Source organism: Falco biarmicus, chromosome 11 (assembly GCF_023638135.1).
Source record: "Falco biarmicus isolate bFalBia1 chromosome 11, bFalBia1.pri, whole genome shotgun sequence".
Classification (NCBI taxonomy): Eukaryota; Metazoa; Chordata; class Aves; order Falconiformes; family Falconidae; genus Falco; species Falco biarmicus.
Window position 1 is genome coordinate 3,819,671 of NC_079298.1, and position 288,358 is coordinate 4,108,028.

General features: G+C 42.4%; 1 protein-coding gene across 7 annotated transcripts; it reads right to left on the reverse strand.

Moving 5' to 3' along the window:
* Nucleotides 1–749: 749 nt before the first annotated feature.
* Nucleotides 750–178,295, reverse strand: LRRC7 (leucine rich repeat containing 7). 7 transcript variants are annotated; one of them, XM_056355877.1, is made up of 26 exons: nt 178,131–178,295; nt 104,867–105,069; nt 98,942–99,059; nt 97,952–98,030; nt 97,124–97,213; nt 94,077–94,133; nt 67,768–67,831; nt 63,595–63,669; nt 60,678–60,822; nt 58,632–58,704; nt 53,042–53,171; nt 52,536–52,651; nt 43,139–43,208; nt 40,614–40,713; nt 39,772–39,896; nt 34,235–34,435; nt 27,947–28,069; nt 25,914–26,025; nt 25,521–25,701; nt 22,897–24,574; nt 20,953–21,102; nt 16,235–16,354; nt 11,126–11,344; nt 9,748–9,840; nt 7,119–7,193; nt 750–2,803 (listed from the first exon to the last, which is right to left on the reverse strand). In XM_056355877.1, the coding sequence occupies exons 1-26, from the start codon at nt 178,153–178,155 to the stop codon at nt 2,696–2,698; spliced, it is 4,530 nt and encodes a 1,509-aa protein (XP_056211852.1). In that variant the 5' UTR covers nt 178,156–178,295; the 3' UTR covers nt 750–2,695. The 7 variants fall into 7 exon arrangements, with proteins under 7 accessions (XP_056211852.1, XP_056211845.1, XP_056211846.1 ...); XM_056355870.1 differs by lacking the exon at nt 27,947–28,069; XM_056355872.1 differs by lacking the exon at nt 27,947–28,069 and having other exon boundaries at nt 2,739–2,803; nt 7,119–7,176.
* Between the last annotated feature and the right edge of the window lie 110,063 nt (nt 178,296–288,358).

The window sequence follows — 288,358 nt, forward strand, 5'->3', positions numbered from 1 at the left end:
ATTTCCTGAACTTGATATTGAAGAAATCCTTATTTCTGCGTTCAAAGGGCAGAGATGACTTCAGAATGGAAGGTTTGGCCTCTGAAAAGCCATGAATGTTAGAAAAGGGTGAGGAGGGCTCTGCGGTTTGACAGCACATGATGAAACTACATCCATGTGCTAGAAAACTGAAAGCAGAAAAGACTAGGCAAACAACGAAACCAAATCTCGTGAATTCAGCAAGTTTTTTTAGCTTGTGGTATCAGGAAGATTTAAAAATTTGTTGAAAAGTATTAATTGTCTATTAAATCTATGTTCTGAATATCATAAAACCATTTACTCAAACTGTAAATTTTTGGATCAGCTGTGGCTCACTGTGGCATCTGGTGGTGTGTTGCCTCTCTGGTGGTACAGAAGCTCTTCCAGCCGGAACACTCGCTTGGATAAGGTGAAGTTCATGGGATGTGGGAACCTGCTCAGTCAGCTTGGAATTTATGTTTTGTTAAAGTTTATACTAATACACTTAATTGTTCCTTTTGACTGAGGAGAAAAAGGGAGATGCAGCCAGCCGCAGCACAGGGAGCTTATGCGCCAGTGTGGAAGTGTCACTTTCCAAGTGACCATGAAAGAAATCCCCGAGCGGAGCAGAGAGCGGGGCTGCAGCTCTGCAGTGACGCAGCCCGCCGGTTCAGTGCCACGGCCTGGCCGGGCTCTGCTTCTCACCACTGGCCACAGAGTCCAGAAAGAAAGAAAGGAAAAAACCCCACAAACCAACCAGAGAAGTTATAAAGTTGGGGCTTCATAATAATATTAGGGGGTGGTTCCTACTCTACCTATTTGACTAATTTGTAATTTAATTGTTAGGTATGGGTTCTTTTCTCTCTCCTGTGTGCACAGGTGCTCTTCAGCCACCCGAACCCAGAGCGAGTGCTGGGCAGCTGGTACCCTCAGCAGGTTTCTCTTCCCTGACTTTGTTTTGCTGCAGCCCGGCGAAGGCCCTCGCACCCCAAGCTGCCTGTGTGGGAACGGGCAGTGCCAGTGCCTTTCGGTGGTGCCAGGGATGCTGGCAGCGCCTTCCACAGCTCAGTCCTCCCGCTTGCTGTGCACAGGCCGGCAGCAAACCCCCACAGAACGTGCCTGCACCTCTGGGAGCAGCACTAGGCCCACAGAGCAGAGCAGACGTGGGACAGAGTGGCTGTATTGGCTTCTGAAATCGAGTTGAATTTGAAATATAATTACCTCAGTCAGTGTGCACTTGCTGGGAAAAGGAGGAAGGTCTAGGAATTTCTACAGGCTCTTACACGCAGAAAAGGAAAATGTTTGTGGCTGTGCCCTCGTGCTACAGCTACACTCCTCTGACCTGGGTTTTTCGGGGTGTTTCTAATCCAGCTGGAAAAGGTGCAGGCGAGCCTGTCCCTCCTGGAGCAGGTGCTGGCTCTCCCTGCTGTCCCTTGCCATCAGTGGCAGCAGGTCAATGGAAACTGGGTCCCCTGGAAAAAATCTGGTGGGAAGTTTTCTTACATTTTTCCCTCCTGCTGTCAGTTACGGACACCTGGTCTGCAGAGCTGAACCCGGCAGCTTTGCAGTCCTGTGCTGTCAGCGCTCCCCGTGGGGACAGCGCCCGGGCTCCCACCTGAAGGGGCTCCAAGCCGCACACTTCCGCAGGGTGGCTCGGTGCCACTCCTGCTCCCCTGCAGCGTGGCACAGCCGGGCTGGATCTGCTCCCATTAACGAGACCGTGACTGAAGGAAAGGATCACATGGAGGTTAAAGCCTCGCTGATGGTGGGTGCAGCGAGCAGGGGCCAGCGAGGCTGGGCAGCAGTGAAAATACAGACCAATGTAAGACTGGGGCAATGGGCGAGGCAAGGAAAGGGCCTGCAATTTTAAATTAAAAAGTTAGGTAATAAGATTAGCAGCAACAAAAGGGGTTCTACTGCCACCCGTCACAACCTTCTTCCGTTTGTGAAGCATACCTGTCTGAACTCCCTGCGCGTCGTTTAGTGTGTTCACACGGAACCAACTACAAGTGTCAAACGAAAGGAAGTTAACCAATTTCCGTGTAGGTTATTCATATCTAGGTCCCAGAGTTGACAGTATAATTTATTAAGTATCTCACCCTGTATAGTGACATTTTTTTACTAATTAATATGGAGCCAGCTATACACACTGCATATGTACAGGTATTTTCATAAGGCATATAATATCTTTGCATTGAAAATAAATGAACACTATTAAATTTAATTTAATATATACTTTCTTTGAGGTGTTTATGAAAATATTTTTTCTCTATATTTTTGTATGTGACATGATAGAAATATTTCATGGGAAGTACAGGTTAATATATTTTATCTTTATAAAGGCATATACAACTTTGAGGCAGTGTTTCTGATGGACAGTAGAATTCCTAAAGAATTTGTATGTGCTTCTGTGTTTTGAAATCATATGAAATTGACTTTTAAGAAGTAACTTGGTTAAAAAAACGCACCAATGCACAGCCAGAGGCTGACAATTAAAACTAATACATAGCCACATGAACAATATTTTATATAGTTAATATATTTTTTCCAAGATGATTGGTACTAACATAGAGTATTATACATTTGGCACTACTGTTTGCCATTGGTCCAGCAATTGGCAAAAAAATTTGTTTCCTATGTATAAATCTGTTTGAACATTAGATCTGGCTAGACATATTTACTATTTATAAAAAAATATTTAGACAGTAAGCTCACGTTGAATAACTAGGTCTACTGTATTCTGGAAACTCTTCAGTAGTAGCACAGCTTTCTCGTGTTCCATATGTACAAAACTGTGTCCGTTCGCCTGTAACACAAAGACAAGAAAAGAGAAATCAAATGAGGTATCAATTAGTGTCTTCATTTTGGGGCAGCAAAGGGGCATGTGAAAACTAAAGCCAAGCCTAAAATAAACGGTCACTGCGTTAACGACCTCCTGCAGGCAGGGGTTTGTGCCACTGAGAGAGCACGTTTCTGTTGGGCAGATGCTGCACCCCGTGGCCTCGGGCAGGGGCTGAGCTAGCTGAAGCCGGGGCTCCTTTCCAGCTCACATTCTTCCCTGACTCTGGGACATCCCGCGTATTTGCTGAAGCAGCAGGAACGCTGGGGCGTAAGGTTCTCAAGCACTGTGAAAAGCTCAAAGTTCATGCTGCCAGGACGCATCGCCGACAGCAAAGGTGGGCTGCGGCTCAGAGCAGGCGCAGACGTTCTGCATGTGCAACGAGGCAATAATTTACTGGATACACTGTCCTGCTTTCAGGCTAACCAAGTCCTTCCATAACTTGGCAGTTAGCATGCTAGTTAAAAGAGTCAAATTTTAAACATAATTGCCAATGGTTGAGTGTGATCCATGAGCCAAAGCAGAAGATACAAAGCGAAAGACTCAAGCGAGCCTGCGAGGCCATCGGACCTGGACGGGGTGCCGCTCTCTGCAGACACCTGCCACCCCGCTGGCCGTGGGAGCCTCCAGACGCCCCCCGGGTGCCCTGCCACAGGGGGGGCCCGCAGCGGGCAAACGCTGCCCCTGCCCCCGCCATGCCCCAGCCGGCCTGGCCCCGGGGCCCATCGCTGCAGGCCGGCACGGCATGGCACAGCGCTCGCTCCGGCAGGCGGCCAGGCTGTCCGGGGTGGAGTGGGGCTCCAGCTCCCAGCCGTTCTGCAAATGTGCTGCACTCCCGCAGCACACGTGCATAGCTGCCTTAACTAGCGTGTACACCAGGTTAGTGATGCCTTTGTGCTTTGGTTAATAAACTACCCCTGGCTGTATTAAAGGCTGCCGGGCCCGGAACGATGGTTACAGAAGGGCAGCACACACGTGGCTGCAGCGTCACCTGGGCAGGAAGCCCCTGAGCGTGGTGGCGCTTCCTCGGCATGTGAAGGTTCCTGCGCAACGGTGTGGGTTGCTGCGAGCTCTGGCGCCAAGCGCTGCACAGGTACGGCAGCGGGCAGGCAGAGAAAAAGCAGCAGCCACGCAACAGTGACAAATAGCTCACACAATTAACTACAGCACACAATTAACTACATTTGCCCTGAGAAACAGGAATACAGATTTTGGGCAGGAAGTTTCAAAGACATTGATTTATGAGCCACAGTTGGGCACCCTTCTGGCACTCAGTTTGAGGCCAGCTTGGACTCTCACGTAATTCAGAGGGAAACTGAAAAGGTTTCAGTTTATTGGCCACACAGCACTGGGATCTGTACTGCTCATTCGGAGAGGAAAAACAGTAACCACCTGCAAAGAAAGCTGAGAGCAGGCCAGCTCTGCCTGCCCCCTTCTCGGCCCCAGCCGCGGTGAGGGGCGCGGGAGAACACGGGAGAACACGACACGTTCAGCTCTTGCTAGTGGAGAAACTTCTCTACAGGGAAGGTTTCTCGGTGGAAGAGGGCTGCAAGGGATACACATCCAAACATTCCTAAGCAGGTCACACCCAGAGGGATTTGCTACTTAACATATAAATTAATGATAATCAAAATCTACTCCTTTCATTCCTGCTGTGGTCTCACACCCCTCACAAAATATGCTATGAAATCTGCACTTATATTTACACATTGAGTTACTATTTGGTTCTAATTATTAGAATGGTTTTTAGCTGAATCATGGAGCCACCAAAACACGATTTCATAGAACTGAAGGGCAGCCTTTAACATACGGTGGAAAAATTGTGTGACATGGCTGACAGAGCTGCTCTCTCCTTGCTGACAGCCGTAGCAGCCATGCGACTGTCCCTCCTTAAAAGTCACCTAGTAAACTGCTGCTATTTTTGTAACAGAAAAATAATTCCTACTTATCAAATAATTCAAGGGCAGAGGACTAAGACTGAGAAAACACAGGAAGGTGGTTCCTCCCTCGGAGTCCCAGCAGAAACTGGTGTCACCACCAGTGGAAGACAAGCGGCAGAGATAGCACCAGAGCCAAAGAGCAGAGATAATGGGTGAAGAGGAACTTCCTCTGATGCGGTAACTGGTGTGACAGAGCCCTGGTCTCTGGCAGGGGGTTGTCCCATGAGATAAATGCAAACAGAGGTGATGGTAACAGTGGAAAATGGGGGCGGAGGTGAAGTGATGCTGGTGACTATCAGCAGTTTCAAGTTCTGTTGCCTAGGGGACTGGATACTTTCAGCTGAAGGCGTTGCTTATATCTGAGACGTAAAACATCCTTCATCACAGTTAGGTGTTTTCCTCTGTTAATTCCTTCATGAGATTAATGACCGCCCTTTTACTTGCCACAATACAAACGAACACCTGGTGCTAGCTACTAAGCATGGGCAGAAGTAATTGCAAATGAAAGCAAAGTGTTCTTGCCAGAGAACTGGACATGATGTGCGGACGGTGACAAACGAGAAACCCTGCTGAGTCTAATCCATGATCCTACAAGAATGCCAATGTGCAACGTCAAACAAACTTCATCAACCTGATTAATATATAAGGAGAGTAAAAACTGCTGTCCCCCCAGAAATGCAGCAGTACCTTAAATGTGACTCTGTAAATATACGTAAGTGCTCTTAGTTCAGGAACACATGCTGAAACACGAGAAATCCCAGCTCCTGAGGGCCTGCTGCCCATCAGAGGAAATCACCTGGCATAACTATAGCTAGAAAATAAAGGCAGGTCAAAAGCGTACGGCTTTGACAGAGACACGCGAGGGGCACACACGCAAGGGGCCTGACCCTGTGCAGAACACCACGGCCCCCGCACCACTCCGTCAGGACCACTCGCTGCCGTATGCCCACTGCGTCCCCATGCAGGCAGCCCCCTCACCTTATTTTGCTGTTACTTTTTAACATATTTTACTCATTTTTGTTTCTCAGATCAGCTTTCAATATAGCACCTTGAGTATTCTAACTACCTCTCTATTCTGCATTTCACTGGTATTGGAACACAGTAGCCATTAAACACGCGTTGCCTGCTGTAGGCTTGAGCTGGTAAAGTGCAGTGCCTGGTAGGAGGGGCAGGGGGAGCGAAGGACAGAGGGAGGCAGGAGGGGACAGGCTACCGAAGACACTCGAAACACCTTTGGTTTGCTGACTTCCTTCACACAAATGATTGAAACACAGTTAACTTCTTACAGCCATTCCCACGGGTAGGGTAAGGACTGTTACAAGCCTTTCCGACAACTACAGTGTGACTCTCTTCCTTTTGTCAGAAGCAGCTGCCAACAGCAACACATTTTCCAGGCTTAACAAAATAAAAATCCAAAATCAACCTCGCAGGACATGGTAGAAAACACTTTTCTACATGGATGCTGTTATTTTCTGTGAATGAGGAATTTGTGAAAGGTATGTTCAGCAATAGCCCGCCTTTCTATTTAAAAGTTCACTGGAATGCAGAAAATACTTGTTACAGAAACAAAAAAGAAAACAGAAAGCTGAGATTTCTCTGTAAATTAGGCAGATGCTTCCATGATCCAGCATGGATTCAATAGTGGCTGTTTTTCATGAGAGTGCATTCAAAAATGCTGAGGCAGTGAAAGAGAGGCAAAAATACTGCAATTCTGTCAAAAAATGTGACTACATAGCTCCTTACCCCAGGGCCAATCAGCTGCAAAGGTAAAAACTAAACACGCCTTGCTTTGTCATATACTACACTTGTGAAACTGCTTGTAAAGCTCCTTCCTCCCTGCACCACTGGTGTGGGGAAGCCGGATATGATGTAAGGATTATTTTGATTTTAGAGTTTAAACATGTCACCTGAGTCCTTTCTGTGACAGTTTATAAGCATTAACCCTTTCCTGCAGTGCCGCCCCCGGCCCCAGAAGGCTGGTGCTGGCAGCCACAAACCTTACTCAGCACCCCTGGGGAGGGAGCAGGCAAAATGCAGGATGGCCTGGCTCCTGGCTGTGCTGCGGCCCCTCTGCTCTCAGGGTGCTCCCCGGGTGTATTTCAGCTCCCCGCCAGTCAGGCAGCACGCCCCAGTGCCTCTTTTTCACATCCTCAGTTTGCTTTCAAACAGCTTTATTCCTCCCAAGACCAGCTTTCAAAAGTACTGCGGTAACACTGGCATAACTCAATACTGAACTCCTGTAACACCACCATGAGCAGTTAACTTGTACTGAAAACAGCGTCACTGTACTTCTAAGACGCAAAGACTGAGCTGAGTTACAAAGCAGTTAAATCCATCCGTACCTGGAGGATCTTATCGCCAGGCTGGAGCAGGCTGGATGCTGGTCCGTCAGGCTGAACCCTAGTAACAAAGATACCCTATAAGTCAGAAGTAACAGAGGTTAGGATGCTATCACCAAGAACTAGTTCCCAAAATACAGGTGTCTCCCTAACTGGTGTCTGGGGGCTTTATATACTCTGGCAATGGTCTAAACACTAAACTCGTTTTTTGATCTGATTGCAGTCAAACACTAGTATGGGTTTGTAGCGGCTCTCCATGACCTTCAGCTGCTCACCACCCGACAGACACATAATTGTGGGCCATTTGAAACTAAGATTCCATGTCACAAAATAATGTCCAATATGAACATGGCAGGAGTAACAGGGTTATCAGGAGGATAATTAAAATGGAGCAAGCATTGATTTATTGGAATAACGCATACCATAATCTATCAGTGACCTTTGTTTACTTCCTCTAAGAAAAAAAAAAAAAAAAGTTTAAAAATAATTTCTAAAAAGTGGTCTCGCTATTCAGCCCTTGAGATATTCAGAACAATGGTCTGTAGGACTGGCACTTAAACCAGTGTCTGATGAGTGAATGACTGTGAAAAGGGAAAAGTTGTTAAGTAATATTTTTAGATTTTTTTTCAGAATTTCAGTAAAATATGTTAATAAGCCCCCAAATCAAAGATGGAGTTCCTAGGTGATGAGCACATTTGAAATATTTCCCATACAGCTCATGCTGCCCTTACTTCTGTCCCCTCAGTCCCTCCCCCTGCTGTGCCTGCCCCGTGCCGGGGTGAGCACTACGCAGGCTAGAGCCGAGCTCAGGCTGACCCTTAGCCACTTACACTGCTCTCACAGGCACCAGAGAAATTCCCTGCTTGGTATCACCACGCAAATCATGTAGGTCCTTGAGGGATCTGATAGCCTTCTGCAGCAAGGTACTGTCCAGGATTTCTATTAACCTTATAAAAACCTGAGCTCCTCGGGAGCAGAGCGATGGGCTGCTTAAATTTCATCCACGTGCCATTAACTTGACCCAAGTCTGCCGTTCGGAACGACTGATCGCTTCTGTGCGTTTTATGCTTTTCCTGTCCTTTCCTTGCCAAACCAGCAGCGTGCCACGGCAGAGGGGTATCGTCAGGCACCAGTGCTCACTGCCATCCCCGCTGACCCCACCTCACAGACAGAACAGTACCCTACGTGCGACTTAAACCCATCGCAAACGACTGGCGTGTCTGACGAGAGAGCACCTCCCTCTTAGCGCCTCTGTGATATTTAAAACATGATAAATCTGACTGAACGGTGCAGGCAGCCACATTTCAGAGTAACAACACAGAAACATACAGCTGTAAATAGTGGTCTGCACATTACTGGTGCAGACACATTCACAGTGGGATACAGACTCTTCTTTAGTAATTTCAAGCGAGGGATAGATGGCATAATGCAGCTTAATTCTAGCATCACACACTGAACTGTGGAATAAACCCATAATGTTATGAAGTGTAATTCTAGTGTGCAGTCTCACAGAAGGACATCGAAGTATGTATGTTTTAAGGGAGAGTCATTAAAAAGCCTAATGGTTATGTCATTAAATGGAACTACTCTTGATGTCCAAAACAGGGATGGTCAATGAGAAAACTGAAAGGAATTAAGACTGTGTTAGATTTCTATTTCCAAGGGTATTTTACATTTCCAGTTAGCTTTCTGTTGTAATTCCGAGTCATGGGGAAATGATTTTATTTAATTTGCCTGCAGATCTCAAATTTTTGAGAAGAGATGAAAAGACAGTTTTAATTTCATCATTTGCCAAACATAGTATTTATGGAAGTTATGACTGTCTCTTACTGAACCCAGTACTATCAAAGAATATAAACTACAAGAATATGTTCTACAAAGAGATACCCATAGTACTTGTTTTTCAACAAACTCCAGTCAGTTTTACTGCACGGAACAGGTAAATTCACAGGTCTAAGAGCCCACTTCCTAATCCCAAAGCCCCGTGTAGCTGATAGTCACCAGGTGTTGTGTTTTTACTAGGCTTCCTTTTACTGTACAGAGATTTATCAGCCTCTGAAACATGCAATTCCCAGAACGACTACTGAGTCTCCCTGGCCCTCATGTACCATAACGGTGACATGTTTAATTCCCAGTACAGAGCACAAGGCTGCTTCCACGGTGTGTGTGAGGCACCAATGATCTCCAGGCCAGGGTCCAGCCAGGCCGGTTTTATTCGGCATTTCAGCTACCTAGCGATGCTATTACTGGTTTAGTATCCCCTCTAATGACTTTACTCAAAGTCAAATCAGGGGCTATATTGACTCCTAAAAGAAAGAAGTGAGAGACACTATTCGCCAGAAAACAATCTGAAAAACTATCTTACACATGGAATACAAGGCAGACACCTATGTGCTTTCTGCTTTGATTCTCTAATCTTCATTAACCAGGGGAAAAAAACAAACAAACCCAAAAATTAAAAGGCAGCGAACAGCACTCCCTTAACAAAACCCCCCCCAACTAGTGAGGCACAGGAAAAAACTTCTTTCAATTATCACAAAAGAAGTGCATAAAAATTTTACTCATGTTCTCTATGTCTCCACTACATAGCACTCTAAAATAAGGACTAATTAGAGAAAAACTTGTAACTTACCTTATCAGAAGGTTTGAATGGATTTCCTTGTCCACTTATTCCACCACTGATACTAAAACCAAGGCCAGGATTCTTCTCTATCCTCACACAAAACTAGGTTAAAAAGATACAGCAAGGTAAGTCAATGCCAGCACTGAAGCTTGTCTAAACAATGGCATCTTCTTTGCACAGATCCCGTCTCACCATTAACAAGACGAGCTGACTCTCTCAGAAGCTGCATTACACAACACCAAGTCAGCCGAATATCGTTATAAACTGAAAGTATTGCCACGATTTTAGCCTGCTGCAACGATGCCGTAATATTCACAGTGCTACATGGATTTTTGCATATATTTTAAGATTTTATTTTCAAGCAGAAAAAAACAACCCTTTAGACTTCAGCAGTTCATACCAGCCAAACATTCCAATTAAACACTGGGATAAATCAGTCTGTGAGGCTTCACCATGTGCACTTTTATTTTTCTAGGTGTCACACATGCAGCATCCCTGGGTGCTATGCCTGGGACAAACCCAAGGAGTAAGTACTGTGAAGCTCTGAGACCTTCAGACCATTTTCAGGACCAGAGCCACAGCCCTGGTAGCCTGCACTGAACACCAACCACTTTTACAAGTGCCATACTCCGGGAAATAGTGCTGAATCTTATCTTTTAGTCAGGATGACTCTAAATGACATTGGGTAATTGGATTTAAAATAAAAATTGCTTCAGTGTAGCTAAATGACTACTCATTGAGCCAGCCTGAGCATGTACTCGAGCCACACAAGCAATTGCTTCTGAAGTTCAGTGCAATACTCTGGGAGTTAATATAGGCAGCTACTCGTGTGAATTATCAACACTTGACACAAGAGAAAGGTTTACTAATGATTCTGAACATTATTCTACAAGTCAGGTGTCTCAGTTGCCATCATTAAGGGACAGGACCACTTAATGAAGAAACTCCTTGGCACCCACTTGGCTAGACGGGGGTACTGGAGCCACAGCTGGCCTTCCGCAGGGCTGAACCGGAGCAGCCGATACGAAGCGGAGAAGACCTGCGCCGTGCCAGACACGCTGCACGCTGAGCACTCAGCTAGGTTCCTGGGAACTGGCAAAGCCAGCCAAGTCATTTGGTATGACCCAGTGACATTAGGTCTGTTTGGGAGCTTCAGTGCCAGATTGTGTCGCTTGGTCCATCCAAGAACAAAAAGGCTGTTGGTGCTGGTGCTGGTGCTGGGGAAGAGGCCGGAGCTGCCCACCCACCCCCAGCTCGGCCGTACCTGCTGATGCTGCCCGGCCCTGCTGCACTGTCACTGCCCCAGCTCCCTCCTCCTGCTGTACACAGGGCAGAAAAAAACAGGGAGTTTTTGTCCAAGTGTTATTTTATAGACACACTTTCTCACCTGCTCCTGATATGCATCCGTACTTCTCTGACCCTTGGTTTGGATTAAACATCGCCCCGTCTGAGGTGCTCGAGAGCTCTGCGAAGAGGGAATCTGAATAGGCAGCGGCGGCTGGAACTGCTGGATGGTGACTTTGTTCATGTTTCCTTCATACTGCTGCTCACGGCTCCGATGCTGTAGGCTTTGCGATCCCATTAAAGTCTGGATATGGCTACCTGCCTGTGGGTAACGTAACCCGTTAGGCCAGAAATTCAGGAAGCTGAAAAGAAGCAATTATTACAACTTACAGAGTCAAGTAAAAGCAAACCTCTTAAATCATATCAGAGGTTTGCCTTTTGACCACAGTTGGAAGAAACTGTGATTAAAAGCAGCAAGGATAAGGCCATTGCGTTCAGTGACCCTAGGCGGTTGAAGGGAAGTTAGCTGTATACAGTATGTTTTATAAACAGAAAATATTTCTTTCCTTCACGTCATGATGTATGCTCCTGCTCAGAATGTTTTGTGAACTGAAAACGTTTAATAAATTGAAGCAGGGTGGATTATTCATCATAGCACACTCTGAAGATAATGGAATGGGTGTGGGTTTTTTCTGAGGGTAGTTTGGAACAAGATTTATAACCCAAATACAGGTATTGGCCAGTATTGTGCACTATGTACGGAAAGCACAATCAGTTGAATCCTGTGCCTTGTCCTCAGAACAAATGTGGCTCTTGCAAAATGTAACTAATCAAAGTATCAAATTTCTATGGTAACATCTGCTGATTTGAAGCTCTAATATTTTGTAAATGTAAGTGAAATACTGCATGTACATTGACATGGCCTTTTGATATTTTCAGAAAAAAATGGATGACTGCTATCACTCTTCGTTGCCTCTGTCCCCACCACCTTTCACGCTTGCAGCTGTGACCTAACAGGTGAGGTCTGCTTTCTGTATTCTGTTCTTGACATGGTGAAGTTACATACTTGCTTACTCTTTGATACACAGTCTCTATTTAGGTACACAGATTACATAAATATTTGAGGCAAATCTTTGCAAAAGATTGCAAAATGTTGTTTCTTATAAATACTCACATGCAACTTAGCTGTAAGGGAACAAGCAAAACCCATGCTCTGTTGTATGATCAAACATTATTACCTCCATGAAATACCACACCGTTGCTACTGAGAGTTTTCAGATTATATGCACCCACCAACCAGCGCTATTATTTGAACAGCTTGAATGTGACAGAGCATTCTGATTGCATGTCCCAGTACCTGTGAGCCTCTATGCACAAAACAGACCTGCTTAAACAACGTTTCACATTGTGTTGTTGGCTGGTGTAACCTCAATCACATCACCTCGTGAAGGTCTAATCCTCAGCGCAACTGAACCTTTATGATCCTGGGTGGAAGAGTCACCAATTGTGAGTCTGTATTTTAGACAAAACTAAATTTAATACAGCAAAAGATCAAAACATTCCTTACCCATTGGCCAATCATCTGGCCTTGGAAGTTATAGCAGCCAGGGCACTGGAAGTAATTGCTTGTTGTCATAGCAAAAATACATATTAACAGATTTGCATCATCTGCAGAACGCATCGTTAATACAGATGCAGCTGGAGCTGCTCGTGTCACTGAACACAAAATCCCAGCGAGACGTGCAGTGATTACAAGCAAAACTGATCTGCTCTGTCTTATTTTTTTGCTGACAACATTTAAAGAAAGGGACTAGGCAGAATTATACGTCTGATGGTTCTTCGTTTTAGTACAAGAGAGATAGTCTCAAGTGCGTAATGACAGAGACATCTCTTACTCCCTGTGCTGAAATCTTCAGTCCCCAAACTCTCCTTGACATGGAATTGCTCAAGAGACGATGACAAACTTACTCCAAGAACAGCCTGGTGAAGTCAGTCTGTACTGTGAACTTCCCTCTCTTACAGGTCAGAGACCTTCAATCAACCAAGATCGGAAGGGAAAGAAAATGCTCAAGACAAACTTTGCAGCTATTCGTTAACTGCCCAGCAGCAACAAGCCGTAGCCACAGCGGGCGGCTGAACCCACGTCACCCCCTGCACTGCGGAGATGCCAGGTGAGCAGGTGACCACGTGCAGCATGGTTCTGCACTTCACATTGTGTCACACTTGTCACAAGATGATCCCAAAAAAGCAGAAACTCATAAATTCTGCTGTTTGCCCAACAGTCTACAGCAGGTGTCCCGTCTGCCTCAGAGGAAGATGTCTATTTCAAATACAAACATTTCTTCACTGAAAAACCTCAAATCTTTTTATCAGGCAAAAAGGCCTCTGTATTGAGCCTCCCATCAGTGGCTAACAGAAACACTCCCAAGTCAGAAAGGGAGAGAAATGGTGACTCAGACACTTTTGTACATGGTAGTTTTGAGGCAGCTGCCTTGCTCCAGTTCCACGGTATAGGCGCCTTCCACATCCACCGAGACCACTACAGCCCACGCAGGCATCTCCACGAGTCTGCATGGTGTCAGGTGCCACGTGGGCTGCTGCAGTCCCGCAGCCGGCAGCCAACAGAGACCGGCACCCCCCAAACCTGCATGGCTCGCCCTCAGTGTCACCACCCTGTAGCCACGGTGGCCAGCCTGAAGCCTGTTCATTTTCCATCTTCACTCTCACTCTTCAACCTCCCTCTTTCACAAGCAGCAATTTCCAGGTTCCCTTCTGGTGACCCCAGCCACACTTCCACCCTTTCCCTTTGTATGCAGAGGCAGCTAATGCAGAATACAATTGATTTAATCAAGAATGTAGCTGACTTCCGTCTTGTTGACATGACAGAAAAAGTCATCTTCCAAGAAGCATAAATACTGTGGTCTTTTAATAAATCAGTGGCTTATTCAATTTGAAGATTAAAATATCCAGCTTTCCACAGGAGAAATAGCCCATGAATTATGGGATGATCACATAAATGATCATACTTAAAATAAAACTGGCATTTAATCTGTATTCTGAACAGCAAAAAGGACAGAACCAAGAATTTACACCCCACATAATCATGTGGAGATTACTATGTAGTATTCCCACCCTACCTACCATACATAAATAGCCATCACTATACGTACAGCAGCCCCCTGTGTGTGGATAATTTAGGAACATGTATTACTGCGTCTGTATACATAGTACATCAGCCTGAGTACACACTCCATCCATCTGTAGCGCAAGCTCTTCCCCTTGGAAGAACAAGTCCCAGCTCTTCCTCCAGGGATTTCCCAAGTGCAGCACTACCACGTAGTGACTCTGCTCTGCAGGAGCCCATTCACACTAGTGCTGTTAGGTTAGTAGAAAAACAAAACATATACTACAATTTATATTTACATCACTCAATTGTCTGTTATGTTGAACTTCAATTCTATAGATTTTCTGAGTCTTGACTTCAAATAATTGCTATATTTTAATCCCCAGATGCTGGGAAACCAAGACACTCGAGGTCACTTTCAATGGAGAAGAGATTAGCGTTGTCGCAACTGCACATTGCAGACTACCTCCTGAGAATGGTGGGTAAACATTTTTCAGAATTCATTTTCTCACTCCTACTAATAAACTTTGAAGAGATCATATCACTACTTCTTGTGTATGCACAACGTGGCTCTTGCTGGAGATGGATAAGCTGCCTTTCCTGGAAATGGGAATTATTTATTCTGCAGAAAAAATCTCTATTGTGCAGACTGCTTCCCCTATTTCATTTGTATTCTTCATTTAACATCCACCACAAAAGTTAATTATTTTCAGCTCAGTGTCCAATATTTACAGTATAATTAAAGTAGCTGACAACGGATGTAACAATGGATTGCTCCACTGAGTTAAGCAGATTTCAGTATGGTTACGCAATGTTTGTACTTACCACATCTGAGCAGCCAGATACTGAAATATTCAGAACAAAACAGAATCTGTGGTTTCTTATTATAGTAACACTGATGATGCACAAATGCAAGACATAGACCGTGTTAGATTGTGCGAATGGATAAACACAGGTTTTATACCAATATGCCAACAAAGATAAGCAATGACTCCTTTTAAATTTCTTACCCTAGTTTCTTGCATACTAGAGGATAAAGAAACCCTTCGAGTTACTTGGCCGTCAGAGCCAACTCCATGAACCACGCCAGGGCACCTCCTCCTCACCCTCCTGTGCCTGGGAAGGAGCCTCTGGGCTGCTCTAGGTGCAATGGCTTTCGTCCCCCATCTCCAAGCAATTGTCTTGTACATATCTCTCATCACTACTTCTGTATGAGTGCTACTGCTTCTGAAACTGTCCCTGGATAAAAAGGTGTGAAGCCAGTAGGGACATACTTGCCCCATCAGTGCTGTTGGTTAATCATGCTACAGAAGTCATTAGTGTGCACATTATGACTTTCACACCGGTCTTCACTCACAAGGCTTTACTTCAGGAAGGAGCAGGACTGATCTCCGTATGGGTAACAATCAATGTAATCATCACTGCTTACATGTGCTGCTCCACCTTCTAAAGTTGACTGCAAACAGTTTAGTTTGTCAAGATCCCCCATTCTCCAGCTTTATGATCAGAGCTTCTAAAAATGAGTTTCTCAGTCGGTGAGCAGAGCCAAGTTGGGGCTGGGAGAGAGCAGCCAGTGTTTTCACAGAACCAGGCCAGATTCAAGCACTGTAATTTAGTATCTACCACCACAAGGTACTTGAAATTAGATCCCTTTCTAATGAGTTTATCAGCAAATGATGTGTGCTTAGCATGTCTGTGACTGACCAGACACCGGGCTGGCCTCCATCTCAACACATTTATTTTTTGTCACGATCTGAAAAATGTAATTGAAACATTTGAATCAAGGCTTTTCAGGACAAGAGGGAACTGATGGCTCTGTGATACATCCAGGAATAAACCTGCCAAGCCCACTGTGCTCATCTCACACACTATAGACGTAACTACTGGCATCTGCATAAATAAATACAAAAATGGGTAGCAGGCATGAAAACACCATCCTTAATATATAATTATTATTGCTTTAAACTCTGAAACAAAAGCAGGTGTTTCCCAAACCTGTCCTCATTAACCTCTTCTCCTCCTTCCAGTGATTTGCTGGGGAGAGACAACAACCATGGCTATGTCAGCAGCTTTGCTCTTGCTGCTTACCTTCTTTGTGACGGTGTCCGGGGGCACGTCCCGCCGCCCCAGCGGGTAGGGGTTCCACTGGCTGCTCACAGACACCTCCTCCTGCCCGTTGTCCAGGATGCTGCTCTGCTGCGATGGGGTCTGTTGCAGAAACGGTAGGGCAGCCTTTAGTCACTGGACACACCACGACAGAAAATTCTCTCTTCATATTTACTCCAGTAAATCAAACCAGTTAAACTGCAACACACTATTGCTAAAATGGTAATCCTCTTGCATTTTTACATTATGTTGTTAACGTGCAATCATATTGTTGTGGGAGTCTCTGCAAGCAGGACATCTTGAAAGATATATAAAAGAAATATTGAGAATAATGAATGATGGCAGAAAAGAAAATTAATTTAACGTAACTCATTATTTTCAGAGGAACAAATTTTGGCAAAGTTCCATGCTTAAACGTGCAGTCTGCTGTTATTCAGGTTTAGAACTTTCTTACTGGTCATTCAAGCATCGACAACTTCTTTATTTAGTGTTTGCCACCAAGATAAATTATATCCTTGTATCTTCTTCAGCAAATATTCCTTAATGGCAATATTGAATTTGTGACTACTCTTACCTCGCACTACGGTCTGTGCATCGCTGTGCGCGGTGTGCTTCTCACAGAGCTCTCTAGGCTATGGCTGGTTTTGCCCAAGTTAAGTGTATCATATGTACAATATTAATCAGTAATTAAATGCTTTCCTGAATATGAATGGACATAATACACATTTAAAGTTTCATAAATGAGCTTGATACTTCTGTTATTATTTTCCACTTTTCTCTCCTGTTATACATGTTTCTTCACTTTTCCCCCTGGTTACTTTACTCCTGTTTTCAGTACTTTAGAGGACATGTACCCTTTTCTGTCCCATCCTGATTTTCTGTTACCTGTCTCTGTATTTCTTTACCATAACTGGAAATTTTGGTAACAAGGGCATGCCTTGTGTCAGACTTTCCAAAATGCCAACATCGCGGGACCACTGACAGCACTCAGCATTATGCAGTGCTTAGTCAGTTAATGCTTATTCAGTTCTGCCTAATGGCAATCTGCAAAGAAAAAACCCAAGTCTATTCTTCCCCTCTGCCATTCAAGTAATTTCTTCTTCATTTTAGATTAAAAAAAATAATCATGAAACACTTCTTTAGATGACTGAAGAACAAATGAAATCACTGAAATATTAAAGCTGGTAACTGGTCAATTACGAACAATTTTTTTTTTTTTATGCAAGCTTAAAAAGCCTTTAAAAGTAAACAGAAATAAATTGTGATTTAAATCATACTGCTCAGAGGTTAAGTGAAAAAATTCAACAACTGTAACTATTTAAAAATCAAAGAAAACTTGCATTATAATTCCCTCACCATTCAAGAAGTCTTCTGGAAAAATGAGGAAAGATGTGATTTTCCTTATATTAAAAACCACTAGAAAAACATTCCCCTGCTGAAACCACAAGACCTCCCTTGTGGAGCTTTCTTTAGACACATTAAAAATGGGAAAATGGGAACGAAGCTCAGCACTTTTTCCATAGGTTATCCCTCACAACTCAACAGACACTGGTCCCAGAGCCTGATGCAGCAGTGCTGCTGCTCTCAGCTGGCACAGCGCTCTGTTAATGCCGGCAGGTTTGAGCCCAGAGCTGCACGCTGCCATGCAGGCATGCATGCAACCTGACTGTATGGCTTTTAAGTCCCTCACAATGCAGCTAAACCTTTTTATGTGGACAGGCAACCAGGACTGTGAGCAGCCTGCCTGAACACGCTGCCCGGGGTTAGCCCCGGCCCGAGGCTTCCCAGCCCAGGGTGCGCTGAGCCCTCTTCACCCAGAGATCAGTCTGGGTCCTGGTTTGGGCCTTGGTAGGGCTCTTTGTGCCCTCACAAACTCATGAATCAGCCGTTCTGCCCAGTTTGCTGCACGTCCCCACGTAACCTTCACCCAAACGGGAGGACATCATCAGACCAGGGCAGTAAACAGCTTCTCAAATGAAAAAGTACAACTGCAAAAATTTCTGCTCTCAGTAGTAGTAAAAAACAAATCGTCTCTGTGATGTGAGTCACCGCTTCCAGAGTCACCTGCGCACTGAGGTGCCCAAGGCTGTGCTGGAAATCTGCTCACCTCCCTGGGAGGTGAATGTCTAAACCATGCTAGGTGCCCTCCCCACGCAAGGACAGAGGCAGCTTCCTAAAGGAACTTCTGGTTTTCCTCCTAAGTGATCCGTGTGAATACGCTGATTATTCCTACAGGGAGGCAGTACTGTACACTTCTGAGAATGAAGCACACCAAAAAAGAACTGTGAGATGGATGCCAAAACCTGAAAGCATTCTTCTGAAATGTGTTTCTTTTGTTACTGCAGACAATGCTGCGCTGTTTTTATCAGCCACTGACTAATCTGCAGAGGTGAGTTTATACTCAAAATGGAAAAAGAGAAAACACAGAGGGTGCTTTCAGTTTTCTCAATAAATAGGAAAATTCTGTGATAACAGGTTTTTCTTTTCATTTTCTGCAGCAAAATGAATTTGCTTGCAACATTATTCATTTACAGAGCTTTGACAGACTGCAGACAAACTATCTATCTATTAAGTCTGGGTAAAAAATGAAAAGCAGCAGTTCAAACATTGTATACATGGTGTAGAATCGATATAATAAACTTTCCCATAATAAGTAATTTGCTATACTTGATTTCCTGATCTTCCACTGGACAATTAGACCTCACTCATTACTCTCTTGAATCCAGGCCAAAAGAATGAAGAAGAAGAGGTGAGTATTAAACTGCCGTGGCCTGGATTCTTTAAGAAATGCAAATTCTTTAGAACATATGAAGGGATAAAACTAAACAATACTCAACATTCATATTACTTGTCCAACAGTAATTTTTCTCTACTTTCCAAATAGACAGTAAGAGAATAACCCCCCCCTCATGCAGTTCAGCATCACATTTTATATGGGTATGTAGCAATGAAATGCTGGTGAGATATAAAGCAGAACAATTCACGTAAGACCATACCCCAAAACATGTCACTCTCAACAATTTCATTAATTTCCTCAGACACATCCATCTATCAGTACCCACATTCATCTACAGCCTAAAATTCTTAAAGTTTTATATATATATATATATATATATATATATATATATATATAATGCCATATTCCTAAATGTGTGCGGATAAATAGTACCATTGTTTGGAGTTGATGTCAAATGGACTTTTTTCAAGGACTTGTGACATGAATTAGTATATACCCAAGTAGACAAACAAATTCTTTGAAAGAAAAAAACAGTACGACCAACACCAGCAGGCTGCCTGTGCCCAAACACACACACACCTACAGTGAAGATTTGGCCTAGATGTCATCAACTCAACAACAGAGAAGCACACGCTAACATCAGGACTTGTTTAAATCCAGGGACAGCTGAATGGGAAGTATAAATGAAGTTAACAGTGTACAGAAAGTCAGTTACAGCAGGAGAAATCTGACAATGACGTACGTGTGTGTGTGCGCCTGTGCACATGCTGCTAACCTATCACAGCTTTGCTGGGAAATCCACTGTACCACACATATGCCTGTATTGGTAAGCTAAGCAGCGCTAAGGTCTGTCCTTTGGCCAGCCAGCACAATCTGGTCATGTTGCTGCCATTAAATTATCTTTTTCTTCTAAACAGGCTTGGATCTAAACTCTGAAGTTGGGCATTGGAACCCTCCTTTGGGAATTTCTGGCCAGTGCTGACTCTGGAGCCCCGGCGAGGGATTGCCTGGGAGGGTGCCAGCTGGCCTGGGCCAAACCACACCTGAGGCCAGCCCAGCAATTAACAGCACAGACGATCTCATTTCAGTGCCTGGATCTGTGCTCTGTTACCCTTTAATTACTCACAGACAGAGATGCTGCTAATTCATACCACAGCTACTACTGCTAATGCAGTAAGACACTTAACGATGCTCGTCACTCCCAGCACTGCAGCAGCCCCCTGCCATTACAGACAATCCCAACAGGGCGGCTGCTTGCAAGCGTTGGGCAACTGGCTGCTGCTGTGACTCCGGTGCGGCCATACGTGACGCAGAGCAAGGTCTCAGCATCTCCTCTCTGATACTCTGAAAACACTTCAGCAATGTCCCTCTCTGGCTTGTCATGTGCTTTTCCCATCAAGCATTTGGTTGTATAGAGTTTTGTATGCATGTACTTATCAACAACATATCGTTAATAGCTGAAAAATAAACAGTTAAAAAATGAGAAAATTATTTTCTTTCTATAGGCATTACTCAAGAGAAGCTTAAGATTACTTTAGGTGTGGTAGGCATGTACTCAAAACTCATCAACTATTACAGCATACCAAATTAATGTTCAAATATTAAAATCTCTGTCTCTCCAAGCCTATTTAAATGCATATTAAACATTTCTACATTAATTTTTCTAAGATCAAACAGTCACAAAACAAAACATGTTCTCCATTTCTGTGCAAAGATTAAGTCATTGAGAAAATGATCGCATCAGTCTTAACACGAGAGCAGAAAGCAGTAATGACAGCCATGTGAGCTACTTAATCCAAAAAGCAAGATTATTGAGTAGGAAAACTGTATTATCATCATCTTTGCTTTTTGGATTTTGTATAGTATAAGCATGAATAATAGGCAAAAGCTAAACCAGGAAAAAGCAAGGAGTATTATTAATTTATTTTGTAATGCTGGTATATGCTGGCTATCCCATACTTACTTTCGGTAGAGGTAGCTCTTGAAGCATTTGGTTTTCAAATTTAGATTTAGTCTGCAAGTTTAAAGTCATGCTTCTGCCGGCATGCATTGCTGAAAAACCTCCAGAGTGCAGCATGCCAAGGCTAACTGTGTTGTGTTTGTAAGCAGCGGTCTGAGTAGAGGAAACAACCACGTGACAGGATATGAACACACATGCTCATTGAATTAAGTATCACACATATATGGTTAATTTCACAAAGTTTTAGTTTAAGCAAACAAACAGTACCAAGAAATAAATAGCTTCTTGATGCATGCACTGGGTCACATGGAAGCAAATACATTGCTAGTTATACATAAAATGGATACCATAAAAGACTTCAACGCTGACAGCAGATGAGATATGTCATTATCTGTTGTTTGAAAATTGCAGTATATAACATGGTACAAGTCTTTATTTTGCAAATACGGCCAAATTTTGGTACGTCTGCACAACCATGGATGGGCCAGAAAATATGTATCTAGTGTAAAAGAGCATCAGAGGCAGAGGAAAAAACCCTGTACAAGAAGGCTCTGCGCCATCTTACGAGCTCTGCGACTGCTCCCCAGCTGCAGCTGCGCGCAAGGGACGAGCGTTGCCTGGGCCCTGCGCAGCAGGTACATCGGTCCTGCACGGACCAGCATCGCGCCAGCCCCGGGCAGAGGGGCAGCGGCTTCTCCTGCAGCAGCTGCTGCATCGCAGTGCCCAGGTGCTCTCACCAGCAAAATCTCCACAAGACAGCCCAGCTTCTTAGAGCTTTGCTTATGGTATGTTGCAAACAACTAGAAACTAGCTCACTGGCACCTGCAGGGATCACTATCAGCTCCGTGTCACTAGAGAAATAACCAGTGTCAGCTTTCCACGAGTTAAAGTATTTCTTAAGCAAATACACATTGTAAACTAAGTGTAAAGGTATTTCTTAAACAAACAATATCTGGGAAGTGTTTATTTCCACCAGAAATGTCTCTACTTGGGGTGCACTATTTTGCCTAGGTATCAGGTATTTTCCAATCAGTTTTACACAACACAAGGAAAATAGCTGAAGTAAGGAAAAAGCTTCAGCCTTCAAGCCAGTTTTTAAAATTTACCCATTTGATCCTTAATGATATTTAAATATGCATCGCATCCAAGCAACTGGAAGGTAATGAATATATTAACACCAAACTCATGAAACACCTAGCATAGAATAGGTATATGGACACATTTTGAAACTAACTTATGCATTTCATCAGCAGTAATTTTTCACAACCACTTCAGCTTATGAAGTATATCAGATTCATGAAGTAGGTCATTAAATAGTCAAGATAGTGATTGAAATCATGCACTATAGTACCTGTACTGATTTGTATAGAAGGCAAATAAACGTAACTTCCTACAGCTAAGAGGATTAATAACCATATTCCTCATTAAAAACAGTGGCAGAGTATATCCCGTGATACTTTTCAGAGTTAAGAGATACCTTTAAATCCCCTCCACTAACAGTGGCATGAAAACTAAAATACAGTATTTTACTCTTTATCTCTGATGTTTTTCTTTGTTTCCTTTTACTGCAAAGATGTACCCAGCATGTTTTAACGCTCTCCAATCACTACTGAAGTGGTGGACTTCAGCAGCACGTTCACATCTGTTGATGAGGAGAGATTATCACGGTTTTTATTACTTCAGACAGTGCTGCAGCAGTTACCACGTTAGTAATGTGCACCGAGGTGCGTTACTTGTGCAGAGACTCTTTATCACTCATTTCCCCGGGAACCCCTCACTCCAGCTGCTTTTGAGCACCCCCAGACCCCTTTGCGGGCCGGTTCCTCTGACACCAAGGCAGGGATTTCTTTACTGGGAATTCTGGTGGTTACCACTGTACGTGCAAATAGTTTGACATACCAAAACACACAACTAAAGGCATTAATTGCAGAGAAATGCCAAACATACCCTGTCTAACCTTCTAGCTTCTATATGTCTAAGTAGCTGTTGTCTCCAGTCAGCGGGCATTTTAGCACAGCTCTCATTTCCCTTCACAGGGGTGGGCCTTGTCTTTATATCACTGTTATCGGAAGGCTTGTCGCCATAGTTACCCAAGTTATAGTCTGACGGTATCTTTTCCAGCAGAGCTGCCATTGTTGGCCTCGCTGAAACCGGCCTGGTTTGGGATGTGCCGTAACTCTCTGTACTGTAGCTTCTTGCAGACAATGGCCGCCTTTGTGTAAGGTTTTTAACTGGAAAGCTTCCAGTCTGGGCTTTCACTTCTTGGTAGGAAGGATGCTCGTCTTCGTACCTGCCGTTCCTCTTGAGGAACTGAGACTCAGAGACCGAGATGCTGCTTTGGCGCTCCACAGCTCCTCGGTAGGGAGGCCTGCCATACCTGTCGCTCGGGGGCAGCTCGTGGGGCTCACTGACTCTCCTGAACATGGACATCTCGGTGGAGCTGGCCAACGAATCTGCTCTCCTCAAGAACCCCGGCCGAGACCCCTGGCTTGCGAAGGGGGCACTGACTGCCTCGTCGTTCACTGAAGGCTGGGAGAAGGAGAACATGTGCTCCACAGGCGGGTAGCCGCGGTAGGCCCTCGGGCTGACCAGATCCTGGGGCAGGTTTTTACTCTGCTGGGGGATGTACTCGGGGTTGAGCTGGAAAGGCGGCAGTAGCCTCTTCTCGGCTGTGACCTCCACTGCTCCCTGCGGGTTGAAGCTTTGGTCAAACTGGTAGACCTTCTTTGTGACGGACGACTTCTGCTGCGGCTGCACCTTGACGCTGCCGTAGGTCAGCAGCTCATCATCCAGCATGGGGACCGACTGGCTGCGGGACATGCTCAGCATGCCGTGCTCCGGGCCCAGGAGCTTGTCCACCCTCTCGTGGGTGCCTACAGTATCATTACCAGATGCATAGTTTTCTAAGGGTATATTATACACTTTGTATGTACCAATGTCTATCTCATCGATACTTTGCGACTTCTTAAATTTGTTAGTTTTTAAATCCCGCATCATTGGAGAAAGCCGTTCTGTACTCTTGCTGATTGAAATAATGTTTTTGGAAGGATCTGGGCGACAGTGGATATGGGAAAAGACATTTGTGAGACTTCTGTTAGCATTTGAATCGTGGTATTCCCATGCTATTCCCGGAGTGAAAGTGCTAGTCATTTCAGGAGACTCTTTGACATGGTCTTTCCGCTCAGGCAAAGGGCTGGTGGTGGGAGTGCTTTCCAGTTTGGAAGGAAAAGCTGTCCTGTCTTCAAAAGGACTGGGGGTTCTGGTCCAATTTTGCCAAGGATTGGGAGGAGGCACTTCAGATTCGTGTGTGTTTCTGAGCGTTGGCTGCTCCAGCTCCAGGGGAATGCCAACTATCCTGTCTTGTCTAATCAACGGCCTGCGTCCGTGTGCAGATGTGCTTCTAGATTTCGTGCTCAGGAGGGGGTTAGCACTAGGATTCTCCACCGTGCTCTCCTCCGCCACAAACCCTGTGTTATCGTAGTGTGAGCTGTCATTCCAGCTGTCGGCGAAGGTTTCGCTCAGCGGGCGCCTGTCGGTGCGCTGCGGCAGGCTCCCCGCTGGAGCAGATTCCCGCTGGCTCAGCAATGGCTTTGTTTCAAGGGGCTGTGGAAATGACTGTGCCAGCCTGCAAAACCGAAACAAAGCGAAACAAGATAAAATGCCCGCTATTAGAGCACATAAGCAGTCATCAGAGAGATGCAATTATACAGCGCTTTAATACTCTCCCATCTATGCTCTGGCTTTGGGATCGTATGAGATGTGCATCTTGTGCCACTGGTTTGGCAAGAACAGCTGCAGCAGTTTTTTGCACTGAAGGGCAGATTCCATAAGTATGTACACAGAGAAACTACGTCATCAGTCAAAAGTCCTGGATGGCAAATGCCATGTTCATATAAATCCCGCTGAACAAATTTTCCTGCTTTAAAAATAATTTTCTGTGAGTGCAGTGGAAGATTTTCTTACTTATACTAGATTCAGTTTGTGTATGTTCTCACCACCAAAATTTTACGCACCTCCAGTGAGCAGGCTCTAGCCTCTCTTTAATGGGGCAGAGCCTGTGGATGGAACTGTTAGGTGATTTATAGCAGGAACAGACAGGGCAGGGTGTTCTCCGTATGGCACGAGAATGGTTTCAGGTTGCTGATAGCCAGTGCAAATTACAACTTTCAGAGAACTGTTGTTCTTGGAGGTCCAGGGCAGAGTGAGGCTCAGGACAGCAGTAACAGGAGAGACATACACTGCTGTCTATGCTAAACTACAGCCAGCTGCAGCTCAGGACCACACAGAGCAGAGTAACTGTAGCTCAATGTCTAGGCACTTTTAATGCATGGTTATAGCACATAGTCGAAAAAACAGCTGTAGACTTACTGTCATTTATAGAGTATGAACGGGTGGCCAACTCTGCACAGCCTGGGCTCTGAATAGCTATGTACACCTCTGCAAAACTGTGGTAAAAACATTGTAGTCTTTTAATTGAGTGCCTCAACAGATAGCAAATGATCACTTTGAATGCATATGACAACATAAGATGAAAGGCAACCAGAAGCTGTGTTAAAGAAAGATGATCACACCTGTTCCCCCACAAAGAGTTATTCACTGCTTCTTTAGCCGTTGTCTGCAAGGACCCCATTTTAACATGCGCGTTGGAGGACCCTGAGGAAGCCTGGGAAGGGGAATAGTCTGAGTAAGTGCCTGAGGAAACGCTGTTATTCAGACAATGGATCTTATCTGCTTCAGACTCATCTGTCGATTCTGCAACAAAACACAGCAAATGTTTTCAGGAGGTGATATTTGAAAACTTAACTCCAGAAAAAATTGATACTATGGAGAAATACATATTCGTGTGCACAAATATGCATGTAATGTTTTAAAATCAGAGTGAAGTGCAGAACATCTTAAGTAATGCGTCTCTTTGCGTACATTACGTATGCTTTCATCTAAAAGGTTGTAAGTCAGGTTAGTACCTTTCTTCTCTTTACCCAGAAGAACAAGTTTGGGTGGGTACAACGGAGTCTCTGGCATGGAAGGACGAAGTTCCCCTATCCTCATCTCACTGGCAGGATGTCCAAAGGCATCCTGAGGAATATAATAACGTAGCGTAAACATGGGAAACAGAATCCACTTCAAACTGCAACGAACAAACATTTCACAGCCTCCTTTTCATGAATGTGACAACACACCAAAAGCCCACCAAACGGGTAGTGTCTAATCACGCTGGTTTGTCAGCTGAAGATTCTAATTAGTCCTACATAAATACTTGTAAAAATTATGGTGATGTGTTCATTCTGAAAATGTGGACAAAACAGATGGAACTTGCGACATACATTAAGGCCACATAAACATTTTTGATGAAGTAAAGGTCACAAAAATGCAAGCTACCAGCAGAAATAAATAAAAATTTAGAATAAATAATTACTTCTTATTTCAGGAGTAAGTACTCCTCATCCATTTATTTGTGGCACAAGTCCTTCCACAGATTCAACTGTCCCTATAGCTATATTTAGTTAAAATGACTTTGAAGAGTTTTTTGCTAAATTAAAATGATTTGGATTTCATAAACTTCTCATTGAGAGTTCAGCAAATCTTGACTCTCAAAGACTGCCCTGCACAGCTGTTTCTCTCTTCTAGCCAGCCACAGGATACATACTGAATATAACATGAGTTAAAAAGTGGAAAGAAAGGAAGATATGGTCTTAGGAAGGGATATTTTAAAATAGGACATTTACATTAGGCTCATAGGATGCTAGCAGGGAAGGAAGACACAAACAGGGAACCCGCAGCATTTCTTATCCCTGGAAGGCAGTTCAGAATGAGAAAGACGCTGACCTGAAGACAGGTGCCTTGGGGAGACAGGGTAGGAGATGAGACCCTTACTGGAGGAACGACGCTGGTAACCCTGCCCTCAGCAGGGGACTTAAGGACCTTGAGGGAGCCCAAGGAATGAGTGATATGGGAGACCCACTTTGTGGGTGTTGGTGCATGGGCTCAGGGGAATGTCATGGAAAGGGAGCTGGCGGAGACGGGCACAGCAACACTGGGAAGTTGTGCCAATGCCGATCAAGATCCTTGTGGGGAGGCATATGAGAAACATGCATCATCTCGGAAGCGAGAGGATGAGCTGTGAACTCATAAAAAGGACGTAAGTTGGAGAAGGAGAGTATCTAGTAAAAAAGAGGAAGTTTTGAGAGATATTAGGAGAAAAATCAATAATCAGTAGTATAAATGAGGAAGGAAATAGTTAGGAGAAATTTAGGAGGGAGACACAATGGAGACACTATGAGGATCTCTGTACCCTGACATTTTGCTGTTAAAGGTACTCCAGCGATTTTGTAGAATGAAGTCAATAAAGAGATGTAATATTTAGAGAAACAATTTAAAATTAAGTACCAAACTGAAAACCACATTATTAAAATATAAAATGCTACAATATTTTAAAAATATACTTGCTTTTACTCGTAAGGAGAAAACTTTCAGAGGTTTACTCTCCAATAACTACTTTTCGTAGTAACAGTTCAAACAGAGATTTGTAGAAGCATTTGCCACGCAATTTATCCTTGAAGAATATAATTATATTTGCACAATAGGTATTTTAATCCTTTTGCATTTGGTGTTTCCTGGAGGTAGTACCATACCAAAACAGCAAAGAACAGGTACCTTCACAGCCCATTTAATTAACCCCCTCAGTGCTAACATTTAAACAAATACAGCTACATAGTGATTCTTATATGGTGTAACGTATTCAGACTTTGAAATACTTTCACATGCAGAGATCCCTTGTTGCGTATGGTATTTCTTACGTAACAGTAACAGATGTACACACAACTTAAAGCTAACAATAGTGCAACAGTATTTTTCCAGTGCAAAACAATAATTTTCTAGTGTGATGTAAAAACTTATGCAAAACCATTTTTTTGAGAAATAAAAAAGTGCATAGCATTCGCAGAGTGTGAAATTCTCCACCTTTGAAGCATGGTGCACATTAAGTTTCTTGTTGTACCTCTGAGCTTTTTGTATGCTTTTCTTCCTCCTTCCTATCTGAGATTTCCAGAGTCAATTTATGAGTGTTGTCTGTATCAAACAGGTGGCTCTTTTGGAATTCTTTATTTTCTCTATCTTGAACCTAGAATCCCAATATTGTGCCATGAAACTTCCAGAAGTTATAAGCTTAAATTAAAACTACTTGCTGTAAGATAGGAAGAATGAGCAGTCCCATTTTTGACATAATGATGAACACAGGTTTTTATTTCAGGTACATGATTTTTTATGAAGTTTTCTATGTTATTTTCTTTTTAGCCCCTAGTCCAGCTATTCGAACAAAAATCAATACACTTTTGAAAGAACTAGTTTGGCATTTGTGAATATGCCACGAAAGTGAAATGCATTGTAAAAACCCAAAATAATATTTCATTTAATTCTACTTTGTTTAAGAGGACATTTCTTCTTACAAGTCCAAGAACAAAAAGGTCACTAATGGAAAAAAAAAAAGAAAAAAGAAAAAAATATTATTAATAGGACCGATTGCAAGAACAAAGGGAAGAGATAAATGCAATTGTGTTGTGTCAGAACCTACTCCTCAGGGCTAACCAGCGAAAGATACAGGTATAAGACAGAAAAATATGGTGAGCCGTTTCCCACGAGAAAATACATGGTAAAACCCATTAAAATACCTGGGAAAGAGAAATATCACCAATTATTCATGCTGACAACACAAGAACATTAAATTACAATCTGGAGAGATGGAATTTTCAAAATAATCTATCTCTTAGGCTCTGCTTGCAAAGAACGTAAGACCTCCCAACAGAGCAGACCAGGGTTCTGGGCAGACACAGCATGTGCAAGGCTGAGGAACGCAGGACCATTGATGGTGGATCTATTCCAGAGGAACAATTAAATATACGTAGAGGGTTGGAAGCACTTCTAAACTGGAAAAGGCCAGGTCAATCTGAACAATGACAAGCTAGCTATAAATAAATGGAGAAGCAAAGAAATAAACTGATTAAGGCAAATGTTACTCAGTCCAGATTTTACTAAAACTTTAAAGAAAAAATAAAGGAGATCACAGAAAGTGCAGAGCAAATGCAACCAGACAGCTATCAGAACACCCCCAGACACAAGCAAGACTAACTGAGGCACAGGCTTCTTCCTTGAGAATCAGTTAGTGGTGAGGTTTTGTAAGAAAGCCTTGCTGAGCCCCTTACCCGCGTTGCAGTCTCTGCACAGAAAATGGCAGTACTTCCATCTCTCAGCCCTGTGTGTCAATACTTTCAAAATCCCACTAAATAGTCTGATGTAAACAAAATTCAGTCACCAATACAGGAATGCACTGAGAGTCACCCCAAAACAAGGGATTACCCAGAAGAAAGCAGTGGAGGATCTTCCACCTACTCCTAAATCTTTCCCGCTTTCCTGGCTGCAGTGGCAGCTTCCAGAAAGGCCAGTTTCAGTAGCCACTAGATCTGAAGATTGTGCCCAATAGGACGTTAACAGAAGATACAGCTGAGGCAACGGAAGGAAAACTTATGAACGTTGATATGGAATCTGAAAGTGGGATAATGAAGGAACCCCAACACACTTTCTACCTACAGACGTGATACAGCAGCCAGCACAACATTACGGCACTGATGCAATGAGCTCTCACCTTTCCAGCTCCAGCAGGCAGTCTCAGGCATAAGACAGAGCTTTAAAAGGACACGTACATGAGGAACGGTCTGGGGCAGAGGTAGTTTTTGGGACTCCACATGGAAAGACATAACAGATCCTGGAAATCATCTGCAGGTAGGGCATGATTGGTTCTGCTAGGCGTCTCTTTGCCTTGCAGTCCGGTGGACCGGCAAGCAGATGGAGGAATGCACATGTTAACCTTGCTTATTCAGGTGATCAAAAATACAGCCAAGGGGATGCTGTATTTCTGACTGGAACTACCTATCACCACAGAAGTCAGAGATGCCCCATCTACAGAGTTTTCAGCATGAAAACTTCCAGTTCCAGTAGTGTAACCTCATTTGGCTAAGCCTGTTAGCTGACAAGCTCAGGATTCCACAAAGATAAACCGCAGATGCTTATCTGACCAGTCTTCAGAGAATGGAGACCTAACATCATCCCCAATTACAAACCATGGAGAGGCTCTGTACACGGCCTTCAGCATGAGGACAGAAGTCTCAGTACTGCCCTGAGTTACAGCACCCTGATATGTGAACTGCTCTCTCTGTGCTCTCCCATATCTGGAGGAAACAAGCTTCTGTTGCTCTCTATCTAGATGGAAATGCACCCAAATTGCAGGCATCTCACCGAGGTTGCTGCCAACAGAGAGAGACTGAGGCCTTTTGCAAAAAAGCCCCTTCATGGTCCATCAAACATAAACCGAGTCTACATGTCCTGTGTATACAAGCTTGTACCGTGCCATGTCCAGACATGTAATGCTGCACCTCCTGAGTCCTCATGCAGGCGGGGACAGACAGAACAGGAGCCTCAGGGGGTCAAGTGATGCCTCAAACTGGTTTCATGTAAGGTAGGCTTTATCTTGGAGACAGCCCTAAATAACATCCCTCCAATCCAGACACCTAGATAAGAGCCAGGCAGAAGTCCAAGTAACTCGAAATGAACATTTAGATATTTTGATATCCTATCTGAGGAAAGGTCTCTTGTGGAGTCAGACCTCCAGATGAGTAAATCACTACCTCCTTTCTGCTTTGACAAGAAGGCACCAAGGTCATAACCTCAGTATTGTGCCATGAAGAAACCAAAAAACTCTATAATGAAGGTAATTCTCACTCCTGGTAAAATATAGGTAATCCTGTTGCAAAGAGCTCATCAAGGCATAAGCTTAAAGCAGATACAAAACAAAACTCATTAGCATGTATTCTTCTCCCAATCAAGAGAGACTGTCACTGTGTATCTCACTAGTGGAAAACAGCTCCCACAATAGACACATCAGCTCAGTCAACTGAAGCCAGGCGTCTTAGGGGAAATAAATGTGTGTACGTCTTCCTGGAAAGGCAAGATGACCATCTAAAGACAGCTTCAAACTTTCACCAAAAACAAAACAAAAAGAACATTCTCCTCTACCCCCACCCACCCAAAAAAAGCCACAACCCATACCCACAAAGTAACCAAGTCAGAAGTTAAAAGGCTGAAGTCTTATTTTGACTGAGACAAGATGAAGCGCTCAGAAGATCCAGTACAGCTGAGGCAGTATTTTTCTAGCTGTTAGCACTGGTGTCTGCATCAGATCACTTAAGAATGACAATCTCTCCTGTTCAACAGTATCAATAAAACTTCTAGGAATTAACACAAAAGGATGGAATGCTGAAGGCTGGACTAGAAAAGACTTAAGACTTTTCTTTTTTAATCTAAATCTGAGGGTTATATAAAAGTATTTCTGGTTTATTTCTCAACCTATACGTATCAAGAATATAAACTATAAGGATCTTAATTGCTGATTAGTGGCATTTCTCATTGTTTCTCATGGAAAGGTTACACAACACACTAAGCTATCTCAGACTTCTTTTTGTCCAAAATGCACATCTTTCAGAACGACTCAGGGCAATGAAGAGGTTTATTTTAATTGATGATTAATTAAGAAATTGTTTGCTTGTTATAAATGAAGGTGGAGAATGATACAGGGGATTTGAAATGTAGCTTGTTACTCATTTCCAATGCTCCATTTAATTATTTTAAATAGAAACAGTTTTGTGAAGAGACATGTGTAAACTAATTGCAAGAAAACCTAAAAGAGATCAGAAAAGAAACCAGCTTATCTGTCCTCTAAGGATGAAAAAGTGAGCATTGCACCTGAAATTAAATTACCTTGTTATTAGAAACTGCCTTCAGTCTAAATCTATATCAGAACACATCTGCAATTTCAAACTGTATTTTAACTTGAGGCTTGAGATCATGTCTCCTAATTATCTGAAAAGCAAATGAGGCTTAATTATGTTCTATTTAATATGTTACAACTGAAATCATGTTAATATTATTCACAAAATCATTCACATTTTTTCTACAGTTTCCCATACCTTATCTTCATGCAGAAAGCCAGAGAGAGGAAAATGTATACATCATCCTGCTTTGCAGCCATAAAATCTTCCCAGTGTCATTGTTTGTATGAACAACAAGAACACTTTTTCCTTTTCTTTAGTTGATGAGATAGTTGTGTTACTAGTCTTGACTAAGTAGTAGGAAAATTAAAATCTGAAAAAGTTCCACCATCTTCACTATTACGTAATAGAAGATGAAAACCATCCTCACTGATAAGATGTAAATTCATGGACTCACATTGGTTCCTTGTGGTACAAAATCAACGAGGAAATTTTAATCACATTATTTAATTGCACTTCAGAACTACTGCAGTGTCTTCAGCAATTCAACTATTTTTGTAGAATGCTTTTAATGTTAATTACTCATGCAATTAACAGTTCAGGTACATTCATGGAAAAACTGGGTATGATTATTTTTCTGTTGCAAAAGTAAATGCATTTTTATCAAAGAATGAAACGTAAGAATGAGATCTGTCTTCACCTCTTTCTATATTAGAACACAGTATGTGGTCACACAAGCATTTCAGAGCAACTATAGTATTTTACGGTGTTGCTGCCATTTAGCCTTTCCTTGCACCTCTGTAACAGAGGCTTCACTGGGCTCTGCATACTCACATGACTCTGCTGTGGCTCAGTTAACTGGGATGTCAACATTTTGGTTTAACAACTTAACATTTAGTTTAACAGCAACTAAACCAGTACAGCCACCAATTTCTGAAGTCTGCATCACCAAGTGCAGCCACAAAGATGACCAAACATCTGATGTCTTTGTCAGACAACACTGATTCAAATTCCAGATAGATAACATGCGTGTTTGCAGCAGGCACAGAAACCCACAGAAACCACAGAAAGCTATTAAGAGTATTCAAGGTCAAAAGCTAGATGATACAGAATAAATTATATGTATTCAGCAACAACAGCAGAACATGTCAATACTCATGCCACAAGACGTAAGTTGGTTCAAAGGCCAGACTTACACAGCAAGAAAGAATTTAATGAGTAAAAAGGAATAATGGCGGAATTTAAGAGTTCAAATTTAGATAAAAGCATCAATGATTCAACGTAAGTATTTTAGTTCAAAGTACTAATGAAAACTGTGCCTAGATTTGAAGAAAGTCTTCTGAAGCCATCTTAAAAAGAAATACGTTGGCAGTTTTTTTTTTAAGACATGAAAATGCTTAACTGTAAATAAAACACACAATACTGACAGAGCAGCTACAGTAACTGCTGAATATTTAAGAACAGCCAATTTGTGTTAAGGATATGGAAAATTGAGGAAGAAAAATTCATGCACACACAACTAGCCAGAGACTGGGATATTCCAAGGACAATGAATTCATCATAACGTTTGAATAACAAAGGAGTGAAAAGATAATATAGCAATTTTTTCCCTCATTTATTTCTTTCCAACATTAAGACTTCATAAACATTTTCAAGAATGCTGATATTCTTGTAGAGCTGTCCAAGCTTATAAACTCTTAGTACAGACTGCCAGGCTAAGAGATTTCCTTTATTTAAAAATTGTGCCTGCACAAAGTAAGTAGTTAGTGTGAATGTTAATGGGTAGCTGCCCTCTGAGATCAAGCTTCAGCAACGTGTAACAGCTTTGCACAAGACTGCACTATTTAGGAATTCACCTTTCAGTGACTGTATTCACGTTAGGATACAAGACTGTTACTATGCATACTGATCCATTTCTGGCAAACATATTAAGGGCTAGATTCTGCAACTCACTGTAAGTTGCTGTTCAGTACCTGATCTGAAGTTCCCTTCAGCTGGAGAAGCACTCCTGCTAACTTCATTAAGTTTTGACAAGGCTATCTACTACACGTAATGTGACTAGAAGAAGCAGAACCTAATGGCATAGTAGGGTCAGACAGAACAAACTGATTTGTCTTTAACAAATTTGATGCAGAAATACATTTACTTAAGTCTGAGATGTAAATCCTGATCAGGTCCATTCTCCTGCTAATATGCAAGTCTCTCCTATCATTAAAATTTAGAAGAGTGCTTGTACATACCAATACCAAAATTCAGATCTAGGTAGATTTAGAACCAAAACTTAAGTCTGACAAACTCAGTAATATTGGGAAAAACAGCAACTCAATATAAAACTAAATTAGCTTTATGGAATGGAACTAAAAACTATTAGGTATGAAGTTCACAGCAGATGCAGAATATCATTTGATGGAGTTATGTTAAAACCCCATCCTGAACTCTTGAGAGGAACAACGATCCTTTTACATTACCTCCACTGAAATCTCCTTTGGTGCCATGGGCCACTTGTGCTCATACTTTTCTTTCACAGTTTGTTCACTGTTCGCAGTTGGTGTTGCGTTCTCAGGCCGTACTCCATGGCTTGTTTTGCCCACCAGATTTTGAACTGATTTTACCATATTCTTTAAATCCTCCGGGTATGGAGTGGGATAACGTTTTAGATTTATTTCAACCTGAACATTCATAAAAAGAATTAAAGCACAAATACAAAATGAAAACAGCATGCAAACTAAAACCATGGCTACAGTACTATGGCTAAGTGCAAATTCCTTGAATTTTTAATTAATCTATTTGAGGTAATGTGTTACATATAGCTACCTTGAATTTTTGGACTGAAATTTGCTCTCAATTACCCTGTGTCAATCTATAATGGAATTTCAGTGACGTAAATAGTGGATGGGAATGGTTCCCTATAAGCCTATCTTTTACCCTGTGAGAGTATTTTATTTTAATTCTACACTTTGTTTGAGAGTACTGGCATATGAAAGCACACTTTTTCAAAACAATACTGGTGTAAATGCAGAATTAATTTAGCTATGTTCAGTGTACTGAATTAATCTGAATTATCTATGGCAGCTGAGGGCAGAATCTGATCCACTGGGAGCTATTTGCTCTTTAAGATGTATAACATACATACATGCACTCAAGTGTATCTTATTCTTTTCTTATAAAAAAAACCCACAAAAGCAGACTGAAATCACTACAGAAAAGTCACCCTAAGTCACATCGAACAGTACTTTCACTGATGGACAGACCTACAGATTTTCTAGAAATATTTTAAATTTATAAATTTTATCACTCAGAAGTAGAGAAACGTGGTATTTCCCACATCCAAAGCAATCCTAATTCGAAGGCAATTTTACAAAATCTCAGGGTTGAATGAAAAGGGAAGAGTGGCTGAGAGGGCTCATGGATGACATCACCCCCTATCATCTGGCAAGACATTATGCTATCAGCAAATTGCTCTGAGGAGGTGGTGCAGCAAATGACCCGTCAGGAATGACGCAAGCAGGAAAGACAACATACATGGTGCTGAGCTCTCCTTATACCTCCCGCACTGTGTTACGGACATACTTTGTCTGCTGAACGTCACACCACATTATGAGAAGACATAGGAAACTGAAGTGTGCATCCAAAACAAGCAGCACCTCAGCCAGGCTGCTTGGGCTGTGCAGAGGGTGGGCAGCTTCTCGGTTGCCCCTCGAGCCTAGCCTGCACCAGGCACTGCCCTCCCAGCACAGGGTCCTCTCCTCCACCTCCTTGCTCCATCCCTGCCGCCCTCCCTGCTCCATCCTTCCTGGTGCGAACCTGCCCTGCCTCCACCGCCTTTGTCTTGCTGCTGCCCAAGCACCAAACCTGGGATCCCCAAGGTGAAGCAGACCGTGGGCCCCAGGGAGTGGCCAGCCCGCTGCTGAGCGCACGAACAGCCACCAAGTGCAGCCACCTGAAGTGCAGAAGGTGCTGGCTGAGCCCACCTCTCCCTTTGGGCCTGAGTTTGAAGGATTTTACTGCGTTTTCACCTCAAAGGAGTAAAGTTACAGCTCCCAGTGCAAGCTGTGTGGGTCAGGGTAACTGTCCCCAACTATAAGGCTGTAAAATTTGAAATTACTGCACATCTGCCATGTGGTAAGTATTTGGAAGCATTTGCCACAAAGAAGTTTTTATCTCATTGTGTACATGAGGTAAGCAAAGGGAGCTTATTTTTAATAGCTCACTACCATAGCTGTTGGACTATAAATTCCTAACAAGTAGGAAAAATGAATTTTGGATTCAAATGAATATGGTCTGTTGATAGGAATATTTTAGAAGTAAAAGCATGATCGGTTTGGAAAATAAAACTACATGAAATACTACCATACAATTCTGAACCACAATAGAATAAACATTACGGATAATAGATTCTGACATGACTTTAACATAAAAACGTTAAAATGTATGACTGATGTCATATGTTAATAAAAAATTTCAACAGAAAAAATAAATTAAGAGTCTGTAAAGCATTACTGAAGCTCTGGTTGATTTACGGTTGAAAGAAATCATATTTAGATGTGGCCTAATTAGGCAGTTGCTTTTTTCACAATGTTCAGACCATTATTTAAATGTAAGGTCTACAGACAAACACAGCTAAAAGCCAAGTCATAGAGCAAATCCTCAATAAGTACTAGTCAAGGAAAAATTAACTGAAAGATTTTCATGAGATAGACAAATCACAGACAGGGATTTCAGCAAGAGTTTCATATCACCGTGAGTATTAATATTAAACAGTAAAAATACTGGCAGCTGTGGTAGGTGACATCCACGGGAATGCAGGTATTTCCATCACTGATTTAGACTTATTACAGAGGAAATCTGTACTCCCTGTCAATACAGTTCTTGTAAGTTTAACACTACATCAAAAGTAGCATGACCCTGAAAAGAGAATTTTCCAAGTTCAAAATTCTCGATGGAAGAAGTTATCAAACCATTTCAATTACCAAATCTATTTTAACATAGAGTTGGCTGAGACTTCAGTTTTAACTATAATATAGAAAGTGAAAATTATGTATGTTTTTATAGAACGTTACCAATGTCTGTGGCTACTGCCTATTGATAATTTAAGTTAACCTCCAAATTCATCCCATAAAGGTCTGGTGAAACTGCTGAAACTGCTAAAACTGTTACAACCTCCCTATTGTAACACATGGATGGAGTGACACGTAATTCCATAGTTTTCTAAAGGTTCCAGCAATTAGCTTCTAGTTCATGCACATGCATCTAAACACAGGCTGGTGAACAGTTCAGTCAAGTAATTCTTGACAACACTTCCACTGTCATTCATGTACATATAGATATATTGGCATTACTGGGAAAGAGCACGGACATTCCAGAAGGATGTAAATAGGCATTTCTATCTTACTAACAGGAATTGAATGTGAGTTCATTTTTTCATGATTTGGGCAGAAAGGCTTTTTTCCATGATAGGGAACACCTCCCCCCCCCCCCCCACCCCCCCCCCCCCCACCCCCCGTAGGAAATCTTTTGCTTTCACAACCTGGCAAGATTTCCTTGGTTTGAACAGTATTCTTCTACTTTCAGTTTTTACAAACTTCAAGTATTTATGGGTATCTGGTGTATAAACAGCGAGATATGAGAGAGGAGAGATGCTCTCTTCAAGGTACACAGATGAGATGAAATATCTGATCAGCTACCAGCTCCCTGCTTAGCTTTTCATTTAATAATTCTTCTCTATATAAGCAACAGCTATAGCGTCAGTTGCAAGATTCAGTGTTTTGGTCTGATGTGAAGATGTTAGGATCATTATTAAGCTAGAAGAAGGTAGATTTAGATTAGATATTATGAAGAAACCCTTCCCTGTGAGGGTGGTGAGGCGCTGGCCCAGGCTGCCCGCAGCAGCTGTGGGTGCCCCATCCCTGGCAGGGCTCAAGGCCAGGCTGGACGGGGCTGGGAGCAGCCTGGGCTGGGGGGAGGGGTCCCTGCCCGTGGTGGGGGGTGGGACTGGGTGGTCTCTAAGGTCCTTTCCAACACAAACCATTCCATGATTCTGTGATTATGGAGGAAAGGAACATTAAATTGTATATGGGAATAAAGGAATCTCATGCAGAAACAGACTCATACACTATAACATTATCTTCTACCCACTCTCTATGGATGGGAGGGAGAACAGGTAAGTAGGAACTCCAGGAAACATATTTTAGTGTTGGACAACTAAGGAGCAGTGCTACAGAGGATAAAGACTGTCTTGACCTTCAGATGACCAAGCCAAAACATTACAGAGGTGCAGCCCTGTGGGACAAGGATCACCCACGTGTGACAACCCACTCCCTCCGCTGGCGGAGTGACGGGCTGCAGGCTGCCCTGCTCACCGGCCGCTGCAACTGGGCTGAGACTGCAGCTGACCAGTGCACGCCGCTGGGAACGCAAACCCTGCTCCACAGGCCCCGGCTTTGGCACAGCTGCCAGGGATGAGCAAACAGCCCGGGTAAGAAGCACTGCAACCACAGCATCCACTGCACCCGGAGCAGCGCTAGTACGGAGCGCCAGGGCCTGGGATCACACCACGCAGAGACACTTGCGCGCAGCATGGGCACAAGCCAGCTATTTTTGTTAAGTGCTATTTCTAGGAAACCTGAAAATGTGGTAGTGTGTCTGGCTGTGTTTGCCTCGCCGCTTCCCATACAGCAGGTGGCAGCATCTGAACTGAAGTACAGCAAGAGCATTCGGTGCATGAAGGATTTTTTTCTACAATAGTTTACTCAAACGAAACATTTGTTTCAGTCATTCACTGTGTTCTGAAACATATTAAAACCAAAATGGCTAAGTGGTAAAATTAATATATTATATTTCAATATTTAAAATAATGATTGCACATAACAAAATACAATTAAATTCTTCTATGATCTTAGAAATTGGTATCTATTTCTCTGTTAATATTTCAATTGTTTTGTATATTCGGACAGCCATAGTACCCACAGTTAATATTCTGATAAGAACTGGTGGAACAATTTAAAACTCTCCCAGATGCTCTGTTTTCCATATAGGACCCATAAACCATCAATTCACCTGGAGTAAAATTTCAGTTTAATCTATTCATTGTGAGGCAAAGGCTGCTTTCTGACTTCATTTTCTGTTTTACTAAAGCAGCAGAGTCCATCAATTCTGGTTACAAGAGTTGGGAAAAATATTAAAAAGAAAAATAAAAAATTTCCAAGAAGATCTAAATGGAATGCTAAATACCTATTAATAATAGTACTGCTAATTCAAAAAGTAAAATATGATTTAAAACCCTTCATATGATTTTTCTCTCTGGCAATACATTTTAGGTGAGGTATCCTACCAGTTAAAAATTTGCAGTGTTTAATTGTTTGATCTGGCATAATGAATTTATATTATTCAAGAAATTTTTGTGCCATGTAAACACAGATAGTCCTGACAATATCCTTCTAACAATGTAACTGATCAAGGGCTCAACTGAAAACTCTGGAATTGTATTAATTTTGGATAACTGGTGGAAGATATTCACGTTTTGATATTAATTTTTGGTAGGTTGCAAAACTGTCGAGAAACACCCTCTCCAATGCACATTCCTGCATAACTCCATGAGGCTGCAAAGCTCTCCTTGACATCTGCTTTCAGAGGAATATGGAATCCCCTACGTGATCTAAATATTTCTAAAGAACTAGGTGGTTGGACATTAATTCTAAGTCTCCCAATATTTTGTGTTAGTTTTGTCCTTGTGACAAAACACTGTCACAGTAGGAACTCGACATTAGGGTTATGGGCCTGAACTGACTTACAAAATCAGTTTTGCTGTCTAGACAACAGTAACAAAAGCGGAAGTCGGTAAGGTGTACTTCAGAGAGAACAGGTATGCTCTTCTTCCTCAACTGCTGTACTTGAAACATGGTGACGAGTACTTACTGGGTATTTAGAACACAGAAATAGTTCCAAGATCTGTAAACTGACCCCGGCCATAATATGTGAATACCAGAATAAATCAAATAGAACTTACCTTAACTTTCCCTGCATTTTCCTCCTCTTCCTTTTTTTCTTCAAATTCAAAGGCAACAGTCATACGTTGCTGTCTCTGCTCCTCCCATAAAGTAGGGTTAAAACTATCACTGTCTGACTGGAAGTCTACAGTTAAATTGCAAACAGCAATGCACAAGAACAAGTAATTAGTGCACTCAGCAAAAGACTGGAAATTATCAAAAAAGACATGTTCTAGTTAATCCTGTAATTTTGGGTTATTGTTTTAAAACTGCTGAGGGGGCCAACGAAAGCAGGAACCGATAAACAATTACGAACAGAGTTTAATATTAAAACTGAAACGAGTGTGATGGGAAGCAACAGGGTTTTGCGGCAGACGTGGAGCAGAGGGGCAGTACACAAGCTAACTTAACACAGTGACATGAGAAGCCAAACCCTCAATTCTGCGAGGCTCAGAGCTCTGACCCTCACATATCTAGGAGGTGGCTCACCCCCCAGCTCTCTCAGGCAGGTCCCAAGTCTCTGCAGGTTGAGCTGGCTCAGGCCAACAGCCTGTCTGCACAGCAGCAAGGCATACTCTAGAATTTCTGTCCCATGAACACTCAATTCCCCGATTCAAATTGTTTATACAAAGCCATTCTTCTGAAAATATAAGTGTTCAAGAAAATGTAAATCTGATGGCCTGAGAATAATGGATTTGTAAACAAGATTCCTTTGGGTATGACAAAATACGCACGGTTATGTGTGCACCACTGGCTTTACATGTCAGAAGAGCCACTCGCACACAGGACCACATCTGAAACCCCTTCCTCTCCCTCCCTCTGTTTTTTCCTGCCTTTGTAGGAACTGCTGATGCCATTTTACCTTCATCACTGCGGGGTTGCTGGGGAAACATGTAGTTAGTCAGTACTCTCTGCTTTGTTTCTGGGTGAGCCTCAGTTTGCAGTGGAATGAGAGCCTTGGACTGCACAGGAAAGGCAAAACAAAGAACTGTTAATTCACAGCACGTGTGTTGTGACTGAGATGGGATTTTAGCATTTGATAAACAGAAAATACAAGATTAATTAAAATTCCGTATGAAAATAGACTTCTCTATGCACTAAAATAAGTATTATCTAGTGGAAATGCCTCCTCTCCCATTCCTCATTTCTGTAATTCCTACCAGGATCAACAGAATAGCACTAAATGTCAGAAATACTGACTGCATGTTCAGAGTCATACCGGTGAGGAAGCTAAAGGATCAGCAGAACAGAGCTGCAACTACACAGCTAAAACACCCACATTATGGCTGTGATCTATTTTAAGCTACGGCTAATGAGGAGTAAATTCATGATAGTTATTAGTTCATCTGAGGGTAAATCTGGTGCTCAGATGTTATTGTTGCGTTTTACTTCAATTGTTTATTTTTCATTATTGATTTGCTCCAACATAGTATCTAGGAGTGACTATCTTAGTTCATTGAATAGAAACTAATCCATGCTATACTGCAGAAAAGTCAAAATGCTGAAAAAAACCTGTGTATTGAAAAGGAAGTGCATGTCGTGTGGCCGGGCTGAGGAGTCATGCAATGTTATTTTTTTAAGGGCAATCAGAGTGAAAAAAATGAAAATCCTATTGGACCACATTAAAACTTACTCATCATTTTCTATTATCCATCTCACTCAGTCTCCCCTCCCTTTAGCGTTAAAATTTTTTGCTTGGCTATAAAAGTAAAAATTACATTTAAAAAGCAGTGCAGTAAGTATGTACCGATGTAAATCTATCGACTGCATTGCACTTGGCTTTGCCGTGATTTGAGGGCACGGCTGAATGGTACGCTGCGGCCAGGAGCCAGCAGGAATTTGATCTGACATCTTGACAAAGAAACGGCCCCATCTGCTGGGCTGTGCCCCGCGGACAGGCACGGGCCCTGCTCTGCGGTTCCGCAGCCGGCGGTCTCAGCGCAGACATGCACACACCGCGTCAGCACACAGGCAGCTTGCAGGACCCGAGCCCTGTGCCTTTGTCATATGGATAAAAGGGTGGACATGGCCCTGCTGGAGTGAGTCCAGACAAGGCCATGAAGATGCTCACAGGACGGGAGCACCTTTGCTATGGAGGCAGGTTGAGAGCTGGGGCTGGTCAGCCTGGAGAGGAGAAGGCTCCGGGAGACCTTCCAGTGCTTAATGGGTGCTTATAAGAAAGATGGGGACAGACCTTTTAGTAGGGCCTGTAGTGACAAGACAAGGGGGAATGGTTTTAGACGGAAAGAGGGGAGATTTAAATGAGATATCAGGAAGAAATTATTCCCTACGAGAGTGGTGGCGAGGCGCTGGCCCAGGCTGCCCGGAGCAGCTGTGGGTGCCCCATCCCTGGCAGGGCTCAAGGCCAGGCTGGACGGGGCTGGGAGCAGCCTGGGCTGGGGGGAGGGGTCCCTGCCCGTGGTGGGGGGTGGGACTGGGTGGTCTGTAAAAGGTCCCTGCCAACCCAAACCGTGCTGTGATTCTATGAGATTCTGCGATAATTTCCAGAAACATGGTAATTGGCCCCTGAAGAATTATTCTCATTAGCTTCAGTTGAAGAGGTGTAATATCTGACTATGGGCGTGACTGTGAAATGAGAAAGATGAGATTATGAGAATGTCCTGAGATTTTTAAAAACTGTTAGGTATGTCAAACTTTTTTAACACTGTACAAATTGAGTATTTCTCCATTTAAGAGTTAAATTATGAAGGTGCCCAACTATTCTATCCACCAATCCTGCAAAGGATTGAGACTTATTTTAGTGCTCAGAAAGTGTTACATTTCTCAGTGTTCATGTTACGTAATTGTTTTAAAATAGAATCCTAAAGAATATATAGTAGTGAAACCAAACCCCATGGAACAAAGAAAGGCAAACTTAAATTTAAAAGGAACTCAGGTAACAGTTTTCTCCAAACCAAGACTAAGAGTTCTTGCGCATCTTTTACCTGTTTAAACTCCCACTGACATCAATGGAGTTTAAAATATACAGGAATGGAAGCATGGACAGGAAAAGGGGAAAGGAAGATAACAAGAATGGAGGCACAGGTGGAGTAAAGGATGGGACAAACCAATAACAAAGCCTTACCTCTTGAATTTCTATTTACGAAATAGTCTCTTGATACTTTTGGTCTTTATTTACTACTTTTGTAAGGATATAGAAGCTTAGCTAGATGCAAGTAATAAAGCCTGCAAAGGTGATCCTTCCAAGTTAATAAATCACAGGCAGAAGAATCTATATCTATACCTTGATATGAAAGCATAAAGCTGGACTGGGAGCAAACACCTCTAAAATCCTACTACAATCACGTATTAAATTGTAGGTTTCATTTACGTCCCTTACTAAGATCTCTAGTTACTGAAGAACGTATGAATATTGAAAGTCATTACCTGGTTGTCAGAAAGCCACAAAGCTGCAAGTTCTTTAAGTTTAGTAAAAGTGAATGGTAAATTCTTCAGTCTGTAAATGATAATATTGAAACAACATGAATCCTTCATTTTCACAATGAAACTACTGGAAAGACTTGTGTACAGCATGTTTGTTTATCTTGATCATACTGAAATTGCTACAGTTTCATATCTTTTCTCTCACTTTTTACTACAATGTAGTATTTTATTAAGGGCATTCCACATTAAGAGTGACATTTGGAGTCTAAACCTACTGACATCACACCCTAAAGGTACTAAGGAGATACCAGTATTTTGCCTTGGCTATAATGTAATCAAAGTTACAGATTATAACACAGAAAACAGAAAAAAAATCTTGGTCCCAGGAAGATTTATATGAAAGACCTAACAGTTCTTAGTGTAGCTAACAGAAATCCTCCTATTGGACATTTAAGTTTTAGAACAGAAATACTCTAAGATTACTGAATATTTTTTTTTCAGAAGTGTTAAGAAAATGTCAAGAAAATAATATAAATATTCATAGTGAAACTAAATGATAAAATCAACTGAAAAATTAAAAATATAGCATTCTTATTATCCACATAAACACATTTCTTAGAAGTGATCTGAGTGTGGGAATGGGAAAATGATGACTAAATACTTGTGAAAACTTCATTCATGTTTTTCCCACTCACTAATCTTGAACATATTTTTAGTGTTCAGTCTGCACCAACACAAGAGAGCTGCCCTAATCACATACTGATAGTCTCCCATCTCTCCTTTACAGAAGGTTAAGGAGCTGGAGGACTGTAGGAAGAAATGGCCCAGCCAAAGGTCTGTCTCCAAAGACAAAAGCTAAATGTGATTTAACAAAAAGAAAAGAGAAAAAACCCTTTCCTGAGAGAGTCACACAATCCCATACTGTGGAAAGAAAGGTTCTTATAGATGCGGTCACTCACACCTCACACAAAGACAAGCAATCCACTGGTGGGTATTCCACCACATGCCATCAGCAGGAGAATCCTTTGCCCCTCTACCAGCAAATAACCAACAATACTCCTATAGTCTTCTTCATATTAAAATCTGTTTGTGTTTCTGGGAGAGATGACCCCACGAGCTTTTGTACCACTGCCTCTGTGCAGCACTTACAAAGTGTATCCATTATGGAATTACTTTAGATGTATTTTTGCCACAAAGTCATTACCATTAAAAATCATGTTATTTCAGATAGCAGTGTGTAGTTACTAAAAGTAACGCATTTTAAAGATTTTAATACGAATACCTTATACTAAGAATGACTTACCTAAGAAAGTGAAATAAATTGACATAAATGAATACACATACATATGATGCTATGACATCATTTCCAATTATAAAATGCCTGTATAGATCAGAGCAGCTCTACAGGTGTATGCATGTTTAAATCTAGAATTAAGGCCATAGGAAAGAAAGGAGTGCCCTAAACTACCTGAAATTTAGTTTTCATTCCTGTCTTATATAACAAATATATATATATTTTTTAACAGTGTGGAATAGTGCATTCTGTGACATTCTTTATAAATTAAGGTTACAAGTTTAAGCTTTAATAGCTAACATAAAGATTCTTAAACAGTGTTTATCCAGGTGTTTTATTCAGAGCTTTATTTCCTGCATAAAAAGAGAATAAATTATGCTTTTCAAGTGATACCTTTATTTCTTTACACTTTAGGATTCAGTACCTGTAACCTAAATTTCGAAAATATACAGAACCCTTTGTCTGAAGAGGGTTACTGGTAATGTTTCCAATGCGCTCAAGTTGAGAAGTGTGTACGAAAAGGAGAAGCAAAACTAGTAAGCATGCCTCGGAAACGATGTGTGGCAAGGGGATCTCCAAACTGGTTTTCCATTTCCATATGCAAAAAAAACACAGAACTCTTTTATTTTTAATTCTTATTTGCCAATAACCCTGGATACCTGTTTTTAAACATCTGAAAAGATCCAAAGAATGCAGGCATCCAAAATCATTGATGTTTCTTTAAAAATTTCAACCAAGATAAGCCTCAGCCTCTTCTTCTAAATGCAACTTGTTTTTGTAAGTTTAAGACTGCTTTTTAAATTGTGTACTGTAGGAACATTTCTCCTTCATCTGTCCTAACAATGCACAAGCAAACACTGATTTTCACGAACAACTGAATTACCAAGTGATTTTGCATTATACCCACTTTCAAGACAAGGCCCACGGTAACTGTCAGTTACAGCGTTTTAACCACAAAAGGTAAATACATAAATGTTTTTATAGCTTCATCAGCCAAAATAAGGGTATACTACAGCTACAAAGGGTCTCAAGTATTAATTATGCATGGATGCAGGTTGATTAGTTTCTACATACAATAGGCCAGATCCTATTTGGTACAAATCAGCATAATTCTGCTGACTTCAAAGAACTAAGTCACATCATCCTCAGTAAAGGATTTGGCTGCCTCTGAGGAAAAACCTGTTCATCAATAATTGAAAAAAGTGACGAACCTGCACTGCTTCCATTGATCGAATACATGACTGCAACCAGGTATCAGTGAGTACAAAGAAATGTAAAGTTTATGGCTGTGCTATTCAACAGAGAGCTTTTATGCTTAAATGTTGAAACTTCTCACTAGACAGTTTGGAAAATTACAACATGTAATTGTTTTTATAAATCTAAGGGAAAATAAGGGTCACAATAGTAGATGAAACTTTAATTGCTGCATAGATAGTTGATTAAGAAAATGGCCAAATTAAATTACAACACAGTTCAAAGGCAAACTATGCTGTACCAAAATGATTTATTCTTAGTACAGATGCTACTTCACTCAGCCTGAACAAATAACCTTTGCAGGAGGCTATTTCTTGACTGGAAGGTGGTGTTTGTTTCAGAGCAGCTGTAGCCCAGCAGTCAGGACTAATACAAACAGAGCCATAGACCCTGCACCCATTCCTTCAGGCATCAGCTGAACGGCATCCAGACACATGAAGTCTGTGGGAAAACAGTATCTCCGAATCTTCAGAACAATTACACTAGTTCTAACACCTGGCAGCCACCCGCTGCGCATGCTTTCCTGCGTGAGCAACAGTGTCATTCCTGCGCAATTTTTTCATCACTAATAACTTTGATTTACAAACTGATTTAAATCTTAAACTGAAATGTAAAAAGAGCTGAAAACACAATAGCCAAATTAAAGAAATATATTAGTGCTATAGAGATTATATGTATTCATATTAATTGCTTAAATTACAGGTAAAATTACATATGCCACTGGTAAATTCAAAAGTTTAAAAATTATTAATAAAAATATTTATTTTAAAGTAAACCCTGAAGCACCAACTGTTTTTTCTGGAAAACAACTATCCACAGTAATAGTTTGGAAAAACATGAAATGCATAATGTTCTTTTATAGTGTGTAATTTTCACATAGCAAATGTTTTCTTTTGAGAAAAAAGGGGAAGAAATTTCCCCTGAAGTTCCTCAGGTGAATAAAAAAACCCCTAAACCAAACCTAGCACACCTCTGAAATGACAGCCCTAAACATTAAATCCTTGTACCACATGGCTTCACAGCCTCAAAGAAGCTACATTCATTCTTGAACGAGGACTTCAGAAAAATTCCTTCCATTATTAATCCCAGATGACACATTTTGCATGATTTCTGAAGTTCTTAAGTGCTAAATACTTTAAGAGTAAGATAATGAATATTATTCATGGAACACAAAAAAAGCAAAGAAAATGTCATTGATACTGTTTAAATACAAAAACCACCAAATGTTGGTATTTGAGGGGTCTTATGGGTCAAAGGTGGTCTTTGCTTTTACTATAAGCCTCCTGAAAGACATAATTTTACCTTTTCTTTATTATTAATAATTGCTTTTCTCATGGTTTTGTAAAATAACCAACTACATATTTGTACCAGGTACTAAATTTTTTGTTACGCCTTAAGTAAGCAAGCTCAGAATATGGGAAGATTGTCCACTAAGTTCAAGTAGTGTAACGTACAAAGAGCTTACCGAATACCTAGGGGAATGCTTTCTAGATTCATCGATGCATACATATACTTTATACTTTAGTGACATTCAGAAAGAATTTTCAAATAATAATCCAAACATGAAAAATGCATGTCAAAACATGTTGAAAGTTAATTTTAACAAGCAGCATTACCAGTCAGTCAGTCCAGCCCAGAGACAATTGTTATTTGTGACAGTTCTCCAATGTAACTCTCACCAAATTGATTAATAATAGAGTTTTCAAGGTGTGAAAGTTTAAAAGAACATGATTCATATTAACCCACCAACATATTGTTCCCAAAACCATTTGTGGATATACATGGCCAGAAGTAATTACCTCTTTGGCAACGAGCAATAATGCATATTTAAATATCTAACCAGAAAAAGAAGAGATATACCACAGAACAGTCTTTTTTTGAAAGGATAGTGTCATTTTAGGACCTTTTTTCATCTAACTTCTGTGGGTGAGATTCAGAGCAGTAACTGAGTTCTGACCCCAGGACAGAAGCAGAAGCAGTGGAAATACAGAAAGGTGAAGATTCTTTCAGCTCTTCTTTAAGAACAATCTAAAACTAAAAGAAAGGTTACTTACCAGTAACCGATGCTCTTTGAGAAGTGTAGCCCAAATGTACATTCTAACAATTCTACCTCTCAATCACAGGACTCATACCTGGAAGGACTCTGAGGAGAGAGGAGAAGCAGATGGAAGACAAATGTATATGTGGACTACACATTGTGAAGAACACCGGTTACTGGTAAGACATCTTTTTTTCTTTGAATGAATCCCATGTGTTACTCTTAACAGTGACTGAATCCGAGCAGCTACCCCCAGTGACTTTATGTGTTGGAGGTCTCAATATCTTTCATGCAAGTAGTAATTGCACAACTGCTTTATCAAATGCTGCAGTGGTTCTTGAAGCACTGGAGACAGTGTTATGCCTGGCAAAGGCAAGGATGAACCTCCTGGTAGCTGCACTGCAGCTGGAGTCAAAACTTCCCTGACTGCAGTGGGTGAAGCCACCTAACCTCTGGTCAGTTGTACGCTAAGCCCTCATTAGACTCCACCTTAGCAATGTGATAGTAAGGGATTCAGCCCATCATTGCCTTTTATTGTGTGGAGACAAGAGAAAATTGCATTTCCCAGAGGTGAAGAGCCTGCAACAGGGTTGAAAAGGTTTGGACCTGTAAAGATAAAAGGAGAGAGGACTCCCAGCTTATGAAGATGAGAAGATATAGTCTTAGATACAGATATATCTTAGAGTATATGGCATGGGAAAGAAAAGCTGGAGTCTATTTTCCTGGTTAAAACGGAATTCTAACGTGAATATTTGAAGAGAGTCCTGGAACTAAACCAGCTTCATGTCAATTAAGATCAGCAGGGTCCATCTCACAGTGATGAGGGCCTTCAGAAGACATGGAACAAGACAGCATTGACTACATAATACTATGTAGTAGCTGAAACCGTAGTATTAAAAATGCACTAGAGAGGGACTCCAAACACTGACCCACCTTTGAGCAAAATGTGTCAACTCACAAAAACGTGTGATTCCCATTAGTCTGAGTGGTAAAAAGGTCTATGTCAGGTATGCCTCCTTCCTGAAAGGCATCCAATCAGGATTTTAGACCAAACCTCACAAAATATTTCTGAGTTTCATACCCAGACAAACTTCAGATAATGCGAGGGAGGGAGAGCTCCTCTTTTCCTCTTTACATACTACACCACAGCTGTCCTCCGCTCCATGTGTGCATGACCATTCAGAGAGCAAACTGCACATTTTCTGTGCACTCTGGCAAGTTCAAAGCCACCAATATCCCTGTACTCCACATGCCTTGATGAACATGTCCAGAATGAACATTTTTGGTGGCAAAAGGGCATCTTTCAATAAACACTTGAGTAGCCCACCCACCAGCAGAGAGTCAGTCACTGCGATAAAGGCTAATGGATACAAGAGTGCATCATTTACAGTCACAGTTGTAGATATTAGCGGTGAAATCTGGCACGTGACAAAGTAGAAGGAGATGACCCTGAGGTATCATTCCCTGGTATGAACCTGCAGTGGCCAGGTACCCAATGGAAGACTGTGTTCCCTTTGTAAAACCATGCACCCATGATGATCAACATGGACTAAGAGTCACGGTGACAGAGTCTGTTCCCTCTGTAAGGAAAATAATGTCCAAAGATGCATGAGCAGCTGGACACCTGTCAGAATGGACATGAAATCCTCTCTGGTAAGGAGAAAGTCATAAAGGACTGACTAGATAAATTCTGAAAGAATACACGTATGTATTTGTTATACAGTACAGGGAGTAACAGCTGCTTTTCAGAAGATTTGTGTAAAGGTTGGAGCTTTCATGCCAAAAAGGCTGCATCAGTAGTGTTTGGTGGGAAGGGGTCTGCCTTAGCAGTGGAGCCCACAGAGTCAGGGCTCAGCAGGTCTCCTAACAGGCTGAGAGGGAAAAGGCTGACACACATCCCAGGACCCAGGAGCCCATCACCAGAGGGTGAAGCACATGCACTGACCCCTTGGCTCTAGAATTGCCTTTCTGCTCTGCTTGCGTGTCTGTGTGTCGTCTTCCGACAGCTCAAAGGGATACCCAGGAAAAGAGGTGGTTTGCTCTACCTCCTCTGTCATATCCGAAGCAGGAAGAGTAGAGGGGCAAAACTGTTTTGGTAACATGGAAAGGATCCCAGCAACAAGCGGAGCCCAAGTATGCTCCTTATTAGCATGTACATGTGGACTCATTCAAAGAAAGAATGGATATTGCCTTAATGTTAATATGAATGAGAAAATGGGAAAACAGAAAAGTAAAGAAAAAAATAAATTAAGAAATCCAACATTAAGATGATACCTGAATTTTGTCCAAACTCTTTGGTGTCAAAACGTTGAAACTTTTTAGTTTCATTAAAGTGGGAAGTTTCTTAACAAAAGCATTATCACAGTGTCTCAGCAGGGCAATATTTAACCTCAGCCAGAACTGATACCAACAAAGGAGGAAAAATATACTCCCCAAACCCCTTAAGAAAAGCACAGGAGACAATTCAAACAGGTTTAAAGGTTGAAGGTCTACTGTCTGAGTCAGTGCTCTCCCACTAGTTCTACAATGCTTACAACTCGCTGTACAGTTTTTCAGGTTCACTTGAGAGAACAATTTCCCTCCCCAACAGGCAAAGTCCTGTTTCTCCTGTCCTCCTCACAGTTGCTTTGGTGCACAGCCACTGTTTACCTTTAGCTGACTTTGGTGTTTGCCAGCATCACGTCGAGCAAACGGACCATGAAGAGTGTTATAAAATGAACACAACAAGAGGAATGATAGCTTCTTCCATTTTCTGTGAGATAAATCATCTCAGTGACTCATCCAGTGAGCCCTGAGGAAGCATAAGGGCAGATGCAAGGCTACCAGCCAGCACAGAAGGGGAGTGGGAAGGACAGCAGCTGACACATTCCACCCCAAGGAACATTACATCATGGGGATGCTGGTCCCGTAATTACCGTCCTCCACAATGGAAATCCCAATCCTCCCATACAGGGACAGCTAGGGAAAAAAGAAAGGTGGGGCAGGGCTGCTGTTTCGGTGGTGTCCAGCTGTCAGGTCGCCTTGGTTGGGAAACCTTGCCTGCTCTTACTACCTTCGCTGCCTCCTCCCCACAGTGAGCCACCTCCTCTCTTGCCTCAGCAGTAGCACTCACAATCAGTAATTAGACATGAAGTCACATGCCTGAAATCAGCAACTGACCTGGCTGAAAAGTAACTTGGAATAAAAAAGGAAAAAAACCCAACCCACTCACTAGGTTTTCTGCCTCCTCAACTCAAACTCATGGCAGTTACATGCCTGAAAAGGGGGCAGAGTGATCCAGCTCAGATTTACAAGTTTGAAAAGGGGGCAGAGTGATCTGGCCCAGACTGGTTTAACATGCCAGGGAAGGCACCCTGCAGCTGCAGCTCCTTAAACTCCCAAGCAGCCCTGAACCAGCACTGTCTATTGCCTCCCCACTCCTACCCTGCTCTGTGCTTGCTCCTGCCTGCCACTCCAGCCAGCTGCACAGCAGCCACTGGAAACGTCCATCTGAAAATTCACCATATTTGTGATAGGCCACTTTCATCTATATCCCTTACGCATTCAAGATCCCCATACACCTGAAAAAAGTCCCACTAGGACAGGACAGGGTATATGGATATGGAACAGTGAAGGGAAGCCAGGCTGCCTTTGTTGGCAAGAATGCCAGCTGGAGTGATTTTAAAGTGTTGCCTGAAATACAGTTTCAGACTGCAGATGTACAGATAAAAGCACAAACGTACACTCCTGTGGAAACATACTGATGGCAGAGTACTCCCTGTCCCTGGGAAGGCACTGGAATCTGAAACCCAAAATCAAGAGACTCAAGATTTGATTCTGGAACCTAGGTAGCTTCAACACAAACTAGAGTTAAACTTTAGGTTCTGTTCCATACATAATGTATTTTATGATACACAATTGCAATGCAGAAAATCACCTAACAGAATTAAGCAAATTATTTTAAACAAATGTATTACAGGGATTTCTACATTACTTCGTTTTATATTTTATGCTCTACCTTGACAATGAAACTGCTGACAGTAAATCAGACACAGATGTGGAAAGTCCTTCCTCTAATTTTTACTGAGCATGGATGACAATTACTGGAAACAAAATGGTATTCACAACCCCTATGTTGCACTAAAGAGCAAACTTGTATTTCTGTGGTTGTTCTGGAATTTAACATATTCTTGGAACACATGCATGTATTAACCTCAAGAAAAAGTCAGTCTTTTCTGATGCTTATGGCAGCACAGGATAGGCATCAAGAAAGGCTCATTTTAAGCATTCACTTTCTCGGAGGAATAGTTATGTGCACTAAGAACAGAAGAATCTGTTCAAGTTTTTTACAAAACCTTTGCTCTTCTGAAGAAAATAGAAAATTTTCTTATGATTTCAGCGGAGGCAGGATAACATACTAGTGTGCTTGCATTTAATGATTTCCTTTATATCAGCTTATCACAATTTTTAATAATTAAATATTATAACATATACAATTTTAGAGCCAAATATCACACTTTCACATGGAAACAGCAGGAGATAAAAGAAGTAAACAGGTTTTAATCTATTAAAACACACTGAGACCCAGACCTTGGCCCCATTCAAGTTTTTCTTTGCATGTCAGTGGAACTAAGAGTTGCATGTCAGTGGAATAAAGATTTAAAAAATTAACATTTTTTCCTTCTAGTTTAAATAAAGTAACTCTAAATAAATTTTTTCTATTTTAAAATATATTTTATATAAACGTTCTTTTTACAAATACCTAAAAAGAATAGTTGAAATTTTTTTTAGAAATAAATTCTTATAATGGGTTAGAAAAATTATGTGAACAATACCTGTTATCACTCAGATTTAACACCCTCAGCTTCTGCATCTGACCAATCTCATCAGGAAGAAATTCCAGCTTGTTAGAGCGGAGAGACATCACTGTTACATTTTTACAGCTTCCAATCTACAGGAATGAAAAAACCAAAGAAGTTAGGATACCTACTTTCATTAAGTTATTATCACTAATTTTTTATGCCAGGAGGTGGCCAAATTGTGTTTTTACTGTAAGTGACATAAAGCAGAAAACGCAGAATCTAGCCAGAACATAATGCCCTCCTTTTGTCAGTAACATCAGGGAAATGCCTAGGGTTACCTGCACTACTCTTCTGAGTGACACACTCACCTTTACATGAATTTACTAAAGTACTGGTTTTACTATGTTACTGTTGAGCATGTAAGAAAGATAGTGTATAAACAATTGCTTTAACAGATATTTTGTCTAAGCAGGGAAGAAATCTCGGGCCTACCACAAAACATTTCAACTTGCAATTTAAAAACAGAATCAGCTTCTCACTTCTCTGGGCAGTTCAGGAAGGAAATTCTCATCCACAGCCAACGTCCTCAGGTTATGAAGGTAGCCAATGGTAGAAGGTAAGGCCTCCAACTCATTACAGCTGCAGTCAAATTCTTCTAATAAAGATAAACTGAAATTGTAAATACACTTGTTAGATGCTATACAGGGACTAAATAACAAAATTTAACACTCCAAAACCTTGGAAGTTTTAAAGCATCACACTACTACAGACATCATCCTCTGAAGGGGGAACCTTTATTGCAGATTTCCCTACGAGGAGTCTATAATAATATGATTTCAGGAACTATTAGGGACACCGTTAATCAATCTTATCTACTAAGGCAGTTTAAGAAAGACCACTTAGCTTCCCCACATTATCATTCTTACTTTTTGTAGTGAGGAAGTATTGCAAGCACTTCAAACAGACAGTGATCATGGCAATTCACACTAAGCTGAAGAATCAAACCAAAAAGTTTATAATCTTCACATACAAAAACACACAACAGGTAAAGAACTACTGCTTTGGGAGAGCAATGGGAAGGGAAGCAGGAATTGCCTCCAGGGTACATTCCAACTGACGCACTCGACATAATTTCTAATACAGTTCAGTAGTGAAAAAAGATGAGCTTGGATTCAAACTCAGCAAAGTAATCTCAGCTTGTTGTAGGCAGACACAGCTTTTGTAAAAGTGCTTATCTTTCACATGTTGAGAAAGCTGGCTGAAAAGGGATCTTGGAAGAGTATCTGTATGGCAAGGACCGAAACAAAGCAGACCAAAGTAAGTAATCTTCTGACACTCAAATACTCTCTTAAAAAAAATGAATTAATCTCCATTTCTGCCTTGTATCCCTTTTCCTTGATTGTTGTATTCTGTCAAATTGTGGAAAGAAAGAGACCTGACCTTTTCTTCACGTAATCATGTTTTCAGGAAAGAGGAAGAAATAGACACAGCTGACAGAAAACTCCGCTGTTGAACAGAAGCCCAGGCTGGCCACTGCCCACAGTGCTGGAGAGCAGTACGTACAGAGAAAGCACAGCTTCCTAGTCCCTTCAGTATAGCCCTGCATTTTATTATTTTATACCTAGTGCTTTCAGTATAGCCCTGCATTTTATTATCCATCAAAAGGACTGTGAAATGAGTTGGAATGCACCAAGTCCTAAATGAAAAGGGCCCACAGTGTAAAAGCCACCACCGCCTCTGACGGCAGCTGGCACCTACACAGAAAGCAAGCCAAGGAAACGCCAAGAGAGCTGACCCGATGCACAGCACTTGAACCTCCCCACCCACTGCTGCTCCAGGACGAAATGGTCATCAGAGGCATTTCTTCAGGAGCCTGTCCTTGCCAGTCACACAGCCCTCAGGACTCTTTTGAGTGTTTGCTTTTCCCTGAAGACAGCAGGTAGTATCAGGCAACACTTAAACATCAGTCCTACTTTGGTGATTAAGAATCAACAATTTGACCTTTGCTAATGCAAATAACACTTACAAACAGGAACATATATATGTAATACATTTTATATAGAGAGAGAAAGAAAAAAATATATATCTTACATATATATTATGCATATGCAAATACACACATATATAAATATTCAGGAGAAATACCTACTGAATCTCTTCAAAAATTAGGCTGGATGTAACGGTTCTCAAAATGCATGCTGTACTGCACCGCTCATTCAGCTCATGTAATACAAGTTTTGTGAGCCATCAAAAATGCCATTGTTCCCTACTTCTGCTGCCCCTTTTCTGCTCCCCACATACTACCTTTTTCTCTCAAGTGCTTTAATTAATAGTAAGATTAAATGACAAGCAATTATTTCTTCCCCAACATTTGTCATCTCCCTGTCCACTGATGAAGGGATTAGGTGCCCAGAAGACTGTGTCTGGTTTTTACCCAAATGTTTTGGTAGATCTGATAAAGTTTACCTCTGCTCCAAACCTTGCTCCTTAGTACTTATATGGCTTACAGCTGCAGGCCTGGACCTTCACTGTATTTCTAATTTACCTTTATTTCAGTTTCTTCATCAAAAAAAGGTCTTTCAGCCTTCAAATTTTATGCAACATGAAAACAGAAATAGCTATTCCTAACACTGAACTCTCAGAACTTTCCTCTAACTGCTGTACTTCAGTAGGCTGAAAAGCCAGAGTCACACAGTGATTAGTGAGAGATCCATGGAATACATACAAAAGCTCTGCCAACAAAAGTTTTGCTCATAGCTTGTCTTTAACACAAGCTTTGTAACCACCACAATTTATTTCAAGATTCTCAGTGAAGTAAAAAATCAGTCGTACCTACTTCATATGGAATGTGTGCTTGACAGAGGGAAATCCAAATGGAAACCTTGTTAAATTTCAGGATTCACACATTCTGCCTTTTACTGATGATAACACAACCAGAAAAGCTTGAAAATAGATAAGCTTAATTGAGAACTACCATGTTTCCAATGGCAATCAGAAAATCTGACACTCTGAACTGTAACTGTGGAAGTTTCCCTGACAGTGAGGAATGACTTTATCAGACAAGAAAATTTTATTTGAAAGCTATTGTCTGGCACAGACATTCTCAGCTTCTTTCCTTCCTGATGACATCAGCAGCAGACAAATGAAGACAGCCACAACAAAAACAACAAAGTCAGTGTAAAACTGTATTTCATCTGTGTAACTACCATGGTTAAAAAAATACGCACTTCAGAAAGGGATTTTTCTTTCACCATGGATTGTGCATGAAAGGAAGTTAACAATAACAGCTATAGTTCCAACTATGCCAATTTAGCTAAAATATCATTAACCTTACTGTCTTGGGCTAAATTCAGATCATTCTTGATAGGTTTAAAGACAGACAGACAAAAATCAGATATGCACCTGCTGTTCAGTTTGGCACCTACTGAAATGAGGCAGTTCACCCTACATGTCCTAAGGTAGAAGAGGAATATTTTTAGACAGATCAGTAGAGAGATTCATGGAGAATGAAGACTGCCATGAATTAGAGAGTAGTTTCAACCCTCTCAGCCCCATTTCATTCAGTCAGAGACCTTTTCTCCCAACAGCCACGGTACCCAGTGAACTGCTGCCAAAGCAACCTAAATCCTAAGAGTTAGCTACACCCACTATTTATCCAACATCGGGCAAAAGGAATTTTGCAGACCCATGAATACAAGTTAACACTTCCATCCGCAGCATCTGGTACTGTCAGATATGGTACAGCCTAGACACATACACAAAACACTCATCTGACGTAACACACTGGCTCTTGACCTACCACATCATTACCTATGTATGGGTCATCACTTCCCTCGTGACACTGTCCTACTCACAAAGGGGAAGCACGGCCATTCACTCAGGCCCTACAGACCAAATCTCCAGTCTTTGGGTCTAGTTTAGTCAAGTACTTAATCAACATGAATCCACTGATTTTATGTAGAATGTTTTATTAAGCTGGGTCTACTGCATGTAGTATCTTGCAGGGTCAAACTAAATGCCACTTACAGGCTTGCCCTTTGAACAAGACTGGTGGTGGTTCACTATGAGCAGCATCAACTCAGACAGTGCTGAAGTGCTCTGTGTTTCATCATGAAATTGGTCTCTGGAGGGAAAGTTCCCTCCTCCACACTGCTAATCTTTGTGTGACAATAATATACTCTGCAGTGGGTACCACAACTATCATTTAGGAGAAAAGAGACCCAGTAGGAAACTATCCAAACGGATGAGTCAGAGAAAGGAAGTTCATTTTGATATGGGAGACACTGTCCTCGTTAAATGAGAGAAAGTACTTTATTTAAAAAGCACAACCAATCATCCAAAAATAAGGTGATAATATTAGGCGATTAGCCCACTGCTCTGCATATACACCATTCAGAGCAGCAGTATGCATCTTTAAAAATATAATTAAGGCTCCAAGACAAACAATAGTGACCAGATATCAGGCTAAAAAAAAAAAAAAAAAAAGAGGGGTTCCCCTTCAATTTGAGCAGTTCAATATGAAAATGAAATTCATTGTTAAAGATTATGTTGGACAGAATATCAAACTTTTCGCTGAGTGCCCAGTACGGCCTTGAGCTTTACGAGCTTTCACTGCCTATCAGTATTTATTGCTACACAATGATTTGTGTAGCAAAGATTTGCCTTTTTGTGATTCATATAACCAACTTCTAATATTCTCCGTGAACGTCACATAAATCTGAAGACACTGCAAGAAGTACAGCATGGTAAGCCAAACCTGAGCTTTCAGTTGCTACAGTTGTAATAGTTCACAAGTCTGCATTTATTTTCGCTTTCCTGAATGGCATACCAAGAACTAAATTATTATCAAAATTATTACTATAAAAAGGGTGCAGGAGCAGTAAAGCGCTGGCTGTGCAGCTTAAAGATTATTTCCATTCTAGAGACCTCACTGTACTGTCATATTTCTGGACAAGTCTAAATTAAGCCTTCTAGGCTTTAATTTTGGAAGCTGCAGGACAGCCCTGGCTCTACTTCTAATGAAACAGTTTGTTGAGCTACAACCTGTGGAAGAGAGAACGGGTTTTGCACTGAGGGCAATCCAAGGGCAACTCTGCTCACATATGCCCCCTGCCCAATGTTCCGTGCTGCCAGCACAGAACTGGTACAAATGGTACAGCCACCTGTTCACTCACACCAGACAGCCATCACTCAGGCTGAACTCTGTTTTTTCTGCCTGCATACTACTGCTGGCACAAGGGGGATGATGAAAACACTAGTAGTGCTATAACTGTGGAAGGCAGCCAGGGACCATGTACTCTGAAATTTTTGCCAATTATCAGTTCATATAGCATTTCATAAGTCAAATATGTAGAGGAAGAGTCTATAACAAAAATATCAATGTCTACAAAAATATCAATGTTAGAGATATGTTCTGCCAGAAAGGGATATCTGTAGTGTGAAATACTACGAAGAATCACCTATTTCAATACATGGAGCCATGCTTGCATCCACCTTGAATTTTACAACACATTGTGGATTTCATTTAGCAGTAAGTTCAAGACACACAGCAGTACAAGAGAGAATTCTGCACCAGTAATCATGTAATATCTGACACAATGATCGCTAAAGGGCATCGTCAGTGCTTTTCATAATAAGATTACTTATGCAATACTTTCACGTTTTGATGTATACACCTATGAAATCGTCATGACTTTTTCATTTATGCTACTTCAGTATTTTCAGAAATCTTCATACATACGAGATTTACAGCCATTTTCTTTTCGGCATCAAGTACTGGCTGTTGCTATGGGAACAGACAAATTCCCCCAAATACTTCTATTTCTCCTGCTTTTGCTGCTCTAATCATCTAAATTGCAAGTAATTCATACAGAAATATATCTTTGTTTTTTTTCTTGGAAAATGTGATACATTTCATCTTCTTATCACTTACGCCAGTATAAGCCCACAGAAGTTACTATGTTGCTCCAAATGTAAAATTTATAAGCTGGGTGTTAGGCACACATTTTGAAATTATTTTATAATTCAGTACATTTTTGTCTTATTTTTTTAGTTTTTAAAAAGACATTCTGCAAGCAGAAGGGAAAAAACATTTTACTTAATGTTGAAAATCAAATGAGACATACTCACTTTCCAATTGCATTTGGCAGAATTGTAAGCTGATTGTCATCTACTTTTAAAGTTGTAAGCCTTTTCAACAGTCCTACAAAACAGGTAAGGAAGAAGTAATAGAAAAATATTTCACATTAATCTTTTTTACTTTCAGTAATCTCCCACACCCTTAAACACACACTGATTTCTAACACCAAATAACTTTGATGTAGATTTTAAAAAACATCCGTATATAGGACAGTACACAGACACATTCTTATCCCATTGAAAATCTGTTTCATCAAAATGAAGCACTGATTAAATGTTAAGCTGAACTGCAAGCGAAGTATTAAGCATACACCTGGAGTCTTAAAAAAATGTAACCAAAATAATAATAGTATCCTATCTGTGTAGGAAGAGTAGTATTTCTACACATCTATTAACGTTTCAGTTGGATTCCTGTTGCTTTGAAAAAAAGGTGCTCACGTCGTAACAGGTATAGACAGAAAACTAGAATCAGACTGAAAACCAGAATCAATCCTGAATGCATTTGTATATACAGCTAATTCTTTTTAAAAGAATTATTACATCTCTAAGTGTAAGCAGATGCATTAACTGGGTAACATTTACCAAGAAGGGAATGAAACTTCTGTTTTACCAGTGCATAACAGCAGGACACAATAAAAAAGTGGAAAAATTGGAAAAATATTCTATTACAGTGCTAGAAACAGAGTCTGAAATGGATTTCCATGTTCTGGAAGTTGTTAATATTTCAAAATATGTTTTTTCCTGAAAGAATTCTGGATAACTGAAATAGCATTTTTAAATTATTATTCGTAATTAATGTTGGGATAATAAAAATTAATCACAGGAAAATGTTACTGAATGTGCCATAATATGAAAGCTGAAGCAAATGGAAAGTATAATTAAAGGGCTAATAGAAACACTACTCATTTCAATTGCAGAAGCATTTTGGTTGAAAACTTTTTTCAAAATCAACATGTTCCTAAGAAACCTCTAGGTTTCAACAAGATTTTGTTTTAAAAGGAAGAATTTAACACCAAAATGAATTTCAGCAAGCTCTCATCTTAAATTGCAGTACAAAAATGACTCTTTTTGCTTTACTTCTGTTAAATCTATTACCATTCAGCAACAGGAATTTGGAAATGAGAACTGAATATATCCAACTGCAAGAATGTATAAATCAAAATGTAGATATTTGTTCCTTTTGTATAGGAGGTAAAATGCCCTCTAAAAATCAATCTGCACATACATATCAGAAAACCACATAAAGCAAAGACTCTAGAATTTATGGTGAGATGTAGAAGACCAAAATGGAAAACAGCTGTATGAGACAACTAGTAACATTCATGTAGCACAGTATTATTAATTAGCAATACATTTCAGAACCTTGACTATGTTGATTTAAAATTTGGGAATTTAACAGTTCCATGTTCAAAGGAATGTACTTAGGAAAGTGAAAAAGACTATAATGATACAGTGGGCTCATCAGCTGGAAGCAATTTGAGACAGATCTCAAGTGTTTCCAAAGAAAACAAAAGGGAGCAAGACCAAAATGAAATATCCAGATGTACAGAGTGATATACCTGCAGCCACTTAGCTTCCAGAATTTCTATATATTCTAAATAATTCAGAAATTCAGTGCATGCAATATTGTAAAAAAAGAAAATTAATAGTTCAAACTATCTCTTTGTTTAATGCTCTCACATGGAATTGCACCACTGTGACTAAGAGTAGCAATTTCCTTCAAGAGTTTCACACTGTTAACATAATCAGCATTATACTTACAAATTTAGATCAGATCAATTATATCTTTCTTTGCTTATTTTCTTTAAAATAGCAAATCAGAATAATCAATACCTTCTAACCATGGATTTTTTTCCCAGACTTTATAAAATGGTCTTCATGGACTGTCCAGACACAGATGTTTCAAACTCCTTTGGAATTTAATGGCAGTCCTTATCCCAGTTATTATAAAGTCTCATAATTGCCAACAAAAAAAAGAAAGATATAAATGAAATTCTCAGCTGTAAAAGATTACAAGAAATCCCAAGCTTTTCTCACCTATCGAGTCTGGCAGTTGCTGCAGCATGTTTGATGACAACAGGAGATCTTCAAGTCCTTCACATCCTGATATGTCCAAATCAACAGTTTCTATCCTGTTTTTTGACACATCCAGGTACACGAGCTGTTTTAACTTCCCTATAGACTTAATAGCACGTTACAAAGTGTTACTTGAACAGGTATACACTGCAAGCCAGTTTCTAAGTTTAATTAATGACAACAGTAATACAGGCTTATATTTGGTTAACTCAGCATCCTTTTTACAAGAGCCATCTCACTGAAGCAGTACCAGTGGTGGTCTAACAGCCTTCTTGTTCAGCTAGCTGCAAAAGGAACTCCCAAACTAAATGACATGCTAAACTAATTAATGTGTTCCAGATTCATTAAATCTGCTGAAAGTTTGAGTTCTCAGTCATACAGCTGTATTGTTTCTTCATTTGGACACAGGTCCAAAGGACATTTACTCACAATTCACATCTACTTGACAGTCCTTAAGATCACTGAGGCTAGATGTGCAGGTAAAGCTTTTCTGCGTCAAACATTCTCTGAATTTTATAAAATCTAAAATTAGACTTTAGATATTCATAGTTCAATTAACCCCAACAGTATGCTTCTGTGAATACAGTTAACTGCAGCTATAACATCAATGAGCAACATGACAGGAATCCTTCCCTAATTTCTTTGAAAAATCTGTGGAGCATGTAAGAGTTTGAAGCCTGGAGAAGCAACCTGCTCCTTCATCCATTATAACAAGATGGTCACATCATTCTAGATGTGAAATTTCATCAAGAAAATAACCAAAAAGATGCTGTTATTTTTCTTACAAGTAAAGCCTACAAGTGGAACAGCAAAGAGGTGTCACTGCGGGGTCTGGCGTAACCCAAGCAGAGGCAGAGGGGTGCTGCAGGCTGGAGGGCTGCACAGGAGGAGCCAGGCGGGGCAGCGCAGTGCTGGCATTGAGCGCGACCACGCAGCTGTGCACCCACAGAAATACTTCGTGATCCAGAGGAATTACCTCATTGTTACAAAGAAGTTAAATGAGGAATATCAAACTTTGTTTCAAACCAGATGAATAAATATTAGTGGCCTATGAGGGAACTCCCTTTATGGATGTTGAGAAAGCCATGGAAATTACTTGGGAAGCGTATGGACTCTGTAAATGTCCAAGTTCTTGGGAGTGGGTTTTTTAGTTATTATATATACTTTTAGTAGTTATTTACTGTACACATGAAGAAGGAAAATAGTTACAGACAGCTTCATCTACAGGTACTTTCAAACCAATATGAATATAACTTTTCATCTCTTACCTTGCTGAGATCTGCTCTCTGCTTCTAAGGATGCAGTTTCATGCTATCTTTAATCACATCAGAGTTGTTGTATAAAGGGAAAATCTCCCTTTCACCCCAACCTTTGCCATTCTACCCATATTACAGCTGAATACAATCTTTGTTTCTAGCACAGACTACTTATTAAAAAACTGAACTATCAACATTGGAAACATGGCAAATCTCTAAATCTTAAAATTGATTACCATTTGGTATTTTCTTTCCATTTTAAAAAGTCAAATTATAAAGCTAGTATTAACAGTTTAAAACCTTCTTTTGGAGAAGGCTTTCATAAAACATCATCTAGAATCCACTAGGATCAGATTCAGGAAACATGAATTATTTACTGAAAATAATTATGCTCCTTGGGATTCAGTACCATGATCTACTGAACATCTTCAACTAAGTACCCTCCTCCAGGGTTATGAGAGCTCAGCAGGATGGTGTTTGGAACACATTTTAGCACTGGATATATCAACCAATTTCATCGTGAACAGAAAAGAAACAGAATAATGGTTAAAATGTTTTCCCACACTCTTGTGTATCTGATATTTCTTTTACTCAGTTACACTGCAGCAACAACACTGCAATATTTCTGGTTTTGATCTCCAGCTGGTTTCCGTATCAAGAAGTGGCTTCAACAACAGCTTTTCTTTTCACTAACAGAGCACTCAAAGAGTGGATATTTGGACAGCGACTGAAAATGATCATTTTGACAAAGCAGGATGCAAGAACAAAATAAAAAATGAAGGTAATCAATTTATTATGACATAAACCAGTCACTGCTCAACGCAAAAAATTGCATTTTAGTTAACAAATGTTCAAAGCTGAAAGAGGAAGTACTTTTTCTTCCAACACCTAGACATGTTTGTGCTAGATCTAGTTCTACATTTTCCCCGCAGCAATGAAGAGCATTATTATGTGAAACATAAAATGCGTTACCTGTGTGACAAAATGCTGATGACAGGGTTCCCTTTCTCCAGTCATAATCACTGTAGGTATTTTAGAGCAACAACCTCAAATAATTTATGGCAATAAAAATTGAAAACCAAAGTTCTAATTTGGGGTAGCAACAACTCAGAAGCAGCATGAATATATAACCATGACCCTAATGTTTTGATTGTAAAAGATTTTTTGTTCCATTTCTAAATGGAGCACCTTCTAGAGAAGTGTATCTTCACTGCCTCAGAATTGCTTTTAGTATAGTTCAATCTGTACATACTAGCTGTTACTTTGAAGTTTATTTAGATTACTTAATATTCCCTCTTCCTTTTTAAAACTCATGTGCATTTTTATAAAACTGCTAGTTAATGCATGGTGACTGAGAAGACAATAGGAAATTATTTCCCCTCACAATGAGAACTATGCAAGGCTTAAATAAAACAGGCACATCCCTGTTAACACACTATCATGAAATAACATTTAAAAGGTTTTCATATGAATGGCTATGCTGAGACTTCTATTTCTTGATAATAATTAAACATTACATGAACTGTACCTATTCAAGAAAACGTTCATGCATTCATTTATGGCAAGGTAAATAGTTCATCATATCACACAGTAATTTAATGACTTAAAATAAATGTTCATACCCCAGGTAGTATTTGCAAAGAATTATTGTCCATCCACAATTCCTTTAGATTCTGTATTTGTTCGAGAACCTCAGGCTGAGAAAAAGAATACAGTATTACAATGACAGTTAAGTAAATATATCTTTTTAAAATATAAAGACATATTTTCTTAAAGAAAAGATTCCCTCTTCACCTTCCTTTTTTTTTTTATAATCCCCGTCAGACTTTCAGATAGTTAATGACTTGAACAGTATGCTCATTTCATTTAATTGAGCCACTGTTGCTCTTTTTCAAAACTTGTAAAATTTAAGAACTCTTTGGAAAAGAAATGAATGCAAAGAACTTAGAAGTTCTTGTTCTAAACAGTCCATCGGCAGTATGCAATTTATGAAAAAGGCAAATAAAAAGTGAGTTGTGGAGCTTCAGAAACAATGCACTGAAAAAGACCAAATCTCATCTTGCAGCACATGTGAAACTCTGCCTTTTGCATGATTTATAGTCTTCCAATAGCTTAACAGAGTCACATTGCTGTACACTTTCCTGGATATACTGCAACTCTCATATTCAGTAGTTAAAACAGCAGTATGCAATGATAAAGCCTTAAAATTACAATATTAAACTTTAATCTAAGATGTTCTATTCTTTTCAACACTACAGGATATTAGTGAGAGAAACAGAAAAAGGCAATTCCTGAAATAATTTCTCATTCATTACAGCCGTGAAAATCAAGAATGATCAAGTCACAAATATTTCCATGTTTCAGCCTAAGCAATATTGTTCTTCTTCATGAAACACTTAATTTTCGCAGGTAAAACAAGACTTCCAATTTGCCTTAGCTCTGTAAAGTTATAGAGATTTTTTTCAAAGTCTGCCAGAACCTGATAATAAGTATTTCACTTGGTTCTGACTAAATCAGATTTTAGCATTTTAAAAGCATGTACTACTATTTCACTGGAATTATTTCAACACGGCTAGAAACAAGTGTTATCTCTCTAGCATCACAGGACTTCAAGAGAGACCTCTTATCTCCTGTGGTCTAATTTCTCCGGAATGCTGTAATTCCTGTAAGAAATATGATTTTCTGGTTGCACAGGTCACATGGCACATTATGAGGGAAGCTCTCAATGCATCATCAGATAAGAAAGAACCTGCTCATCTTGAGAGCTCAACCCCTCAGCTTTCCACATTGTCGCATAGTGTGTTTCTATTAAAAAATTAGTAGTCAGTATTTTAAAGATAATTTATTTTGCCTTGGCTAATTCTATTGAATTTTTTTTGTCCTTCAGTAGTTAAAAACACTTCTAATTCCCAGGCTAAACTGATTAATGGCCATTTTATACTATTTGTTCCTGTACTGATTAATGTTTCTTTATTCCTCCAGAGTGTTCGCTGACTACCATTACTACAGACAATCATCATTTCCCCTGTCAACTTTAATTTTCTTTTAAATTCCTCTCATTAGACAGGCACCCTTCTCAAAGGCAACAGTATACTCCTATGTTGTACATATCACAGTTTGATTTGAAATTTCTTGAGCATGGATTATGGTACACCATTATTACGGTACACCATGGATTACGCCATAGCATTACGGTATAACATAATCCAGAGAAGATCTCACTAATGTTTTGAAAAGTGGTATTAAAAACTTATTTGTCTCTGTTAGAAATGCTTCTGCTGATGCATTTTTGGGAATATTTTCACCTTCCATGTAGATTGCCACAATTAGATTAGAACAGAATAGAACAGAACAGAATATTTCAGTTGGAAGGGACCTACAGCGACCATCCAGCCCCACTGCCTGACCAGTTCAGGGCTGACCAAAACTTAAAGGATGTTATTAAGGGCACTGTCCAAATGCCTGTTAGACACTGACAGTCTTGGGGCACGGACCACCCCTTAGGAAGCCTGTTCCAGGATCTGACCACCACCTCAGTAAAGAAATCCTTCTTAGTATCAAGTCTGAATTGAAGACTGACATTAATCTTTGGTAAAAGTGTATTACATTTTACCTTCTTTCCTTCTCTCCCTACCTTTAACTATTTTCCTTCAAAATGCCTTTTGAAGCCCTCCTGCTGACGGCAGATTCCTGAAACTCTGGGAAGAACGACAACCAGCCTTACCCCATCTTGCAGGCAGAGGTACAATTGCTGTTTATCATTTGTCCAGTGCCAATTTTTGACACTGCAAAGATCAGGAGATTTCAAATCCTTGACCCACACCTTGTGATTTAATGCTCCAGTTTTCCCAGAGACCCGTGATACAAATTGTCTATTCCCTTCCTTGATTACATTAAGTCACTTGAATATGGCTGCTATTTAGGAAGCAACGATTTCTATTTCAGGAACACTTACCTATCTTGTGATTTCTGTAATCTTGTTTCCAGAAAATGAATCAACAGAATAACTTCCTTTTTGCAACTACCTTTGTTCTTAGCCCCATGCCTATTGCTCCAGTTTGTCTGTACGAAGAGCACGCAGTCTTCCGGTGCAAAGGGAGGGACTTCAATAGTCCAGGGATGGACTCTCAAAGAAATCAAGCTTTTCCACACCACCACAGTTCTAGGTAGTATTTTTCTCCAATAAGAAGAAAGTTTTTATTGAAACTCAGATCAGATTTTCAGAATCCATAGGAACAGGACCTATCAATCCTTTTTTCCAAGTGACCTTGATTTAAACCAGTACCACTATTCCTATGACGTTTCTGCAGATCCATGCTGCTCCCTAGCCTCTTGGCCCATTTTGCCTCTGGCATTTGATTCTAGAGTTCATACGTTTTTTGATCAACTTCCTGAAAAATGAGTCAGCTCAGGGAGTCTGGCCCTAATAGCAGTATGGGGCCACTGAACTCCTCATTTACCATTCTTAGGGGACAGTACGCTACAATGCAAAAACACAGAATGATGTTGCAGTCATTTATAATAAAGACTACAAAACCAACTCACCTCCAAAAAAGAAATACTGAATTCAGGAAGCATATATGTATTTCTGTAATCAAAATTCTAAATACCATTTCTGAAAATTTTTATTCTATTTAGCTGTGCAAAATATTTCTAGCTTTAATTAAAAATGAGTTAAAACCATCTATTTTTTCCTACATAGCAGTATAAATTAGTGAACGTAAACAGGTTTAAACCGTAATGGCAGAAGTTAGTGCGCTGCCTATAAGCCAGATGCAGACTCTTCACTACAGCCTTCTACTACTAGATGACATTTCAAAATTTGTTTAAAGTGAAATTAACTTGATTTTAAGTAAAGCTATAGGAAACATCACCTCATAAAATTGTAAGCCCTGATTCAGCAGCACTATTTTTACAGATTGTTCTATGACTCTAGAGGAAAGGTGGTGAAACTCACAGGGCATAACAGTCACTAGACAGGCTGTTGGTAAAGAAGGTGCACACAGACATTTATTTCACCATCAGTGCAATAGCAAGTGCTACAGTATTAATTAGTTGTCCTACAAAAGCACAGGCCCTCCCGAATGGCCCTAGCAGTGATAGGTCTCAAAAAGGATGAGGCAGCAATTTTTCTGTCTTTTGTTTCTCTTAACATACTAACAGTTCCTGCAGGATGAAGTCAGTGAGCTCTCCTTAAAAATAGGCACACCTTAAAACACTGTTTAAGCACCCTCATACGGTTTCTGAGAAGTGCCAATTCCTATAGAAGTAGTAGAACCATACCTAAAGGGAAGAGCAACTTGATTATATTCTATACTGATACTAGAAAAAAATTCCTGAAAGCTATTAAATGTCAGGAAACCTAATTCTCATCTTAGAGGTCAGTTAGGGACAAAAACCGCTTTTGGAGTCCAAAACTTACTTCTGCTAAAAGTGATTTCTAATATTTGCAAGATATAATGATAGGTATTAAGAAATGAATACATAATTGACACAAGTATTTACACTGAGATCATCAATTCATCCCAAATTGAAGTATTCCAGCAACAGCAGCCAGCTCAGAGTGACAATCATCTGCAGCCTTGATCTGAACTGCCGAAGCCTAATGCAGATGAGGTATATACTATTATCAGCATTCACCTCATGAACTATGATAGATCTTCCATTCTACATGGAAAAGTGACCACAGCATGTGGCCACAACACAATAATGCCTTTTAAGGAGAAGTTTAATGCCCCATGCACAGAGGATCCAAACCACACAGGCTTTCTATTAAAAAATGATGCATTTCTTACCAGCTCAGAGAATTCATTATTGCCCAGATCAAGTCTCTCCAGCTGAGTCAGTTTGTGCATTGACCTGTAACAGATTAGGAAATTTCTAAGATGAAATTTTTACCTGCAAAATGTCACTCAAATTTTGTTTAGATAAAGTTCCAATGATACTGTTACTGTAAAAAGAATTACATCTATTTGATGCTGATGCAAACGGGAAAAACATACTTCATCCTTCAGACATTAGCTAAAGTTCTTGAACTAAAAAACCTCGCAACAATTATTTTCATATAAAAATAAACATAACATCTTGGTACACTTTCGCATAGTTGCTCAAGGACAATGACCCATGTTATAAGCAATTGAAAGTAATATAAACTGTGGCATTTTTGATACAGATTCATACATTTGTTATCAACTTCTTTATAAACCACTAGAAAGTATTTTGGCTCTTCACAGCAAAAGTATGGCTGTTGCTTCCCCAAAACTGTACCTAACTACAGTCACGATGAAAATGCACTTTTGTGACCAGGATCAGCACGCTAAACGAGGTAAAGTTTAGATGAGGCTTGTTTTGAGTACCTGTGCTGGTTTAACAGAATGCACTGAGCTGCTGGGGCTCCCTCCTCTTTGGCTTGTAGTGTGGGTGACCTGAAACGTGCCTTCCATTTCAGGAATAAGCAAACAAGTTGTCACACTGACAAGCAGTGGTATTTTATGACACTTGCTGTCTGCCAGTAGCTTATGGTAATTCTATCATTGTAACATAAAACAGATAAACAACATAATAGAGATCTTTAACTAAATGAACAAGCTGAGATTCAAGCCTTTTATCTGCTGCAAGGCATATCTAGGCAAGTACTCCTCTCTGTGCAGTTCATGGCACAGCAGCCTGGCAGGGAGATGGTGTGATCCACGACACCGTGTGGGGATGGGAGCAACTCTGCTGGTGCCAGGAAAGCTGCTCCTTTTTGGGCAGCAGCTCCTCCAAGGGCAAGAAAGGCTTCACATAGACTCTGCTGCAAAAGCCTGTGCGCAAATGGCAGCAAAATCAACTCAAGCAGCTTATCCTTTTTCACGGCATTATAAAAGAAAGAGTCAAATAAGAACACATCATAAGAAAGTGAACCAAAAGTTAATATCAACCATGCTTTACGCAGTAAAGGGCTTTAAATGAGGAATAACCTGGATTTATGTCTGTGACTGATCACTACGTAACAGCAAAAAAGGCACTTCTACTGTTCAGGCTCAGGTGACTGAAACAGTGAAATAAGAGGAAAAGTGAGAAGTTGCTGAAACCCATGTGATTAAATTCTTCACTTACAGAAGTCAATGGGATAAATCTCACAGGTTTATCTCTGAATTTGTGCTGTGAGGAAAACTGGTTATCTTAAGTATAGTTTAAACTGGCAAAGGCACAAATCACAGTGTATGTGGACTGACTGTAAAAAGCATTTAAAATCTATCAGCTTTGAATATAGGCAAGCTTTTTAAAAATGCACAGTATTAAAAACTATACTTAGAACTTATGACAGCAGAAACACTGGCTCAAATAAGTAATCCCAAAGCAGCAAAGATCTTTTGAAAATGAGAGGAAAATTGCTGATCAGCTTGTGAACATGAGCTGAAGTGCTAAGCACACTAGCAGGATGGCAGGACTGTGATTTTCTTAACTTGAATGGATGCTCTGCAGTTGTGTAGCGGACAACTTTGCTCATACTGGAATAAAATAAGATTTTTCTAAAACTAATTTACTACATGATACATGTGTTTTACTATTCACTACTGCAGATCTTCCCAAACTGTCAGAATTTCATAATTACATGATTTCAAGATTAGGAAGTGGCATTAAAATTACTATGACATTGGAGAATAAGAAGAATTTCCTCATTCAAATATATCAATCTTGACTTTTTATAATGTTAAAATTTTAAAGTTAGCAAATGAGTTCAAATAGTGCACTCAATACCCTTATTTTATATTTTACAAGGTTATTAAATTTACACCAAATGGCTTTATAAATATCCTGTAAAGATTTCATTCATTATGAAAAAAATTGAATTATTATGACTATATTCTTCCAGTCCTTTTAATGAAAATTCTGCACTAAACAAGGTGGTTTAGATGGTAAATCTTCCAGGGACCTAAGTGCTATTGCTGTGCGAGTGGTGCCACATGGCGGGCAGTGACCTGGGCGGCTGGCCCTCCGCCATCCCATCGAACCCTGCCACGGTCCCCCCCCCCAGTTTGGCTCCTACAGCTCAGCTCCACCCCAAGCAGTTCCTGGGCACAGCCGGGAGACAGCCTGAGACAGGACCCCTTCCCAAAGGCAACATGGCCACTCTGTTCTGGATCAAGTTCAAATTTAATAAATTAGAAAGTGCCTTTATTTCCATGAATGAAATTGGAACAGGACATTACCTCTGCTGCAGAATTCCTCTTTAAGCCCTGGTAGACCTGACATGCTCTAAACACCATACTTGATTGTGGTGGTTGTAGTGAAAAAAGAGGATAAAAATAATTAAGTAACTTAGCATTAACTGCAACAGCCAGTTCAGAGGACTTCTAAGGTAATCAGAGCTGATCCTAATCAAAAAATTAGCAGAGTCTTAATTGATGTGATCTAAAATATCAGCCATTTTATCTCTGCAATTTGTATATGAAGTGAAACAGATTATCAAAGATGCTATGGCTAAAAACCATAGACCTGTTTAAACACTTAAATTATGGAAAAATGAGGTTGTGATGGGGCCAGATAGAGAACGCTGCCTCATATTTATTACAAGCAAAATTTACTTTTAGTTTTCTAAAATAGGAAAAAAAAAATCACAGAAGTACAAATGCCATACTTCAGTAGCAAAGTGAAGTATTTTTTGCTACACGTTAGTAAAATAAAAAAACCCAGATAAACAAATATTCCACTTTCAAGTTTAAGAAGTTATATACTTCATTTGATTTCTTTAATTAAACACTTTGACCTACTGTATTACTTCACTTTCAGCCTAACTTCAAGGAATGAATCTTACAGTCAGAAATTAATATCAGGCATCAGATGTGCTTCTGTACAAAAATCAAAGTTCTGTATAGGAGCTGCCTCTCACAAATAGTTCACCACTGAACCAAATGAATAATTCCTTTTGCTAGAACCTGCTGTCTTTCATATCTAGGCTGTTATCTTCCATCTAACATAAACTGCAGTATTTTCAAACAGAAAATTTACGCTAGATAATGAAATAATCACAATGCATTTACTCAACAAATTTGGGAAGTGCAATGCCAAGTCCTAAAGTCCTTTGAAACGGGTGTTACCAGTGCTGCGGAACTACCAGTAATACCACTGCAGGGCATATTCCTATACCATTGATTTCTTTTGTGCCTTCTGTGTTACCATATGGCTGTTTTAACCTTGATGGCCTTCCAAAATGTTCTTCTAAGTGTTCACCTTTCTACTTGCTCACTACTGGTCTTTTTTTGTCCAGTTTCGCACAATCTCAGTTTCCTAATGAGTCTCTGAAACCTAGCAAATATGTTATTCCTGCTGATCAGTTGGTGCTTTGGAAATAGCTAGAAACAGTTTCCTTTCAGAATCATTTCTTCTTTCTATGCTGACAGTCACCCTAGCACAGATTAATTCATGATAATTTTGCTTTTTAATGCTTTCTGATAGTTCACCTATTTCATACTCACTCAAGTCCACTGCTGTATATCGTTTATTTTTTTTTCCTGTCCCACTCTTTTCCAATATATTTTCCAAACTATTTGATCAACATTCACAAACAACTTTCAGGCAAGAAAGCAACAGACTTTTTCCTTGTTTGCTAACATCAATGGTAGCTGACCACACACCTCCAAAGGGATTAGCACCCAAATGAAAATTAAATGAAAAAGTAATGACAGATTTTTTGACTACAAGGTACAAAATCAGATGCTGTAGTTTAAGCCTAGAACATGGAGGTATGAAATCTGGCACTGTTCCAAAACAATATTTATCAATATATCTATGATCAGTACAGACTGAGCACATAGATTCTTAATCAGAAACTTCCTATATACCCTACACAGATCCCCATTTTAGTGATACAAATCTTGATTCATGCTCCCCAGCTCCCAGCCTGTTTCTTACTACATTTTTGTTCTTACAGTATTTGTTACTTTGAATTACTCTTGCTATAAAACCAGAAGGAATAATGAAAATATTTTATCATTTAATGGTAGCTCCTTAGTCTGCAAGAGTATCTGGAAGGTTGGGAGCCATTCAAGAAGCAATAAGCATTCCATCAGCACAACAGATGGGGAGGCTGAAGAAAGACAATGAAGTCACCTGGACAAGTGAATGTTTCATGCTCTCCCCAAAATGATTCCATGTTATATTATAATCTCCATTAAAAAAATAGGGGAAAATGTTTTTAACCCCTCTGGTGCTCTAACTGCACTGTACTTTGCTCTGCAATGTCTTGCAAAAGCTGACTGAACTTTTACACATCCACACAAAAGCTCAGTTTAATAAACAATGCTGCAACACACTCAAGTCAGCTCTTTTACTCTCCCTTTCTCTTTAAATAATATACACATCCCTAAAAAATGTTTATGTTTTGTCTAACTTACTCCTAAAACTTTCACCATTGTCTTAATTGATTTGTTATTAATCTACTTTAGGCTTCTGACATTTAGATACAAGTTGTAAATATCATATACACAATTTTTAATTAATTGAACTCAATGGAATAAGCAATTACATTAGTAATTGCAAACTTGATGACTATGGAGATTCTCGTTACCATACAGAATCTCATTAACTTTAGGAGAATTCTTTACACTAATGTGTGCGCTCCCTGCCAGCGTTTGCAAGACTGGACTCAAGAGTTTTCTAAAACTTATTACACTTACTTATACCCAATTTACCAGTTGCCGTTTTGGAAATCAAATTATTTTTGCTTAAAACAAATCAACAGGACACCTTTGAGGACTAGCCACCTGTTAAGCAGTCAGGTAGTGCACACACTTTCAGTCTGGAAGTCGTGAAAAGCATTTAAATATTACCAAAATTCCTTAATAAATCCTGAGGGCAGGTTTCACTCCTTAGTACCGCAAAAAGGTTTTATACTACAGGAGACACATTTCAGTATGTGAGCATTGCAAGTTTACAGTTCTTTACACCTGCAGATGTTACAAGTTTTTCAGTTATAATATTTACTCTATACACACAAGCATTACATAGTAGAATGCTCTCACAATCAAAAAAAGCAGGAAGCATGACACACATTTTTAACAGTTTCTACAGTTTTCTGTCCCAGGCAGTATTACCTGTGACTTTATCATTCTGCATCAAAGTCAGTAAAAGCTTCTACTGACTGTGATCCCTCATGCCCAATGTTAAAGTGCTCAAAAAACTCCAGCCACAAGCCTGAAAATACCCACTAACTGGAACTGAAAACTCAAGAGCAGTATTCCTTTGTTATTTACATATATAATTATTGTTTATACCTATACAGAATTAAAAATGTGAAACTCTTCAGAGATTAAATGAATGGTAATTAAGTTACAATCCATTGGTAAAAACTTGTGTATTTCATACTGTATTCAACCTTTGAACACCACACTTTAAAAGGTTTGGTTCTGGTTCTACTACTGTATATTCATTATAAAAGGCAACTTTTAAACATTACTTTCTGTAATTTCTACAGTCAGATACATAGTTTCAGAAACCGTAACATTTATATGGGGGCAGATTAATTTTAGTTAGCTGGTACTACATCAAAAGATAAAGCACACTGCCAAATGTACCCAAAGGACTATTATATGAGATTTTTCATTAGCTTGTGATATTTTTATCTCTTTCATGTAATTACTTATATTTTTCTTATGAAAAGATTCATTATATTTTTTATGCACGGTCATTTTATAAAGGTGGAACAGGAAAGGTGTGATTATGAGTAATGCTCAGTTAAATATTCATTGCTTAAATGATGTAATGTAATATAATTAATGTGCTAATAAAACTTGCAGCCAAAAATTTCACATAAATCTTTATCCATATTGGATTTGGATCTATTCTACCATTTATAAGTAACTGCAGGAGTTATATGCAGATGATCTGATTCTTGGCTATGGAAGTGGACCTCATGGTAGGTTCAGAATAAGGTCACTCTTTTTAAAAATTATTTTAAAACACAATAATGGAACATGGTTCTCAAAAAACTACAAAGGCATCAAAACCAGCATAGAGAGTAGCTTAGAGAGATTACTGAATACTTGGTGAAAAATTACCATTGCTCACAACAGTTTAAAAACATTCACACTCCATAAATTAGAACTCACGTTATGCAGTTCAGTGGTATTAATAACAATTCATGGTAATCACATATATTGCCTAATATAACTTTCTCATGTCCTTGTATGTTTCCTTTTGCTGCCTTATTTAGAAGATTAACTTATCCACACATTGCAAACACTTCAAATAACCAGGAAAAAAATGTCTTACATTTACAGTTTCTGACAAAACAAATGAGTCAACTGCCATACATTATTTTCATTAAATCATGGTATTCTCATCAAAATCCCGGTCAGCTTTTCTGACAGATAGGAGATGGTGGTTACATGAAGGCTTATCCAAACCTTCAAACACAAACTTCTAATCACACCTGAATTATTCCCACATATGAAGAACTGCATTCATAAAGAACAAAAGTATCTCTTACAGGTAAAAACTCATGAGTGAAAAGCAATTGGGTCAGAGCACAACTAGATTTACACAATGATAAATACAGTGAAAAAGGCAATACAATGTTGCTACACAATTAATCCATGCTTCTTGTATGTCATACTTTACAAAGACAGGACTGAGAAAGTTATAAAGGTTACATACTCTATTTCCTTGTGCAACAATATCTAGAATTATATTTTCATTTATGATAAATGGATACCATTATTTTCTGAAGAAATAAAAAGCAAATTAAAAAGCAAGTATGTTGCCATTACTGGATTTTCTGCTGTATTCACTTCAAATAATATTTTCTCACACTTCTGTTGTACACAGTAATCGTTATTTCAAAGTTGTTAAAATGTCACATTCAAGAGTCTCTTCCAGGTTTAGGATTTTAAACCTTGCAATGTAACTTTAAATTCATTAATGAATCAGTTTGGAAGTTACATTGTAAAATTAAGAACATTAATAGTTTACCTGTTGCAGAGTAGTTAAACCTTAACCAGGGCTGAAGAATTACATGGTACATTCACAAGCAGCTATTTACTTGTGCATCACTTAACAGACTACAAAGAAAACTCAGTTTTCAGTGAATCTCAAGATAATGTATATAAGTTCTAGAATACAAAACTTGTATGGTGTAAAGCAAAGGACCCAAAGTATAAATTAATCTATCATAAAGTACAGAATCTATATGTTATCCAGGCTTCAAAATAACAGAGAATGCTTAAAAACTGATTTTGAGGATACAAAATATTGTTATACATGGACTGAAATATGTAACAGAGAAAATATCTAAAATAACATACATAATACGTATACTAACGTCTATTTAATCTTTAATTATCAAACACAATATCCACTTCAACTTTTACTTATATTGAAGAACTTAAGGATTTTACCATCTGCAGTATCAATCCACAAATCAGAGAATATAGCAGAGACCATGGCATGATGCCTAAAGCAATTAAGTCTCTGAAGACTAAATAAGTCCAGAAGCTCTCAGTCAGTCATGGCAGTGTGCTGCTTTGTTACTTGCATACGGACATTATTAACAGAAAGAGAAGCTGGGAGCAGACAACCACAAGGCATACTGCTGCCTCAGCTGCATGGCTATCAGGAATACTGCTGGACAAAATGCCCAGCTGTACACAGTGTTACTTGGGTTAAGTGTGATGGGAAATCCATCCAACATATTCATCCGGATTAAATATTCTGGACTAAGAGGCAGCCTCCATCAGCCTTTGTATCCCAGAATTGTTTGGTTTCAGAACACAGTTTGGGAGAACTACCTCAACAAAGTCTACTCGTGCTGATGCTCCTGATGCTGCCATTTCTGGTGCCCGAAAATCTGCTGACTCCACATCCTCTGCTGTTCGAGCCACTGTACACTCTCAGGCGATGGGCAAGAGCACTCTCCATCTTCAAATGCTAAGATGAGAAAAATGAATTTCAATGCCCAAAAGATGGAACTGCTGATGCAGGCGTCTAAACACAACCAATGCATCTATGGCACTGAAGACTTGCGAGACTTTACCTAATTCTGTAGCAAGGGCCTAAAATACAAAGCACCACAAAGACAAGAGTCCCATTATACAGAAACTGGAGATCAAGCTGTTCCATGATTCAGTCATAATAGAAACACACCGACAACTGATTTCAGGAAAAAATGCGTGCAAAATGTAAGGATTTTAAAAATACACTACTGAGTTAAAATATCACCTTCCACCCGGGATCCTAAATTCCCATCAGTTTTGTTTATGGTGGAAACAGATCAGATCTCTAAAATTAATCCCATAGTTCAGGACCCAGTCATGAATCACTCTACAATTGGAAAGGTTTGCTCAACTGATTGTAGAGAAAGGTGAAATCTTCACAGTTTTGACCTTCATTCACACACAAATTTCTTTCCCAACACAGCTCTCAAATCGTTGGGGAAGGGAATTCTAAATTTCAGTTCAAATCCACTTCTGCTTAACTGATTACATAAATAAACAGAATGCAGAGAAAATCTCATTAGCTAGTGCAAAGCTCCCGGCAATATCAATATGAATAAATTTATTATCTTTTTTTAAAAAAAAAAACTCCTTTTTTTCCTCTTTCTCTTCTGCATCTGCTTTCTGCATTCCTCTACCTTCTTCCTGGTAACTGGCTCTGCATGTTAAAAACAAGGTTAATGTATATTTCCACTTTCTGGACTAAATTACATGAAAGTCTGCCTTACCTGGCAAACAAATTTGCTTACAATATGCCCCATGGCACATAATTAGTTATTCTTGGTGGATCCCCGTTTGTGGGTTCTTGATCACCACATGCTGGGATCACGCTGCTGCATTCTGGAGCAGCAGCTGCTCTGTCAGAATAGCCTGCTTGAACAGGGCTTACTTGCAGAGTAAGCAGCTACACCTACTGCTTTATAACAGCAGGAAAACAGGCTGGGGTCATGTCAGTGGTGTGACTACCACTAACGGATACATGTGGTACTTCTATACAGTATATTTTAAGACTGTATTCCTGAATGCTGGAGCTACAAAAACCCTAATGTATACATTCACAGCATGACCCTGAAAAGTCCTATTTGACTTATGAATCACTACTTGAAGGATCCTTTGATACAGAAAACTGAAAATTACCAGTAAACATTTGGTATTTTCTATTTCATGTTGTTTATCTCAGGAGCAATGCTATCTGGAAAATGCAAGAAAATATGTACCCACTTGCAGGATTAAATGGCCTCAACTAAACTGCTATCCCTTTTCCAGAAAATAACCTTGTATCCATCTCAAAATGCCAATTTCAGTGGACAACTTGAACATGAAAAATTCACGTTTGCAAAATTTCAAAGTATAGCTAGTTAAAAACATTAAAAATACAAGTAGCAGTAAACATACACCTATTCTGTCAGTGAATTTCAGAATTAATATTCCTTAGGGCAGGGGTCCTCAAACTTTTTAACCAGGGGGCCAGCACACAGATGAAGTGGCAGGAGGTCATCTGTGGCTGCTTGGTTTCCCCCCCCCCAGCCCCCGGCAGGGGTGTGTGTGTCTGTAAATACCGGGGGCCTGGGGGGGGGGGTCCCCCTGGGGGGGCCATATCCAGCCCACGGGCCGTAGTTTGAGGACCCCTGGCTTAGGGGAAGAAAGAGCTTCGGCACATTCGACTCACAGGGTGAATACACTCTAACAGTCACTAAACCTTGGAGCCAAATTCACATCTAGTAATCTGTATGTGGCTCTGATGAGATTAATGATTTTGCTATAAGATGTATGCCTTCGGACAAAGAAACACAACATATCACTAACACAGGTGACATAACGACCAATATAAATTGTTCCATATCCTGGGACAAATACACCCGGCTAACAATTCTGAACCCAGGACGCACTCTGCTTATCTAAATTCAAAACCACTAAAACTGAGAAAGATTGACTGTAGTATCATTCACTGCCACAAAGGTCACCTCGCTGTTTTTGCTTAAAAGATTATTTCCTAAATAATATATCTGACAACTTACATTTTGTTTACAGTGTAATAATAGAGGGCAAAGTACACAACTGATCTGTAAATACTGCAGTACTGATCAACTTGAACATGCTATTAAATTAATATAAAATTACTAGTACTTGGGATGTGGGTCTCCACCACCTTGAAGGCTAAGGAGAAGCAGGCTCTAAGCTTCCCACTACTGTAAGTTGACTAAAAATAACCTATGTTTCACCAGGATATACAATATATTATTCTAATATCTGAAGAGTTCAACACAGGCTTTTTACACTTATGAACTGGTTTTGCATAGAATGAATGAACATAAATTGAAGAGAGATCTGGTTTTAACCTGCAAGACTGAAAATACAGTTTTGGCCCTGTTTTCCCATGTTTTCATTGCAAGAGAGCAGGAAGATGACCTAGGTTAAGATGCTGAATAATTAACAGGGATGAACCAAGTTCAAACAGTGTTAATGAATATCTGATGACTAAAAGTTAACTGTATCAGCTAAACCCCCCCCCCCAAAAAAAGAGTAAAATAAATTTACACTTAACATAGGCTTCTTTCTTAGTAATCCTTTTGATTCCATTTCTACTAAAATATAGCCTAAAGACAGCGTGAACACCTATCAAAACCAGGATTATTTCTAAAGGGAAAGCCAGAGAAATAAAATGGGGATGGACTAGAAAAAGACAAGGATGAATTTGAGATGAAAAATATCATCACTCAATAACTCTCTACAATTATTGCGGAAGACGTGTGGAAGTAGTCACAGATGGCATGGGCACCTCAGAAAATGAAAAAGCAGAAGGACAACCCTTGTTGTCGCCACATGAAATATCTGTATATAGTTATAGTTATGCCCCCTCAGAAGTATGGTTGATTTCTTCATAGGTGATCTCCAGTAATTTTAACTGCACAAGTATAGTTTACAAGATCTGGAAGATCTCTGCTGACAGGCTCCCCAAGATAGGTGTTTTCCTAGACGATCAATAATGTGTTTGCCAGCTGGGTACAGAGCACATCAAAGCAAGTTAACCCCATGTGATGCACACTGTGCGCTGGGGAACAGCTGCTAAAGAGGAGGCCAGTGTAAGACTTCTAAGAGACACAGCTTTAAAATGAAAAAAACCAAAGCAACTGCAGGGCCATAATGTGATCTTCTTATCCAGTTATTAGAGAAGTCCTACGGTAGGCATAGAGATGATATTACGTTAGGAAGTATGGCAAAGATGGGCAAGATCTGTTTTACAATCCAACGATAGCAAGCAAGCTGGCAGCAGAGCTTGTGAGCCTTACCAGAATCAGTCCACTGAAGACACTGAACGGGGAGAAGCATAGAAAAGCCAGAAACACTAATCAGATGGCTACAAGGCATAAATACTGGATATAACTGGTGAATATATTCTACAAAATGTATTTCAATATGAAATACAAAGAGTTCATAAAAGAACTCACTGACCAGCTACAGGAGAATGTAATTGTGACAAAGAATTAATGACCATTGTCTTTTATTCAGACATATGTATTCTGCAGTTTTTCAAAAGTAATCGCCAATCACATTAAGAATATAAGCAGCTGAGTGTCATTAAGTTTTGCATGATTTTTTTTGTTTTGCTGATTACATAAATAAAATGCCTTGCAGTACAGTGAAGTTTTCAAGGCTTGAGGGAAACAGTAGCACAAGGTAACCTTTTGCCCACCACAGAGCTATCAGAGGTTAAGCACTGTTTGCTTGCTGGCCTTTAGGAACCTTTGATGCACTGCGAGAACACAGGTCACCAGATATCCCTTCCCTCTTTTGTGGAGGGACAAATGGCCACTGCTGAAGTTCACAGCCCACAGCATCTGCAGGTACATTTTCTATGCTTTGATATGGCTAAGGATGGCAAAAACTAAAAATGTCATGCTGCATGTGTTTAGCTCAGAACCATCCCTCCATAATCCAGCAACCTATTAAATGACAGAAACACACTGTTCCAGGGCATCGGGCTGTGCCATTACTCAAAGATAACACAGGAGAGTGACATACAGCAGGGTGCATACAGACCCTCAGAGGAGGTGTGTGTTACCTGCAAGTCAACACTGCATCAGTATTGCAGCTGGGAAACGTGCTTCTAGTAGTCTCCTATTCCAGCTGGGAAAAAGAAAAGGCCTCTGATCCTCATGGTGGGTAAAAAACCCATCGCGCTCTCAATGCATTCCAGCAGTCATCTTCTCTCTATTTAATCCCTCTTGCAGTTTGAATTGTATGCAGGTGGTTTTTACTCTGGAGATTTTTTTTTTAAATCAAGTAAAATTAAAAGGATACTGACTTAAGGTGTTCTGAGTACAATGAGCAATTTCCTTGCACACCATAAAACAACCATACCTGAGAAAGCAGAGCACAAAGCCTAAGCATAACCAAATTACATCTCATTAATAATAGTCAGAGTGAACTCTGTGTGTGTGTGTAGCTCCCAGTTTTTCTGGGAGGAGCTCAGGGTTCTGGTATAATTAAGAACAAAACAAGTGTTGGGTGGGCTAGGGTTATTCTCCATGGTTGTAAATACTCTCCCCTCCTACCTCTTTGTACTATGAAGTCTTTATCTGAAATTTAGCCCTACTAACCAGATATAAACTCTTTTGAAAAAAAATAATCACTTTTGCAACTGTTAAATGGAGTTTTTAAAGAAGCAAATGAGTGATAAATAATTTTTTTAAAAAAAGTGGTGTATGAAACAGGCCTACAGACAAGGCTCTAATTCGTGCTATGTCTTCCTTTTGACCATTTGACACATTAAAATTATATAGCATGAACACCACCAGCAGATAAGAACCACTAATTACAGATGAAGTAATATCAGGATTATCCTAGATGGCAAAAGCAGTACTGGTGTATGTTCCCTGCAGTACAAAGAGTTCTAGCTGTATCTTCTTCCAGAGTGTCCCTCACTGGAGATATGGCAAAAAAATGCTACTACTGCCTGTAGACAAAAATAATTAAGGAAATTTTACAAACAAGTTTGAGCCACTGTGTATGTTGGAAAAGCATTCTTACAATAAAAAAAGCATAATACATTTTCCTGCATCTTCTCTGAGCAGCAAATAAATTTAATTTAAAAAGCCTAAAGGGAAGATAATAGTAGTGGCTGCTTACTAAAATATTGGCAATATTTTAATAATGTAGTGCCAAAGTAGTAAGCCTTCTGCAATATGATTTATTAAATTCAGCCAGAGTTACTATTTGAAGGAAACAGGCCATCATGAATGATGATGTTTGTAATGTCAAAGTGTGGGAAACAGTTTACATCTTTATTATAAACTTGGAAGAAAGTGGAACAGCATTTCAAAAAATAGCAGTCTAAAACTAAGCTTTTAAACCTATATTTGGATGCCTCTGGACAGATTCTCAGCTGATATAAACTGTTCCACTGACTTTAACACAATTAAGACAACCTGCGATTTCTGCAAATCTACTTCCTAAAACCGGGTATTTTGGGAGTGGTAAGGATGTTAGGAATACAAATGTTATTGAAGTCAGTGGGACTAACGTTCTTAAGTCACAAGAATGCTTGTTACGACTCCATTGTCTGCTTAATGGAAATTATAATCACTTTTATTCAACTAATTTTACATCTGAAGAAAGTTAACTGATTATGACCTTTTCAATGTCTGAATATCTTCCTAGATCTCTATAGGCTTATTCATTTTGAGGTGAAACTAAAGAAACAAGGAAGGCTTTATCTGCAGTCTTTCAACACTGCAAAAGCTGAGAAATGTTTATACTTCTCTCAAAAAGCCAAAGCAAAGCGGTATTGAAATAGGGAACAAGGACAAAATAACTTTCCCTGACAGTGTTTCAAACAATATTCTGATACATCACCAAACGGGCTTCTAAGTGATATATGCTAGTTTTTAAACTAACATGGTTATTTAAGTGGAAGGTCAGTGTTCAACACATACGCTGTATCTATACAAGAAGTGATTAATCCGTTTTATTCTGCTTACTTTCTCAATCTAGAATAAAGCCTTAGCTACAGAAGGGCATAATGGCATAACAGTTCTAACTCTCCACATGTTTAGATACTTCCAATTTGCAAATTTAACCTCTGCAAAACTTTTACTACTATTTTATATGTATTCTGCCAAGAATCGTCTACTTCACCTTATATTGTTTTAAAAACAAATTACTCTGTGCTTTTTATACAGTTTTTATGTATATATAAATATTTTTTTTTCTGCTTAGAAACCTTGATCCTTTGAGTCTCCTTATACAGTCTCACTGATATTAATAACCAGTATAAATAAGAGTTACAAATAATTTCCAAAAAAAATGTATTTATGAACATTACAACAGGAACAGGACAACCTCCACTACTTTGACTTGTTTCTGCCCGATTTGTTTGATAGACATTTAGTTGCAGGTAACCGGCACATTAATTTGGGGCAGATCTACACGGTAGCTTAGCAGTGAAATTAATTGTTTGGCATTCCCAGTGCAGCATTTAATATTCTGGCTTATTTTTCAGATTGGAAAGAATTATAGTATTGCTAAGTGATTGGCCATAGAATAAAAGAAATAACAATCCACCGTTCAAATTTTTGATTTAACCAGTGTGTAAAATAAAATAAATAAATAAATTACCCGGGGGGGGAGGGGAAAGAACCTGTATACTCCTCACCACCACTTTATAGAGCTTCTACTTTCTACAGGTCTATCTCTAAATTTTTTTGGGAAAAAAAGAAATTAAAAGAAAGAATGTCAAAGGAAAATGTCAAAATTCCACGTTATATTTACAGAAAAAATAAAAGTACACTTGGCATTCAAAAGACAGAAAAAAATCAATTTTATGAAATTTCATAAAAGTAAATTGTTTTGGGTGAAAATGGAATTCTCTATGTGTCCCTCCCTGCCCCAAGCTTTTGTTACAATATATATTTAATTAATATTTTTGTTTGTTATCCAGAAGGAAAAACTTAATACATGGCATCCTTGTTTACATTCCTCTATGAAACATTTTTCATGGCAAATTTTAGATGAGACTGACCTTTTGTGCTTTTGAATTATTGGAAAAAAACTTATCCATTGCCGTTTATCAAGGAAGATACTCAACCATTGATACTAAATATTATATGAAACAGGAAGCTTTTGTTGCATAGAATTTTTGAGAACCACTCTTTTGTGGAACTAGAATGCACAGATGTATGGTTGTAATGTAAACAGTGGCAGTGAAAACCCAAAGACTCATTACAATTTGACACACTTGCAGCAAAATGCAAAACAGATTACCAGTTTGACATTATATTGCCCACAACAGGTAAGTCTAAACATTGATTTTTTCAAGTAGAGTCCAAATTTTGACAGCAAACATAATCAGCAGCAATTCTCAGAAATAAGACTGTATAGCTAAAACATTGCCTCTATTTTCAGTTATATTTTATTACAATCAAAGCCTAAAAATGTGAAATCAAGAATAACATTGGTATACATTTTAAGACTGGAAACATATCAATATAAACCAGCTAATTTTAACAAAAGGGAAAAAAACCCCACCCTACCCTATCATCATCATTGAATCCATAAAGTCCTTTTATTCCTAACTCAAACCAGGTGTACAATTACAGGTATGCAATACTTTGGCAATGCAGGAAGATTGCACTATAACAACTGCAAGCAGAGGAGACAGAAATAATTGGAAAATAAGTATCTATCAGAAATGTGCTGGTTTAAACCAAGAAACAATAGAACAATGCATGCAAACATCTTCAAAGAAATATCAAAGTGCTGATCAACACAAAGAATCTTACAACATAGTTATAAAATTTGTGATAAAAACTTACCATTTCTGGTTGATTTCAGCCAGTTTACCTAATAACCGCCAAAATTTGCTGCATTCAGAGAGCTCACCTGCTTTGCAACACACCAACAAATTTGAACCAACAGGACTGCGACATGTGCCATTTACGTGCCATTACATTTAAACTTTCCACAATTTTCTGGTGAAAATGGGAAGTCTGTGGCAGGAGGAGGTCAGACTGGCCAGCCAGAGCAGACCGAATGCACATCCCAGCTTGCCAAGCCATTCGCAGCCGGTTCCTCCAGCTGCTGTGGGGCAGGGAGCAGCCCAGGTGCTTCCTCCACCTCCTGCCACCACTCATCTGCACTGCGGAGACCCACCCCAAGCCAAAAGTGCTGCTTTTGCTCAGCAAAATGTGGAGTCATGGGTTTTAATCTTAAAAGTGGGAGGGAGAAGGTACTGATGACTGATACTTGGATGACTCTGAACTATGCATTCCTACCTCTCACAGCCAGCTTCTCCTTATTTGTTACTCTGCTAACCGCACTCAACTCTGTCCCTTGACCAGGCAGAAGAAGTCATTCTCTTCCAAGTTGCCTACCTCGACTGTGTGCGTAGAGACAAACACTAACATATCTCCCCATAACTTCTGTTTTCTTACATTAATTAATGCATTGTTTCTAGGGTCCATCCATACAACACACACTGTGTTCATTATTGTTCCTATCAGATTAGGACCTTCTTTAGCTCTTCCCGATGTTTGTTTAATTTGGAGCTTTTCCAGACGAAGTCTCCCTCATTTTTTTTATACAATGGCGCAAACACTTCTTTGTCTCTAGTGAAAATACTTTGACAAAGAACATTTGGCACTGTCATGGCTCTGTTAGAGCGATGACTCATAGACATTTTACATCCTACTAATACACTCCTGTCTTCTTTTTTCCCAAAATCACTTCTGATTGAAGAGCTCCTAATTTATAACATAAATTCTTATTAGTCCCTCGGTACATGACCTTGCACACTGTCCTACTAAATTTCACCCAGTTTTTAATTGTGCTCGTCTTCAGTATTATAGTTCTTCCAATTTTAGAGGTTGTTCTTGCAAACTTGATCTACAATTTTTACTGTTCACAAGGCAAGTTAATCCTGAGCAACAGCTGAACACCAAAAAACCACCCTGGTTTACCCTAACAATAGCTGCTAGGGACCCATCCCCCTTGGTAATGTCTCCATTGTACATTATTTCCTAACAGCACAGCGCTGCAGAAAAACAATAGCTGTAATACCTACTGTCAAGAAAACCAAAGAAGAGATGAGAAGCTACAGCTTCAGTTGGGAAACTGTGAGTCATTAGGAAGAGTATAACAAATACAAGTATTTTCTCATCAATTACCAGCACCTACAGTTTCTCAGACACTAGTGACTCACCATTTACAAATGCAGTTTCTACAATTTTTCAATTTTACAGATGTCTACTGAAAGAAATCCCACAAAACCCTGAAAAGGTGTATTTCTCAGCCCAAACACCTCTCAGAGCAAAGATCACACTAAACTACTTCAATATACTCAAAGATTTTTTTAAAAAAATATAAGCAGGTTGCCTGGCTGCTTGGTGCAGGCAATAGCACAGGTGTAGTTTCCAGATTCTTTCCTGAGGTATGAAGCGCTCTTGATTGCTCTCAGGAATTCAACAGGATGTGAATGTCCCAAAACATTCAGTTTAGGAGTGGCAGGTCTGCTGACATTTGTTGCTATGAAGAGCAATGAATATTTATGACAGAGCCTGATCACAGAAAACATAAAATTCAATGCAAATTAATGAGCTTCCATAGAAGCAGTAACCAGACCTGGCTTAAATGCAACTGTTAGATAAATTAAAAGCTTTTGTTGTTGCATTTGAAATGTGCTCAGAACATCCTTTTCCAGCTAAGTTGTGAATTTAGTTACCCGATTTGTTTGAAGAATTGCTGATTTACTCCGATTACCATAATAACTCTGTGCTGTCCTGACACAACCACAGGTCCTCAGCATGCAAACAAGCAAAGGAATGAACATAAGCGATGGGAACCACCTCTGAGATTTGCATATGTGCCACAGCTTCTAGAATGCTTGGCAAAAAAAATTAGGAAAGTGGGTAATTTTGATCCAGGCTTGATTTAAACTGTGCACTAGCTAGTCTAGGCCAGAGTATTTTTTAGGAGTGGAAAGTCAGAATGCACTTTTCCTAGGGCAGGCCAAGGAAGGCTCTCTCACACCAGCAGTCACATCCCTCATGGCATATAGGACCCCAGCAGCCAAAAGAAACTGAAACTTGATCCTCATGATCCTGGACTCCTGATAGGCTGCACATTCCCCATCCCCTCTTCTAGCACTGACATTCCGGCTATCCTCCTACTTACTGCTCCTTTTTTGGATTGCTTTTGCTAGGTTGGTTCCCAGTCCATGAAAAGACTGACTACAGATACATATATATAATCTCATGTATGCTTATATAACATATATAGGTGTGTGCAACATATATAGGTGTATGTACATGTAAGTGTGTGTATATATTTACACCATATACATGATATAACTATATTTGTCTACATAAACATACATGCATATAAAATGCAGTTACATACAGCCTCTACATACCTCTGCTTCCTAAACATGCTGCTGTAATTACGCTGTAAGATATTTTTTGCTTTATTGACTCTCTCTTCTCTCCTACGAGGGTTCTTTCATCAGCCTGAATACCCTGGCTCCTTTGAACACCAATGCAAGAGTATGAGTCTTTGATAGGTCTTTGTTACTAATACACAAACCAACTTATACTCAAACTCCTGGAAAATAGTCAAGATGGAAATGAAAATATAGTCTGTACTGATGTCAAGTCTGTCTAATATAACTGCCTTATCACTTAAAAGGGTAAAAAGCCCAAAACTGCGAAAACCATGCTAGGATTTAACCAGCTGCCCTTTGCTTGTAGGGCAGTAACAACGTAACCTTTTTGATATTCTGGATTTACATCCAATTTGAACACAAACACTTGGTTTTCACTTATTTGGGGAGAACATCAGACTGTATTTAGACTTACTGCCTAACAGTACATTTATTACAACTGAACATCCAGAAAAATGGTGCCAGGCCTTGAACTGCAGTCAGAACTGAAGCAATCAAACCCAAAGGCTGACTGCAGAACACAGCTGCTGCTGCTGCTGTATGATTTAAGGTTGACTCATCTTAACGTAAAAGTTGTTTTTTACAGTGTAGGCAGCACAAACATGACTTCCATATTTGTATCCACTGTGAACTTTCATTCAACTACTTTGGAATAACTTTCCAGAAACTGATGGTTGGAAAAAGTTTACTTTCTATACGACTATATGTTAACACAAGTGTTCAGTGCCTGAACTCTCACACATTCACTAAAACCCACTTACCGAACAGTGGGAAAATGTTATGGTATTTTATATAATTTACCTAACTCCTCAAAAAAAATTATTAAATACCCTGTGCAACAGAGTGGTTGGATTAATCACACAAATTAGAAAGTCACTGTCAGACCATTCTGTGGTTCTTACAGGAACATACACTATTTATAGCCATTCATAACAGGTAGCCTTATAACGAAGTATAAGCCTTGGAGTTCGCAGTTCCAGCACAAAAGGTATTGGGTAAACAGCTTTAGTAACATCAACACAGACACTACTAGGCTAATTATTTAACCACAGATAAAAAAATGCTTCACTGTGCAATCACACAGGAAAACAGCACTCCGATTTGTTTGTATCAGAGGTGAGACAAAGCCATATAAGCTGAAGCTACAATTAAGAGAGTAGAAAACAAAAAGGGTGAGAGCGGTGTGAAAGTTGTTTATCTGGAATGAAGTGGGAACACCAGAACAAGAATGTGAACACCTAATTCACCGAGCCAGGCACACACACGTGCACGTGCACACACACTCACATACCTTATAACATTTATCAGAAAACTCAGTAACTCCCGGTTCATTATCATGATTTTAAAATAGCCAAATGTATGTGGTAAGTAGTTACGCTCTCAGTAACAGCCTCCTCCCTGTTCTTAGGTTTTAGGCCTCTGACAGCTTGAGGAACAAGGACAGTGCAAGCAGAAATGCTAGTTCCTGCCAGCAGCCATATGCTAGGCAGAGGCACTTTGGGGGGTTAAGGCTGCACCCACCACAGCATCCCCATGCAGTGCCGGGGGAACAGCAGAAGCACTTCCACACAGCTACCACTGCCCCGATTGGTGTGAGTGCCTCCAGAAAAAGAGTAAGGGATCATCACCCGGGAGGTATGCGTGCTAACCCTTGTACTGTGAGCTGGTATAGGCAAAGCACCTCCAGAAACCAGGTTTATTACATCCCTTCAGTAACCATTTGTATGTATACATACATATGTAAATATGTATGTGCTCTGATACACAACTGAAATGCGCAACTAACTTCAACGTATTTTTTTTCTTATAAACTTGAGAAAAAAAACTTTCAGTGTTTTCTGTTTCACTAGACACAACAGATGAAAAGTGCAACTGTAACCCCAGGTTGCTATAGCGCTGAACCCAGAGATGCTGACACATCCACTGATGTTCACTGACAACACCCACACAGGTAATACTAAACAACGCACACGGATGATAATACTGAACAACTCTGACAAACAAGCAGGCCTTGTACCGTTGAGGAAGAGGAAGGGAAGGTGGAGGTGCTCACTGGGTATATCTACCTTCCCGATTTTATGCTCAGAACAATTTCTTTTTGGTGCAGGTTTGCCTGTGCTGTCTGTACAGGTGCACACTTAAGCGTGTCACTGGTGCTCTCACCGCGGTTTCCCTCCCGGTGCAGCCCCGGCAGGAGCTGCGCTGTGCCCCTCAGCAGTCAGCCTCCCACACGTGCTTGGCACACATCAAGGCCACTTGCCAGCATGGACTTCACTGCTGTTAAAGATGCAACCTGGATGGACAGGCCCAGCACTACAACACACTGTGGCAGCCAGTCTGCCAGCCTGTCCCTCTCCACTTCAAACAGTGAGTAATGGGCCCACACAGGGAAAAGGTTTGGACCCACACAATGAGGAGACCTTCAGGAGTAATGTCTGGCCTCTGAGTTTAGTAGCTTCAGCCTTTCTCAGGATGGCTCTGGACAGGTACAAGGAAAACAATGACAATGAGAAGTCCTCCGCATCAGCTAAGCAAGCTAAATCGCTGCTGGGAGAAGACCAAGACACTTAGAGCAATACAAAATCATCTGTCAAAAGGACCTGAGAAAATCCAAAGCCAACATGGCAAAGTAGAAAATACAGGAGACTTAGAAGATAGCCTTTAAAAAAGACAAAAACACGTCCAAATAAGGACAATAAAAAAGAATGGTTAACTGTAAAAGGCCAAAAAATATCTTCAGAAATATTTGAAAAAAAGGCATTAAAAGTAATAATAAATCTTTCTTCAGGCCCCTCAGGAGCAGGAACCCTGCCAGAATCTATGGAAAAGATAAAAAAGGAATGCTCAGAAAAAAAGGTCAGAGCAGAAAACCTAAATTAATTTGCTGCATTTGTATTCAAACTTTGGGCAGGCTCCCATGCTGCAAAGCTTACGCGCTGTTAAGAGCTCAGACAACACACATAACAGACACACAAAACCTCTTGCACAGTGCTGCAGCGCTAGATGACTGGGAAGCGTGTAACTAACATCACAGTAATTTTTAAATCATTCCAGGATAAGCCTATGAAACTGCAGACCAGTGACTTTGACAAATGTAGCAGACAAATTAACAGAAACTCTTTTAAGCAATAGAATAAGGTGATATGAAGACAAATACAACACGCTGGGGAAATTCAACACAGTTTTTGTGATTAGTAGGGATGACTCAAAATATTTTTGGAGTCTTTTGAAAGAGCCAACACTACAAAAGAGCTGGACAATAAAGTCTATCTTCATTTCCAAGAGATGTGTGCAAAGGTCCTTCACTGAAAGTTCTTAACCTAAGCAGCTATGTGATCAAAGAGGGTCTTTACATGGATAAATAAATGACCAAAGACTGGAAAAAATACCAATTTTAAATGAGTGGGTGAAGGAGGAGGAGCTGCCGATAGTCAGGCTCTGGGCTGGGGCACATGCTGGTTAGTTTGTTCATAAATGGCACAGAAAAGGATGTTAACGGAAAGTTTTCTACAGCTACCGAGTCACTCAGATGTTGCCAGTTAAGTGTTGATCACTGCCACAAAAGGGACAGAGGGCAAGACGGACCCTTGGTGGGACCTGTGGGACTTGCCAGTCTCCCAGCACAGCTCTCTAAGTGGTTCCTACCTTGGCAGACCTCCTCTTTTCCCATATCTTCGCATCCAGGTTGAACTGCAGTCTTATTCAGCACTATAGAAACTGGGAATTACATCTCTCCACTCTAAGGAAGTACTCCAACACAGAATAATGAAACACCGAAGCATAAACTTCCTCACTCAAAACCCACTGAAGCTAACAGGAATCTGTCCACTGATTTTAACTGCTTCAAGTTTGGGTGCAAAATGACTGAAAACAGCACCAGCAATTGGAACGCCCCGCCTGTGGCATCAAACAGCTGTTCAGCGGCGGAGTATTGCTGAGCAGAACGCCACAGAGCTATTGAGAGCTGTGGTCTAAAAAACACCATCCTGAGCTATTAGACAGTAATATCACATGTTGTTACAGCGAGTAAAGATGATGTACACTTTTATCCAAACAGAATAATAAAAATTATCTTAGTTGTTTTTTCAAGCCAAAAGACAACCCTGTGGATCTAGGTGGTAACATTGTTATAATGTAAGAAACTTGGCCAGAATCTCACAAATGCTCTGAAACATTTAACAGAAATTCAAGAGAAAACCCCACATTTTTCTATTTTTATTGCACACATTAAAGCTTTAATAAAATACTGGAAATTATTTGCAATACTGGCCAAGATTTCCAAATATTTCTAAATGCTCAAAAGATCCTGGAAACTAGTATCAATAATAATCTTTAATCAAACCATATACAAGAGAAAATAAATTACTAATTTTATAAAACAGTATTAAGAGAAAAATAAATTACTAATTTTATAAAACAGTATTGTGAAGATCTACAGATTAAACATACAAATATTTTCAGTATGTTTAAAATATTTGTAAGCCTAATAGTATTTTCTGAAGAGAAAGTACTGCTGACAGAAAATAGGGACATCCTGCAACATTTTCATTTCAAGATCAACGTACGTTTCCAGCCCAGTACGATACAGCAAGACAACATTGTTTAAAAGGTTTGGTATGCTTGTCAGAAAAAATCAGAATAATCTTCAAAACTATTTACGAACCATGCTTCACCAATTTTCTATCAGGAAAGTGTCTGGGAATACAGTGATATGTTTGGACATGTTCTAGATGCCTTAAAATTATGTCACAAATTCAACAAAGGGAAGCTCTCATTTTTTAATACAAGAAGTATTAAAGAGGGACACTTTGGAGATCTATGTCTTGGTTAGAGTGCTACCTTTCAGCCAGCTGTAGTTAGGATTTACTTCATCTGATATTTCTGTAAATAATGTTAAAACATTTTGTGTTCAGTTACTATGGGTACATTTTACAACATTCTTGCCTTCTGATTTAGCATGAAATACTGCAAAATTAGAGCTATGGTAAACACAAAGCACTGTTTATGCCAAAATGCCAAATGTTTTCTTTAAAAATCCTTTATACTTCTATTTTATAGCACAGAACAGATGAAAAAATATGATCTGCTTTTGGTAACTTCTTGTTCAACATCTTTTAAGTTGCACTTAACACGATAATACTACTCAGCAGAAGTTACTTAAAACAGTCTCACAGTGCATTTCACATCTATTTAACAGCCTTATTTATTTGCCTTCCTTTTCCTGTTTTTTCTTACACTAGAACTACTGGACAAACTACCAATATAATCAGGTTACCTTATTCATGACATAGCTAAAAAATGTAGGAAAAGAAAGCAAGCCTTTAAGACTGTACCTGAAAGACCTGCATCACTTTTTTGCAACTAGTTTGTAAAATACATTCTGATTTATATATATATACTGCATTTATCTTCCTAACTGCAGATGGTCCTATTGTAGACACAGTTTTCTTGTCACAATTTTCCTTCTCTTACTGGCTAAGAGAATATAAGTCTGTTATTTAACCTTCTGTTCCCTGTAAAGCCCAAGCGACAGCCAGATACTGCTTTAGCTCTGCCTGCCACATTACCATGCCTGTAGTCACCCCCAGCCTTACCACTCTCCTCCTACAACCTCCCACGCTCAGCCCCCATCTTCCTAGGCCCACTCCAGTATGCAGTCATGTTGCTTTAGACTAGTAGGTACTGTCTTTTCAGAAAAGAGGTCAAATTCACCCTAACAAGAAAGGAGGCTGTATATCCTCTAAATTAATGCTCTGTAATATGGGTTAATTTCTTTCCATCACACTGTGCACTTTTTTTTGCTTGCAGAGGACGAAGAAGCCCAGAAATGCACAGAACTCCCATTTTCATCCCAGTTGATGCAAAAATGACCTTGTCAGCTTTCTTCCTCTTACTTCATTTCATGACACAGCTGCCCCTTCAATCTCATAGTTTTAAGGATAGCATTTGCCTAAGCAAAACCTTTTATTTCCAGCTTCTCTCGGTAGTATATAGCAAAGCCTTCTGCTACAGCAAAGAGCAGAGAACAAACACGCCTACAAATAATGTTTCCCTTGGTTACAAGAACCAAAGAACCTCCTTACTGTCAGAATCATGCAGTGGGAAAAGTCACACTCAGCCACCTTAAGCTTAGTGCTACTGAAACCAGAGGCTACTACACTTAGGTATGAATCTTTGGCAATCAAACAGTCACCTGCCAAACTTGTCAAAATTTGCCTGTTAAACACCACGTATCACAGAAAAAAAATAAATAAAAAAATTATTAATAACAACAGCACACAATCCCAATCTTGCTCCCACTGAGTTCAGTAACAACTCTATTATCAACTTTAGTGGGATTAGAATTAGACTAGAAATATAGAACTACTGTCTGATCAAAATCATTCTGCTGTGGCATTCCGATCCTTCAGTCCTAGCGCGCACACGCCCCCCATTTATTCCAACAAGCATGCAAAGGCCATGCAATTCCCTTCTAAAATAGAATGATGTTTAAGAGATAGTCTGGATAACACGGATATACTACAGCAGCTATATAGCCTTTCCGATAATACATATCTCAAAGGCTGCAGATCTGCTGTCCCGAACAGGTCTAATTTTTAAATGCAGATAAACACTTTGGTAGCAGATTGACACTTTTTTACCATTATTTCTTAATATTAAATGTAACTCAGAATCCAGGAAATAGAAAGTTTATACAAAAAAGTGTTTTCAACTGATATAAAGAATATTGCCTTTAACACAAAACATAGCTTTCCTTTAAAAAAGGAGAGTGCTGTGTATGAAAGCCCACAGGAAGTAGTGAAAATGTCACCATACCCCATTATAGGCAAAATGCCTGTGTAGGAGATTTTGATAAATGCACGTTTGCTAAAAAAGGTGCCCTTTTTACATGAGCTGAATAATATGCAATTCTGTATTAGCAACATTTAATACACACAATCCATTGCCACCACTGTTAAGTCTCACTTATAATGGAGACATACAACCCTTATTTCTAACAATCCCCAAATCCATCAATATTTTTTCATTGGTTAGGATCCCTGTTGCAGAAAATATATGATGCTGATCTGAATACAAAAACATATTCTTTGCTTTACGCAGCGCAGCTTGCTATATTTACCATTGTAAGTGTATAGATTTTTTTCACTTCTTTACTGTTTCTTTTTCAAAATATCATTTAGATGCTAGTCAAATTATAGCAACTTACTTTTCTGGTAAATAGTACCAAGAAACACTACCAAAATGACATTTCTGCAATATTCTGATGATGCAGGTTTCTAAATAGTATTGTAAACCATCAAATACATTTAGCTTCTGTACAGATCATATAGGGAGATTGTTCTACTGAGGTTACACTGAGTATGTTTTCAATACATTTGATTATTCATGAGGAAAATACTGCCACATAATCACTGCGCAGGGTTATCTCGTATGTTGTCTTCCAATTTTGTTTACATGTCTTCTTTCAAAATGTCACATTACAGCTTTTGGATATTGAGTTACAGTCAACTAATATATGTCTCCATCTTCAATTATATGTTTGCATTTTGCTAAAAACCTTCAGTGAATTTTTTTTAAACCATGGAAAAAATAACTCTTAACAGAAATGACACCACTACATTACTAACTATAAACATGTTCTGCACTTTTGGAGATTTCAGGTGGAAGAGACTTAGGTAAATATTCAATCACTTACTTTGGTAGAGTTTTCAAGTGATTTTCTCTTAACTCCAAAATTCGCAATTTGACAAGTCTAGAAATATGATAGAAAATAATTAGTTAATTCAACAAATTATTTCTGGAATCTATAAGAATGATTTGAAACTACTGACTTCAACAACAGGGGGGAAAAAGTCAACTTAATGCACAATAGTAAGATGTCCACTTATTGTGGGGCTGAATACGGTACAAATGGTATTCAGAATGTAATAGCTTCATGTAAAGATAGCTTCTGAAGAACTGTGACATACAGCAGGTTTTCACAGTAATTCTAAACTATCTTTATTAATTATTAAACATGGAAAACATAGAAAAAGTTCATCTCTATCAAACATTGCCAAACCTACTGAGGGATAAAAAGCAACTGCTATTTAGTTCACAACTTTCTTTTGCATCTTTTGAGCACTGAATTCTATGACTCCAGACAGGCAGACCAATACTGCAGAACAGATCTCTGTTTAATTTACTGTATTTTAAACAGAAGTAGGACACGTTCTTAAGCGTTAGCATGAATTAGAACCTATATACAATAGTACTTCACAATTCCGCATCATTGTGTAAACTCCAACTGGCAATATTATTTAAGCCACAGCAATAAATTTCATGAATTTGAATAACAGGACAGAGGAAGGATACATCAGATAAGAAATTAAGAAACTAATGTCTTAAGAGTTCCAGAATTTGGGGCAGTATTGTCCAATTACCCATATTGCCTAGGAAGGTAATTTGATAAACATAAAAGGATTTTGATTCATGTCATCCTTTTGCTGGTCCTTTAATCTCAAAATATAATCAATGTGGGGAGGAAAAAGGGAAAGGATATAAAATCAGAAGGATGGACAAGGTCCTTTCCTCTTTATCTTAAATTGAACAACTCCACTCACAGAAAATCTGGGGTATCAAATCAACTGTTTTTTGGAGGTACAATCAATGCACGAGCTGACCGTGCCCAGGATTGTTCAAGGCTTATGTGAAACGGAGAGGTAATTTGTAATTGTATCATCTCTAAACAGAGATATCGTATTATTAAAGCTTCTAGGCTGATAACATAGTTTCTAAATGTGAAAGAACTTTATTGAGGAACTTTATGGTGAGTTTCAACAATTTCATTAATACTGCTCTTAATATTAACTCTGTCTCTACATTCCAGGTCCTTTAGTGCCACAAGTATAAGCATGTGTCTGTATCTATGAGAAAAATTTGAAAAAAATTAAATAAAGCTTTAGTTCTTGATCCAGCACACCAGTTTTCTGTTTCATGGAACCTCAAGCTTCCCAATAATATGCTCTTCTAGAAGACTATGATTTTATCTCTTTCCTACCAAATAAGGCTGAAAACATTTCAAGTCCTGCAGTTGTGCTTAACCAGGAGTAAAAAGAATGAGAAATGTGGAGAGACGTTTACATGATGCTCAGGTAGATTCTGTTCCTGACTCTATTCACATGGCTAAATGAGACTATAACAGACTAACTGAATATTAATGTACCAGAAGATAAAAAGAAAGCACTAAAACATGGAGAAGAGCAATAAGGGGTATACAGGTGAAGAGCTACGTGTGGCTAGTATTAAAAAAAACAAAACAAAACCCCCCAAAAAAACCCAGAGCAATCTCTGTATGCTAATGGGGGAAGCTTCAGAAACAAGACCAGGATTTGTAAATGCAAGATACAAAATAGATAATATATTGAAGCAAAATAATAATAAAAGAACTACTGTAATTTCATATAGATAAAATAGGCATTTGTAAAAGAAAAGTTAGTGCTTTCTGCTAAAAGATTTAGAATACTAGACATGTCCTTGAGTGACAAAGATTATTAGACAAAGTACCAGCAAGGCTTTGGAAGAGCATAATGAGTATAAACCCTGCACATCTGACAAATTGCAGGGTATTTCATACAGTTACTTTTCCTTGACATTTGAACATAACATCTGAGTCCAAACTGCAGAAGTACGCAGTCTTAGGATTTACTCTGATACTCCAAACACTCTTCAAATGCAAACAATGACAATTTTTCTTCCTCCTCCTTCAACTAGGATTTTCTAAAAAGTATTCCAGCGTAAAGCCCAGACTCAGATCTGGGTCAGTGACAGGCCCATCAACTGAGTGCTGATAAAGCAGCACTTTCTATTTCTCAGTGACTGAGCATACCAATATAATTTCCAACACAAATTATGTCACCTCAGTATTAATTTTGGAGTGCTGAGTTCATGTTCCCAGTTAAACAAAAAACACACATACGGGTAGCTGGATGGACCAGTAAAAAAGTAATACTAAGTGAATTCTGTACCACTACCGTCTATTTTCTCTATTAATCCTTTGTCTCCTGAGCTATTTGCCCACTGGGACAATCTGAGGGCAGAAAAGCTGCCCATTCCCTCACCAGTACAACAGAGGTGAAATAAACTTGACGTTTCTGCCAGACCCGTGCAGTGTTAAGGATCCATCAGCTTCTACTGCCCTCTTAAATGGCCATGGCAAATTGTGTTAACTTTGATTTCCCCTCACCTCTGCTTTGTCCATATCTAACACTTTTTGGCTCGGTTTCTACTGTACTTATTTTTACACTCATTCTACATCCTTTCTGTTCTGCCATCTTTTGAACCTTCTCTCTTGTTCAACATTTTTCCTTTGGTTACTCCACCATGCTCAGTCATTTCTTTCTTCCCTTCTGACTCACAACACTTCTTCTTTCTGTTCATTTTTCAACAACCATATTGTTATTTTCTGCCCTTGCCACAATTTAATAACACATTTGATCAAGGACCAGCCTCTTCTTCAATTTCTATTTCTTCTCACCTTTTCCCTAAACCACCAAACTGCATCACTTCATCATAAAATTCTTGCTGACATAACATTCTCTCTAACAACAATAATTCATCAAAACAGGGCTGAGCAGCCAAAATCTCTGGTTTCTTTGTTTTGCTTTATTTCATTTTTAAAAGGAATACAGCTTTAAAATGGTACCTTAAAACCTAAACTGGGTTTATATGAGACAGCAATGTGCTTTGATGACTAATTCTTACCTTCCAAAGTTAGCTGGAAGAAACTCCAAAAAGGCATCATTTAGATAGAGCTGGGTCAAATTTAGAAGTTGTGTGAAGCCATCTGGCAGCCTAAAAAAAACGGTTAAAAGCTTAATGCTCACACCAAAGTTGCTATGGAAATAATAACAATGTATATTTAGAAAGAGAAAGATCACTTTCTCTCTCACCTTCTTTTTCTACGCAAATTCTCAAGACGAACAAACTTATTAACAGACAACATTTTTGCCCATTCTCATATTTTTCATGTTGCTATAACCACGTGATATGCAAATGCCTGGCACATTCAAGTTACATCAGCCTTTTCTCCCTTCCTAGCTGAGGGTTTTAAGCCAAAGGTGGTTTTTTTCTTTCTCCCTCTTTTTTTTTTTTTAAATTAAACAGTGAAATTTCATCCTTTGATCTCCTTCAATCCTTTTTATAAATCATGGAATTACAACACAGAGGGTTTTTTTGCTACTATTATTGCAAGCTTTTTGAAGGAATAAGGATTGCCAAAGTCCCAACCAAGAGATTATGGCATGTGAGGGTGCAGCATGGCTTACTTCCCAAATACACAAAGCACCTGCCCCTGTATTTAAAAGGCTGCATCAGATTGCTTTGCCAACACTTTCTTTACTATGTGGAAAGACAGACACCACATTTGTTACACAAATCTCTTCGTAGATACATCAACCCTGGATTTAAAACAATTAAAAATAAATTTACATCAATCCTGCAAATGACTTGATACAATGCCTTTAAATTTTAGTTCACTTTGTGTAAGTTTTCTGCATTTGTGGTATGCAAACACAAGTTACTGATACTCACTTAGAGACTGGATTGACACTGGCTTCAATAATTGTTAAACACTTACAACATTTAATATTTTCTGGGAAGTCTTGAATTCCTAAAAAATATTGAAAGAAAATATTGAAATACACACATAAAAACCGAACTTGTTTTGTTCATAAATGAGTTCATTTAGCATTTTAAGATCAGATTTAAGCTATAACAGGAAGGATACATAGATTTTAGTAATACAGTCTAAAAGATGATACTTAAGCACAAAATAAAAACATCAGAACAGATAATATGCCTTGTACTAAAACTATTTTGCTAATGCTTGATTTATATAATCTTCTCGAGTTAGATAGTGATGTCATTTGCACTGATATTTGTGCCTTACATTTCTTTCTGAATTGCTTATCTTTTTCTTCTTTGTCTCCCTCTCTTCTCCGGAGAACATACATAGAATCCTGAGAGTCTCTAGGCATATACAGATCAGAAATTCTTCACATTTTTCAAGAGTGCCTAAGCCTCATTTTCCAAGCAAAAGAAACTTAAGTACAGGTACGTGAAGGATTTTAGGCACATAAATATGTAAATGCATAATTTGGAAATGCACATCAGCAAATTAGGCACTGCCTATATAAATCCTGGTGGTTATTTACCTGCAGCCTTATATGCTTAAATAAACTACACGAGAGCCCAGTAAGTCGAAAGCCACTTTGGAAAGGGGAGTGGTTCATAAGTGCACTGAAAAATGGTCTCCCACTCCTATTGCCAATGTTTATCGGTCACAAGTCATCACCACATACTATGTTAAAGCAAACTTTCCCCCGCCCCAGCCCCTGAGAAAAGTAAATGAGGTAGATAGCTACCCAGACATCTCAAAAGTGCCAGACAGGAAAATAGTACATAATCTAGAAAAAAAGCAAATTTTCTAGAACACAAGTTCATTACTCATAAATAATTAAAACTTCATTATTTTCATATTCATTACAATTCTTTAAAATATTTATACTTTTGATCTCTTACCGTTTTTACTGATATCAAGTTCTTTGAGATTAACTAAACTAGCAATAGTGGTTGGCAGACTTGAAAGGTCATTGTCTGGTATACTCAGTTTGCGTAAAGCTTGACAGTTGAACAGTTGCTGTAACATAAAAAAACACTTTACAGTGTTTCAGGAAAAAGATCAGTTTGGGATCATCATTTATATACAGAAGCAACAAATACCACAAAACTACATTTGCTACATAAGAATTCATTAATCAAAAACTATTTTGAAAAGCCATTACTTGAGAAGACATTCTTACAGGCTGCTCAGCATCACAAACACAGCTTATACACAGTTGACAAGAATAACCAAAAGAGTTGATTGGTAGCAGGAATGCTCAAAAATAGCTTTCTGTCAAAAACTGTAAACTCATTGCGATCAACAACTTGTAGGTACATGGTATTTCATATCTGTCATATCAATTGAAATTTTTTTCTGGATTTTGGTCAATTAAAATATTTGATTTTAATTTCATGATGATTTAAAAATATTTTGACTGCATGCAGAAGAAATTTGTTATTTTCAAGAAACAAAATGCTTTGACGTTATCAAAATGATATGTTCTTTAAATACCCGCCCAAATTCAGGACTCTATTCTAATTTTTAATTCAAATTCAAATTTTATAAAATGTCAGAATTTCCACTGCAAAAACAAATCCTCCTTTCAACCTGAAGTAATCAATAAATCACATTGAAAGCACCTATATAACACGGCTGCTTTCCTCAGGAAATATGACGATCTCATACACCACCTTACACACGTAGAAATTTATAAAGCAACCACACTAAGAGAAAGCAATCATGAATCACAATTTCACATTTAGGTACACTGCATAACAAGGTCAGAGGTGCCATACGTGAAGAACAAACAGGTGTATTTTTTAGATAGAGTAGCTTATAGCTTCTTCAAGTCCAGCACGAGGGAGAGGAGAATGAAATATAATTGCTTGGCTTATTTCTTGCCACACTCCATGTTCCCCAGTGACAGTGCTGTGGAAAAGTGACTGCCAAGAGTAGCAGCGAAGGGTGGCACATGGTACCCATCTCGGTGGTACCAACTCTGGGTTGTGCACACAGCGCAGCATCAGTGCAGCTGCCTCCAGCCCCCAGTACCAACCACTCCTGCACTGCCGGTCACACCACACTGCAGGTAAGACCTGCTTATCACTACTCCCTTCCTGGCTGCAGGCTTTAAAAACTTCACTCTTTTCAAGAGTTATAAATTACCAAATGCTGCAGAACTTTCTGCAAATATGAATTCACCAAACCCCAGGACAAGATTCAGCAGGTTCCAGAGAACAACCTTCTTTGCAGGCTTCTCAGAAAGGTTTTTCAAATATTAGTGCTATGTTTACACTGAATGTAGTCTGTCTTTCAGACTTCTACATCAAAATAAAATCTGTATACCCATGTACAGGCTATTTGAGAATGCATAATCGTTTGATTGCCCAGACGAAAAACTCAGCCAAGTATCTGGAGAGGAGAAAATCAACACACAAGTGGTGTACAAATGCGGACCTGGTACTTCAAGTAAATTTTAGATCATTTTGAAACCACATTTTTCTGCTGAAACCTTCTATTGTAACCCCTTAGAAAAATTCTGCTTTTTCTTCAGCATAATCTGTTTTCAGAAAATTGAGAGTGCATCACACGAATAAAAAAATGCTCAGAATGAAAGCACCACAACACAATCACTATCAACTGGCACCAAATACGAAAGGGCCTTTTTAGCGAAAGCCACTTTTCAAAATACCTTTGTATTCAGAGTTTCTTTCAGATTTCCTCTTTCATGAAACACCCTTGTTAATTCCCAGGACTGCACAGCAGCCCCCTCCCTGCCACTCACCAGCGAGGCCAGCGGCAGGCAGAGCAGCACAACGCGCTGCCACAGCCCCGGTATCAGCAACAAGCAGAACCGTTCAGGGCCTGTGCTTCCCCACCTCATTTACAGGAACAGCCAGAATAATTACTGCACACCCTGGAAGACAATTTGAAGTACACACTTCTGCTTGCAGACAATGTTAATAAAGGGAAATCTCTCTCCAGAGAATGAGGAATTCCTTTGCAATGCATCTGAGAGTGCCTGCTTTCTCTGTTTTTTAAGGAAGTGCATTATTTTGGACAAGACTGGAAAGTAATGTAATTAATAGGCTCTAGGGGTTTGCTCTTGAAATTTCTAGCCACATCACTGCCTGAGAGCAGCTGTAGAGCACAATAACATTCCACATAGGGAACCTGCAGAATTTTAGTACATATACAAACTATACTATGCTACCGTACCCGGAAAATGAAATTCCCAGTGCATGTTCCCAGCCATTCCCCTGCAGAAATATTTTAAAAGCTAAGAAAGGCTTGGAACTTAAAGTTCTGACAATATCTGAACAGCTACAAGGCTTTTGAACTGGTGAATGAAGAAGCCTAATAAAAAAAATATTCCCTCTGGAGTAATTTTACGATGTACTGTTGTATCAGAAATAATACAAGTGTATGAATAAAGGTATGTATGCCCAAAATGGCTCATTTATTTTTACCCACTGCATTTTCAAAAGGTGTCTTTCTCAGTTGCTAGTGCTTTATGGTGTTGCCATCACAGTTTTGTTGTAACCATCATACTGTACGTCCATACACTACTTTTATTCCTTTCAGACTGGAAAGCAAGTGGTGCTAATAGCTGCTGTGATCTGAGTCACCACAATGGGCTATTATTCTGCATATTTCAAGTTCTTGACTACACAGCAATAGAGGTTGTTGGCTTCCAGGGCCACTAGAGAACAACAACATGAAATTTCTGCTCTTTAATTTCCATAGGCATAACTGTGAAAGAGATTGGCTAACATATTGGGGGAATTCGATGTCAGGATTACAAAGGAATAACATTTTCCAGCTCTGCAGAAGAGAAATGTGATTTCTTATTGGCAGATTTAGTAAAAGGATTCAATGCCCTTAATGGAAACTATAACTTACATAGCAAATGCAATGCAGGAGAAAACTACAGGTAATTTATAATACCTACCCATCCATGTGAGCTATACATTAGTGATTACCTCAACACTGTTTATATATTGGTTGTATTGTTTGTTCTCAGTGAGACAATTAAGCATTAAGATGTAGCCTCTAATGGCAGTAGCATATTTAGAATTACTGGTACCTAGTTTACCAACACATGAGATGGCAAAACACAGTGGTGGCTATTTCTAGAATTTGTTGTTAGAGACAGAATTTCCTAAGGCATTATCCAGTAAACTAACTGTGTCCATTAAAAATTAGTCCAGATTTTACTTTATAAGGGAAAGCTGCTGGGAAGAATTTTCATCTCATTCATGTTTTTCTGGATACTGATTGCCAGTGACTCCACCTTCCTCAAAATCGATACTCCTATTTATTAGTCATTGATTCGTTTGACTCATACAAATAGGGACATACTTGCAGCAGCAGCAGCTCATAATAATGAAGTCAAAGGCAAATAAAAGACTTGGCTAGATTTAGGGGGAAAATAGAGACTAATAGTTATATAACAATCCTATTAATCCTTAAAAGATAACAAAAATATCAGAAATTAGGAACTAGAAAGCCATTTCTAATGAAGACAGCAGAAAAAAAAAGTAATTATGATACACCAACTGTAAGGTAAAAAATATTTAAAAACCCAGCCAGAATGAGTTTCATACATCAGTTTACTGCAAAATAATCTGCTGGTTTCCAGCGTATCATATAGCAGTGAAAGTAACTAAGGTATATACGGATTTAACACAGTTTCACCTGTGCTTTTTTTCTACTACATTTTTAAACATGATCAATTGTTATGATCCTAGAAAATTTTAAAAGACTACTGTAACTTCAGAGGCATGTAACATTTAGTAAATAACAGAAAACTGACAAAACAAATTTCCTCTGGAAGAAGTTATTTGAATTCACATTACAATTTCACTTTCGGAGGAAAGTTCTGCCTATGGTAGATCAAGTTAAAGTAATATAGTGCCATTTTAAGAAAACAATGGCATTTTCCCTTCTAGAATATTCATTCAATAGCAAAAAAAAAAGTTCAGAGATGTGCAGCCAAAAGTATTTGAGGCAGAAAATTTGATTAAGAAATTATTTGGACTCTTTAATTTATGGTAACGATAAATAAAGGCTTACGACAAAAAATTATGAATGATATAAAGAAAGCAAATTAACATTGCCATTAATCTTCTCTTATTCAAGGCCAAGACTATGTTAAACAATGCATTTACTGAAACTTAAGACCAATTAAAAGGAATTTCTTCAATACGTAATATTTGATTCAAAATATTTATAACAAAGAAAAATGAGAAAAATAGTGCCCTATACATTTAAATCTCTCAAAGGTACGTATTTATCTGCTGTTTCGTTTCACAAATAACAAATACAAAACAGATGATACTACAATACAATGCAAAGGTGTCATTAGCATGCACATTTCAGTTGTGACTGTTACTAACAACCACCACCTTCATCCCAGTTCCAGAATTTTGGACCCCTTAGCTTTGGCTTTCAGTTTTTCCATATATAATTATGGCATATTGTTCTTCTTCTGTGCCCTGAGATATTTGAGATATTCCAATATGCGCTGCAATTTAGTTTGAATACCATGGTGATGCATACTTTCAAGAGAACCAAAACAAACAGACCAAAAATCCCTAGCTAAATTAGACACTTTATATATTCTTCAGTAGCATTAAAACATACAAGGTTAACAGTATCTTATTATTAAATGAGAAACAGTCCTGAAGTTATTCATTAGCAGTAAAATGGCCTTCACCACAATCCATTTCATATTTATGGGGACAGAAAAAGTATCTGTTTCTCTGCTGTCCTTTCTAGTAGCAGGAGAGTTAAGGCAGTTTCTCCATATCGTTTTTCTGTGACACTTAAAAGATTGTAGCTATCCTGTCTTACCAACTGTAGAGAATTTCTACAGTGAGCAATCTTAAGCAATGAACCATCATATCCGAATAAAAGATCTCCATGTAATGGAAAAAGTACGTTTTTTACATTTGTAAATAGAATTTAAATAAAGTCTCTAGGCAGTGTAAGTAAGAAGTATGTTGAGAGATGATGAAGAATGGATTACAGTGGAACGATGTTTAATTACAGACTTGTAAGCACCTTTCATTATCGTTGAGAAAAATTCAATTAAGGAATGGATTACATTACTTCATGCTTCATTATGTAGCTAGCACCTACTATTAATTGGTTTTTCCACTACCTTGCCCTCTTTTGTTTCCAGAACACTTAAGTTACAGTAACTTTTAATTCCTTATAGTAAACATTAATCAGCAGAGGAACAGATTTAAAGGTGCTATAAAAGAAGTTTTACACAGGAAGGATAACTTAAGTAATCTCATTGCAGGACCTCATTTGCAGTTATAAAAATACCAGTCAGCACTGGCATTTCTCCCATAAGGATAAACGACTTATCCTGACAAAGAGCTTGCTTTTAAAAGCAGTGCTACAGAGGATCCAAATGTGACATCACCTGCTCCACAGGCTAGCGTACTCCTGGTCAAGGTATCAAATGCCACACTAATTACTTGTTGTCCAAGGAGTACTTCTTTTGAACAATTGTTAATTTCACAATTTAAAGCTTCATTGGCTGCCCCTGTTCTTGTGTAGTGAAGCAAGGAGAAGTAGGTGGTTCTACTCCTCCCCACACAGCACCATCTGCAAGAACGGTGGTTCAGCTCTTTGGGCTCTTCAGAGAGGGCAGGAAAAAAATGTTGTAAAAAAGTAATTGAATCGCTAGATTTAAAAGCCACCACTCTTTCCAGAACAAGCAGGTCTCCTGGTCAAGACCAAGCCCTATTTCAGAACTGAAGCATATGCCGAATACACATTTAAGAACACAGCTTTGACATCTGTATTACAGGCACAACACTGATTACCTTAGGTAGCTCTTCAATTTGATTGGCATCTAGGTAAAGCTCCTCTAATGTCCGTTCAAAGTTAAAAACCTCCTTTGGCACCTGCTGCAGGCCACAGTGAGAGTAATCTAACACCGAGACGATTTCTTCTTCACCACGAAAACACCGGCAGGGCACCAAGCGGCCGATAATTTTCCTTTTGGTTGTCATCTCCAAACAGCATACTGAAGGAAAAGGGGAAAAAACATTTTTCTGAAACTATCAACATTTTGGGGACTATTTTTTTACAATTATCATCAAGATTGCAGTCCATTAAATACAATTTTTTCCTGAGGGATATCTGTAGTCTCCATTCTGGATTTCTTATTCTACCTTCCTACAAAACATGGAAAAGTGAGAACTGCCAGAGTAATCACAGAAAGCAATCTAAACACATCATCTGTTCTACAGTGGGACAGAAGGAAACATGCCAAGACCATCCACAACTGCTGCATTCTTTAATGATGGAAATTAACTGTGTAAATCCTGCACGTACGAAACATGTTCACCAGACAAAGTACAAAATGACATTTGTACTCCGTGTTTTGGTCCCTTGCTCAGTTTGGGCTGTGAGTCACAGAAGTGAATCAGTCTCATTTGGTTCTGCTTCTCCCTGACAAACATGCTGTTGCATTACACCCGATTTCTCTGAAATCAAGAGTTCCTTAGCCTTCCACAGTTACTGTTGCAGTATATTCACTGTCTTTTCAACCATATGAACAATGAAAAGGGTATGTAAACTTAATTATTACAAACCTAGAACACAAGTAACCCAAACCCAGTATGTTTACCTGTTGTTCCTGCTTCTCTTGTATTACCTTAAGTCTGTTGAAAACTCAGATAATGGACTTAGCAGAAACGCCATTAATTTTACTGCAGTAAAACAAACACCTGGGAAATTCCACCACAGCCTAACTTCTTCTAATCTAGATGCCAAGCTCTGCAGATCTTCCTTGCGCATGCAATTTGCACGAGTGCCTCCAACTCACATGAGTAACAGTTTGCACAATTGTACCTTACTATTTTTCAGTGGAATAAAAATAACTTACTACTCTTGAATTCAGAGAATACCCAATAAGCAGATTTAAAACATGTCAAGCAGTCTCTACATCTGGAATAGATTTTGACATTTTTAGAAGTTATTTTAATATGATTACAGATAAATCAGTCTGTTCTGAAAAATATTACCACAAAGCCAAGAAGGGCTAAACCTTCAGCTCCCATTCTCTAAACCATTTAACAAGGTTTTGAGTTACATTTATGAAAAAAATGCACAAAATTTGTCCAAGTAAAGCCAAGTAACGTTTATCAGGATTCTTTTTCACAGGGTGCCAGTGAAAGAGCAACTATATATTAATGGAAAATATCAGTAGAGATAATTCGTATTGTATGTAAGTAAACTTAAGACAAAAAAATAATTTAATTGATCACATAATGCTCCATTCATGGATCTCTATGACTTTCCTATCATGTAATACATTGATATTTTCAAGGGTAATAAAATACTCAAATGTTTTTTTCCTTGTTTAAATTTTATTAGCACCTAATCTGCCTCTAGTAATCCCAACGAGATGAGCACACAAATACTAGCAGAAGAAACACTGTTTATTCATGTTCTCAGAAGTCTGAGATGTTGAAATGAACAACACTGAAACCAGAGTGCAGCTGGTTATTCATTTGGCAGTGCCAATGACAGGCTTTATGTGGATGATTTTGGCTCAAGGGTAAAGCTCAAAACAGAGAAAAGGGTATAGTAATTTTGTAATTCAGCTTGACTAGACGCCAAGTTTGTGGGTGTAATGTTGTATCTTTAATGACAGTCAGCTGATGCAATGAAAACATCTGCATAATAGTGTACATAAACTTCTGAAAATGTAAAAATAGAACGCTTGTAGGTATGAAAAAAGAAATAATTCATTTACAAGCTAACAAATCACAAAACTGAAAAGTTTTATTTCAGTTCAATGGTATAGTCCACTGCAGAACACAAACAGCCACACACCTAAAAAATAAAGATGCTACACTCCACTCAAATTTACTCTGTGAACTTTGATTGTAAACGTTGTACATTTAAATTCCTGACACCGGGAACACTAGATCTCCAGTCAGGTTTCATACACAACACTGTGGCTGGATCTGGATTCTTAATCGGCCCTCAAAATTTCCTGTGATAAAGAAATGTTTATTTTAAGATTGCCCCTAATTTTCCTCTGGAAATAAGGCTACTGCCTTTTCAACTTCAAATATATTGGCCAATTCCAAACTTATTTGGGAGGAAATTACTTTTATCATTTCCTCAAACTTCAAATAATTTTGTATTTGTCACTTTTTATTTTAGGCAGGAAAATTCCCAAAGCTGTGTTCCAAAGCAAGTCCAGTAGAGACTTGCCCAAGACCCACCAAACCAGAAATGCTCCCTGTTCTCTCTCAGATCAGGGTTTCCTCTGATTGCCATGTTACCTGCTCCCATCACTATAGCACACCACATGCGATCATCTTGTCTAGTCTCGGAAGGTCTGTATTTGGATGTCGGAAGTGGCTTTGGCCACAGCTACTTAAAGTTAGTCACCTTACACTGTGTTCTACCTGACTTTAGGATCATCCACAGTTGCAGTAATTGCTGACTTCCGCAAACCTTCACACATGAAAAGCAGCAAGGAAAAGAGACAGAGCAATGACAAGAGGGAAAGCTGTGAACATCAGCAGGGCTGCAGAAGGGGCCAGAGGGAAAGGATGTGAAGCACACAGTGGCAGGCAGCCTCCAGCCGTGCTTCTGCCTGGGAAGCTCTGCTAAGGCAGCGTGGCCCATCCCTTCCCTCTGAAGAAGCATCCCCTGTACACAGCAGGGTGAATCTTTAGGTCCAGGGATCTTCCCAAACGGTTCATTTGAGCGTACAACATCAAAACAGATCAAAACTTTAAAAGCATTGGTCACAGAATATGTTCTTCACAAGAAAAATGAAATTACCTGTCAAGCTGCACAGCCTCTTTGTATTCCAGCATAGGAAGCAGCATTTGCAACTGCGCATTTCAAACCTCGACACAATAAAAATAAATGCCCTTGGAATATCAAATTATTTGTAGCTTTTCAAGCCATTTGAAGATAATGAACAATTGAACAGTGACATACACTTCAAAAACTACTCAAAAAACCATTCTTCCCCCATAGGCATTAAAAAGCACTTAGCTTTGCATTATTCTCCTCTACTGTAGGCACACACATAAAACAAACCCCACGTTTCATTTTAATAGAAACCCAGAACAATAACAGTCTAATAGAAAAGCTAGAAAGTGTACAAATAGTGAAGTGCTAGAACTGTACTAAAAATAGCAATTACAACAGCAAAGACATTTTGAAAACCAGTTTTTTCTTTTGCTTATGTAAACAGAAGTATCTCCATTATTGCACTTCATAAAAATAGCTGTGATTTCTTTTTCAATAGAAAATTGTTTTAAAGATTAGAAAGAAAAAAATGCAAAGGATAAACCAAAGTGATTTAATTACTTAGCCTTCCTCAAAAGCTATGATAAGACTCAATTTTCATGATACGTGAGGTTGGCAGGATTACTTGGTTATGTATTGGAACTGTCCTCTTCAGGACAAAATCCAACCAAAACAAACCAGAATGTGATTTGGATAGACGAACAATCTGTATTTAAGAAAAGATCAATACTGGAATAAGAAAGGGACTTGACCCGGAATTATGATGCATTGCTAAGATTTTGTGAGAAAAATTAATATGAAGCAACTCTGCTGCAGAAACCGCTGCTTACAGAATATGTGCTGGAAGAACAGCCATGGGGAAGTATGAACTTAAATGTATTTTGATATTAAGTGGGTTTGCATGTGTCCATAGTCTGCTCCATTATTTACCCTTTGCAATTAAAAAGAAAACAAACAAAAATGCTGAAAAACCTGTAAAAAAATTGCCTGGGATTTACATTTTTCTTTGCAATCATTTCAGAAAGCACCAGTACGGAATTAAAGGACCTGTGGTACAACTGAAAGGAGTAAAATTTCATGCCCTGTGGACTAATGGTTTAATTACATTATTAATTTCAGTATTATTAATTCCTATCCTGGACTAACTCCAGCTTTGGTAATTACACTTTTCTTACCTACATTTTATTCCTTCATATTTTTTCATAAAGCTTTTCTTTTTTTCTGATGGTTACTTACTGTAAGAGGATTGTGAGTTGAGATCCTTGAGAATAAAACAAGTCAAATAGAGTCAGCAGAAAGCCATCCTCCCAACTTTGGGAGGCTGAGTCACCATACTCCTTGCAGCTTTACAAAATTCCTTAATCCCTGTAAGCGATACAGAAAGTCTTCCTACTTCCTCACAGAAACACCAGTGCTTAGCACTTTCCCCCATTTAAACTACTGAAAGAAATACAATACTCCACAGCTGAACATTAGAGGTTACTGCTCACCATATGTCACATGCTATACACTAAGACTATACACACTAAAAGATTTATATCACAGTGAAAATTAAAGGTATTTCAGGTTGTCTATTCAGTCTCACATGTAAGAACACTACATTTTCAGAACTCATCAGACTACACGTAGAAATGCTCACAACTTGGCAAGCTACAAAGGCTGTCCTGCAAAGGCACTGGGAACAGGTGGATTTTTGCGAAGAACTAGGACAAAATGCACATACTTTTTTTGTGTGTGATTCTGCTTTAAGGAAAGTTATTAACATCTTAGCTAATAACTCATTCTATACCACTGCATTCATAACAAACTAACATATCATTTTTCAACAATTCAAAAAAATAAAACAATCATTTTTCCCCACAAAAGCTTAAAAATGCTGTGACCTGTTTTCTGAATGCTTTTTAAAAATGCATTATTTTTTGAATGAGATTAAAGAAACTACGAAAGAAACAAATATAAACTGCTATTTATCAGCTTCATGCAAGCATCTCATTACCATTATCTGCAGTTTCTTTTCTTATAAAGAAAACCCTTAATCTAAGAAAAACAGTAGTTTTATGGAAATTAATTACAATACAATCTAATCTCTTCTCAATTAATGGATCTTTTGTGCAGTAAAACTGCTAATTCCTGTTTCTCAGTAATCACAAGAGATGTTCTCACCTATTTAAAAGATAGAGGCAGAGAATTGCTGTATGGCTCACAAAACTCTGATTTAAAGATGGAACAAAAAACTTCTAAACTTCAAGTATCTTGAAAGAATAGGAGAGGCAGCAATTTTTTTTTTAAAAGAAAATATAGAAAAACTTATTTTTTCATCTCAGAAGCTTTTTCCTCTGCAATGGGCCTGCCGATAATTAGATATAGCCATTTTCCTTTTTTCCCCTCACAAAGTAATTAAAAATTTGCTTAAAAACCCCCACAACTAAAAAATGCTATATCTGTCTGCAAATATTTTTATCTTATCAGTTTAGTTTTATGCTAAAACATGCAAAGTATTATCTTCAATGTGCTTTACTTTTCCATTAACAGTGTTAAAAAAACCAGTAAAAATAAGTAGCAAGCGGCAATTATTGAGCAAGCAATTTGAAAGAGTCATAACATAAAAACTAGTTTCAAAGTGCCTTTGGAATCCACTCAATTTATTGTCGATACTGCATTTAAAATAACAATTCCCAAATACTGTCTTTGAAAGATCTGACTGCAATTATGAAGTCAACTCTGTTGATCATCTTGGACCTGCAAAACTTCAAATGCATGTATTTATGCACATGTTAAAAACAAAACAAAACAAAACCATCAAAAAAAGAGGAGAGAAAGCACTGGTAAGACTATTAAAAATAGCTTTGTGATTCATAGAAACTTTGGTTTATATCAGGCTCTTGGGCTTGTATCAAGCATGACAAGAATCATTCTGTTTCCATAAGGAAACCAGTTCCTAAAATACTAGTGAATTCTATGTAGCTCATTCTTTAAAAGAATGTTAAATAACCCTTGATTTTAAAGAGTTTACGATAATCAAATCAAACATAATTTTTTTAAATGGTTCCCTGTAGAAGATAGCGATTTGCCCTGACAAAATGTACCGGGTGCAATTTTTCCAGCGTATTCTGCAGAAAGAACAATCTAAGTGCAAACAGGTAAGAAGTAACGGTGACACTGACATTATACATTTTTATTCCACTACGCAGCCAGGACGGATTATCTTCACGCAGCCTTAAGCCTGCTCTCCTGTTGCAAGTTCCACAGGATTGCTGTGTTAACATGCCTGGCATGACAGAGCAGCTGTCCCACATACACATGTTCTTCAAGGCTTTGAAAGTCTTCACTAAACTCAAATAAAATTAAATTTGATGTTTTTTGAAGGCAATTTTAATTCTTAGAAGCAAACAATAGTTTTCTGACATCATCTTCTGAAGTGTCGAGTAGACATATGAAGAAAAGAGGTAGTTAAAATGCCACTGTAAAAAACTTCAGTATTTGTCTCTGTATAATCAGTAGTATAAATCAGCTTTTCATTTTAGATTAATTACAGATTTAAATTTTCTACCAAACAAGTTTTCAATGTACCACTTCATTTAAGTGTACGTATCTCAGGGAGATCTTAGTTCCCCCCACGCACTGCCACAGGTGATGGCCTGAGTCAAAACTCCAATGGGAAGAAAACAGGTAGTAAATACGTAGGACCAGCCTGCGTGGTCCGACAAATTATCAAACATAAGGTTGGTCATACTATTGAAATTTCACTCAGATAAATGGCAAGAAATTGCAGAGTTTAAGTGATCTGGCAGTGCTAGAAAGTTACTGACAAAACCTGAAAATCAAGTACACAGAAGTCTGAGTGAGAGCATTACAAGGCTGAAATAAGTAATAATGGTAACATTTGCCAGAGGGTTCAGAAAATATTAATTATATTCAAAGCAGCAGACAATTCGCTTCGCCGATTTCTTTGTCATACATCACAGATAAGTGATGATTTTTCTGTTCCTTTTTTCTTTCTCTTATTATCAGCACAATCAACAACATTAATATGCTAATATGTTGGCTCTTTGCAGTGACTTATACTACCAAACTTAGAAATCACAAACATATCAATCACTAAACCAATCACAGTCTCCATCAGCCCCTCCTGGTTCTCCCAGAGGTGTTTCATCACTCCAGAAGAGATGAAAGGGAAGAGCACCTCCTTGAGCAACCCAGCCAGCCAACTCCCAGAGTCCCCGAACACCCATCCCACTTGGGGTCTCCGGAGCGGACACCCTCAAACGGCCCCCGTGACACAGCTGAGGCCACTGGCCACTGACAGCTCCCCTTGCTGCGATCTGGCTCGCTCAGGGCATGGCACCATCTACACCAACATGGCACAGGCAACTGATCACAATAGGAGGCTGGAGACCAAACCTTCAGCTACTATTTTTTTTTTCCTGATACTATACCCTTCTTTAAAACACATCTTACTGATGGTAGTGCCACTTTTTTCTTCAAATGCCAGAAAACACTTGTTCTGTGAAGCAGAAGCCTTTTCTGAAGCATTCAGCATGATTTGTGCTTCTACAGGTGCTGAAGGTACCCCCTCCCCTGACCTTAGGAAGGCACTGGGAGTTCTCCAGTTCACTCCATAGGGCAGAATTCATGTTTTATTTTCTCTGCTGGAAGAGATTTGATAATAGGGACTACACATACAAAACAGAACAAAGCTGAGCATGGGGTTGAAATTAAAAAAAAAACAAACAAACCCAACCCAACCCTCAGATTTCCTTCAGCCAAAAGCCTTTTCCTCACCGATACTCTGCTGGCACTGGCCAGACATCCACTTTTGTTTTTCTTCTTTAATTATGTGTGCTGTTCAGATGATTTACAATGTGTCCATTTTCAGTCTGGGTCACTGAAATAATTAGGGAACTTCAAAGCTCTTGGAGCCATCTTAATTTCCAGTACAACTTTTCAATTAGAAACACAGCACTATTAATAATTTAGATATTTTTTAAAAAATGTAGAAAGATGAGATCTGCATATACAAGTTGTGCCCTCTTCATCCAGCTTTTAGTTTTTAAATATGCTGCTCACCTTTCTATTATATGCATCTTTGTGGGCATCATGTTAGTGCTGTCTTGTATGAAACTTGAGGTTTTGCTCATTTATTTTTTTGCTTAGTTAGACGTATAACTTTATACCTCCATTTTGTATTTTTTATTCTAGTCAAGACTTTTTGTCTATAGCCATAATAACATACTTCTCATATGAGAATTACGGTTATGTAAGCTCTTACATCAGTAGTCATTACTGCTTTTCATATCCTCACAATTCTCCAATTCAAAAAGAAGTTCTGATTAAATGTAATCTGCTTATTCTTTGCCTGAAAACCAGCAGCCCTCTCCCTTAAAACGTCACCTATAAATTCTTTTCACCCTGAAGATATCAAAATGGGATGGTGTATTAATGCCTTTGCAACAGACACCACAATGCTTCACTGGAAACAAATATACAACTTTGCCCATGTCTAGAAGAAATTAAATTGGTAGAGATACAAGGAGGGACGAGAATGAATATTAAAGAGTGTACCACAGCAGGACACAGGCAGCCCACTCACATGCCAAGCGGGCTGCAAAGGGGCAGCGAGGGCCACTGGGACATAGCTAGCAAAAGCCACATGCCGCAGCTCAGTGTGCCTCTGCTTACTGACCCCCTTACTGGGGCTCGGCACCCCAGCACCTGTCACCCCACTGCTGAAATTCATGGTGGGGACTGCTTTAGTGACATACTGAGGACGCATCAGTCCTCTTCCGCCTTCCTTACGGAAGGGCACAGCGCTTTCCCCAGACACTGCAGCAAAGGCGAGCCAGGTACGCCTAAGGAAGGTGCTCGTACAAGAGTGAGTGCACTTGAATTGTCCTTGGAGGCTTGAGACTAGAACATTTTTGAGAATCAAAGCAAAGTGTCTTTTGCCACCTTGCTTTCATTGAGAGTACGAGGTTAAAAGCCCTGGGTACCTCTGAAACATGACCAATTAATTTCTGACTGTATCTATCCGTACGACACCTGCATGGCAGTATATGACACTGATACCCGGCAAATGGGATTTGACTTTATGGCCACGTGTTTTTACCCAGACTGACAGACAAGTGAGTGTTTGGAGCGCAGGGCAGGGAACATGTGTGAACAGGACAGTCATGTCATCCACAGCCAAGGCCTGGCTGGCCAGCCATCCTCCCCATCATGTTCAAAGACATCCACCAGTTTTGTGTGTATGTACTGTTCTGGATATAGGATGAGGCTTGAAATCCACCTTTGCTCTTAATTATTGTGAGCTGCTAAAGAGAAACCAAAGGAGAGACTCTGGGTGATTCTGTTCGTTTTCCAACATTTCTGCTAAAGTGAATACAATTGTGGCCTGAAAGTATCTAACCATGTAGGGAAAGAAAAAAAAAAAAAAAGGAAAAAGGAAAAAAGGCAATTTAGTCTATTTTAATAAACCAATGACAACAGTTCTACACAGGAAAGAAGGAAAACAGGGGCAGTACTAGAAGACATACGGGAGGAAATAGCTATGAGCAAGGCTCTGAGAGAGCATGCTATGAAATTTCAGAGAAAAGCTCCGCTCTGCAGACATTTGACTCTGATTGTGGCTGCCCAGGGAGAACAGAGTTTCAGAAAAACAATGTAGAACTTCCATGCCTTCCAATTAGGGTGAATTTTCCCATTAATATATTTTTTAAAGTGCATTGCTTGGTTTGACCAGATCTCTTTCCTTTTACCTCATTTTCTCCATTGGAAGTCACTATATATATATATATCTATAGTGATTTATTTTTTTAGTTAGTTTTACATATCCTGCTTAGAAACTGAAATTCCACATTTGAGCCAGAGGAAGGAGTCGGGCATGTTGCTTTTACATTCTAATTGGTAACTCAAATTTAGGAATTTAGATATTCAGTTTGTATAAGCCATTTGTAATAGTTTTCATTAATCTTCCTGAAAAGATTAAGAAACCATGGTTCTAAAGACACACAATAGCAGAATTATTAGAATGCTTCCAAAGGGGAATTTCTCTTATCAAAAAAAAGGGGTGTGAAATATTATCTGAATTGTTTTCTTGCACAGAAATACCATGATAACCAGCATATCTTACCCAGAAATACCCTTTAATTCATGATAATTGAATTCTCTTCATTATATTTCCACTATAAAATTCTCCATTCAAGTTCATATTTAGATTTTGCTAATCCTGAAATAAAATAACCAAGCATGAATAATCAGATTTCAACTTTACCTTTTATCTCCCAAGAATATTAATGACAGAAAGTTTCTCTAACTTTGCTACAAGATCTGGGATGTTACTTATAGCTTGGCCAGAGATTTAGGAAATTTACAGAAAAGAGTACAGTAAAATTTAAGACAAAATTATTTCCACAAAATATCAGTCAGTTTTGAATTACCAGATCTTCACCCTCTTCTGTGATACAGGACCTGATCTTTGCCATTTCTGCTAAGATATTAATTGATTTCAGTTAAAGTTTACTATTGGTCTTGCCTTGAAATTTCCTAAGCAGAATTTTCTGAGTAAATGTTTTTTTGATTATCTTAATCGTAGATGATGATGACTCCAAGAACAAAGACAGTTTAGTGACAGCAAAAAAAAAAGTTGCTGGGCCTGGTTTAAAAAAATCTGTATCCTATTATCTCTAAGACAGTCTTTGCATAACCATATGAAAAACTCCAGTTTTGTTCAGTTTTTTTAAACGCAAGAACTGTCAGAATTTCAATAATGTATTGCATATTAGTAGCGCATGCTGAGAATTAATAATTAAGCTCTTAATTGCTAGAAATTACAATCAGTTTGATGGCCCACCCTGCAGACATTTATGTAGGAGAGAATCCCAATAAAATAAGATGAGAAACAGCTGCCTTTGGAAAGTGTGCTTTCTGGAAACTGGGAAATTTACATTTCAACTTAGATCTTTGATGTGTTTCAGCTTTACTTGAAGTAATCCTCTAGTTTGAAAGATTATCTTGTATGAAATTTAGTATGAAATATGCTTTATTTCCTGCTTTATGGTGTAAAGTTGCCCATATGATGGCTAGAACTGTTACCCAAAGAACAGGATAGAAAACATTTTTTACCTGCTAAATACATCAACTAAACAGATTGATATTTAAATATGAGCTGTATAACTTTCATTATGTCTGGGTTTCTTCCTCACAGAGGAACAGGAACATACAGAATACCCAATTACTTTTCAGTGGTTTACACCACAATCCGTCTGCATTATTCCTGACATATTAATCAGCTTAGCAGGAGCTTACTACAGGAAAACTGTATGCATTTCGCTGAGTTTGCAGAATGAAAGTTCCAAAGATAATAATGCACAACTACAAACTGCAGCTAGAAAAGAACATTTTAATTAAAAGTGACAACTATGACTCACAATGAAAGCTGATCTTCTGAAAGAACCCAGGCAGAGATGTGCTGGGATAAGGCACCTTTCCTTCCTATTACTGCTACTTTACTCAGCATGTATGTGATACCATCATGCTGGACCAGATACTACTGAAGCCCAGAACAGGAGATTAAGTTCATTTTCAACATGTCATAGCACCTATCTGTTTAGACATCTTTCTTTCCAAAACATGGTTATATTTGAAATACATATAACAAACTGCTTAGAACATGAATGTTACTTGCTCACCATGGTAAACGTGCACATCCGGTCACAAAACTTTTTCAAAAACCATTTCCTTTTCAAAAAATAGAAATTTTTTAATCATTAAAAAAATAAAGTTCTGATCCCACGTGCGGTTTTTTTCCAACCTCCTCCACCACTCAAACTCTACCTTGACACAGTTTCTATCCCTTATGGTCATCACTTCTATGAGTGTTCCTACTACTCCTGGTATTTTTCATGAGGTCCAGTGTAGCCCAAAGACCACAGACTGCATCTGTGCTTCAGGATGTCTTAGTTACACGCTAGAATGAAATCTGCTTGTGCACCACTCCACTCCTCCTCATCTGCAGCTTCTTTGCGTGTACCAAAGAAAAATGGGCCTTGCAGGCCAGGCAGAAACAGGGTAATTTGGCAGTGCCACAATAATGTAGATCCCTTCACTTAAATGGTCCCTGCTGGGTGTTACAGGGACCAGTTCAGCATGTACTCCTTGTCACATACAGCACTGGCAGGCAGCTCTGGGCTTCTCCCTTCCCATTTGTGATGCTCCCAGCCACCTCCTCTTGACCTTCTACCAAACTGTTCCACTCAGAACAGCCCTGTAACAGACACTTTTTTTCCTATCACCCTCGACATTATGGCCAGGTATAGTCCATCCAAAGCCTTTTTTGATCCCCGATTGTTGTCTTCGCCACACTCTCCTTGTATAGGAGGTCTTTTGACTTTACCTTGCTATCACCTAGTTCAACCCTTCCACTTCCCAAGTAACTGAGGTGTCAGAAGTACTGCTTATTTCCTGATCTCTGTTGCTTATCTTTCCTCTCCCAGCATCTCCTGGTATCCTTGTATATTTTGCGTAACCTATTCCCCAGCAGTCATCTATCTAAAGGCTAAAGATAGCCTCTTCTGGTCTTACAATTGTCCACCAGCAATAACTTCTCATCTGCCCCATCCTCTCCTTCCTTCCTGATATTAACACAGTTCTTGATTCACTCTCCTTCATACATCCCCTTTTGCCCTTCACATCCCAACCACATGTGTCACCTCCAAACCCCTCTTCTGGCTCACATCCTCCTTCCTCCACCTCCCCAAGACCCTGCATCTGGTTTCTAAGTTACACACTACCACAACTATTTCAAATAATCAGGCTGGCTTTCTTTACTGTGTAATTATTCTCTTCTGTGAGTTCCTATATAAACATTTAAACTCTCCAACTGAATTGCACAAACACCTAACTTAGTTCTTACCATTGTTCACTTGCAACTAAAAACTTCCCCTGCCTGCTACTCTCCCCTTTCTCTATAGATCTCAATTTTTTCCAAGAAAAATATAAAACCTTTCATAGTCCATCAGTTCCTCTTTCTTCTGTTATTCCACCCTCCTTCCTGGCTACGAGTGCAACTTCTTTTCAGTGCCCCCCATTTGTTTCACTATACCCATTAATGCTATGCATCTGTACTACAATATGCCTGCATGTATAGTCATAAATTGGATTATCAAAATGAAAAACCTATGTCTGTACACCAGAATGTCAGCACAAGTGAAATCTTAAAATCATAATTTTCACAAGTATCCATGAAAATTCGTTGCTTGAATATGAGAATACAATTTTACTTCTAAATAGAATTTATCTCTATAAATATCTCACTACCCATGAATACCCGAGTACATCTCCTCTGTATTTCAATGTATATAATAGCTGCCATGTTTCTCTTCCACATACTTTTAGCCAGAATCAAGTAATAAAACTTGAATTTTGCCATATTCCCATAACCCCAACAAGCCTCATCACTAGCCTTGAGCTGTGAAGCATTAAGCACACAGACACCCTTGATTAAGACCCTCCAGAACTCAGGGAGATTGCATATTTCACCTTCAGAGTTTAAAATATACTTATACTAGAAAAAGTTAATTTCAATTCAGTAAAGACTATATTATGTAATTGCAGAACTGTGAATCTTTTATATAAATTCACAGGAAAGATCTGTACAGAGTGCTCTCTTCTCTGTCCAGCCGTACTGACTTCTCCTTAAAACCTTGCAAGGTTCAAATTCTATGGCACGGGACAATCTTGGGAACCTACTCTAAAGGCAGGCATAACAAGAAATACCGGCCGAGAAGGAAAGATGCAGACCCAATGCAAAATTTATCTATGACTCATGGAAAAAGTTTGTTATGCCATAGCAAACATGCATAGATCTTTACTGGTTTTTCACGAGTAAATATCAGTTTATGGAACACATACAAAGACTACTGAAGAAACAGAAAGGATACCACTAGTAACTGGAAGAGGGAGACTTCCAACATTACAGTTGTCTACACAGCCATCAGAGATGACAAGAATGATCTTTTTGGTAACATTACCATCATATAATGTAGTACTGGTAAATGGTTTCTTAAAATCTGATTTCACTTCCCCAAGGAAATTTGTGGGTGGCATATTCTCACTTTCTTTCAGTAGCCCATTTTTTTTACACTTAAATGCATTTTGCAGTTTTCTCTGTGGTTTAAACATGTTTTGTCAGTGGCAGTTGCGCCATGTGAGATGTGAGATGAATTCAGAACAGCCTCACTGGCTGAAATAAAGTCATCTTCTTCCTTTGTGGGAAGTGGAGGGGATCTTTCTCTGCAAATACTGCAGTTACCAAGCCCCTGCATGACCAGCACGACCAGCCGAGCCCACAGTTTTGTCCGCTTCAGCCCCTGAGGGGCTTTCCAGAGCTTTCCATTCTGGAAAGGCTGAGAGTAACTGCCACTTGTACAAGAACGTAGCAGATTGTAGGGCAACTTTAGGACAGCTCCTCTTTTCCAAGTAAATGATGTACCAGAAGGCCTTAACTCTATAAATCTGAAAGAAGCCCTGCCAGACCTCTTTTTGCTTCAAATGTTCCAAGGACCAATAAACAACACTTTTCACTGCCTGACACAAACCCAGCTCCTGGTTTTTAACAATAAATAAATAAATAAATCAAGTCAACAGTTTGTGGATGTAAATTCCATATCAAAGTCCAGGTTATCAGCTTAGATCAGTCTCTCAAAATGCTGCAGACAATGGTCAGTCTAATATTTTAGATACTGGAACACCTACTACAAAGTCAGGTTTACTATGCAGTAGGGATAATAGCAAATATGTTTAGGGGCTTCATGGAGAATAAAGATGTCTACTTGGTTTGTCCCACTCCCCTATATAGCCACTAACATCAACCCCAGCAATAAGACATGCCATGCTGTAAGGGGCTCATTTAACCAAGAGTTGAAAAACAGAAAAAAGAAAAGCAGGCTGTAAAACACTGCTTCAATATTTGTGGGAAGGTATACACTGTTAGCATATCATCTCTGCTGTTTAATTTTCTAGCTCATGTCTACTCTCTCTGCTCTTTCAATGCATAAATCAATAGTACTCAGCCATTTTCTGATCATTTTTTGCAAACACATTGCTTCTATTACTAGCACAGCCACAGCTGAATGAGAATTGACATCGCTGAAAAATTCACATGCTAATGTGGTAGAGGCACCAAGAAGCAGATCACCTCACCTCATCTTTGGCCATGTGGAAGTTCAGGGTCTGAAGCAAGCTAGCCCTTTAGGCTCCTTCTCAGTCAGCACTACAAGAAAGCCACCTTAGTGTGCAGATTTATCCCACCCCAAGTCAGGGGTCTGGAATGGATGGGATGAGTAACCCAGGCCATTCAAAAAAAGGGCATTTGAAAAGAACTGTATTTCTAAAGGTTTTCAGCAGCAGAGGGCTCTAGCACTACATTCTCTTAAGTATCCTGTTCCCTCCCATGATTAATCTGTCCCAGGTTTTTTTAGTCAATTAACATGCTGTTCTTATGGTACAAATGTTCTCTAAAAAAATTCTCACAGCTGAGCTGTCAAACACTGAAATTCAGTACATTGGAATGTCAGGTTTTTAACAAAGTCCTGGAGTTTGTAAAGTATAATGAGAACTTTAATGCCCAATTATGCAATCTTAGCAATGACATTCTGAAGAGAATTTTATCACTTTCATTGTAAACTGGGATCAACAACCAGAACTGTACCAAATTGTTCCACTCAAGAAATACAAGGGCTTGATTCTTAACGGAGGGGTTCATCAGATCATCAGAAATCACAGGTGTGGATGTAACAGTTCTGGAAGACTCAAGCATTTTAGCACATTCTTTCTATTCACCAACAATGATATTTTTTTGTTGGTTTTGGTGGGGTTTTTGTGTTAGTATTTCCCTTGCTTACACATGCTTTTTTCTAGTGGTCATAATTAAATTGCTAATTATTCACTCTTACAAAATACAAGCTCTTTTCTTGTCTCAGCTCATTTAGTTTAGCAGACATTCCTGAAGGGCTAAGATGCCTCCCCTGGGCAAGCATAATGAATGCTACTGTCCAATGTAATTTCTCACAGCCTGAAACAAGATAAAAAAATGTGGACAAAGAGCTAAGCAGTGTTTTAGTATCCACCCACCTGCTAAATTAAGTCTTAGCTGTATATAAACAGCGATAGCCTTTTTTGGCAGCAACTTATAAATAGACATACAACTTCCATTGTACAATCTGCTCTGGTGACAGAAAGTCTAAAAAGGAGTGCAAGCTTGGCCTAGAGGCATGTAGTTGTAAGCTAAAGAGAAGTGAAATACGGGATTTCCTGTCCTTGACTGAATTAGCAAAAAGATGGTATTTTAACAGGCACGCTTTCTGTACCAGATATCAAATAGTATAATTATTTGGACAGCTCCAAGCCAAAGCAAAAACAGAACTGAAGTCTGTAATATGCTAACACCAAATAAAATTGGAAAGTTACACCCAGATTGGACTGAATTACAGCTATGCCAACATATTCATACCAGTATTTGTAAAGGTGTTAAAATACACTCCTAATCCCATTTTTAAATGCTCAAGTTAATTCTTACAGGAATTGTCAATAATATAATTTCATCTGCTTCAGAACACAACACTCAAGCAGATGTGTTTTACAAAGATTTAAGTAGTTTTTCCGAACTGCATCAATCTAGTATTTGATCTTTTTCCATAATCAAACTGAATAATCCTTATTTGTCATTCTTACAGTGTAAGCAGAAGAATCAAAGATTTTCCTGAAATTTTTATAGATTTATCTAGATAGTATGATTTCAGCAGTTTATTTCAATTCAAATTATTTCAGCAACATTTCTACTAATAATTATGAAAATCATGTAGATAAATTTCTCCAAATGAGCAACACAGCAGAACATGGTCCACAGTACCTACTCAAGTATTCTTTTGCATTTGACATTTTCCTCTTGCTACTGCCTGACTCATCAGAACACTTTAACGCTAATTTATATTGAAATATTTATAACATATTTGTAATTTAACAGTTGAACGATGATTTGTCACTTTTTCATCTCTATCTATATGGATTCATTTTGTGAGACCCAGAGAAGGCAATGGAAAGGGCTGCTGCATCAATGTGGATGTCCACATTGAACACAAAACAATAAAAACAAACACTGATTAATGTACATTAAAGTCCTTACTTCTGGGCAATTAAAAAACAACACTGCACATACAGAAATCTGAAATCATGCACTTACTAATTTACTATAGGTAGTCAGCTCTTACAGCTTGGAGATGATTCTGCTAACATCTAATTATACACATTCTTTCTTTCTGAGTTCTGTAATGGCAAAATAAAAATTCAATTCCTCCATGGCCTAAAAAAGGCAAAAACATCCTATCAGGACTTAATTTAAAAGAAACAAAATTATTTTCAGAACAATCTAGTTATTAATTCCATCTATTGACTGGTAAGCAAGGATATCTCTAAACCACCACCAGAAGACAAAAGAGAATAAGACAACACCCACAGAGCTGTTACTGCTTATGGCTTGAGTGGCTACGCACATAAAGAAGAGCATTTAACTGTACTTGCTGCAAGGATTTTCACTATACAATATTTCCAACATGCAGCTATATTGGTTTTGACAGTTTTACACAGTGTTGTCATGCAGGAGAGGACCTTGCAGAAAACTCTTCTGCAGAAGACACTGCAAAGCCAGGAAAAATACTGGAAAGCACTTCCCCAGCCTTAACCTCCAGAGCCAGTTTCTCAGCCTCAGCTTCTTGGTGAGGTTCACTGATTTGAAGGCATATAACTGCAAATTGAAAAACAGAAAAAAGAAAAAAACAAAACAAAAAACCCAAAAAAGAGATCACTGTACTCAGGCTGTCAGCTGCCTGTTGAAAAAACCAAACATATTGATCTAAAAATGACAGCCAAGATGATGACTGCAAGAACAAGATCAGGACACTGTCCGTTATTTTAATGGAAGGGAAAATAAAGATAATTTGGAGTGGGACATGAAAGAATCTGGAAACGCATGAAAAATCACCAGTAGTCAAGATAATTACAGAGAAGACACATAGGAACAGATAGAGGTAGTACAGAACTGGAACAAAAGCCGAACAAAAGCTTAGGGGAAAGCATTTAGTCAATACACAAGAAAGAGTAAGTTGTAAATCCAGCAAAGGAATGCAATGACAGCTTCATTGATGAACCACTGTCCTTTGATTTTGTAGCAACTGCCCCAGACTTTTTCATCTCTATAAAGAAGTGATTACAGCTTTGTTGGGTCAAGTGACATATGGATCGGGACTGCCCAGAGTACACTACTCTTAAGTGCCACTGAACTGCATTAGAAACTGAACATGAACATCTGAATTTCAGCCTCAATGAGGAAAAAACATTTGGAACAGCTTGGAATAAATCCCATTTCTCCCTCCCACCAAGGAAAACAGATGGTATCAGAAAGATGAACAAAATCCTAACAGTCTATGCTACTGTTCTTAAAGCATAAAAACACAGAGGCAGAGAAATACAGGATGGGAAGGAACTTTTCTGGTGAATTATGACGCCCTACTACAGCTTACAACCACGTCATTTAACTGCTTACCTAAACTTTTCTAAGTCCATCTCCAGTCAAATGGTTTCTTGCTCCTGGCTAGTCCTGCTGGAATGTTCTTGTAGAACTTCACTTTTTCTGAGTTTCATACTGCTATTAATAACTGGCCCAAATTCATTCACAGGCTATTTATATATACTTACTCCTTTGCCAGCATACTCATTTATAAGTATGAACTTGGTAGAATAGACACAAGTCTAACAGAATAAGGAAATTCAGAAGAAGCAACAGAAACTGTTACAAAGTCATCAAAATCAGATTCATCCTTGCAGAATCTTTTTCGACCTTACCTGGCTATGTAACGTATAAACAAAACAAATGTTCTAAAACACTGTTATTTAAACTTTTGTACTACTACTACCTTAAAAGGGAACTACAGCAATAAGAACTGATGCATAAAACGGCTTCTCTATCAGCAAAATGTTGTCAATAAAGGCTTCTTGGGGCTCCCCCAGGCTAGAAAGACTGTGTGGTCAGGGGTCTGGAGCACGGCATAAAGGAGAAGCTGAGAGAGATGGGGTTGCTTAGCCCCAAGAAGAGATGACACAGAATGAACTGCTCTCTTCATCTACTTGCAATGAGGACAGATCTAGGCTCTTCTCAGAGGTGCACTGGAAAAGACCAAGGTAACAGGCACAAGTAACAGCACAGGAAATGCTCATTAAATAGAAGGAAAAAAAGTCTCTGCAATGAATGTGGTCCAGTTCTAGAACCATGAGGCCAGAGAGTTTGAGGCATCTTCACCACAGTGGTACTCAAGAGGATGAGCAGCCTAACCTGGCATCAAAGCTAGCCTCGTTTTGAGCAAGAGTTGGACCACAGCCTCTCCGCTTCTGAACATCAAGAACTCTAAGGTTCTATGATTTGTTTTTTTCACAGGTTTTCTTTTAGAAGTTCAGTTCATACACTGAAAATACCTAAGGCTGGAAAAAAGAATTTAGGTGAAGGTCATGTCAAGCTCTACTTTTTATCAGGTGTTGACTTTCCTTACATAATGCAGTGGCATGAGAAAAGTTTTCTTGGAGTAAAAACATATTCCACTTTTTTCAAAAGATGTCAAAAATATCTGCTCCTCAGAAATGGAACAGATAGGCATTAGCAACCATGTTTCTGGTGTCTTGTAGGATATTAAATATATATAAACAGTATTTTAACAAGCTTGTTGCCTGTTCATTGTCAGAAACCTGACAACTTCCAACTTTGGAATTTTGAATATTAGGTCGCTTTAAACTGTACTTGCAGACAGCTATTTACAACACATTATGTAGTTACTCTCTTTTCTCTCCAAATTTAAGCTTTGAAACAAACAAAGAAAAAATTTATTTAAAACCTGTATGCATATTTTGTATTTATTTCCTTCCTATTTAGGAAATGTAGTCCTATTGTTTATGAAGTTTAGTACTATTCTGTGGTTCAGATGCTCATAGGTATCATCCTGCTCATCTGCCAGTTAATTTTTTAAGACAACATTTTCAGATTCAAACTGTACGTTATTGACAGCTGCCAAAATCAGGCTGGAACTGCTTTTACTTTAGAACTTTTTAAATTTCAGAAATCTTCTGAAAACAGAAAATACGTTTGGTAACAATGCTGATATCCTACAGTTCAAAAGAATTTCAGTAAGTATTTAGTAAGGGAGTATGAATCTGAGATTTGCTCCACTTCATTTGATGACATTCACTTCACAAAATGCTTTCAGCAAATACCATTTATCCTGAATATAATAATGCCTTCAAATGTACATTCAGTGCTGTCCTCAGCAAAATCACTTCTTCATACTTCATTCATTCATTCAAGTAGAGAGATATTTTGATGAAAGCCATTAAAGAAAATTTAAAATTAGAAAGAAATTTTTAATTAAATTCTTGCCTCTTTTTGTTCAAAGTAATCTTTGACACATTCCTCCTGGTTTAATCCTGTCAAATCAGACATCAATCACATATTACTCCTGTATTCAGGCTGAAGCTATCTTCTGTGATGAAACTAGAGATCAACAACAAAATTCAGCAAGTCCTTCCCTTAACTATCTCTCTGCTATACTGACCACATCCAGGTTTACATGTTCTGTATCTCACAGGAACAATTTCAATTAAGTTCCTTACGTTACCTTAAACTGGCAGTGGTATTAAGGAAAGAACAAGTGTATGTATGTAAATTCTAATATTCTGGAATCTTTTGCCAAATTCTACAAAACAGACATTTCTAGTTATGCACCTGGCCTTACTTATTTATCAGAAAAAAATAAACGAAGAAAGTATTTTTGGCTGATTTATTTTCTGCAGATAGAACTATCTAGAAAACTAACAAAAAATCAAAGGAGAAAGTTTGCAGTTGTGCCATCAGTTTCTGATAAAATTGGAGACAGGTTATGTCGCAGCACTCTCCAAACTATCAAGCTGCAACAAGGTCTTTTACCATCTCATACCAACACACTCTTCATGCCAGTCCCTCTGCTGCCTTCTCCTTGTCTCGCCCCATCCAGGGCCCGCTCTCTCGTCTCTTGCTTCTTCCTCTCTCTGCTTCTTCCTCGGCTGCTCTCTCTTCATTGGCTCTCAACCACTCAACAAAACCAGCCACAAGGTTACTTGCTTCCTTATCCTGATGTTCAAAAATTTAGGAACAAGGCAAGTATTCTATCAAAGCTTCCATAACTTTTATGACTGTCTTGTGCTTCTGGGTAACACTCAGAGGTCTCGGTCAAACTGTGCTGTCCCATTCTAAAAATTCTGCAATCTAATTTCATAGCACAGGCAAACAAGTAGCAAAACACAAATGAAGGGGCTGATGGAAACAAGAGAGACACCAGTAATATACTGCTACATTTATTTCCATTAGCAGGAATGTACAACACATTGCATTTTTGACCACTTCCTGGCTTTAAACAAACTATTTGGAAGGTTTAAGAAGAACTTTCTTCATTATTTAAACCAGACAAGTCAAATGTAATTGGCTATTTAGTGTGAATACAATACATTGGAAGGGATCTGGGGATAAACAGCATGAAAACAGTTTCACAGTGTGCAGAAAGTATTCTGCATAAAGGGCCAGTCTGTAAGAATGGATGAAAATACCAAAGTGAAAAGTGGGGAACAGACCCTGTGAAATGAAACCTCACATGAGTTCCTTACCCACAGTTATTTTAAGCACTGATTTTGCCCATTCATTCACCAGGTTGAAGGAAACATGCTTGTGAGCCAAAGGAACCCGAGAGCACTCCACTGCTATGCCAGCATGATAGAGCTGATTGAAACCCCTATGTACAGGTGCAAGACAGCACAGTTGTGAATCAGGGCTATTAAGTTTTTATTTAGGGTTTACTAGTTCAGATTAGTTGCAAGCTGAGTTAAGAATATATACATATAAAAGTAAATTAAAAAAAAGAGATAAACTTGTTAAGTTTGAAAATTTCTAGTGAGATGAGGATGGAAGTTGCTGAACTAGTACTGTGAGATTTGTGAGCATCAATTTGCAACAGACAGAATTATAAGAAAAGGATTTCATTTTGTCATCTTCTATGACAGAAAGAAGATATTATTAAGTGACAAAGAACCTGTCTTCTGGATTTAGCAGATGATTACAATAGATGTCAGTCTGCTGAAGAAGTAAGTTCCTACTAGTTTAGAAGTTTTTTTCTTGAACTTTTCTTCAGTTACTTTTTTTCTTTCAGGGATTTTTTTCTTAGAAAGAGCCACCTATTTACAGACACACATCTGAAATTTGAAAGCTGGTTGAAAGATCTCCAGTATGGTATAACTAATGTACAATGGCTCCCTTATATTTGGTACCCTTTTCTTTAAGAAAATGTCTTTCCTGTTTTATGTACATGGGCAGCAGCCAAATTCTAACTCATAGTTTTACCATCTTTTAAGCTGTTGCACTTGTACACAAGTTGCCCTTTCAAACATGGAGTGCATGCTTTACAAGTGAAGCTGATATACCTATAAAAAAAGTCTGACCTGGCCTTTATTTCAAGAAAAAGCATGCCAGCCTGACATTATATGTTACTTCACGATACTGTGATATTAAACAGATGTTCCCTTTCCTCTCCTCCACTTCTTAAACACTCCATCAGTCAATAAAAAATTTAAATTAGCCAAATCCTTCTACCTAACTATACAGTATTTGCCCTTTCCTAATAGAAATGTCAGACACTGCTATGACTAAAGATGACTCACAACCAAAATCTTAGTTCTTAACACTCAAATGAAATCCAGGTTGCAATGCTGCATGTGAACTTTTACTTTCAAAAGTACATAAACATATATGTTTAAAAGTACATTTACATACTGTTATGTTGCCATAAATGCTAAAATGCAGGCATTCTAAATAATTCCCCTCCCTCTCATCTTTAGTCATGCTTAATTTGTTTGCTAACCTTATTTGTACAACAGGTAGTTCACAACTTTTTCATGTGCCACAGGAGGTGATTCTTCCCCTCAGCACTGGTGAGGCCACAGTTGGAGTGCTGTGCCCAGTTCCAGTACAAGGCAGACGTGGGCGTACCAGAATGAGTCCAGTGCAGGGCCAGCAAGATGATAAAGGGACAGAAGCATCTGACACATTGCACGTGAAATGCCATCTCAACGTAAGAAAATACTTTTTTAGTGTGACTGTAAGTGAATGCTGGCACAGGTTGCCCTGGGAGGTTGTGGGGTCTCCGTCTGTGGAGGTATTCAAACCTGACTGGACACAGTCCTGGGCAGCTCTCTGTAGGTGTTGGCCTAGGTGATCTAAAGAGGGCCTGCCGACCTCAACTGTTCTGTGATTCTACAAGTCTATGAACTTTTCTAGTTAAAACTTGTTATATGTGAGTTTCCAACATAAAGAGATGTAGAAGCTCTCTCATCTTTAAAGAAAGAGAAGTGAAAAGTTACACAAAACCTGTTTTTCTTTCATGAGTAAAAGAAAAGAAGAATCTGAGACAAAGCTGCCCTGTCACAGAAGGCTCCACTTCTGGTCAGAAGTTATTGATCATTTACTATTAAGGAAAAAGGGAAAGTAAAACTTTCCATAATCTAACTGAAATTAATATTCCATATTTTAAACATATTGTATTTTACAGAAAATAGTGATATGTATGTATCTATGTTCCAAAATACAGACAACTGTCATAAATTTAATACTGTGCCCCCCAAAAAATAATTCAGACTAAGCATTAATTAGTATCTCAGATCTCTTTACGTTTCAGGAAAGTCAATACACAGAATATTAGATTTATCTCCATTCAAAACCTTTTTGTTTGAATGCTTTGAAGACATTGTTTGAGGTCACTGAAACTCAGTACTTCTGTTTCAAAATAAAATTTCAAAGTTCCAAGACCAGTGTCAGAATTAAACCTTTGTTTAAAAATGCATTTAGTACATTTTGTATTATTTCATGTTGTTTCAATTATAACAGTGCACAGAATGGCGTGTCTTATCATTTCATGTAGAAAAATTAAATACTCAGTGAACTAGAGGAGCAGATGTTTTTAACACCCATGTGTTAGACTGTGATAACATTTCTAGACTACTGAAAATAGCTACTTCTCCAATTTACTCACAAGGTGTCTTAATATTTTGTGGTTTGAACTGTCAAGATGCTTCTTCATAACACAAACAGGAGAAACTCTGACAAAAAAATAAGGCAAAATGTATCAATTTGTTTAAAAACTATGTAAAACTAGTTTAAAAATAAGATAAAAAAAGATAATATTTTTACTTTCATTTCTATAACATCCATATGTCATGTCAAATAATATCACATTACATCAGATGTTATTATGAACTTTTTGTGACAAGTAATGAACTAATTGAATCAAAAATCAATATATTTCACAGGAAAAAAATTAAATTCTGACATTTTCCCAATAACTTAGGAGAATACCTTCATTTCAGAATTAGCTGTCCAACTTAAAATTTTGACATCTTCAGGATTTTCCTCAAAAGTGTGTACACAATTCTACTCTCTTTAAAACAGACTTAGAGATCCTGGTCAGGAAGGGATCCAAGTACTACTGACTGTGAGACAGTAAAAGTCGGTTTGATTAGTTCACTTTCACAGGGTGGAAATACTCTCATGAATGCTTTAGGAGATGGACTTTGTGCATGTTGATCCAAAGGCACAGAACTGAAAACACGTAACATTTTGCAGAAAGATGTATGAGCATTTTTTTAGTAGACCTGATTGACAGCTTTCATAATCTTAAATATCTACACATTGATTTGTGTGATGACAAATCTTTCTTGTCCTAGCAAGATTTTCTTGTGTCTCTACCATAGCAAGAACAAAGGAGTTTGAACCTAAATCAGCATCTACCTTACAAGGTGTTGTCATGAAATTAAGCACAACATATCAGAAGATGAGGTCTTCTGCTTTTACTGTGTTTCATCATGAGGATGAACCGGCAAATGTATGTTTTAGTATCACTGGCACATAACTGTGGACCTCCCAAGAGTGGTCACTCAGTGCTAGCAACAGTAAGACACATCACTGAAATTCAGCATGAAATGTTCTAGCTTTGGGGAACTCAAACACCAAGCTTTTAGCTTTTCAGCATTGCTCTACATCAAACATGACAGAGTTGTATGATTTTTCCTCCGCTTCTGTTGTAGGAAACACAGACAATGCTCCTTGGAGAGAAAAATGCTTTTGTAGGAAACACTTTGAAATCACTTAGCCAATTAATGCCACAATTTAAAAGGCTTTATCAGTACTACAGAGACAGATAATCCATGTGACTCTACATCAAAAATACAATTGAAATTTGTGACTAATCTCCTAACACTTTATATAGAATGACTTTTTCTTTTTTTAAGGGATGTACCTCTGGTTTTTTGTACATCTAGATCTACAAAAACTAGACAAGATGAACCAAGAGGGCTGGCTCAGAAAGGCCATGTCAATACCTTTAGACTATTTTTCAAATCAACTCACATAGAAGCCCTTAGATTTAAATTACCATTGGCAGTTCATGCCAGAATATTATCTTATTCCTCAGTGGTTTCATGCTTCCTGATTCTAAGTTTCTTCCCTATGTATTTTTAACTTAGGAAAGTAAACCTGTCATTCCTGTATTCACAGCTGAATCTAAAGGAGGAGAAAAGCCGACAGAAGTCAGAATCGCTGAATGGCTGAGGTTGGAAGGGACCGGTCAAGATGATCTGGTCCAATCCCCTGCAGAGCATCAAGCAGGGACAGCTGGAGGAGGCTGCCAAGGACCGTGCCCAGTGGGGTTTGGATAACACTTCACAACCCCTCTGGGCAACCTGTTCTAGTGTTCAGCTTCCCTCACAGTAAAAATTGTTTTCTTATGTTCAGATGGAATTTCATGTGTTGCAGTTTGTGTTCATTGCCTCTGGTCCTGTCTCTGGGCTCCACTGAGAAGAGTCTGCCTCCAACTTCTTCATTCCCTCCCGTCAGGTATTGTATAAATAAATAAGCGTGTAATTCATTTAGATCCCTTCTGAGCCTTCTCTCTTCCGGGCTGAACAGCCCCAGCTCTCTCAGCCCCTCCTCATATGAAAGATGCTCCAAGCTCTTAATCACCTTAGTGGCCTTCACCAGACTCGCTCCAGTGTGTGTCTACATTCAGTTGCTGTCTATGCAATACAAATGAGCAGGTTCTTCGCTAGTCTAAACTGGCATCACTATATTGATTTCAGTTGGAACTTAGGTCTCTTTAGAGAGGAGATGGCTCCATAATTCAACAACAGTAAAGGCAACCAGTGTGAGGGTAGGAGTAAACAGGAAAAGTTTATCCTAATCAAACAGCATTACCAATGCTGAGAAGAGATAGTTAAGAAAAAAAATATTTCATGATCTTCAGTTCGAATTCCCCATAAGTATAATAAAAGATTTTGTAGTAGAGAGAATCCCCTTCGGGGACAGATGTTCTGTAGCTGTATGGGGTCCATAATGCAATTTTTCCCCTTTTTGTTCTCCAAATTGTGAGTTAATCTCAACCCATCAAATAAAATATATTCTGTACTGTTAAAAGTAATCACAGGTATATAGTTAAGTATTGAATATGTTGTTGCAATTTGATTTTGTTTTCAATTGTGACATATACTCCAAATGAACTATATACATCAGAGAGTAAGTCCATACTGAAACTCTTACAAGCCAGATAACATGACTATATCAAACTGGTATCATGCCAGTACGAAGTACATATAGGTATAGTATTTTATCAGGCTCTGTGGTCATGAAATAGAATGGAATATTTAATTTGAACAGCTTTGAACTTCTTTGCATTAATCACTTTTTCCTTGTGAAAAACACTGCAAAGGAGGTACGAGAACTAACACAGAGGAGCAGAAGGGATTCACTTGGCCTAGCCACAAAAGACAACTCACAGCCTGATTCATCACTGCACTGCTCAAGTATTATGGTAACGGTGACCCCAAGGCGGAACGATGCATTGACCTCTCAAGCACCAGACACAGGATGACAGAAAGCACCCTGGTCATCTTGATGCCACTTTAAAAGCCCGTCCCCATCCAGAGAGCAAAAGCCTGTGTCAGTGCAAAGCACAGATCCCCTTCCCACTTCACGAGAAGCACAGCAGGAGTAAGCAGGGGACTATTCATTCACTTTTCTAAATTCACTAGAGCTGGTAGAAATAACATAACACTTCACCACATTTTAAGTGAGCTTTGTATTATGGATTAAATCCTACTTCTGGTGAATTCACCCAGAGTTTTGCCTCTGAATTCCTCCCAATATGGAAGCAGGACTCAGGGAAAACCTAATTAATACCACAGACATTCTCTCAAGGAAGGAGGTTTTTATATTGCATCTTGCTCACTGCAAAAATCTGCTTCCTCAGCATGATCTAAGAAAAAAAAAATCCAACCACGGCAGTCTAAGAACTTTTCTACTCTTAAAATATTACAGCAAATGCCTCATTCTGCGAGGATTAGACAGACTTAGTTAAATCTCTTGGTCATAACATGAGTTTCCTCTCTTCTGTAAAACCGCAAGAATTCTGTAACTGAAAGTGACATATTAGTTTCCAGCAGAGTGGATTCTCCTGTGGTGCTTAAATATATATGTTTATAAATCTATGCTAAAAAAAATAATTGTTTGAAAAACAGTATATTGTCATCAGGAAACTGTTTTTGAATCTTGACAAGAAGTTTGCAGAAAAACAATTATATATTCCCAGTGAGTAAAATGACGTTGTGAAACAGACATTCCAGACCTGCATTTTGTTATGGTATTCTCATTCATTCATTGCCCACATGCCAAAGCACAGACAAAAGTTCAGGGTGTTCCAAGTGCTACTCCCACTATACTCGCCTTGACATATTTTGACATGTTAGTGGTTCTTTTCCTTTATCAAGTTTTTACACAATTATAAGATCAAACTGGATTTTCTCAAATCACTCCCTTTACCAAGCAGTTTAGAGACTGGAACTACAGCCATTAACTAAACTCATTTGGGCTGAATTTCACAAATTGTAAAAATCGGGAAAATAGAAAATCTGATAAAACAAAGTTAAAAAAAATAATCAAAGTCTTCAGTTTCTACTGATATAACCCTACCAGTAGATAATGTTTTTGAAGAAAAAAGTTTCTTACTAGAAAGAAAAGCGCTCTTGAAAGGTTGTTCCAAAGCTACTACATGCTGACTATTTTTACCTTGTACTTTCCTAATTCACTTGCATTTGAGTACCTGCTTTGCAAATAATCTCTTCCTGCACTTCAAAATGCCATAACAATAAAAATATGGTAAACCCTTTTGACAGATTTATATTGCTGTTTGTTGTTTGCTTGCATTTTAATAAACTGAAATACAACCTTTTCAAGTAGATTTAAAGCCTGTTAAACAAGTCAGAGCCTTCCACTTCAAGATGGAAACAATTCAGTGAAAGGTAAGTTTTCATCAACATACTGAAGCTGATCCAGTACACTTATGACCTTAAAGACACTGGTATTTCTCTCTCATCAACAGAGCATGCCTTGTGACATTGGAGTGATTAGATAATAAGCAGTGGGTAGCTGGAACCTACTCTCAGCTGTACTTGTAAATCTGTAATAGTGCCATTTATTTCATCAGATTTCATCTGACGTAACTAAGAGCAACCTTTGTTTTAAAATGAATAAGGAAATCTTAGAAGTACTTGAAATCTAGTACTACTAAATGTACACTACTAAGTGCTATACTGTCAGTTAATTCATTCAAATGCTTCTTGAATGTCTTCCTCTTTTTTGTTGAGACACTGGAATGAAAATCCAGTGAGTGCTGCTGAGCACCCTTTCAGGATTACAAATGTATGCACCTGCATCAACTGAACAGCTCTGATTACAAGAATATAAATGTTTACTGAGGAAAAAATGGGAGTATCTACTTGGCAGATATTCCTGTAGCTGCAGATTTCTAGGTAGTGACCACTTTGATCTTTGATTCACAGTAGTTTTTCCTGTAGTGGGCTCCTTAAAAAAAAATAAATTAATTAACTATGAAATTAACTATGGTTAAAAAGGACCCAATTTAAAGCAAGTAGGTCAGCACCTGCTTTGAAACGACTGCTTTGAATGAAGTCATTACAGCGATGCTTGTGCTGAGAGCTGTGTACCTTTTAATTCACACTTTCTGCACTTAACATAAGCCCAACCTAAGCAGTTAACTTTAAAATGCATGAAGCAAAATGAAAATTACTTAAAAATGAAAAAAAAGAAGGGCTAAGCTGTGTCTCCAAAATGGGAGCTTTCTGCTGTCAATCAGCTAACACAACTGCACCGTTTTTATGAAAGGTTGATAATCTCAAAATGACATTTATCTTTGTAGTAGGCCAGTTCTGGTATCTCGACACTTACCATGGATCACAATGGGCAGAAGTTATTCTAACAGACATTTGAGACTGAAAGATAAATTTTCTCGATTTCCTTTTAGTGGTGCAATAGAAATATAAAAATAAAAAACCTGCCATACACAAATTCGCCAATAACACAGTTTAGGATGAAACTAAATGACTGAGCATGTGGGGAAAAGTAGTCATTCTGCATCTTAGGAAAAGTTCTCCAGTAATTAATTTGCAGAAACTCTAAATATAATCTTCATCACAATTTAATATCAGTACCAGCATGATGTCAAAGAAGTGCCAAACATCAGTCCGAAGCCCCTTCAATCAACCTTGTAAGCAGATATGAAAAAAAGCAGATCACAAAGCTCAAGGCATAAAAGAAAATCTCCTTTGCATCAGGTCCATCTTGAGCTCAACAGAGCATGACGTCTGGTATTTTGGTCCAATTACTATCAAATACACCAGTATGTAAGTACAGCAGACATAACTCCAGACCGAGAGTACCGTCCCCGTGCAGGCTTGTGACCAGCCTTTAAAGCAGGAGAGACCCACGCACCCACAGCAACCCACCTGCAGAACCATAAGATTTCCTAAGCCGATTTGGAAAGTCCATTTCATGCCACACCACGCTGCTTTGCATCACTGCAAGGGTGACAGGCTTGGGAGCCCCCTACCACAGCCTAGCACCTGCAGCCCTCACAGATACCATGGAGCATTCACAAGGAACAGAGAGGGTGGAGAGAAGCCTCCCACAGGCCGCAGCAGCAGGCTGTGCCTGATGGCATCAGGTAAAACATTTCCTCTCTTCAATACTTATCTTCTCTACATGGCAGCTGACAGGACAGACTATTTCTCAAAGTTTAGATGATAAAGAAAGATGGGACAAATATGCAATGCTCCTGAGCTAAAAATTAATGGACAAGGATTCAAAAGTCACTGGACTAGCTTAAGCATGAACAGCAAGCCTAAAGCTGGACTTAGAAAAACCAGTAGTACCTCTTAAAATTTTCGAACTAAACTTTTTTTTCCATTAAGAATAGTATTTTGCCAAAAATGAAACTTGGCATACAATTTTTTTCCTGTGAGAGCTTTGTTGTCCAAATAGGAGGTGTAAAAGCATTTTGATAAACTGAAGATGATCCATTTTAACCTTTCTAGAACAGAATACCAAAATGACTCTTCATGTAAATATTCTATATTCTCTACCAGACTAAATTAAGCATCTAGATTATAATTTTGCAATCTTTGTTCCAACAAAAAAAAAAAAAAAACAAACCCAAAATTTCCTCTGGAATTGAAATTCCAGTTTGACCAGCTGTAGTTTCCCAGTTTCCAGGCAACCAAATCTCTCCCCAAAGTAGAATGCTTAAAGTAGGCTGTGGCTTGAACGCATCTTCCCCAGAGAAATGCAGTGTACTTAGCTGTACCTGGGATGACTCTTTTGGACGAAAAAAAGAAGGTGTCTCAAGCAGCCACCAACACAGTCTGGACAACTCTGGCACTGAAAATACAGCTGGAACTGAAAGAAAAATATAGGAACCCTCCCTATTACTTACCAAGTAAGCTACTCAGTAAATACAGAGGCCTGTTCATTTATTGTCTTGCATGATTTAACCTTACCACTTGGCAGCTGCATGACAGATAGCCAGTACCAGTAACTCACATCCCCAGTTAGACATGATCCAGGACAAGAAAAATATCTCAGGGGGAGCACACATCAGAAATGTTTTTATTCAATATTTTTAGAATAAAGATGGTATGGAAAGCAACAATGTTTAAAAGCCTTGTATTAAGGCTGTCTACATTCTACTACAGAACACTGTTGCTTTGTACAGCACCTCCAGGGGAAAATCACTTTCATACAGGCTTTTAAACCACATTTATAGGTCCAGTAACAATAATATTTGAAAGCCTTTGAAAACCAGCCTTATAGCTCTTGGCTAGTCTCCTTCATTATTTTCCCATTGTGCATGGCAAAATGGAAGCATATGATTGTGCTTCTATAAGGTCCCCCTGAAAAACTATTTCAAAAGAAGCTGGAAAATCAAGCACTTCAAAGTTAAGAAATGCCCCAAATAGGCTGCCCTTACAACATTAATTTTAACCATTTTTATGACTACAATGTGATCCAGTCTTTAATTGTATTCTATTATCAGTTTGGTCTGGGCTCTCTGTGAGGTGGGAGTACTCTGAAAAGCAAGGTGAACGTGTAATGAAGTCTACCACATATACAAAAGCACTGTACATTACACAGTTATGATTTTTTTCATAAACACGGAAAAAGGAACAATTTCATTTCAAAAGTACCCACTGACACATTTCCACCTTCTGCACCAGATACCTGCAGTGCCAGAATGTTCAAAACTAATGTAACAGTGTTTAAGAACAGTAAGTAAGCAAGTTTTCATTGATCCTCAGAAGCTGCTCTGATAGCTATTAAAACTTGAAAGTTTCAAAAAAAAAAAAAAAAAAAAAAACAAGAACAAAAAAATTTTGGCCAGTTACAAGTGGGGGGGTGGGGTGGGCGTGTGGGAAATCAATCAAATGCTTCATCCAGCCAACTTACGAGCAACTAAAAATGTGTGGATATCCTGGAAATTATTCAGCCTGCTTAAACATGCATACTGATACTGCTCTGTCTAGAAACTAGAGAGGGAGGAACAGATGTAGCATTAGAAATTCAGCCTCAGACAAGTAAACACAGTTTCAATGTAACAGTAAAGTAACTCTTTTGCATTTAACTTTTCATTAAATTTTAATGAGGAAAAGGATAAAACAAGAAACAAGAAGACAGTCTAATCAATTTGTCCACTAAAGGTGGTATAGTGGAAAATGACTGAGAATCTGTTTCTGCAAGTAGCAACTATATTTAAACATAAAAGCCTGATTTCTAGATATTCTTAGCTATCAATACATCTGAACGTGGTCCAAGACATATCAATATTGTCTTCCAAATATATAGTTTTTATCCCTCTGCACCTAGCTTTTTTATCAGCCTGCACCTAGCTAACATGAGTACTTCACTGATTTTTACTTAAAAATTCTGAATAGAGCTGAGTTTATTATGGCCGTTCTTACGTAGGTAGAATCCATCCTCTGGATATATTAAATGTGTATTTGGAGAAAATAATTCCAATGTCATCATAAGCAAATCTTTTCTCTTCAGAACATATAATAACTGGAGCCATGTACAACCTGAAAACACAGTACATCACAATCAGTTTCTTACAATAAGCATGTACTTTGTTAGAAAAGCTGTTCCAAAGGGCCCAATTCTTCAGCCAGTTCAAAATATTTAAATATTTTTCCTCCAGAATGAATTGTTTTCTTTTTAATGTCTAATCTTGATTTACAGCCTTAAAAATAAGAAGAGCGCCAGACTATGAGTATGACAGCAATTACTTTCCCATGCTGCTGTGCGCTTCCCAAATGGGATTTAACAGGGGTAGCTCTGTTTGCACATTACTGGATAGAATGCAAAGACTTCCAATGCGCTTACAAAATGTTTTATACTGCAAAACCATCTCTTATGGATTAAGTGAGAAATACAGATGAGTATCACTTAAGAGCACCATAAATTGCTTCAGATTTGTAGATGTGCCATGGTCTCACTCTTTCACAATTGAGAGCTTATTACATAATTGAATTACTAATGATTGTGAAGCTTTTTTCTTCTTGTTATGTCTTACAACTTGCAAATCAACTCTCCTTCCACCCCCAAAGAGCAGTACAGTAAGAAACAAAAGGAGAGACTGTTGCACCAAGCGCTCAGTGCTGTGGATCTGACCCTCCCGGAGGCAGCCTTTCATAGCTGGATCTCACGACTTGAACAGGCTGACTAAAAAAGCTTCAGCTAAAACCGTCTTTCAGTATAAACTTTTACACAACTCACACGCAGCATAGAGGAAAAGTGTATTCCTGACTAATTTCCAGTAGCTAAGCCCTAATGAGCTACCAGGAACTCACAGGTATACAGTGAAGGGCAACTCATACAGTAGCATTATCATCTCTGATTACCAATAAAAATGACAAAACATTCCTGTAAAATATAGAGAAAAATCTGGATTTATGCCCCAGATACTGGAATTCACCAGACTCACGTTGTCTGAAATCAAGTGAGGATCTGACTTCCATTTATATAGTTTGCAATATTTCTATTCTTTCTTCTTGAATATTTCTGCTATCAGCAGCGTCCCTCTTTTTCTCCATCCTGTTTCCTGTTCTAGAAAACCAGCTTTATGCCAAGTGCTTTCTGGAACCAAGGGTTCATACTTACCAATGCACTACAACAATTAGAAGGTTGAATATGGTTTCAGAAAGTATCAAACTCATTTTTCATTATTTCACTGCTGGTTTAGTAAATAAACTTGGTATCAGAGACACTCAATCCTATTAGAGGAACAGAATGTTATTTCCTATAAGCATCAATAAGATTAATTTTCTATTTCAGGTATTGTGACTTTCCAAAAGGAGACAGAAAACTGTATCTAGTGTAACATAATGGATACAAAATCTGATACTTTGGGTTTCCTAGTAAATCAAATACAATTCTCAAAATGGATACACCACACTTCATTTCTGATACGAATATTCAAAAAACTGGGGGAAATGTGAAGAACTGTACCAAAGCATTACAAACTCAGATGACCATGGAAACAAATACAGAACGAAGCACTACTAAACACCATTCTATACACAAGAGATTACATTTGTTTAATATATCATTTAATCTCAAAGATGAAAAATGAGATGCATCTATTAAACGTACAGAAGGGAAGATTCTAGCCTGGGGAAGAGTCCTCAGCTTACCCTTGAAAATCAGAACTGCTGTCTTCCATTACCTTTTACTTGCAATTTCTACACAGTGAGTTTGGAAACTTACGATGTCACTCACACAGAACGGAATTTATCTGAAAACAATCAATACCACAGTTCAGCAGAACCAATTCCACTTTTTTCAGATGAACTGCATTCCTCCTTGTATTAAAAAGAAAGAAGTCTTAAAATGGTGATTATTATCTAAAATTTCAAATGGAAGCTTCTAATTAAAGAAAAAACAAACTTTAAAATGAGCAAATCAAAACAGGTCAATCAGTCAATGAACACATACTGTCAATGTGCATGCCCCATTCTTCACAGCATTCAGACTCAAGAAAATAAATAATTCCATGATTCTTAGTAGTAGCAAAGTCTGCTTTCCTATGGATATATGCTTCTGGTCAACTGAAGCTTTTTCAGCAGTAGGGATATTTACAAAGTCTGTTTGCTTTGGGGATCTCTCCTGTACAAGTTCATTTTACAACTTTGCGCTCATATGTGTCACACTGAAGAGGAATTCAGAAATTTTTTTTCCTTCTGTCCCCAAATGTGTAAATACTTAAGTATAGTGGAAAATACTACTCTGTCAAATTTGACGGAAATCAGCCAACATGATCAAAAGTTCACAAAGCAAGACAGCAGGAAATATATACACATACACTTGCAAAGTATGACTCAATGAATCTAAGGTCAGTTGAGTAATAAAATCTGCTAATCTGCAGCCACACCTTGCCCTGCCGTGCAGTGCCACTGAGGTAAGAGCTCTGATCTAGAGATAACTGAATCCCAGGAGGCTGCTAAACGCACCATAGAGAGCTTGGGCTCTCCAGGCTCTTTTGACCAAATACTTCAAGGTACATAGAAACCTGGAACAAAACTGGAACCCATGTGGAAACTTACACAAGAGCTAGTGCCACGTCTGGAGGTACATTTCAGAAACCTCTGGTACGTTTACCACAACCTTCAAGCCGGATGTTACTGAGATTCCCTTACTAAAACTAATTTATGGTCCTACTAGGTTTGCACTGGAAAAATCAATCGTGGGAAGTAATCTAAATATACATATTTCATATGAATCATACCAGCATGAGTTTATTTCAAGCAAATGTAAGCAAGTGCTATGCATACTTAAAAAGAGGATTGGAAGGCAGTTCTTCCAGCCAGTCTCATTTACGCTTAGTAGGAGCTTAAGTTCCACGAGAAGGAATCTGGGATGGCACCTTCTCTAGTGCTCTCTGTGTATCTCACTGAAGTAGCAATCACAGAGAAAGTACTTATTTTCCTGCTGTTACACACCTTGCCTATGCCTTGCATATGGTAGATTTTCTCATGCAATAGAAGTGTTTATAGGAAAAAAACCAACCAAACAAACAAAAAAACTAAACCAGAAATTTAGCAAGCCACAGAAATTTAACCTGTCCTTAATTAAGGCAAATGACAGACCTGGTTGTACTGACTTACATGCAACCATCAACTAAGTTAAAATGTTAAAATAACCATAAGCATTTGTAATATCAAAGCAGTCTCAAATGTCAGAGCATGTTACTAAATTAATTTTCAGTCTGGATTATATAAACACCTGGCAAAATCCATCATTTTCTTAAGTCATAGAAAGAAGTTTTGAAAAAAAAAGAATGCAACATGAATGATAGATGCATAATTCTGGGCTATATTTTCTCATCCACTACACTGTAAATCAGCTTTACAGCTAACTCAACTGACTCTTGCAGCCTTTCTTTTCAATAGGAAAAATCCTCCAGAGCACAGTTCTCCCTCAGCAGTACCTCTTCCATTTTGTTCAGTTGGCTTCCCATTATTAGCATCATGGTGACAAAAAGAGATAAAGGTTTCCTTAAGTGCAGGAGTCACTTCTTTAAGGGCAGCTAAGCATATGACCACCACTTTGGTGAATGTAGTGACACACTTAAGGACAAGGGAAACGGCCAACAACACAAAAAACCCCAGAGACTATATATCCCAAGGTTGAAATACATTTTAGATTAAAATAAAGCTTCTCTCATTGTCTTAGCTTGCCACAGAATCTCTGCAGGCAATGTGAGGGATGACCGAAATGGGAACCTGCACATTCATAGGTTAGTATGTCTGGCTTTACCCACTAGACGTATTTCTGAAATAACTAAGATGAAGTTGCTTTTATTTAGACTGATATTTTGCAAGTATCAGGTCAGTATAAGTTTTATGTATAATCCTATAAACAAAAAAATGCTGCCATTTTTTAGGCAAAGCTTTCAACATCTTTGAAAGTCCCACATGCTGTTGCCTGGAAGCAATGAATGATGTGCTAACACAAGTCATCTATATATCCAGCTGATTAATATTGCCCTGAGCAATCAAGAAACTAAGTTGCCCACAAGTCCCTGGCAAAGAGACACACCCACTGTCTTAAGCCCTGGAATCAATCCCATTCACCCCAAATCTGTGAGTGTCTTTCATTAAAAAGATCAGAAAATAGGGACTTTATATCAAGTGATATTTTCAGCAATTGAAATAATTCAATTATAAATTTGAAAGCTTAAAAACAGCATAGCATTTCCACAGAAATGGATTAGCTAGGACATGCCTATCAAATGCTAGACAGATCCGTACGCCGGTGAATAAAACAAGGTCATTGCTGCAGTTCATTGACTTGCCCTGGCTTGGCTCCTCCTCTTCCATACACCTGGTAAAACATATTTTCAAAGGACTTACCATCCAGTCATTTTAAAGGCAAACAAGTCATTTCAGACTATGTCATTCTTGCAAATAGCTCTCCAGAATGAAGCCTCTAAACTTTGCTTCATTTTCTGTGCAGAAAACATGATTTTCACTTGAGAAAGGGTGATTAAATCCTTAATTACCCAACTTGCACATAAAAATGTCTTTCAGTAGAAGTAAGCATGGGTTTTATAGATAAAGGTTAAAGCCCAGTTTGAAAATATGTCCCTTGGTGTCTATTCAGTAACTACCAAGCTGCTAAAAACTGGGAAAAGTGCACATACATACTGAAATAATGTCAGAGACTCCCTGTGGATATTCAGTGAGGTGCATCACACCTCTGTATTTGCCAGCAACATCTGTATGCCAGAACGCAGTATACCATCTGTATGGTCAGAACACAGCAGAGTAGCACACCCTGCAGCCAGGCCTCAGGCCCTGATGAAAATCAGGGGTTTCTGCTAGTGTGAGGCATATTTACGTGCACTGTATGGATAAGACTTTAAATAGCTTTAATTACACACAAGGAAACTATTTTAGTGACTGTAAGTGCAATTGCACTCTATAACATTCCAATTACATTGTGACATCTCTCCTAAAAAGAATTAAAAAAAAGATTTTCCTGTTCGATAGCACATTTGCACAGTATTTACTGTCTAAGCATGCTTGCTGCAAGATGCAGCAGATATCCCCATAAGACATTCAATTACATTTTAACCACAAGCTCCGAGTACACTAGAAAAAATATTTGGATGCACTGCTATAAGTACTGTAAAAAAGCTGAATGTATATCTAATAATAAAATTAATGGTTAAAGGTGGTCATATCTAATAATACATATCAGTGTCATACAATTTCTGTACTTTAGTATGTCATTCAATGATCTATTTTTCATTATAGCTAACTTCAAGCATTCAAAAACTACACAAAGTTAACACTGATTTAATACTGTGCATGAGGGCAACACAGAAAACAAATCAAGATAAGTAATTTTTCTTTAATTCCTTGCAACAGAATTGTATACAAGCCAAAGTTATAAATTGATTTTAACAAGCATTCAGACCAACAAAGACCAAGTAATACACAAACATAATGCTTGCTCAGGAAGTCTTTAAGGGGCTTCATGTTATTAGGGTTTCAAAACGTATACCAGGGAAGTATGCTCTTATTGGTATCACTACAAATATCATATGTTTAGAGTAAGAGAGACTTAAATGCCAGTATACCCACCCCCAGTTTCTACTTCTCCCTGCAATTAACAGCCTACCAGCAAACTAACACATCACGGGAAGTACACACTGCTGTAAAACCTCTTCAGAAAAATAACAGGACAGGAAAGGGTAAGACTGTAAGAAGTCACGACAGGAAACTATTTACTTGTAGTGTTTGTATGAGCAGAGACAAATACAGCTTTCCTGAGAGCTTTTGGTAAAACTCTGGCATTTGCAGACCCAGACTTCTCTCACTGCACATTTCTTCCCCGGGTTGTTGTCACTCGCAGCCTCTCGCCTCCTTGGCTACAAACATGCCCTGCTGTGAGCAGCAGCAGCCCCACCCAAGGAATGGCACGGACGTACGTGCCCTTATTTGATGTCCTGCTCAGCTCTTCAGTTGCAATTTTACTACTTGTATTTTCCTAACAGTGAGGTTAGCCACAATCTGTTAGCTTGTTTATGCGATATATGTGATTTTACTGAAATCAATACAATTTTGTTCAGGTACGGAGGTCTGCTCATGATGAGAGCAAGAAGCACGCTACAGGATGTCACCAGGGTCCAGTGCTGCAAATATCCCCTGTGAGGCGTTCACAGGAGGAATGGCCTTTAGCTAATACTAGCTAATAATAAACATTTGAAGACTTAGGTCCTCAAAGATTACAACTTAACAAAAAAAAAAAATACCCACCCCAAACCCCCAAAAGCACAGCTCCCCCAGAGATCAGTGTGTATCAACGATTGAAAAATAAATTTGAAAGGATTTGTTTAAATAGGTTATAAAAGTATATCTAGGACGTTTCTTCATGGCACTGCATGGACAGGACAAAAGAAGGTAAATCATTTTCATATGCTGAGTCAGGAATAATTTTTCTTTTTTAATGAGCAGGGAGTACATACAAATGTCTACTGACAAAAGCAGCAGATTAGGGTAATACTAAATACAAGTGGAAAAAGGAGAAAAGATTGCCCAAATGTGTAAGACTGTAAAAAAAAAGACAGACGGCCTTATGAAACAAAGCTGAAGTGCATGAGAAAGAAAAGAAAGCTAACATGAAAAATGGGACAACTGCCCACCATACATAAGAAAATAATACAAGAGTGATAAGGATAGGTAAGTGCCTGGAGAACAGGGAGATAAACTACATCATGAAATAAATTACTGGCTTTGAGGAAGGGAAGGCAACTTTTTTCTGTTATCCCTAGAGCAACACATTATGGAGACTGTAACTACCTCTGCAGCTCAGTATGTATTCCAGCATCTTTGCTCACAGGAGGAAGAAATAAACTTCCTGCAGAGAATACCGCAGCCCAGGCCTGTGTACACATGTAAGCGTCTTCACTGCCAGGAAATGAGTGAGCAGAGGACCACAGGGCCATCCACACTTTGCTTTTCAGGACCTTTCTTTCTTCCATTTTGCTTCCCATCAACTTGCAGAAAGATGAAGACATTAGCAGCAACAATTTGCTCTAAAAGAGTTGGGAATCATTCCTGTGGAACGTTGAAGAAAGAGGGAAAGGGACTCAAGTAAGGGGAAAAGTGAGGTCGAACATTGCATATCATAAGGGAAATCAGAAATGGAGGAAAAAAGCTGCCTCCAAAAATTAACGGTTAAGCACAAGTCTACTAGGAGACAAAATTACTGCAAAAAACTGAGATTGAAGAGATTAAACCCACTAATGATTCACTTCACATTAAAAGGAGAGACGAGAGACGAAGATTAAAAAAAAAAGAACAAACCAAAACTAGCCCAAATCTCTAGGAAGGGCTCTTACTTCGGAATGTTACAGAACTTAAAGAATTATGTCTTGAGCAAAATTAATCAGCAGTTTTTCCACATGACAGATGATAGCCTAAATCATCTGATAACAAGAGTACAAAAAAAGCATGAGAAAGGAAAGAAGCATGAATGAACGGAAAATTTGTTGTGGCTGCAAATCTGAATAGCGATTAAAAACAAAAGCACAAATCAGAAAAACACATTTCCTGAGTATTGATGAATACATAACTTAAAAACATCTTGCCACTTTCATGATGTTGTAAAACTTATCAATAAACGTTAGAAATGGAGGAAATCACAGAAAGTTATGTTGGGACAATTCCTGAAAAGGAGATAACGTGAAAATAAAACCTTCTTTTGTATAAACAATGATGACTTCAAAACAAAGGAACAACAATCAGTTATTTTGAAGAGTAAATGGTACCTAACCAAGCTTATACGGTATTGGCAAGTCCCCCAAAGTTAACCTGAGAAATCTCATGTTCTTATAGTAAGATGGCACTCTGCCTGCCACGGATTTTCAAACTTTCAGCTCAAGAAATCAGGTTTAGCATCCAGCAACATGGCAACAGTAAAGAATCCCAGAATGCCCTAAGTGCTTCCCGCAGAAGTCTGCAGGCCAGAACAACACAGTAAGCGCTGCATTTTGCAAGAAGACAGTAAAGGAAAACATATAACAAAAGTTCTAAATAAAACAAGAAAAACAAGGCAGAGACAAAAAAATTTGGGAGACTTTGGATTAAAAAAAGAAGACACTGTCACAACAGACAATATTAAATTTTCAGTTCACCCATTATATTTTATGTACTTTCTTCAAACATTCTTCTAGTCTTACTCTGAAAAGTTTTAAGCAAATGCATTGGTAACATCTAGGTTGCAAAAAGAGAAGTCTAAACCATTAGCTATGTGAACATCCAGTGTCTTCCTAAACCACTGATTAACTACATCAGCAATTTGTAGTTGTGCTTTAAGGCCATAAATAATAATATCTAAATTAGGAAAAATGAGACGCAATACCTGGAGAAGGTGCTTAGAGTGACAGTTTCTGTGAGCCAAGAGGAGGCAAACCAGTCAATCAGTTATGCTCCTCTGAAGCTCGTGGAAATATACCGGGAAACTGCAGATAAACACTTGGCAGCTTGCTAGAAGAAATCCTGCATACCACTGTATTTACTGCATTAACCAGAGTGAGCACAAAGGGATCCCGGGTTTTACACTACCATCTTGGCAGCAGTAAGAATATATAAGCCATGATTTTAACTTTTGTGCTCAACTTAGAAATCCAAGAATTAGTTCTATTAAATACGCTCACTGTTTTGTTAAAAGAATCCCAAATCAACGTAGTATTAGTAGTTTAGTTATTTTGTATTTGCATATCAGCATGGTACATTTCTCTGTCTTCACCTCAAGATACTCTTAGGGGCTTATTCTGTGTTAACTAACTAAACTGAAAAACCTTCTAAGTAAAATCGTAGAAAACCATAACTTACCAAATTTCACTGAAGTGAAGGAAAGGGGAAAATACAGACCTCAAGCCATTACTAGACAGTTACTCCTCTTCTCTCTTTTATTGGGCTCTCCTTTTTATTTTTTTCTCCCTTTTTTGCTAGAAAGCAAGAAACACACACCTCTGCTACAACCAGCTCGCTTGCTTTCACAATTCAAGCGTTGCTCCCAGGGCAGCAGCTCTGGGGCTCTCCAGTGAGTGCCCAACCTGCAGTTAAGCAGCAGTGAGCAACACACTGCTGCTCTACCATGTTTTCCACCAGGAACTGTGGGGAGGCATTCATCACTGCATAGATGGATGTGGCTTTTGCTGGAATTGCTGATGTTTCATCCTGGTAATTTCATTTCATTAGCTTCCATTTCCAAAGTGCATCCATTTTTTCCCATTGTACAGATGTTCACACTGACAGGCAATGCATCACTCCAAGTTTCACAGTGCTCCATTGTTTCTGCCACCCAGCCTCCTATGGGCTAATGAAACCACTTGTGTATACAGCTAAAACCTATAGCTTAGGTTTAAAAAGCTTAGAGAGAAAAAGCCTAACAAAAATATATTTAATAAAATCTGCCTTCTTGTGCACTCCAAGAAGGAGGGTAATTAGCCTGAATGGGAGTTATAAACAAACCATACTTCGGGTGTATGAAATCACTGGACTCCCATTTTAACCTTAAATTTCACATACTACTGCCTAGATCAGGGGTCCTCAAACTTTTTAACCAGGGGGCCGGCGCACGGATGAAGTGGCAGGAGGTCATCCGCGGCTGCTTGGTTCCCCCTCCACAACCCCCAGCAGGGGGGGTGCGGAGGGGGTCTGTAAATACCGGGGGCCGGATTGAGGACCCTGGGGGGCCATATCTGGCCTGCGGGCCGTAGTTCGAGGACCCCTGGCCTAGATAAATAATGAATTAACTGTGCTTTGCTTTGAAGAATCTGCTTCTGAGCCCACTTGTGACATCCCAGTGAGAAGCTCTAGAATCTGTTTGTGCTTTTATTCCAGGGCCGGCCCAGTAGTGCTGTCTGCTACCAAGATGCAAACATGGGTCTGCAACTCAAAGTTTCCAAGCAAGGGAGGGACTTGCGCAGCAAGGGACTTAACTCACAGCCTACAGCACTGCAGCTCCATGTAGCACTGTCCTTCTGATGCACCAGATGCTCTTTCTCTCCTCAAAATATAACAGCAATTTAAAAGAAACACACAGACATACAAGCAGGCACATTCAGGCAGTCATATTCACACATTCAAATAAGCCCTGTGGGTATCTGTGCTGGAAGCAAATCAAGGACAGATTTATTCTCCCAGTTTTGCCCATTAGATTTTGATTCCAGTATTTCCTCCGCCAGAAATGTCCATGCCCCTACTGCCTTCACTCAAGAGTAAATGCAGCAATATCATGAATGTTCAGCAACAGAGCAGCCTCGTGTTTATATGCACTGTGTGAATATATTTGCTGAGATTCCAGTGTTTATAGGATTGCATATGTGCACGTATCTGACCACACACCTCCCTCCCAAACCTGGTCCATCCAGAAGAGGAAAGGGACTGTAAAAGTGACTGCTCCGCTGCTGCTGCAGCACTACATCTCGTCAGCAGGTGTGCATCGCTGAGGAGGACTTCTACAACAAGGCATTCCACCAGCTTCCAAACACCAGTGAGGTCACCTTGAAAGCTTGGGTGGGTTCCCCTACAGTTGATAGGATGATGCCAGATGATTGCAGATCAGGAGAACAGTTAAATTGTAGTACACAACTGCCTGACCAAACTTTTGCTACAAAATCACTAAAAGAATGTGTCCGTAGTTTCATTTTTATCAGAAGTACATTATTTTTCAGCAGAATAAGCTACCTAGCTTCCTAATCACACAGATGTTCTTGCTTTTTAATTTTTTTTTTATTTATATAATTATCTTCTGGCCCTTTTCATCTCTGGCACAATGACAAAATAGCAATCCTTTTATATAGAGGTTATTTGTTGAAGCAAAACACACCTGAATAGCTTAAATCAACTTAGGAGAGGAAACATCTCATAGCCTAAGCATCTGGTTGAGCGCCTGGAGATGTGCATCATTTTTTGGCTCTGCCTCAGGCAACACATGACATCAGGCAGCTAATGCTCCCCGAGAAGCCAGCTCCCAGCCCAGCTGCCCAGAGCACACCCCAGCGCGCCCCACTCCCAGCACGCGCAGATGGCTTCCCCACTTGCTCGTGCCATTCACCGCACATCGGCGCAGCTCTACAGGGGCACGCATCATCGCCTCGCTGTCCCGGGCTGGCTGTGGCCACGGGGCAGTCTGGCTACAGAGAAGTGCTCAAGGGAAAAAAATAAAATAAACTGGGGTTTTACCCCTAAGCTTGTGCCTTTAGCTGACATGAGGGAAATGCTGACGTGAGCATACTTCCAGGTTCACCCAAGACCAAATTCCACTCTTGCTACTGGAATCATACCACTAATTAATTCAATATATATTTATGCATGTGTATGTGGCGTTTGGAAACAGGCTGTTTTGGTTCCTGACTGATTTCCTTAGCTGAAATTCCAGCCTCACAGAGGGCTGGAGCAGTTCCAAATGACCACAGTCACCAGCAAATCCACTCCCCACAGAGCGCGGGACGCCCAGGGAGCTTGGGCATGCAAGACCGTGGGGACTCTGAAGGACAGCGCCTAACTGACTCTCCAGGACTAACTGACTGTCCTCACAGAGACTAAACAGAAGCCTAAATTCACCCTCACAATGACCTGGATTTCAATAAAATCCCAAGTTAACACGTTTTCCTTTCACAGACCGCTCTTCTCTGGGAGGAGTTCTGGATAGTCCGAATAGCTGGCTTAGAAAAAGTAAACTCTAAAAGATGAACTGAAAGAAGAACTGAAAAGAAGTCATGAGTCAGCTCCACCACTACACAACTGCTTTAAAAATGTTGATAAGAAGTACTAGGGTTTGCATTCTTTTTCGTTCAGGTCTGACATCCGAGTCCTTACAGACCGCCCTTCAAGCTGTTCTCTTCAAAAATAAAGGTGACTCACCTTGCAGAGGCAGGCGGAGGCCACCTTGGGGCACGAGGTACAGATCTTCTCAGGCGAGGCAGCGTGCGCTGGCCAGCGCTGGCCCCAACTGGTTCCAGCCGGCTCCGCCACAGCCGCTTCCCGCCAAAACCCACCAACCAGAGCGCCCCGTGCCCCCCGCCACAGGGGCTGCTGGCTGAGGCCAGGAGTTTGTGTCATCAGAAATATGTGTTAATGGGCAATAAGGAACAATTAGCCAGGCTGAGACTTTTTGTGCCATGACAGGTACAGAATAGCGGTGCTTTCCCCTCAGCCAGCCAGTGGTACTGCCAGGCCAGTGCCTGTGCCCACAGCAAACACCACCGGCCGTGAAGGAGGCGGCTACACACACACCTTTCTTGCTTGCAAGTTTCACACACAGGCAGTAGCACTTGTGCTACAAAATTAAAGCCTTCTGGAAGGACAAAGCCTCTCGCCACTGACTCATGACCTTCACGTGCATAATCCAGCCCATGGTGCCTCAGCACTGCAACTAGGAACACTGCAAAGAATACTTCAAGAGAAATACGAAACAAGATGTACCAGGAGGAAGGGGGAATTTACCTTTGTGAAGCTAAGTCTTAGAGAAACAGGTCTCTCTGTACACACCGGTGACCGCCACACGCAGAGCATGCTGCTGCGATGCCGCCTCTGCCCGCCCCTAGCTTCCAGCGGGTCACGGGGAAAAACGATGCCCCAGAGCACCAGAAACTAGGCAAGCATTGGAAAAGAAAGCACACTACAAAATAGAAGCAAAGACTGACATTAATGTTTGCATTCTTACACATTTAAGTGTTTATATTTTATATATTTATGTATGTTTACAAGCTGCTTATATATTTAAATGTTTATTTTTTATATATTTACGTGTGTTTACATACTTAAATGCCTGTTTATATTTTATATATTTATATATGTTTGGATGTTTACATATTTCTATGTCTATATTTATATTTATCTATATATGTTTATATTTATATACTTGTATATTACCTATTTATATTTACATATTTAAATATAAATATTTTAAGGCATTCACAATGTAACTAGAGAAGCACTGGAAAGAACAAAACCTACTTTTGTAACTGAATATGTCCAGTAGTTGTTGCCTAAGGATAAAAAGACACTGATAACTTTATTTTCACATTAAAAACATTACTTAAGTTCTAGAATTTCTTTCCTGTGCATCCTCTATACTTAACTCCAAGTGACAGTAATGGGAATTATATGAGCCCTTTTTAAAGAACAGAATGAACCTTTCAGCTGTAAAGCCTTTAGGTTTATTCGGTGTTTTTTACCCCTGGTGATACCTGAAGCTCTCACATCAAAAAGGAGTTCTGTATTTTACAAAATGCAGGGAAGGAAAAGTTGACTGCCACACGGCACAGAAATCTTTTGTGTTAAAGGTCAAACTTTAACTGGTGTAACCCAGGTTAGTCCTTTGACTTCAACAGAGCTACTTCAGTTTCATAGCGGCTGGGGGTTTGGCTACTTGTGTCAAGATCCACCCTTCTGTCACTACTTCAGCTCTACAAAACATTTTGTGGTTTATCAAACACATTCAAGGCAGAATATGTGATACAGCACAGCAGCATTGCAATGTATCACACAAACTATTCCTGAAAACTGCTGTGGCTTTCTCCTGTCTACTTCCAAGCTGCTACTGAGCTTCTTACTTGCACACAGAAAAGACTGGGAAAATTATAATAAGATAACCTACCTACCTTCTAATTGTTACAGCAGACAAAGGTATTTTAATGTGAGAAATATGGGGCCAATTCAATACACAATTTGTTTGTCATCTATTTAAATTGTATTAAAAATGTGTCACGGTCAAGAGCCACCAGTAGAGATTTGATCTTAGAAATGCATGTCCTCAGATTTCCTCATGAGTGGCCCTGTCAGATTTTACTGTCTCTGTTCCAAGCTGGCCACTGAAGGCGAGCTTTTACAGGAGTGAGACGTATAGCATGGTCAACTTCTTGTTCAACCAACTGAACAAGAAGTCACCCCCAACTCATACAGCAGAGATTTTCAGCATACTGTGGCATCCTCCAAATTTCTAAAGGAAATGACTGAGTATTATATCAGCCCTGCACAGTCCATTTGTACTCACTGATGCAAAATACCAACTGAACATTAGTCACTGCCTGAGGCTATGCATATCTGCATCACTGCTTCTGCTCATCAGCTTCATTCAGTCATTCCTCCGATACGGAATAATGGCAAGCTCATTCTGTACATACTCATCTTTGCTTTGTCCTTCCATCCCAGATCACAAAACTGAAAATCTGCAAATACTTTTTCTTTGTTACAAATGCATTGGCCAATATTTTCCAACTGGCGATTAAAAAAACCCAACAACAAAACAACACAATTTTTAAAAAAAAATTCCAACAGTCAATCAAAAAAAGATCAGACTCAACGTTAAATATTAATGATTCATTTTGTTTCCATTACAGGATAGCTAAGAGGCAGCAGCTCGAGACTGTTTAAGAGCCCTCCATAACGTTAAACATGCTGTGGATGTGCATGTCTATCTGCCACAAGCCATTTTGCTCCAACTTACTGACATTCTCCTTATATATATCACAAGGCACTAACCACAATTTCTGGGTCACATCCAAAACAAGAATTACTTCACTCTCCCAGACACCCATGATTTCTAATGCTATTTAACATTCATGGCTGCTAGCAATAATTAAACACTCCGTGGATCTGTGAAGGGTGTTTCTGGCAGTGAGAGAGGAGGACAGGGCATGAAACAGAGACAGAGAAAAGGGTGGGTGACCAGCTCAGGGCTGGCTGTCCTCAGTCAGTCTGAAGAAGCAGGACTTCTTCAAAAGAGCTCATCTCAGCATCCCATTTACTCGAGAGCGCATTGCCTGCAGCCCCCATGGCACGCAGTGCTGACCCGCACGCCCAGCTGCTGATGCACACCAGCAAGCTCTCCGGGCCCTGCAGAGCAGGGCTGCACATGCCAGCGCCTGTCTGACACTGCTGGGCTGCCAGCAATCCAGGGCAGCTGGCATGGGTGCCGTGTTGGAGCGACCTAAGGCAGCTCCAAATCATCCCCTTCCTTGTGCCACCTCACATTCTCTCTCTGCAGTGTGAAGACATTCCTACGCTACGTTCTTAAACACAGATTTGTTTACTGTGAGTTAAATTGTGCTACCTAGTACCTGTATAGATACAACTGCAGGAAAGACCGCTGCAGGACCCCCAAAGTTTGTGGTTTACCGTCAGTCTGGCAGAAAAAGAAACAGACTGTGATCCAGAAACAAAGCCAGAGGAGTCTAACCTGTTCCTGAGGAGGAACCAGCACCTTCTGAGAAGAAATCAAAACGCAGAAGTTATAGGCATGAAGAACACCTGCCCTTCTCCTCCCAGCAGATAGTGGAGTGGTGCTGAGCACGTACCTTGTGAGCACATGCTGAGCCAGGAGGAGGTGGGCACAGACCACTAGTAAAATGATGGTATTTAACATACGTGTTAGGTTACCTCACTGAGACACAACTCACTGGCCTCAAACAACTTTTTTCTTTCCTTTCTGCACACAGTTTTGTGGAATTGCCTTTCCATTTGCTGTTACCGTAGCGACCTTTTAAATCACTGTCCAATGATTAAGGCAAGTGACTTCATTAACAGAATCCAAAGGATGACAGACTTACTGAATATTTAAAAATCATTAATACAACAGCATAAAAGATAGCAAACAAATCTGAATGTTAGAAGCACTAGGAAGTCAGGAATTTGGTCTTTTAGATTAAAGATGTACATGGATATGGCAACTTTTTTTTTTTTTTTTTGCAACACCTTACAGTTGGGCTTTCTATCAGAGGACATCCAAGAGTGATTTAACCACTTACCAGTTCATCCTCACACCTCAGTGCCTGGCACAAAAACGGCATCTGAGCATCCTAGATTTATTTGATACATCAGAATTCCACTTCAAACTTAGTTTACATTGTCACTTGAATAATGTTTATTTAAGCACAGTTGAACAGCAAAACTTCAAACAAAGTATAAAAAGATTAACATCAGTCAGACAAAATTCCCATATACATTGTATTTAACCAAAACATTTATCCTTAATTATTCCAATTAATCTCGTCTTGGGATCTGGAGAGCGAAGCCCTTACCCCAGGGCTATGTAACTTGTAGGGGCATTCTGAGGTCAGCTCTTTGGGCAAGAGAATGAGTAAATAGGTACATCTTTTCTCTCTTGCTTTGCTTCCTCTAGGAATGCCTTCTCTCTCTTATCTTAGAGAAATGCCAGCAATGAGCTTTCATTTCCAGATGTGATGTCAATAAGAGACTGGTTTTCTCTTATGTGCAGTCTGAGATTGAGTTTCTTCCTCCCTTCCCTTGTTACAAAATGCAAAAGGTAAAACCAAGACGTTTCCCTTTCCCTAGAGCTTCTCTGAGATTGCTTTCCTATCACAGTCTTTGATTAGCACACTTTCCCGTAGCCACTTTCCCGTAGCTTGCTGTGTTCTTGCTCCCCTCAGCACCACAAGAACACTAGAGAAATATGCCATGAAACAAACCTCTGAACACAAGAGTTTGATAAACTTCTAGTCCTCCGAACACAACAGCTGTGACTATCAGATGACAGCTCTGAATTCAGAGCGATTTCTCTACCACCGCATACCCCGCACCAGCCCCTACCCCACCAGCTTTTGCCAGTTTAATGCTTCATTCTGCCACAAAATGTCTGCTGAGAAACATCCCTATTTTGGAGACATCCCATTTCTCAAGGCTGCACTGCAGTGACACCCATGGCCTTTGGCAAACCAAGAGCAGAGGCGCAGCACTTCAAGTCTTTTTGTCCCAAGCCTGCAGCGCAGAGGCCATGTGTTACGAGCCACCAGCCTGCACACCCCAAAGCGATGCCCAGACTTTCTCATTTTTGCTCAGAACGAACCACACTGCAGCTCTCACAGCAGCATTCGGACCTGGCAATGTCTATAAGCAAAATGGAAGAGTCTACTGACATACAACCATAAGGCAACTATAAAGCAGTCTCCTCCACCGAAAACAGAGGGACCTCCATGCGTCTGCATTTTCTGAGCCCCTGATAGAGCCATAGGGCTGGGAGATTTCTGCCACTGAGCCCAGAGGAAGCAGAGGATAGTTATGCTGATCTCCTGTACCAGATTCATTCCCAAAAAACACAATTCCTTGCTATGGTAGTCTCCAACAGCCTTAAAGTATTTTTTGAACAAGAGTGGTTGGTGTAAGAGAGGAGTCTGAATTTAAAGCATTATGGTAGATCAACCCAGAGCATCAGCTTTGCATCATTTTCTTTTTGAGCTTCACCACACATCTGAGGAAAGGCAGAATGTCTTGCCCTGGTGTATCAAGAACACCTCAGCAGAGCCTAGCATTATCTGGAAAACATTTTCATAGTCTCTGAACAGCCGTTCAGAACAGTAGGGGGTTCTATTCCTTTCTTAAAATAGATTTTCTGATTTTACAAATCTGGCAATGGCTCAGTAGATAAGAAAGAGAGCCATAAACAGCTGTGAAAGTATGAATTTCCCTACAGTACCAGGCCAGCGTATAGAATCGGCCCAAAAAGCCATTTTGTTACACAGTAGTTCATATTCAGAAAAATTACATTTTACGGTAATATTTTCCTGACAAATAAATTACCAACCAAAAATACTAAAAATCAAATGGTAGCTCAGTAGCTATTACCCCTTCCCTTTGCTGCTGAGTTTTGATGAATTACTTTTCTTGTAAATTAGCAAACAGAATGACATCGCCTGTCTCAATTTGTAAATAACATTACTTTTTTTTTTTTTACATGTTGCCATGAGATATTGTCCCCTTTTACTGCTTGTATGTACATCCTGCAAGTGACCTGTGGTGTGTTAAATCATCCCAAGAAAAGCAGCCTTCTGCAGTGAAATCTAAGCCTCAGCAACGAGCAATGGCCACGCAGCAGGTGAGCAGACAGCTTGAGTCTGGGGTGGTTTCCAGCACGTCTGACAAAAGCTGTTCTGGCTACGATTACACACTAGATAAACGCAGTTCTCCACATATCGCAGCAATTTGCTTGCTTTCCAAATAGGGTTGAGAAGTGCTCATGCCAAATAGCTGTCCTGCTGTTCACTGCCAATATCTCAGGAAGAAATCTAGAAGTAAAATAAACTCAACACTTATTGGAGCAGTGAGTACATTGATGCCTCTGTAGACCGTTCTAACATTGCCTTAACCAGAACCTATAGGAACCTCTGGGGGTTTATTTCAGCAAGAACCAGCAGGACAGTACAAGCCAATCGTCTCTGCACTTTTCTCCTTTATATTGGGCCTTTTCTAAGAGCGGTATCTTTAGAGATTTTGTCTGTATTCATCTGGAGCTTTTGACTTGTGTTCCAAGACCATCAAGAGCTTGGTCACAGGTATAATAACAATAACCTCTTTTGTGACATATCGCATGTCCTTGGCAAGGAGGGTTAGAATGGACCAAGCAGCTGCTGTACCAAATGATTAATAGAGCAAATGGGATAATCTGAATAGTTACGGGCCTGTCAGCTTGACACTGATCCTGCACAATGTAATGGAATAAGCAATACACAACAACATTTATAAAGAATTACAGCAGCTTAATAAAATTAATGCTGGTACATGTGTGTATCAAAAAATACAGTGTCAATGTCAAACTAGCCTAACAAATTTCTTCTGATGGGATTACAGGTATGGGAGATAACAGTACCAGTGTTAAAGCAACATAACTGAGCAGGCGTTGGATGTACTACTGTACAACTTTTGACTGAGAACTCAGAATGTTATAAATTGGTGTATTACACTAAATAGGCTTCTTTTCTGAACTTTTTTTTTGTAAGTTTTAAGTCTAACTGTAGATGGGAAACGACCACAAAAGGAGTGTGTTTTTAATCCAGGCTCGTCTGGGGCCTTTTGTTGCTTCACCTCTTCTCCAAAGACTTAAGACGGCATGAAATCGTTCCTGTGCAAGTAAATTAAAACCAGCTGAGCTGAAAACAACTAAGAGGGCAGGCAACAGCCCGTGGTCAGACAAAAGGGAACAAGCAAACAACATGCATTACCACACGGCCAAACAGTGTCCTATCTGGGCAAAAAAATACCAGCATCCAACTGGGCCTGGCAGAGTAAAGGACTTCAGGATGGGAAGCAGCGAGAAAGACCTGCAGACAATGCAAAGCTGCTCGCTGCAGTGCAAGCAATGTGAGGGAAAGGGCTAACGTCATTCAAAGATGTCAGGAAGAGTCAAAGGGAGGAGTCCAGCTGCTGTCTGGACCGCTGTGCTGCAGTATGGTTCTCTGACAACAGGAAGCAATATTTGTTTGGGGTATTGTAATGTTTAGAATAAAAACAGAATATAAAATTAAGAATAAAACCATCAGCCTGTTCTGTCTGCACTCCCTGCAGCTGATACATCTCCTGCAGGAAGACACTGCTCTTGTGAACCAGACTGTGCAGGGTATATTAATCAGACCCGTACTCCAAAGCGCCAGCCGCAACAGCAACGTTCTTCTGAATTAGGATAAGATCCAAATATCCATTTTCCACAGCTCAGTTCTTGTAGAAGCTAATTTCTTCCTAATAAAGCTGCAAGAGATTAAACCTCCAATGTGAAATGTTAGCAGAAAAAGAAATGTTCAAAGGGCAGGGGCTGAAGGAAAGCCATCCAAGTCCATCAAGTCACACTAGATGCTGGATAAGTCAATTAAAGGCAGCGAGAAATGCTCAGATGTGCTGAACAGGGCTATAGGTTTTTCATTAATTGTGATTATACGGAGGATAAGACACATCCACTTAGCTTGAGAGGAAAGTGAATAAGAATATTCAAAGAACTTCAGTATCACCCCCAGGCTGATTATCACAGTCTTTCCCCTGAAGAAGCGTTTCCCTTTCAGTGTGTGTTTTGTCCAGAAGGATGAAGGGCGCAGTTATTGATGTCTTCCCTTCTATAGTTCTTTTTAACTACGTGCACTTTCCTTTCACAGAGCCAGAGGAGATGCTGACACATCTTCAACCTTTTTCTTAGAGAGTCATGAGCTAAAATAAATCCTACATATGTGAATAGGAATTTTAATTAATTCACACTCCTAGGATTAACAAATGTAACAATTTAAAAACATTTAACTCAGAAGACTTAATAACATGCTTTTTATGGTGTTTTCACTATTCCTACAAGAAAGTTGCCTTCTACCAAAACCGGGAAGTATATTTTTAAAAACTGTGAAACTGGAACTAATATTGTAAATTACCAAAATCAACAAAGCCTTTCAGGGACAATTACAATGGCTGAGGATCACTTCTAAAGCTGTTTAAATGCTTACATTAATGAAGTTTTAAGTTCATAAGTCCATCATGAAGAATGCTACAGGTATCTTTATTCCAAAAGTGAACTATGTTAGTCCACAAGCTGCATTTCAAGTATGCATAAAGATTATACTGCTAATTTTGGACCACTCCTCCCTCCCCTCTCTTGATTGTGGAGTTGCAGTAGAAGACACAACCATCATTTTAGGATGAAAGGTCTCAGGGTATGTAAAATGACTGGCCTTAGGTTTGATCTTACCCGTAGAACATCACACACTTAAAAGGACTAATAAAACTCTCATTCAACGATGAAGCACAAAGAAACAAGTGTTCAACTTACAATAAACAAAGGTCATTCTGACTAAACTGGAAAGGCTCCAGCTGCTGGAAAGAATCCAGAATAATTTTATAGGAAAGTGCCTGCTAATGCCAATGTACATTCAAAAAAACTCCACCCAAATCCCAGACGAAAAACTAAAACCCAACTAACTGCTGAAGGCACATGGGCTCAGACTTCTAAAATATTCAGTCATTGCACTTCCAGTTTTGAAATAAGCTCTGACTTATGCAAGAGCTTAAGGCATGCTTTTGAAAAGCTTGTCTTAATGCTTCTCCACCAACAGCTCAGACAAGACAGACAGGAGCACCAGCCTAAGACGAGTTATATAAATGAATGTATATCAGGATGAAGAGCAGTGGAATGCAGGTCCAAATTGCTAATTAAGAAATGAATATAACATTTGAAAATACTGGAAAGACTTAACTGTCATCTATTAAAATTTCTTGGCAAAACTTCCAAAGTTTCCCACAGCTGCCGGGTTTCTCATGGCTCATAGTGCTTCCCCATTGAAGAAGGTAGAAATAAAAGGTCGGGGAAATGGATACGACTGTACAGCGGCGTCGGCAAGGTGACAACTGTCACTCCATGGCTGTATTCCACCAGAGCTGACAGAACATGCCAGCTTTGCCTTATCTTTCTTTTCCTGAAGAGGAGCAAGAACAGATACTGCCTACCTGGAGCATGGTCCCGCATCACAAGCATTAACCAAGCAAGCAAGCAGGTATCTTTCCAGATCGCTCCACACACACTGCACGGAAGCCTTGGCTAGCCGTACAGGTGAAATCAGGCTGTGAGGTTTACCTTCTGGTGTTTCAATGCTGCTGTAACCTACAGTGAAATACCAAGGTAAGGTCCCTTACTTTCCTAAATGTTACTAATGTCTAAAATACTGTTATTTTTAAAGATATCTGTGTTTCTGAAGAAAGACGAATTTTTATTCCCACAGTAAAATGAACCAGCTAGCTGAGGGTAAATATGTTAGAGGACTCTTTAAGAACTTTACAGACAGCGATGCCATCACTGATGATAATACTAAGATCTGTCTTTGTCCAAATGGAAAAAGACAAATTTGTTTTAAATTAAAATTCCTCTTTAAGCTTTCCAAGGATTATTATCTATAAGGTGAAGTATACAAAGAAGGCTGTCTATAAATAAGTTATATATACACATGGGCAATAAAGTATTTATGAATAAAAATGTATAATTACCCTAACGCAAATTTTGAGCTAATGTGGAGTAGTGATCATATTGTGTAAAATACGCAGTTACAAGCCGCAGTCACAAAGACGGGGTAACTTCTGTGAAAGGGGATACAAACTGCAATGAAAACAAGAAGTTGCTACTTTATAGTAAGTTCAAAGGAAGTAATTTACCTGTTAGACACACAGCACCACGGGAAACAGGGAATATACAACATGGAGGGACAACACTAATATTTCTTCCCTGCCATGGTCTCTGTCACCATTTTCTTTACAGAATGCTGCAACAATTAAACAGAAGAAACTTGAAGAAAAAGCACAAAGAAACCCACTAGTGTAAAAATTAAATTATTTGTACTGGATCCATAGCCCTGGCAGCTTGCAAACCGAGTGCTGATCTTTGAAAGGCTATGGGATTCCTGAGCTTTCCTTACTGGGAACAGCAGGCAGACAGTAAATTCATCTGAAACCCCCGAAATAATCTATCAAAGACTGGCAAATGGTAAAGATGAATGAACACATCATAATGCTTGCCTTCTTGGCCTAGAGATGCTGCCTTTATTTAATCATTTTCATAAGTTACTTATTAGCTCATCCATAAGTCTCCACTGCTCCAGGAACCTGACTGGGGCTGATCTAGGCACTGTCCCAGGTGAAATGAAGCTGCAAATTAGAGCAGCATGAACCTCGGCTGGGCCTGAGCTGTTACTACGCCTGAAGAGGGACCTGGCTCAAATAATCAGTGAACAATCTGGCTCATAATTAGTATTAAAAGGGAAATCAAAAGAAGGAGACAGGTCACCTTCAGCAGATAGGCTTATGGCCACCAAGCCATAAACATTTGCCATCTCACACAGAGGACCAACAGTTGTCGCTCAAAGGGAAGCGCGATGACTGCTAGGACACAGCACGTTAAGGCATTCACTTGAGTAGAAGCCTATTTTCCAGGCATAGTCTTATAGCCAGAGACTGCTCAAAACAAGGGCAGATATCACAGCTGGTCCCCGAATCTTATGGACAGTGCCTAATCCAAGTACTTCTATGAAAATGGATACTTTTAATTTTCAGCTTCTAAGGATGCCATACACTAAAATGATGAGATTATTACTAATTTATATGAACATCTACCTGTCTAAAATTAAGACCTCTTAACTTTTACATGCATTTTAAGACATTTGTTCATAATGGCAGATTTAGCAAGGACCTCTTTTGCTGTTTAAGTAGGCAAGGCAATGCTGCTGTTCCAGGCTATTACAAAACTATTGCACCTAACTTCATAACTCACTGTGGGGCATACTGTAAGAATCTAACTAGAGCATACAGTGCTAACAGTAATTAATGTTATCTTTGTTTGGCTGGGAAATGTTAATTACTTTCAATGTTTTGGGTTTTTTTATTTTAGATGTTTCCTTCCAAAAGTCACAAAACTCACAATTGTTACAGAGACAGGAACTGTGACACCGGCCGTGAGACTGAGCATACATAGCTAAAGCAAGACCACTGGAACTAGTCTATTAAAGGTAAGATACAATACGTCAGTACCGATACATTTCACAGAGGCTTCCACTGCTAATCTTTTAGCAAGAGATACAGTTAAAATGCTTTTCACTCTCACAATTTAAAAAAAAAAAAAAAAAAAATTGAAAATACCACCAGAAAACAAATTCCTCTTCAGACATACCAAAAGTAAGTACTTCAGGTTACAAGTTAAGAAAAAAGCAATTATAATGCACTCTTTTGCAGTTTTACCCGACACAGCAGTGCCAGTCAATTATTACTGAGACAGGCCAGGTGCAGACACATACCAGTAAAACCGAACGCAGCCATACAGCAGCATTAGCTAGACCCCAATGTATCTGCTGTACGGATAAGCCGTGCCTCTGCCTGGCACTTCTCCCAACCTCCAGTACACGCCTTTGCCAACCATTTTCTGCAAGGAGAATGGGAAAAGCCAAGCTGATATTCATAGATAAAAACAAACAGGGACAAAAAGGTGTCCTGCAGCCCACCCCATATATTAATGGATATTTTATGGATCTGCCACATTACGGATCAACCATAGTAATGCCACTTCTAACAGAAACATTTAATGTTACCACAAAGCCCTTTGCAGTTTAAGATGATAGCTCAAAACATCTTTATTTTAATGTACCTTAAGATCTCAGCCAGTATTTTTCCTTCTGTGAAGATCTAGTTACGCCAACAAAACCTCCCAAGTTTGCACGCTAAAGAGCAGCCAAGTTAGCTCGTCTCTGAAGCTGCACTCAAAAGCGAGCTACGGGAAGGCCACAGGCCGAGCACACAGCACTCCAGCAGCAATGTGCTACAGGACAATGCTTGAGAACATTTTACTATCTACATTTCCTAGTGACTCTATTTTGATCAGTTCTGGTCAGTGCTTACAAATAACACAGCTCTGTATTTGGTGCATAAAATGACTCCTGTTGCTATTTAAAGGCCCCACAAAAAAACCCCAGTGACGAAGCTTTTAGAGCTGTTCCATACCAGTAAGCATTAACAAACATGCTAATCTGCGCAAAGCTAACGCAAAGACAGTGGGTGAGCACTTGACGCAACTTGAATGGTACGGAAACTCTTTGCAAGCACCACGAGTGCAGACTCTTCCTACCTGAAGGGATGCTCGCCAGAGCACTCCACCCCAGTAGCAGAGCCGACCTGCCGCTTCAGTCACCTGCCCTGGGCTTCCTCGCCTCTCCAGAACAAGTGCATTCAAGGGGGGGAAAAAAGCCCCAAACCCTTTCCCATCATTTGTGCAGAAGATCAATATACTGCTGTCTGGTTAAGAAAACACAACCTTGCCTCTCACCACACACAACTTGCAAACCAGACTGGGTTTTCCCAGTAATAGGCACTTGAATTAATCACACTGAGCTGTTATATCTGGTGTTTCCAAACAAAATTTTGCAGTATAAAATGAAATATTATCAAGGCATGACACTGTACAGAATAGTTTTTGAAACAGTGAAAGGCACCTCAGAATGATCTCTTACCAATATTTTTATACTGTCATTACACTATGCACTATTTCAAGTACAAATATCAGCTTGCTAAAAAACTGTATTTAGCTCTGTGCAGAATAAAACCTCTGATAAAGCTGTGCTAAATACATAAGTTTTGGCAGCCTGATTTATATCTCATGCAAGTTCTTATGATCTCAGGGAACCTTTGGATCAGGATCTAGTTTGTGTTCGTGATTCTGAAAGTGTGAAGTGACTCATAATTTCCTATCTTTCCTCAATGGTTTTAGAAAAAGAACGAAGCTATTTGGGAGTTCTTTTTACAACCTTCAAGAACTGAGACATCATACCCACTTGCAAAAACAACGCAAAAAGCCCAGAAAAACAGCAATAACAAAATGGAAGACATTATTTGTCTTGTATTAGCACACTGCACACAGCTAATAAAAACTTAACAGAGTAATCGGTGATTAGAAAGTCACCTATGCATTCATCATACAGCACATCTCAATGCCTTAAACAACTCTGGATCTTCAAAGCTATACGATTGTTTGGGGTCCTGTATTCATCCACTGCCTGTGTCTTATGGACACTGCTACAGACACAGCTCAGGTTAAATCATACAGGACCGCTCTCCGCCCTCTATGGCTGGGTCATTTGTACGTCTGCATAATAGCCTGAACACCTGTGCTATTTGCGTTCCACTCTTGTAACCACACATGAGACGCCAAGTTTGCTCAAAGCTAACAAAGGACAGACTATAAAACATCTGGAGCTGCAGGTCCTTTCCTGGTGCTTCTCAGAGCTGAACCTCTGGCTGATCCTGGGACTTCCATCACGAGGGCTGATCCTAACACCTGAATCCTCAACAGCTTAATACATACTAAAGTAAAGAATTCCATTCCACCTACCATACCATGTCGAGTGACTGACTCCAAATTTACATTACCGTCAAGGAAAGCAGAGCAGGCTCCTCATTCTGTGGAACTCATGAGCTGCCTGTACATGGCTTTGTGCTCAATGTGGGTTCCCATCTATCCCCTTCATCGCAAGTTACACAGCTGCAATGATGTGGTAACTCCAAATAAATAATTGAATTTACACCAGTGAAAAGGAAAGGTAAAGGAGACAGACAGCAGTTTCTAGATGCAGTGAATCCAGCAATGTCCAGTACAAAATATAAAAATAAGATCTATGTAACAACATGCCCTTACAATACAGAGTCTGTAGTTCAGCAACTTAACTGAGTGCGATACAATATTCCATTAACGTTGTGCAGTATAAACCATGGCTGAAGTTGCTTTATATCCATTGTGCATCATTAAATATATATTCTTACAGGACTCAAGCTACTATGAACAGATCTGGCTTTTGCTCATCTTGTTGACAAATACATCACAAATATGTAAGACACAAAAACATCGTAAAATTAAAAATCTTCCTCCAGGAAATCCATTACAAAATCATTACCGATGTTGCAAAAGACCTAGATTTCTTGGCATGTTTTTCTTTAAGGATTGGTGTTTATAAATTATTTTTCCATGTAACCACTGAGGTTACTGTCTCATTCTGTCCCTGCTTGACTGCCGTTAGTGTGTGTAGGAGAAGCTGTGAGGATGCAGCACAGCACCCTTCAGCTCTATTTTCTTCCCTGAGAAGGACGCGACACAGATACTGACACAGGATATTTCTGTAGGGTGGGTGTTAAACCACCCAAAACGACTCCTTGAATGCTGCCAGGCTACAGCAGGTGCAACACAGGCAAAACCAGTTTTGCCCACAGTATGTGAGCCGACTCCCTCATCTCACACCCATGTGCTTGCCTGGGGTCTGCCAGACCCTCATGGGGCTCCCACTCTACTCCCAGTGGTACCCACCATGATGGTGACTTTCTGAACCAGCAGTTCTCAGGTGGAGTTTTAAACTGGCACAGCCGCAAAGGCCAGCACATCCCATCAGCTCCCTCCTCCCTGCACACTCATAACATGAAGTCATAATGTAACACAGTATATATAAACTAAAGAGTAAAATAATGAACATGAGCCGGCAGCGTGGCCGGGTGGCCAAGGAGGCCAGCGGCATCCTGGCTGGTACCAGAAACAGTGTGGCCAGCAGGGCCGGGGCAGTGACGGCCCCCTGCGCTCGGCACTGGTGAGGCTGCACCCCGAACCCTGTGTGCAGGATCGGGCCCCTCGCGGCAAGGGGGACCTGGAGGGGCTGGAGCGTGTCCAGAGCCGGGCAGGGGGCTGGGGAAGGGGCTGGGGCACAAGGCTGGCGGGGGGGCTGGGGGTGTTTAGCCTGGAGAAAAGGAGGCTTGTGAGGACCTTCTCACTCCCTACAGGTGCCTGACAGGGGGGTGTAGCGAGGGGGCGGTCGGTCGCTTCTCCCAGATAACAAGCGATAGGGCAAGAGGCAATGGTCTCAAGTTGTGCCAGGGGAGGTTTAGGTTGGGTATTAGGAAAAATGTCTTCACGGGAAGCGTAGTCAAGCCTTGGAACAGGCTGCCCAGGAAGGTGGTAGAGTCCCCATCCCTGGTAGTATTTAAAAGATGTGTAGATGTGGCCCTTAGGGACACGATTTAGTGATGGACTTGGTAGTGCTGGGTTAACAGTTGAACTCAGTCTTAAGGGTCTTTTCCAATCCAAATGATTCCATGATGCTAAGTGGGCAAGTTGCACATCCACACACAACACACAAGAACATCTTCTAAAAGGAGAAAAGAAAATGCAAAAAAAGCTCTGGTTTGGCCAGCAAAGCAGGTGACACGAGGACTAAGGGTCTGACATGGTAAGCTGGGCAAGGCAGCAGCCACAGCCTCCCGCAGAGAGCTGAACGCCAGCACGGCTGATGCCCAGCCTGGCACAGGACAAATCTCCTTTTTGCACACACCAACTTACAATGATAGTAAGTCAAAGCAGAGTTTGTTCCATCACAATTAAGTAAAAACAAACAGAAAACTAGACAGACAAAATGTAGGAGAATGACCTTAAATTATGTTTAGCTGTGGACTATCTTTGCTTTCAAAGTCACTTTAATAACAAAATGCTCCTCTCCAGAACAATGTCATGAAGTAGCTTTCTAATAAGCTTTTTTTCACTCACTAATTACTAATATGCATTCATGTTATATCCTCAGTTAAATGGTGTCAGTAGTCACTACTCTGTTTTATTTCTTTTTAAATTTAAAATACCTATTGTAATTCCATTAGCTAAATAGTAGCCACTCCAGCTGAAACGTTGGAAGCTTTTTCAAAACAGACACTGGTGGATGGCTTACTCAGTAGACTAGCAGCCAATTCATTCATGCGCTACCACCTTTACTTGAAATTCAGTACCCTCCCATACTGCACTGGTATCTAATGAGCGCACTTTCATTCATACCTATGGAGCTCTCTTGAACTTCAATTAAATTATGAGGATAGGAAGGAGCAGAATTTGACTTTCTGGGTATCTCCAGATAGAAAGTACAAGCTGTACAGTATCTCAGAGTCAAATCTCATGCATCTGGTCATAAACTCCTTTCCAAAGATGAATTAAATTAGCCTGCGTAACAGACATCAGAGCAAAAAGCTTAATGTGTTTTGATGTTGAGATGAGCTACACACAATTTATTAGGAAACAAATAATCATAGTGAATTACAGTTCACAGCTGAAAAGAAGAGAAAGTGCCTTAATATTAATAGCTTTTACCACCACACAATTTCCAAGTACTCCTTCTGTTCCTCCCTGGATCAAGCAGTGAAATGCAGTCTGCTACTGCAACACCGTCACCACACCAGCAAACCGAAATCTGCTTTACCCCTTGAAACTCCTGCATGCAGTTCATCTCAAAAAGCCTTCTGCACCACTGTCTTGTACCTGAGATGGTAAAGGAGTTTGTCCCTTCTACTATTGCTTGGCAAGAGCTTGTTACTTCACTTGCGCAACGAGCTCTACAAACCTGCAGTGTGGCACACACCACCAGCACCCAGACCTCACTGCAAGGTTTGGGCTGATCTCTGTTCTCAGCCATAGTCCTCAATGGTCAGGGAATAATGCAGGGCGTCTTCAAAGTCATGGCAAAAGCAAACAAACAAGTCTTCAGTTTTTCTCTATGTTTTCTTGTAGCAGAGTTGGTTAAGGTGAAATCACAACAAAAGCAGGAAAGAATTATTAAAAGATCTTACAGCAAATCTGGTTTGCCTGTTAATGCTCAACTGGTAGTTTAAAACTAAGGGCCGCCACATGACTAAAACAAAATACATGAAGCATTAAATGCATTACAGAACTGCAAGTAAACGTTTTCAGAAGATAGCAACAGACGATGTATATAAAAAAATAATACTAACATTCTACCTTTCCATTTGTGAAAAAGCCTGTGTTACAGGATCAAAACGGCAAGTCAAGCTTTACAGCAGCACGGAATTACTGCTGCTTCGGCATTAAGGCAGTTTCGTGCGCCTTTTCACGACATCGCCTCTCACCGCGTGGCCTCACACCAATACCTCCACAGAACAGCTCCTTCAGTGGACACCTGGACAATTACTTCATGGACAGCTATTCTTGTCTTTGTATCTTTGTTCTCCCATCCTTGCTCAAAGAACAGTTTTATCTACTGAACACTGTTTAAAGCCTTAGAAACCAGAAGGACTCTCCATATGACTGTGTTTCTACAGGTATCATGCAGCTGCTGCAGACCCTTCCCTTGGGGCTGCCGTGCCAGTCCTTGCTCCCCTGCCCAAAAATGCTTGTTCTCACCTCAGGACACTATGCTAAGCACCCCAACCACTCAGGGTGGTGTGGCTCCTGAAAGCCAACAGCATTCGTCACTACAGGATGGGCTGCACTCTTCCAAAAGCTGGCATGTTGGTCAAATCCACCTGGATTCTCAAGAGGGTGTAAAAAAACTCCCTGCTGAAAGCCTGGCCACCCCACACCAAATGACAGCACACTCTTCTTCTAAAGGGCAAGAACATTTCAAAACTGAAGGCCATCAAAGGTTACCATCCTAGGCAGAGAACTTTGATCCCCCCCGTTTTAACAGTCTCAAGAAGAAAACATTTATCAGGGAAGCAATTATGAACTGGAAAAAATCAGTTCAGGACCTAAAGTCTGGCAGATGTGCAAGCTTTTCCATGAGACTAAAGAAGCGCAGAGCAGGTCTGGAAAAATGCTTATGTGCCTGAAAAGATCTACTTTTTTTTATGTAGATATTTCAGAAATTCAGGGTAAACTTGAAAAAGAAAAATACCACCCCAAGCAGCTTTCCAAAGAGCCAGTATCCACCCTTGCATCTTTTCCACAGGAAACAGCTTTGCTCTTTGGTCTTCCTGAAGACCCTAAGGCACAAGGTTGGAACCTACGCACAACCAGAGCATCCCAGTCAGACTCCAAGATCCCACCTGCTGGACCAGCCCTGCTGAGATGGCACTGGGGCTGACCTGAACATCCAGCCCTGTGCCTTGCATGCAAAGGCAAGCAGAGGACTGCACAGGACAGCGAGTTCACTCTTGTCTCTAAAGAAAGCTTTCAGCGGTCACCGCGGATCACGGGATCACCGTTTCAAGGTTAACAGGCCAGCATGGCACAGCTGAGGAGGAAAAGCAGCGCTCACAGAGCACGCTGTTGTGCAAAGCGCAGCTTGCCTGAGCTGGGGGCTGCTGCAGGTTGCTGCTGCGGTGGTGTGTGGGATGGGAGCCTAACCAAAAGCTGCCCAGGGCTGTCACCTGGCTGCTGTGCTCCAGGAACGGCAGGAGCAGCACGGGTCTCTGCAGCAGCCTCTGTGCACGAAGGGCTCACAGGAAAAATCAAGCTGCTTGTTAAAAATTCCCGAAATGGCAGCTGAGCTGCGATGAAAACGTGACTCAACAGGGTCATTAGGACCCGCAGGATTTTGGAGCAGCCTCTCCCTTTCACAGTGAGTCAGGGGGCACTGTCTGCTGAACACAGACCCAAGAAGGCCCACATGCAAGCAGTCTGGCCTTCTTTTCTGCAACAAGGAACATGAATGCTCTTTGGACTTCGAGAAGAAAACAATTCCGCTCCAAGATTTCTTTACTGTGCCATTTGCTTTCACGCTGCTTTATGGAGTGCCTGCCTTCACTCATTGCCTCCTGCCAAATGCAGTGAGTATTGTGACATTTCCTAGACACACACATCAATTGAAACATGCTCTGCACACCCCATTTCCAGTTTAACCTGTTCCAGCAGAGATTACGCCACTACATATCTTTCAGAGGGAACCAGGAAGCCCCAGGAGGTAAAAATGAAGCCCTGACACCACCACATGCTAAAGGTTTTGAAAGTCATAAAACTTTTAATGGTTTGCATTTTACCTGCTAAAAGTTTCCAGGTCCTCTCTTGTGAGAATGGAGCAATCTCTACGACCAGTGTGAACTCAAATTTTTATGCATGTATTAATATAAATCTATATTTAAATATATATACACATATACTATACATGCACACACACAAATTATGTTTTAAGAGAACAGGGCCGATAGTGTTTTGTACTCAGTGCTAAAGTGCTTTTTCTGAACCCCCAAGAAAGTAGCAGCCAAGTTCTCTCACGTACAGTAATGGTGAAAGAGGATGGATAGAAGCTAAGAGGTAGCTTCTCTAGATGATTTAATATTCAGACTTATCAGTTCATTAGAAAGATAATGACTGCTCTTTTTTATTTCTTGTCAACTATGAACATTTCTCTCAAATGGTATTGTATTCTAGGTAAGCATTTATTAAGAAGAACAAACTTACTGTATTCTGTTAATCTTATATTTCTGTTAATACCGGTTATGGGGTTTTATGCTGCTCACCCCATGCTGCCAAAGTCAGTGCATTCAGACTAATGGACTAGAAAAACGCAAAGTATTTCAGAAAGGACACAATTTCTTTTGCTTTAAGGTTTCCCAGCGCTATTCTAAAGGTATTAAAAAACGGTCCCCTCATTGAAATAAAAGGCAAGGACATGCTAGATATGGAAGATGCTCAAAATAGGATGAAAAGGACAGGCAAAGGTATAGACTTCTCTGTGAAGAGTCACTAAGTAGGTCAGTTTATAAAAGACATGAGTTGGAAGAACCATGATAGATATCTACCAAATCCCAGGTGGCATGGAGAAGATAGATTGGGAGCAGCTCGTCGTCATCTCCAGTGCAAAAATGAGAGCTCCAAATAAACCTGGCATCAGAGAACAATTTCTGATAGCACAGTGCATTAATCCTACCTCTCAGTTTCTCCTAAAGTGACCCTGTAACTTATTATAATGAGTTTAGTGTGACTAGTCAGAATCAAATCTAGCAGAAGTAATTAAGATTTATCTAATCTCAGGCTAATCTGACAGCCAACACTGACGAGGGTTTTTTTCCTGCTTTAACCAAATCTACAGATGACATCCCAATTGCAGGAGCTGCATGGAAGAAACACAAGTCCTTAGAAATGCCACTCTCCTGACTCCTTGTTCTTGTCCTAATTTCATTCCCTGGGGGAAGGCAGCGCCTGAGCAGGTAGAGGGGCTGGTGGGGCATCACAGTGGGTAACAAAGACGACCACAGAAGAGTTCCTGCTGAGACATAATATGAAATATTGAAAGGTGGAAAAAACAACAGCAGCAACAAACCAAAACTCCATTGTATAAGGGAACAAAGAAACCTTAGGCGTATGTTAAAGTACCACATTCTGAATAAGGGATGTAGACCTGAATGTTTCTAAAGACAACTACGGACCAGAGCCAAACTCGACAACAACCAGCATAATCCCATTTAGCTCCATGCACTCTTGAATTTGCCACAAATTAAGCAGCCCTTTAAGTTACTGCACAAAACATACACCTCACAAGCAGGGTCATCGCTTCACTGTATTGAAAACGATTTGCTTTGTTGTATTTCACACAAAGTCAGTTAAAGAAAAACTGGGGAGGGAGGCAAATTATACAACTAGGTTTTGGTTGTTTGTTTTTCCCCACCCCTCCCCATGGATACAGATGGACTCTCTTGATTAATTTTATACAAAGAGCATCATTCCAGAACTAAGATGTCTTGGACAAGGACTAAATATGGTATGACACTTTGCATCACACCTATTTATGCTAAATCTGTCCACACAAAAATAGCAGCGATGATTAAAGAATGCCAGCAGCCCTTGCGCTCTGACTGGCAGTTCCAGGATCTTAATTTTTAACTTGTGGAAGTTAACATATTGTTGCTATTATAAATGGAAATAATCATTCAGCAGGAAAGTGTTAATGACATCCCATTAAAGAGAGTGCCTTTCACTGGCATAATGAAGACACAGACACCGGTTAGCCTCAGAAAATGCACAGAAATACTTTAAAGGAGTTTTCTGTGCCGAGATTTGAAAGTTGATGTGCTAGCATAGGCAAGCATGTCAGTGTTCATTTTTTAGTGTGGCCTCATTCACAGATACTTCTGCAGGAATCCTGAAGTGTGGCTTTCCTAGGGGAAAGAAAACCCTAGAAAAATACTGCAGCATCTGCAACCACGGAACAACAAATAAAGAAAACCATAATTTTGAAAACCCAAGAAAAATTCCTACAAATACATGCATATTAAGTGAGGTTGTTCTCAAATGTCATGCAGACTGTTGCTCCCCAAAATGCACACCAGGCAGAAGCGCCTCGCAGTCTGTCGCCCAGTCTGTGACAGCCCATGAAGATGGCCTTTGTCCTGGAGATAGTTCCGAGTCAAATCCTCTGTTCTAGGTGGCACCTATAAACCATGCTGTTATATCAACCACATCAATATATGGCTGTAAATAGAATATATCTATGTTCTAGCATTTTTCACATAAACCGTTTTTCTGTTAAGTATTTGGTAAAAAATATTGTTCAAAACCCATTAAATTTTGTCTCAAAACTCGATAGCTTCTTCCTTTCAGGAAGCAAGAGGTGGTTCTACTTAATTGTCACTCCACTAAAAATCATAGAGACTTTCACAGCATCTGATCCAATTTGTTTTGATACTTAAACCCTACCTTAAAAATTAGAAGTCACCTGTGTAAATAAGTTTTGCTCAGTGGTAGAACTTTCAAGAAAATTACTAAACCTTGGAATGTTATTCACATTGATCATAACTAAATTTCTGTACTATAATGATTCATTTTCCTGCCCATATACAGGATTACAACATTTTCTTAATTCATGGGACAACAAACGAATCTATGAATGAAATTCCAGAGGGGACTACGTGCTTCCACACAGGTGACACAACACGGCTCCCTCGGGCACTGGAGGCAGGTGCCCTGTGCTGTGCATCAGACAAACACATCCTTCCCACGGAGCAGGGATCAGGTAGACCCTCCAGTCCTACAACACAGGTCACTGCCAGCACCCAGTGCTACCCTACAAGGACACGGGGGTGCGGGACATTCTGCCAGACAAGCCTTTGAAGCAATACTTTCTAATCTGTCACAGGACAAAGCATGGATGTAAAAAGGAAGAAGGTACCCAAGGGCCACCAAGGCAATGCAGTATGTGACCATCAGCCCAGGAAGTCCCAGAGGATCCTGCGCCTCCCTGTTCAGGCTGCACCTCCAGCTGCTCCCCAGCACCTGCCTGACCCTCACCTCTCCTCACGGATCCCTGCAGAACCCCATGGATCCCTGCAGAACCCCACTCCTCTGTGCCTCCACACTAGGTCATTTCCTTCCCTTCCTGCCATATGCCCATGCAGGAGAGGACCAACATGCATAGTCCCTCAAAACAAGGGTGGTCACAAAATCTCATGAAACAACATTGCTCACAATGGGTAACAGCATCCATGCTCATGTCATTACTCTTCCTTCTCTCCTGTGCACACTAGCTGGCTGCCCTTTACATTGGGTGACTCCAGACTGGGTGATGACACAGGCTTTGCACTGAAACAGCCATACAGCAAGGAGCCTCCAAAAACAGGTGGCACCATGCCACGGTGCTGAGTGACCACGGCAGGGTCCCCCCAGCTCCAGCTGCAGCACGTCCAGCCCCTCCTCCAGCCTTCCGAGTAACCAGCATGGAGGAAGCCTCACACCTCCAACTCTTGCATACAACCACGAGCATTACAAAGCCTTCCTGTTACAAACCAAAAGGATTTTGGAGCGTGATGCCACTGGGAAGGAGTATCTCGTGCAAAAATGAGTATTCCTCAACAATATCCATTTGGGCGTAACTCTGCTTCTCGATGACCCTAAAGAACTCCTCACCCTTTATTTCATACGTTTACGAATTTGTAACCAGCCTCACACCAACATTCATTCAGAGCATCACGAGGTGCTCTGGGTAACTCGAGTACTTCACAAATCTCACTGCATAACATGGCAAGATACCTTCCAGCACACGACTGGAAAGCATGGCACATCGCTGTGCAATATGTCACTGTGCCGTGACATGCAGAATTCTTAGTTTCTTCTACAGTGCTTGGCTGCCTGTGCAGCAAGGAGACTGCAACTCTGCTGTCGAAATGGCTGAACACAAGGAGCAGCATGTAAACTCACAGCAATGATGAAGAGAGGCACAACACCAGGCAGAAACAGCACCCTTGCTGCTTTCATGTACTTATCTATTAGTTTGGCATCTATACATTGATTAGCTGTTTAAAACCATCAACCATTTCTAGAAACAATTTCTTAAAGGCTTACAAGACAGAGCAGGTCACACTGCAGGGTATCTTTGTCAGGAAAAAAGAAAGCCCATTTCATATTTCTGGTTCATAATCAATATCCAGCCTACAAAGCATCAGGAAGATAAAACTGCATTATTACTGCAGGAGAAAGCACTGATGGATTTAGGAAAAAAAAAAATCCCTCACCATATAAGGGCTGTGAACATTTTCCCACTTAAGACAACGTGTGGGATCATATTCACAGACACAGAAATATGTTCTGTTCCCTGACACCCACAGTCCTAGAACACCGGGCTGAAGTGCTGGCAAGAATAAGAACCATTTGTTAAGTACAAAAAATGTCTCACATAATTAGAGAACTGCTGAAAGCTACCAATTTAGTACTCAGGCTTTAAAATTTAAGAATTTTTATCGTAACAACAGCTAAAGTTTCAGTATGGCTAGAGGTGGGAACGCCTAACACATGCACCATACAGTTTGATCAGTTTATCGAATACCTGAGGCAAAATTAAACACAACGTACAAAAAGATTTCAACACCACTCAAACAACACCTTTAGCAGATTTTATGCTAATTAGGAAGTGAAGCTGCCCACCGGGTATCAAGAGGCCCTTTCCCACCAGGGTGATGTGCTCCCCTCCCCAGCCCCATCAATATCATCACCAGCTCCCCCAGCTGCAGGCATCGGTCTGTAACCATCCCCAGCTTCCCTCTTGTCAGGGCGGTGCTTCAGCCTGCCAACCTGCCCTTTTGTGGAGAGCAATGAGGACGATAAACACGTCACAAAGAGTCTACCGGGGGTGAAGAGCCTCTGCCCGAAAGACTCTTCAACGGTCAAACACGGAGAATAGCAACGGCAAAGAGAAGATGGGATGTGGTGTTGAAAACAGAACATATGGCATTTGAATGGAGGTTTTTTTATATTTGAGAATAAAGTGATGCAAAAGCAGCAGACGGTGGGAGGGTCTGGTGGGGTTTGACCTGGGAGGAGCTGGAGACAGAGCTCCTGGCCCTGCCAGAGCAGCTGCTGCTGCCACCCCTTGCTCTGCCACCAGGGCCTGCCAGCCACAGCTCCGCTCCTCGGCCACCAAAGGCACCAAGGCCTCCCCGCCGATGGCTTCTCTCAACTCCTTACAGCTCTTCCTAGGCCTCTCGGCTCGGCTCTCTCAAGGGCTTGCTCATCTCTGACCACAGGCAAGACCCAGCACCCACTACAGATGAAACGATGCATGTTGCAGAAAGGAAAGACGGCACTGATGATGGCCTCCGCGCAGCTCCCGAAATAACACAAGTCAGGTGTAATTCCATTATGACAGCGGACCCCTCTCTGAACAGTTTCTGGAATGCCATCTTTCTCCTGCCATGCCATCATCATTCTTCTCCAATCTTCCCTAGGTCAACAACAAAGCAGTATTTTAAAATCAGCAGCTGAAAAGCAATCCAAGTCAACCAAGGCTTTAAATTCCGTTCGAGTCTCCACTTCAGAGCAGCCCTCTCCAGGGAACTGAGCATCAGCTACGTGACTGGAGGTCAGCGCCCACAGCCCGCCGACTCCTACCGTCAATGAGCAGATGGGCATGCTCTGCTCTGTGATGCTGCTCACGATACATACAACACAACCTTCTGAGCTCACGTGGCTTCCTGTTTATAAAAATGCTCTTTAAGTATGTATTTTATACCTGGAAGATTGCTCTATTGATTGCTCTATTTATAGTCCGCACCATAACTTCCAAGCACCAAACTTCAGTGATAAACTAAGCATCAAAGATTTCACAAGTGTGTCTTTACATCTTAAGCACATCATTGAAAAAATAGTAATGACTGACAATTTATGCAACAAAGCAAAGTGTTTGTTTCCCATCCCTGGGAACTCACACCACAAGCGCAGACCCACAGGAATCCCACCGTTCCACACATCTTGATTATTGGTTCTGAATAAATGGCATCGCTGCCCTTCATCCAATTGAGGTAGATTGTGATTTTTTCTGCCCACTGTGTCCTACACTTATAAAAGGTTCAAATTGCTCTCTCAGATTTTCTTCGCACCAGCTTTCATTTTCATTTCTCCCCAGCAAAATGGGGGGGGGGGGCATTTTCCTCCAATAAGCTTAAACTCCTGTAGCTGTATTCATTCACTCTGGATACAAGTGAACTAAAGGATGAAGAATGTTCTCCTCCTTATATTGAAAAAGAGCAGCCTTCCTGAGCTTACGGCTTCCTCTCTTTCTTTCTTTATTCACCATAACTTGACCCATTAACATTTTACTTGCTCCACCTTTCCAGGGCACCTCCCAAGCTGCACAGATTTTATGCTCTTTTACTTCCCTCATTTTGCACTTGGCTACAGAACTGCCAGTGGCAGCCCCTCCTCCCACGAAGGTGCCCCCTGCCTGACTGACAGCTCCTTCCACACGTTCTCCTTCCCGACCATTACACCTCTCCAACTCTTCTGTAACTTCTAGGCAGGTCGCACTAAAAGGCATGTATCTGCCCAGTGAAGACACACAGTAAAACATGTAGGATCTCTCTGCCATCAACAAACTGCTGCATTCCCAGAAAAACAGATCTGATGAAAAGCTAACAGTTCTGAAAGACTTGTCCTAGGATTTGATGCAATCTGCCGTGCCGGCAAATTAAAGCCTACAGAAACCACGCTAAAATTAGAGAAAGCTGAGATGAAAACCAAAGACACATGGTGGCTCTTACAAATCTTTAAATAGGGCTTAATATAACATTCAGGTGCTTGGTCTGTGCTCAGCTTAGATCTCCAGAGATCATTAATTTATATTATAAAGTAGCACTGAACTATCTCTGGGACTGTTTTCTATACGGCACCTTACAGGGCAATCGGTGCAGGCTTTCAGACACTGATCCGGCTGACCAGCAGATTTGCAACATGCCAGCGATCAGTCTGATGGATTCACACACCCTGATTTAAAGGGCAGCTTTTGCTCCTACACCCACCTACAGAAGGTCGGACCCTCAGGGCACCAGTCCAAGCAGGTCCGCCCAAGGCTAGCCGCCCAGGACCACCGCTGGGGCTTCTGTGCGACTCCAGGGACAGAGCCACCGCTCACATACCACCCACCAGCAGGTCAGGTAGGGGCTGAATTCGTTGCACGTCTAGCAGGCTAAACACCACTTCCAAAGCACTGGAAAACCTTTGGTCCCCACCTCCCATCCATAACCGCAGGCACCAAACAACCCCTCCCGGGCAGCAGGTCCCAGCATCTGCCAGAGGACCCAGCACCATGGCAGCTGGGTGCAGGCGAGGGCCGGCGCGGGGCCCACGGGTGGCTGAACGGGCACAGGGCTCTGGGGTCACCATGCAGCTGCAGCCTGCTCTCCCTCGGGAGCATCTGCTGGTCACGTTCAGATGTGGGTTAATCCCTGTTTTCCAGGTCTATGATGAAGTTTGACGCTCTGCTGGATTTTGCATCACTGGCATTTCTGCTTTAAGACCAGTGCACACAGGCAAAGCTTTGTACAGATGCAAACACCTCAGGGGCTATTAATTCCTCATTAATCTGAAGTTTTGTGGCTTTAATAGCATGCGCATGCTGCTATCTTGCAACATTCCAGAGATAATGGACCACCTTCCTTTTAAAATCCCAATTTATAACTATGACTTTAACAATTTTTTAATGACCAACTGAGAAGCATTTATAAATTCATGTGGGACCAAGGAGCAAAGAATTTGTTCATGCCCACGCACTGCTCCTCCTTTCGATGGACTCCCACACGTGCAGCAAGCACTGGGCACGCCGGGTCCGAGCAGCAGCCTCTCCGCAGAGTGCAGCGTTTGCTCCCTACTTGTTAAGCATCCAGCACACAGTGGACAATCAGCGATGATCACTATTACTCCAGCAACTGCAAAAATTGCTTTAAGGTAAAACCATTTTTTAAGTGTTTCATATTATTTGTATAACAGAAAGACACAGAAAAGCTCCTCCTGTGTGAGACAATTACAAAAAATTAAAAATACTGGTTTATCAAGGAAAAGTTTAACACTGCAAATACTGGCAAAGGTTAAAGTTCACATGGATGTCAAGCTAAAATGACAAATCAAGATATTTGATTATAAGACCATTAATGTGGTTTAGAGATAAATTACAGTAATTAATGCTGTTTGAAAAATGAAGGCACCTTCTTTCACTGCGGTTGCATGAAAAGAAAAATACATGACCTGCTCAAGAGGCTGACTCCCTCTCCATCCCCACACCTATGAACCGAAACAACATTAGTATTCTCAAAAAAAAAAAGGTCATGTTTTCCAAGATGCACAATTTATTTATAAATACGCAGACTCTGAAATCAGCTGTTCCTATTTCTTTAACAAGTCTCGCTACTTCCCAAGAAGTGGCTGTAATAGGCGATGGGGAGGTTGCCATGGCAAGCATACATCCTCTGTCAGTATCAGAGCAGCAGATGCATAATGGCAAAACCCACCAGATTAAGTCACTTCTCCGGTCGTGTTAACGAGGAAGAAAATGCCTTCTGGTTCACCTGTGCCTAAGGATTACCGTTACCCAGAACACCTGGGGCTAAACCCGAGAACGGCACGTGGCTGCAGATTTTAGCTGAAAACCAGAGATGTACAAAAGCAAAATGAGGGGATTTAACGGCAGCGACAGGCGTACCAAAAACACCCGGGGTGCGGGTCGGGTTTCATTTCCCAAAACGCAAGGAACTTTCAACGGCGCTTCCACGGACGTCCCCCCTCCCCGGGCTACCAGCCCCGCTGAAATACGGCGCGGAGCGCCCGCCCCCCGGCCGCGGGGCACCCCCGGGGTCCTGCCCAAGGCGGGGGGCGCCCGGGGGGACGCGGCCCCCGAGACCCCCGCCCGGGAGGCTCTTTGAATTCCCCAGGCGCAGGTATGAGCTCACGCCTGCTGCCCCAAGGCTCCCCGCACCCCGGGTAAGCGACTCCCAGCGCATGCTAGCCTCCTCCGGCGGGGCCGGGGCTCCGGAGGGGCCGTGCCAGCCCGGGAGGGACAGCCCGGCGCCACCGGGACCGGGACGCGCGGCGGGCTCTGCGCAGGCGGCGGGTCCCCGCCCGAACGGCACCGCTGCAGCCCGCCGCGGCGCGGGGCAGGTGCGGAGCGCCGGGCTCCCCTGAGCCGCCCGAGCCCGCCGCCTCCTTTCGGGCGGGCTGCGGGGGACCAGCGCGCAAACCCACCGGCCATGTCATTTCAGTGCGGGGACCGGGGGCGGCGGCGCCCCCCGCCCCGAGCGCGGTGCCTGCCCGAGGGCTGCGCACCGAGGGGCGCCCGCCGCCCCGCGGACCCGCAGCCCGACCCCGGGGACAGCCCGCACGGCGCAGGCGGCGGCACCCCAGCGCGGGGGAGCCGCCGCCCCGCGGGACCTCCCCGGCCCCGGCCCCGGCCGCGGCTCGGCGGTACTCACGGTGCAGGCGGGAGCGCGCGTCCATGCGCGGCCGAGCCGCGGTCCGGGGGCGCCGCCGAGGGCTGCCCGCGCCCGCGGCTGCCCGGCCCCGCCGCGCAGGGGCCGCCTCCGTGCGCGGGGCGGCGCCCAGACACAAAGGCGGCGGCGAGCGGCGGCGGCGGGGCGGGCCGGGCTGCGCGGCCGCGCTGCGCTCCGCGGCGGCGCAGGGGCGGGGCGGGGCGGCGGGGCCCAGGCTGGCGGCGGGGGGGGGATGCTGAGGCCGCGCCTTCCCCGCGGAGCGGTGCGGTGCGGTGCGGGAGATGCGGAGAGGTGCCGCCCGTTCCCGCCCCGACGGGGCGGTCCGTGGCCGGGGGAGCATCACCGGCGGGGCTGGGGCATCCCCGCGCTGCGCGGCAGGGGGAGATGCCAGCTACCGCGGCGCCCGCTCCCCCCGGCCGCCTCCCTCCTCCCCCTAGGGCAGGAGCCATTTTCCCCACTTGGGAAAAGTTGCTGGGCCGGGGGCTGGCAGCCTCCTGGCAGCGGCGCGGGGAAGCCGTGGGGGACGGCTCAGCATCCCAGCCACGGGCCTGGGCGGCCGCAGGCCACAGGGCTGCTGGAGCGTGGGCTGGGGGAAAGAGCCCGCAGGGGCATCCTGCGCGTGGTGGAAGCTGGCCTCCATCACCGGGAACAGCCAGCCACCGTGGGAGGGAAGGGGGACAGCGGGCAGGTGTCAGGCCTCCGCTCCCCTCGTGAGCTGTGCTACCTGGGAGCTATGCTGAGGACCGTGGGTCGTTGGGTTTCCTGCAGCTTCTCCCGCTGATCTGCAGAGCGGTTGTTGCAGCCAGCAGGTGCGGGTGCTGCTCTGCCAGTTTGTTTTCACTCTTCATTTCCAAATACAGCAGCAGCCACGGCTCCAGTGTGTCCCCTTTGGTGGCCACCTCTGCCTCTCCCCGTGCAGAGCTGCGCTAGCTGGGGCAGCCGCCGCCGAGCGTGGCTCTTGGGCAGGCCATGACGATGGCCCATGATTTCCTCAGTGACAGGGTGGCTTTACAGCCCGCCTTGCTCTGGGCTGTGTAAGGTCATCACCTTGCTCTTCCAACACCATCTGCCCAGCATCAGGGAGGGAAAGCATTTAGTAAGAGCTGGAAAAGGATCACAGGAGGGTTTATCCCAGCAGTGAGTTCTCCATCCCTGTTCCATGTCGCTAATCCGTCAGTGCAGATAACCTCTCCCCATCACTGATGCAGGAACGCGACACTGATGCTCGGGGGATGGGCCAGCCCAGGCGGCTCCCAGACTGTCCTGCTCTCGCCATATCCAGAGTGGGAACTGAAATTCGGCCCAGAAAAGCTCACCACCAAAATGTACTGCTTGAAGTGGGTATTCCCTAGTTTGATTTCAGCAGTGAAATGGGGAGGGATCTTCGATGTTAGCAGCTCCCTGTGTGCTGCAGCCAGCCAGAGAGCACCCACAGCCTCCTTGGTTTCTGGCATGGCACCAGCCCGAGTCCTGCCTCCAGCCAGGAGTGACCATGAAATAAAATATTATTTCAGTAGAAACACAACAAAGAAGAGAAGAAGCCTTTCCTGTTACAAGCAGTTGTACACAAAACGGGTGCCAGCCAGACACAGGTAGGTGTTGGGTGCTGTGCACACCAGAGAAGGCAGTCAGCACAGGAGTGATGGTACGGCACGGGCAGCTTCTGGTAGGCAGGTCATGGAAATTTGTCTCCCAGGAGATTCACTGTTATAATGGGAGTTCTCCATTCCTGTATGTTCCTGATAAATATCTCCAAGATTTTGCAGGGCAAAAGGACTTGCAACTGGAAAAACCCTGGAAGAGTCTCATCCCTACCTATGAAATACAGGCAGATCTTTCTCCCCAGTGCAGACCATTGTGGAGTGGGAGAAGTGCATGGCTGTGCCACGGGGGAGCTGCAGAAGGACAGGGGTGGATGGGAACCTTCTCTGAGTGGCAAAACCCCCGCAAGCCGAGGCCCAGGAAGGGGATGGCTGGGGCATGGTGTAGGAGGGAGGTTCAGCTGCGAGCTGGGCTTTGCTTCCTGCTTAATGTTACTGAGACCCCCACGTGTCCCCTTACAACCACTCCCTAAATTTCTGTCTTTTTAGCAGCATGTGTTGGAGATGTTTTTGCGCCACCTGTGCGCGTGGCATTGATGATGGTGCAATTAGGAGTACAGAGGATTTTCTTTTCTTCTGGCTTCAACCTTGTCCATGACTAATCATTGAAACAGACCACCAGGTTGGTTTTGTTGATGTAGGGGTGCGACCACTCAGAGAAGATGCTGCAGAGCTGGCAGATGCCAGGTGTGCAGTGAGAGGTGGCACCCACCCACCCCCGTGCAGGGGGAGCAGCTCTCTTTCAAAAGCCTGGGGCTGCAGCGTGGGACCTGCTTACCCCATCCCACAGCAAGATGGCCCAGGAGCACTGAGGGAGCGACAGTTCCCGAGAGGCACCAGTACCTGTAACTCCAGCCATCCCTGCGCCTTTCCCCATCTGCTCCTCATAGAGAAAAAAAATGCAGACAACTTCCAAGCAGCTGGGGATGGCCCTGGGTGTGGTTGCTCTGCAAGATGGCGAGCGTTGCTCTCCGTGCCTCCCCATGTTGCTGTTGCTGGCACAGCAAGCTACTCTGGGTAGCCACATCCAAATAAGCTAGAGCTGATTTACTGTAGTCTGGTATTTTTGTAAAGCTTTGCTGTGTGCCAGCAGCCGCTGCGCTGCCCGGTGCTGCAGGGCAAAGCGGCCGTGTAAGCAGTGAAACCTCTTCTGGAATCACTAGTGGGGCAGCACCTGGTTGGGCTGGGCTGCGGCATCGCTCTGCACAGGGATGTGGGGGTGTCGGGAAGAAGCCTGATGCTATTGTTCACCGGTTATCAGTGTGTATGCGTTATCGCTTCTCTGTGGCTTACCATGCAAAGACCATCATGGATCTTGAATCACTGCTGAACTTACACCCCCGATTCCCTTAGTCTTGCATAAGTTTAATAGTGGTTTCACTTCCACTGACTCCGGTGGAGATTTGAAAACCAAGGCAAATAAAGAGCAGGCCAAAATACTCGCATTCTGAAAAACCATGGATCCTGGCATATCCATAAACACTGCTTAATGCAAAACTAAGGTTGACAAGTTGAACAAGTCCCTAGCCTGGGCTTCACCAGCTGTACTTGAATGTATTTTCACAGATTTGCACATATAAATAACCCCCCTCCATACTGATTTCTATTCATTTGTAGACTTGGCTAAGGAAAATTTTAAAATCATAAAATTCCGTCAGCAAATTTTATCAGAAAGCTGGATGCGTTCCTTAAAGGGATTCTGCAGGTTTGGGCTCAGTAGTGTCTGTTGGAGTCACACTAGCTGGGAAGACAGCATGGTAAATCAGAGCAAATCCTTAAGACCGATAACACTGAAATAACGTTATTTTCTTGTCTCATTTTTAAAAATATGTAGAGAAGGAACAGTTATTAAGGACACAGTTCTGTTTAATAAATGGTGGTGCTACACAGCTTTGAAAATTTTCCTTGTAGAAGTCCCAATATAGGGTTTTTTTCCTTCTGGTTTTACTAAGTCCTCTCAAGTGCTACTTTATATATTCCCAGACAATGCTAATCTCCATTTCTGGAGGCTTTAATTTTAAGACTGAGAAGAGCGGATGAGTCATGGGCTGTGGTGGTATAGATGGATGCTGATTTTTAGGTCGCCTTCTAAGTAGGTCACGGTGGACGGTAACTAAAAGTCCAGTTGGGTGCTGGAAGACAGTAACAGCAGTTCCCAGCTGCGTGTGTGAGGGACTGGTCTGTGCAGTGTCTGGCAAAAAACATCAATAGTTTTGGAAACAACATAAACTAGCAACGATGATCCTTCTTCTTGGGAGTCTTGGGGGAAAAAACAAGATGGTTCGGGATGGGACGGGATGGATGGGAGCATCCCTGCCTGAGTCAAGAGTCAGCACATCACTGCACTCCCACTGTCACCATTGCTGCCACCACCACTCCTGGCCTTCCTGTGGAAGGGGAGGCCAACACGCGGCTCAGAGGCAGCAGGTGCTTGCCCACTTTCTGGCATGTTGAAGAAAAAGGCTGTGAGATCTGTGTCTGTGGGAAAAACTGGCAGGCAGAGTGATGGAGCTGTGATACGAGGGGCAGTCAGAAGGAGCAGGTCAGTGGAACAGGCTTCACCTGAACAGTCCTTGGCACTCTCCTGATTGTTGCAGAGTTTAGGGGACTGTCTAGAGGTGTGAAAAAGTGTGATTGAAAGGAAGAAAAAAATTTTAATGGAAACCCAAAAAGCAGCCTACTACCACACTCCATCCCAAGTTTGCCTTGGCCAGTACAGCTCCTCCCTCTGAAAAGCAGACTGCACTTGAGTATCACAGACTCATAGAACATTGGAAGGGACCTCCAAGACCACCCAGTCCCACGCCCCACCACGGGCAGGGACCCCTCCCCCCAGCCCAGGCTGCTCCCAGCCCCGTCCAGCCTGGCCTTGAGCCCTGCCAGGGATGGGGCACCCACAGCTGCTGCGGGCAGCCTGGGCCAGCGCCTCGCCGCCCTCACAGTAAAGAATTTCTTCCTAATGCTGGCATCCCTGCAGCCTGTAGTAGGTAAAAAAAAGTATTGAAAGTACATTGGAAAGGAAGAAGTTAACTTTTCTTATGTGTATGACATCAGCAGGCTATAACGTTGTAAATTATAACCCTTTTTTCAAAACGGAACAACTTGTTTCTTCTCCTTAATAGTGAAATTATTTAATCTATATTATCTGGAAGCACTTGAGAAACCTGTTATAAAATATAACAACCAGGCACCTTAAACTACTCCCTCTGCCCTCCTGGGAGAATGAAACCACCCCTGCGGGCCCCGAGAGTCTGGTGCTCCCGCAGCCAGGACACTGGGGAGACTGGCCGGTGCAGCGATGGCCGCTCCAGCTGGAATTAACGGCTCCCCGTGCTGGGTCGCTTCCCAGGTGATTTTCCCCACGAGGAGCTGAACCTCCATCCCACCTGACACCTGTTAGGAGAGTCCTGGCCCTTTCCTCCCCCGGACAGGGGGCACAGTTTGCACGTTAACAATAAACCAACAAACCTCATGTGGGTTTTTTCATCAGAAAGCTGAGAGAGGAGCTGGGACAAGCCTGCATCTCCTGCTCCATGATTCTCCCCGCAGGAGCTGGCAGCAGCCTTGCCAGGGGCCTCGGGGGGCTCAGGGACCCACAGCTATGCCCCCCCAGCAGAAGGGGCTGGGGCAAAGCCCTGCTCAGGCTGGCTCGCAGCCACCCTGGAGCAGGTCAGGCCAGAACAGTGCTGAGGTGAGCCCAGGCACTACCTTATTTCCTGACAGGGCAATTGCTTTCAGATTCTACTTTTTTTTTAAAAAAAAAAAATGTTAATATTGCAGGCAATGTGCAGGGGCCGCTCAGACATTTGGTGCTGGCCACAGAGGTCAGGACTTTTGTCAGAAGAATCACTAATCTTCTCACTTCCATTTTGTTTTCTTCCAAACCACGTACCTGTCTCCCAAGCTCTGATGTTCAGGTGGTGCACAAAAGCCTTTGCTACTATTTGAATTCTGCCCTGGAGAAGGCTGAGCTCTCTAGGTCGATCCAGCAAAAAGTATTTAAATGTCTGCTTCAAACCTAATTACAGCTGTCTCTCAAATCCATAATTTCATCTAAATTTGCCACAATTCATGCATGACTTTCCCTGTCAGAGCCGCCTGTATGAAGAGCAGATGAAGGTCACTCCTAATTCCACTGCTAACACAGGGAAATTAGAATTGCTTTGATGCAGAGGCTTCCCACTTGTGTTTTCTGTCAGTGCTGGCAAAGTTGTTGGCTATTACGTTTTTGCTGTACCTTTCATCAAAGCACACACACGGTGCTTTCCACCGAGTGCAGAGGGAAGAAAATTTGACTTCCCTCCTCTGCTGCAGTGGGCTGCACTCTGCAGCAAGCGTGTGTCAAAAATACATTGCAGATACTGCAGCAGTAACAAATACTCACCATGTGCTCCATTATATTTTCACAGAAACAGTCTGTGTTTATTCCCTGTTTCATATCCTTGTGACCTTTAAGATACTTGAATTCTTTCTTCCTCTAAAATTAAAATATACGCCATGTAGGCGAGGTGCTTGGGAGGGAGAGCTGCCAGCAGGCGCCTGCGCCGAGACCCCCAGCAGCAGCTGCCCCTGCTGCAGACAGGCTTCCAGCCCCAAAATGCTTCAGATCCCAACAGGCAAGATAAAATTAGTGATAAATAACAATCCTGCACCAGATACGGACTGATGTGGCAATAGGGGGTGAGACGGTGCCAGCCGGCCGGAGGATGCGGCGTGGAGCCGTCACCACAGCAGTGGGCACATGGCTGGCTTGCAGAGCCTGTGGCGCGCTCTGCTTCAGGATGCTGGGGTGTTCTGCCGCTCATAAGCGAGTACCTGGCAATGCACAGCCGTGTGCGAAACAGCATGTGTGCATGTGTGTGTAAGGAGGACTCATAAAAAGTGCCCTGAAAGAAATGCCGCAAAGGAGGACTCAATGGTAAGACCATCACGAGTTGCAGAATACATCCAAGAGCAAATATTTCTTCACAGGCATGAGCAACGTAAACCATCTACCAGGTGATCCAATTTACTCCTCTGTAAAGGTTCACTGCTATGATCACTCTGACTTTAAATATCCTGGGAAACTGCAATTTTCACACTCAGGACTCTGTTCATAACATACCTTTCATCATTTTTTAAACAAACACGTATTTTCCTGGCATCCTCTTATTATTCACAGCTATCAAAAACTCTCCAAATCATTTCTGGGGTTCTGGGTATGCGGTAACTCACCCTACTTTCCTACCAGTAGATGGTTTTTGAGTAGCTGCTGTGCCCAGGTTTCCCCTTCCCAGAAGGGCACCGCACTCCCAGGGACCCTGCGCGGGCAGGAGGAGAGGAGCCGGCAGCAGAAGGCAGCTGCAGCCTGGCAGGGCTCCCAAAACAGCGTCACTGGGATATCTCAACAAATAAAGCAACCATTTATGTTCTGGTTTATTACTTTCTTATTATGATCATTTTGTAGCAGGAATAATATTCATGGCAATCAAATGTATACACAGTAAATGGTTTTGCAGTTACCAAAGCCCTGAGCCTTGTTTTGACATTTGATCAACCACATAACGATTGATTTTTTGCACATCTTTAAAACCATCTCACTTATATTAAACCCACAACAATAGGTGATGGTGGCACAAGTCTTTTGGGACAACCTGTTAGCAGAAAGACCAGCTTTTTATTGGCACTGGGCTGTCCCTTGGCCAAGCACATTTATGTCCCCGAGGGATTTCAGTGAGTTTATCTGCTGTATTCTCGAGAAAGGAAAAGAACTAATAAACACTGATCATTAGACCTGGGTGGAGGGAAATATGCTGTCTGCTGCAAATCCCAACAAAGGTAATTAACTTTCCGTGACCTTCAGTGGATCAGGCACAGGGGTTAGTCCAAAACAACTCATCCCGTTTATCTCAGTGCTTTTAATGAGGGAAGATCACGCAGGCAGGACATGGCCAGGACCATCCTGGCACTGCTGCGGGGCAGCGCAGGGGGCCAGGGCACAGCCCTGCGCTCCCAACTCCACGGGACCTGCGAAAGCAGTTTCCCAAATCAGATGCTCAGGACGGTATTTTAGGAGATTTGGATACTCCTAGAAATACATTTTAGCAGAAGCTGTAAGAGATTTCTTTCCAAAGGGACTTTGGGGTGGAGGCGGATCACCCAGGGAAGGAGGGCAGCCGGCCGTGCCCCCCGAGAGCCCCTACTCCTGCTTCCCAAGCTCCACTGTCTGCGCCCACGCTCTCCTTCCCCACCAGTCCACCTGTAGCTGCACAAGGCAAGTCCCATCACTTATTTTGACAGGTTTTACCTGCCCACTCCGGGAGGTCACCATGAGCTGACAACACTGAGGAATGCGTAGATTTTATTGATGTTTTTTTAAAAATCTGTTGGGAGAGCTGAAGGTTGGTGGGGGCAGCTCTGCACCGACAGCCCCCAGCCTGCTGGCACAGGGCTCACAGTGTCCACAGCCCCCCCCCCGTGCTCCAGCCAGCTCCCCCAAGGCCAACAACCACATCCCCATTGAATTTAACGCCTGTTAGATCAGAGATTGAGCAAACTTTCATTTCTTTTGGTCTAATACCCTCTTAGCATTTAAAAATAGAGCTGTTACTAAGCAATGGCAGTAAGTAGAAAGCAAAGCCTATTGAGGATCGCTTCTGTGAACAGGTACTTTTCCCAGCCTAAGTACTGTAAACATTGTGGGTTGACAAATTATGAATCAGAGCCCTCCCTCCCCAGCCCGCGCTGCCTGTCTCCCATTATCCCTGAGAACAATAGCAGCAACCATTGCCAGCTGTTTATTTGCACTCTGGACTTGAACATCTTGATTTGGCAGGTCAGATTTTCAAGCATTTCTGCACATTTTAACATCTTAAAACAAAAAAATGGGATGATGTTACCATATAGTGGTTTAACCACGGGGGGAAAGAGCTGGAGGAACATCCATGATCCTCAGGTTTGAAAGCAAAGTGCAGCCCTGAGCAGCCACCTCTGTGCGCCCACTGTCTGCTGCCCCAAGCTTGTCTGTGTGTCCCGGGAGCCCCACCTCATCATCTGGGGTGGGAACCCTCTTACATGATGACAGGTAGGAGCAGGGAGGTGACTCCAGCTTGGTGTTGGCATTGCTGCAGGAATTAGAATTCTGCATTAAAGTTAGGGGTTGAGGAGAAGAGCAAGGATCTCGGTTTCCCAGGGTAAGCTCACCAGGCTGCGGGCAGAGCATATGGGTGCAGGAGGACACAGACTGATGTTAAACCCAGTGACCAGTGGTAGGGCAGGGAGAGAAATCACATCATGGGATGCAGGAGAGAAATCCATTCCTGCCAGGAGTTTCAAGGACTCAGCTGAGTGTTTTTCAATGCTGTTTAATCTCTTTTTTTTCAGCTGCCATTTCTATTCCTGCTTTAAGGAGAGCAGAAGGCTGGGGATATCCAGCCAGAAGACAATGCAGCAGGAGGTGAGCAGTGCTCAGGCTGCACCTTTGCAGCACAGACTGTCCCATGTAGACTCCAAACTTACTTCAAAATGAAAACTGATATTTTTTTTTCTCCTTAAGATTACCTACCTCATTACCTTGTTGTTATTTTCTCAAGGGATAGTATTTGTTTCTGAACTATTGCTATGAGCAGTTCAGCGAGCTGCATCGACCTTGGACCTTGGCAGGGTGGCTGCGGGTAGCTCCTGCCCCCAGTAAGAAATGTGCTGCATCCAAAGTGATGCTTTGCCTCCGGTGGGACACAGTTGGAGATGTGACTCCATAAGATACAACTCTGCTCTTAGCTTTAATCATTGAGACCAAAATTATCTCTACCGATCTCAGCAGGGTTACTTCAGTTGTAAGCTCTAATTCAGGGCAGTACTTATGGGCTTAACTTTCCCAACATGCGCGAGATTATTTGCTGTTGGCAGACGTTTGTGTTGGGCTCAGACGGAGGGAAGCCCAACGCGCCAAGTGGTCCAAGGCACTGCTTTGCCCACCCACCCACCCAGCTCTCCCCTAGGGGTCCCCAGCACAGTGCTGCCACCCTCCCGCCACACAGCCCCGACAGACACTTGCTCCCAATGGCAGCTTGGCTCACAGGACCTTAAAAATGAGATGGTCATTTGTGGTTGGAAACCCAGTCAAATCATATGCATGTATTTGAAAAACAAAACACATCCATGATGCTCTTTTGCTCAGGCCCCCAGGAATGAGCATCAGCCAAGGAGCAGCCCTGCTTTCCTTTACAGCTGCTTGCTGCTACCCAGCCACAGCCCAAAAACCCGGAGCCCCGCTGCTGCACCATGGGGCTGTGCAGTCCCCGTCTGATGTGGGCAATGAGGAGGGCAGCGCAACACTCAGCACCCAATGCAGTGGGACCCTCAGCACCCACAGCCCGACCCACCCCACACGATCCCTTTGCTGTTCAGGAAAGCACACAGAGCATTTCCTCACTCCAGTTGCAGAATGGGCAAGGAAAAGGCAGCTTTTTCAGCCTGATTGTTTCCATGTATGAAATCAGTCTAAATTTCCATCATTCAGATGATGCTGTTCAATAAGAAGAATAAAGACAAAAGGGAAAAATCACCACAAGACAAGAGCTGGTGGAAAGGCATGGGTCCCTTCAATTGAGTGAATTTTGGGAATTATCCCTCTCCTCAAGCCACTGGGCTCCTCTGCAGCCCTGGCTGCAGTGGGGATGGGGAGGAAAAACGGGACGTGAACCCCGGTGTCAGCACAGCTCTGGTCAATGCTGGCACCTTGGTGGCCTTTCCCTTCCCATGTAACATTGCAATCAAGTTTATTTAATGTCTAGCAATGATGGCTGAGTAAAGCAGAAGCATTCAGGTAGCATCAGAACAGAAAAAGCCCAACCTGACATACTGAAAGTGAAATTTTAAACAATTTTTTTGTAATTACTGTGCTCATTAAAGCATTGATTTGCTGTGAGAAGTAGGAAAATCCTTAACAGCATGCCTGTGAGCTATCTACATAAGACCACTGCCCGCAGACGGAGATCTCCTTACAAGTTGGAGTTACATGTACTTCAGCATCACACAACTTCCACCCTGGTGTGCTCCCTGAGAGTCATGCCCACGCAGCTGTCAGCTGTTCCAACACCCATTTAAAAATTCCACATAGTTGTATCACTTTTCTCAAATGCTGTTATACTATGGATTTCTCCTTACACTAAAACTTTCTGCATTTTACAAATACTATTGTAATGCAACATGAACTGCTGTAAAAAGCGCTTTGAAATGAAAACATGTTACCTCCAGTATTGGGGTTGAACCACGAACAGAGTGTCTGTCCTGGATGGGGACTTTAAAGCCGTTGCCCACAGACAGATGCTTCAGGAGCTCCCCAGCATCGCACTGCCACTGGGAGCTGCAATTCCCATGTTGGAATTGCATTTGTGCTTTTACAGGCATTTGAAGGTGGTGCATATTTTTATCCAGCTTTTGCAGTTCTTGTACCCATTTACTGTTAAGGGCTTTTTGATCTGAATTCATCAATACCTGTATTCAAATTGGATGCAACCGCCCCAAAAATATTTCTCAAAATGTGAACAGCAGATTAAACAAACTGAAGACCCATTGTTACTATGCCAAGTGCTTTCATCGTATTTAAACAACATCCCAAAGGACTTTTCCAACTCAAACGATTCTATGATTTTATGATTATGAGTGACCGGGGGGTCTGTGCTGTGGGGCTGGGACAGGCTACTTTGGCACCAGATGCCGGGTGCTTGGTGCATCCCCATTCCCACTGCAGAGGAGCAGTGCCCAGGGCCCTGAAACTCAGCCTCTGGGGATGTGCCCCATGTGCTGGCTGTGCTCACTTTGAGGACACAGCGTGACTTTCGGCAGCACCTCTTGCTGGTACGCCAGCTAGCAGCCCTGACCTTGGAGGCTGTTGCAAAAAAATAACCTTTCCTCTGTTCCCAGGGGCTGGGAAAATCAATGGTTTCAGACTGTCCGGTGGCACGGTGCTGCTCCAGAGCAACCCCAGCAGGGCTGTGCTTGGCCAGCTCAGCGCAGGCAGCAGGGAGGCCAAGGAGCTCCCTGGGCAGGGCTGGGGACCTGCACCTCCTCCTTGCCAGTGCGATGAGCAGCAGGATGGGGCTGAACTTGATTTACTCACATGCTGAGGAAAGCATTAAAAGCTTGGTGAGATGTCCAGGTTTTAACAAGTTATTTACAGTTGCTTTATTTCTTGTAGTAGGGAAAAAGTGTAAGATTCATTATTGCATGCACTAATTACTTCAATTAAGTGTCAAACCTGCATAGTGTAATGCTGTGTTTTCATATATTAAAGACATTAATTGCCAGGAAACAGTATGCCATGACTAATTCTTTTTTTTTTTTTAAAAAAAAAAAAAAAGAAGAAGAAGAAATCAATATTATTTTTACTATTAGGAGCTGAAGCAGCACAACATATCTGAAGTCAATATTTCCCCACTGAGCTGTACTGGTTAAGGACTCAGGCTTAGCAATTGCATTATTGTTATCAGAAACTGTTATTTGCTCAGTGAATCATGTTACTGTCAGGTTGCCACATACGCATTAATATGATAGTAACACCCAGAGCCCAGGGGAGCGCAGCCGGAGCTGCAGCAGGCTGGATGCAGGATGTGGCCATGCCTGCAGCTGAGGGGCTGAGCTCCCGGGCAGTGGTGGTGCAGGGTGGGGGGCCGGGGGAAGAGGCAACCACAGCAGAAGTGAGTGGAAGCAGTGCTTCTCCTTTGCTTCTCTTTGCCTTTTAACAAGTAAAATTGTTGGAATCTGTGGGTGACTGTTAAATGAAAAGCAAGAGGCAAGCTTGATTGCAAGGACAGAGAGTAAGGCAAAAGGCAAAAACATTTACTTATTTTGTTCTTTCTTACAACTTACAGGTTCCCCTAGTTCTTGACTCCTCGTACATCTCTTGGCAACACATTAGAATAAAGCTTTTGCACTAGTATGGTGACCTGGTCACTTTGGGAATTTAATCACGTATTTCAAGTGTCACGGTGAATTTCTAAACAACTCAAGTGAAAACTGATGGAGAGAAAACCAGCCTGTGCCCTGCAAAGCCTCAGGCTTAGCATGCCCAGCCCGACCCAGCCCCTCCATCAGAGCGATGGGGAAACCCAGCAGGAATGGAATTTGCTTTAATAAAGGCACTGCGAAATGGAACAGTATTCCTCCGCGACATTAGAACAAGTTATAAAGTTTGTAGGAAGAAAAGCAGCTGCCTGGTTACAGAATATATTCATAAAGATATAAAGTATCTCATTGGATCAAGTCTCTTGCCAAGATCAGATATTCAGATTTTACTTAACGATGTTTCTGTGCAAGCTCAGTGTCCCCCTGTGCTGCCCAATCCCCGTCCCTGCGGGCAGCGCGAGATCCCCCCCTGCCCTCCCAGCTCTCAGCACGGTGCCACAGGAGCGCGGCGGCACTTTTTCCTCTGCTTGTAATAAAGGCAATATTCCTTCACACACAGTTAGCCTGTGGCTGCACAGAGAACACCCCCGGGCTCCCCTCCCCCAGCACACAGCCTGGCCCTGGCATCACTGCCTGGGCCCGTTGGTTACAGCTCACGCCAGTATTCCTGTTTCTTCCATTAAATACTCCATGCTCAGCAAGAACCTGCCACAGTGGCCAAGCAATTTTAGTTTCTTCCCTCAAAGCCCCTCTTGAAACTCTTTTGCCGCGCTGTCTAGGAGCTATTTCAGCAGAGCGCTGTCGCTGCCCACCCCAAGACCACCTGCCCTGCCCCGGGCGCTTGCCCCTGCCCTGCCTGTCCCTTGCTGCCCCGTGCCTGTCCGGCCGTGCAGCCACCAGGCAGCACCCGCCACACTGGGTCTCGCCTGTGCAGCAGCTGAGGCAATGCGGGGTGGGTTTCTGGACACCACATTAACAGATATATTGTTCGTGATATGATGTATTGGACGTGTTCACAGAGCACCTCCAGAGCCTGGCAAATCTGCCCGAGGAGCCTGAGCAGAATGCTTTTCCTCTCCAGTGACACAGAGCAGTGGGAGCTCCTCACTTCTGACAGCTTTTTCGGCAGTTCCCCCCTTGCCGGTCCAGCGCCGGCCGGGAGCTCCTGGGGAGCAGAGGGGGTGCTGCCTTCCCGCAGCACATCCCCAGACGGGGGGAAATACCCAGTTTTCACCCAAGCTTCTTCTGCAAATAACTGCTTAATGATCATCTCCATTGAAGGCTGCAGTATGTAAGTAGCATTTCATACCCCATAAAATCAAAGTCTCAATTCATTTAATAGTGTCATTTTTTATAAGCCATAAACCACAGCACTTGCTGCAGTCATGCCTCAGCAGCGTGCCGTAGTGCCCACCCAGGGCCGGACCTGCAGTCACCTGTCACCGAGAGGCAGGCAGCTCTGAGCGGGAGAGCTCCAGTTCTGAAGTGGGTGGCATTTTTGAGACATCGTAAGGACGTAAATCTCCTGGGAAGCCACTGGGTTTCAGTCACTGAAGTACTTTTGGAAACTCACGGCTATAGACAGTAAAGAGGAACACCAGCTACTAAAGGGACGAGAGTGGAGACAGTGTTTTAGAGAATATTAAATATCACAGGTCAGCGCCGAAAGGTGCTCAGGCTTGGATTCTCGTTCTACAACCAAAGCGGAATAACAATTCCTGTCTGAGGGCAGAGTTGGTCTCCCCGTGCTCATTTCCCGTCCTTGTTCATTTTTCTTTTCTGTATCCATTCTTTACTCAGCCAGATGGTGAAGGACAGTCAGATAAATTTAAGAAAAAGAGCATATTTGAGGATAATCTTGAGCCTTGTCAACCTCTTTCATGATGATTAGGAAGGAGCTTTGGACAAGACGCAGAGTGAGTTATGGCTACAGCCAGAGAATAAAAATGATAGCGCGAGTAGACTTTTTTTTCGATGATGGTATGAGGGTCATTGTTCTTCCAGGGAAGAGTGGTTCACGGGTCCTTGCTCAAATTCAATTGCACATTTTCTTCTGCCTTCATTTTCTGCTACTGATTAAGCTGAACATTGCCTAAAAGTCTGGAATAGCAGAGAGTCTTACACTTCTTGCTAACTTCCACGTCTTGCCAACGTAGCAGTGGAAGCGGCAATTTTAGGGTTTTCAGATCTTGAAGGAAGTAACCCACAATTGTAACTGGTTTCTTTTTTTCCCTAGAAACAGGTTATCCGTAAAATCCCCTGCATCAGACTTTCCAAGAAGATCAAATTTTAATCCTTAGTCATAACAGCCTGGATAATTGACCTAGACAGCTCTTCAATTCTTTCCCCCATTGCTACAGCCTGCTCCCACTGCGCTGTGTTTCCCAGCATTCAACTCATTTTCCTAAACAGGTAAAATGAAAAATGTGAAGTTGTTTGGGGTTTTTTTCATCTTTGACTTGTGTTTGGATTTTTTAGGATGCTGGGAAGGGACTCACCTCCCCAAACTTTAACCATCTAGAAGCCAGACATCTAACAAACTACCCTCTACAACGGAGGAGCAAACATCTCCAAGGAATGCATCCCCACCTACACCAAGTGTCTGTCTGTCGTCTCCTCAGGGCTCTGTTCCTCCCTGCTGACCTCAGGGCAAGCTGGGTGGCTTGAGCAACCTGCCTGGCTTTGGCAGCTACATTCAGTGGAGCTGAATCTTCTCCCTGGCTGTTTCCACACACCTCTGATACATCTGAGTGCGGATCCACAGCACCTGATGCTCTAATGCCGCTGCTGCAAGCAGAGCATGTGCTATTTCATCAGATTTCTTTAATTTCATGGTTCTCAATATCTCTGTAACAAGCCAAGAGCAGCACTGGCAGAGATGTAGAATATATGAAACTAAAAACAAGACTAAGAGAAATTGGAAAAGTATCTGTACTTGTTCTACAAAGTATTAGATACATGAGAACTGAGGTTTAAATCCCAGTTACCTGAAGTAGCTCTCCTGAATCCCTTACTCATTTGTGGCAGCTGAGACTTTTGCACTGTGTCTTTATGACTAGATTTAGGATAAAGTCTCTTCTCACAACAATCACTATCACAGCCAGGGTTATAGGGGAGAAAATATCACCAAATACAATAACTGACATTTTCAATTAACCAAGACTTTGCAGAGGAAGAAAGCAGCTTAGAATTGATAGGTCTGCTGGAGAAAATGCAAAAAAAAGTACAGCTCATGGTAATAAAAAATTGTAAGATGCAGCTGAAGAAGCCCAGGTATTAAAAAAAAAAAAAAAAGTCATACATTAAAATAGGAATGATAGATTTGTCTGTACTCAGTGCTCTTTTGTGTCAAAATAATCACACACAGAAGTAGAAACGCAAACATCTTCCCAACACGTATAGCTTCCTATAGTGAAACAGCCATGCACAGCCCACCGCCTCGGTGGTATAGAATGGTGCAGCTCAGCCAATCTTAATGGCTCTTTGGAAGTGAGTAACACCTTGATCTCTTTTCATTTTTAGCAGCAGGATTTCTGGCACTCGGTTAAATGGAGGTATTCAGATTTACACTGGAATTAGGTAACTTCAGGAACCATATGTGCAAGGCTATATGCCAGCTCAATGTAATTGCTTTACTGTTCTGAAATAGCAGTATATGACTTGTATTAGGTTACTAAATTATTAAATATAGTATACTAAGCCAGTTTAGTGCAGGTAAAGGGGTAAAGAGAAATGAAAGGATGAGCAAACCATTCACCTGTCAGATTCTTCCAGCTCCCTTATTTGCAAACCAGACAGTTTTTTAGGCATCTAAGAAGTCCCTGAGTTCAACTTACAGGCTGCAAAGGTTAGATGGGACGACATTAACACTTCTAATTCCTTCTGCTTCGTTACAATAAAGTTCATAATATGAGAAAGGGAATTGGCTGAAAACATGGCAGGGGAAAGTGGGGGTGACCTCTTTGTCAAAAAACACACTGCTTCCTGAGAAATCATAGAATCATGGAATCACAGAAGGGTTTTGGTTGGAAGGAACCTTCAAGACCACCCAGTCCCACCCCCCACCACGGGCAGGGACCCCTCCCCCCAGCCCAGGCTGCTCCCAGCCCCGTCCAGCCTGGCCTTGAGCCCTGCCAGGGATGGGGCACCCACAGCTTCGCTGAGCATCCACAAAATTGCTGGCCATCCAAAAAACCACTGAGGGATGAGAGTCAGGGCCATGGCCACCCCCATCTGGGGAGCACAAGAGTCACCAGGGGGAAGCTTCATGGCTGGGCAAGCAGGGGCAGGATCTGCTGCCTTGCAGGGAGAAGTCCCATGGGCAACCATCAGAGAAACCAGTTCCCAGCTGGAAACTGCCAGCCACGGCCTGTGTAAAGAGTGGAGTTGAAACAAGCAATGTCTTTAAAGCAGACCTATTTTTTTAAAAGTTGCACTGTGATCTGCTCTCATAGCAGTCCCTGTTTGATAAATTTCTCTTCAAGTAGAAAATCGAGCAATAAAAGAATTCAAAACTTCCATTAAAGTTTGCTGCCAGATACATAACTTAGCACACCGGCTCGTGGGGTGCACATGTGCTCATGATGGATTTCACGTGCCCCTGCAAAGCCGACTTTCCTCCTCCCAAACTACAGTTTCCTAATGACAGGTTAAATTTATCATAAAGCTGGCTCCAAAGTGCTGAAATACTTGAAGACCGCCGAGTGTCTGTCTGCCCCAGGGGCCACTAATGTCTGCTGACAGACCGTGTGGCCTCCTTTAATCCCAGCACCCATAAGGAGTTCACAGTTGCCTGGGATTCAGGTTGCTGCTCTGAATTATGGAATTGATGTGAAACAGCTGGAAGGCAGCAAGCCAGAACGATGCGTATCCTCTGCTTTTCAAACGATGGTTTGATGGCAGACACCCTTTACACTGCTCACAACAGGAAAGAGGATGATGAGGGTGACTTTGCTGCAGTCAGTCCTGCCCCAGCAGTGCGTCAAGACTCCCTGATTTTCCGTGTTTATTTTTATATCCTGATTTCCTGTGTTCCCAAGGTCCTGGGCAGACTGCTGCATGTGATCCTACTTCGAGCAGGGGCTGGGGCTGGACCATTCATGGAAGTCCCTGCCCCCTCAGCCATCCAGTGATGCTGTGATTGTGCAATATGGCTCACAACACGTTTCTTGTGACAAAGCCATAGCAAAGGGGGTTGGAACTAGATGATCTTTAAGGTCCCTTCCAACCCAACCCATTCTATGCTTCTACAAAGGGTAGGCAGGGAACTGTCTTTCTCCCAGATTTTAATTGAAAACCTTGTCACTTAAATAGAAAAAAAAAGTATCTTCAAAACCAGTTGGGTTTTCCCCAACTCTGTATGACAGAAGGTTAAAAAGTCAAGTGTGCATGAGAAACCACATGCTGAAGAAATCATCAGCTGTTAGGAGACAAACACATTCTAATCTTTCTTAAAGGAATAATGATGTGATGTAGCCATGAAGGACAACTCGGGGAAGTTAAATGCCTTGGTACTAGATGCTATGTCAGGCAGAGATATCAAAAAGATGTTTACTTAAAATGAGCAGAGTGCTTTGCCACAGAGCATTGTACATTATCACAATAACCAGCCACCACCACCATGTTTCAGTTGTGTTTATCTGTATGGGAACCAACAGCCCAATGCAACCATACCAAATAGGTCCAAGAATTCCTAGAAGATGCTTTACTTGGGACACCAAACTGGGGTGTCCTGGCAGAAGGGGGATGTAGTGTTGGCAATGGGGACTGAAGAGAGCTTAACCTCTGTGGGGGTGAGATGGAAGAGCACAGGTATCGCAAGGAGCCCCTACCAGGCCTTCTGCACCAGCTCCCTTCAGGGACAGCAAACGTTAAACATGTGCAGCAAGGAGGTACTGCCACCTTCTCGCTGATCAACATGCCCTGAGATGAACTGTTGCTGTCTTTGGCAGATTACTCAGGAGTTCCATGTTCATTTTCTGCATAACTTCATGAACAACATGAAGCAAAATACTTGGTATATAATTAAAAGAACAACAGTTTCCATCCTCCTGAACTGTAATATAAAGTATATTTTTCTGCTAATACAATTCTACATCACTTTCCCCTTATTTTTTTGCCTAGGTCTGTGTTTTCCTATTTGGCCAAAGCAAAAGCTTTCTGATTTCCCACACAAAATGACTAAAACATATTTTCCTCTATCAATGCTTGCAACTTCCTTCATATACAGTAAAGGCTTTATATACAAAATAAAACGGCTTTTCACAGAAAGACATTGCACCCTTAGCATTGCCTTAATTGAAACGGTGCTAGATCTCAAACACATGCATTGCATTTCAGCTTCCCTTCCCAGGGCAGGTGACATTCCCAATATGTAGCTACTCTGTGCTGAGAGCTGGCAGCCCCGCTCTCTGATGGTCCCGATGGAGAGCAGCTTTCCGGGCTGTGCTTGTGCCCAAAGCAGGAGGCAGGTGCTGACTGGGCTGCTGAGGCACCATCACTTCCCAATTTTCCACCTTGCACTGCTTCCCCACAGTCCTTTTGCAGCCCGTACTCCATGCCAACCCCTGCCACAGTATTTTTCCTCCTGCTCTTTTTCCTGTGCAAAGTTTGCCTCACAGCCCGTCACCAAAAGCTCATTTTCTCCATCAGTGAGTTGTCATCCTTCTTGCATTGCATGAGGAGCAACTGACCTTCTGCGTGGAGGGACGAAAGGACAAAACAAAGCAAGCAAACCTAGGCAGAGGGGGAAGGCTACAGCTCCGGGGCTCCTGTGTGGCTTGCACTACTTGGGTGCCCAAGGATGAATTACCAAGTGCTCAGTGCCTAGTTGTCCACCTCCCCAAAGGGAGGGCATTGCATTGCTGGGCTGTCCTGTGGTAGGGCTGCAGCAGGTGATGGCTCAAACCCGGGCAGAGGTTTTCCCAGTGTGTTGACACAGAGTGACCATGCAGGCAGCACATGCATGTGGCGGGGGCATGGGTCTGATGCCCCATATTGGCTGGGCAGCAGCTATGTCAACCCTCTGCCATGCACAAAAAATCGGCTGAACTGATTAAAAAGCTTGGTGGAAGATGACGCCCTCCTCTTTGGACTTCCAGTAGTTTCCAGAGCACAGCCCAATTAAGTGTTTCTGTGCTCCGATGCTTCTTTGATCCAACTACCTTTGCTGCATGCTTCATTGCCTCCGGAGCTGCTGTCAGGGTCGGGGTTGGCTCGTGCAGATGTGGCTGCTCACTGCCTGGCCAGAGGCCCACAGGCAGCTCACCCCATGGGCAGGAGAAGGGCTTTGGTGGGCCTGGTGGGATCCCCATCTCCCTTGGCTCATCCCCATCCATTGAAGGTGCTGCTGTGTTTCCCTGTATTTTCCTTCCCTTCAACAGGGGACACAGCTCTACATTATTTATAACTAACCTTTCTTGTTCATGCTTTAGGACAGACACAGCGAAAAACTCAACTTAAAAAATTTATTTTCTTCGGGAAAATATAGCAAGTGAATATGAAAAGAGATCGTCTCCTGCATTAGCTGTTATGTGTTCCCAACCCATCACAGGGGATGCACTATGCGTGTAGCCTAGCTGAGGTGGGGGGGTACGCGGCCGGGGAGTACAAAGAGTGTGAAGCCTCATTTTTCATCTCCTTTTACATTTATACAGTCCTTTTTACACAGTTCCATCTCGGGGTACTGCACCTCTGTAAGCAAGGGACCGAATCCTCCGGCACTCCAGCAAAGCTCTCCACATCCTGCCTTGGGAAGGAGGGAGGCTCAAGCCTGGTCCCTTGGGGTGACAGCTGCACTGTGAGTGTGAAACAGTGTTTTCAGGAGGGTTGATGATCTGTGCTCACCTGAAGTGCCTCTCTGAGACTCAGGTTTACAGAGAAGGCCCTGATGGCTCACAGCACGTCCAAACACCGGGCTCCAGGTACACCACCCCTTGGGACACACAGGTGATTTGTGAAGACCAAGCTTCTGCCAAAAGGTTGTAGGTGTAAAGCTGCCTACACCTGCAGCTGATTTTGTGATTGTTGCCAAAGGTTTTTAGTTGAACCACAGTTTTCCATCTCCTTCCTGCCCGTCAGCTTCTCCCGTGCTCTCCGGCACTCCCACTCCATCAGCTAGGCTGCTGTGTAGAGCAGAACCTTCACCAGCAGTGATGGTTCCCACTCCCGGTGTGACAGGTAGCTCCACTGCAGGGCAGTGCTGAGTGCTGCAGGTAGTCATCGCTTCTACAGCTTTCCCAAACACTACTGCATTTCATGAGGCAAACAAGCACGAGCTTGTACCTGCAGGCCAGGCAGCTGCTGCGAGCATTTTACTGTATTTTGGACCCTTGAGATCACGGCTTTTCAGTGGGGAACTGCTGGTGCCGTCAGACACGTCTTGCCGGGAGGAGGTTAGTGTCTCCACGGGCCATTGCAAGCAGCTGTAAGATCCCATGTCACCTGCAGGTGAGGAGCCACAAGTCCTGTTATTGGGATGTGTCATGCTGAGCAGCCCTTCGCTGTCCTCTTCTCAGTGAGGCGGGAGAGCTGGCAGCTCTTTAGTGCTCCTGGAAACACCCCCATGTACAATGTTTTCCCCTCAGGTGGGGGAAATATTAAAAGGCTGTTTGGAGACACATATCTCTAGAACTTCTCCTGATTGCACTGGCTTTGGTGATTGTGTTTCTGGTCAGCCTTGACAAGAGAAATATCATCTGTAGCTCCAGAACCATTCCTGGATGGTTCAATATTTTCTCTCTTAATTTTTGACACGAAACACTTGTTCTTCATCTCCAAACGATCAAGGTGGTCTCTCTCCCTCCTGCCCACACAAGGACAGCCCAGGAGGTTCCCCTGTTAGAAATCTGAGCTTTTTTACAGAAGGGGTAACCTAAAATCCTACTGCTGTTGATGGGGCAAAATAATGCAACCAGCACATACATAAGGCAGTAGCTCTAGCAGCTCAGATTTACTTGTAGCCCAGTTTCACATTCATGAGCAACTCTGAAAGAGCCCTGGTAACTCTCCTCTCCTCCTAGCTGTTTGCCCAGTGCTGCTCTGCATGGCTTCAGCCAGGCTGGGATGACAACTGGGATGGATTAAATCTCATGGCAGAAGAATGCAGCCAGGCCCCCCAAAAGAGACACCCATAGCTGCACAGTGAAAGGATGACTCCGTGAGACCCCCTCCAAGCAAGGGTTCTCCGCAGTGAAGTTCTGGAGATCTACGGTGGATGTGCTGTGAACACGCAGTGTGGAGCTGGAGAAGGTGCTCACAGCTGTCCATGGCAGCATGGGCAGCGCTTGGGGCTGGCACAAGCAGTAGGAAGGAGGTACACTCACAAAAATGTCTGAGAACAATATATTGCTCTTGGACCTGCCACTTTGAGAACAAGCCCATGGAAAGGAAGAGGTCATGCACACTTAGTGCTTTTGTATCTAAGATCCTACTTCTAGGACTTTTCGAGGTCTTATGTGCAATCAGTGAGCTGCAAGGTTTTGGCTAGAGCTAGGCTAGACCTCCCAGAATGACCTTATGAATAGGACATCACCGATCCCACATTTTCATCACATCAAAGCAGCACCACCACACACCTGCAGGAGAAAGAGCCTCCAGAAAAGCCACAGCAGGACTGTGCCATGGGAGAAGGGCAATTACCTTCTCATCTAACGCATGCTGTGATAACTTCGGCTGAGCTAGATGGGAGCAACTAGCAAGGGATTTTGCTGTATTAAGTCCTACTTTCTCCCTATAGTGTTGTTTCCAGTATCTGGAAAGTGAAACAATATACTGCTTCAGTCCTCTGGTAAATTACGTGGGGCTTCACTTTTATAATAAAGCGTAAGGTAACCCCAGAGAAAGCAGCCAGGCTTTGAACACAGTGCTCGCAGGAAGGTGGTTGTAGAAAGCAGGGAATGCCAGTGGTCGAGGAGCTGAGGGTAGGTGGTGTGTGTGCTCATGGGGCTGTGAGACCTGGGGACCTCCCCAGGTCTCCAGGTGCCTTTGCCAGCACTCACCCTGCCAGCTCACAGAGCATAAGGACCACATGGTCAACTATTTCCAACTTATGTTTGCTTTTGCATTACATAAATTCTTGGAGGGAAGATCCCTTACCAGGGTTCAGAGCAGACAAACTCCCAACTCCACAGCCCCAGGGAGCACCCAGGAGCAGGCAGGGTCCTTTTCTCCTTCTCTTTCTTTTCCCAGAGAACAGCTTTTAATGATCTGGCAGGGTATTTTCATATTTACCATAATCTTTGCAATGTCAGTGAGTTAACCATGCATCTTTTGATGCTCAGACTCGGAGCAGCAAATGAAACAGCTTTGCTAAGTTCCTGCAAAGGCAAATGGTGTCACGAGAGCAGATGGGACCCCCTTGGAGAGGGGGATCGCTATAGGGGCCAGCACTCAAGACAACCAGGACACGAACCTAAGCCTAGAAGGCCAGACTAAGAGAAGCACCACCCTTTAACATATAAAAATATGTTTTGCTTCTTGCAGAAGCACTGCAGTGTTGGTTCTCCTCTCATATCAGCTGTGCAGGATTTTCTGGACTCAAGTGGAGTTATCCCTAGTTTGTACGATGCCACTAGACATCATCATCACCTCTCTGTAGCCTGTTTGTACAAATAATGCGAAGCCACTGTAGCCTCTGAAATCGTAAACTGCCTGTTCTGTAGCAGGGCAAAAGCATTAAGATCAGAATGTGAAAAATAAAATTAAAAATATACTAATTAGCAGCAAAATCATATGGGATCACATTGGACTGTACTTATGGTATTTGCTAGCTGCTGTATTTAATATTGCAAAATAACCATGTTGTCAGTAGCACATGACCAGCAGCAAAGGAATGGCCATGAAGGCACTAAGAGCACTAGGATTCCAGCAGCAGAGCCAGGCAAGCACCATCGCACTCGGAAACTGTTCACATCTCAAATGAACTGTTTGCAAGCTGCAGGATGGGGAAGTTAGTGATGGAACCAGGTGCAGAGCCGAGCTGGAGCACCCGTGCGGGCCAGCCCCACGCTTCCCAGGAGGTTGTACAGCTTCTGGACCTCGACAGCCAGAGGTCTGCAAAAGGAGTTGCACTCCTTAAAATCAAAAGCATGCAAGTAATTAAAAAATGCAAAGTACTGCCAGAGCACTAGGAGAGCAATGCTAGAGTCTTGTTTCACAGTGAAACAGCCTGAAGGCACTTCCATGGACGCACAACCAGAGTTCTGCTCCTCTCTCCACTGAGAAGCTCAAGGACTTCTTCTCTCACTTACTAACAACAAGTTTCCTGAAGCACCTTGTGTAATCGTTTGGGTTTTTTTTTAAGCTGGGCTCACACCAGCTTCTTATATTTCCGATCAAGAAAGGAAGATATTGAAAATACTCTGCTTAGACATATCAGGGACCTCAATCTGTTTGCTCCTGGCTTTGCATTAGAGCCTCTGGAGACCCGTATGCTTTCGCAAGCTCTAAGTGTTTAACTGAAAAGTAAAACAAAGCCCAATTTCAAGGGGAGCAGATGCAATGCCTCTCTCCCCACCTCCGCAGCTAAGTGTGCAGCGTTACTGACATGCCATTTCCAGGCTTCCTGGGCAGATCCAAACAGCTTCAGATCACGTGAAAATTGAAATGCCACAACAAAACAAGGCAACTCCAAAATCTTGCGCAGCAAAACCCCTACATTGGTTTCTGCCTCTTACAATCCGCACGCGAGGGCTGGTCCCATCAGCAGAACATCACAGCACCGCATTTGCAGACAAAGCTCCTGCCAGCACCTCTCATGACTTGCTGGCTCCTTTGGGACAATTTTGTGGGGACAGGAAGGACCCAGCCCCTACCACCCTGCTCCTGCACCCGCAGTACCAAACCAGGGTGAAGAACTGCTCCCTTGCTCCTTCCCCCAGGGCTGGTGCCCACCAATTTCACCTCCATCCCCTTGCACACCCTGGCAAGAGCTGCAGCAAAACTAGGGCTCCCCAAACCTCTTGCATTCTTCAAGGCACCCCAGACCCCGTGGCATCTGGCTTACCGCAGGCAGAAAATGCATCTCTTCACTCCCAAGGAGAAGCCCCGTCCACCTCCTCTCTTAACAGCAGCTGCTTAATGCCAGGCAGCGCAGCATCCTTCAGGTAGCAGCTCTGCCAGCGCAGGGTGCTGTAACGGTGAGCCATCACAGCCCCATTTCGGTTTGTAGCCTGGCTTTCAGGGAGCAGGATTTGCAAAGAGCGACAAGCCAACTCCTCCAGCCGTCCAGAAGCAAGAGCAGCTTGAAAAGCTGCCTGGAAATGATTGTGGTACACGAAATATTTCAATAAGGGCTGTGAAAACCTGGCACTGTATCTCCTGCCCTCCGCTGGGAATGCATGACAAATTTTAACATAAGCCAGCATACAAAAATAAGCAGACGACAACACTCCAGAGATCTCTAGTCTCCCTTAATTACAGTTATAAAAGTAAAATCAAGTAGACATCGAGCTCATGCTTGATTTAAGCCTAACATCAAAAGGGGAGAACAAAGGAAAATGCTCTCTTAGTTTACTGCATTTAGTCACTTATCGACAGTTTTAACGCATTCCTGCATTTGCTTTGCCTTTGTGCCAACGAGTCCACGTTTCCACTCCTCCAGGATTGCTTTTGCTCTATGTACATAACCACAAGGGTTTCAAGGAGTGTTTTGCCCCTCTCTGCAGCTCCAAAGCCAGGAGCTGCACCCACACCAGTGCCCCATGCTGGGATGCTCATTGTCAAGGCACCCTGTGGGGATGCTTTCGCAAGGGCCTGAGGAGGCACGTCCCAGGGGCTGGTGCTGCCGTGTCCCAGGACGGTTGGGGTGGGGGGCAGATGCACTGCCCTGCACTGTCCCAATTGCTCTGGGGAATGCAGTAGTCATGGGAACATGGCAGGTTTAGATGCAGGCTGGACTTTGCTTTATTATCACCCTAGTCCTCTGCTGCTGCTCGAGGAACTGCTCCACCCTGCTTCAAGCAGCTTATTATGCTCGCAGCGAAATGTCAGGTGGGAGGATGCATAGCCCTGTGCAGCAGGGTGGACACACAGATACAACAGGATGGACAGGCAGACCCGGTGGGATGGACATGCAAAGCCCAAATCCTCTGTCTGTGCACCCATCGCACACACTGCCTGTAGCTGCCTTTACCAACTCTTGGTCCCCTACAACCTCCCAGCCTTTGGCCGGCAGAGAGGCAATGTCCAGAGGTCCCTCAGCTCTGGCCAAAGGAGGGTCCCCAAGGGAACAGGAAGGGCTGGCAGAGAGGAAAGCAGACAGACACGCACAAACCAAGGCTGAAAATGTAGCACCCATCAGCATCTCCTAGCAGAGCCTGAACTGCAAGGATGTGCTGCTTGACACATGTTTGGTACTTTAATGGGGTCCAACAGCAGAAGTGTTAGCATGAAGATAGGGTAAGAGAAGGAAAACTCCAGACCAAGGGAAAGGGAAAGGACAGGGAAATTAAAAAAGAGAAGCAGCTATGGAGATGTTGTACAGCCAAGATGCCTGAGTGGACACAGGAGTTGATAATTGAGGTCTATATAGAAATTCTTGAGGGAGCTGGTTTATGATTTCTGAACATTATCCTTCACCATGAGACATCCTGGAGCTTTGTCACTCCTAAAGTCAGCCAAGCACATATGACCTCTGCAAAGGGACCAGTTCTGAGCAGCACCCAGTGCTGCACAGGCTGTTGCCCTGAAGGAACAGGGCTTTGGTCTTCCTAGGGACACAGAAAAGCTGTTCTATAGGATAAGTCCCTGTTAAGTTAAGCAAACTTTTACATCTCCTAATGAAAGGGCCTTTGAAGCCACCATCCCAGCCCTGCAAGGGGGTGGGAGTAGGATGGTATGGGGTAGCCAGCTCTCCCCAACCCTGGAGGTCACTGTGGTTATCACTGCAAAAAAGTTCCCTGCAAAACAAAGAATATTTTCTTAACCTCTGCCTAAATCCGGCTGCAAGTTTTCAAGCACTAAGTGGCCCCTACAGAGCCCTAATTTTTTATGCTGATGAGGAAGCTGGGTGCAGTTTCCCCCAAGTCTGTCTATCAGATAAATGCTTGTTGGTAAGTGCTTGTTCTTGAGATTCATAGAATCATAGAATGGTTTGGTTGGAAGGAACCTTAAAGATCATCTAGTTCCAACCCCGCTACCATGGGTTGGGACACCTTCCACAATTCAGAAAGCTCAGGGTGTAGAATTCATGCCCTATGGAGAGAAGTCTACTTATTCACCACAAATGTGGGTACCGCCTCAAAACCTAGCTTTTCATCTCGGCATTGCTGAAAAATGGAGAGATGTGAGCTCAGATACAAGGTGTAGCAAACATATTCCTCAGAACCCCCGCAGCTGGATTGATGACAGTGTCCTTCAAAACTTGCTCCCTACCATGCTGCTGCCTTTGGAAGCAGTGGGGTCTGACATCTAATCGCATTTGAAGCCCTGTGTTTGGGTTTTTTGCTTTAAAACTTGTTTCCATCTTAGGTTGCCAGATAACAGCCACAGCCTTCCTGGAGTAGAGTCAGACCTTCAAGGTTCCCAAAGAACAAAGCAAAGATTCCAGGATGCATTTGGATAGAAGGGGGAGTGTTTCCAAACACATGAAAGTGCAGAAGATGCCTCTGACATTTTATACATTCTCTCTTTTTTTACATTGATAGAGCAAGAGTTGTCCACTCTTTAATGACCCGCAGATGATCTCTGTTGGTATCTGAAGACCAGGAGGTCCACAATGGTAGCAGCATCTTCTTCACAAGACACAACTACGTGCAGCAGGGTGTGATTTGTGTTCAGGCTGTTTCAAACTCTCCATTTATTTTTTGCCACTGATACTAAAAGAGCTGGCAGGAAAGCAGGTTTGTTAAAATTCAGCTCAGACTATCCTCCCTGACAACTGAAGGAGAAAAGTTAGGCTGGAAAACCTCCACACCACTGAATCATTCGCCTCCCTGCATCGCAGAAGGGGCTCTCCTGCAGGAGAAATGTCTTTCCTTTAAATAAGCAGAAAACAAGCAGAAAAAACCCACAGACATCCTTTGTAATAAATATCATAACAACAGAAGAAAGCCGTGAACTGCTTACTTTTCCCTTCATAGGTCCCATTAAAGGCATGCAACTGCATGGGTTTGCTCCCATTTCGGGAGGAGCTTGGTGCTAAGAGAGACCAAGTGCACAGGCTTGGCTCCAAACCCCACAGAATTAATTGCCGCACTAATTTCCTTCAGCATACAATGGATGAGGTACATAGGAAGGTCAATGGTGAAAAGGACATAACGTACACAGAAACAGGGATAAAAATGTATCCCTGCCCTTGGTTATGTGGGTCTGCTCCAGTGCGGGGGCCTCTGACTCCGTATGCCACCAGTGCAAGCTCCTCGCCAGTGGGACCAGCTCCCTTTGGATGTCCTTCTGCTTCCTCTCCTTGCATTCTGCACTAGCCACCTTGCAGGCTCTGTCTGCCCTCACTAGGCTGCTCTCCTTGCCTAGACTTTTGTTATACTACTACTACTACTACTAATTAATTATTATTATTATTAGTAGTAGTAGTAGTAGTAGTATTACACTTTCACTCTAAGCCCTTTTTTCAGTTTCTTACAGCTTCCAAAGGTAATTAGTTTGGGGGCTGGAATGTTTCACACTTTCAGAGTTGAATATATGAAGGGTTTTTTTAATTTCAACTAGTTTTGTTTGTGTGTGAACATTTAAAGAAAAGCCATGGATTAGCAAACAAACACCTATAAAGAAGGTTTTGGAGAGGTTTTTCATGTTAAATTGTATTTATTAGCTTTGCAGCCTATCTGGTTTCATTACAAATTCAAAAGGATGCTGATGAAGCAGAAAGCCTTGAGAAAGGAGCAGTGGAAAGTATACAAGCTCTTGTGGTTTCTTCCTATAATGAAGGAAGAATGAAGCCCCAGGGAGTGTGGTCCAGGGACCCATCGGTGACAACGTGTACCAGGGCTGCTTTGCAACCTGAAGCCATTAAGAGCCAGAAATAGGATTAAGTACCTGGCCCTTGGCTTCCTCACAATGTTAAGGGCTTGGTGTAAATCAATTCTCTCATGCTGGCCTAAAAATAAGCATTCAAAATTATTCGGAGAGCTAAACAGGATTTTGCTTCCTCCTCACACTTAGTCATAAAATTCTTTAATCAATATTAATGTTATAAACCCAGGCACGTTTCTGCCTTGTGCAAAGAAGCAACGCATGGAACTATTCTATAGGGGGAACGTGGCTCCTGGCGGGTACCTGCTGCGGGGTGAAGGACATGCAGTGCTGCACGTTGTGTTAGTTGCCATGGTAAGAGCTCCTTTTTTTTTTTTTTTTTTTTTCTTCAGTTGCAGAGTAAGTTGTTTTTAAACCCCACATTAATTGCTGCCATGCACTGCAAGGCACTGAGCCATCCTCTCGATGTGGAGCTGCTCTGCCTGCCAGCCCCTGAACTGGCGAGAGAGGGAGAGAGAAGCTAGCGCGTTTGCTTCCAGATTAGACCAAGCTGTGTAGTTTGTTTAGATCTCTGGCAAGTTCGGGGCTCCTTTCTGCAAAGCACAATGTGGCAGCTGTATCTTGCCGTGTAGGTGTTACAGATTTTCAAGGTATGCACGATATGCGCAGTAATCAGCTGATATATATATTCATTCTTAATTGTCATTGTTTTCCAACTATAAATAAAAATACTGATACGCTAGTACTAGTTGAATACCACCATAAATCATTCTTAATTATTTATTGAGTGGTTGTGTACTTAAAAAAAATAATGGCCTGGGACTGTCTGAGTGGCAGTGTTGGATTTACAGTGCATTATCTGCCAATTAATTGGAAGATGCTTTTAGTGGAAAAAAGCAAAGACTGTATCACATTAAATTTTGATGGGGAAAAATTCCACAGATCAATTTAACATTAATATTAAACTTGCTGTGAATAAACATTTCATTAAAATTAAACTTGATTTTTCATGTTAGCACATCTATTTACTTTTCTGCCAGCCTGTTATAATAAAAACATGGAAATCCATTCATTAGTGAACAGCACTTTTCTAAGGACTTGCTATGGAGCTGTCTTCTTACACGCCGGTCCCGCTCCTTTAAATCCCTGCTCGAGTAGGGTGGAGCAAAGTGTATTCTGCAGAAATCCATGACAGACAAGTAATACAAATATGAAACAAATACGTTTTCGGTCACAATCAGGCTTCACGTGTGCTTGGCAATCCCCAGCATCCAACAGGTTTGTCACAACGGAAAATACTGCTGGAATTTTTCATTGCTGGATGGCGTGAAACACCTGGGAAATGCACAGGGAGTGCATGCCACCACCTCCTAAGGTTACACCAAAGGCTTGCTGCCCATTTATTCATCACCAAAGGGGAAACCACTGCTGTCCTTTGGTTGCAGAGAAGTGATATTATTTGTGACACCAGCAGCACCTACGTGCAGTTCCAGAAGTGTCAGACTGCTTCCCACTGTGCTTCCCTTGCCGATGCCACGATCCAGCCTGGCCATCCTAGGTTTTGACTTTCTGAAGACTCAAGCCAGTACGAGACATGTTTGCTCAGCTGCAAAGATCTGCTGAGATGGCTTCAGATAGTGCTTATCCATGCAGATGCAGGGATATGTTCTCAAATCTTACCTGTTACCACCCCCCCTCATGGCCCAGAGGAGCAGAGGAAGGGTGGGCAGAAGAAAGGATGGAGGACCCAGCCTGGGGCGGGGAGGCTGCTGGCTGTGCATGGCTCCCTGCATGCTCCAAAGTCCTTCAGGTTTCCAAAGGCAGCATCCACATGGCATTAACTTCTGCAGGGCAGGGCCCAAAGGCATTGAGTGCTTGCTCCTGGGCTTCAGCTCACACAATTTTTTATGGGAAATACTAATGGGAGAAAAGAAACCAACAAAAGATGGCACATTTAGAAACGCAGGCTCAGTATCAGCTAGTTGCAGCTCAGAAATGCAAAAAGAATAAAAAATCCAACTTATTTATATGAGTATAGCTTTGAGGTGGAGGAAAACGAGGACACTGAAAGCGTGTATGTACACAGAAAATTTTCAGACACACATGCACCAAACTCCCTATATCTGCATGTACACGGAGTGCCATCCGACCCTGCCGTGCTGCCCTGGGCTGTCGGCACCGGCTTGCTGGAGCTGGGAGTTTTGCCCCCTCCAGTGCTCACAGAGATGCTTTTAGGCATAAGCCCTGTACAGGAAATATTCCTGCGGAAACCCACTGGACTATTCATAAAATTAGAAATATATTCTCAGTTTTACATCAAAGCTTCAGCCTTGTGTTTTCACCTCTACTTTCTGTATAAATACAGAAGCCGTTTTCCTCCAAACTTTTCAGCTTAATTTGACTTTTATTGACTTGAGTAAGGAACTAGCCTCATTCCCTCTAATAGGGAATGTAGAACATAGTTCCAAGGGGCTTTCCTGATGGAGAGGGGAAAAAATATACATAATATAAAAAATGCAAGTTATGTGGTTTCCACAGTTGTAAAAAGAAAGCCTGACAAATATATTTAGTGTAAAAAAAAGGGGGGAAATCAGAATATGTCAGTAAAAATTATCTCTAGAAGGGGGCACTAAAGGGTGAGATTTTGTGTTTTAGCAGTAACAGCATCCAAGGCACTGGGGAACACTGCTCAGTTTCCACAAGCCGGGGGAAGGCAGGGAAAACCCAGCTCTGGGCAGAGGAGGGGCTGCCAGACCTTTTGCAGGTGCAGCTCAGGGTCTTTCCCTTTGGGGGTCCCCTAGCACCACACTAACCTCCCAGGGGTCAGTTAGTCTCCCTTGAGCTACCCAGACACTTCATTTTCCTATTTCATGTTTTCTAATGATCCTGTGTAAGGACCTCCCTGCCTTGCCAGTGGTATCTCCATTATTTCCAGCTCATCTTCCACTGGAATTCTTGAAATCTTGCTATTACAGTCAATTTTGTGTGCGTAGAAAGAGCCTGCAAGGCGCTCTGAAAGCTATACAATTCCAGAGTAACATATTCCTTATGTCTAATAAAAAACTAGATAATTATGTCTTAAGCAGTTTTCTGTATTTTGGCTGATTTTAGACAACTGATTTTTTTTATCTTTTTGCTGCTTTACTTCAGCAGCAGGCGGGTCCAGAGAGGCCAGGGGCCATGGCTCTGCGGGTGGCTCGTGCCTGGTTGCCTGGGTGTTTTATGATTTGATGTCTTAACCTATTTTCAAAAACATCAAAAGTTCAGGCAAAGCACCTGAAATGTCCCGCAATCTCTCCATCCCTCTGTCCCCCTTTGCTAGTGCCTTGCACACAGCGGAGACTGCAGAAACACCCTGAACTCAGCTCCAGGGAGTCAGTGACGCTGTGGCCTTTCCTCTCTTGCCTCATTCACATGTTTCTATACTTATCCGTAGTTCTAGAAAGGTATTTTTTAGCTCTACAGTCTTTTGCAGCAGTTTCTGTATTTCTGTCTGTAACATCATGTTTTGATCCAGGTCCACGCTTTCTATTTAATACCGTTAATATTTCTTTTTTGACCCCTGCCATTACCACGTCTCTTTCAAAGGAGAGATTTTTTTCACCAGGTCATCTTGCACATTGTGAATAAACACAAATTTGCTTATTTTGAATGCTTGACATTACGTTAATTTTGCTCATTTATTCAAAGCAGTATACTGTAGCACAATATGAAAGACGAGTGGTGGTTTCCCAGCTTCACGCCATGCCCCAGCCATGAGCACTCCAGTTGGGAAGCGGAGGGAAGGGTGCTATGGATGCCACTGCCCCGCTTAGTGCCCGGCCTCGGCGCCTCTGGCAGCACAGGGCTGTCTGGGGGGCACCAGTAACCCCCCCTTTTGACAGGCTTCTGACTGCCAGCCCATGGCCTGCCACTCCCCTCGCTTTTAAGTTTCTGTTTGTTAGTTACTGGGTGTGTATGTTACACATTAGTCCAATCCTCCCTGCTTGCTAAAGCCAGTATTTTAGGCTGTTCCTGGCTTCACATGCAATATTATTCCTCATCCGTATTGTACCGATTCCTCCCACCTCATGTACCGTCTCCTTCACAGGCTTCAGGCCAGCACTTCAGTGTCTCACTCATCATCATGATTTAGACAAATTTCAGCTGCTCAATGATCCATCTCTGCGCTCCTGACACCCTGCTGCTTATCTGCCCTGCCTTGGCACAGGAGGGCAAGCAGGAGCTTCACTATCTTATTATTTAGGTTTTTCTATGCTAACAGTATTTCCCCTTCATTCCCCTCCTCCCTCTGCCTTGCCATTTATCATTGCTGGTCAGCCTTCACCTGCTGCAACTTTCTGATTATCTATCAGTGTCTCCTGCACCCTCCTGTGCTACTCTTTATTGCTTAATTATTTTGAAGATGTTTAATGGTGGTAGCTCTTGTCTCTAATTTTCTTGTTATTATGCAGAACACCATATACAGTTCATCTGAGAAATGCCAAGGGAACGGACTGGACACTAATTGTATCATTTTTACTTGTGCTCCTGATTGCACTGGTTTTCAGCAAACCACTCACATCATGCACCCCCAAAAAGTCATGGTAGATGTTCAGCCATGGAAGAAGAGAGCTGAGACTGGGACTGAGTGGTGGCACTGACACCTATCTGCACCCCAGGCCACACGCGAGAGACCACTCCTGGTGCCCCATCCCTGCCTGCCCCAGCCTTCCCACACACCTCCTTTAGGTTCCTGCCTGGCCACAAGGCAGTGGTGGTGATCACAAGACCAGGTGACTATCAGAGGAACTATTCTGCTAAAGAGGAAAGAAAAATGACCAAAAAATAATAAAACTCAAGGGGCAGCACTGATTAGTGTTGTCGCACAGGTGCACTTTGTCCCTGCTTGCAGGGTGAGCTGACCTCCTCTGGATGATGGCGGTGCATCATCATCTCCTCCTCATCTCCAAAAGCAGTTCCTACACACACCACGTTTCTGCACCACCACCACTGAAACATCTCCTCTTGCTCACAGAGGAGCTCAGTGGCTCCAGGCAGGGGCCCCAGGCCAGGTTACCAAGCTGCTTGAAAATCTTTTGCGATAATGTTTTTAGAAGGTAAAGTTTCCTTTATCATAGCGTCCCGCATTGAACTGTATCAACAGCTCTTTTTCCATAATTGCAATCCACAGCATGGCACCTGGAGTCCTAAATGTCACCAGATTTCTCCTACTTCTCCCTCTGATATTGAAATTGTAGCTGCAGCCGTTTGGGTCCCGCTGGTGAGTCTGCTCTGCTCAGGGCCAGCACGGTCTGCCTGTCCCGGGTGCCAGCGCAGGGAGGACACATGGTCTCTTCTACCGTCTCCTCCTCCCTGCTCTGCCATCACCAGGGCTGATTTGCCCTCCTGCCCACGTCCCTTCAGAGATGCCCCTTGGTGCCTTCAGCCCCTCCGCTCCCTGATGGCCAAACCCTGCCAACAGGGAGTTCCGCCCAGCCTCACTCACCCTGCAGCAGCAAGAGCGGAGCGGAGCAGGGAGAAGGCGGGGGAGAGGACATGCTGTGAAAAGCATCCATGGAGAAAGCAAGCACATTTGCTTATCTGAAAGATAAGAAGGGGTTTTGCCATTGAAATTTCTTATCAGAACATGTCTTGTTTTTGCAGAAGCACACAACTGCCTCTCACACCAAGGATAAATATGGTGTTAAATGGGATGCTATGACCTACATTTTATGTATATTATGTCTCTTATGCTGATAATGAGCAGAGAAACCTTGATATATTATCACTTACTAGGCAATATTTTTCCCTGCTTCTCTCCTTAGGATATTATAAAGCATTTCTGGAACAAGATGTATTTTCTTTAATTTATGTGAAATATTGAACCTTCTGCAAACATTACCATTTAAAACAACTACCAAGGAACACTCTTTGATAAGAATCTTTCCCTTTTTTAGTTCAAAGGTGCTCGTGAATTTGCAGACAAAAATACAGATTGCAAAAATAACAATGGCAGACACGTTGTCCTTCACATTATTTCTGTTCCAGTCCTGGCGAGCCCCAGGACCAAATGATGCTGGGCCCTGTACAAGCCCTGAGCTGCAGCTGGGACAGCTGTGGAAAGCTGGAGAAATCCCAGACATCTGCTCTGAAACCTTTTCGCCTTCTCCTGGATTGCCTATTGTTTTTCACCTGACAGCCAGCTCTGATGTCCCGCTGCATGGGAGGCACTGAGCTGGGGGGCTAAGCAGCAAAAAACTCATTTGAAAGTTGGGATTGGGCACACTGTGCTCTGCCCGTCTCCACTCACCAGGACAAGGCTCACAGCACGGCTGTGCCACCAGGTGAATGCACGTGCTGCCTGTGCACACCAGACCGGGACCTGGGCAAGGCAGAAGCTGCAGGAGAGAAATGGGAGCAGATGTGTGAGCATCTCTGCCATGCTGACGCAGCAGCAGCGAGGACCGGTGTCCTTCCCGCACATGCTAGCCTCCAGCAGGGCTCCCTGGCTGGCACTGGCCAGAGCACCTGGTTTCCATTGCGAGGCTCCCCAGTCTCCACACAGCCGACACAGCGCACGTAGCAGCCACTCCCTAGCCTCACCCCTGAATAACTTCAGTTGGGACTTAGCCAGGATTATTGGTATGTTTTGATTTACATCATGCTTCTGGTCTCCTTCCAGCACTTGAGTAGCTGTCCTCGGTACACAGATGAATGTGCTTGATGCTGAGATCCGAGCGGTGCCCCAGATGTCTGTGTCCATCTGCTTTCTGCCGGATGACAGCAGGATGAAGCGCAAACGAACACAACTCTTGAAGGGTACAGGAGACCCACCCAAAGACCAGCCCAGTTTCTCCAGGCAAGCAGAATCCAGCAGAAAGAGTAGACCCCTGGTGAGGTCTCCTGGTACCCCCCTGTCCTGTGTGTCCCCAGACACGATCTTGGTCAGCCCAGCTGGTCATGCACATTTCAATGCTTGTGAGTGCAAAGAAAGGGTGAGTGAGAATGAGGGAAATCAGCTTTCCCTGCTCTGAGCTCTCACGCTGTGTGTTGTTAGTCTAGGTGCAATTTTAATCAGGCTCTTGCTGAGCTGCAGTTCGTTAGCTGCAGGCGCCTGCACTCCAGCTCCTCCCAAAACTGGAAAGAAGGTTCTGCCTGCTCAGCTGCTCTGATTCCCAGGCCAAACCATCATCTGTGTAGAGCTCAATACCTTCTACAGCATCAAATATATCATGATTTTTTTCTTGGAAGCATGAAAGATGGATGAACTGGCGCATGTGATGAATACATTCAAGCACTGGAAAAAGCTCCCAGCAACTGCAGCCCATGGAGAAATCATGCACACTTCAAGCTGCTGGCGCTTTATGAAGGAAGCCATGGTCAGTCCTTAAAAGCAGCTGTCACTTACGGTCCTACATACACATGACTGTACATGTGTGGGAGATCCTGGCAACAGCCAGTCATGGTCAGAGACCAGGTTTGGGAAGAGAGGCTGGCTGGTGCCTCAGCACCTATCCCGCCTGTGGGAAAGGAGAGGAGGGGTGAGTCCTTCTGCAAGAGGCAGCTGCAGCCAGCAAAGGGGGGCATCATCACATCCTTCGTCATGTGCAAAACAAGCTGTGTTAAAAGGAGCCTCTTCGGTGTGACATTCCTCCATAGACAACATTTATTTTGTCAAGATGGAAAAAGAAAACACCTGTGGAACATTTTATATAGTGTGCTTTGTCTAAGAAACATCTCTGATGAATAAACTGTTTCCTATTGCTCTCTCGCTGCTCTGCCTCAGTTCCTTCCCCCAAACTTGCCAAGCATACTCTTCATGGAGATTATTACAGACTCTGTCCACTATTTTACTTTCTCTCTCTTTCATTAATACAGAGAACTCACCATGACTGGCATTGAGTTTTTCCAGTTTGCCACCCATGGATCCACCTTGCTTTCCTCTTGTGGCCAATGGAGCACTGCAGCACCTCCTGCACAGGTTCTCACACTGGCACCACACTGGGCTTCATAAATGACCGTGCACTTCCCAGCCGACGGTCTATTACCCCATGAAATTATGCCCAGCTTTCCCTGAATTATTGACCTGGACCCTTGGTGCTATCCCCATTTTATTCCAGCTTAGTATATATCCTCTGATTTCATGTGACATAACCCATCACAGTTCTTGTGTTTTCTTCCAGACCCTGGGCTTTTCTCTGGTTTGACTGGCATGTGTTTCTTTCTGATGTAACTCCCCATCCTTTTCTGCCTGTCTCATTTCAACATTTTTTATTCTAAGTCATGTCCAAAGCACCATGTGCCTCCCAAAACCCCACAGCTTCCGTTGCCTGGCACATGGTAGTTGCCATCAAGATTGTTCTTCTGGGTCCCCCCCAGGGTCTGTCCCCACCGTGGCTGTCACAACGTGTCCTTCGACCTGAGGTTCCATCAGCCCTTCAGGATGGCAGAGATGCTCTTAGCTGGGATTGACACAGGTTCATTTTCCTTTCAGTTCCTCAGGTCTCATACTCTCAAATTCCTCCAGTACCCTTGCACAATTTGGTGTATCTGCAGGAACAAACAGAACATTTTTGCATCCAGGACCTGCAGAGGGGCTGGCAGAGGCACCAGCCTGCCCCTGCCCTTAGCTCTGTGCCAAAGGAGAGGCCCCACTCCAGCACCCACCAGGGTTTTTTTTCCTCTTCCTGTTCATGCACTTGGCTTCTGCCTCCCTCCACTGGAGGCTTTTACTTCATCACCTGTTATTCCTTGCACAGTGGCCCGCTGGGACTCAGGGGCTGCAGGGAGGGTCCCAGCAGCCCAACCTGCAGTTCTGATTCTTTCACAGTTACACAATGTCTGCTCCAAACTGCCTTTACCCAGGACATAAGACATTTACAGGACAAGTTCCAGCATCAGAGGACTGAGTGCAACAGAAGTAGGTTTGTACAGTGCAGATGTCTATTCCTGGCCATTCTCACTCCTGCATAATTTTGAGTCGTGTATCATGAATTTCAGCAGTGCACCAAACATCAACTCCTTATTCAATCCTACATAAACCAAAACTGATAACTCGGCATAAAAATGTGAATGTCCTAATGAAACGCTCCTTTTCCTGTTAATCACTTGTCAGAGTCCCACAGATGTTGTCAGTGGAGAGTTTTTAAATCTGCCATGTTACTGAAACACCAGCTATGCTAAACCAAAGGAATATATTCCTTGGAGATAAGTTCCTATGTCTGGTGAAGCCCAATGCTGCAGGCACTTTCTGTTCAAAATATTCAGAGCCATGAAGACTCTTTGCATTTGAATTAGAAACAACTGTAATCTGACCAACCTTCTTCTTTCTCTTTTTCACTCTGCTCTTGATGAGGGAACAGGGGAATATTTTTCAATGGATAAAACAGTATTCACATGCCGGAATTATGATATCTTTTTCCCAGAAGGTTGATTATAAGAACTCTATTATTCTCCCCACCACACCTATGCCTGCTCAGATGAATGTTAATTAATGCAATCGGTTACGTAAAATGAGCAGTACATTTTAGAACAGCACCTTGGTGATCACATTTATTTCCCTGACAAAAGTAAAAGAGAAAATACTTTGAAGACTCAGAGCTGAGCATTAGTAGGAAATTCACAGGAGCAGAATTTGGAAGTCCCTCCTGAAACGCCAGTGATTGCTATCACATCTCTAGCTCTCAGCATAAACGACCCCACTGTGAGATATTACATCATCTTCCACACTAAAAATAAAGGTCTATGAACACTAAGTCCCTTAAGTGCCTGGAAAGGCCCAACAAGCCCAGAGCAATGAATGGACAGACTGTGACATGTAACCAAACCCTGCAGTCACCAGTATTTACCTGGGGGGTGCAGGATCAGTGCAGGGCTGGTAGGGTGGACATGGACTTCAAGGACAAAAGAAGCAGCATCGTAGCAGAGGGGTGGTTGGCTACAGAGAGATCACTGATGAAGCTCCCCAGGATCTCAGGTCTTGGCTTCCATTTAACTCAGCATTGCAATTTATGGCCCTGGCACAGAAAGAAGAGTGTGCGGATGGCTGAACACTGGCAGGCTGCATCCAATGCAAAGATGGTAGAATTGGGATGCCCTTAAGGACTGGGTAAAGCACGCACTTCAGGATTTAAAAAAAAAAAAAAAAAAAAGTCAAAACCAAAAAAAGAAGAAATTCTGCTGTAAGCACTGAATTTTGCATTTGGAAAGGCAGGAGGGATGCCTCCCCACTCCACTATACTCTGTGCCCTGAGACCGGGAACAGCCACTTCCAGCCAGCCTTCACCAGACCAGGCAGTAAGGATACAGGTTACCTGTACTGGTACATGCATACCAGGAATAACCTTTTAAATTCATCATTTAAAACTGGCAGCAACTCAGATCTTTCAGAATGGGAAGATGAAAACCAGCCACAATTGCTGGCTCCCTGCTCTGGACAGAGCAAACTGCTGCCAACAGTTTAAGGTAGTAAGTGTTCCCTGTTTGGGGCAAGCTATCACTGCTAGCAATCGAAGCTGCTTCCTTCCCCCCTGTCCTTATGCAACAAGGCTGCTCTCTAAATGTGCAAACACTTTTTTAAGTACAAGTATATTCTCTCTTTTTTTAAAATAAATAGTGTATTAAAATGTATAAAGAATAATTATAATTTCTTTAAAGTCATTTCAAGTCTCACATGTCTAATTATTCCTGGCCTTCTTAAACCAGCTCATCATTCCTTTGGGGTGTATTTACCTGGGGAGCACAGTGTGCCCTGGTTTGAGGACACTGAGCTGTCTCAACAGAACTAAACCCTTTGCTTATTACCTTCCCAAATTTACTAAGACTGTAGCGTAGGTGCAAGGCTGACTTAAATGTATGGAGGTTGTTGTTGGGTTTTTATTTTCCTTTAAGAAAGGATGCTTGAGTCAAGGTGGGCTGGGCATCCTCTGCAGCCCCTCTGCCCTGCAGCTCACCGGGCAGACCCACTTCCTCATTTTACAGCAAGGCAGGACGTGTTGCAAAAGGCTTATTCTCCAGAAAACTGAGATGATGCAAGAAATGTTCCATGTTTACTGAAATTTCCCAGTTCTTCTTGCCTCTTCCTTTTCTTGAACATCTTAAGCATCTATGACAAGTATTTCTTCAAGCCTCTTCTCAATCATGGGCTTAATCCAAGAGCAAGTGATGAAAAAAAGATTTGGGTCAAGCCCTGCAAGTATGTATTTATGCTTATTCAATCAGAGCACAAAAATCAGCATTGTGACACAGTTCAGGTAATTTTTCCCTAACCAAAGTAGGCAAGGTTTTCTCAAAATTAAGTATCAGATATACAAACTATATACAATCAATCCATAAAATAAACCTGAGGTTCAAAGCCTCACTCAGCTTAATTAAACAAATTCAAACAACAAACACAGCTGAAGTAATCTTTTCCATTTTACAGGCAAGCCTCGAGTAGGAAAAGAAACTACATTTTCTGCATAAATTATTGGTTGTGAATTATTCACTCACTTTCATTTTGGATCCTTTCCAGGGATTCGACTTAATTCTCAGTGACGTCAAAAAGAGCCTTTCCTTTGCCTTCAGTGAGAGCCGGCTCTGGCTCCCCTTCAATAAAAAGAGTTGTGAAGAGCGGCGCTCGCAGTTCAGTCATCGAAGCCAAACCTGGAGCCTGGTAGGAGCAGCAGGTCTGGTGTGAGGGGAGCCCTATGCATCGCTGCTGTTTGTCTTGAGGTTTTCTGAAAAGAAAATCCATTTGAACTATACTACCCCTATCTGGAGAGATTTTCACTGGCTTCCAGGAAAATTGTAGGTTTTAGGTAAAAGCATTGCTTTTTTAATCACTCTCTGTTGCATTACCTATGCTGCCTATATGCTCTGAAACTTAGAAAAGAGATTTTTGTTTCCTGTCTCACCCTTTGCTTAGGGAGTCTTGAAGAAATGCAGTGCATGCCCCTTGCTGAACTCTTCATGCCGGCTATTCCCTCCCAGCAGGGATGATGCTCTGTGCATTAGTTAATAGCACCAAAGTTGGACCCAAGGATTTATTTAGCATCCCATTTTTAGACCATGCCTTGGTCTGTGCCCCTTGGCTCTGGTTTTGGAAAACTCTCAGACATGGAGCAAGGGTGCTGGCAAAGCCTGAAGGAGTGACAGCATCAGCCCACCGGAGGGGCTCACTCCTGCCCGGCTCCCGCATGCAACCCAAAGGCTCCTACATGATTTTCCTGTACCCAGTAAAAACAACTACACAAAATACAGCAGCTATTAGGCATTCTTACTTATTTCTTGCTTTGACATACCTCTTCCTTTTCCCTGGGAAATCAGAGATATTGGACCCTGCCTTGTATAAACAAAACCGGGAAGCTCCAGCATTTAACTGGGATTTATGAAACACACCTGAGATTCTCACCCTGGCATGACTCAGGGTGAGATCTTCTGGCCCCCAAAGCCCACCACAGCCTCAGCTTCTTATACACAATTTCTGAATATAATCCTCCACAGACACTTACAACCCTTGGATGGCGAAATACACGCACACAACACACAGAGGTACACAAACACACACTTGTGCATCTCGACACAGAAAAGGTTGGAGAACTCTAAACCTTGGGGTTTTCTGCCTGCAGCCTCCCACCTCATCTCTGCTCTGTGATATGCCTTCATTAGCATTATGCCTTTTTCTTTCACCTCCCTCCTCAGTGAATCTGAATCTAGGCACCTGCATCTGTACATACACATTATGTTACCTTATTCTTACATAAGAAAATACCTGGCAGCACTGGTTCCAGTTATCCACCCTGCCTGGAGCCAAACCCACACCACAAAATAGCTCGACACCTTTGGGAGCACAATACTTATTTCATGAGCTTAGGAGCCAGGTTTGGGTCCACAAGCCCGGGGTGGTGGGCTGCTGCACCCTGCCTGCCTTGTAAAGCGGTCAGCAGTCATTGCCACCCGGTAGTCCCCCTCCATGATTTAGGTCTGCTCACCAAGGGCTTTTTCCCCTACAACACATGGGAATTGATCCATATCTTGGGGCTAAAAGCACTGAACTAATTTCAGCGGAAGGAAATCCACTTGTTGCAGCACTGTTTGTGATTGGCTCTTAGTGTCCCAAAATTGCCCCTGGGCAAGAAGAAGATCCTAATAGTCCAATCAGATTAATCAAAATCAAGACCTTAGAGGCTTGCGGACAGAGTCTGAGCAGTCTACATATAATTAACCTTAAACTGAACTGTGACATACTGAACCCAACTGAGTCCAAGTGCTTCAGCTGTTACACCATTAGCATCTTCAGCAGCCACATCGATACCCCGCGCTGCTGCCGGGCTTCGCTTCAAGTTCTCATCTCTCCTCTGTATTACATGAGACTGATCGTTCCAGCTGGAATGGTCTCCAATTTGTTTTTCCCTCCAGCTTGGTCCCACCACTGCAGCACCACTCCAGAGCCTCAACACCCAAGGCCATGTGCCCTCGCAGTGGGAGGTAAAATACTGATTCACTCTGGTGCTTTCTTCTTTGCAGTTGTATTTTTGGCTATTTCTTTGTCTGCTTTTATCAACTCCTGCTCTCATAGCTTTATGAGTGCTCTTCTGCGCTGTTATTTGCTGTCATGAGGAGAAGCAGAAAAAGTAAAGGAAGCAATTTTCACTTACTAATAACTTTTCCCTGTCATGAACATAAGTCTTGACTCCTTTTTGAAGACTAGGGGGCAAATTATCAGTTGACATAGGATCACAAACCTCCACAGACTTCAGAGAAGCTGCAGCAATTCACACCCTCTGAAAATCCACCTGGAAATCTTTGTAACTAATTTGGTGAAAAGCAGAGGTTTCAGCAAGTGAGAAATGGCAGACATTGCAGACCAAAATTGTTATTGCCCTTTAATACTGTTTGTTACCAACTTGTGGCTTTCTGCTGTAAGAAACTATCTGACATCAGTGTCTTTTTTAACTCCCCTGGGTGCATACTTGGTGCAGGTGGTGCTTTCTCTGCACAGGGCACACAACCACTTTGGTAGCAGTGCTAGGGACGTATCACACGGAGACTGAAGCCGTCTGGGTGCTCCTGGTGTTTTGCACTGGCACCAGCACCTCCAGCCCCAAGCCCAGCTCAGCCACACACCCCATGAAAGGCAAGTGGGATTTTGGAGGTAGGTACTTCTTTTATTTATGATGCTGTAACTGCTGGAGGATGCTGTTGTCAAAATGTTGGGTGGACCGTTAAGGCTGCAGCCAGCACATGCAATCTGTGATGTCCAAGTGTTCAGATAATTTAAACCTGAAATTAAGAAGATTCTAACTTTGTTCACTAAGACTGCCACATCAACAGCCAATGCTTCTTTCTAATTACATCACATCTGGAAAAAATAAGAAGTGAAAGGCTTATATCCTTTCTTCCACAGACTTAGAATATTTAATGGGTGACAGCCTCTCTGGTGAGGTCCACAACTCTTGCTCCCTGCCAAAACCTGCTCCCTCTGCACCACCTTCCTCTATTTGTTACTACCAAGGGAAGTCACTGGTCACTGAGCTTTTGGCAGTCGGCTCTCCTCAGGCGTCATCTGAGTCCTCTGGGGTGGGAATCACAGTTCTCAAACAGTACATTAGCTCTAGGAAAATCTTCTATGGGTTTTTATTGTGAACATGTTATAAGGAAAGTATTTGTTAAGCTCCTACCTAAACCAATCCGTAGCTTTATCAGGGTCCTCAAAACACCTTGCAGGCTATTCCAGTTAATCTTGAAGTTTCACTACATTTTGCTGGGCACCTGAGATCTGGAAGAGGTTTCTCTTCCAGGTTCCTCTTCCAGGTGCACCAATTCCATTCCCATGCGTGGCTCAGAAAAGCCCTGGGTGAGCAGGGACCCCAGGCGGCAGATGACGCATGACCCAACGTGCTGCATGTTGCTGGGCAACTCACTTCACAGTCATATACTTCTTCAGGGAATTTTCTAGCAAGCACAAGGCATACCCTCTTTCCCAATTTCATAAACAAACTAAACCAAACAAAGCCATACTTTGCTCATTATATCTGGTTGTGAGTTATGTCTAAGACAACTTAAAAAACAACCCTTTATCAGGGGAATTGCTTACATGTAACAGAAGATCTGATCTCCTTGCTTTAAACACATACCTATACATGAGCACCCAGAAAATCTCAAAGTGATAGTTTTGATCTCAGTAGTGGGGACACAAAGAAAAGAGGATAAAGCAGCACAAGTTTCTTTCTTTCTGCTCTTGACCCAATGAGCAGAAGCGGCAAAGAAGGTGCTGGTACTTCAGGAAGTGTTGGGGTCACCGGGAGCTTTGAGGGCTCCTCAGCTCTCCCTCAAGCACCTCTGCAGTGGACAGCTTCTCACCATCCAGCTCCACTTCCTAATGTCACTGATATCTGACTGTGTAGCCTTGGTATCTTTACAGCACAAGTGAAAAAAGACAATGCATGAGTGACAGCTTCATTTCCTGGTGCGCATCGGACCTCATGACTGAGTACACAGCACTAACTTTTGGGTCTGATGAAAAGCAGATCACACTGTTGTGGTTCACACCTTGCCAAGGGGTTACACATCACACAGTCTGCAAAGTCCCAGCCCAGGCCGGGGTGGGAACATGGGAAGGCAGGAAAGACACAGCCCCTGTGCCTCTGCACTTGTCATGGTGGATGAGTCACATCAGCCTCTTCTAGGGAGAAAGTTGAGTTTCCATGGCTGGCAGCTAGAAATAAATGCCTTTTAACTGATGAACTAAACAAATGTGTGCAGCAGTCACTTGGGACAAATGTGGACCTGCTGTATAGCCCTGCAAAGCCCACTCTGGTACTCAAAATACATTGAGAAATAACTCCAGAAATCAGAAATCTGAGTTTCTGTCACCGTTTCTTATTACAAAGAATTCAAACCCCTTTAAAACTACTACCAGGAAAATATTAAGACTGATGACTCACCAGCAGCCGCTCAGTGGTCAAGCTGTTTATCTGGGAGGTGAGAAGCTGTGCAAGTCCCTCCTGGACTGAGAGCTCCGGCATCCAGCCTGGAGAAGCACCGTGCTCATCAGCTGCCGGCTCAGCCCATCCGTTGGATGTCAGCCTCACACACGCCATGACTGCCATTCCAAGACAGGCTGAGTTGCAAGCACAGATGCAACTGACCCTCAGAGTGATGGAGCTGAAGCAGCCGCTTGCCTTGAGTGGGTCCCAAAGAAACCCACGAGCCCTTCGTCCCTGGGCTGGGGCAGAGCAAGAACAGCCAAGTTATAGGCTCCCAAATGACGGTCCAGCTTGCACCGTGGTTTATTTTATACGATGGTTTCAATGTGAATACTGCCGTAAAACAGAGCAGCTGGATTTTCACAGAGCAGAACATTAAAATATCAACATCTTGCTGTGGAGGCCTGAAATAATTAAATAGATCTTAATGCCTAACATGTATTAGCTAAGAGAGGGAGCACAGAGTCTTCCCCTCATGACCCACCAGGTCAAATTCCAGCTTTCCATAGAAAGATGAAGTTCTTTTACTCCATTTTTCAGAGTAACAATCAATAAGTCTATTATTATCTGGTCCAGAGGAAGGCTGACAAGCCAGGCTTAGAAACATTGATATTCTTGCTTCAAAATAAGGGAACTGCCAGTTTAACCCCATTGGAAATATTGATGGTTGCAAAAAAAAGCATATATTTATTTGGTCTCTTTTTGTGATAATGTAATTACTGTGAGTTGATAATACCAGGGTGAACAGGGGAAAGCAGGCAGACGCTTTGTACCGACCTACACAGCAATCTCAAAAACATCATCAAATGGCCAGAAGTCAGGCATTCAGTCTGCCTCAGGGAAGAAAATTAAGTGTTGTGATGTAGTCGCTGTGGCTTTTGCCTTAGCCTAATACCTTAATCTTCTTTTCTGTAGTCCAGCTCCTAATTTTTAATTATGTCCCCATTCTTTGCTCTGATTTTCTCTGTCCCATGGTCTTGCCAAAGAGCCTCTCTATTGGGAGTGTCTGAGGGGTGGTTTCAACAGTGGTGATGCTCAACAGGAGGGTTGCAGAGGGCAGCAGCTCTCCTCCCATGGCTGCTGTCATGCCAGGGAAAGCACCGTCAGACCCTCCAGGTATGCCATTTCTTGGCCTCTCTGGCTCAAACTCTAGTCTTCCCTGTCTGTACAAATAAAATCTGCTTCTCACATAAAACATCAGCAGGTCTCTCACACTTGCTGCTTTCCACAGTTGTTCATGGCACCTCAACCACCTCAGCTCGATGTCCATGCATGCCTCGGTGTTGCTAGCCCCTCTGTTCTTTAGAATTGAATCTGCAATAAGAAAGAGCAACCTTAGCATTAAAGCATTACATCGAGTCCAGTCCGTTCACAGAATCACAGAACCGTCAGGGTTGGAAGAGACCTCTAGAGATCTTCTAGTCCAACCCTCTGCTAAAGAAGGTTCACCTAGGTTCGTAATACTGCTGTTTACAAGAGTAAAAATCCAAATCCAAATAACCAAATAAAAGAAGAAACCCAAACAAGCAGTTCTCTGTGCAGAAGGAATGATGCCTGGTTTCTCCTGGGCTGGTGCCACACAAACCAAGATGGAGATGCAGCTCCACCAGAGCCTGGGGCGATGGGGAACCCCTCCACAGCTGCTTCTTCAGAGCCCCTGAAACGGCCTTTCTTTCAAGAAACTCATAAAACCAAAATAATCTGTGTCTTCCTTGACACGTTTGTCCAGACAAGAAAGAAAAAATCAGGCAGGCCCACAGGCAGCATGGCGAGAGGGAACTGCATCATATAGAGCCATGTGTCATATATAACAAGCAGTATCACATACAGCCCCACATGCTCATGGCAGAATGCTTGCAGCCCTGTGTGACACAGACCCACTGCCTCTGGGTAGCTGTTAGAGGACTGCTAACAGCAGGGTCACTTCTGTCCCTGCATGGCACTGGCAAAGAAGCAGCCACAGGCATCCTGTCCCTGCAGCAGCTCTGTGCACAGCCCTCAGCACCAGCATCTCACAGGGGGTGGGTCTTCCCACCTCCATCAGAACCAGACTTGCTGTTTAGCACAACAGGTGGGCTCAGTTCTCCACGCTCTGACACCGGCTTTGTACGCTCACAAGAAAATTCATATTGGCACCAGCTGTTGCAGCAAAGAGTCGGGTGGGTGCATAGGCGGCTCCCAACCATGTCCCTCTGCCAGGGAGACAAGCAAAACCAGGCAGGTTGTGACTACATGGCCCTGAACCTGCTCTTGGTTCCCACAGAAACTGGCGGGTGGCTGGGGATCTGCAAGGCTCCTCACGGTGGGACCACAGAATCTGGCACAACACCGGCGGTAGAACACCTTTTTCACCAATTAATATGTACTAATTACCTGCATGATAGGCTTTTTGAGCTGCACATGATTCCTTTTTCAAGTTTTATTAATGATGAGAGACCAACACATAAACTATTCTTAGTGTACAGAATATATAGTATGTTTCCATCCCTCTGTTGAGCCAATTCAGAATTTGATGACAAATTCACCAATTAAGTGGGAGCAACTCAATTGATTTCACTGGAGTTCCACTGACTTACTCCTGCTAATTCCATTAAGCAGGCTTTAGCTGACATTTATATAGACAGACTTTAGCCTCCCTCCCTTAATCTGAATATATTAGTAGTCCCAAGAAGCCAGTGGATCATTTTAGGTGGAAAATACTGCCAGCTTTCTCTCCTGAGCAAACGTGGCACCTTACAAAGGCCACTGCCGTGTTGGAGGGTTGAAGTGTAGTAGTCAGGTCTACCACCTATTTTAAACAGATTTTAACAGTAGAATGTATGAACTTTGAGCTAACAATCCTTTCCTTTAAAAAAAAAAAAAGATAGGAACAAAGCTACTGCACTTTAAAGTAGACCTTTCAAGATGTAAGGCTGAGACAATGGAATTCACAAGTTATTTTCATGTTAAAAATTCATGTTCAATTACCTCCGCTAGTGAGGGCGGCTGTGTGAGGCAGCGTCCTGATGTGGGGTGCCCTGCGTACGTGGAGCATGTTGGAGAAAATACCACACCTGTCTGACCTTGCACCTGACAGCAAAAATAAATCCCTGCACTGCATTCTTCTGTTTTTCTGTACTGTTTTCCTCACTGTGGCACAGAGGCTCAATAGCTTTTCCTGTTAAATTCCTGAGGCTTTGCAGGTTGATTTTCCCTGCCAGGGACAGGGATAGGAGAGCTGTTCTCCCAGCCAGCCACCCCACACAGGGCTCTCTCTGCCCACCTGCAACCTTCCTTTGGTTGCAGGGTGCTGAAACGGCAATTAGATAAATAGGGAATATTCATGGTGAAATGGTGCAATGGGAAGGTTCACCAGAGCTGCACATGCCAAGTCCCTGTGGCCATCAGGGACCCCAAAGTGCATGAGAAACAAATGTGACCGCACAGGCACATGGCTGTGCTGCTGCTGCAGGTTTCAAGGAGTTTTTGATACTACGGAATATAGGTGGAGCATCACAGATAATTTATCACTCAACCCATTTATTTATGCACGTGAGTTTTCAAACATTAATGCCCTCTGGGCAGTCTCCAGGGCACGGGAAGCATTGTGGGGACTCCTGGGGTTGGCATATAAAGCAGATGGACTTAACGCATTTCTGTATATTTCTCATACATATATTGTACACAGTCTTTATATCTGTATTTATAAGCAAACCTCAGGGTAGGGTTTGCCTTACTTTATGCCAGGACAGCGAAGTCCCAGCATCATTACAGCTGCTGGCTGCCAGCATGACGCACAACTGAAACATGTTTTCCCCCTTCTTCACTCCCACACGGATACTGCCTGTGCTAGAGCTCACAGCCCTGCCCCTGCAGCCCACCCAAACCCCCTGCCACAGGCTAGCCAGGCCCTCGCCGTTCTGATGTACACCCCTGGAGCTGGCAACAGGCCAAATTCCACCTTCTCGATTTCAGGAGGAACAGGTGAGCAGGTACATGTCCCCAGCAGCCGCAGCTGGGCTGCAGAAAGACAAAAGCCAAGAACAGGGTCTGTCCCCGCAGCCTGCTGGGCCCCCTTCCCTGGTGCCTCCGTTACTTTCCCGTTGATGCCCTGCGAGTTCTGCTTTATAACCTGAAGTCTGCCCTGCTGCACCCTGTGACTGAAGCTGCCTTTTTTCTAGTAAACTCCAGAACAGAATACATGGATCTTTTACTAATTTGCCATGACTTTATAACTTCATTAAGTAGAAACCAAATTATGTGGGTTTCACTTGAAATCAATTGGAACAACAAGGCTGCAGTATAAACCATTATAAAATCATGGTAAAAATTACTTTATTCCTAATAATTATATCAAGATCTGTCTAAATTCAGTGATGATCTAAACAAACACACTGAATACCTCATCCTGCTGTCTCATGGTCTCAGACAGCAAAACCAGCATAACCTCAAAAATCAGACACTCTAACTGGAAGCTGAGCATCCCATAGCCAAGACAGTCCAGCCTGAACCCACCTGACATACAGGGCAAGCTCAAGATGAGTTTAATCTTTTAGCAGTTTTGCATCTCTGAGACCAAGAGTACAGAAGCAAACCCATGGCCAGGCAGAGTGGCTGCTGGCAGCCCTGCAGACAAACCAGCTGGCTGTGCTGCTGGCTGGGGGACACGGGCACCGGCTGTCCGCACCTGCTGAAGTTTGCTTCGACCTGTTTGAAATCCCAGAGTGGGCTCCTGCTCTGAAAATCCACAAAGGATTTAGTGCTCACATACAGGGTGTGAAAGGTTACTGCTGCAGTATTTCTCATAAACCTTCAAGGAATTATTGCTCTAGGAAAAAAAAAAAATCTAACTTCTTCCCCCCATAAGCTTAATTTAACACATTTCACAGTTGGATAGTGTCAGTTCATGGTTGTGCTCTCACTTGTGTCTCAATCTATCTTCTGCCAAGCCTCCTCTGCCCATGCACCAAACACCCCTCTTTAACAACATCATCCCACTTGAGCAGCAAAGCTTTTCAGAATTTGCTCCTCAAAGACTAATAAAATATCTTCACTGTTCACGGAATGACTGGCCGTGCATGCAGAGCCGGGTGGGACGCTTCAGCTGGGCTGCTTGGCGCAGCCACCTCTGAACTCAAGTGCAATGGATGTATTTCCATGAAGGCCCTTTTCAGCTGGCCGGCTGCCTGAAGGAGTTCCTCACTCCTGAGACCAATTTTCTCCTTAAAATGAGAGAAGTGGAAGAGAAGAGAGCTGAATAGTAAATGCGTACTGAAATCTGTAAAGAAAACTTTCAGCCTCACGTGATGGGAAAAGCAAAGCTGTCCATTACCAATTATAAAACACTTACAGCAGAAATAAAACCAGATCACAGAAAAATCAGATCACAGAAGAAAAATTCAGTATTTCTAGCTCTATCCAGCCAACACAATAAAGGGGTAATAGGATGAATGAACTAATTTTATTGCTTTTCTGTAACACTGGTTCAAACAACAGACTGTGGAGAGCAGAATCCAAAGGTCAGTGCAGACAGCACTGGGCTCTGCAGTCAGCCACAGCAATTTGTAAGAATCTGGTTGATCCCCCAAACGTACAAATATTTCCATGAAAAGCAGCAAAGCAGTGCTGACCAGCCTGCAGGCATTGCGATCCACCAGTGAGCAAATACCAGGAATCAGAACAATTACAAGTAGCAGCAAAACAAAGGTTTCCATGGCCTCCCTGCAGATGCGGGCAGAGGTCCCCACGGCACAGCTCCTAATTACTGGCAACTTCATCTGCCATTAACACCAGCTTGAATTTAGGGCAAGCAAAATACCTGGCTAATTTGACTCTAAACCTGGCATAATTCAAATGAAAAATCATATGAAAGAAATTCCACTGTTATTAATAACTTTTTTAGCATATTGAAGTGGAAACTGTGGAGACGTGCTGTTACCACAGAAACTGGAGGCACTGGCAGGGGATGGAGGTGGGATTCTCCCAAGCGCAGGCATGACCTCAGGCAGCTTTGCTGAGAGACCTGAAATGAAGAGCTGGCCTAAGAGAAACATACCTTTATCTTTTATATTAATAAACAAAAATACGTTATTATCAGTCAAAACGAGGAGGTGAAGAAAGCAGAATTAAACACTACCTACATTGAAAAAAGCCTTAAACGTTCTTGCTGTGTGTTTAAATACCGAGATTACAGCTTCCAGCATCTCTAGTCTGAAAAAGGCTGATACCCGTGAGCTGCAGCTGGTGTCAGCATCTTACTAATTTCATTTTTAACACTTTAGCTATTCTGTGCTTCGTGCTTATTTCTACACGTATGTATAAAACCCATAAAGATCATCACCAGTGGTTCCTGGGGCCGGGACTGGGTAGATGGAGATCTGCAACTCTAAGGTGATGCCTGGCTGCTTTCCCTCCTGATGCCCTCCCCACAAAAGGCATGGGAGGTGCAGCATAGCAGGACGCTGAAGAGTTTGGGGAAACTGCACGTACCTGCATGAAGAAGCTCTTCTCCCCAGAAGAACAGACTGCTGTGGTCACCAAAGAGAGGGGACAAATCCCCTGCAGGAGCCTGGCACTGCTGGCCTGGCATCTGTGCTCTCCACAGCACTGAGACAGGGATGGCCACTGCAGGGGAGATATGGGTGTGAAACCATTACAAATGACAGGAAAATTAGCCCTTGGGCGTTAATTTACTCAGGAAATGCACTTTCTGGAACTGCCTGGTATATTGAAATACAGCACAGTAAATTATTAGCAATATTGTTAATCGTTTCCACCAGGAATTTAATTTTGTACAGAGCAGGGACAATCTCATTTTCAGTGCTCAGCTCTGGCCACATTTGTTAACATTTTTTGTTTTTAAAAGGTTCACATCTCCATTATTTCCAGACTGTATAAGGAAAGATGGACAGTGGTGATCTGCTGCTCTGCTGCCCCAGGGGAGGCAGGGGTCTTCCCAAAAGGTGCTGAGGGAGCTGCACTGCTGGGGTGGGAACACAGCAGAGGGAAAGGCAGGAGCAGAACCAGGCTGCTGCCACTCATTCCCTCCCAAACAACATCACTTGGCACATGTATACTGAAGAAAGAACACAAAATATTGATTTCCATCCACAGATCTTCCACGTTCCTGGAATACTAAGTTGTACAAACTTGGAGCTACAAGCCTCTGCTTTATAACCTACAGCACAAGGGGCTTATTCTAGTTTAACTGCATGCAAAAAGACAACAGAAGACTAATTTTAAAAAAAACCCAACCAATTCCTTGAAGCACCTCAGGACAAAGGTCCATTACATTTCTCTAGGGCAAGGAGCTGTTTGAATCCTGCAGGACCTGGGAAGCAATGGCTTCCAAGGGAAGATGCTGATGCATTCCCAATGCATTCCCGGACAAGCCACAAAGGTGTCACCTGTGCACCCATCACCATCCTCACACCAGACTAACCAGGACTGGTACTGCCACAGCCACAGCACAGCCCACCTGCCAAACACAGGGTGTGGGACCGCCCTCTGACAGTGCTGACGATGCTTAATGAACTACTGTCCACCCAGCGGGCATTAGGGCTGACCCCATCCACGCCAGGAGCCTCATCCTGCACCACCACCTCCCGCAGTACCCACACTAGCACCGAGCTCAGGCACCATGTGAGCCATCCATAGCTCCTAAAACGTTAACTGCTTCTCAGCAATGTAATTACACAAATTAAGAGTTTCATCAGGGCACTGAAATGAGAACAACATTTTTACAGATGTATAGATTTTTATAATAGGGCCTGCCGAGGTTAACCAAAACATCAAATCCTGGCCAGCCCCATCGTTACACTGATTACACACGTGTTCAGCTCCAACACTTGGCTTTTTGTGCTACCAAACAGAAAAAAACCCCACTCTGCAACCCACAGGGAGAACAGCCGTGCTGGAGCCAAGGGATGAAGGAGAGCATCCTTACCACTTTGTTAGCACGGCGTCTCTCTCCAGAGGTGCCAAGGAAGATCAGTGCCTGATGGATTTAATTAAACATGGGGGAAAAGCAACATCTGCTAGCACCCAGGAACCAGGTCAATACTCCCAGAGGCAGAGTCCCAGGTTTGAGCACAGCCAGGCACCAAGGGTTTGGTACCCCACGCTGACGGGAGGGGATTTGACTTCCCCCCCCCATTGCTCTGCCTTGGGAGTGCTTCCCTGGGGGGCAGGAAGGGGGTGCCATGTGCCGGAGGGATGCACTGGGGTGAGAGCATCCCTTTCCAGCCATGGGATGGTGCAGAGGTTACAGCAAGGAGCTGCTCAAAGTGGCTCCAGAAAAATCCCACAGATAAACATAGAGAAGGGTTCATTTTACTAACGCTGTTCATGTTGGGAGGGAACTTCCTCTACGGACAGACTAGCTGGTACCACAGGGACAACAAGGTTGCAACCTGCATGGAGATCCTCAAGCCCGGGGAGGAGACCAAGGACTCTGCGCCACCACCACTGGGAACATCACCAGGCACTGAAGGGATGTATTCACCATGTTTGCATGGGTTATATGAAGGGCACAGGAAGATATAATGATTCCCAAGATTCAGGGTGACATTCCACGTAAAGCTGTGCCTCTTTATTCAATAATAGTGAAAAACAACCCTCTTAGGAAATTACATCTCCTGAAGTATGGTTCCTAATGGAAGGGAGAATCCTACATAAAAGGCAGTTGGCTTGGTGCAGAGGAAGTCCTGTCTTTCCACAGCACACCTCTTTTTGAGGGAACCCATGAAAGGGAGATGTTGAATCAGGGGAGTGAAGAGACCGTTGTGCAGCAGAAGCTTGACAGTCCTCTCTTAATTTGTTGGTGCAATGTCTGGAATCTCACGTTTTCCTGTTTTGCTTCACATTAATTTAACCACTCATGCAAAGAGGCTGAGAAAAAGAAAAGCAGCTCAGGACCTGACTGATCTAATAGCAGAAGATGTGAAAACTATAGCTAGTAAAGCCCAAGCAATGATAATTCAGTTTTTAAAATGGGCTCCAGTCATCACTTTTGTTGGGAAGAGAGAGGACAAACAGACCTGACCCACATTTATGGAGCATAACTATTCCCACGGGCTGCTGCACCAGTACCTGGGTGTAAATGAGCATCTTCCTGGCCTGACTCTGCAAAGCCCCTCCCACAACATTTCCCACTGGATGCCAGAGCCAGGCTCTCAATGCTTTCTGTTAAAGTAATGACTTCTTTAGCAGAAGGGTGTCATTTCTATGACTGTTGAAGCAAATACCAAGAAGAATTTATTCAATGGAGAAGGAGGGCTTCTGGAATGTGGGTAAGGCATGCCAAAGCACGTGGCACTCTGCGGCACCTACGGACAGCCCTCTGGATGCAGCATATGCAGAAGAACATATGCTCTTCTGTGTTGTATTATATTAGTAAAATTAACGAAGTCGAATTCATTTAAGAGAAATATTCAAAATACCGATGCTTTGAAGTGAGGCTTTGGCTGCAAAACAGCTTTTCTCATTAAAGCAGTATCACAGAAAACCTTGCTGCTCACAGAGCGGCTGCAGTTGGGCATCTGTTCAGCAAAACTTCCCCCAAACTTCAGAGAAAATAAATATTTGGGGAAAAAAAAGATATTGGTAAATCCATTTTGGGTCCTGCAGGGTGGCTGCAAGGAGCAGGGCAGGATTGCAAGGGGGGCAGCCTCTGCTTCCCCATCTCCTACTGGAAAAACTGATTTTGCTGCTGTCACTGACTGATCCTGCTGGGCAACCCCTCACCCAGCAGCTTTGAAATCTTTTATTTCAAATCCAGCTGGAAATACTTATCAGCTCCTATATTCCAGATGTAAAGGCTGTTTGTTGTACATTTAATTTCTCCATCTGTACATTGGCCAGAACCTCCATGACATATTTTTATGAGTAGAGAACATGCCACTTTTGGGGAGGAAAGAGTTCAAAACTTAAATCACTGCAAATTCTCCAGGTGGCTGAATTGAAGAGGAAAGCTCCCATGATCAGAACACAGATGGAGGCAAGCGCGTTTGCATTTTACGCTCAACCCCAACATAGACCAAGACCAGATCACATCACCTCTCCATGTCTGTCAAATAGGTGGGTGCATGCCCTTGTTTGATCAGCGGCACATCTCTCCACATAGATATTTACGTTTCAAACTCATTCTCATCTGTATTTTCAGTGCCCCTGACCAAGCCCACACAGTATGATGCTTTGCTCATACTGAAGCAACTTAGCTGGGCTGGGCTGATGTCTGGGGTGGCGCGAGCAGCCCAGACCTGGGCTGCTGCCCTGGCTGATCACTGGCGATGTGAGGGAAAAGCCAGCGCAAAACCAGCTCTTGGACCTATTGGGTAGTGTCCCCAAAAGCTGTTTGCCAGCCCAGGCCTCTATAGAGTATGGACAAATTTCATCCAAACTTTTATTACAGCAGGATGAATCCTTCTTCACAAAATTGGCACCAATATTTGAAGAGTTCATTACGTAAATGGTAATTGCAATAACAAGCTTTAAAGAAATGATGAAATACAAAACCTGCTTTCAGGAAAATTACTTATCCCCTTTCCAGAAAACCTTCAAACAGCTATGTCAAGATTAATAAGAGAAAACAACATTTCTGTGATGCTAGCTTTCCAGTCCAACTGCTAATTAATACATTGAGAGTTGCTTTCCCAATTTGTATGGTTTACCTTTGCTCTCTCTTTGACTGACAAGCTATTCTCTTCGCTGCTGCAGGTCACTCCCTGCTATATGCTGCAGCACCAGGGTCTGGGGATGCAGCAGCTACACTTACCCATGCTGACTAGTACCTGCTAGCAGTCATCGCCCATAACCAGCAAACACTGACGCAGCAATACTGAGTCCCAAACCCTCCTAATAGCAGCACCGCCATTGTACCGATACCAGCCAGCTTTGGTTTTATTTTGCTTTTTAAGAAAAAGCAGTAAATTGGCAGCCAAAAAGGATGCCTGTTCCAGATACCATTGTAGCAGGAATCACCTGCCAATGCACAAGCTCTCCCATGTTTTACTTAGGAGACAAGCACATTTTTTTCTTGTAAGCCCCACAGCTGTGGTGAAGATGTTTATTTGTACTGCAGTGGCACTACAAACTTCAGCTATGTACTGGGATCCAATTATGTCAAGTACTTGCTGATTTAATGATGCACTATGGAGTGGGGGGAGAGCAGACGTCTGCAGAAAGTTGCTGTGTTCTTCACAGCTCACGTTCTTGGGGGATTCGTGCTGGGTTGAATTGGGGAACAGAAAGGATTGCAACTTCTCCTGCAAATCAGGCAGGTGCCTCCCTCCCACCTCCTCTGGGAAAAGGCCTGGAAAGCCCTCTGAGTGCTGGCTGTCAGTCTGCAAAGGGGGATGTATCCAGCAGCTAAATTTCTTCTTTCCTTCCAGCAATTTCACAGCATTTGGGAACAGAGAACCAGCGGCTGGAAAGGTCCACAAATATTTAACGAGAATTGACTCCAGAGGGGGTGTTTCAGGAAAGAACCTTTAAAAATAATTGAGCAAAATCTCAAAATTGCAACTGGTTTTAAACTTATGTTTGCTTTTTTATAAGAAAGCAGTGCTCTGTGCACCTCTCCTGGCATGTTCTGCATTGCATGCCCTAGCAAACATCAACAGGTTCAGCTGTTAAAGAGCAGGCTGCAGAAATGCATTTTCAATGCAAAATGTTAACAGCGACTCTCAGGAAGCTGAATAAGGGACAACAGCCACTGGCATCCCCACACCTGCTGCTGCTGCTCCTGAGGGTTAATGACAAGGCACCTCTGGGCTCAGCAGCTGAGTGGGCAGAACAATTTGTTTTTCAGATGTACAGAGAAAGTGATGCTCAGGTGCGTAGGATATAGCCTCCTGCCCTCCCCACTGTGGGGACCCCTGCTACACACCGGCAAATGCTCATCATAAAACTTTTTGCTTCACCTCCAGAAGACGCCAGTGATCTGTGAAGAGCAAAGGTGTTCCTTGGTGCTATCTCTGTTACACACAGATTGGGTTTTATCCAAGGTTGTCTTTTCACCCAAAAGATGAAGCTGTCATTAGATTGTGGTCAAATAAGAGCTGCAGCATTTCCTGCTTCTACACTCCTACCATTGCTGACATTTTTCATCAAGCCCCCTCTAATTTTTGGCAGCACAGGTATGAAAACTACATTAACTGAAATTATTTAGAGTTAGCACAAGGGCAAAAGAAATGCCAGGATGTACGGTATGTTTTGGTGCATCTCAGCATGTTTGCCGGGTAGGCAGAGGACTGCAGGCATCGGTGGCATAGGCAGCCAGAAGCAGAAGACAGATATCCAAAGGTATAAAACCAATTTTTCAAATGTAAAGACTTGAAACAAAAACTGATACTCAAAAAAAGACCAGAACTCTGAGACAGGACAAGTTACAATAAAAACAGCTCAGGGAAAAAGATGTCTTTGTAACCAAGTCCCACATATTAAGACCTTTGGAAGCATTAAGAATATTCACCTTGCTTCCAGCAATTATTTGCAAGTTTAGAGCTGAGGTTTTTCACCGTGAGCTCATCTCTCCTTTAGCACTTAATGAGATAATTCTAAGCTCTAAAAGCTGCCAGAAAATTAAGTATTAATGACTTTTCTCCTCTTTGGTTCACAGATACTCACAAAGGCATAAAACTGGTTTTATAGCTGCTGCTATATATTGTTTCCCATTGTAAATGGCTGTGCACTCAGGGTTAATTAATTTACAAATGGTGGCATCCCATAACTGGTGCTCTGCTATAAAGTGCAGGTATGGCTGTACACACACAGCACTGAGCAGCTTGGGTTATTGTCCATGAAGACGACATCTTTGTAAGTTCAGTGAAAATATAGTTGTGGGAGAAAATCTATTAGATTATTTTAACCTGTCTTGCATAAGTTGTCATTTGCTGCCACCACACTTATGCAAAACTGTTTCATCTAATCAATATAATAGTTGTGTCAAGAATGAGTTTAATTTCCTGTAATGAAATTGCTGCTTTTCCAGTCTATCCAAAATGTGTGGGGTGGAAACACTCATGATTGCGGTGAAGTCCTCATGAGGAGCTATGACAAGGAGCCTGCTCCTCATTCTATTGCAGTAAATGCTAATTTCTTCACATACCTAAGGGTTGAATACAAATAAAAGAATAAATAAGAGCAATTTTCTGATCAAGTTAGTCTGGAGTTGTCTGGCCCTGTGTAACGGTGATAGTGAGAAACTCGCTGGATTCAAAACCCCTTTACGAGCTGCAGCACAGCAGTTCCTGGTCAGAGGTACCACCTGGACCTCGCCAGTGTGGAGACAGCTTCCCAACAGAGCTGGTGAACACAGTCTAGTTTGAAAAGGGACTTGGAGGAACTGGGTAAGACAGAATTTACTGCATGTTATACATACCACTGTATGCATAAGATGCATGTATTGTCTCTCAAGAAATAATATCCCCATGTTAGCACCACTGGCTTGCCATCATCTCTGAGCAGAGTTACGGCAGACGTACAGAAGCAGATGAACCCAAGTGAAGCCCCTCTCTCTGCAGGCCCATGCTTACCGCCGGTGTCAGCTAAACACGGTGGTGCCTCGGCTGCTCCTGCCAGAAGCCAACATGGAAGTGGGGGACTCGGGGTGGCCAAGGCGGTTTGCTTGGTCGGGGCACTTCACAGGGGATGTCAGGAGTCAGCAGGCCTTGGCTCTCAGCCAGGGCAAGGTCTGGATGCAATCTCCATGGCTGGGACACATTGCGGCACAATGCACAGATGGGGACATCTGTGCCCCTCCATGTTGCTGCTTTCCCTGCCATCAGCTATGGACTTTGCCGTGAATCTGTGACTATTCGTCCATACAACTGCTTCATGCAGTGTTGGAGCCTGCAGCACCAGGGCTTGCCTGCAGCCAGCCCCAGCCCCACAGAAAAGGGCATCTCAGCTGGGGACAGGGATGTGCCTCTACCTGCCCTGCCGCCCCCAGGGAGTCTGCACTGCACAGGAGAAGGAAAACCAAGGAAAAACTCCTCTGGGAGCAGCCCATATCAACTCCTGAATTAAAAGTCACCCAGATTGATACAACAGACCGCTGCACCAGCTACAGAAAGCTTTGGATTTATTTAGCTTTAATTCATCCCTTAACTGCAGCTAAGGTCCATGGCTATTTTATGCAGCAGAAAGGGTAGCACACAAGAAAAACAGTCATGGTAGTAAAGACAACTTGCTGGAGGTGTTTTTCCCCTTCATGCACTCCTGCAAAGTTGACTTTTCTTATGAAGTTCCAGGAAGCACATGTCTGAGCCTGCTCCTGGGAGACTTTTAGCTATTCTTAGCTAAGCGGAAGGAACAGCACTGTCACAACACGGAATGAGGAATAAAAGAGCTAAAAAAGGAACTGTGGCTGACTTCACTTGCATTTTGCCTAACAAGTTCATATTAATCTTACAAAAATATTTGTTTTCCTTCTCTGATGATGGTTGGTTGACTTTCAAGAATCAAATCAATAATAAAAAGAACCAAATCAAATTAAACTTAATCAAATATCTGGAATCCAGGAATGTGGTATTTCAGTGAAGATGGAGGAAATCTATAGTTATTGGATTTTGCAGACTTGACATCCTACTGCATACAGAAGTTCACAAATCTGGACACACAGACTTTTCTGTGTGTTCTCCCAGAGAAGCAGCATCACGTAATGTGAGGAGAGGGGACCACTGGGGACACCAGCTCCCTCCCTCTGCCATCAGACAGGACACCCACCTCTGCCCTGCCTCACCAGCACTGGCCTAAATGAGACTGCAGCTTTTTGTTTATGCATCCCAGGTTGACGTTTGCAACAAAACACAGAGCAAAGACTTTCTTTGGATTTCCCAAGAGCTGTGTCCTGTACGCTCAGCAGACCCTGTGCATCAGCACCAGCACCCCCTGCCCTGGGCTTGTACCAAAGCTGGAGGTAAAACTCCTTGAAGCTCTGCTGGAGGCAGGATGTCACCCACCATGGCCAGATGCTTGCAGCCAACTCAGGATAGTGGATGTGTAAGAAGCCATGAGTAAACATGTGTTGTTCCCATGACTGATAGCTGTTATGTCCCACCGGCACCTCCTAGCAGAACTGCAGAAGGTACACAAGGTGCCAAATCTCATTCATTTATTAGTGCTACAGCCTGGTCAATAGTTGCTATAGCTCAAGCCGTCCTTCAACAGGAGATCATTAAACATGTCTATTGATTTCCGTAAGATTTTCAACAATATTTAAATCTTTTGCTAACTAGGGGATGGATGTCTTTGGCTGCCAACACCTCCACACAACAGATTTCAGAAGCGTAGTGCACTGTGCACATCAACTGTTGTATTTCCAGGGCTGGGGAGCAGAAGCAGGGCTGGGGAAAGGGCAGTGCTAATTTGGACAGCTGCTTGCCTCTTCCAAAGGCAAAGCAAGCGGGGTGAGCAGGTCACCCACTGCAAAAATGCTTTGGGGGGCATGGGGGCCACCATGCAAACCCTCTCCTGCTGCAGGCTGCTCAAGGCCCTTTGCCTTGTAAAAAAAAAAAAATAGAAATTAAAACAGTGCAATCAACATCTGGAGCACTTGAGCCTCACTGACCTGAGCACCATTAGCATAGACATGCCAGAGGACCCTGGTCTCGTGATGACAACAAGCAATGACCCCACCAACACCAAAGCATAGGCAGCCCCCAGCCCTCCCTGAGACAGCCTTGGCAAACCCCTGCCCAAGGCACAAACCCCAGCTCTGCTGCAGGTTTCCAAATTTCCCTGCATTTTCATTTTCCAGTCCCACGTGATGGTGCTGATATGTGCATTTATCCTCCCGGCTACACTGTTGGTGCATAAAGTTCCCAAAACTGTAGCATCCCACCACCCTGCATCAACCAAGGCCATCAGCCAGTTCTCAGAAAGGGGCACTTAATTCTGCAGTGTGGGGCTTTCCATAGTCTACCGGTCACAGATTAGGCCCAGGTGGTCCACCATGTTTGGAAGGGGTGAGTGAAGGAAATCTTTAAGGTTTACAAGGAGAATTTTGAGTCATATTCTGCTTGGCTATATGGATGAAGAGTAACAGCTCTTTATTTTTCAAAAGACAGTGATATATTTGATACATGCAAAGTCAAATACATCCTATACCATTAGCTGCATGGGTAATTTGCCTTTAATAAACACACCTTTGCAACTCAGTTGCCGCAATCCTGCAAAATTATCTCAGCTGTGGCAGATGTGTGCCTCTTTGGGAAAGTATGCAATGGCAACACAGGGATGGTCCTCCCAGCAACGGCTTACAGAGATGTGGCAGTGCACACAGCGCACACGGCAGAGCTTGCAGCAGCGCAGCTCAAGAGTGCCGTCCATGCCGGTCTCAAACACTCCTGTGCTACAGGGAGATGCTGGCAAGTTCATTCGCTAAACCTGCCTGCCTGCCTGCACGCCGGTGATACCCTGCACTGGAGGATCGTTTGTAGGTGCACATGGGAGGAACCTTCTCCGGCAATCTGCGTTGCTGAGACTCCCACCGGCAGCCCAGGCCTGCCCAAGCACATCACAGCCAGCCCTGAAATGAGAACATGCCTTTGCACCAAAACCTGCCTGGTCTGATGAGCCTTCCCCTGCGTTTTCAAGCCCAAGGCATCCAGTGGTGGGACAGCTGTTCTTTCTTTGACACCCCACTGAGCTTTGCTCCCCTCCAACCGATGGCTCACCTTGCAATCGAAGTCCTAATGCCGTGAAGAAAGGCAGCCACTCTTCTACACAAATAACATTATACAAACTTTAAAACCATTTAAGTTCTGTAACTGGACTTGCATAACATCTCTGACCAGGGCTACTGCAATTGGAAAACCTGGCATAAATGCAACAGTGAGTGAGCAAGACCTGGTAAACCTGTCTGCAGAGCTTTCATAGAGCCATGCCAAAGCACCACCAACAACCCCCTGGGACAGATGCTGCTCCTGTTCCAGAAATTGTCAAGATTTACTGGGCGGACACCAGTGCAAGAAAACAAACCAAAAGAAATTCCTGAAACATACCCCTTAGCAGCAGATTTCCAGAAAGAACCTGAAACGGCCAGACGTAATACATCCAGAGCCAGGGACTCTGGTAATGCATGGCCTTTCACACCACCTCTTTCTGCAGACTCACAGGTTGCCTGAACCAGCAGAGCTGCCAGGCTGTACAGCTCTGCAAGCCAAACAGCCGTTCCACTCCCACCCCAAACCCCACCCGCTGGTGCCTTTATTCAGCTTTTCCCAGTTTCACTTAGATGTTTGTACGATGATGACGCTCAGTACATCATCCCAAAAGCTTCACCTGAGCTGTGTCCCTGGTGCAGATGTGCCAACCCATGCACTGGCCTCTTCCAGACCTTGCGGGGTTTGGCACCAGGGAAATTTTCTGACTTACTGGCTTTCCTCTGCTTCCTTCCACAAAGCCCTCAGCTGTAAGCAAACCACAGTCTTCATTAAAGTGCTTGAAAATGTCAGCTGTCTCATTCCCTTAAACCACAAAATCCTCTTGGTTTTGTTTTTCTTTTCATATCTTGTTACCTCCACAGGCTCTTGCTACTTTCTGGAGAGAAGACCACCTGAATCTTCCCCACAGCAGCCCGTTGCTTGTCCACCACCAGTGGTCTGCTCCTGAGCAGAGGAGCACAAAAATTCAGCCCAACTATTAATAAACTACAAAACTATCACCATGAGCAACCGCTAAAAATACTTGCTGAACAGAACTGGATAGACTGAGATTAATTAATGCTCACATATCCATTCTTAACTAATTTTCCCTCTGAATTTGCAACAGAGGAATTAAAAAAGGGTTATTTAATGTGCAATGTCCCAAATGCAGCAGAGCCGAGATGCCCTGTGGTTTGCTCTGCAGGACACGTGCAGGACTCTGTGGCTGTGGAGCCCGTGGATGGGGCCAGGGCAGCTTTAGCCCCTTGATGAGATGAGTTTGCTCCGTTTATTTGAGCAATGGAGCAATGCGCGAGGCCTGCAATCCTTCATCCTCTGACAGGGCTCAAATCCTGTTCAGATACCTGAAAAGGTTTTCATCCTTTACCTCATGAGCTCAAGTAGAGCTACTGAACTCCTCACTGCCAATTCAGGTCATTCTCTTCCCACATGTCCCACCTCTAGTTTCTACAGCAAAATTAACCCTTGGACAACTGCTGAGTATGATATGCATGTTGAAAGAAGAGACATGATGAGACCCTGGAGAGAAAATCATGTCTGTGGCAGCACCAGGCTGATTCCCTGGGACATCCCTGCCAGGAGCTGGGGCAGTGCTGCCTGCCCTTCCCATACGTTCCACTCTGTGCAGAGAATGACCTTTACGTGTGCCAGCATGTGTGACCAAGCTGTTGTCTGGAGGCTCTTTGCCCTCTGATTTCTGGGGCACCAGAAAATGCGCTGATTTCTGCACCTGGGAGCTCCTCGTTGGGGCTCACGTTCCCTCAGCAGGTTGTGCATAATCTGCTCCGAGGGCAGCAGCTGCACATGGAACCACGATGCCAGGAGCATGCTACAGTGGGCTCTGCCCCTGAACCTCACTAACGGACTTAGTCATAGAAATTATTTGTTAGTCTAATGCAAGTAATTAACAGAAAAGTAATGAATGAAAAAGTAATTCTCATGGACAACAACCAAAAAAAGGTAAAATAATAAAGTACCAGTCTATACATCAAGTAGTTATTTAAAATCTACACTAGCAAAACATGCTGCTGTGTCAGCTGAAATGACCATGCTCTTTTCACGGAGCAGGTAGGCTGTAAACTTAGCATGTATCAGGTGGTAAAACCAGGGGCTGAATTCAGTTTGTGGTAAAAAAAAAATGAACGCCTGGCCCTAGTCAGGGCAGGGTTTACGCAGTACACTATTCTCAGCTAACACCACAGAGTCTGTCTTGACCCAGTTCCGTGAGGCAGGGAGTGCCTCAGCAGCTGGCAGGTTCCCAGCTCCCAGACCCTGACACTTCAAGGAGAAGCACTTTCCAAGTTTGACCAACAAAGACTTTTGGCTGGATATATCACACTTCCACCCCATTCTGCAAATGCTGGTGTAAGAGCCTTTGATTTCTCATAGGGCTTTTGACCCCTCAGCAGAGTCCATAAGAGCACTAAGGGAAACCCAGTGTGCCAGGATCTGGCCAGGGCAGCTCCCACTCACCCACAACAGATCCCCTCAGGGCAGCTTCCAGCCCCAGCTGGGTGCAACAAGGCTGAACATCTGGAACACGTTCAGACAATGGATGGACAGGAAAAGAAGTTTAGTAATTCCCACCTAGCAGATTTTTCAGCAAAACAATACAAAAGGCTTCTCATCAAAACAGAGGTGCAATGAAGGTCAGAGAGATGCACACTAGAGACTTCCTAGGCTCAACTGCTCGGTAAGATATGTTGGCGATGCATTTAACAGGAAGCCCACCTTCCACAACCTACTTATTCCTTTCTTTAATGGAGGCACAAACTGGTTTCAGTAAATTGGGTTATAGGAATCTGCATCCAAAAGTTGAAATAAACCCAAACCAAACACTGGGGATAATAAAAAAGCCTTCTTTAACATTTCCTACCTCTTCACATTTCATATATGCCCTCTCATGTTGGTGACAGCTCAGCTGATAACAGTCACTTCTAAATGAGAAAAAATAGGCCACACTTGAAAATGTTCTAGTTAATAGCAATTTAAACATGATTTTGCTCCTAGTGCAAATGCAATTTAATACTTCCAAAAAGATGTTAACTGGTCGTGAATGACTCTGGAGAAGAGCTAACATTTTCAAATGTAACCTATGTTCCCAGTCTAGACGTGTCAGATGTGTCCTGCCTTCAGTTCTTTGTTGAGTTATTTTACACTATTCAGACATCCTAATGATGTATTACAGCATTTGCGACAAGCTACAATATATGAGATCAGTGAAATTTTTGGAGTCTTCACATGATTTATGGATATTAGCAATGGCCTGCTCAGCAATTTACTCTCATCCAACCTGCTGCTACAGAGCTGGTCTCTGCAGTCCAAAGATCTGTTTTTTGGGGAAAAGGCTGCTTTCCCCATCCCCAAGCTGTGGAATGGCCCCACAGCATCTCCCAGTACAAAAGGAAAAAAACCCAAGAGTAATATTCAGGGCATGCAAGACCCTTGAACTTCTTTACCCATAAATGTAAGACAGAAAGAGGAGATGTGCGTACAGAGGTGGTTTTCCAAATATTGTTTTCCCCAAAGACTCCAGTTAAAGACTAGGACTGCCATGAAACTGCACTGAATTTGATAAAGTCCCAACTTAAAGATGTTTAGTTATCAAGACAGGTAGGAAAAACCTACACAAGGTTCTTTGCCTTTGGGGGTTCTGGGGACTTCTGTTTTTCACAGCCTGTACAGCAGAGGCAGCCATCCCACGCAGCCTCTCCTGGCCCAGGCCCTAGCCCTGCATCACACAGGTGCTGCCCTGAAAGGGCATTTGTGCTGTGCTCAGCACAGAAATTTCTCCCTCCCTCAGACATTTAAGATATCCAGAAATAGATTTGACCAAAAAAATAACTCTGTACAAGCTTGGAAACCAGTGATGATCCTTACACGGCTCCTAGCCCTGCACCACCAGTGGGCATCGGGCACCCTGAGGACTGCCAGAACCCACTGGCTCCTCTTCAGCCCTGCATCCACCTCAATTCCTGTTTTCAGGAAGTTTCCATCCATTCTCCCACAGGCACATGTTTCAGAGAGATCCAGAAAGACCAAACACAGCAAACTGGTCGGACATCTCCTGAGGGCGGCTGCAAAGCGAGGCCAGGGCTGTTACGCTCTGCCACTGCAACAAAAACAACCCCAACACTCCATAAAGTGTCATCTACAGAGCCCAGAGAAATGCAGTCCATAAGCCACCTGACAGATATCAAAGTGTTTGGTTCTGATTACTGTCATTACTTCATCATAACTCCTTCAGAAATTGGGCTCTCACAACAACACAAGAAGGCAACAACTGAAGATGGGTTCAAAGGCATTGCACAGGCAAGAGGGTCGGGCAGTAACACAGCCGGCTGCATCCCAGTGGGCACTGCCTCTGCCCAGTCCCGCTCCTGCAGCTGCAGACCAGCACAACGATCAGCTGGAGCCACCTCACATCCCCTCCCAGACGTTACAAGGCAGAAAGCCAGACTCTTCATGCACCTCTCCCTCTGATATCAATACAAGTTTCTATTTTCTTGGCAGTTGTAATAATTAGACCTTACATACTTGACTGGTCTTCCAGGACTGCATTAGAAAAGTGATCTGTATTGTTAAGGAGAGGCAGCACAAAAGGGGGGGCAGGGAGCTAAATCACTGCCTGCAAATGGGACACAGCAAAAAGCACTCTGACTCTGTTTGCTTTGCCCCAGCCTCGTCACGTCTGTGAAGATTCTCATCCAATACCCACAGATAAATTATTCTTAATGAACAATTATTTAATAGACTGAAGAGAATTTATAAGCATGAAATGCTGGAGATAAAACCAGAACAAAGGCTGCATACTAGTAAAGCTGAGTACAACCTGCTGATAGCTCCTTGATGACTCTCCTGCAGCCCTACGACCTCTGGCAGGTGGCTGTGGGTGCTTTGCAGAGCATCACACAAACAGCCCTTTGCTCCAACAGCACCCTTCAGGTTTCAGACAAGTGCCTGAGCTCAGGAAGGATTGCAAGAATTTGTTCATAATTTGGGCGCTACAGATAAACTTGTGTGCTATAATTACACCTGATTACTTAATTCTTCTATATATAAATTAATTGCAAGCAAAGGCATCCAGCCCTCCTGCGGTGGGCAGCAGGGCAGGGCATGGGCTTGGGCTTCAGCTAGAACAATAACACACCCAGAAGAAAAAATCATTCTGCCTTCATTTGCTTCAAAGACTTGTGAGAAAAACAGTAGATGTGTTACATGATTATTTCCTTTAGAAATTATTTTCCAAGCACAACACCAAAAATAGAATAAAAAGATGTTCCTCTTGTACAAAGGCAAGAAGGACAAACATGAGACAGCCTGAAAGTTATGGTACAGAAAGACAAGGGTATTTCCCTGTTCCTAATGCAAGGTTTCTATTCTTTTCTAATATTTTTATTAAGGCAGGTCAAAATTATGGTGGAAAATTATTTTTTTAAAGAAAGACTATATCTTTTAATTTATTGCTGTTGTATAGGGCTTATCCCAAAGCTTGACCTTATCTAGGGAGCTCAGTGACTTCCAGAGCCTGTCCCTGGTGTGCCTGGAGACCCCAGAGCAGCACTCAGGGCTGTTCTTGCTGTGGCATGCTCCTGCAGCGCCTCACACAGTTATGAAGTTAAATAAACACGAGAAATAATAAAATACAGACAGTCCAGTTTTGTTTGCTAAAAATGTAGCGTGATTATTTAATGCAGTATAAGCAGGCAGAAATATTCTGCCCAGATAAACTTATATTTAATTACAGATGGTGAAGATCATAAATGAACCAGGATCTAGCTCAAGTCCTTAACGTCACTCTCCTGCTTTGCAGCGCAGCAGGTTGGGACTTCATTTTCCTCTTTCTGTGATTACAAATAAATCCCCTTTTAAAAGACTGCTGGATCTGTTTTTGTTCTTATTTTTTAATCATCCTTTTAATCTCCCCAAGTACCTTGGAGCCTCTTTGGTGCAGAGCTGTGAGCCATGAACAGAGGAGGAGGAGACCACAAAAGCCATGGCAGCAGCACAGCACGTGATATGGCAGCTTAATGCACAAAGGAAAACCATAGCCCCATCTGCAATCTGAGTGCAGATTTGCGTTACTGCGTCTGGATATTTGTGTAAAGGACAGATCCCCCCCGGATACAAATAATGCTTTCTCCACTTTTCCATTGAATTGCCACTTAGCAGCTTTAACTACACCTCCGCAACTCAGCCGTGCAAGCCCAGCTGTCAAGGGCGGTCATCAGAAAAGCACGGGGCTCGGTGTACATTTTCCTGCGCTAAGCAATGCCCCACTGGTGGACACAAGGCTCCTGCATGCCCTGCACTGCCCACGCAGTCGGTATCCGAGTCAAAGGCTAAACACAGCTGGGCAGTGGGAAGGCATATTTCTACCTATATCTGCTGCACAGAAGCCTGGTACCAGGCCAGCATCACCATCTTTAAAGCCAAGCAAGAACAAGGCGAGGGGTGAAGGAGACAAGCAAACAGCACCAGAGCCACAGAGTGTAAATAGAAACACTTCCTGTCCCCCCTCCGCAAAAAAGCCTATTTAGAGCAAAGACAGAAATACTTCTATTTGCTTTTTTTCCTGCCTGTTCTATAACCAAGAGCACATGCAACAAGCGACAGCTTCCAGCAGGGAAGGTTACAAAAGGCATGATCAGATCCACCAGTTCTTCCCGCTGGGTGCCACGTAGGGAATCTCCTGAGGACAGTCCAAGCAGGAGAGCGGCCAGAGCCGATGCCAAGGTGCAAAACACTACCAGGGGCAGTTGCTGAAAGACCTTGGTCCAATGGACAAAAAACTTGTCCCACTGCAGTCACTTACAGTAGCACTCAGCCATACATAGCTCTGCAACCCGCTGAGCCCGATTGCTGCAAGGCAAATATTACAGGGTCTGCTCAAGGAAGGCAACCCATTTCCTAAATTTACCAGCAAAATCCATAACAGGAGTTAGATGTCAGCTGAGATTCCCAGCACTGCCCGTGGTACAATGCTGAGTCTGTCCTCGGTATTCATTTAGTATTAATATTTCAGGACTACAAGGATTTGGTAAAATATTTCCCATGATGCTGTCAGATCCACTCTACTTGGAGTTTCTGAGAATAAAATCCTATTTGCTTATAAATTTGTGATGTGATGGAATTACAAAACAGGTCAGCTAGAAGGTTTGAAGATACCGCCTAACATCTTCTCCCCTGGAAATGTAACTGAGTGTGTGAACTAATACCTTCCTGGTTCACGTTGCTTCTTACTGCGCTAAGAGACAGAGAGTATAACCCTGCGCTGTGCCTTGATGGAGCAGTGAGTCTAAGCACAGCGTCCCAGGAAAGCTGTCGTGAGAAACAGTCATTCTCACTGCTTGTGTGTTTATTTCCCTTAGTGGTGAAGTACAGATAGATTATACGTATTTCTTATAAAACAGTATTACTGAACATTAAGAACACGTGAAAGTCGACAAATACAACAGCTTAAGCTATTCTAAGAGCTACGTTTTCTAAGAGGTTAGAGCTAAATCCTACATTTGTGCTAGGAATTACTTCAACTTGCAGTCCTAAAAGTAAACAGAGATGACAGAACTTTCACATTCAAGTGAAACCAGACTGTGCGTGCAAACGTGCTTTGCATCCACCAGTGTGATCTACTGGAAAGGAAAACAATACTTCCTGCTCAGACCTGCTGCAGAAAAAAGACCAGGCATGGATAATCACTGCCAGCGAGACAGAAGCCCACATACTTTTATTTTTATAAACCTGTAGGGGAAATGAAAGCCTTTGTACAACTGGAAGAAGTCTAAAATACGGGTGATGCTTCTCTTGAGTCTAAAGCTACAATCAAAATGCTCTCCATTGGGATTAAAAGCCACCGGCTGGTGTTTCCAGGGACTTCACTACGCAGGCAACTCAGAGATGCTTTGCAGACCGAGCATCATCTCTGAAGGGGGATAATCAAACAATTTCTGGACTTATTATGTGCCTCCTTTTCAATGCCCTTTGCAAAAAACAGATGTTAGAATTTAGTTATGACACAAGAACTATTATGCTGACAGTAGACAGAGAATAGGGAGCAATTTTGATATCCAAAGAGCATCTGAATGAAGCACATTGTCTGAGAGCCATCTTCTCCAGCTGTCATGTGCAGATGCCACACATGGTTTATATCAGCTACTGAAAACGCTGGGGAGATGATACGCTTAACAGATTACAGGCAAAATTAATGTTTTTCACGACGTAGATGTGCAATACTGTGAACGTGAGAAAGGCTGAGGCTGACTGCATCCACAGTGGGGCAGGGAGCAGGGCTGGCACAGCAGCAGAGCCAGATGAGCCCTCCAAGGAGCAGACCAGACAGCACAGATGAAAGTGGGGAAGAGGAATAATTCATGCAGAGATCAGAGGCTGCGTGTGAAAAACCAAGACAGTCAGCTCCAGAGCATTGTATTCTAAGGGAAGACACTGAAATGGCTGGCAAAGCACCTCGTGATTAGGAACCGCATTTTATAGGCATCTTACTTGTAGTCTCTTGTTTCCAGGCTGCTAATAACATAAGATGAAATCAATGCAGGTAAGTAAAAATTTGAGAAGAAGCTGAAGACCACTGCTACCACATATGGGAAGAACAGGACTAAGGATGGTAGAAGCAGTTCTGCAAAGGGGGAAACTACAAACACAAAACCCAGGTGAGGATGCCACATGCCCTGACTTAGATACTTAGCACCGAGTTAGAGAAAATAAACAACATCTTTGGCTTCTTTTCTTACTGGCTCTTCAAATTGGCAAACACAAGGCCAGCTTTGCCAAGTGAGATGACAATTTTCACCACTATTTGTCTAGGCTGCCTCTTTCTTCCACATGACAAACTGCATCCCTAGGCTGGGCTAACCACTACACGTGGGCTCTCGTAAGCCGGTAATGAGGTGTTTCAACAGAAGTACATGCCAATCTCCTCCTATACCCTGAACCTTACCGAGAGGCAAAAGCTTCGTATCGTATAACGCAAAGCTACAAATCATCCACAGAATCATGCCCCACAGCAGGGGCCAGATCTGCAGCACACTCAGAGGGGCATCCAGGAAAAAAAAACATTCAAATATTTAACACTTTCACATGGCATTCTGCAATTCAAAACATTTTTCTAATCCTAAAAATGGAGTATTTCATCAAAAAGTCAAGAGTGTCCTCCCTCTACTTGCCAGGAGACATCAACAATTTTTCCATAGAAAAATCATCTTGCTACAAAGGCAGTAAAAAAGCACTTTTTTTTTTTTTCTTTAAAATAAACTAAGCATCAGCCCTGTACCTGCACAACAGCCCTTTGGCTGCCATGCTAAGAGAAACATTAAGAGACAGTCAAAGAAAAATAGAATTTTATTTGAGCTAGAAGGGGAAAAATAAAAATAAAAAAATAAAAAAAAAGACTGAAGATAAAAATTGGACTATAATGGCCAGAGCTCCTGCTCTCACCAAAATCAGCTGAAGCCTGACACAAAAGTGAACACATGAGCAAAATCATGGTCCAACAATTCATGACTTTGTAGCAAACCCTATTCTTTACAAAGGGAGGAAGATGCTTCCAATTCATCCTCCTTTCACTCAATAAATGGTCTCATGCATGACACATTTAACTCAGGAAAGATCTGCATTAGGCAGCAGACAAAGAGCAGGCAGAGCTGCAAAACAGGGGTGTGACATGGAGCAAGACCAGGCAAGAGCTGCCAGACCGAAGCATGAAGCATTTATCCCACAAGGATTCAATTTTCTGGGACAAATTCAGCATTTAATTGCTTTTAAAACAGAGTAATTACACCTGAGGAGTTTTCTTTCCTCTTTTCTTTCTCCCTTCTCAAGGTTGCTATTAGCCCACTGCAGTTTATTCACAGGACTGTGAAACACGGGCAGGATTTTTAAGGAGGTTTTTAGGAGAGATGAGCTTACGAACCCAGCAGTGGGTCAGATGGGTACCTGCCTCAGAGACATGCCCAAAGGCACTACCCATGGATGCTCTTTTTTTTTTTTTCCCCCCAGGACTCAAATCTGATTTTAAAGGGAATAAGTTTATTCTAAGTCCGTGATTGCCTTTGTGTGAAGACCTTAAATATTTTTTAGCAAGCCCAAGCAAAATAAGGACTATTACCATGTCACAGGGCTCCACGAAGACCTGGGATGTTCTCCTGTCATGGATTCTTGTCCCACTCTTCTTGCTTAGGTAAGTCTCTGAGGCACCAAAATGCTGGGACTGGTAATTAAATACTGGCTGAAGATGGGTCTGAAGGCAACCGATAGCTGTGAGATGATGGATCAGGAGGCAGCGGCTCTTTTGTTCCAGCTTCCAGAGGCTAATCCTAATGAAACCTAATGAAAAGGCACTTAATTACCCACAATACTTCCCTTCTTCAGGATTTCCTAGGCACCTGCTCTCTGCAGGCAGACATACGAGGAAGACCACTGTCCAAATAATCTCCACTTGAATTATTTTGGGGAAGCTGGATCACACTGAGAGTCACAGTGTCCCGGCCACGTCCCACAAGCACACGGACTTGGAGCAGCAGCTGCCATTCACCCTTTCACATTGCATCCAGAGCACGGCCTGTGATGTATAATATGCTGACAAAGACAGAGTTGCCTCATTGCTTCAGATTAACAAAGTCATCAGATCCATTTAGAAAGTAATTGGGAATGTCTAATTTTAATTAGATGCTGGTTTGCTACTGTTGAGCTAAACAAGATTACTTCTTTCTAGAGATATTTTTATTGAATTGAAACTCCAATTATAGCATCCCTGTGCAGCCCAGTTTTACAGTATTGTAAAACAATACCCCTGCATCTGATACCCCCTGCAACTGATACACCACCAGTTGATTAAGTAGTAGTACAAACTGCATTTTATTATAGCGCTGAGCACTCTTCAAGCAGAGCAGATTGTGTTTCATGCCAGGTGAGCCATCTCCTGCCAGGTGTGCGCAAGTACAAGGGGGACCCACCACCCCCAGGGGCTCTACCACCTCCTGGGCACAAAGGATCAGGTGGTGGTGATGAGAGGCTGTTGGCATCCTCACGTCCCCTGCGCAGGCAACAGGCGATGCCAAGCCCACCTGCCAGCATCAACCAGGGCACCTTTTCTGCTACCTCAAAATATACCAAGCACTGAATTCAAATGTATGTGTTTGATTCTGTAAATACTTAAAACTGTCTGGTTTGTTACACATTTTATAAGTTAGTCACCTAGAGAAATCACAGGTGGAAATAAGGAAAATATAGTGGGAATACATTGCACTTGCATGCAATTATACTGAGCACTGTATTGAGCAGCCTCGTGCCATTACTAGGTTATATTTAAAAGCTTCTGGAAGAAGAGATTTACTGAAAGCTCTCTATTACCTTCTCTTGTCTGGCTTGTGAGGTATGGGGGAGAGGAACCAAAACACCCTCAGCATCCTGAAAACACTCAGCCAAACATCACGAAAGAGAAGAGCTGGTGGGGCCGTTCACCCTTTGAGAAGCAGGGAAGCAGCTGCCAAGGCTGTGCCTGGAGCACGAGGAGCCGAGCATGCAGCAAGTGCAAGGAGGGCTTTCCTACCTGGGAAACCAGCCTGCTCCTGAAGCGCTGGCTTTTCCATGCTCAGCTGAGCAGCACTGCATTGCAAGATGCTGTTGGAAGCTTTTATAAGTAGTTTACTTCAGAGCTAGATTAGAGAGAAATAACATTCTTCTACAGCAGGAATGTTCTGCAGACTCTACAGGGAGCAGCCACAGCTTCCCAGCGTCATCCCTTGGGCTTCCTCGATGTCACCAGAGAAGCAGCTGGTTTGGGTTTGTTTGCAAAAGAAACCTCTCGATTACCACAGGGGCAAACAAAAAGGAATCAAATATAATAAACACCCAGATTTCCAGGTGTGATGACACACCTGATGACGATGTGTGTTAACAGCTTTCTATATTATTTTGAGTTATTTTGTGCTACCCAGGACGGCACAGGTTCACTTTGCAAAGCTGGAGCTCCTGATGCATTGGCTGCTTAACAAAGACAGCACAGCCAGCCTAAAAAAATCCTCCTTGCCAGTGGAGGTTTCCTAGTTCATATCAGTGACTGCCAAAGTTCCCACAAATAAAGGAAATACAAGAAGAAGAGGTGATTTTGCTGCAATTTGCCTTGGAGCAAAGCCTGGGCAGAAACAAGCCATGTGCAGCTGCATCCCTGTATTTCATTCAGCATCACTTCCAGCGTTTGTGGGGATAACCAGCCTGGTACAATGCTGGTGGGACCAGTGCGTGCCCACACACAGTGCACCCAGGTGAGAGCTGAAATGTGTCAGCCAGCTGGGTTTCCCGGACGGCACCAGCACTGCTCACTGGTGGGGTTCACTCACTCACCCACAGCTTCAATCACAAACTAATTTCCAGGTTCATTTCCCTCTTGTTTCTGAAAGGGGAAAGGACTCTCCCTCACATGACAGAACGTAACTTCAGCATCATTATTATGTTATTATCTACACAAACTCTGGACTGCTACAAAGGCAGAACTTTGAGCTGTTTGTGCTAAGTAGTATTCATTAATTTATAACGCTACCAACTTGTACACCGAGGAAGCCAGGTGATGTCTGCTTGATTAATTGAAATAATTGAGTTTCTCCTCTCTGCAGAAGGTTGAGCAAAATGCATTGCATCTGTGTGGGCCCAGTCCTCTGCAAAAAATTCCCACAGCCATGGACCTCATCTCAGGTGATGCCTTCCTGTCCCCACTGCCCTAATTCAACCAAAAATGCTCTAAGCCCCCCAGGCTGCACTCCCCTCTGAGGCCCTCAGCTCCCTACAAAGGGTTTCCAAAGCACTGTATTCTTCCTATCACTAAACTGGTTTTACTACAAGGACATTCATGCACTGCCGGAAAGGCCCACCTGCAGCTGCACAGAGGTGAGTCAAAACGCTATGAACCCTGTGGTAAAGGAAAGCCAAGGGAGGGGTGGAGGGGGAGTACTTAGGGTAACATTTTGGTAGACCAAATTATTGAGATGGGCTTTTTCAGAAAATTCCGAACTCTATCATATTTTAGGTTTAAAATATCAACTATAAAGACTTGCCTAGGAATTCAATATTCCTCTTCAGTATTTCTTTGCTTCAGATAGTCTTATTTATCTCGTTTTCCCCCATGACAGCACTGAAGGGTAAACATTACCCTTAAGCAATAAGCTGCTATAGATAGAGGAAACTATATTAGTTTTCTTCTCAAGGTCTCTGGAGAAAGGAGGAGGACGAGGGAGGCAATGAGCCAGTGCACAGCCCCCCTCTGATGGCCAGCAGGGAGCAAATATTGCTGCCCGGGGCACGGGCATTGCCAGAGGCACAGTAATACGGCCCTATGCAGAAAGCAGAGCAGGGCCTGGTAATACCTGGTGAGTAAAAGCTGCCATATATGCTTTTCTCTAGCCTGGCTTCAAGATTGTTTTCTTACCTGTAACACAACAGTCTGAAGAGCAAGTGGAAACTCAGAACACAGTTTATTAAAAGTACAGTGTTCAATACTATTATTAAGGGACTATTTTCAGAGCACCTGCAAGCCAACCCACTTAGAGAAATTCAAAACCCATGCCCCTCAGCAAAGGGACATCACATAAAACCCAGCTGTACCAGGTCTCTGGCTGGCTCGCGATGAAAGGGATGGGCAGCCTTGGCATCCCCGTCCGCAGAGCGGGGTGCTCACTGCCACACAGCCAGGCTTAGTTCCAGAATCAAAATAACCTCTATTAGGATAAGACACCTCTGAGGGGAATGGGGGGTGGGGGGGTGGGATTGTGACTAACCACAGCAGGACAAATCCCTCAAAGGGACTTCCAGCAAACTCAGCCCTCTTCGGAAGTGCTACCGGTGCCTCTGCATGAGGTTGCAGCAGGCCTCAGACTGAGCCCCAGCACAGTGAATCACAAACCAGACTTGCAGCGCCTGTGTCCTAGAGCGCGGAAGGAGCCCGACCGCTCCAACAGTGCCTTCCCCGTGGGAATCACACAGCACGGAAAACTGTTTTGCCCCATGCTGGAGGTGCCAGCTGCCAGGGAGTAAAAAATGCATATTAGGATTACAGTCAAAACAAACTGTCCAACAATGACAAGGGCAGCAATCCCTGCCTTCATGCTTCTGTCCAACATACCATCAAGCTTGTGCCCAGTTTCACAGACATCTCAATAAACAAACACAACTAGCCACCTGGATGCACAAAAGCATGGTAGATATGGCTTCAAATCACGTGTGTGCCAGAGATGTCCACTTATTATAAAGCAACCCCCAAAGTCCAAATTTCATTTTATTTTTCAAGACCACCCTAGTGTCACAAAGCAGCACACACAGCTTTTCATAAATAAAAAAATAAACTTTTAATAAACCTCTCCCCTGGCCCAGGGAATGGTACCCTGGGATCACGCATATTGCTGTATTCCTCCTCCCTGGGGCTGCAGAGAAGGAGGGACCATGGCAGGAGCAGGGGGACCCCTTCCCTGCAGGTACTGCAGATGGATTATATAGGAAGAGTATACCAAAATACAGCTAGCATGCAGTAAGTGCACCTGCCCCATCCACAGTGCCCCAAGTACTGCGGGAATATTTAAACAGTTCATTAATGGCAAAGAAAAGAAAGCCAAAGTGTTCCAGAGCAACTCTTTCTAACAGGTCATCTTCTCTAGGCCACACAATTAATTTTTAAAGGATTCTCTACAAAATCGTACTAAGCTGTTTTATACGCTCTTTCTATTGCCTATAATATAGGACTATTTCTGGCCACCAGCACTGTGAGACAGCCAACAGTGCTAATCCAAATCACCACCATACCTTCCAAATGCAAAGCCATCATAAATATTTTCTGTTTATTTACACAGAATTATTCACTCCTTTGATTTTGCAATTCAAAGCTCAGTAAAGCTCTTCTCACCTTCCAAACGATGGCTGCAGCATCCAGATTTCAGCCAGAGAAAGATGGGGAGCATCACAACTGGGAGGACACCAGGACAAAGCACTACTGCAATGGGCACAAATACCGAGTTGCAGCTAAAATACTCAAGTTTGGACAGAGAATTACACATTTCCCTTTTTTTCCTAGGGAAGTGGAGCTTTTCCCTATCTCCTGTGACACCAGTGGAATTAATATGAACAGCTTCTCGACAGCCTCAAACAGATGCTGCTCTAAACAGACTCAGGTCTCCCTGGGTTTCATTCATAGGCTGTCCTACTCCTAGTTGTACCTATGCTCCCCTGAGGTCTGAGCAGCCCCAAAGTGCTACCACCATCAGCAGCCAGAGGAATCTTACACTGCTTGGTTAACCACACGCAGCAAGCGCAGACCACAGACCTGCTCCACAGGGCAGATACTCAGTGAGGTTTGGTGTGAGACACGTAATTCGGTGCCAGTGTTACCGTGGTACTCAGAGCATGTCCTTGCCAAGTCCAGCTCCCAGATCCCACACACAAAAAATAAATGCCAGAAGCACAAGGCTGAACGGGCACCCAGTGTAAACATCAGGAGTTTGTCTCCTCTTCTTGCCCTCTGGCAGCACATCTAAATTTGGCTTGTTGACATTTCTGCTGAACACCTCTGACGCAAGGAGTACGCTCCTTCACAGCAGAAGATATAGATACTTCTTCCAGCAGAGGACCGGGAGAGTTTCCAGCTGTCACCAGCACACACAGCTCCAGGGTCATTGCCACCTGCTGTCATCCACCGTCTGTGCAACATATAACATAAGATGCATTCAGGTGCAGCAAATGAAAAGTGGCCAGGCAGCTTAAAGCGAAGTTTATAAGGCACCACACCTCCTCCTAGGAAGACACTGTCTGCTCCCTAACACGTTAACAACAAAGCTTTCTAATATTCCCAGCTATATATAAAGGCACAATGTAGACAGAAACATTGAAACCGTAGAAGACATTAATGTGTAAAAACATCAATCCAAGATCTAAGTAGAGGAAGGCCAGGACTTGGGATACTTGGGGCAGGCTTAAAGAACAACAGCAGGACAGGCACACATCTCAGCATTTGGAACAAAACTACTTCATGGGAAAAATGGTCAGCAGGATCTGTGGTGTAACACCCAGCAGGGCTCAGACCCCACTGCTCCTGGCTTGAGAACCAAAATCTGGGTTCAAGCCTCTGATCTCACTGGTGGTCCAGATGGGGTCACAAACGCCTTTCCAAGCATTTCTAGTGCAACAGTATCATTTTATCACTTCATTACCACTTCAGCCTCTTAAAATCCAAAGGGCAGATCCTGAAACTAAAAGGGTTTTCTGCAATGGCTGCTAGCATAGGTAGGACGCCTTGCAGCGCACAGGCAGTGGGATGCCATGCACCTTGGCTAAGCCAAACTTTTTTAATCTTCACTTCTTGCTGAAAGTGGTCAGCAAAGCAAAGCAGGAAAGGGATCATATTTTCCTTCATCACTGGTCTCAAAATCAAAGCCAACACAGGGTTATAAGTCATAGTCATTTTTGGCCATAGTCCTCGATACCCCACCACATTTGCTCTCACCGTGTAACTTGCATTTGTGCTGGTGTTCTGGCAAAGGCTCTGCCCAAAAAGTATTAATCATCTCCAACATGGTGAGATCTCCCCAGACCCACACTCAAACACATTGCAGGACAAAGGATCATGCCAGACATCACAAGTATTTTCACTCTCCCTCCTGGGACACTGGCAGCAGAGCCAGAGTGGCCCTGAGCAGGCAGGGAGCAGGACTGAGGGCACAGGACACTGTGCTCCAGGAGGCTGAAGCCAGCAGCAGATGAAGAGACAATGCCAGGCGAGCCCAGAGCCTACACAGCATCGCACCACCTCATCTGGGGAAGGGCATGCACTGGCCTCGTGCGGCATCACAGAAATAGCAAAGGAGGCTGTTAAAAACTGGGGGGGGGGGCAGGAAACAAAAGGATAAGAAGAATTTTCTGTAAACACCACATACACATGATGTTTCTTGGAGCTGAACAATCCAAAAGGTTTTCCTCTCAGCAACCCAAAGCCCCCCAGCACCCATGGGCCAGCTGGGGCAGGGGCACATTGCAAGGCTGAGGGGCCTGTAGGTCTTTCCCTCTTTTTTTATTTTGTCCTGATTAAAATGAGAAGTCTCTCCTATGGCAATGAATTGCAGCACATGCTTGTTAACATTAAAATTTTTAAGGAGGTCTTCAGGAGTAAATCTGGGTGATTACCTGCTAGAAAATGGGTCTCTGGCTATCCTTTTGCACACACACATTTAACTGTTTCCCAGGGATCTGAATCACTTCTTTTCACAAGGAAAAAAATCTGCCACTTTTAGCTTCACAGAGACAAATATGGGTTTAAGGTTTGACCTTGCTCATTGCTGAAAAAAATCTCTGGGGGCTGTGTTACACTGACTGAGGCTGTTATTCCTGATTGACACTGCTATGCAACCAGGAATAGATTCAGGACCTGTATCTGCAAAATGAACTCCATGCTGGGGCTTTCCTGCGTTTGCAACAGAATTGTCACTTGTGCTGGCTCCTACCAAGTATCTGGCTGGTGAAGAGGTGTAAGTGTGAATAAGACACCTTGATTTTTCATGGCCAGGTTAAATGCAGAAAATGAACTGCTAGAAAAATATGTTTTGCCTTGCAAAGCAGTCAGACTGGATGTGGAAATCACCAAATGAATAATTACAGGACCCTGAGATGTCACCTTTACCACCACTTCTTTGCCACAGCTCCAGTCAGGCTGCAGTTTGAATTTCATGGTATTTATGGATCTGAACTGGCTTTCTTACATTTGATAGTAGAGGCAGGGACTCCACTTGCTCTGTGTGCCTCCCCACCTGCACAGAGGCAGCCACGGGGGTCCAGGACCCTGCGGGGATCACCTCTCTGCTTCATCCTCCCGTATCATGGAGGGTGCTGGGTTGCTGGAGCCACTTCTGTGCCCGAAACAGTTAAGGGAGTTCAGACACCTTCAGATCTGAATCTGCTGCCAGTTTGGTACCTTCTGCAGCTCAGGCTTTGAGCCCTGGGGACAAGCTAACAGATCTATGGATCCAGCACATCCCCCCCCGCAGCGCCCTCCATATTGATTCACAAGCCAGCAGCTGCAGCCTCCTCCACACAGCAGACCACACAATCCCAGCATCCCTTACAGCAGCCAGTTCCATCATCACTCATTTCAAGGTCCTTTCAAAGTGCAAGCCAGATACACCTTTTGTCATTGATAACTTCCAAGAAATGACATCTTCTCATTCCCTGGGCCAGGGCCAGTCACTCCTCCCAGGCTTCTCCCCAGGACTCCGTGCATAGCTTCTGCCCCTACAAACCCTCCCGTGGATGCTGAGGATGAGGTTCACAGCTGTGCAGCAGACAGACGACCCAGAGGACCAGGCCCTATTGCCATGCAATGCATTACGATCAACATATCAAAGAGAATAAAATACAGACCTTTAAAAGCAAAATTTTGAAGTTCTCTACAGGGGAGTTTTCAAAGGAAGCTGCTTTCTTTCAAATTTCTTTTGCATGGAAGATTTTGCAAAGGTCTTTGCCATGTTCAAAACAAAACGTCTCAGATATTCGATCAATTTCCTTTTGGAAAGTGCTAGAAAAAAAATTGAGATTCTCAAACTGCAGCCCCTGGCCAAAGGAGGTGTGATCTCTTCCGGCCAGGATGCCTACCGGAAAGCTGCCAAGCGAGTAGAAGCAGACCCTTCAGTTCTGGGGCTGCAGCACTGCTGCCAAAAAAGAAAACACTTTTTCCCTGAGCAACCCCTCAATGCCCCACCTCAAGCAGCAAATTTGGGCCACTCTGCAACATCACACAGTGTGTGCCCACAGTAAGGGCATGTGGGATATAACTCTGTCTTTGTGCAACTTTGTCCATTCCAAAAATGGTACTGGGGAAACACTACAGCCAATTTTCTTAAAGACAACCTGATTAAGCCACCTCCAGCTGACCCTAGGGCCGAGGCATCAGCGTGCTGCAGACCCTTACATTCCAGCCCAGCAGCTGGAAAATAGGAAGAATTAGTTACCCTGAAGTAAAGGCAGTGCTGCCTGCAAAAACTGCACATCAGCTCCAGCACAGCAGGGGGATACAGGCAGCAAACACCCAAATGCTGGAGTAAGACTAGAGGGCTGCAAGGGGTCCTCATGAAACACAGCACTAGCCTGGCACTAATTATCATACTCCATGCTTAAATCATCAGCTTTTCTCATTTGGCTTCCAGTGCAAAATCATTATTTTAATAGGAATGAAAAGTACTCAGCACATTTCAGACATAAAATCCCAGCCCATTTTGCACCAAAAGCAGCACCAAAGGAAGGATGAGTACTGGTCTAGAGGAGCTGAGGGAAGGCTCACTCAGCAGCCAGCACTGTTTTACAGCAGGCAATAAACATTTCTAATTAAAATAGTTTATAATTGTCTCTAAAAGGTTAAAAATACTAGAACACAAAATTTGGACTTTCATGAATAAACTACTCTTCTCCCCTGGCTCCTCAGTCCGTCTCCATAGCTACCGAGAGACTTGCTGGGCTGCCTCTGCCAGCTAATTGATTTTCAGAAAGAAATTATTAATAAAGAAAAACAGTCTCCCTCTTTGGCAGGGCATTTTCTCACAGTAGCCCTTCCCTCTGGGTTTGCTCAGCCTCCAGAGACAGATCAGAGACATGGCATAGATCCCCCCATATACACACACTGAAGTACACCACAGCCTGAAGTGACAAAATGGATGTGCATCCTTAACTCAGGATGGCCACTACATTTTATAAGGGAATTAAGGCTCATAAAAAACCTCCTTGGATCAGTGCCATGTGCTTTTCCCTTTAATCCAACACACCCGCCTTTCCATGGATTAAATTGCATTCCTGGAAAGCAGATATCTGGGTGTCAAAGCCCCTCTGAGCACGCCAGGAGAGAGAAAATAATTGCTCTCTGGTTCCTTACTGGGAGCTTGGAGACAGGCAGTCAGGTATAGAAGGATAGCTACACCTTCATCCTGTCATTGCTTTTTCACCATAGACTATTTGGTAGCGCCTCCCCCGTGCAGCAGCCCTGCTGCTGGAGCCACACTGCCCCTCTTCCACTTCTGGTGTAGAAGAGCCATTTTCTTCATTTGATGGTTATTCATGTGTGCACATGTGTGTGCCACACCACCCAGCCCTGCTGTGCCCTGCCTGCTCTGGGAGGTGGCCACAGGGCAGCTGTGTACAGCATCTCAGCAGCTGCCCTCTCCAGCCACCTCTGTTACACGGGAAATATTTCAAGATCTCAGCATTTTGTGGCTCTTCCCCTTGATCGTGCACTCAGATGCTGGATGGCACTCCCCACGTACCCAGGGTTTTTTACGTGGCAGCTTTCTTGTTACTGCAGGTCATGAAGTTTGAGACAAAATTTTACCTGCATTTCAATGTCCAGTCCCCATACATCTTATACAGAAATGCAAAGAAAAATCTTAATGAAGAGTCCATTGATGCCTGAAAGCACTTCATGCAAAATTTAAAACATTCATGAAAAGTTCTAAAAAAAAATAATTTATGTCAGTGTAATTGCATGTGCTATTTCTTCATCTTTTTCCAGAGCTCCCAGCTGCAACTGTGCCTGTCTTGTCCCAAGCATTGCAAGCAGAAAGTTTAAAGTGAAAGAATTGAGCTCTTCTGTACCCAGAGCATCTTGAGTCTAAGTAGAGGGGTTTGTCATCATGCCCCTTTGGGTTCAACACAGGCAGATCCAAACTCTCCTGCCCCAGTAACCAGTCAGCAGCAGAATGTCCCCATGGTAAGAGCGATGACACCCATAGTGAAGGGGCACTGCAGATGGCACAGGTCCCACACGCAGTCTTGGTCCCTGTGGGAACACCTGCAGGAGGATCCTGACAGCTTCCACAGGCCTTGCTTTGCTTTTCCTGGTGCTCCCTACATATTTCAGTTGTTTGGAGCTGTAATCCCTGCCTATACGTTGCAAGACAAAGGGTAGCTAGCTGTGCCACGGCCCTTTCCCACAACTGACAGCTGGGATCCTGGGAAGAGCTGGGTGGCAGCAGCAAAGCACAAGTGCATAGCCAGATGCAGAAAGGAGAAGATGGAAAAAAACCCATTTCCATAAAGCAAATCGGAAGCAATCTTAAGAGCAGGCAATTATTATCCCTCAGCACTTTCAAAGGCATATTTTCAAAACACTGTGCAGGGACAACTTTTTTTTCTTTTCCTTTCTTTCCTTCAAGCCCTGAGCAAACCCCAGCCTTGGGCCACTGCGCTCAAGCTCTTGGCTTGTTCAGGACCACCTGCACCAAGCATGGGGTCCAGGCTCAGCCCTGGCCAGCGGAACACTGCAATGCAAGAAATCCCCCCAGGATGCAGCGGCACACAGGGAGCCCATGCATGCTGCCGCAGGTGGGGACTCCTGTGATGTCCCACCCAGGGACCCGTTCAGGAGGGTTTTCAGTATCTCAACCGGGATGTGGACACCGTTCTGCATTGTGAGTAGCAATCCAAATCAGTTGGAGAATGACTGACTTCAGCTCATTATCCAGAACTGACCATACTTACCATTCCCTTTCTAACCATGTTTTGCTAAACATGGAAGGGGCAGACACAAGGGCTCATCCCTCTCCCAAGGGCAGCAGGAGGAATCAAGGCATTGAAAGCCCCTTGCAGACAGAAAGCACTGTAAGGAAGTGAGCGTCTTGCATGCACACACCCACGTGCCCTCTAAAAAACCAGCAAATTTCCATCTCATATGTTACACCCCGGTGTAATTCTGTTTTACTTTATTGACAAATTCTTTTCTTAATTTATAACAGGAGTGCTACAGAGAACAGCCCGTACTGAGGTGAGCAGTGCCACCACCAAAGGCACCAAGAGTGCATGTGGTAAGCCTTGTATATGCACACAAGGTGAAAAGCCCACGTATACATGACTTAATAAAATACTGTTTGTTGAAGCAAGTGAAAATATAAAGTTACCTCTGGTTTCCTTTCCAGATGGCTTTAGTGTTAATGGGCAATGTCAATTCAGATCAATCAGAATAAAAGATGAAGGAGCTCTGCCTTGCTGTATTATGCCTTGGCTGAGAAGAAAGCAGCTAGCTGGGGAAAACAGATAGAAATGTAGCATTATTTATGACACATCCTCAGTGCTATTTCAGTGATTAAATAATTAGGGAGAGAGATTAAAAATTACTCTAAATGAGCTGAATTTTTAAACACTCCTTCCTCCCCTACCTATGCTGTCTGCAAGGATTTTTAAATCATGCATTTTTTAAAACAGCTGGCAAAATGAGATGTGACAGCATGATAAATATGTAGTTTTGCAATAGTATTAGAAACAAAACACATTCAGTATGTTTCTGGGTGAATAGGAGGGGTTGTATCTGCTGCTTGAAATGAACTGGTACCTCAACACAACTGGAAAGTAGATTGTGTAACTACAGCAGCGGCAGATTTTAATTCCTGGTCAGCAGCTGCTGCAACAGGGGCTGCAGCCCCGTAGAGCAGAGCTCCATCAGGGCTTTTGGTGGGATAGGCATGGCTCCCAGCCAGTCTGCTGGGTGAGCAGTGACAGGGTCCCCTTTCCTGAGCAGCTCTGGATGTCCCTGTGTGGGTGCATCACACAGGTGGCAAGCAGCGCTCTGCTTTGCTTCTGAATGCAAAAACACCCAGGCCTGCAGAAGTAAAAGGGAAATAAAAGGATACTGTTGATGAGCCCAAGCCATGGTCAAACTCCCACTGAGTTCCCATCTTTTCTGCACACAGAGTTTGTGAGGAAGGTGGAGATGGACGCACTGGAAGCAACTCAAGCAGCAAGGTCCTGCCTGGTGATGGCTGAACAATTACACATCGCTCACTCCACAGCACTGCCCCACCAGGATCTCCATTAAAATTCAGCTGCCAGAAAACGCCCGGGGCAGTGTGAGGAGCCGCTGCCTTCCAGAGCTCCTCCAGCAGCCTCATCCCCTGTGCAGGGACCATCAGCCTCCAAGGAAATGTGCTCCAGCAAATAATAGCAAAGGGGTCAGCTCTTAAAAGGTTAGCACAATGATACTCTTAAAAAGGGAAACAATATCCCTTGTGCAAACCTTACTCTGTCCATGAAAGGGGCGGGGGGGGGGGGGGGGGGGGGGGCGTGTTGGGGAATAATCAATCTCAGAAGGGATTACTGTTCTTCCTGCTCCTTTTCTTTCTATTTTAGCATTGTATTTCATGCTTTTATATGGATGCTCATTGAGTCAACCAGGTAAATCATGGCAGGCTTGCCTTGATACAGCCTGTATTATTTACAAATTATTTCTTCTGACTTAAAGGACACTTAGTAGTCAAATCTCTTTGAAAGGCTAACATAAGATAGTAAAGGGAAATTATGGAGGATGCAAATGAGGAAGCAGCTGTAAAACCAGCGATGTCAGCTGGGCTGAAGCTAGAGGGAGGTGAGAGTAATGGTTCGTAAGTGGGACCATCATGCTCTGGTGAGATACTTCATGGCACATTAGAACACTCGGAATAGGTGCTACTTTGAATTTGGGAAACAGACTTAAGCTTGCTTTTTTTTACTCCTTTTTTTTTTTTTTTTAATGTTATATGTTACAGATAACCTTGCTACAGGACAAACTTAGACGTGACCAAGAAAATCCCAAACTGTCTGCCTTGCTGCTTCTTTTTCTGCCCATTTCTCTCCACTTGCCTCTATGCTTCCTCCCTTAGCTGCTTGCAGATGAAACTCTTGCCCCCCAGGTGCTGCGTGACAGCTGTAGCACAAACTCCATTTAAAAAGTGATACCAAAGACTCCCTTTGCCAAAGGAAAGCCCTTCTGCATGGCGATGGACAGGGTGAAGGCAGCAGACCAACTTAGAAGGCAGGTCCTGTTTGCCCCAGGGAGCAGCCCTGCAGACAGGTGCTCCCTTCAGCAGCAACATCCCCAGGCCCTCCCGCACATACCCAGGCACTGGGGAGCTGGGCTGACCTAGCCATGCTGCTGACAGTGGCCCAAGAGCCCTCGCACAACAGCAGCATCCAGAGGAGCCACAGGACCCTGAAGAGGCCAGCTGTTCCTTGAGGATAACACAGAAAACATCCTCACCAAAAGGACTGGGAGCCCAGTCAGAGGCACCCATGCAGCTCGGGGTGCCTCTGCACACCACACCCGCTGAGGCTGTGTGCCACGACCCCTGGCCAGCCCCACGCTGACCTTTCCCAGAGTGGCCAGAAATATTTCCATCATCTGCACCCCAGCACAGGCTGGGGTTCAGCCTTTGGAGGTGCCCACCATTGTGTCCACATGCACAACCCAAAGACAACAGCATAAGGCTGACAAAAAACACGCTCTCCCTCTTTCCCCCTGCAAAACACCAAACAAGTTTTTTAGTAAATGAAAAGTATTAGTTAGACAAAGCATCGAGTGTTTAGGTAAAAGACTAGAAGTCATATGTCCCAAAAAGCTATTTTAGCTTAGTGTCTGCTCCAAGCCCATAGCCCACCCCACGAGCTGAACTCCCAAATACCTGTGCCTTGTGTGCTCCTTCCTTCCCCAGCGCCCAAAGGGAAGCTCTGGGAGAGCCCCTGGAAAGAGTATTGGGGCAAAAGAGCACAAATATATTTACAACAGAGCACGATACATTTGCAAGCAGGCACTAGCAATAGAGATGCAGGTGGTCCCTCTTAGCTCTGCCTTCAATGTGCTGCCTCTGCCCCAGTGTCCATGCTGCACCTCCTTGGCATGGCAGGAATGTAAACAACAATAAAATTCAGACAGCATTATTTCCCTTCCCGACAAAGAGAGTATGAGGTCCTGCCATGGAATATAAGAATAACTTCATGGATACAGTACAGATAGGCATAAACCAGAAGCTGATTTTAAAAAGCAAATAAAAATACAGTTACATGTTTCTGGTCCCGTGAGAAAGCCAAGGCAGGCAGGCCAGAGCTGGGTCTTGCCAAAATAAGGAGTGCTTCTTTCATTGCATCTTCTTCATTACCTTTTGTATGTGCACAGATTTTTCTTACTTTGGGTCCTGTTGATTTGTGTTTCTATTCATTTCAGCTGCCAAAAGTACTGAGCTGCTTTGGCACATGGACTCACACACTTCTGAGCAACATGGCTTTTTAAAAAATGAATGCCTTTTGTCCCTCTCTTTAAACACATATACCAAGCTCTGAAGCTTGTAAAGACAGCAGCAATTTTCTGCTAAGTGGCTAATTCAGGACAAACCATAATGATTCATCAAAGGAATGAGTGGCAGTGGCTGGCAAAGGAGCTGCTCTCCATGTCCAACCCAGCATTTCAAAAAAGCAAACTTGCCTCTTCTTAATAACTTTTGGTACTTTAATATTCCATATAATTTTTTAAAATACAGCTTCTAAATACCAGCAACCCCCAAAATTTGGAACATCTCACAGTGAGGGACAAACTTCCTGACAAAAAAAGCACATTTCTGGCTAAAATAGCTGATTTCCAACACATGTCAGTGAGAAAGGGCCTACGGTGAGGGTTCTGAGCTTCCAGGGTGTATATAGTTTGCAGATTATTAATAAACTATTAACTACAGAGCAGTTTTGAAGAGGGTTGGATTGTGACAGCATTCCCAGAGCACAGCCACACCACAATCCCCATCTCCCACTGACCCATACTGCTGCTCACACATTGCGTATGGTACAAATTTACTCTTTCATTAGTTTTTCCTAAATAAGACCTTTTAGGCCTCCTTCAAATACCATTTTTTACAGTTGGGCAATGTTTTTCCACAATATTTTTATGCATGACTCCATCTGTGGACCGCAAAAGCAACCCAAAGAAGAATATCATATTTATATGGGGGCATAACAACAGCTTGCTAAAATGCATACGGACCAACTAGGCTAGTATACATGAGAACACTTGGGTATCAACTCAAACTAAAATCAGAAAAGGGAATTTAGGAACTTACTTTCAGCCAACTGGAGCCATTGATACTCATGTACTCCTCACACATGCACAAAAGGGAAATAAAAAGGAAAAAAATTAAATGCTTTACAGTATTCATTAATTCAGTTAAACTTATTTACTTTCCACAGACAATCCTCCCATTGAATTCACTTGCAGAAAAATTCATAAACACAGGGTTTAGTGCATTGTTCCTGCAAAAGGATTTGGCTTCTTTTTTCCCCTCAAGTATCCCCGTGACAATCACATTTAGGAAGTTATTTATGGTCCTGCAATTAATGCCTTTAATGCTTTTCACGTGCTCTACGCAAAGCATACGTATCACGACACTATAGAGGCAAGGGCAGCAGGATTTACTCTCAGTGGCCGTGGCACCACTGCTGGGGAAGAAACACAGGCAAAATACCAGCATGTGCTACACAGCCTGAATTTTAGGGTGAAGCCCATATTCATTTGTCACTTGACAACACATTGCATGAGCACTTGTTCTACTACAAGCACACAGAAGCTGAAAACCATTTTCCTCATTATGTTTGGGATGAATGTGAAAACAGTGCTTTGAGCAAGATATATCCACCCTTCAGACTGTTCCAGACACAGCAAGCATTTATTCACTCCAGAGCACCTTCTGTATATACGCTTTCCCCAAATACATACATACTACAATTTTCTATACCAGTTCCAGTTATGACTTGTACCAATGCACTCGGCAGCTCTGTACCCATTGCCCACACTCCAGAAATCAGAAGCACCGATTTGCTTCTGGGGCTTGAAGTTTCTGTCCATCTCTGCTTTGTCTTCCTCAGAAAAATAAATGCTACAGCTAACCTCTTCTCGCTAAGTTTAAGAAAACTTCTACAAAGAGATTCTCACGTGACACCTGGTAAGAACCACAACACCCCTATTCCTGATGGATGCAGCTGCCTGCAGTGGAAAGCCCTCTGCCTGAGAGTTGTGCATTGCTTAGCAGCTTACTTCGCTGCAAGAATGAAAAAGCACATTAGCAGAAAAGGTAAGGCATTGATTGCAACAAGAAGCCACACAGCATTCAAAATCTTTGGTCAAAACAGTAAAAACAGTCATTATTATCTAAGAATGCTGATGTAAAACTGGAAAACGTAACTAGCTTCTCTGAACTAGATAAATTGAACTGTAGCAGCAAAGACATGGTCTAAATCCGTGCCCCTAAACACCTAAAAGGAGCTGAAAAACTGCTGCGCCAAAGGCAGAGGTACAGCAATGGAGCTGCTGCTGTGGATGTTTTTTCACAACAAGACATTGAGCATGCAATCAGAAAGCGCAAAGCAGAGAAGTTCATAGCAGCTTTGATTAAATGGAGAAGACACCCAACTGGCCATTTCATGACCCTGGAGAACATGGTGACCAGGCCAGAGCTACCAGGGATAAGGAAGAAGGAAGGAAAACCTGTACAGCTTAATTAATCATAGAATCACAGCATGGTTTGGGACCTCCAAGACCACCCAGTCCCACGCCCCACCACGGGCAGGGACCCCTCCCCCCAGCCCAGGCTGCTCCCAGCCCCGTCCAGCCTGGCCTTGAGCCCTGCCAGGGATGGGGCACCCACAGCTGCTCCGGGCAGCCTGGGCCAGCGCCTCGCCATCTCACCATGAAGAAGGGTTTCCTCCTAACATCTAATCTAAATATGCCCTCTTTCAGTTTAAAACCATTACCCCCACGTTCTATTGATACAGGCCCTGCTAAAAAGTCTGTCCCCATCTTTCTTATAAATCCCCTTTAGGTACTGGAAGGCCACTATAAGGTCTCCCGGAGCCTTCTCCACTCCAGGCTGAACAACCCCAGCTCTCTCAGCCTGTCTCCATAGGAAAGGCGCTCCAGCCCTCTGGTCATCTTCATGGCCTCCTATGGACTTGCCCCAACAGGTCCAAGTCCTTGGGGCGCCAGAGCTGAACACAGTACTGCAGGTGGGGCCCCACAAGAGCCAAGCAGAGGGAGAGAATCGCCTCCCTCGACCTACTGGCCACACTTCTTTTGGTGCAGCCCATTTAACAAGCTCCCAGCGGCTGTTCTGTCACCCCTGCACTGTCCAGGTGCTGTGCTCTCATCAGAGCAGCTCCTCAGCAGGACTGACCCACGTATTGGAGCTTCAGCTGCAGGTTCAACCTTGAATTAACATTTGTCTCTCATAGACCTTCCAGTCACTGCCATTCCTCTCAAGACAGAGAATTTGATTATTTTTAAAATCTAATATATGTCCCTATGTCTTTTCACATCCAAGATGTATCTCAGGATGGGAAACAATAAAATTGAAGTCAGAATAATAAACACCAGTTTCCCAAAACTTGTCTGGAGCTACTGAAACCCCTGCCAGCAGGAGCTCTGAGCCTTTTCCCACACTCTACCTATCACACTGTCAGGTTGTCTATTTGCAGCTCTAACTCACAAATATACATCATACGCAGGCTGTCAGCTTGACTTACAGAAAAATCTTTCAAACAAACAAAAAACCAAAACAATTGATGCTTCCATGGAGCTGAGTGCCAGAGTGACGGGCAACAGAGATGCGTGGCACTGACCATGTTGCTGTGGGGATAGGATGCACCCAGGTAAGCAATGTGCAAAGGTGTGTCCTAGCAAAAAACAGCCATGAAACTCACTATTTTTCATGCAAAGCAGTAACTTCAAGGAAGCCTTATTGTTATTTCATGAAAGATAGATAGAGCTAATCACAGTACTTTGATTTATTCTGCATACTTCAGGTCCCAAGCATTCCTACACACTAGCAAACTTAATGTCTAGAACAGCATTGTTACTACAAGGTAAACCTATATTTATGATGTGATAGCATCTGCTCTGCAATAGCTTTAAATGAAGAGGTTGGCATGGCAACAGATGCTCCCACACTGCTGTGTCTGCCTCGTGCTGCCATTTTGCTCAGGATCCCTGGTGGGTTCAGGATTAACCGCCTACAGTATTGCATTTTGACTAATGAAGCTGGTTTTGGCTGAAGCATCAAACAAACAGCTGAAGCCTAGTATGGACTGTGTACTTTTTGTTGCCTAGCTGCTCTGTAATTTTAGAACATGTCTTTCTGAATTCACACTATTTTTGGTACTCCCAAGCTCCTCCTCGATGCACTGCCAAGCAGCGGTGACAAAGCGTGCCAAGGACCAGATCCTGGAGAACACCTTGTTCAACAAGTGTCACTTTTTTTGTTTCCACATTGTCACAGCGGACAGAGCAGCTCTCACATGCCTGTGCTGTCTGCAGGCATTTGCTTAAGACCCGAGGAGCGATGCCATCAGTCAGATGACGTTTTGGACTATTTTGCTCCACCCAGCATCCTCACCAGTCCTTGTGCGGGGGCTGATTTCACCATGTCTGAACAACAGTGTCGCAGTGTCTGCAAGTGGTTTGTTGTGTTTGGTATTTGAAATTTAAATACAGAAACTATCACAGACTTCTCCAGATATACATCCATTCTTCCTAAGGAAAAGTAAAAATCCAATTTCTTCTCAAAGAAGATGCCAAGGATCTGTCAATGAGGAGACCGAAAATGACCCCTTTATGCCATTAGGCAGCCCAACCCACCAAACATACCAGGGCAGCACTGTGTCACTCCACTGCCTGCTGCTTGGATGCCATCTGTGAAAGTGCTCTGTCCAGAGGAGGAGGATAGCCCCAGGTGCCCCCACAGCAAGCCAAGGTGGGCAAAAGTTGCCCACAGTTGATTCTACCTGGTACTGACAGCGAGGACCCTGACTGCCATGCTTCCCAGCTCCGTTTTTCCAACATCCGACCATAAAATACTTGTCCCAATTCTGTTCTTTTTACTGAAATGTTAATCAGTTAGCCTAATGCCTTTACTAACACAAGCAAACCAAAACTACTCTTTAGAGCATTTCCTCTGTCTATTATTATGATACATTATATTATAATACAAAAATATACAGTGTCACTCTGCAACACCACCCAATGCACTAACTGGGCAAGAAAAACCTTCCCCAAACAGCTGCAAGTTATCCTGTGCAGTGTCAGCCTGGCTCACTCCAAATTCCCACAGCAGCAACAGCAGCCACTATACTTAATGAGATATTTTTCTAAGTAAAAAGTATGTGTGTATAAATATACGTCTGAAGAAACAGATTGCATTCTATGTTCTCTGTGGGGTGCTGCACATGACCTGCAACAGCTCCCACTTCTCAAGACCTTGGGCTCTGTTTCACCCAACACATGTTTTCCTGGGAAGGCACCAGACGCTTCCAGTTATTTCTGGGTAGAACACACATATAGGGCACCTCTGATTCATTACCTCGCACGTACAGGTGGAGTAAGCATCTCTTACCTGTTGCTACCTAACTGGTTTTTGCATAAGCTAGTTTGCTTTCTCTCAAGGCAATGCTGGTGGCTCAGCTGATGGAGGACCAGACAGAGCCATGCTCCCCAGGGCATGAAAGACATGAATCAAAACGCACCCAGACCCAAGCATGCTTGCTCCGGCACGCCTGGAGCAGGACACTCAAATGGCTACTGATTGCCTAGAGAAAGGCAGGGTCACTGCCGACAAACCAGGTGGGCTGGGGGAAACACTCTTCCTGAAGGCAGGGGAGTAGGTACAATAGGCAGGAGAACACCATTAAAAGCAGGGAGGGAAAACCAACCCATTTCATGCCTTTATACTTCTTTTTGTTACAGAGGAGATTCTTTTATGGTTTGATTGATTCCCGAGACATTTCTCAGCAAGGTGCATCCCTCTGTTGGCAGCCTTCCCAAAGCCAGCGCTCGCTGCCTGGCTTGCCAGCGCCTGAGCCACGGCTCTGAGCTAAGCTCTGGAGCGCTGCCTTAAATAACTCAGCAGATAGTGATACTATTACAAACAAGGAATCGGGGATGCTCAGACAAGTGATAATTTCAGTTCAGAAGAAAAATATTGCTCACAGCAAAGTTATGAAGTTTATGAATAAACTTCATTCTTATTTTAACAGGTTTTGTCACATACATTATTCACCAATAGCAGCACAATAAAGCAGCAGAAAGGACAGATCAAGAATGCAGCCAAATTTTTCAAAACCACTTTTGCAAAGCACTCTGCAGTTGTTAGTTGTTAATACCAAACCCCAGTACAAAGGGATCTATTAATAGCCTTCCTAAGTTTTCCCAAAGGAAGGTTGGTTCTCCCTATCACAAACCCCTTAACAGGCAAAGTCTCCTTTTCCTCACAGCACCCTTCAAACACCCATGTAAGATCTCTCCATCAACGGCACAAGGCACACCAGCTTGTTTCTCTCGCTGTTCCTAACCTCCACTTTTCCAGCATCCTTGTGCTCTAACATCTTTACCTTTGTTTTAGTCACCTAAAGTTCATGTACCTACACAACACTTCTGGGGTTTAAGGGTATTGGTATGTCCTCTTTTCTTTGGGGGTCTCCTTTTTGCATTCTGACCCCTGTTGCTCTGCTGAGCAGCTTCATCGCAGCAGCTCTGGGCACCGCCTGCTATGAATTATGCTCCTGACCATGTGAAAATACACGGGCAGAGGTGCTTTTCCAGAACAACAACATTTAAAAAAACAAAAAAACAAAAAAACTATCAGTGAAGAGTTGAGGGCTACTTGTTGTGAGTAGTGTTTTATGTATTAAAAGGCATGGACTAATTAGGATAGTCTTGCGAGCAATACTGGTGTTGAGATTTTGCCTGAATCACTATGTATCTGGGATAACTCCTGAGTAAACGAAAAGAGAAAGTCGAGAGATGAGCTGCTGCTTGTTGTCGAACAACACATAACTGATATGGAAAGGTCTCTGGATGGCTTCCAGACCAGCAGAAAGACAGGAGAAGAATAAACAAACAAAAACCACACAACCAACCAAAAGACCCCCAAACAACTCATTTTATCCCAAGGATAATATTCCTGCTGATCAACCGAACTGGGAGCTGCTCTGAAGCTATGAGACATACCTACTGCCTCCCATACAAATGCTGCACAGGTAAATTTTAACTGACTGACTTTCAAGGAGAAGTCTTCAGCAGTGAAACTTTATACCGACTGTGAAACGTTGGCTGTAATTCTGGAAGCTGTAGGAAAGCCAGGGCAGAAACAAAACTTGAATGAGATGCCTTCAAATGTATCAACAAAACTGAGAAACAGAAAAGCAATGATTACATGGTTAATTAGGAAAATAAAAGCCTCATTTAAAAATAGTGCCATCTTGTAAGGAAAGGCATTAAGGGAAGATATGTACTGTACAGCAGAAATCTGAATTGCAGAGAGCATTCTACTAAGAATGGAAAATACAGAAAGGAAATAATGAAATCCATTTCCCTGAGACATAGTACTACTCAAAGCTTAACATATCTTCAAAGCACCACACAAGCAGAAGTTTAGCTTCATACTTCATTCTTAAGTTTAGCCCATTTTAAAACCCTGTGTGTGGCAGAACTCTCCCCCGAGTCAGCCTCACTCTGGCTCTTTGTTTCCCTGTAATTACCCCATTGCACATGTTCTACTCGCACTGAGAGCCAAAGTTAGTCTGAAGCACCTGGGCTGATGCCAGGGAGAGCACGGCCACATTCCCAGCCCCAGGGGACAGGTTGGCAGAGTGCGGGCTCTCCCGAACTGCTGCCTGAGAGATTAACTCTTCAACCTATACAGTGCTGTTCTACTGGGATAGATACAGATAGGTATGCTCTAGAGATCAGGATATGTCCCAAGCCATAATTTGTAGTTCTCAGACCTGCAACAGCCATCAAGCCAGGCTGGTAACTAATGGGCTTTTCAACAAGGCATCTCAAGTTCTCTCTGCAGGCACTTCACAAGTCACAGGTTAAAGACAAGCATTCACTATGACTTAAATTCTTCTGAACATTTTGTAGCTGAATCAGGTCATGGTATGAGAAAATACTGCAGTCCCATGGGGTTCCTCTGTGGCACCATGGACTTTAATGATCAGCTATTAAATCAGCTCGGCTGAGTTGTAGTTATTAAGTATGCTGCACTATCAGCCTCATTTACACAAACAAACATACTAGTCCTCTTATTCAATCCATAGTTATGCTTCTATGCTGTTCATTTATCAATAATAAGAGTCCTAATTAGCTACAAAATCCAGCTCTTGCAGTTTAAACCACAAGTTCAAATTAATAGATTTTTTTTTTTTTTTTAAACTACCCTGAATCAAGGGAAAACTTCATGGACATTTTCATGTAAAAAAGATCAAGATTTAACACCTCATTCAGCCAGTAAAACAAAACAGTGTCCAGTTTTCAGGGAATACAGATCAATCTACACAATGAAGTCTATACAGGCCATTTAATTTTTCAATTAGGGATCCATCCTTCTACCTCCTCCCTGAGTGCCAAGAGATACAGATGTGCTAGAGCCACCAGCCAAAACTGTGCACTTGCTCAGGCTCTGCATCTGCGTTAATGTATTCTTTCCATTGTTTCACCTAAAATTGTTTCACAGGATTTTGGCAATAAAGAACAAAGTTCATTTGTGGTACATCAGTTACAGGAAACCCAGAAAATTAATCCCTGCACACAGCAAATGGATGTTACTGATCAGAAAACAGCTACAAAGAAATATCTAGACGTGGCAATCATTCTTCCGAAAAAAAGAAAAGAGAAAAAAAATCCACAACCACAGCAAATTGCCCAGCAAGCTGTTTACAGAACTCAAGAACAGAAAATTGCCTGACCCCAGGAAATCTCCACCAGGCAGAATATATGCACAAAATAAAGCAGCAGAACTACAAACACCCTCAGAGCTGATATGCCACTTCTGAAGGTGCAGAAGGTGCTCTCCCAGCTTTGCTCTCCCAGCAAAGATTTATTTGGGCATGGATTCATCATGTCAAACACATCCAAGTTAGCCTCAGACAGCACTGCTTCTCCATCCCGCAAGCCTCAGACTTCAGAGACACTCCTGACCATCATCATAAGAGACCCAAGAGCCGTAGGCTGAGCAAGTAAAATATTAAATTCAAATTCCACCACTCTGAATTTGTAATGATTTAAATTTCAAATATATGTTCAGACCAATATGTACTAATAAACAATAGTTTAAAAACATCTTAAAAATATCATATCTGTAAATATAAGCATATATTCCATACCTTTATGTTTCTGCCTTATTAAATTTCCACATCTTAAGGACTTATATTTATAATAACAATAATTCTATTAAAAATAGACTACAAAAGCAATTGCTCCACCTATTCTACCCTGCTCAGGAATCCTGCCTTTCATCAGGACAGACACAAGCCACAGGGTTCGCTGCTGTTTCTGGACAACAGCAACCTCACAAGCTGGAAAGGGAGACCAGAAACCCTCAGCAAAGCTGGCACTGGTCATGCTCCGCAGACATTTTCATGGCTAGCAAAGATTTTTGTTACTGCTAATTAGTACAGGACAAAATAATCCCAACAAAATCTATTGCAAGGTTGAGCAAACCACACACCATGAGGGGTGCTGGCAGTCAGCAGCCTCAGCTGCAGGGATGAGCCTTTTTCCTCCATCTGTGCAACACTAACACCTGCATGGACAGCAGGACTTTGTTAATTCCATCCCAGCAGCGGCCAGCACATGCCACACTCCAGACACCCCAACATAAAGAGGTAGATTTGGGCTAGAAAGGCCCCGACTGTGGTGTGGAAGAGGCACGTTACTTCAGTGAAGCAATGACATCTCTACACCTTGGAAAGAGGCAGCTGATGGCTAGCACCCACATTTAAGCTTTCCTCATCAGGAGTGGTAAATGTTCAGTTGTCCTCATCCACCTCTTCCCACCAACATAGATAATGTTTCTTGGACACTACCTGTCCCAGATCTCTTCCTAAGACCAGCTAGCTCTTACTGGGAAATGGAAGCCACAGGCTTTGCACAGGTACCTGTGTCCCTGCAGAAGATCTGGCCCTTCTACTGGACACCTGAGAGGAAGACATTCTGGGCACGTTGCACAATCTGTGGACAAGCCAATAATACGTTCAGGGTACGGTGAGTGTATCTGATATGTATTCAATGTTTTCTGTAGAGACACTGATTATATCTGAACAATGTACTCAGGATAAATTTATACACCAAAACCTGTTTGTCTCATGTTCGCTCCTTGCCACAAACCAGCAAGGTGCTGCTCTAGCTAGGGAGGGCCACTGGGCAGAAGCAACTTGGATGGTCTCTTTCATTCACAACTTATTTCCCCTGAATGCATCATTACTCACAGGCTCAGCCCACATTCAGCCAAAACCTCTTTCCTTGGCATGCTCTCAGCCCCTGCTCCAGTGTCTCTGGGCTTTCCTTATTACTTACTCGTAACCTCCACATTTGGAGGGTTTAAATAATATTTTTCCCCCTCTTTTCCAGACCTACAGAGTTACAACAGAATTACCAGCTAAATCCTCCTGCCCCTGGCCATTTTGCCATTAGCTGTTTATCCTACAGGACAGCATTGAGGTGAAGTCTGTTAGCAGCTGAGGCCAAGTGATTAAAACATCACATGGATGAGTTCCCCCTCTGAGTCCAGGGCAGCCTCAGATAACACCCTATCGCCCCAATCATCTCCAGGAGAAGGCAGCACTGTGGATAATACACTTTGATTTAAGCACATCATCAGCTGAGATGTTTTTTTAATTACATCTTTCTGAATATTATGCTGCAGCACACTAACAAAGGAACACTCCTGAGGAAGTTAATCAGGATTAGGTACGGAAACTGCTGTGGCTCTTTGCTCAGAGGCTCTCTGCCTTACAGACCACCCTGAGCAGAGGAGGCAGCAGCCCTGCCCTGCCTGCACCCCTGACCCCTGGGAGGCACAGGCTCTGCCAAGTATCAGGAAAGAAAAAGGCAAGTGCCAAAGATATTAAGCAGTTCTGCTGTGAATCTTGTACGCATACAGCAAAGTATTTTTCCTTTAATTAGATTTTCTACAGCTCCAAGGACGCTGGGGGACCGTTATGATCTCCGCTATGATGCAAGAAAACAAAGCTTGCAGTTCCACACTTACATCTGAATAATATAAACAGAGCAGCTTACAAAACATCAGCTTACCCAAACACAATTCATACGGCCTCTGTCGTGATATGTTGGCTAAACGGGCTGTTAAGACACGAGGAATATTGGTATTCCTAAATTGCCCCAATTTCAGATGCTCCAAAGCTCCACAGAAATGCCATAGTGTACGAGTGTCTAGGCAGTGGCTTTTCATCACACAAATATTTAAAGGGCACTTCAAACAGGTGCTGCTGAAGTCTGAAACGCATTCAGTGAAAAAAGCAGACATCAAACTGAAGCCATCAGAAAAGCAGAAACACCAAAAAGCTGGAAGAGACAGAAATGGGCCCTTCCAGGGGAGCTTGGGTGCCCACCGGCGCCTCTAAAGAAGTTCAGTTTGAGAAAAGCTTCCCCCTGAAGGCAGCCCTATGACGGGTGCAAGCCCCTGGGCTTGGGCAAGTGAGCACAGGGGTGTCTGGAAAGGCACTGCAGGCGGGGTGCACCCTGTGGGCGCTCTGCCAGGGGGCTGCACCGGCTGAGCTCCGCCTCATCCAACAGCACCTTCAGGATGGCCCTCAAATTTCAAAAGCAATGTGCTGCCTTCAGATGAAGCAAAAACATCTGAAAGAAGGGAAGTTTTTTTAAGGTTGTCACTGTAAGAACGTTATTTATTCTGCTGCTCTATGCAGGCCTCATCTCATTGCTAAGCAACCCTGCCTCACCACACAGCCGCGCTGATGCTGCAAGCGCTGGCACCTACTTCCCTTCTCCATTCCTGTGCTGCATCCCTGGGATGCTGCAGTTTCACCTCAGTACCTCAAGCTCCCCGTTTTTCTCCTCACTGCAGCAGACCTTCATGGCCTCTCCTTCCACCACCTCCTGACCCACCACCTCACTGGAGGACCCCCTGGAGCTGGCCTCCTGATATTTTTGGTTTCTTTGAGGGGTAGGGGGGGGGTCATTTGTTTTTTGTTAAGCTGAATCCATCTGCTGCCCCACAGCATAGCTGCACAAGCAGTTGTGCCAGCTGGTTCAAGGCCAGGGGAGCATGGGAACAAGCAGGGAAGGGCCGGGAGTGCCTCAAGCCAGGACTGCCAAGTACTCTGCAGTGCACAACCCCAGGCTCAAGGAAACCCCCAGGTATGAGGCACAGCAGTTACCTGCCATATCAAACACCAGCCAGGCCCCATCAACTTCTCCATGCTCCTTCCAGAGAGCTAAAATGTTACTGCAATACTCATAACATATTGGATTTGGGGAGCCCTTTGATGCCTCTCCCCTTTGCCTTCTTTTATCTGAAGATATTCTGAAATTCTGTTTTCATACTGAACCCATAACCAGCCCATTTCAGCCCAGATGACCCTGTAGTCCACTCACCCAAATGCTTTACAGCTTCATTTCACCATGCTGGCAGAAGTATCTGAAGCGGCTTACGGCTGCAGCTTCTAACATTTCATATTCCCTTATCAGCATCTCACTCCTCACTCATTACACTCTAAATTCGGCTACAGAAAAATGGATAATGCTAATACTTCCAGTAGCCTGCACTTCCTCACATCACATACAAGAGGGGCTTTTCCCGACGAACACAGCAGTTTGTATGGTAGCAGGTCTCCCCTGCATGCAGAAACAGCTTCCAAGATCACTCTGGCTCCTGCTTTTTTGCCTCTAGTCATGCTGGGAGTCCCATTACATGTCATATCAACTTTTTACTGCATGTTTTCTTCTGGTTGAATCACACACTGAAGTATGGCTCTTCATGGAATTCTTACATCTTCTCAAAACACACTTTTTCCTCTGAAAAGCGGTTTTGTAAAAAGGCTGTACCTGACTCAGCAGGTCTGATCCCTGCATACATTTGAAACACTATCTGCTGACATCAGTGACAAAAATAAGGTTTTACTGAGTTTTATTTCCACAAACTTGGTGTTTTTCACATAAGTGAGACTGAAAGGAGGTCTGCTTTACCCCAGAGGTCACCACTAAGCCACCGCTACTGAAATTAAGAGGTGTCACAGGTTTTATTAATGGCTTTAGCTAGCAGCTTGCTCAGAGTTCAAGCTGCATTTCCAGGGATGGCAGTTAGAAAGCGTCTATGCTGAAAGCCACTGATACATGCCACCTCAAACCTCACTCCATCGCTATCACAAGGCAATTTTTCAGACCGGAATTGCACTTCACAGCTGTCCACCTTATCAGGCATTGCTTGCACTCACTGTTGTCCAACACCACAGCCAAATGTCATCTTTTTTTTTTCTCTTGGGCTCTTATTCTTCCAGTGCATTGATAAGTTTAATATTGTTCCCACTTCCTTTCTTAAATTTAGTCTAATAAAAGTGTCACATCATTCTGGCACCTGGTACCTGTTTCCTTCAGGAGTTGTGGTATTTGTACTGATCAGCCTTTCATACCTGGCCCTTCTACACAGGCTCCAGAGACCATTTTGGTTCACACTGTCCACGGGTTAATGCATTTACAGCAATACGGTAATGGACTTGATCATGCAAAACACAGGGTGAAGCATGGGACAGGTGACCACGCAGGCTGTGTCTGTGCAGCCTTTCTGCACAAACACTACAGGAAATATTTCAGGGCAGGGAAGGCATCAGCATCTTGGACTTCAGCATTTGTGGTGAGCTTCAAGACACTTAGAACCAAGTGAAAATGCTTGAAATCCAAGTCTTCAGGCTCCAGCCACCCAAATCTTTCCAGAGAGATACTTAAGTAAATGACTCAGAGCTGCGAGGAACTTGCACCTTCAAAAATGCAGAGAATTCTGAAATGCTACAAGAGAGCTTCATGTTCCTCCATGACCAGTGAGAAAACATCCCCTGCACAGGACATTTTAACTTAGACTGCTACTCTAGATCAGGGGTCCTCAAACTTTTTAACCAGGGGGCCAGCGCGCGGATGAAGTGGCAGGAGGTCATCTGCGGCTGCTTGGTTCCCCCCACCGGGGGGGGGGGTGGGGGGGGGGGGTGGGGGGGCCGGGGGGGTCTGTAAATACCGGGGGCCAGATTGAGGACCCTGGGGGGGCCGTATCCGGCCTGCGGGCCATAGTTTGAGGACCCCTGCTCTAGGGATTCCTCAAGCAACAGATTTCAGTGAATGCATATATTTAAAGTTATAGAAAGCTCTAGAGAAACAAGAAAGATTTCTTGATCTGGTTACAGGCAGTGGGAAGACAAGAGGACTTTGCTACACCTGCTTTTGGCTTCCTGGGCTGTTGGAGCACCTCTCCGTGAAGCCCAGGGCTGTCCTTGCTCTCCAAAGCAAGGACTGCCATGGTCATCCCCTGACCAACAGGTACAAACTGCCCAAAACCTCTTGCAAAGCCTGCTTGGGTACGAGACTGCTTCTCACATCACAATGGCATCACACCTACAGCAGCGCCCACCTGTACGAGAGGAAAGCAAAGCTGGGAAGAGCAAGAAGTCGCAGGGAAGGAGATGGCAACAAGCTGCCCTACTTGAATGCTATTTTTGAGAACTGTCTCTAAAATCTGGGACTGTGACATGATGTATCGGGCATCCCCACATCCAGCATACCACTACCAATATTACTGACCCTGAACAGTACTAGTATTACCTTTCTTTAAAATTACCAAAAATATCTTGTATCCAATTCTGATATATTTCATGAGACACAACTAAATTCTCAGAGCTCCCACATACAAGTATGTCCATTCAAGTTTTGCAATTCAATAAGCATTTCTTCCCAAAATTCACTCTGGGTACATGAAGTATTAACTATAAAACACAATGCCCTATCTATGCAACATTACATAGTTTTAGTGGATAATCACAGTCCATTTTGCATTAAGCTACACATGATAAATCTTCATATTTTATTAACACATCAACTTAAATGCAGTATCAAAATTAAACAACAAATCTTGTTCAGAATCATTATGAGCAAACTCAAAATATGGTGGGGTTTTGATTTCTTTTTGAAGGTGGCAGGTACAATTTCTCATACCTGAATGGTAAATGAAGAGCATAACCTTGTTTAAGGAGGCTCCCTCTCTTGCAGGTTTTAAATAGACTGTCACAAATGCAGACCTGCAGCTCCTTCCTGCATACCAATGTAAAGCTGTATGTGCACTACTTCATGGGCTGAGAAAAACCCAAAACCAACCACCATCTCAGGACTCTGCAATTTCCTGCTATAACTAAAACCAGTTTTAAAGGAAATATCACAGCCAACTCAAATTTACCCATATTAATATCATTTTTTGTCTATTTTCTATTCTGTTTCAAAATTAAGCTATGGTTGCCCGTAATAATCCTAGGAAAAGGCAGCTGTATAGCACAGCAACAGCCTGTTAGTACTAGCACTCTTTGCTTTCACAGTTTTAACCATTTTCCTTGGTGCAACTTTTTGGAACAAAGGAGCCCCTTTCATTTATGCTCAAGTTTCATTGATGGGGAACAAGACAACCCTCTTCCTAATTACAATTCCGTCTCTCTTATTTTCTTTCTTTCTTCCTTCCTTCCTCCCTCTTTCCTTACTTCCTTTTTTTTAAAAAAAAGGTTTCCTTTTACTTCATGATTTTTCTCTGAAAAATAAGTAAATAAAACCACAACTCCATTATAGCCCATGCCTAACCTCGATGCCCCAGTCAATCCAGCCTCAAAGAGCACACGCTGGGGACATGCCCCCTGCTAGGGAGGGTGCAGGGAGTGGGGGCCCAGCACCCAAAGCACTGCTGCCAGGGGCCCTGGGTCACGCGTGCAGCACTTCAGCAAGGAAAGAACCTAAACATTTTGAAACCCACGTGGAAAGCACAGAGGCATTCCTCCCAGGATGTGGATTCCTCTGGTTCAGGCACCACCCGCCCACCACACCGGAGCTAGGCTTTCAGATGCACACCACGCTCCTGAACCAAGGCCAAGGATGTTGTTACCACCTCTCTTTTGGTGTTAATAACAGCTTGATATATTTTGCATGAATTAAGGTATGCTTAATACCTGCTTCTTAAATAAAGCCTAACTTTCAGTTCTAAGAAAATACTACAGCACTGCAAATCTCCATTCAAACACCTCTCTGAAAATACAGCCTGTGGGAAAATAAATATTGCTCATTTTAGTAGCATCACAGGAAGTTTAAAAAATACCATTTCTCATCTCCCTAAAAACCCACGAGCTATAAAGATACGCTAACCGACAAATACCATGCTGCACTATGCTGATCAAATCAGAAAAAACAATTTTACCAGGCAGTGAAAAAATGGCAGTACTTTGCCTGCTAGTTCTCACCCAGACAGCCAGCTAAGCCCTCGAGATCTATTCCTTGGGAGATAAGCAAAAGCAAACACATAATCCAAAGCAACAGTTCCGTTCTTTGCATTTAATCTACTCAGTCTCGCTCTCTGCAAGCTAGCCCTCATGTCTTGTCAGCTCATCCCGTTTCTAAAGTGCACACACAGTGCCTCTCCAGACAAAGGATAGTGCTTTTAATGGTGCTTAATATGTCAAAAGCATGTATTTTTAATTAACAACAGAGAGTTTGACATAATGGGTAATTCACTACCCACACATCTGACTAATACACTGTCTCCAGACCAGCTGAAGAGAGAAAACTCACAAAAATAATAAAAGCAGCTTTAAAAAAAAAAAAAATATCCAAGCACAAAAGAGCTTTAGCTACAAAGCTGGGCAGTAAGCACACATTATTGTTGTTTCCTGCTGTGGCTTTTCTCATCAGCAAGGTGGCCTTTTCCAACCACATATTATAGAACAAAGAGATTTACAAAATCAAGAACACCAGAAAGCTGGTAGGCAGGGAAATCACAGAGTTTTTGCTTATCTCCATACCTTAGCAGCACGTACACTGTATAAAATACAATGCTGACATTCTGCCAGTAAAGCTGTGGGAACTCAAGAGCGTTTTCTCACAGTTTCTGGGCTTTTCAAACAAGAATTTACAGATTAGGTAGGGTGATTCCCATTGAAACCACCAAGCCACATACCCAACCCTTCTTACTCAGAAGATGTGACAGCCACACTCAGAACAGAGTTTGTGTAAGTTTTGCTCCTGTCTCAGGATTACAGTTTGGAGTCTGAAGTCCAAGGAGCTCAAATTTACGAGAAATATAATTTAGTCCATACATTTCCTCTATCCATGTGACGTACAGAATTAAACTCTATAACTCGAAAGTTATAAAGTAGGTATGTTTATTGCGCGCAGATGCACGGGGGATTGCTCCACCACAAGCGTGCATGCCCAAAGTGACGAACCATCTCATATTTATACAATAAAACAAATTAGTATTCAATTAACACCTATACATATTCGTTACCTAAACACGCTTACTCTCACTTCGTATGTTAATTAGCATATCAGTCCTTTGCCTGGAATGTGGTGGTCTTGCAGGTTTGCAGGTAATTCATGTCCTTGTGACCATCTGATCTTCTCCAGCAAGAAGACTTAGCGCTCCCTCCCTCTAGATAACATTGGAATGTCTCTCATCCTTTTCTCATCCTTTTTATAAATAGCTCCTTTGTTAGAGGAAGAAGAGTAGGCATTTCCTCAAAGCTGTATGGCAACGTGACCAGACACCGCACCCATGACCAGTCACCATACCCACATTCCTTGGGCAGACATATACAATCACAATCGATGTCCATTGTCCCTATTTCACACTATTTCTCCATATCACATGTACAGTAAGAAACCAGGACTGCTGCAGGAGCAGCGTGCTTTCCTTCAACACGTGCACAAGCTACGGAAGAGGTGAGCAGAGAGCACTGAGGCTGTGGTGGGGCTCTGCCCACAGGAGATCACCTGGCTGTGCCATTGTGCCAAGTCCCCACTGGAAGTCACCACACAGGTAAGTTCAAGTAGGCTGGAAGGGTTGGGTTTTGCTAAAGTACATGATTAAAGAGTTTATTCTTTGTGGGTCTGGAGACAGGCATGAACTTCGAGGCTGGTTTGCCATAAAGCTGGAGGTTTGGATACAGGGATTTGGGGCAGGAGCACTCCAAACAAGTGCTCGCTGAGGATGGAGGTCTAAACCCAGAGGGACAAAAGGCACAACAGATTTATATCCAGATCAGGAGGGTTGATAGGAGAAGAGGAAGGAAGGGAGGCAAAGACATCAGAGAATTTCCATTGAAAGTGCAATTAAAAAATGTCTTGATAATCCATTTTCCTCAATTAAATCAGTGAGGTGGGCTGGGCCCCTAAGACAGCAGGTCCTCATGTGGTCAGTCTCTTCTCCATTTAATCTGTAAAACACCACCTGTGTCATATTTACACTATAATATATGGCCCTAATATATGATATTTGATATTAGAACACAATATTGGCTAGAACGTAAGAGGTCAGAGAAACAGCGGCCTGCATGTGCAAGCAGAAAAAAAAACCAACCTAGACCAGCAGGAAAAAGAAATAAATGGTCTTTAAATACATATTCTTTATTCAATTCTGTTAAGTATTATGAAGTGATCTTAAACATTCAAGACTCAAATGGCCTATAAATACAGAATTAATACACGTAATTAAGAGCCAGGATGGTATGTTTATGGATGAGCTTGGGCACAACGGAAGCAGTGAAGATAAAACCAGAGAAATACAAGATGCAAAAGGTCCAAAGGGTCTGGAAAAGGACACAGGATCCGGCTGCTTGCCCCTACCACCTCCCCAGCACTGCAGAAACCCAGCAGAAGAACCCATGGGCTGGAAAGATTCTCACAAGTCACGATTGTCAGTGAGCAGCATTAACGAACATGCAGGAGATTTTACATCAGTTGCTTCAACATATTGCAAAGATCTCCAAGGAGACCTTATAGCAGCCTTCCAGTACCTAAAGGGGCCAACAAGAAAACTGGAGAGGGACTTTTTAAAAAAGAACATGTAGTAATAGGACAAGGGAGAATGGCTTTCAGCTGAACAAGGGCAGATTTAGATTAGATATTAGGGGAAAAAAAATCTCTTCCCCATGGGGGCGGCGAGGCGCTGGCCCAGGCTGCCCGGAGCAGCTGTGGGTGCCCCATCCCTGGCAGGGCTCAAGGCCAGGCTGGACGGGGCTGGGAGCAGCCTGGGCTGGGGGGAGGGGTCCCTGCCTGTGGTGGGGGGTGGGACTGGGTGGTCTCAAAGGTCCCTGCCAACCCAAACCATTCTGATTCTGTGATCTTTAAAGATGCATCAGTTTACTCCAAGATCGTCTTTAAAACTACCCCAAAGATCTTATGATGAGTAAGAGCTGGAAGCCTTCAAAACCAGCAGATACAGCCCCACCCCATGCCTTACAAGCAACACAAAGGGAAGGCAAAACCACTGCTACCCATGCAAGAAGCCCAGAGAGCAGCAACCCCTTTGTGGGCACAGCCAGCCTCCGCTCCACATGCCTCAGCTGCTCTGCAGGATCCCCTCTCCACCACAGGCCCTGCACTGCTGAGCTGCTCCGTACCGAAACCCCATTGCAGGGAGCATCAGCACGATGCATCAGAATTATTTATTTACAGAAAAGAAGCCAGAGGCAAGACTATGCCAAAAACAGCTGGGAAGGCCATTAGACAGGCTAAAACATAAGTTCTCTTCAGTATAAATGCATGGAGATTCAACACACTCTCAGCCCCACAAAATATGAAGGCAAGGTACACTCAAACTTCACTACAATGAACAGGAGATGTTCTAGAGATAACAAGAAGTTATATGTAAACATTAAACAAAGGTGTCCTTGTTCCAGCCCCACTGAGTGACTGAGGACATTCAGTTGTTACGATAGTATTGAGTATCCAGCAGGAAGGCCCAGAAAGATGCATGCAGTGTGAGAAGACAAGCAAGCTACGTGGGAAGGAGCAGCAGACACCTGCACAGCAAAGGCTTTCAGAAGAGCGTTCTTAATGAGGTGCCGCCAAGTGCTACCTACACCTGCACTCTTTTTACAGTACACTGCAAAGGAACTTTGAGAGGTAACCTTGGGGTATCTATAGCCTTCACTCAAACTATACCTGAAGGGTTTTGCTTTTCCAACCAGGGAGGATATCTGGCCCCAACACTGTATTTAGTTTGACAGAACTGCTGCCACCATTTTTTCCATATAGTGACGAACAGTGTGCTGCAGGCATCACCCACTGCTAGGCAGCACCCAGCAGGCACAAAACCATGCAAGTGTCAGGTACCTACACACATCCATCCCTGCCAGTTTCTCGGCTCGGTGGGAGCCTCACAACATCTTGCTTCCCAAGAGGATGCAATGATGAACACAGTATTGCCCCTCAACCACAGCCGCCACCACCCCAACCACCCCCTGCCCTGTTTCACAACGCATAGGACAAGAGGTAAAGTTAAATAACGGAAATCTCATATATTGTGTGGCATATTTGGTGAATTCACTGTGTTCTAATGAGCACTAGAAATAGCTGGCTTGGCCAGGAACCTAAAAACCTGGATTAACTCTGATAAAGTCCAGTAATACTGATATTCCCCACTGAAGTCAACACCAGTCCCAGATACGTGCAGTGACTGAAAGAGGAGAGAAGCCTTGCTTTCCAGCAAGTACAGACATCCAAAGTGGCTCCAAGGCCTCTTTCTCTTTAGACTGCACTGTAAGACAAGTAATTCCACTTTGATATTAATGGCTTGGGAAGTTCACCCGACAGCATGGCAACTCCAGCAAGGAAATGTGGGTCAATACGCTGAGCCCCTGAACTGAAGTTTTGTAGAAGCTGAACGGGGGCGGGGAGGGAAGAGTACACCAAAGAGAGCTTCAGTAGGTAGGAAGTCAGATGGCCCTTATTTGTGATCCATAGCTTCTCCCTGATGAGGCAGAAAATGGAGATGGATGGAGCAAGGGAATAAAAGCAAAGCAGAAAAATAGCGCAAAAGGGGATGAAAAGTTCTAATCCAGAGAGTTGATTAAACGAGGTCAGTATATCAGGACTCAGCACTGATTTCAGTAGTTCGGTCAAACTCTACAAAATTTTGCTTTGGCCTTAGGAGTGGATTAGCTGGGGAAAACAAAATCAAAGAACCACAGATGAGTTCTTATGGCTAAGCCAGCATGCACAGTTTCATATTTAAATTCCTCTATGAATTGGTGACTTTAGCATAGCGACCATATTTGCAGTAATCTTCATCTATATCCTCATCTTCCAGCTTTGACATGGCCTCCGTGAACTTGCCAAAGGCCGCTGTCTCCTCAAAAAGCCAGGTTTTCCTCTGTACACTGCAGTCTAAAGCTCTGGTGAAGCAGCACTGAGCTACAGCAGGAGCCAAAAAATACCCAAAAAGCACCATGTTTGCCCTTAGCATAAAAAGATGGCAAAATTAAAGTCTCCATAAAGAAAGCTGGAAGCCAGAAAGAGAGGACCAAAAAATCAGCAGACTTCATTATTTGACCTGGAGTAACTAGAAAACTGGACACTAAGACAGACAACAACATGCAAAATCCTAGCACAAGATCCTAAACGTTCAGTTCACTATCACCTCCCAAAAGGATGAAATTTATCCCCCAGCAGGTATGTAAACCCATTTTGTTTCATCAGCATAATGTTTTTTAGATCCTATCTGAAATTAAAAAATTTAAAAAAAATGAAAATCAGGAGATACAGTAACAGGCAAAACTATGACTGTAGAATTACAGAAATAACAACCTAAAAACTGATACAATGTAATCTGGTGAGAGTCACTAATACCAAGATAATCCTGCTCCCTTTCCCTCGGTGCCATGGCACTGCTAGAACGAGGAAACACTGCTTGCAGAAGGAAGCAGAGTAAAGAAGATCATAGAACCATAGAATCATTTAGGTTGGAAAAGACCTTTAAGATCAAGTCCAACTGTTAACCCAGTACTGCCAAGTCCATCCACAGTGTTCAAGGTGCAGTCTCACCAGTGCCAAGTACAGGGGGACAATCACTGCCCTGGTCCTGCTGGCCACACTGTTTCTGGTACAAGCCAGGATGCCATTGGCCTTCTTGGCCACCTGGGCACACTGCTGGCTCATGTCAGCCGGCTGTCAACCAGCACCCTTGGGTCTTTTTCCACCAATCTACTTGCCATCTTTCACCAATCTTTCAGGCTCCAGTCTCCTGAAATTCAAGGTCAGTGCAGACAAGCAGCTGGCAAGTAACACCTCTGGCTGTGATCCAGCTTAGAGCAATGTTCTGGATCACTCCTTGGGCAACTCAGCATCTGAGCTCCATGGCACAAACAATGATCCATAAAGCAATTCAGGGCCACAGCAGAAACTGGCAGCCTCCTCCCCGGTCTGGGCAGTTACATGCTGTGGGACAGACCAGTGCCCACAACTGGGAATTCGCAGTGTGGCAGGTTTTTTTCCCTAGGGAGGATGAAGCAAGAGCACAAATTTAAGCGTGGTAGAGAAAAGTGAGTCCAGAAGATGGAAATACAGAACACTATTATGGATCTCTGTGCTGTCACAAGCAAAGTTAATTTAGTGTCATGTTAGAAGTTTACAACCAACTGCCATATTAACATATGACTGAAGGCTTAAAAGGTCTTAAGGGTGAAATCCCTTATTAGCAACACAAGAAAGAAATATTCTGCAGATAACTGGTGATAAATGTTTTCTGAAAAGTTTCACATAAACAAGCTTAAAGTTGCAATTTTTCAGCAGTGCTGTCAGCATCACACCAGAATATGCCAATGAATATCATATTTGTCTTTTCGAAGCTTTTTCATTTGAGATTTGTTGTTTTAGCAGTGAGATGTGATGGGAAAAATAACGCTTTGTAGGATTACATTTCCCAACCTAACAAAAAGTAAGTATTCTTACCAAAGCAGGGGAAATGGGAATATTGTATTAGTTAATCCTGTTCAAGACAGTTCCTTTAGTTATTAATGTTAATAACTATGTCTATTTCTGTGTCATACTAGAAGGATATAAACAAAGATCAATAAATTGTCTAATAAGATTTTGCTTGTGACTTAATCAAGCAAAAGGTAATCTGGACAATAGAAGAGTATCTGATTTTTTTCTACTGCAAACACTGTTTTTACTTGATTTTATGTATTTCCTTCTCCCACATACAGGTATGGGTTGCAACTATAAAATACAACTGGCAGGTATCAGCAGTGCAACAACCCGTACTGAACAGCCACCGTCAGGCAAAAACCGTTCATTAGATGGTGACTAATGCCATGGGGGATCACTGGAAGCAGCAGGATTATTGATCTACATTGGACTAAGTGGAAGCTGTGGTTGTTAAAACAAACAAGCAAACAAACAAACAAACAAACAGAATTCCCATTTTGATGGTGTTATAGTTCTAGATCCAGATGGGTTTGCCCATCCACTGATCTGTCCTATTGGTCTGTGTTATACTGAGTTCAAGCACCAGAAAGCTGGTTTCTTTTCTCCAATTCAGTCTTTGAAATGGGAGATTGTCCAGAGACATTTCCAGACCCAAATCCCAAATTCTGCTTAGCCTCACTTATTTAAGAGCCTCTTCTGTTTCCAAACTCACCTACCTCCTGGTTACTGTACATCGCCAGCTCATTGCCAGAGACACAAACTGTGCAGTTCAGAGGGAATAAACTGAAATTATTTAAGAGACGGATGGAGCTGCTGTATTAAAAATATTTAACTGCCACCATTGTGTATACTAACTTGTCTGAGCAGCAAAGGGGAATTCAATTTAAAAATATCCGAAGGTACTAAATACCCAGGATGCATTATTCAGACAAATAAGGGAAAAGTACTGGAATTAATATTAAAAATAAGCTGCCAAGCATTTTAAAAACACTCCTCATTTGCCTGAAATTGTTTCCTTATGTGGGCTTGAAAGACTGTCTAGAATGGCTTTGCTGGATTTGTTCTCTGTTTTATCCTTGAAGTATTATGAATGCCAATATTAGCCTGTTTTCCTACACAATTCTTGAAGATCCCAAGGACATATGTTTAAGCCAAGCCTTAAGGGGAGATGTTGGATTTTTAGCAAGGCTTTCCTTTCTCCAAAATATTAATTAGTCACTTAAGGGGGGGGGGGAGAAAAAAAAAAAAAAAAAAAAGAGGAAAAAAGCAAAAGGGAGAAATTCACAGTATTTCCCTCTCAACATTTCCCTTTTAAACACAGAGTTTTCACTTCCTTTCTTCTTGAAACTTTATCTTCACATATTTTCTCAGGTTTTTGTAGACACCTAAGAAGCTGAAAATAAATACCCTTCAGCCTCTTAAAGCCTTTTTCCAGCTACCAAGTAACAAGCGACAGGACAACAGGAAATGGCCTCCAGTTGCACCAGGGGAGGTTTAGGTTAAATATTAGAAAAAAATTCTTCACTGAAAGAGCGGTCAAGAATTGGAACACACTCCATCACAAGGAACTGGTGGAGTCATCATCCCTGGAGGTGTTTAAAAGATACATAGATGCAGTGCTTAGAGACGGGCT

What these genes read in the sequence shown, in the direction of transcription:
- LRRC7 (XM_056355877.1), bottom strand. Translation starts at nt 178,155, where the DNA reads ATGGACGCGCGCTCCCGCCTGCACC. An exon ending in ACTTGATATCAGTAAAAACG is followed by an intron (nt 98,031 to 98,941) that starts GTAAGAGATCAA and finishes AATATTTTTTAG; the next exon opens with GAATTCAAGACTTCCCAGAA. An exon ending in CGGATGCATATCAGGAGCAG is followed by an intron (nt 9,841 to 11,125) that starts GTGAGAAAGTGT and finishes TTTTTAACCTAG; the next exon opens with TTTTGTGTGAGGATAGAGAA.